This window comes from Parasteatoda tepidariorum, chromosome 7 (assembly GCF_982258835.1).
Source record: "Parasteatoda tepidariorum strain Cologne lab strain chromosome 7, Ptep-v5.0, whole genome shotgun sequence".
NCBI classification, from domain to species: Eukaryota; Metazoa; Arthropoda; class Arachnida; order Araneae; family Theridiidae; genus Parasteatoda; species Parasteatoda tepidariorum.
In genome coordinates, this window is record NC_141761.1 from 10,820,106 (window position 1) to 11,094,929 (window position 274,824).

Here is a 274,824-nt window from a genome sequence, read left to right on the forward strand (position 1 = left end):
TATCAAAAATTTTTCCGTTTATTACCTATTATTCGCTATTTAACAAAGGAAAAATAGCTATTTCTATATACAGAACACATGATTCACGTTAAATTGTCGAACAGTATTTTAAATTACATAATATAAAATAAATAAAAAAAATGTATATTCGACCACCGCAGGGTTTCGAACCCAAGACCTCCGGGACTAAATATCAATCCTGCCCACAACGCTACCAGCTGCACCACGCTTCACATACCCAGCCCGCGAATATTTAGCTTAAAGCACCTTCTCCCGGTAAGTCAACAAAACTTATTTTGGCCCATTGTGGGCCCAATAGATGGGCTATAAAAAATTCCTTTAGCCCAATTATTTGTTACATTAGACTCTAATTTCGGGTAGAGTTTGAAATTTATAGGCTAATATTATAGGGAGTAACGGGGTGCGATGTGTGCGTTCCTCCTGTTATCAATTTTATCCCTTTTTCTGCCATTATTCGCTCTTTAACAATGAAAAATAATTCTTTTCATATATAGAACACATTATTCACTTAAAAATATTTAAAAAGAAGTTAAAAATTAACATAAAATAAAATGAATAATTAAATAAAAATGATCAAAAATTTTTCTGTTTATTACCTATTATTCGCTATTTAACAAAGGAAAAATAGCTATTTCTATATACAGAACACATGATTCACGTTAAATTGTCGAACAGTATTTTAAATTACATAATATAAAATAAAAAAAAAATTTATATTCGACCACCGCAGGGTTTCGAACCCAGGACCTCCGGGACTACACATCAATCCCGCCCACAACGCTACCAACTGCGCCACGCTTCACATACCAAGCCCGCGAATATTTAGCTTAAAGCACCTTCTCCCGGTTAGTCAACAAAACTTATTTTAGCCCATTGTGGGCCCAATAAATGGGCTATAAGAAATTCCTTTAGCACAATTATTTGTTACATTAGACTCTAATTTCGGGGAGAGTTTGAAATTTATAGGCTAATATTATAGGGAGTAACGGGGTGCGATGTGTGCGTTCCTCCTGATATCAATTTTGTCCTTTTTTCAGCCATTCTTCGCTCTTTAACAATGAAAAATAATTCTTTTCATATATAGAACATATTATTGACTTAAAAATATTTAAAAAGAAGTTAAAAAATAACATAAAATAAAATGAATAATTAAATAAAAATTATCAAAAATTTTTCCGTTTATTACCTATTATTCGCTATTTAACAAAGGAAAAATAGCTATTTCTATATACAGAACACATGATTCACGTTAAATTGTCGAACAGTATTTTAAATTACATAATATAAAATAAATAAAAAAAAATGTATATTCGACCACCGCAGGGTTTCGAACCCAAGACCTCCGGGACTAAATATCAATCCTGCCCACAACGCTACCAGCTGCACCACGCTTCACATACCCAGCCCGCGAATATTTAGCTTAAAGCACCTTCTCCCGGTAAGTCAACAAAACTTATTTTGGCCCATTGTGGGCCCAATAAATGGGCTATAAAAAATTCCTTTAGCCCAATTATTTGTTACATTAGACTCTAATTTCGGGTAGAGTTTGAAATTTATAGGCTAATATTATAGGGAGTAAAGGGGTGCGATGTGTACGTTCCTCCTGATATCAATTTTATCACTTTTTCTGCCATTATTCGCTCTTTAACAATGAAAAATAATTCTTTTCATATATAGAACACATTATTCACTTAAAAATATTTAAAAAGAAGTTAAAAAATAACATAAAATAAAATAAATAATTAAATAAAAATTATCAGAAATTTTTCCGTTTATTACCTATTATTCGCTATTTAACAAAGGAAAAATAGCTATTTCTATATTCAGAACACATGATTCACGTTAAATTGTCGAACAGTATTTTAAATTACATAATATAAAATAAATAAAAAAAAAATATATTCGACCACCGCAGGGTTTCGAACCCAGAACCTCCGGGACTACATATCAATCCTGCCCACAACGCTACCAACTGCGCCACGCTTCACATACCAAGCCCGCGAATATTTAGTTTAAAGCACCTTCTCCCGGTTAGTCAACAAAACTTATTTTGGCCCATTGTGGGCCCAATAAATGGGCTATAAAAAATTCCTTTAGCACAATTATTTGTTACATTAGACTCTAATTTCGGGAAGAGTTTGAAATTTATAGTTTAATATTATAGGGAGTAACGGGGTGCGATGTGTGCGTTCCTCCTCATACAACTTTTGTCCCTTTTTCAGCCATTATTCGCTCTTTAACAATGAAAAATAATTCTTTTCATATATAGAACACATTATTTACTTAAAAATATTTAAAAAGAAGTTAAAAATTAACATAAAATAAAATAAATAATTAAATAAAAATTATCAAAAATTTTTCCGTTTATTACCTATTATTCGCTATTTAACAAAGGAAAAAAAGCTATTTCTATATGCAGAACACATGATTCACGTTAAATTGTCGAACAGTATTTTAAATTACATAATATAAAATAAATAAAAAAAATGTATATTCGACCACCGCAGGGTTTCGAACCCAAGACCTCCGGGACTACATATCAATCCTGCCCACAACGCTACCAACTGCACCACGCTACACATACCAAGCCCGCGAATATTTAGCTTAAAGCACCTTCCCCCGGTAAGTCAACAAAACTTATTTTGGCCCATTGTGGGCCCAATAAAAGGGCTATAAAAAATTCCTTTAGCACAATTATTTGTTGCATTAGACTCTAATTTCGGGGAGAGTTTGAAATTTATAGGCTAATATTATAGGGAGTAACGGGGTGCGATGTGTGCGTTCCTCCTGATATCAATTTTGTCCCTTTTTCAGCCATTCTTCGCTCTTTAACAATGAAAAATAATTCTTTTCATATATAGAACATATTATTCACTTAAAAATATTTAAAAAGAAGTTAAAAAATAACATAAAATAAAATTAATGATTAAATAAAAATTATCAAAAATTTTCCGTTTATTACCTATTATTCGCTATTTAACAAAGGAAAAATAGCTATTTCTATATACAGAACACATGATTCACGTTAAATTGTCGAACAGTATTTTAAATTACATAATATAAAATAAAAAAAAAATTTATATTCGACCACCGCAGGGTTTCGAACCCAGGACCTCCGGGACTACACATCAATCCCGACCACAACGCTACCAACTGCGCCACGCTTCACATACCAAGCCCGCGAATATTTAGCTTAAAGCACCTTCTCCCGGTTAGTCAACAAAACTTATTTTAGCCCATTGTGGGCCCAATAAATGGGCTATAAGAAATTCCTTTAGCACAATTATTTGCTACATTAGACTCTAATTTCGGGGAGAGTTTGAAATTTATAGGCTAATATTATAGGGAGTAACGGGGTGCGATGTGTGCGTTCCTCCTGATAACAATTTTGTCCTTTTTTCAGCCATTCTTCGCTCTTTAACAATGAAAAATAATTCTTTTCATATATAGAACATATTATTGACTTAAAAATATTTAAAAAGAAGTTAAAAAATAACATAAAATAAAATGAATAATTAAATAAAAATTATCAAAAATTTTTCCGTTTATTACCTATTATTCGCTATTTAACAAAGGAAAAATAGCTATTTCTATATACAGAACACATGATTCACGTTAAATTGTCGAACAGTATTTTAAATTACATAATATAAAATAAATAAAAAAAATGTATATTCGACCACCGCAGGGTTTCGAACCCAAGACCTCCGGGACTAAATATCAATCCTGCCCACAACGCTACCAGCTGCACCACGCTTCACATACCCAGCCCGCGAATATTTAGCTTAAAGCACCTTCTCCCGGTAAGTCAACAAAACTTATTTTGGCCCATTGTGGGCCCAATAGATGGGCTATAAAAAATTCCTTTAGCCCAATTATTTGTTACATTAGACTCTAATTTCGGGTAGAGTTTGAAATTTATAGGCTAATATTATAGGGAGTAACGGGGTGCGATGTGTGCGTTCCTCCTGTTATCAATTTTATCCCTTTTTCTGCCATTATTCGCTCTTTAACAATGAAAAATAATTCTTTTCATATATAGAACACATTATTCACTTAAAAATATTTAAAAAGAAGTTAAAAATTAACATAAAATAAAATGAATAATTAAATAAAAATGATCAAAAATTTTTCTGTTTATTACCTATTATTCGCTATTTAACAAAGGAAAAATAGCTATTTCTATATACAGAACACATGATTCACGTTAAATTGTCGAACAGTATTTTAAATTACATAATATAAAATAAAAAAAAAATTTATATTCGACCACCGCAGGGTTTCGAACCCAGGACCTCCGGGACTACACATCAATCCCGCCCACAACGCTACCAACTGCGCCACGCTTCACATACCAAGCCCGCGAATATTTAGCTTAAAGCACCTTCTCCCGGTTAGTCAACAAAACTTATTTTAGCCCATTGTGGGCCCAATAAATGGGCTATAAGAAATTCCTTTAGCACAATTATTTGTTACATTAGACTCTAATTTCGGGGAGAGTTTGAAATTTATAGGCTAATATTATAGGGAGTAACGGGGTGCGATGTGTGCGTTCCTCCTGATATCAATTTTGTCCTTTTTTCAGCCATTCTTCGCTCTTTAACAATGAAAAATAATTCTTTTCATATATAGAACATATTATTGACTTAAAAATATTTAAAAAGAAGTTAAAAAATAACATAAAATAAAATGAATAATTAAATAAAAATTATCAAAAATTTTTCCGTTTATTACCTATTATTCGCTATTTAACAAAGGAAAAATAGCTATTTCTATATACAGAACACATGATTCACGTTAAATTGTCGAACAGTATTTTAAATTACATAATATAAAATAAATAAAAAAAAATGTATATTCGACCACCGCAGGGTTTCGAACCCAAGACCTCCGGGACTAAATATCAATCCTGCCCACAACGCTACCAGCTGCACCACGCTTCACATACCCAGCCCGCGAATATTTAGCTTAAAGCACCTTCTCCCGGTAAGTCAACAAAACTTATTTTGGCCCATTGTGGGCCCAATAAATGGGCTATAAAAAATTCCTTTAGCCCAATTATTTGTTACATTAGACTCTAATTTCGGGTAGAGTTTGAAATTTATAGGCTAATATTATAGGGAGTAAAGGGGTGCGATGTGTACGTTCCTCCTGATATCAATTTTATCACTTTTTCTGCCATTATTCGCTCTTTAACAATGAAAAATAATTCTTTTCATATATAGAACACATTATTCACTTAAAAATATTTAAAAAGAAGTTAAAAAATAACATAAAATAAAATAAATAATTAAATAAAAATTATCAGAAATTTTTCCGTTTATTACCTATTATTCGCTATTTAACAAAGGGAAAATAGCTATTTCTATATTCAGAACACATGATTCACGTTAAATTGTCGAACAGTATTTTAAATTACATAATATAAAAAAAATTTATATTCGACCACCGCAGGGTTTCGAACCCAGAACCTCCGGGACTACATATCAATCCTGCCCACAATGCTACCAACTGCGCCACGCTATGTGAAATACCAAGCCCGCGAATATTTAGTTTAAAGCACCTTCTTCCGGTTAGTCAACAAATTTTATTTTGGCCCATTGTGGGCCCAATAAATGGGCTATAAAAAATTCCTTTAGCTCAATTATTTGTTACATTAGACTCTAATTTCGGGAAGAGTTTGAAATTTATAGGTTGATATTATAGGGAGTAACGGGGTGCGATGTGTGCGTTCCTCCTGATACAACTTTTGTCCCTTTTTCAGCCATTATTCGCTCTTTAACAATGAAAAATAATTCTTTTCATATATAGAACACATTATTTACTTAAAAATATTTAAAAAGAAGTTAAAAAATAACATAAAATAAAATAAATAATTAAATAAAAACTATCAAAAATTTATTCGTTTATTACATATTATTCGCTATTTAACAAAGGAAAAATAGCTATTTCTATATACAGAACACATGATTCACGTTAAATTGTCGAACATTATATTAAATTACATAATATAAAATAAATACAAAAAATTTAAATTCGACCACCGCAGGGTTTCGAACCCAGGACCTCCGGGACTACATATCAATCCTGCCCACAACGCTACCAACTGCGCCACGCTTTACATACCAAGCCCGCGAATATATAGCTTAAAGCACCTTCTCCCGGAAAGTCAACAAAACTTATTTTGGCCCATTGTGGGCCCAATAAATGGGCTATAAAAAATTCCTTTAGCACAATTATTTGTTACATTAGACTCTAATTTCGGGTAGAGTTTGAAATTTATAGGCTAATATTATAGCGAGTAACGGGGTGCGATGTGTGCGTTCCTCCTGATATCAATTTTGTCCCTTTTTCAGCCATTTTTCGCTCTTTAACAATGAAAAATAATTCTTTTTATATATAGAACATATTATTCACATAAAAATATTTAAAAAGAAGTTAGAAAATAACATAAAATAAAATGAATAATTAAATAAAAATGATCAAAAAATTTTCCGTTTATTACCTATTATTAGCTATTTAACAAAGGAAAAAAAGCTATTTCTATATACAGAACACATGATTCAAGTTAAATTGTCGAACAGTATTTTAAATTACATAATATAAAATAAATAAAAAAAATGTATATTCGACCACCGCAGGGATTCGAAATCAAGACCTCCGGGATTACATATCAATCCTGCCCACAATGCTACCAACTGCACCACGCTTCACATACCAAGCCCGCGAATATTTAGCTTAAAGCACCTTCCCCCGGTAAGTCAACAAAACTTATTTTGGCCCATTGTGGGCCCAATAAAAGGGCTATAAAAAATTCCTTTAGCACAATTATTTGTTACATTAGACTCTAATTTCGGGTAGAGTTTGAAATTTATAGACTAATATTATAGGGAGTAACGGGGTGCGATGTGTGCTTTCCTCCTGATATCAATTTTGTCCCTTTTTCTGCCATTATTCGCTCTTTAACAATGAAAAATAATTCCTTTCATATATAGAACACATTATTCACTTAAAAATATTTAAAACGAAGTTAAAAAATAACATAAAATAAAATTAATGATTAAATAAAAATTATCAAAAATTTTCCGTTTATTACCTATTATTCGCTATTTAACAAAGGAAAAATAGCTATTTCTATATACAGAACACATGATTCACGTTAAAATGTCGAACAGTATTTTAAATTACATAATATAAAATAAATAAAAAAAATGTATATTCGACCACCGCAGGGTTTCGAACCCAAGACCTCCGGGACTAAATATCAATCCTGCCCACAACGCTACCAGCTGCACCACGCTTCACATACCCAGCCCGCGAATATTTAGCTTAAAGCACCTTCTCCCGGTTAGTCAACAAATTTTATTTTGGCCCATTGTGGGCCCAATAAATGGGCTATAAAAAATTCCTTCAGAACAATTATTTGTTACATTAGACTCTAATTTTGAGAACAGTTTGAAATTTATAGGTTAATATTATAGGGAGTAACGGGGTGCGATTTGTGCGTTCCTCCTGATACAACTTTTGTCCCTTTTTCAGCCATTATTCGCTCTTTAACAATGAAAAATAATTCTTTTCATATATAGAACACATTATTTACTTAAAAATATTTAAAAGGAAGTTAAAAAATAACATAAAATAAAATAAATAATTAAATAAAAACTATCAAAAATTTATCCGTTTATTACCTATTATTCGCTTTTTAACAAAGGAAAAATAGCTATTTCTATATACAGAACACATGATTCACGTTAAATTGTCGAACATTATATTAAATTACATAATATAAAATAAATACAAAATGTTTAAATTCGACCACCGCAGGGTTTCGAACCCAGGACCTCCGGGACTACATATCAATCCTGCCCACAACGCTACCAACTGCGCCACGCTTTACATACCAAGCCCGCGAATATTTAGCTTAAAGCACCTTCTCCCGGATATTCAACAAAACTTATTTTGGCCCATTGTGGGCCCAATAAATGGGCTATAAAAAATTCCTTTAGCACAATTATTTGTTACATTAGACTCTAATTTCGGGTAGAGTTTGAAATTTATAGGCTAATATTATAGGGAGTAACGGGGTGCGATGTGTGCGTTCCTCCTTATATCAATTTTGTCCCTTTTTCAGCCATTTTTCGCTCTTTAACAATGAAAAATAATTCTTTTCATATATAGAACACATTATTCACTTAAAAATATTTAAAAAGAAGTTAAAAAATAACATAAAATAAAATGAATAATTAAATAAAAATTATCAATATTTTTTCCGTTTATTACCTATTATTCGCTATTTAACAAAGGAAAAATAGCTATTTCTATATACAGAACACATGATTCACGTTAAATTGTCGAACAGTATTTTAAATTACATAATATAAAATAAATAAAAAAATGTATATTCGACCACCGCAGGGTTTCGAACCCAAGACCTCCGGGACTACATATCAATCCTGCCCACAACGCTACCAACTGCACCACGCTTCACATACCAAGCCCGCGAATATTTAGCTTAAAGCACCTTCTCCCGGTTAGTCAACAAAATTTTTTGGCCCATTGTGGGCCCAATAAAAGGGCTATAAAAAATTCCTTTAGCACAATTATTTGTTACAGTAGACTATAATTTCGGGTAGAGTTTGAAATTTATAGACTAATATTATAGGGAGTAACGGGGTGCGATGTGTGCGTTCCTCCTGATATCAATTTTGTCCCTTTTTCTGCCATTATTCGCTCTTTAACAATGAAAAATAATTCTTTTCATATATAGAACACATTATTCACTTAAAAATATTTAAAAAGAAGTTAAAAAATAACATAATATAAAATTAATGATTAAATAAAAATTATCAAAAAATTTTCCGTTTATTACCTATTATTCGCTATTTAACAAAGGAAAAATAGCTATTTCTATATACAGAACACATGATTCACGTTAAATTGTCGAACAGTATTTTAAATTACATAATATAAAGTAAATAAAAAAATGTATATTCGACCACCGCAGGGTTTCGAACCCAAGACCTCCGGGACTACATATCAATCCTGCCCAAAACGCTACCAACTGCACCACGCTTCACATACCAAGCCCGCGAATATTTAGCTTAAAGCACCTTCTCCCGGTTAGTCAACAAAACTTTTTTTGGCCCATTGTGGGCCCAATAAAAGGGCTATAAAAATTCCTTTAGCACAATTATTTGTTAAATTAGACTCTAATTTCGGGTAGAGTTTGAAATTTATAGACTATTATTATAGGCAGTAACGGGGTGCGATGTGTGCGTTCCTCCTGATATCAATTTTGTCCCTTTTTCTGCCATTATTCGCTCTTTAACAATGAAAAATAATTCTTTTCATATATAGAACACATTATTCACTTAAAAATATTTAAAAAGAAGTTAAAAAATAACATAAAATAAAATTAATGATTAAATAAAAATTATCAAAAATTTTTCCGTTTATTACCTATTATTCGCTATTTAACAAAGGAAAAATAGCTATTTCTATATACTGAACACATGATTCACGTTAAATTGTCGAACAGTATTTTAAATTACATAATATAGAAAAAATAAAAAAAATGTATATTCGACCACCGCAAGGATTCGATCCCAGGACCTCCGGGACTGCATATCAATCCTACTCACAACGCTACCAACTGCGCCACGCTTCACATAGCAAGCCCGCGAATATTTAGCTTAAAGCACCTTCACCCGGTTAGTCAACAAAACTTATTTTGGCCCATTGTGGGCCCAATAAATGGGCTATAAAAAATTCCTTTAGCACAATTATTTGTTACATTAGACTCTAATTTCGGGAAGAGTTTGAAATTTATAGGTTAATATTATAGGGAGTAACGGGGTGCGATGTGTGCGTTCCTCCTGATACAACTTTTGTCCCTTTTTCAGCCATTATTCGCTCTTTAACAGTGAAAAATAATTCTTTTCATATATAGAACACATTATTTACTTAAAAATATTTAAAAAGAAGTTAAAAAATAACATAAAGTAAAATAAATAATTAAATAAAAATTATCAAAAATTTATCCGTTTATTACCTATTATTCGCTATTTAACAAAGGAAAAATAGCAATTTCTATATACAGAACACATGAATCACGTTAAATTGTCGAACATTATATTAAATTACATAATATAAAATAAATAAAAAAAAGTTAAATTCGACCACCGCAGGGTTTCGAACCCTGGACCTCCGGGACTACATATCAATCCTGCCCACAACGCTACCAACTGCGCCACGCTTTACATACCAAGCCCGCGAATATTTAGCTTAAAGCACCTTCTCCCGGATAGTCAACAAAACTTATTTTGGCCCATTGTGGGCCCAATAAAAGGGCTATAAAAAATTCCTTTAGCACAATTATTTGTTACATTAGACTCTAATTTCGGGTAGAGTTTGAAATTTATAGACTAATATTATAGGGAGTAACGGGGTGCGATGTGTGCGTTCCTCCTGATATCAATTTTGTCCCTTTTTCAGCCATTTTTCGCTGTTTAACAATGAAAAATAATTCTTTTCATATATAGAACACATTATTCACTTAAAAATATTTAAAAAGAAGTTAAAAAATAACATAAAATAAAATGAATAATTAATTAAAAATTTATCAAAAATTTTTCCGTTTATTACCTATTATTCGCTATTTAACAAAGGAAAAATAGCTATTTCTATATACAGAACACATGATTCACGTTAAATTGTCGAACAGTATTTTAAATTACATAATATAAAATAAATAAAAGAAATGTTTATTCGACCACCGCAGGGTTTCGAACCCAAGCCCACCGGGACCACATATCAACTCTGCCCACAATGCTACCAACTGCACCACGCTTCACATACCAAGCCCGCGAATATTTAGCTTAAAGCACCTTCTCCCGGTTAGTCAACAAAACTACATTTTGGCCCATTGTGGGCCCAATAAAAGGGCTATAAAAAATTCCTTTAGCACAATTATTTGCTACATTAGACTCTAATTTCGGGTAGAGTTTGAAATTTATAGACTAATATTATAGGGAGTAACGGGGTGCGATGTATGCGTTCCTCCTGATATCAATTTTGTCCCTTTTTCTGCCATTATTAGCTGTTTAACAATGAAAAATAATTCTTTTCATATATAGAACACATTATTCACTTAAAAATATTTAAAAAGAAGTTAAAAAATAACATAAAATAAAATTAATGATTAAATAAAAATTATCAAAAATTTTTCCGTTTATTACCTATTATTCGCTATTTAACAAAGGAAAAATAGCTATTTCTATATACAGAACACATGATTCACGTTAAATTGTCGAACAGTATTTTAAATTACATAATATAAAATAAATAAAAAAAATGTATATTCGACCTCCGCAGGGTTTCGATCCCAGGACCTCCGGGACTACATATCAATCCTGCTCACAACGCTACCAACTGCGCCACGCTTCACATATCAAGCCCGCTAATATTTAGCTTAATGCACCTTCACCCGGTTAGTCAACAAAACTTATTTTGGCCCATTGTGGGCCCAATAAATGGGCTATAAAAAATTCCTTTAGCACAATTATTTGTTACATTAGACTCTAATTTCGGGTAGAGTTTGAAATTTATAGGCTAATATTATAGGGAGTAACGGGGTGCGATGTGTGCGTTCCTCCTGATATCAATTTTGTCCCTTTTTCTGCCAGTATTCGCTCTTTAACAATGAAAAACAATTCTTTTCATATATAGAACACATTATTCACTTAAAAATATTTTAAAAGAAGTTAAAAAATAACATAAAATAAAATTAATAATTAAATAAAAATTATCAAAAATTTTTCCGTTTATTGCCTATTATTCGCTATTTAACAAAGGAAAAATAGCTATTTCTATATTCAGAACACATGATACACGTTAAATTGTCGAACAGTATTTTAAATTACATAATATAAAATAAATAAAAAAAATTTATATTCGACCACCGCAGGGTTTCGAACCCAGAACCTCTGGGACTACATATCAATCCTGCCCACAACGCTACCAACTGCGCCACGCTTCACATACCAAGCCCGCGAATATTTAGTTTAAAGCACCTTCTCCCTGTTAGTCAACAAAACTTATTTTAGCCCATTGTGGGCCCAATAAATGGGCTATAAAAAATTCCTTTAGCACAATTATTTGTTACATTACACTCTAATTTCGGGTAGAGTTTGAAATTTATAGGTTAATATTATAGGGAGTCACGGGATGCGATGTGTGCGGTCCTCCTGATACAACTTTTGTCCCTTTTTCAGCCATTATTCGCTCTTTAACAATGAAAAATAATTCTTTTCATATATAGAACACTTTATTCACTTTAAATTATTTAAAAAGAAGTTTAAAAAATAACATAAAATAAAATAAATAACTAAATAAAAATTATCCAAAATTTTACCGTTTATTAGCTATTTTTTGCTATTTCAGAAAGGAAAAATAATTATTTCTATGTGCAGAACTCTTGATTCACTTTAAATTGCTGAAGAGCATGTTAAGAAACATAATATAAAATAAGTAAAAAAAATTTAAAGTCGACCACCGCAGACATTTGAACCCACGACCTCCGGGACTACTTATCATTCCTGCCCACTACGCTACCAACTGCGCAACGCTTCGCATACCAACCACGCGAATATTTAGCTTAAAGCACCTTCTCCCGGTTAGTCAACAAAACTTATTTCGGCCCATTATGTGCCCAATAAATGGGCTATAAAAAATTACTTTAGTTCAATTATTTGTTTCATTAGATTCTAAATTTGGGCCGAGTTTGAAATTTATAGGTTAATATTATAGAGAGTAACGAGGTGTGATGTGTGTCTGCCTCCTGATACAACTTTTGTCCCTTTTTCGGCCATTATTCGCTCTTTAAGAACGAAAAATAATTCTTTTCATATATAGAACACTTTATTCACTTAAAAATATTGAAAAAGAAGTTAAGAAAGTAACATAAAATGAAATAAATAAATAAATAAGAATTATCCAAAATTTATCACTTTCTTAACTATTATTCGCTATTTCATAAAGGAAAAATAGTTATTTCTATATAAAGAACACTTGATTAACGTTAAATTGCTGAAAAGCATATTAAAAAACGTAATATAAAATAAATAATAAAAATTTAAAGTCGACCCCTGCTGGGTTTTGAACCCAGGACTTCCGGGACTACATATCAACCTTGTCCACAGCGCTACCAACTGCGCTTGTTGACATGTTAACTTGATTCTATGATGAGGTACCTTTTCATATATGAAAATTGACATTGTCGATAATTACTATCTCCTCAAAAAACTGTTCTGATTGTAGAGAAATTCATTAATTTGACAAAAAAGACCCTCAAGCTCTTCTTACTTTAAAAAAAAAAATAGTTAATAAATTAAAAAAAACACGCAAATGCTGCAAAAAAATATGTATTATTGTAAAAAAAAATGTGTTTTTGAATATGAGGACGAATTTAACAAACAAAATTATCAGCGAAATGTTTAAAATTTTATTAAAAGAGCCGCGATGGCTCAGGGGATAGAGCTTTCGCCTTCCAATGAGGTGAACCGGGCACTTGCACTGACCAGGGTGTTGACCTGAAATATCCTCAGTGGTAGACGGATAATGGGTTAGAGTCCCTTTTCTGTCAGGCTAACCGTGAGAGGTTCATGTGGTCTATTTCTCCATGTAACGCAAATGCGTGTTAGTTCCATCAAGAGGTCCCCCACAAAAGCAAAATTTCTCCAGATACTTGATCCAGGAGTTCCTTGCCTTCTGGATTGGGTTCGAAATTACAAGGCTATGGAGTTGAATATTAGTAGTCGTAAACCCTAAAATTAGGTCAGCTGTTCAACATCGGTTATAAAATAAAATATAAATTTTACTAAAAGCTTTCTTAAAGAAAGGTTCGGAAATTAAGCATTTTGCCCCTCTGAGCATTTCATTGAAAAAATTTTTGTCATGGTTCTTTGGTCTCACGTATTTTTAAACAACTACACAGAAACAAAAAATGATGCTTTACTAAAGAAGAAATGCAGGTTTATTAGCGGAAGTAAAGAATAAAACGAGAGAAAGGGAAACATTAAATAAGAATAAATGATATTAAGCATTAATAATTAATCCACAGACATAATACAGACTCCATTTTCAATTAGCACCTTTTTACGTGTCAATTGTTAGTTAAAACATTATTATATATTATTTTTTGAGTTTTTAGTGTAGTGTGTCGACCACTACAAAAATACCATTCCAATTCACCAGTATATAAGACGTGTTAACTCGATTTTATGATGGAGTACCTTTTCATAGATGAATGTTGACGTTGTAGATATTACTCTCCCCACAGTTAGGATTAAGTTTTCATTTTTATCATTCTCTCGAAAATTATTTCATATCATTAAATACTTTTTTATTAGTACTTTTTACTTTGATTTAACAAATAAAAAATAAATTAAACAAGCGCTTCTACAAAACGTTGAATGCACTACAAACGCTTTTAAAACGCTTCTGCAAAATTAAAATAAATAAATAATAAGGCACAGTAAGTTATTTATTAATCTGCAATAATTATTTCGTTATATGTGATCACTGTTTCTTCACCATTTCAAATTTATTATAAATGCCGATCAGTAGTAGTGTGATGATAAAATCCATAATATTCTTCAACAATTGAATTAAAATTTCAATCACTCTTATTTTAGAACTTGGAACTTTTTCTAATTGCGCTTCAATAATTGTATTATTGAAATTAATATATATTTTTCCAAAAATGTCATTAAAATTTTTATCACTTACCATATAATTATTTTTATAATGATCTACAATTTATTTCAATGTTTATTTTTAAGTAGGTAAAAAATGGAACATAAAATTTTTTCATTTGTTGTGATAGAAATAATGCATGGTCGGAAATAAATACGAAAAGTTTGTTTTGTTACTTGTGTAATAAACTATGCTTTTTTTTGTGATTTATTATGTTTCATTTTTTATTCAGAATTCGATACATTAATTTTATTTTCTGTTTGGTTCAAAATTATAAAATAAAATTTAAAATGGAATCTACGCTCCAAAAATAACCTTTAGTTTAAGACCGTGATTAATATATTTGCACGTATAACAGATTTTTTGATTATCACAGATTTTTTAATTTTCAAAATCTCTTATTGTTTTATTAATAAAGTTAAAGACAAAAAAGATTCAGTAAAAAATGGCTAAGTCATTAAATGAAAAAAATGTCTTCAATTTTTAAATTTGTATCCTTGCACTCAATTATTTTTTGTGTAATTTTAAAGCGTGTCTAATATAATACGAAGAGTCGTGGGGGCCCAGGGGATAGAGCGTTCGGCCTCCAATGAGGTGTACCGGGTTCGAATCCGGCAATGGCTGGTCGAAACGAATTCCGCACCCGGCTCGCAACAACTGCAGTGCTGACGTATAACATCCTTAGGGATAGACGGAATGATAGGTTAGAGTCCCCTTGCCGTTGGGTTAACCGGGGGAGGTTTTCATGGTTTTCTTCTCCATGTAAAGCAAATGCGCTTAAGTTCCATCAAAAAGTCCTCCATGAAGACGAAATTTCTTCCAATACTTAATCTAGGAGTTCTCTGGTCTTCTGTATTGTGTTTAAAATTACAAGGCTACGTAGTTGAACTCCATGAAGACGAAATTTCTTCCAATACTTAATCTAGGAGTTCTCTTGTCAACAGTATTGTGTTTAAAACTACAAGGCTACGTAGTTGAACATTAGTAGTCGTAAACCCAAAAATTGGGTCCACTGTTCAACGACTGTTATAAAATATAATATAATGTGAAGAGACAAAAAGAAATAGTTATATTAGGAAATCTTTCTCCATGTTAAAAGCTTGCAACAAGCAGAGAGGAATGATCGTGACGTCACGGATGAGCTGTACTGCCTGAATTTGTTATTCTTGCTGTATTATGAAGCTTCCTTTTGGTGTTGCCAAAAAATGAAAGTATTTTTCACTTCCGTTTCTCCAGCTCCTATTTTCTAGATTATTCCTATTTCTTGATTAGGTTCTCATCGATTTTTACTTTCGTTATTAAATAGTTCAGATAAATGTGTGGGATTTAGGTGATATGCTCTGAATTCTTTTCCGGTTTATCGTTTGAAATAAGTAGAAGAATATTAAATGGCAACTGCTTCTGATACAACTTTGGAATTTTTCACCAAAGCCTCCCCCGCACAATGGACTTATATATTCACAAAATATAAAGATGTATTAAAAGCGAAAGCCGCTAAGCGTACAAAAAAAGGGGGTCCTGAAGAATTAATACGAATGGATGCATGGTAAAGTGATCGCTTTAGTTTATTGCCTTTCAAATATAATTATTAAATATTTTTTTCAATCTTCATTTTTTGAACTATACAGTTATTGAACATGTGTGAGAATTTTTTGCTATCTTATTTAATTGAATGAGAATATAATTGAAAATTTTATTGTTGACTGTTATGATTCATAATTGATGTATTGAATTAAATATAGCTTATACATGCTCCAATGCAGTGTTCTGTATTCAGTTTTTTAAAACTTTTTTTTGAAGTAATTATTCAGTTTTTGCCTCAATTGTGGTATCAAATTGATATGTAGCAGAATAATCGCTAAGTCTTTGCAACATCCTGAGTGACCTGCGAAAAACTAAAAAAAAAACTTCATAAAATAATAAAAAAAAGCATCACTGACCAACTCAAAAGGTTTAACTCATAGCCACCCCCCTGGGCAAGCATCTACATGTTTTTTTATTTAAGAAATTGCAAGTTTAAAATCTATTTGGCACCTTGGGGATTGTAGTTGGCACGACAGATCATGATACGGAAATATCCACGTGCCAACTACAATCGCAAATGCGGAATATAGATTTTTAACTTGAAGGTATTTTAACAAAAGTTATTTAGAGGTTTGCCCCTATTGGCTACTACCCTTCCTTTGAATTGGGACCTTTCTATGTTTTCTTTAGTTTCTTACGGACTAATAGATCACTCTTGTGTAGATCATGATACGGAAATATCCCCACAAACTGATGGATATGACTCGTAGACACCCCCAGGCGAACCTTTGTTTTTTAAAAAGAAATTTAGCATTCACTTGATGATTGTAGTAGGCTATGACTACTGACCAAGATATTGAAATATCCCCTACAAATCAGGGATCTGTTTAGAAGAAATATGGGTCCGTTAGCGGACCCTTCACAAAATAATTTATCTTTTAATCAGACCCTTCACAAATTTGTTTATCTTTATTATTGCTTTGTTAAACGAATAAACCTTCCCTGGAGGGGAAAAAAGACGGTTCGAAACGTCCTAAGTTTTCCATGTTTCCCTAAGTTTGAATTCCAAATGTAGTATTCTAAGAAAATATTTCTACTTTTACAAACATCGTGTGCACCTTCTTATTGATATTAAATGATAAATTTGTTTTTTTTTGTAAATAAATAATTGATCAATTTATATGTATTCATAAAATTAATTAATAGAATATTATGTAAATAAAAATTAGTTTCTGGCAATTTTTTAAATAAAATATTATAAATTTAAGAATTGTTTAAGTTTACTTAATGCGGTATACATTAAAAGTGGTACATAACTAAGTTGTGTTATCTGAAATATGTCAATGAGGAACCTGCATGCTTTTTTGTTATGTTTTAAAATGAAACATCATGCTATTTTATAAAGATAGACACCAATTTCAGACCTGTGCGATAAGTAGTTATTTTGTTATTAATAGTTAAAATCGCTCGATTAGCCCCGCCACCTGAATCGCTGCTAGATTTCCCATCCACTCTGATGACGTCATAGTATAGTACAACCACGACTCCCATCATGTTGTGAAACGGTGAAAGCATATGCCACCCGAGTATAAATTCGGAAAAATGGCTCCAAGCAAAACCTACAAGTGTTGCGTTGTACCATGTGCAATAGTTCTATGTTAAACATGCCAAATAAATTATTTTTTTGTGTACCAAAAGGAGAAAGAAGACAAATTTGGTGCAAAGCCATCAAACACGGTGAAAAAAAATTCTCGCAAATTGTCTGCAACTAACCTATATTATACTGTTGCTAAGACCATTTTATCAGTATACTGAATTAAAATAGTTATGAAATGTTGTTCAGATTACTTTCTTTCTTACTTTTTTTTTTTATTCTTTAAAATGAAAGTATTTTATTCTTAGAGAACAGTGATGTACAGGTTCTTTTCTTCAAAGTTAAAAAATAATTTTATCTAGAAGAAAAAATGATCAAAGTTGAAATAAAAAATGATAGGGGCTTAACATTCTTTACATTTCTTCAACAAAAAAAAAATCAAGAAAATATTTTAGAAGTTAATAATAAAAAAGAATTTTTTTTAAAAATTTATTTACCTAAAAACTTACAATTCTAGGTCATATACCATTCATTCCATTCCCTCTAATTGTGATCAACTCATTAAATAAGAAACTTTCAAAACAGTTCAGACTTTTGTATATAGACAAATAAAAATGAATCAGTATAAATAAGGGAAAATGAATTTATTTCAAAAGTTATGAGGAAAAAAGTAGTTTCGACATTTGTTTTTTTATTCCTCAATTTTATTTCATTATGCTGAAAGGTGCTCACAAAAATTTTCTCAAGGGGGAGGATGCAACTGATATACACTACATATATATTTGAACTATATATATGGTATAAACATGAAAGAAAAACAATTTTTCAAAAATGCAGTTCAAATTAAAACGCATTTTGTAACACATATCTAGATAAGAAGCTTTGCTTTAACTCCTCCCGTTCGCTGAGTTACTATACTTTGACGTCATAAGCAAACCCCGCCTCATTTTGTGTCACGTGAAGTTAGTTTCATTTTGGGCTAATTTTAAGTTAAGTTTTCTTTAATATTCGGGTTAGATTTTAAAATTCTGAATTGATTTTAGAGAGTTTTGAGGCATAGACTATTTAAAATAATCAACATTCTGCGATTACCCAACGCATGCTGGTTCCTCATTGAAATTATTAAAAATGTGAATGATTTTGTTTCCATTATTCGTCCGAAATGAATATTTTGCATTGAGCAGTATAGGCTAAATACCAAATATTTGTATATTGCATATCTAATTTAGTAGCAGCAATTGTTGAGCATAATCTTGTATCTATTTACAATTTAAAAACTTCTTGAAAAGGTTTTTAGCAATTTTTGCAATAACAGGACCCTATTTGCACAAATTCACAAAAGCATCACCCTGGTTGAAAGAAGCTTGACGTTTATTTTATATTCACAAATTATGAGTAGTTTTGTCACAATTTTACAAAAACAGGTCCTTTTACAAAATGTCGGGACAGACCCCTGCAAATACATATTGTGAATAATACTTTTACCCAGTCTATGAATTAATAATATATATTGATGTTAATATTATTAATTCATATAATATTGATGTTAGTTTAATTGCAGACATAAAAATGAACTCATACAAAGAATTAATACAGCTTTATTCATGAAATACATTTTTTTAGCTCTTTTTTATGATTTTATATATGACAAAGCATTTTCTGTTGATGCATTTTTAGGTATCATTATAATATTGTTGATGCATTTTTAGGTATCATTATAATATCATTGATGCATTTTTAGGTATCAAGAGCAATTACCTAAGCTGATACATTCCCGTAAAGAGTTATACATTACTCACGAAGAACTTGTTCAGTTAACTAAATGGAAGCTGATGGTAAAAGTTTCTTTTTTATTTTATTTATACTCAGTGAATGTTTATCAACATATTTTTTTAGAAATTTAATTTAAAATTCAAAAATAAATTATTTTTCATCCATGACTTACAATTCAGATTATATTATGTGTGTAACTTTGTAGTTTTAGGATTAACTAACAAAATAAAGGTAAACTTTTAAGTTGAACATTGAGAGAAACAAAATAGTAAATGGTATTTGGTTTTCTTTTCTGCAGAAATTTTAAAAAGATTTTATCTTTTCTTCAGAATTATGTTCAACGCATCATAGTGGGAAAAAAAATACTTGAGACTTTTATATTCTCTTTTTTATTTTATACTTTTTTTTAGACTTTTTTTTTTTTTTAGATTTTTATTCCTTTTTTTTTTTTTTAGACTTTTATATTTTAGATTATTAATGAAAAATAAAGAATAATGAAGTAAAAAATTTGGTTTTTGGTGGAAATTTTCATTCTATTTTTCTATGTAGTTATTACTATTGATTTCCGCGTAGCTTTTAAAATCCAATATTTTTAGTTCGATATTTATTACAATAACTGAATTTCGAAATGAAAACACGCATTTAGTGACCCTGTTTTGAAGAGTTCGATTTGCGTGATTTCGCCAGCGATCTTTTTTATTTTGGCAGTTACTGCTACGGATTTAACGATTTTTTATAATTAATTTTCTTAATGTGATGATGATTTACAAATGATGGTTTGTTTCCCCCTACAAAATAAAAGAATATTTCCCATAATATTAGAATACAAAAAGTATTACATATTCAATTAAAAAAAATATATTAGGTACTTGATTCCCAAAGTTTTTGACATTTTTTTTTTGCTTAAATTAGTAACATATATATTTGTTATTTTTAAGTATCTTGCTGAAAGATATTAATATTAGCTTGAAAAATTTCTGAAAAGGGGCTGGTACTTACACATTTGCATGGTTTTTAATAATTATTTTCTTTTTAGTTAGATTAACACATGTAAAGCAATGTATGTAATGGCAGCTGAATGACAAGGTCATACTTCGGTTTGAGACTGCTCAGGGTATAGTTGAAATTCTTTACATGAGTTGTTTATTTTTTAAATAATTTTTAAAAATTTACATGAACTAAATAAATTAATATACTTTTAGTTTTTTGCAAAAGTACTTCTGTAATGAAACTAGAGGAAGTTTATCTCTTCCACTTCAATTTTGGGTAAACCATTCCTATAAAGCAGCTTTTTTATGAACCTAGTAAAGTCACCAGGAAGAGCATTTTTTTATCAAAAGTTGAAACCTTGCACTTTGGACAGATTCAGCAGTTTACAAAATGATTGTAAAAATGAAAATGATAAAAGTATTTTTTCAAAAGTTACGTACACTTCATACTGATTCATTAATTTGACTTTTTCCTCGATCAAAGCTAAGACAATACCTGCCAAGTCTCCTGTTTTTTAACGAAGACTCCTGTATTTTACGACTATCTCCTGATTTTCTGTATATTCTCAAATTTCTCTTTAGTTGTTGAAGAAAATTAAAAAAAAAAAAAAAAATTCTTGGTGATGAAATATCCGCTGATGGCAAAAATGCTTCTCTTATTCTGCAATAGATAGTGCTATAGGTAGTACTGCAGTATGTTGAGTGTTCATAGTTTAAGTACTTGTAAATAATGGTTTAAAAAAATTCTTCTATATACATATTTTTCTACTTCGCTAAATGTAAGTGCTTATATTATTTTCATTTTTGAATTTCTCTTTTGGATTTGCATGATTATGTATCAAAACTTGACTCGTAGCCTAAAATATGTCGCTAGTAAAATCTCCTTTATTTTCAATGTTGGCAGGTATGGTCTTATAATCTTTATAACTATTTTGATAGTTTGATATTTATTAGCTTTATTTGTAATTAATTTCCAAGCTAATATGAATCCAACAAATATAATTTTATAATAAAGAAAGACAATAATTTATTAGCATTAGTATATTGGTAAATGTTGCTTAGTTGTTTTATTATATTTTTAGAGGGAGAAATTTCGTCCCAATTTGATTGACTTGGTTCGAATAAATACTGAGAAAGCTGTTGTAACTCATAGTAAGAAGGCATTCAAGAGACTTCCCAATTTATCTGGAGCTATTGCTATGCTGACATGCTTAAAGGGTGTGGGTCCTGCTTCTGCATCAGGTAATCATTATCTTTGTATTCCTTTATTTCCTAGTGTGACTATTATTTTTTTTAATTACCTTTGTTTTCGTAAAAAATTTTACGGTGGATTGGTTGTAAAAGACATGATTCCCAGTAGAACACGAAAGTCAAGCATCAGTAAGCGGGTGGATAACCACTTCGATCAGCCTGCGTAAGGACTGAGGGTGTGCGGTATCGACAGGGCCCGACTTAGCCTAATTGGGGCTTGGGGCAAAATCTGCTTTGGGGGGCCTCTCTGCTTCACTACTTCAGAACCGAACTTTATGGAGGTATATAAATTTTTCACCTCACTATAGATAACAAGAAAATTGACTAGAACCGAAAATAGCTATAAAGTCCCTTCCCCTCTGGTCAAATGAAATATCGTTCTGTCCATTTCATTGATTTTCTGACAATTCTATGTCGATCATGCCAAATGCAGTTTTTTGATTGTTAACTTTGTCATCTAGCTGTGAAAAATTCATATCCTTCCTAACATTAGGGCAATATTCAGCTAAATTTACGCAATTATGACTCGATTAAGCCAATCAGAAGTCTATATTTTTGTAAACATATCGCATTTAAGATATGTATAAATACGGGCTTTTGATTGGCCAAATTTGTCCATCGTAATTGCAAAAATTTAGCTAAATTCCATCCTAGAAATCCTTGCATTTACGAAATATAAATTGTGTTCATACGATAAATTAATGAAGATGCTAACATAAAACTGAAGGATTTTAACCAGTATTGATATTTTGTTTTAAAAAAGTTTATTAAGTAAGGAAACGTAAAATATACTTTCTATTTGATGTGGGGGGCCCGGGGCAACTGCCCCGCACGCCCCTGCCTTAGTCAGGTTCTGGGAATCGATCATCATGAAACTGTTTGTTCTACCTTAAAGTGCTCAACTTCGCATGCTGGTCGTTGGACTACCAAAGCGGAGGAGTCATCCTCGGGTGTGTTTCCCAGACCATCGCCAATAGCCCATTATGCAGTGTGGCGTAAATAAAGTACCTACCTACCTGAACTTATGATGTTTGGATTGAGCGATTCAAAGTTCGTAAATTAAGAACTTTAAACAATAGAAAAAATTTATTTTTATTACTGCGCAGATCCTAATTATGATTTTTTTTTTGGAAAGTGATGAAAGATATTTTTTAAGTGTTTAAAAAGTACTTAAAAGGAGCTTATTTTTTGTTGAAAAATCTGGCTACGCACCCTGTATCAGTATTCAATACTATTCATAGTACAAACAATGTCACAAATGAGTGAGTTTAAATGCCATTCCATAAAATTTATTATAAATATGTTATAAAGGAAAAAAATGTCAAATATTATTGTAATTGATATAATGCTGCACAATATTTTTGATTTAACAATCTATTAATTTGCAAGAAACCTAAATGATTTATGAGGATTGGCGAGTGAAAAGAGGACATAGATAACCATGTATTACTATAATTACCATAACTGTGGAGAGAGACCATTAGGCAATGCCAACCTTCATCTATCATAAGGTACCTCAAGATTGAATCAAATTAGCATGTCTTATATACTAGTGGATTGATGTTTAATAATCATAGTAGTAGTTACCCAACAATACTCATCCACCAGAATTTTATCAGAGATAGACTATAGTCTCTCTCCAATTCAAAATTCCAATTCACTAGTATATAAGACATGTTAACTCGATTCTATGAAGGGGTACTGGTATTGAACAAAATTTGTCATGAAATGTCTTGATTTTTACTATTTTTTTAAAAAAAATCATGGAAAGTCATGGATTTAGGTCACTAAAATATCTTATTTTTAAAATGGAATTTGCCCCCCCCCCCCTCCCAATTTCACAGTGCTCCGAATATCTGAATTTGTAACAAAATCCCCACTCAGTCATATTTTATTAAAATATAAAATGTTTTTATCCTGTTCTTTAAAAATTATCCTGTTCTTTAAAAAAAATTAAAGAAAGAACATCATTTCTAAAGGGAATTATCTTTTAAATTTATGTTTTATACTTCCTTGATTTCTGAATTATTTTATTTATTATTTTTTTATTTTATTTTATCAATTTAAAATTCTAGTTTAGACTTTTTGTATTACACTCACTTTTAAGAAGAAATAAAACAACTTTAAGTAGCTACATATATCTGACTGTATTTAGTCATTTTCATTTGTATTTTTTTCACCTAGTTTATTGCTTCAACTCTTTCTTTACTCTTTTTTTTTAAGTTTAAAATCAATAAATATGAAGATGCAGAGTAAAACAGTTTCGGTTATATATATAATTTCTATTAATGTTATTAAAATGCTTTTTTAAGTTGATAGTTGTGTTTTTGTCGGATAAAATAGTAACTTAGGTTAGTCATGAAAAATTCTTGGAATTATTCATGAAAGGTCATGAATTTGGAAATCTAAATTGTAGCAGATCCCTGTAAAGGGAGCATTGAAAATATGTACGCAGAGTAAATTTTCTTATGTGTGTATTTTGTTTCAGCTATTTTGGCTGCTGGCTATCCTGATCAGGCACCATTCATGGCTGATGAGAGCATGCTATCCACTCCTGGCGTTGAGACCATGGATTATACCGTTGCAGAGTACATGAATTATGCCATGCAGCTCAAGAAGAAATCAGATTACCTCAATAGTAAAGGTATTCTTCTGAATTATTGCATTGTCATCACTTAGCGGAAATATTTTTTTTTCTCTAACGCCAGGTATTGAACTTTCGTTCTTCACCTCGGAAATGTTGCTTATTTAACGTTACCCAGTGGGCACCTGTCAACCTAAGTCACGGAGGCGAGTAACATTACCCACGCCACACTGCCACAAATACCCGTTCATAGGGTGGGCGACATTCACACATCACACACAACACATAGAGATAAACATCCATGCCCAGAGCGGGATTCAAACCCGGAGCCATAGGCTTCACAGTCAGGCACGCTAACCTCTCGACCACCTAGCCGGCACTTAGCAGACATATGCAATGTTTTATATTCGTCGTCAAACAGCCGACCCAATTTTCAGTTTACGACTACAAATGTTCAACTTCATGGCCTTGTAATTTTGAACCTAGTCCAAAAGACAAGGTAATTCCTGGATTAAGTATTGGGAGAAATTCGCCTTTGTTGAATACTTTTTTGATTGAACTAACCCGCATTTGTGTTACGTGGCGAGGAAAACTACGAGAACCTCCCACGGTTAGCCTAATGGCAAGGGGTCTCTAACCCAATATACGTCTACCGCTGAAGATATTTTACATCAGTACTGTGGTCGATGCAAGCCAGATGCATAATTTGTATTGACCAGTCATTGCTGGGATTCGAACCTAATACTCCTCACGGGAACGCTCTATTTCCTGAACCATCATAGTTTATATTGTCGTTGAACAGCCAACCCGATTGTGGGTTTACAACTACTCATGTTCAACTCCGTAGCCTTGTAATTTTGAAATCAATCTGGAAGACAAGGGAACTTCTAGATCAAGTATTGGGACAAATTTGCCTTCGTGGGTGACTTATTGATGTAACTAACCCGCATTTGCATTAAATGAAGAAGAAAACCACAAAAACTTCCCACAGTTACCCTGACGGTAAGGGGACTCTAACCAGTTATCTGTCTACCACTGTGCATGTTTTATGTCAGCAATGTGGTTGGTGCAAGCCAGATGCGTAATTTGTATCAACCAGCCATAGTTGAAATACCATTTAAAATATATATACAGTAGGGAACCGATTATCCAGAACGATCGGGACCATCGCTATTCTGGATAACTGATTTTTCCGGTTTTCTGAATCACTACAAAAAGCCGTTTTTTTTATTGTTAAACTCAACTAAAAAAAGAAAATTGGAAATAATCTTAAACAGAAGAAAAAAACGATGATGTAATACACTAATGATTGTTTCCAAAATGATGGTAAGGTAAACGTCTTTCAAAAAGGAATGAAAAAACCTAAAATCTTATGAGGAAGAAGAAAAAAATTTTTTTTTTTAAATGGCGGGAAGTTTATCTAAGTTTGTTCCGGTTTTTTTGGTTTTCTGATTTCCGGATAACGGGTTCTGTACTGTATTTATATATATATATATGTGTGGTGTGTAAATGATGACTACCATATTTTTAGCACTAACAAACTTTGCTACTAATTATGAAATCATGCGCTGACTGTGAATAGATTTTGAAATAATTTTTTCTTCCTTCCACATTTTTATTAACATTAAAGATAGTTCAAGGCTTAAGTTTGTATGTCACTATTACCTCATGGGCTATAAGTTGTGTATCCCTGTAATTGACAAAGTGTAATTGTAAGACTATAAAATTAATGAAGTTTTGAAATTCATCAAACTCGGTTAGCACGGAATTAAATGATTAACGAGCACAGAATTATATGATTCATCAATCATTTAATTCTGTTGGCATGGTGACTTTCATGGTGCGTAGCATTTTTAAAAAGTGCTTAAAGGTACTTATTTTTGTTTTCTAAAAGCACTTTAAGGTGCTTTTTTTATTGGGTGTTTTTAAAAAGTGCTTAATTTTCCCTTTTCAAATTGTTCAATTGTTTTTTTCGCATTGTTCTATTCAACATTTTAACAATTCATTCAACCACAATCCATTTTGGTTTACATTTGGTCGATAGCATTTAAAAGCGCCAATCATTTTCCACAAGTGCGTCTACTGATCTGGGTTTGGTGAGATTATCGCACTCGCATGTGAAACCCTGCTGCTCTTTGCAAGATGTTCTCAATTTCAGGCTTCATTTCGCCCCCCCCCCCTGATATGAAACCAAAAAATCTTTCGATGTTTTTATTATAGCTAATATAATCAAGAAAAGAGTTCTTTGTCAGAGACTAGTTACTTTATCATGATCATGTTAAGTCTTTGAAAATTATTTTGCATTTTGTTAATGTATATAGTGCTTAAAAAATATTTTTTTGAGTGTTTAAAAAGTACTTTAAAGGTGGTTATTTTTTGTTAAAAGGTTTAGCTATTACACACCCTGTCTAAGCATAATCTATGTGATATTTGAGGATGATATTTCCGCTATCTTAAACTAGTTCATTTACAGGGTGGCCACCCACCTGGAAAACCTTGAAAACCTGGAATTATCAGGGAATTTTTTTATACTGGAAAAAACCTGGAAATATCAGGGAAATTTGGATAAAAACCTGGAAAAATCAGGGAATTTTAAAGAAAAGCTGGAAATTTTTCTTTGATAATTTTTTTAATTTAACTAATTTAAATTATTTGCTAATTTTCTTAATTTAAATTATTTCATCCATTATACCCACTTTTTTTTAACGGAAATGTATCGCCAAACAGTTTAAATATCATCAACTTAGCAATACTTTGCTTGCATCAAAATTTGCTCCATTATAGTTCTGTTAAACTAGAATGCCATATAAAATTCTCCCACGGTTGCTAAACAAATGTGGAAACCTTTGACCGCTATGGGAATTTAGGAAAGATTCTGGTGGAAAAAGGGATTAGTTTGTTCCGATGCTTTGATGGTTATTTTTTTTCTCGATTTTGACAAAATGTTTTTGTATTTTTAACTTTATAAAATTCTCCAAAAATTAGTTGGTTAAATTTTATGATAATAGATTTTATATCGCACTCTTATTCTTTTCTACTCCCATTCAAAGAAATCTGTGAATTATTTTTTCTGAGCAAACCAACGAATCACACATTTTTTTACAATCGCTAACAGCAATGTTTGTCGACAAATTGTTACAACTGTTGCATTAATGGCAATTTTTTCTATTTCATTTTAACCTCTTATAACATATTTTAATTTTAAAAAAAGACTCCTTTGTTGGTCAATATATAATTTTTGATTCAAAATTTTGTACCAAAACATTAAAAAATAAATAAAAAATCTTGAAAATCGTCTAAATAAATTATTTTTTTCAAGTATGATATGTTAAAAAAGTAACATTTTGAATAAAATATTTTATAATATAGACACTTTTCTTGTACACATCCTATACTTTATAAGAAAAAGAAACAAAAACCTGGAAATTTTAAGATTTTTACCTGGGAAACCTGGAAAAATCAGGGAAATTTGAAATCTGATTCGAGTGGCCACCCTGATTTACTATAGCATTATTTGTTTTAAGTATGTTCAGCTTCTTTCTTCAAATTTTTTAGGAATTATGCCTAGCATAGTTACATACAAGAGCACAGTGATTGTGTGTATCCTCTTAATGTATTGTGTATAATATGTACAGGGAAAACACGAAATTTTTATTCCTTAACTTAAAAGGTGCTTAATTTTCGTTGAAAGATTTGGCTACGCACTCTGTATTAGCTCATGCGCTATAGGTTGTGTATCCCTGTAATTGACAAAGCTTTAATATAAAACTAACACTAGAAAATTTATGAGATTTAAAACTCTTCTGTTGGTGTCATAACTTTTACAAACAATGATTTCTTCTAGATCCAAGCCAGGAGTGGAACCCTCACAAAATAGAATTAACATTATGGGCCCATTTTGTCGCTGGTGAACTTCTGCCATCTGTGCTGAACGATCTACCACCGGCAGAGGACCTTCCACCCTCACCTGGTGTGGAAAAAGAAGACGCCAACAAAAACCTACCTGATGAGGATTCTGTGGATAGCTTTGCCAGCAGAGAAGAGGAATATCCATTCCCATCTGATTCTAAGGAACAGAAAGACAATGGCCTTGAGCCATCTGCTAAAAAACTCTGTGTATAATAACTTTCTACATTTTAATCTCATTCATTTCTCTTGGAACAAATCTGAGTGTATACTGTTATGTTATCAAATGCTCTTTTACTGGGTTCATAATCTTAATTATTTAATTTTAAAATGAAGTCAAGGAACTCAAAGCTGTACATTTAAAATTAAAAACACAATAAAAGCTCGACTATAGGGAAATCGACTGACTAAAAATCCTCGAGTGACCGGAATTTTCCAGAACTTTGTAAATTTTTTTTCTAAAGGTGAGTTGGAACATTAAAGAATACACTGTAAAATACCACATCTGCTCTCTATAAATACTCCTCTCCTTTAAGACAGTAGAAAATTTTTGTGGCAAATTCTCCTTCATTACTGATTTAAAAAGAAGGAAAAAGTAAGTTCACCCAATCCTGTCATGAAGTTTCAATTGCTGAAAAAAGACACTTCAAAATACAAACTAATTATTAGAAGAGAACTTCTCCGACCCTCACTTATCTCATAATTTATTTTCATTTGTATATTTTTCAAACTTCATAGTTTGCTCTAGGTTTGTCTGAACTCAGTTTTTCTGCTTTTTAATGAAGGAAAAAGAGAATTAGCAACGAAAATTTTCTTCCACGTCCTCTTAATTTTACTCAATTGCAAACTAGCATTTAGTAGTTCAAAAAAGGCACTACGTCTTAGTTATTACCATTCTTTTTCTTTAGTAATTTTTATGGACAACTTTTTAGTTTTTCTCTTTTATCATTATTTTTTAATTAAAAAATGAGTCTTGTACTCAAGCATTCAGAATTTCTATCTAATCCTATATCCGTGCATATAATATACATAGGTGGCCGAGTGATTAGCGTGCCTGGATGTGGGTTCAAATCCTGCTCTGAACATGGATGTTTCTATTTCTCTCTGTTGTCATCTGATATATATCTGACGGGTATTTTTGGCATGGGTAATGTTGCTCGTCTCCGTGACTTTGGTTTACAGGTGCCCACTGGATAACGATAAATGAGCAACACTTCTGGCATCTTCTAAGGCGAAGAATGAAAGTTCAGTGCCTGCCGTTATTAAAAAATAAATGAAAAATATATATATACATATTCTCTTTTCAATGTATTCCATATAGTCAAGCTTTTACTGTGCTAAAACAATTGGTTTATCTTGATAATGAAGGCAATTGTTGTGTATTGGTATTCATAGAAAATGTTAAACCACTTCCCCCCCCCCCCCAAGAAAAAATTGTGAAATTCATAGAAATAGAAAATTTTTGAAAAACTTTTTTTTGCCACTAAACTTATAACAAGAGCTATCGATCGAAATATGAAAAGTTATGAAACATGATTCGACAAATTTTCTTTTACCTTTTCTATTAATGATAATTTTCAATGATTACAGAGCACAGCAATGTTTTCTGCTGCTTTTTAATTTGCTGGTAACATCTCTACACCATCTAAGTAAAATAAGTCAACCTGTTTTGCTCTCAGTATCAATGAGTGCACAAATGAAGAAAAGTGCACAAATTTATACACTTCCTTTTTATAAACTTGTGAAGCATTTATTCTCATTGAAAGCATTACTAAATGCTACTCATTATTTGTATGTAATCAAGTTGAGAAGATCTCATTTTTGCTCCCAATTTATATGAATTTTTTTTTCTTGATTGTTTAGAGTTAAGATAAATACAATGATGTTTCAAACATGCAAAATCTCACTTGATCTTTTTTTTAAAGTGGTTAATGTGTCCACTAATTTAAAAGCCACTAATCTGGTATGTTTTTATATTATTTACTGACTATTCATAATTTTTATTTTAACTCTTTCTAAGACTGTGGTATGTATACTTACCACCAATTTTAAATGTGCATCGTAAACTATTTGACCATTTTTAATTTGGCATTTCATTTGTTAATAACTTCAGTTCTGATGAAACACTTTTGAATGAAATTAGTGACCATATGCTAATTTTAAAAAAGATTTAAAGTGCTATAATATGAATAATTCCTTTTTGCAGCTTGTAGTATTAAGAAAATTTGTTTTATGAACAAAAAAAATGAAAGTCAGTAACTTGCTTTCTTTCTTTAGAAAGACCTAATGAACCGTGATAAATATACTTATCGCCAAGAATGGCTTTAAATTTAAATTAATTTTATATGATAGGTTGAATTTTTTTTTCTTGTATCAATTTCAATTCCGAAAATATTTTAATTTGCATTTAACTACTTTGATTAAATGGTCCATTAAAGGGTTAAAGTAATTATCTTTTAGAATTCTTTTACCCTTTTAATTTTGAATAAGAATTGTGTAGTTTTATTTTATATATATTTTTTTTTTAGGTTTGTTAAACCCAAACTATTTATAAATTTTTCATTTCCTTATTTCATCAAAAATGAAAATGGTACAGATTTCATAATCAAGTCTAAAATTTATAAAATATCGGAACAAAACCTAATTCACTTTTATTCATTGTAAAAATAAAATAAATAAAAATTCAGTTTTGCGTTCACACATGAATATGAAGTTTCCACCTTTTCTGCTTTCTATATTTCCTGAATTTTTGCGTGGTTTTAATCTAAAGTAACGTAAATGTGATGCTCAGTTATTCAGTTCCAATTGTTTATTAAAATAAATAATCCAGACCCAGTTTGTATGATGCTTTTGATCAGAGGATCTTTTTTCTTTAGAAAAGAAAAGAAAAAAAGCAGGTTTTCTTAGAAATATCATTGTGAGTGTGTCATTTATTTAAAAAAAAAACTGTATTATGTGTAATTTATTGAATGAATGATAACCTAATTTATTTATTTGAGTGGCATCTGGTGTTCTTAATTTACAATGAACTAGATTGCAGACCCGAAAGAACTGATTAACCTTGAAACAATTTTATGTATTATTAAATTAGTGTATGACACTTTGCATATAATTGCTTTTTTAACCTTTGACTTCAGTGAAAATTAAAGTGTATTACTGTAATGATTTTATTTTAAGTGATTGTATAGATTTCTTAAGTCTGGAGAATGAATTTCAAAATTGATATCAATTTAAAAGTAAGACTGTTTTTTTTTAAATAATTTATATTTTATAATCATTGTGCGTTATTATTCATCTAGTCATTATTAGGGTCCTGTAAACTATGAGACTATTATTTTCATTTTTACTGACTGGTTGTTATTGATCTAGATCTGTTGTTAAAACTGAAAGAAAAAAAATAGTAAAGGAAAAATTTTTTTAATTTTAATTCTATAAGACCCAATTTTTTCACAGAATTAAGCAGCACAAAGAGCCTTACTACTTTGGAAATCTCCCTTAGACTTCCTCTGAATCAGAATCGAATCATGTCAAAGTTAGATGTGGTGCGTAGCGTTCTTAAAAAGTGCTTATTTCCGATTATAATTTTTTTTTAAACCCTTAAAGATACTTTTTTTTTATTTGGTGTTTTTAAGAGATGCTTACTTTTTCCCTATCATGAATTAAGAAAAGAGTTCTTTGTCAGAAACTAGTTATTTTATCATGATCATGTAAAGTTTTTGAAAGTTATTTTGCATTTTGTTAATGTATATAGTGCTTAAAAGGTGCTTATTTTTTGTTGAAATATTTGGCTATGCACCCTGTTTGAATTAATTTTAGAATATTCTTTGCAGCTTGAGCTTTTTGCATTGATTCTTAGAATACTTAACAAAGTTCTTATTCTTATCAATATTTAAGTAGGTCATTTTTTCTGGTTCAAAAACGCAGTTTTCAGGAGGTTTAATGCTGGTTGCCAACACATGAAAGGGGGGAACGATAGTCAGCGTTATGTTACGAAAAAGGTTTAGCTGCAAAACAATGTAAAGACATTTGTGCAGCAAGTTTAGACGTTTTACTGAAAAAATAAAAATTATACAAATATATGGCATCTTCGCACAATTTATAGGGCCCTAACTATTATGTTTTTATTATTTTGTTTAAATGATTTATCTCACATTGTTAAGAATTTATGTTGTATATTAAACTTTTATGAGACCCACCTTTCTTATACGGATGTTGTGTTCTTTTGTGTGTGCTTTTACATTTTATAATATGAAGGAAATTGAAAACTCACGTTTTTAACTTCACATTTTTTGAAAAGTTTTGTTTATTAATTTTTCTAGTCAAAGTTGTTTTTATTTGCTTCTTATTTTAGATATAAGTATATATTATTGGAATAAGTTAATAGAATCACCAACATATATATTCAAATAGATTTTTTTTTTTTAAAAATTGAGTGCTTTCATGTCTATGTTGGTGAACTAACTACTAAATCACTGAATCAAAACTACTTAACTACTACTATCGTTACTAAATCAAAAACAAAAAGTTCCTCACCAGAACCTAGAAAAAAGAACAATCCATTCTATCGCATCCACGCACCCTCCTTATTTTTAGTTAAAATAGGTTGATACAAAAATAACAAGATTTATTTGCAGCACATTTCAGAGGTATATTCTTTTATATGTACTACTTACATTTCATTTTTTCCAAATTTCGTATTGTAAAAACTATTTGTTAATTTATTGATGAATAAGTCATTATTAAAAATTTTAAAACATTAACCCTGTTACCTTAGAAACAGAATATGAAAATGTTATTGTGACGAAAGTTTTTAAAATGCTGCTATTTGAAATTTTATGACTCAGAAACTAATTGACCAATATTATTCAAGTTTTGTCATTTGACAATACATTGTCTAAAATGGTGGGAAATATTTATACCTTACCATTCAAATTTTTTTTTACCGTTGTTAATGATTTAATACCTATAAAATAATATTTTTGAAATGTTATTTTTAGATAAATAAATTTTATAATTGTATGCAAAATTTTTTTGGCCTGTTTAAAATTTCTATCCTGAAATATGCATAGAATAAAATTTGCATTAGCTGACTCAAACTTTTGGCCAGTCTTCTGCCTAAATTATTGAAATTAAATTATTTTGTTTGAGCTTCCCTTTGAGCTATTTTCATGTTTAAGAATCAATGTTTATTCAGAGAAATTGTGTCTAATTTAACTTAAAATATCACCTTCATTCTACATGCAAAGTAGGTCTATTACCTTATTTAAAGGATCACGTCTTCGAAATATTAACACTTGACTCGTGGAAAACCCAATCTTTAGAACAGAAGCTGTTCTTCATGGCGATTTTATTTTGTGGGTTATTTTCATCTTTTTTGATAATGTTCAATTTCTTTAACAGAGCCGTGGTAGCTCAGAGGATAGAGCGTTCGCCTCCCAATGAGGTGAACCAGTTTTGAATCCTGGCGATGGCTGGTCGATTCGAATTCTGCACCCGGCTTGCACCGACCACAGTGCTGACTTAAAATATCCTCAGTGGTTGACGGATCATGGATTAGAGTCCCCTTGCCATCAGGCTAACCGCCTGAGGTTCTCGTGGTTTTCCACTCCATGTAATGCAAAGCGGGTTAGTTCCAAAAGAAAAAGTCCTCCACCAAGGCAAATTTCTCCCAATACTTTTTCCACCAGTTCCCTTGTCTTTTGGATTGGGTTCTAAATTATGAGGATTGGTAGTCTTAAACTGGAAACTCGGTCAACCATTCAACGACGGTTATAAAATAAAATTTCTTTAACAAAAAAATAAATTGATAAAATACAGGGTTCCTACAGTTCAGGGAAAACCTGGACTCCAAAAATCGGGGAAAGTTGAAATTTTTTTACAAAAACCAGAAATAGTCTCATATCATACCTAAAAACTAACCAGTCTTAAAATTGTCAATAACAGTTATCAGTTATTGAGATTAGAGTTAAATAATTCTAACACCTATTACAGTTATTTGTTATGAAAATTTCACATTTTAATCAAACTGCAACGTCCTCTTCCTCATTTAATAACATTTTATTTGCGCAGAAAATCTAATATTCCCCATCACAAATAAAAGAATCAAAATTTTCTGATGAGAATATGGTCTCAATTTTCATTGAAATTTGCCTGGAAAAGTCGGGACATTTTTCTTTCTGAAATTGAGTGGAAACCATGAAAATAATAAATTATTTTTTAAATTTTTATGTTGTTGTTGTTTTGATTCTATTTCTAAATGAGATTTTCTTTTTCCTTCATAAAAATGTTCACTGCATCATACCTTTCAGTGTTGTGGATGTGATTGTAAAGTTTTCTATTGATTCGTGTTAGTGTAAGCTTGAATAAATTTTTTTTATTAGAATGCAAATGAGACATGTATTTTTTAGTGTAATTTTTTATTTTTAATTATATTTTACTACAAATTTTTACGTAACTCTTTTTATAAAAATTTGATGTTATCAATTTAATAACAAGAATTAATTTTTTACTTTATATGATGTTTTCAATATAAATGTAAACAATCTCGAGCTCAATGCATGCTTTAGTTCCGGTTAGAAAGTTTACAACTGTTTACTACAGCTTATTCTGCGAGGCGATATTTTCAAACGGATAATTTTGTTTTCAATAAAAGAAGTAAAATAGATAATTTCTGAACTCAAATCTGCCGTATTTCATAAGATATTAATGTTATTAAGTAATTGTGGTGAGTTTGAAGTGAAAATTTGTTTTTACTTATTTATCGATATATTGTTAAAAAAGGTGACATGGTTTATAGATTCTGAATAACTCGCTTTTTTGGCAGTCCTGATTTGGCCACTTTCCATTTGTTTATTACTGTTTGTTCTTGTTGCAAGCTGTGCACCGTCTTACGTTAGTACTAGTAACACCTTTAGCATTGTTAGTACAAGTATTGTTAGCATTGTAAACACAAGTAATCAAATACCAAGTTTGCAAGAATCTCAAAACACAATTATCGCGCTGGGAGCCAAATGGCTTTAAAATACGCTAGAAACAGTAACCCGAAAATATAGGCGGTTTGGAGCTTGCAGCATTCCCTTGTGTAGAAAACACTATCCTTAAAGTTCCCAGGAACAATTTTATCTAGACTGGCTCAATATGGGTCCTATATTGGGATGTCTAGATTTTTTATATTGGTCCTACAGGGTTGCCACAGACTACTAAAATGCGACTATTGGCTACTATTTTCAGCCTTCGGCGACTTTTTTGCCTGAAAAGGCTAAAAAAGCAACTATTTTCAGGAATAGGCGACTACTAGGAAACTTTTTTACTCTTAGCGAAGTTTTTTCGCAAAAATGAACGTTACTTTTCAATTTGTTAATAAAAGAAAGCAAACTTTTATACAATCATTTATGTGCAAAAAGCCAAGAATTTAAATTTCCATTAGATTTAATAAAGTACTTGTTATATTTTCTCTCTGAGGGGCAGTTGTGCTATTTTTAATTGTTTTTTCCTTCTATTAACATTCCTATTTTATTGTAATTCGACTATTTAGGTACCTATTTTCTAATGTGTATGCCTTTTATATTTGTACAGTCCGCAAAAAAAAAAAAAAAAAAAAAAAAAAAAACGAATCACCCTGAATAACTTTCGTTCTAATGATCGGATTTTCACGAACTAAGTGTCAATCTTAATGGTTCCTGGGGGTGACCTCAAAGATGTTAATTAATTAGTGCTAACTATTAATTAAGTTACGAAATCAGACACAAAAACGTACTTTCTCTGAATAAACATATAATTTTTTTTACATATTTAGAATCTAGACACTTGGGCCGCAATAAAGGTTTATATATTTGGCGATAGTCCAAAAAAAGTCGCCTGCGCAAATAAATATTTTAAGATAACCCACTGACTAATTCAAAAGAGGAGTGCTTTATTTTACTAGGTTGTTACGCAACCAAGCTCTGATAGTAAAAAAATTGAAATAATGTTCAGTGATTGCTCGGAGAGGTTTAATTTATTGTTAATAGAAAATATCTCGAAGTTTCTAGGCAATAAACAATTTTTTTAGGGGATTTCTGTCCAAAAAGCAAAAAAAAAATTAGTTTAATCTCCTTTGAAAAGCAAATTTGAATCGATTTATAAATTATTTATGATAATTTTTAGAATTTAAATATATGAACTTTTTATCTGATATTATTTAGATTACACTGTTTTTACTATATTTATTCGAGGATTTTATACTAAAATCAAATGAACATAACTTATTATAGCTATATACAAAATTTTAGGGACAATCATTTTTACAGCTTTAATCGAGTCTTCTAGGCAAGAAAGTTTGAAGAAAAAAAAAGTGCTTGAAAAATAAAATGTAGATTGTATAATAATTCTAACGCACATTCACAAGGTTTTCTATAATTTACAATATTTCTCTTTTCTATAACTCAAGGAATTGCTGAATGTTTAGTGGCATTTTAAAAAGATTGAAATATGTTATGTTTAAGAATAAGATATTGAAATAATATGTTGCATATTGTAGGATTCATTGTTTAAAAAATCGCTTCATTCTACTTGATATTTAGGTTACATCGTTTTCTTTGAATAAAGATGATTAGCAAATAGCATCCTCATGTTTCGATACATTCTGAAACTTATACGTTCGCAAATTCACCATAAAATGTCGCACAGCATATTCTTCAATTACGATAAGCGACATTTACCACCAAATACTGCTACTATGGTTATTTTTGCTTTCTTATATATATCTGATGCTCTCTTTTTAAACAGAGCTCGTAAGACCCTTAAGATACTGAAATGGGGGCACAAAAACTTAAAAGATAAAATATTTAATTTCATTAACTCAAAATATCTTATTCTTAAACATAAACAATTATTCAAAATTCTTTACTAAATTGCAAATAAATTATTAAATGACTAAAAGAGAAACATCGTATTTTATAGTGTGAAAGAAATGAAAATAAAAAGATTAGCAAACGATTATTAACGAAAAAAATATGAATGAAATTTTACTCTACGCTCGCGAAGTCAAGTTCCGCCCAAGTTTATCACATTTTAATATTAATCGCCCCAATTAGTTATTTCTTTATTGTCGCCAAATTATTTTTTTAAAAATAATTAATTTTAATTTTTCTCAGCTTCTAATAAATCAAAACAGTTGAAACTTTATATTTTTCAATTGAAAAATATGTAGATTAATATGGTATAAAAAAATTCATACCTTATAATTCAATATTTTCTCATCCTCACTTTAATTAAATAATAATAAATAATTATCAAAAATTATTTTTTGCATGAAATTATCTTTGGATAAATGAGTTTTATGAGTGGGTGCAATTTTTTTTTGAATTGCTTCATTAGTTTTGAAAATATAACTGAAAACGCAAAAAGCGAAATTAACATTAAGGGGTACGAACTTTGGATCGCTCTCCTGACCAAACTATGGCGACCACATTTCCCAGATTGCGGCTACCCCCTATATTTTGAAGGTTAGGAATCCAAATATGTAAAAAAAAATACATGTTTATTCAGAGAAAGTACGTCTGATTTCGTAACTTAATTAATAGTTAGCACTAATTAATTAGCATATTTGAAGTCACCCCCAGGAACCATTAAGATTGACACTTAGTTCGTGAAAATCCGATCATTAGAACGAAAGTTATTCAGGGTGATTCGTTTTTTTTATTTTGCGGACTGTACAAAACTTTTTTTTAATTGGAGCATAGTTAGGACTGGGCGATAAATCGATGTATAACGATTTAACGCATACATCGGTAGGTCGATGTAATGACTTTCGTTTTATGCGATGCATCAGAAATCTGATGTAAGCTGCCGGAATAAGACTACAATCGCGGTTTAACGATTTAATGTGCAAGGATCCTTGACTAGGCTAACGCTGTTACCATACTGACGATTTTGTTTTTGTCTAGCTGCAGAGGTGTAGATAGCGTTTTGCTATATATATACATATACGTATATATAAAGATGATGTTAGTTTCGTGATGTTGAATGATGAAGAGCGAATTGAATCAGAACTCCCGGTTTCGTGCGAGGATCAGTGTTGTAATATAAAACGCAATGCATAGTTTCTTTAAGTCCATTTTTGTCTTTGGGATTTTGCATTTTTTGAAGATTATTTTAATTGGGATTTAAGTCATTTTGTGATCATTGTGCATTTTATTTTGTCGGGTTCCTAGTAAATTATTTTCAGTGAGACTTTTGCTACTTAGCGATCGTTTCATTCTGCATTATTTCGTATCATTTTTTTGTTTGTCTGGGTTTAACGATTCTTGTCAATTATTTTTAGTAGACCTACTGTTACTTTGCAATTTCTGCACAATCGCTGTTATCTTAAATTCAACTTCTGTTTTTCATTTTAAGCGATACAATTTAATAGGGGTATTTTGTATTTAACTTCGTTATAAAAAGTTAGTTTTTTTAAATTTATTAAATGTAGGTAAGTATAATAATTTGATCAATCGTTTTTAATTATAAAAAAATTCAAACAAAGCTTACCTTTAATTAATTTGCTTTTATTTTTGAGAAAATGAAAATAAAGTTTTATAAAATTTGGCTATTAGTTAGAACAAATATTTTTTTAAAAATTAAATAAAGAGTTTAGTAATGTTTTGACGCTTTTTAATAATTTAACATTAGTACTTAAAGTATTTTTTTTTTAAATTTTTATTTAAATTCTTTCAATACTTGTTTGTTAGATAGTCAGTATAATTTATATAATTTTGTTGTTATAATTTGTTAGATAGTCAGTATCATTTTTAAACAAATAAATCTTAGGTCGATTTTGTTTTCTAAAAAGAAAATAATAATAAATAAGTAAAAATATTTTTACATTTATTAAGTACAGAATTTGACCATTAGTTAATACTACTTTTTATTATTTTAAATAAGAAAGGGTCTAATGATGTTTTAAAAGCATGGGTTTTTTTCCAACAAATAATTCAAAAAAAAAAAAAAAAAAATTCATTTCTAAGGTGAACATTCCTTTGGTTAGTTTTCCACTTTCTTTCATTTTTAATGCATGTATGTAAAATATTTTGTTACAGTATTATTTTTATTCAATAAATCTTAAATCATTTTTAATTTAAGAAAAATGAAATAAAGGTTGGGTTTGCTTTTACTTTGACTTCTTTATTATTTTAATTGAAAAAATTAAGCAATGATATTGATGTCATAGCAGAATATATTTAGAATTAATATTTTCTTTTGTAATAGATTTATTCTTTTTTATTTATTTTTGATTGATGTAAAGATTTCCCATAAGTAATTTTTGAACATATGCTAAATCGCTATATTGCGATGTCTAACTGACGATGTATCACGATTTAAAATTTCTGACATCACCCAGTCCTAATCATAGTATTTGACAATTAAGCTGTAATTTTAATTAATTGGCTACTATTTTTGATAAATTTTTGTTCCTGTTCAGGCAACTATTTTCATGCTTGAGGCTACTAAAAGCAACTATTTTTGTTCATTTTTTACTGTGGCAACCCTGGGTATAGTGCCAATATCGGCCTTTATAGAGCCTATATTGACTGAAAAATGAATATAAAATATAGGGTAAATCTGACAATTCTATATTGGGCCTATATTGGTTGTAAAATGTCTGGAGAATTGAACAATTCTACGCAGGTCGGAAAAATAATGGCTCTTTGAACTCTTATTGGGACAACGAGGTTATTTTGCTGATAGGGTTGTAATATTAATAGACTCTAAACAGAATGCTGTAACACACATGGGAGAAAAAACTTTTCTTTAATAATAATCATCCTGAAATTGCAATTTTTTTTTTTAATATTTTAAGAATTATTATTTTTTAATACTTTTTTTCATGTTAATACCATATAAATGAAAATGCATTTTAAAATGTTCATGAATTTTTTTCTTGATTTCTAAATCAGGATATTAATAAATCTTAAAAATAAAGTTCTTTACCCCTTAATAATTTTTTTTTTCAATTTTGTATGAATAATGTTAATTTTGAATCTTGATCAATTATTTATTTTAATAACACATTTAATTAAAAGTTGCTTTCTGGTTTTCAGACTTTGGATTTTGAAAATTTATATCGTTTTTATTTTATTCATGGTATTTCTGAAGTGAGAGGGAAAAAAGCTGCCTTGTTACACTTTTGAAGTAGCAGTTGAATTAGTAGTACTAATCTAGCTAGGTTATTGTGTTGTATCACAAGAGGTTTTTTTTTTTTAAATTTTTTGGTTTGTTTATTATAATAGTTTAAAACATGCTTAGAATTGCGGGTAGAGTAGTTATCGACAATGTCCAACTTCATCAATGAAAAATTGTTATTAAGTATTTGGGATCATTTAACTCTTCACTGCTCCCCTTTGCGTATTTGCAAAACTATTTTTGAATCGGATTTTCTCTGCTGACTTCTTAACACTTAACGATTGTCTTAGTGATTTACTTTTAGTCTGCTAGTTTCAACATTGAAGGCATTGTTTCTCCAAGTGTTGCTTCGTTAGCTTGACCCCTGACATTTTGGTAAGATAGAGAAAATTACTATTCTAAATTCAGCTGCTATTGCAATTTGACGCTTTAGTCATTTAATTTCGTATAGTACTTAAATTCCTACTACATTTTTTGACGATTGTGTTTGAGTTGTGACGATTGTGATTGTGTTGTTGACGATTGTGTTTGATTTGTGATTGTGTTGTTGACGATTGTGTTTGATTTGTGATTGTGTTGTTGACGATTGTGTTGTGAGTATTGCAAAGGTTCTATTGTTTTTATTTACGTTTGGTGTCTGGATTTATAACATCGTATATGCAGATATGCAAAGTGTCAATTTTTTGAGGAAGGAGACAATTTTTACATGTTTTTTTTTCTTCTTTCTTTCTTTCTTTTTTTTTTTTTTTTTTTGTATTCCTGACTTTTAAAATTGTGGAGTGGCAATTTAAATTGTTCAAACCGTAATGCCCTCAGAGCTATGCCAATGTAGGCCAACACCAACATAATGTCAAAATATGTACTTTTATAGATTTGTCTAACTTTAGGTAGGTATTTTATTTTTGTCGCAATAGGGCTGCACCATGAGCTATATGGCGACGGTCTGGAAAACATCCCCGAGGATAATCCGAAGACATGATATCACAACTTTAATCCTCTGCAGAGGGGATGGCCCCTTCGCTTTTGTAACCCGACGGCCTGTGCTCGAAGTCGAGCACTTTACGGGTAGAACAGTATAACGAGGGCCGATATCACTTACCCTCGGTCCCAACGTAGGCTGATCAAAGTGGTAAATGAGCTACACATTTGTAACTAAGCTTAGATGTAGTTGTAGTAAACTACAAGAATAATGTAGTTTTTCCGACCATTGAATTTTACCGTTACAAATTTTAAGCTAAGAGAAATCAGTAAAATAATACATTTTATGTAAAAAAAAAATTAAAAATAATAAATTTATTATTTAGCTTATTGATATTTTTCTTCTCCTTTTTCAGGCCCATTTCCGACTTTTTTTAAAATCTATTTTTCCATTGTCTATAACTGATGTTTGATTTGTCGCATATTCTTTCCCTTTAATTTAAGTAGGCGATCGCAACGCTCGAATACGGCATCTGATTCCATGCATTTGGACCTCCCCCTTCCCTCCCATCCTCTTTTCAGCTGTATAGGAATGTACTAGGATATTTTTCGTATTTAATTGTTAAAAATATTTTTTTAAATTTCCACAACGCTTTCTTTTAGAACTATGTTTAATGTAGTTTTGTGTTTCATACAGTTTCCTACCTTAAAAGATTTTAATCTGTTTAAAAAATCAGGATATAAACTAACGTTCTTTCCCCTTCTATGACTCTCCACTCGCTAATGGTGAAAGCATGCGAAGTGTTTCCATAGGTAGAGAGTTCTGCTCTACGCCACCTGTAGCCCATTTTGATCGCCAATAGTAAAGCAAGAAACAGCACATTTTAGAATTTTAAAAAAAAATATTTATTAACAACAGTTATACAGTTGCTTCATCGAAAGTGGAGAAGTCGTAATAAAACTGATACGCATCTACATATCCCAAGTCCTTCATTTTTCCAGCCTTGGGCACTATTCCGACTTCTTTAAAACCTAATTTTCTGCAAAGTCTAACCGATCCTTGATTTGTGGCATAGACTAAATTGAAGAAGCTCGCCTCGTACCCCAGATCCTTGGCGATTTTGAGATATTTGGTGAACAGAATTTCGCCGATTCCTTTCCTCCGTTGTTGCTTGTGCACCAAAAATCCGGCATTGCAAATGTGAGAGGACCGACCAGGGTAGTTAGGCTTAACGTAGAAACCTCCTACTACTTTCCCGTTCGTGGATCTGGCAACAAAGACGGCGTCAGATAAATAGTACCTTTCAAACTGTTCGTGATCCATAAAATCTTGCGGATAAGTCTGACCTTCGTCTATTGCTTCCTTAAATATTTCGTACAAACCATCGTAGTCGGATGGCTTAAAATAGTCCAAAACAATAGTTTCATTCGCTTTATCGAGTGGTATTTCCATCGGTAAATATTCTACAAATTTGGTGGCTTTCTTTTGGACCACGTATGCCATGTTTGCTTCTGAAAAATTCATATAAAAATAAATTTTTAATTAAAGATAATTTAAAATAAGCTTATTCTGATAATAATGCACATACAAGACCAGCAGGCAACAAGTCAAAATTTTTGATGGTTTTCCATTGATGGATGAACGTAATCTTGAAGGTAACCATCCATAATTCCATCAGGAACCATTATATTTCTTGATGGTAACTAACATAAGTAACCATCACCTCAATGTAGGAATTCGGACTAATTTATGAGGGTCCAATTTAAGAATAGCAACTTGTTTTAATGGTTTGTTCATGTTGAACCATCACGAATTTCCTTCAAACTTTCTTAGAAATCAAATGTTGGAACAACTTTAATCCCAATGTAGAAATTTGGAATGATTTATATAATGGTACGACGTAAAAATAAAAAAAACATTGTTTTGATGATTCCTGAGATTGAGAAACATTGATTCCTGAGAACTAACAAGAATTCCCATTTAACCATCATGGATAATCATGGATTGTTGGTCCATGAGAGTCAAACTTCTCTTGATGGTTAACCATCATAGTATTAATGTAGCATTTTCCATCATGGAATGATGGAAGTTTGTTGGCATACGTTAGTAATAGTCATGTTCTGAAAACCTTATCAAAGACTTTCAGAGTCAAGTCGCCTTATCAAAGTTTTTTTATCAAAAATTTTTACCTGTTTTTACAATTTTGTTTGCTGCCACTGTCCCAAACTAGAACGTTAAAAGATTATGCACCAAATATATTAATATAGGTATAATGTATTATATTGATATATTTGGTGATTATTATAATATTGATGATCTTACAACCCCTTGAAAGGGAAAAAATTAGTGGTACACGAGTTGGCTGTTAAGCACGACAAGTGATGAACGACAAAAAACGAATTTTGCTCAATTTAATAACGTACTGTAAAGCCATCGGCAACAAATAATAATCTATAACAAAGAGCCGCGATGGCTCAGGGGATAGAACGTTCACCTTCCAATGAGGTGAACCGGGGTTCGATCCCGGCGATGGCTGGTCGATACGAATTCCGCATCCGGCTAGCACCGACCACAGTGGTGAATATCCTCAGTGGTAGACGGATTGGGTCGGCTGTTCAACGGCGGTTATAAAATAAAATAAAATCTATAACAAAAATTGAAAACATTTTAGCTTTGTTATTTGAAGAATTTACTGAAAGAACTAGGTAAGTGACATTTTTAGAGAAGGATACGAAAAAAGGGGTATCTAAACTATTTTAACAACAATTTATTGGAAGACTGGACTAATAATTCTTTGCCTTATTCTATTTACCATTGCCTAACTTGAAATAAAAATCATGCAAGCATACGGAAAACATATGTGGATTAATTATGCTAATATTAAAGTTAAGGGGAATTAATTCTATTAGTTTAATCATACCGATATGCATGCAACCATTTTATATTATTTTCACTGATTCATGAATACTTCTAAAAATGTCGCTTACCTGGTTCTTCTACTAATCTCTTTAATTGTGTCGATATATGCCTTTCAGTTTTGTGTACGATTTCGAAATGTTTTTTAGTACTGATTAGTTTTTTTATTATTCTCCCAGTACGAAGAACGGGTATTTAGCTAGTGTTAAAATAAAAATTTAGTTTATTGTTGTAAAAATGATACGTTGGCTTTAGTTTAAAAGTTGAAATTTTGAAATTGTAAAACTGTTTGTCTATTTTTAGATAACGTTTAGAGAATGTATTTAACACTATAAGACAAAGCTTTACTACAAATGTTTTGACATATTTTAGTTAAAAAAGCAAAATTAAAACTGATAGCACTGCACCCGTATAATGTACTAAGTAAAATTTGATAAGAATCGAATAAGATCTTGCAATTGCTGAATTTTAGTTTCATTTTTGCTTATATTTTGTGGTTTTATAACGAAAATTAATGCTTTAATTAAGACCAATAGTAACCGACCTAACCCCGAAGGAGTTTGCGGATAAGGGTTTCACCCGTTTGCACGTGAACACTACACAACTACAGAAAAGTAAAAGTACAAAATTAAAAAGATTGAAACACATAGGAAAAATCTCAAAATCGAAAAAATAAAATAAAAATAAAACAGTATAAAAATTAAAAGCGCTTAAAACATCAAAGTTGATAAAATAAACCGACAATAAAAGTGTCAAAAATGCAGGTAAAACATATAAAAGTAAGGTCAGGTAAAACATCAAATGGTAAAATATGAAAAACCGCATTAAGACTAAAATAAGATTAATAGAATAATTTAGTAATATAATAGTCGACTAAAAGTTCAAGTGTCTTCCTTTCAAGGCTAAGTGCCTCTAAGATTAAAAATGTTCTAAGGTAAACCAAAGTTTCACTAAAAGGCTAAACACACAAAGATGACACCAGGTAGGACAGAAGGTGCTGAAGTTGACCAAGAGCAAGATTTCATTTCGAATGTCCTATGTATAACGAAGATGCCAGTTCAAGGGGAGAACAAAGTCATGGAAACTGTAAGTGCCGAGGTAAAATATTAAAAGCATATATTTAAAACCAGAAAACCTAAATGCTTTAATTAATTTAAAACGTACTAAAAATATTAATTCCGCTTTCTCACCTGAATGTAGCAAATTCTGCGTGACTTTTTAAATCTGATCACAACTCGAAAAGCGCGTTTACGAAAATAGGCAAAGTTCGAAATGCACTCATAGGCAAAACTCAAATATATTAATTCTCCCTAAATTTCTGCTAATACCATTATAATTAAAAATAGTTCTACCAAGAATTCTTTTACATTTATAGTTTTAATTATGTCAAAATATTTTTGTGGAAATAATTTTTTTAAATTAAAAAAATAATAATAATTAATTAAAAAATTATAAAAAATTAAATTTTCAAAATAAAAATTTATGTCCTGAAAAAAAAAATAACGACCAAAAAATGTAATTTATCATCTACCCCTAATAATAAATCAAAATAATCAAGAGCACAAGGAATTCATATTCTATACTGTGAGTGACAAAAATGGGTGATTGTTGACAATCACACTGTCGCTTTGGTAAATGACCCAAAATATATACTAGGTCTAGTTAACTGCTACTGTCAGGTATACAATAAATACACTGATGTTTTTGTTAAGATTCTGTGTCACTGCCCGGTATACCTTACACCGATGTTTTTTTAAGGTTCTCCGAACACTGATATTTCTCCTAATCTATTCTCAGCAGATATTAAAGTATCGAATGAACATAATATCAACGAACAAATTAATATCAAATCGGATATAACAAATATTTCGGACATTCACCAACGCGACTATGTGATTGTCGACATTCTCTTGATTTCGATCGTTCACTGTATATATCAGTGATTCTCAACCACTGTGCCGCGGCACTTTTGTGTGCCGCCAAATTCTTAAAATGTGCCGCCAAATATTAAAAATGATACTATAAAAATTATAAGGCTTTTTTTTTTTTATTATGAATGAAGTTTAAATTAAAGAAAGTGTATACGTATATATACTTTTTATAATTTTTCCACGCTTTAACCGCGTGAACATCTTTGTCGGCGATTGTATTGTCTCTGACAATCTTAAAATAAGATGGAAATGTTTAAATTGTATATGACACAAAATTTTAAAAAATGTTGTAAGAGCTATTCATTAAAGTAAGCTATGCAATTAATAAACAAATTAACAAAGGATAACTGAAAAAACAAATATATAAAAAGCAAATTAACAAAGGATAGCAAACAAAAATTAAGCTAACAATTAATAATTAGCAAAAAAACTAGTTAACAAGAAATCACAAAAAATAACAGTTAATAATTATAGAAAACAAGCTAACAATTAATAACTAGCAAAAAAATAAATAACTGTTACTAACTAATAAAAAATTGGTCGAAAGAAATAATGAATCCCTTAATAAATGTGCTTTTGTAGTTCATATTATTTTATTTCACATTCAAAATTATTATCACAAACTATTTGATTCAGTGTAAAAAAGGTAATTAAACAACTTTTAATCTAATTTTTTTCATTGTGTGCCGTCAAATTTCGAAATCATTAAAAGTGTTGCCGCAACAAAAAAAAGGTTGAGAATCACTGGTATATATAATGATTGAGCATGATAATCAATACCGGTAACTTCTAAAGAACAATGAATGAGATAAGGGAATAATACCTGAATAAAACAATTATATACTTACGAGAATTGGATTATTGAAAATATTTTAATGCCGTTAAAATAAATTTATAGTTAACTTACGGGAAGAAGAAGAAAAAAAAATCTTCAGAAGCTTTACAGTCAAGAGATCGTTTCTTGACCTTTTATTAACTTATGATAAGGAACGTTTTGTTATCTCAGATATTACATTTCGGCAAGGGGAGCATGCGCTGTTTCTGGATTTTCTTGCAACAGGAAATTTGAAAGGGTCAGTTCTTACAACGCTAAAAAGATTAGAAAAAATAATTCAAGGACAATTAAATTTTTGTTATTGCAGCATTTAAATATTTCACCCTTTCTTAAGTAAAAAAAAGAATGAATGAAAAAAAAGTTTTCATAGTGAATTTGTTGTACTGCGCATAAGGTGTAAGTAAATGGAACTCAAAATATAACATAAAAATGCAGAAAAAACAAAGAAAGGAACAAAGAAAAAATTTAAAAGAGGAGAAAGAAATAGAAATTCATATATATATATATGTGTGTTACCGTTAAAGTATATAATGCAGTTATTTCATAGAATACCTAGTTATTCCATGAAATAACTGATCGTGTCCGTTAAAGTGTGTAATATGTTATTGATTTGACACTTTAACTAGTTATTCTATGAAATAACTAGGTATTCTATAAATTAACTAATGAGAGACATTTAAAGTGTAAAATAAACAATTTACCTAAAATGAAATAACCAGGTATTCTATAAATAAACTAATAATAGACAATTAAAATGAAAAAGAAGCAATTTATCTAATTTATGCAGCGTATAAATAGTATTTATGGAAACGTACCATAAAATCATTTGTTACAACAGGGATTACTAAAATGACACTTGGAATTACAAAGAACATTATTTCTAAAACAAAAACATTTTTTGTTGACACACTGTGCTTCACACGAACATTTTTTAAATCCCTGTATAGATTTTAAATCCCTTAATAGATTATTTTACAATTTAACGGGTTGCAGATCGTTATTCTATGAAATAACTAGTTAAACCATGAAATACAAGAGAGTTTTACACTTTAACGGACATGATCAGTTATTTCATGGAATAACTAGGTATTCTATAAAATAACGGATTTCATACTTTAACGGTAACATATATGTAGCATAATAAGGATAAAAAGAAAAGAGAGAAAAACGAAATATGGAAAATAATGAATAGAAGACTTATTTAGTCAAATTTAAGAACTTTTTTATGATTCGCAAGGGTTTAAAATGATGATCTTTATGCAATTCACTTAAAATTATGATCTTTACGCAATCAGCAGCTAATTTTATTATGCACACGCAAAAAAAAAAAAAATATTGCGCATAGTCTAACATTTAAGGTAATGTAGTTTTTTTTTAAAGAATAAATAATTTTTTTAGGTTATATATACATTAACAGCTTCTTATTTTCTCTTTTCCTTTTCTTACCTTTAAAGATTTCTTTTTATTTATTTATTTTTTGGAGGGGTAGATCACGCTCAATTTTATTTGTAGTTTTTTTTTTTATCCTAAATAATATGTAAAATAAATAAATAAAACAAATAAATAGGTTTTAAGCCATGAAGTGTTCGATTTAATTATTTATTTTATATTATTATTTTTTTTATAGCAGAAAGCTGCCACTATGATGAATTTTAAAAACTATGAACAATAATTTTTTAATCAGCACATATCAAACCGACTGAAGATATCAAAAATTTTTTTTTTTCTCATTTACATTGTCTTATTTATATTCGAGTGTAGCCTTTATAATTTTTCTCACCATTTATTGAAAAATAATTCTATTTTTATTTGCAAATTTATTTTTACTTTCTCTGTCTTTCTTAAGCAATTTACAATTTATAAAAACCTGTCAGATGAGTTATTTATTAATAAAATGTGTGTAAAATCGCGTCAACTCAGCTTTAGATCGATGAGTCTGAGAAGTAAAGGTGGTCTGTGCGTAATGCTGAATACATTATAACCGTCTTTGAGCAGATTATGACATTAGGATGTGAACATTAGTTGTGTTAACTACAACTAATGTTCACATCCTTATTCTTGTAAGTTTGAACCCAATCTAGAATACAAGGGAACTCCAGGATCAAGTATTGAGAGAAATTCGCCTTCGTGGTGCACTTTTTGATGGAACTAAACAGCATTTGAGTAACATAGAGAGGAAAACCTCCCACGGTTAGCCTGACGACTCTAATCCCTGTTCCGACTAATACTGAGGATATTTTACATCAGTTGGTGTAAGAAGGATACGGAATTCGTAACGGCCCACAGTGGGTCAGCATCCAAGGTTTTGTGGCCAGAATTAGTATTTCGATAAAATTTGTTTCAAAATTTGGGGTTTTTTATTTAGGAGTTTTTATGTGCAGGTAAATTGAATTCATAGTTGAAATTTTGAAATACACTAAAAATACCCCAAAAAATAAAATGGTTACTGAAATATGGCTAACAAAAATAAAAAAAATAATACAGTAGGTTTAATAATTACGTTTAAATTAAATAATTAAATATAGCGATGAAACTATAATAATTTTCGTAATTTTATATTGAAAATGGTAATATTACAAAATAACGCGAATTAATCACAAAATAACGCGAAAACATGAAAAACAAACAAACATAATTTTTGTTTTTCGGTATATTTAGTCCACCTTTGCAATACGGGCAAAATGGGGCAGATTTTTTCTAAAGAAGAAACATCAAAGAAGACAACAACAACAAAAAAATGTTTAGCTAATTACCTCGGGGAACTTTTTGGAACTAAGTTTCAAAAGTCATTCAAACATTGTAAAACGTCAAATGATAAGATATAAACTATAAGTTTGTCAAGAGTATTAACTAATCCAACAAACTGAAAAATTGTTCTATAATTTCAGACTAATTGCACATATTTTAGCTGAAAATGTAATTTTTGACTTTGGGCCAAAGATCATGGTTTTCTGGCCCAGTAATCGCTGGGATTCGAACCCGGTTCCCTCATTGGAAGGCGAACGCTCTATCCCTTGAGCCATCACGGCTCAGTGACTGAACACATTGCTGCAATGATCAGGCTGGTCACAAAATTCTAGAGCATCAGCCCCTAGTAGGAATATTTACTGTTGTAGTTTAAAGACCCAAGTATAATTGGAGAGATAAGGAATAATTTTTTTTTTTTAAAAAATGTACATGTAAATGTACATTTATTAAATATATTTTCTCCCAATACTTGATCCAGGAGTTAATGATATCTTATTTGTTTATACATTTTATTGTAACCCTGATATATTTTTGTTCTGTGTACCAGAAAACTTCGATGCACAGTCAGTTTATGTTCCACATGGCTACGTGTCTGTCTTTGTGTTAAGTCTCTATAAAAATATAGTGAAAGAATTGAAGTCTTCGAGAAAGATTCTTTGCGAAGGAATTTAGAATGTGTCACTTAAGAGAATTGATACTTAACAGGCTTGGTTAACTCAAAATAGAATGGCAAGAACAGTTGCTAATGTAAGCAAATGCCATATTTCAATAACCAATGAGGATAGAGATACTCACTTGCTGGTCTCCCACAGTAAGAATGCCATGTAGTTTTGACCCCATTCAGATGACATTTTATTAATATATGCAGGGTACCTGCTACATTTTAGATTTTCAAATCCATGACTTAAGATCCAAGAATTTTTGACAAAAATACAACAATAAATTTAAAAAAGTAAGTATTATAACAACATTAATTGAAATGACAGGTATAACCAAAACTGTTATACTCTGTATCTTCATACTTATAGATTTTAAATTTAAAAAACAGTTAAAGAAAGAATTAAAGCAATAAAATAGCTGAAAAAAATTCAATTTTTTTCTCTTATTTTCTGCAGAATTATATTCTAAAAATACTTTTCTTGTTCATCAGAATGGAAAGAAATGTTACTGATTTTTCTGTTCTCATTTCGGAATAAAAAAAATTCGCCCAATGACTGGCTTGCTTCAGCTAGAATTTTAATTTGATAAAATAAAAAAAATTCTGAATTTCAGAAGTTTAAAAGATAATTAGCTCTGTAAATGATGTAGTTTCCTTCATTTTTTGAAAGAACACCATAATTTTTACAGAACAGGATAAAAACATTTTATATTTTAATAAAATATGACTGTGAGTCCGGATTTTGTTACAAATTCTGATATTCAGAACACCATGAAATTGGGGGAGGGGATATTCCATTTTAAAAGGTGACCTAAATCCCGGATTTTCTTTTTTCAAATAGTTAAAATCATGACAAATTTTGTTCAATACCGAAATTCATGACTTTCCATGATTTTTCAAGACTCTCCAGGTGCATGAATACCCTGTATATGTTTAAGACAATACCAGAGGCCACCGAATCATAGCTTATGCATCCCTACATTACAGTAACTAATGATAATAGTCAGAAGTCTTTTAAATCCTGTTCAGGGCAACATAGAAATTTCATTTTTCGAAAATGGATCAATTATTGAAGGAGAAAAAATCTTAATTCAGCTTAAATCTTCAAAGCATTAAGTTAACTCTTTCAAATCCAACATACAGTGAGATACAATGGGATATCCAATATACCTGTGATATAATAAAGACTTGGATGAGCATTGGATATCTGAAAATTTGGTAGTTCGTTTATAGTAGACTTAAGTTTTTTATTTTTATGTCTCCAACTTTAATATTGGTTTTGTTACTAATTGCTGATACATAAATTAGTAAATTTTAATAAATTTGAATAGTAGTCAAACAAAAACCACTCATTTTTTCCCACCGAAAATTAAAACCAATTAATTATTTTAATATTGGATTTATTATCTATTGAATCAGTTAATAATTTAGAAACAAACCGTTCATTATTTCCAACAATGCTAAAAACTGCCATATTATGTACTATCATAAAATTTTTTTTCAACAATGCTGTCATATGCTAAAAATTCATTTTTCAAAGAATTTGGGTATAGTGAACTAACATATATTAATGCGTAATATTTCGACTGTATATTAATCCTAGAAAGAGGACAAAATTTACTTTAAATTGTCCATTCTTTAGATGCAAAGTTTATTTCAATTTTAATGGAAAATAGATTTTTACAATTATTTTCACAATTTATTTCTCCAAGAAAACGAAACAAAACATGTCATCATTTTATTCTGTTCACAAGAAAAATTAATCAATTCAGCAGGTAAGTAAACAACAATTTTGGTTAAATGGCAGGATAGTTAGTTACAATTTATAAATATTTCTACCAAAATATAACAGATTTTTATTCACTTATTTTTAAAGTTAAAATTTTCACATCATTGATAACAACACACATTTAATGATATTGTACAAATCGGTGCAGAAATATCAGGACAAATCAAATACAGTGAAACCTCTCGGAAGCGACCGTTCCACAGACAGTAAAATGGTCGTTGATGGGTCGTTCTTAGAGGTTACTTCCATTGACTTCAAAATTGTTATCGAAAATACATGATTTTTCGCAACTGATTTTAATTTCAGTCATTTTCTTAGTGTGGATATGCTACTTCAGCTGACGTCATGAAAAGAGGAATCGATGCATAAAATTTAGCGTTGATAAAAATGATCTCAATTTACCTCTTATGAATGATAAAGCTTAATTTTTAAGTAAGTAAGCAATTATGTTTTTTTTTGTTTAAGTTTACATGTAATTTTACAGCATAAAAATTAATAAGCTTTAAAAGGTGGGAAGAAGTTTGTTTATTTGAGATGCTTGTTTTTTTTCTAAAATGAATTTTTTCTTTCTATTTTAATTTTTAATTCTAAAAGTAAATCATCGTCTTTAGTGCAACATGCATGCAACATATCATCAAAAAGAGCGCTCTAAATAAGAGCCTCACACAAACATTTTGAATACATTTTAATCTACTGAATTGTTTCGTTAAATTTTTTGTTTCGATATTTTTTTCGTGTTTTCTTTTTTGATCTTAACAGCATTTTGTGCAGTTGTTTTCCTAGTTAAAGTAAACTCTGTAAAGTTTACAGGAAGTCAAACTATTATTTTAAACATTATTCTAATTTTATTCCAGCAAACCTTTTCTTTTATGAAACATTTTTTCTTCCTGTGAAACTTTTTCTGTACGACCCAGTCAAAAATGTTCTCATAATGGAGATAACTTTTAGTGCTAGTACTGTTAAATGAATGTTTTTATTAAATTCAACTATGGACAATGATTTTTAAATTTGGATAAAATTTTAAGCCCAAAATTTTACAATAGCAAAATTGTTTTTTAACATATCGGGCAAATATATATACAAAATTACTAAAATTAGTCATAAATGATTGTTATTTGTAGTGACAATTTTTGAAAATATTTTCTCATTTTACCACAATTTTGTGTTGATTTTTTAATATAATTTTCACAAATTGTGTTTAAATTTTCACAAAATAGGTACCTTATAAAAAACATAGACAGAAGCCTGACAAAAGTCTACAGAAAAAATTCTGTGCCTTCCAAAAGTGGTCGTAAATAGAGGTGGTCTTTCCTGGAGGATTCACTGTATATATAATGAAATTTAGCGAAAAACATATCAGTACAAAAAAAAGGTAGAACAACAATTTGATCGTTACATAACATAAAATTAAACACCATTTTTTGAAGGAAAAAAAAACAACAACATGCAGCTTTATTTTTTTTTCCTTTAAAGCTTTCATACTAAGCATTTTCCAAGATTTTGCTATGCAACTAAATTTGATAACTAAACTATGAAGTTACCCTAAAGATAGAGCAACAATATTATTACAAAAGTAAAATTATGCATAATTTTTAGAAAAGACAAACAAACAATCAGTGTTAATTTCTTCCAAAAATTAGTTTCAATGCCAAAGTAATTTACAAACACAATGAAACTTAAAACGAAACATATTAAGCTATGCAAAAGATAAAGCAACGATTGTAATAACAAAGTTATGGACATTTTTCAAGGAAAAAAAAATCAGTTTTAGTGCAAAACAAAAGGAAATCTTATAATTTTTTGACTTACATTAAGTCTAAACTTTCAAATAACAATTCACAAAGTAATTTTTTTTCAATTATCCAAGAAAAATATACTAATATATTGAAGAACACTATAAAACTGTAATAAAATCTAAAATATTTTTACAAATATAGTTTGAAAAGTATGCAATAATTTTATCATCTTAAAATTATATTAAAAATAAAATACACACATAAGGGAAAATAACAAAAAGTATGAGTTCTTGAGATTTATTTTATGCTGTTTAAAATCGTTACTTTTTCATTAAGGTTTCTATAAGAATAAATCTTTAAAGCATAACAAAACTGATGAATGATAAACCTGATAAAAACAATGTTTATATGAAACAACAATTTTCCCTTACATTATCAACAAAAAAATTTGGTTAAAAAAAATCAAAATCAAATGAAAATTTTTGCATAACATAATTAGTTATAAACATGAATTCAATTTAATAAACTTTATAAACTCAACAAGTATAGACGTTCTTAGATTACACTAACATAACATCTATTTGAAAATGCAATAAAATAATCTGTATAGATAACTATATTTAGTAAATAAAAGGAACTATAGGGGAATGTAGATTTTTGGATATAAACAATTAATGTTAACAAAATGACAAGAAAGTTATGCATATTGCCAAACATAAAATTTGAATAGACATCAGATAACACTACTGAAAGTTCAGTAATCAATTAAGTATTTAGGTTTAAATATAAAGTAAAATAAAAAAAGGAAAGTTTTCTTAAAGATCAATACTTGGTATTTCTGCACCAAATACTGGTTCTTGACTTCAATATGAATTACTGACATTAGTGGATTATTATTGCTTTATTCACAATTTAAAGCCACAGAGAACAATCCCGTTAAAGCTCCCATTAATTTATTCAACAGAAACAAAGGCACGAGTAATTAATTCATATGAAATGCTCTAAGATGATTTATCCATAATTTTGAATAATGAATGATGTGAGGTTAATTTTGATGAAATGCACTAAGATGATTCATCTATAACTTTCAGAATTGATGAGGAATCACGATTAACAGATCCATTTTGGTAATTAGAATGGGGATAGGAAGAGTAGGGGGTATCATAGAATATAGAATTTTTACACCCATTGGTCAAACGATGAACACTGGTTATAGGGAGTTTCTCAACACAGTCCCTCATGGTTTTATCTATTTCGGTATAAAATGATGATTTTCCAGAGACAACGATAGGGCCATTGTTGAATTCACGCTTCTGGCCATGAAATTCTATCTCCTCGTACTTTTGCTTCACATAGCAATCGGAACACAAGTAGCTGGTAGAGGGTGTACTCGGCCTGGAGCAACCGGAATTGATGCAGGCGGGTGCCGAAAGTTTACCGAAAGATCCTTTGAGCTGCTGACCGCTATGATATCTGTCAATAGCTGAGGTGAGGTAATTCTGAATGAGTTTCTTTTGATGCTCGTGTTTCTTCTCCATGTTCAGGCAGGCTACTACGACCTGTCGTGGACTCAAGCTGCCTCCTGTGTTTGAGTTCTGAGACATCATAGGCAAACCGCTCAATGTTCTTTTATTTTTCAGACCTGCAGACGTACGTTTGAAAGTGGTGGATTCACCCTTGAAAGATCCGCTCCTCTTTGCAATGTTCTTCAGTTTTTTACTCATGCTTCGACCCAGACTACCAAACTGCTTTGCAACGGTCTGGAACTGCTTAGCCGCTTTACTCTTTTTGTTTTTGCCACCGGTACAAGAGATTCCACCGTCGGTGGCACTGTCGTCCGATTCATAAGGGTCGACGCTCTTATTATTATCGGATGAATGGTTGTTCATTTCTTTATCCTCAATAACCTCTATATTCTGGATGTCCAAAAACTCACTCAAGCGCATCAATTTCTCTTTATCTGTTAGGGTCAATCTAGCAATCACCCACGAATCATTCTCATCCTGACCCCATCTCACCTCTGGACCAGGGTCTACAGCAAATTGTAAAGGCAGCAATTTATTGTCTGGATCAGTCACTGGAACAACAGCTGAAACAAAGCAAAAAAGAACTGTAAGCACAAAACAAAAATTGACACAGAGTACAGATTGGAAAGAAAAGAAGTTTGAAAATTTGAATTTCTAAGAGCCAGGAACTTCCAAAATATGAAAAATTCATTTTAACTCGCATATGAAAAATTCATTTCAGTCGCAGCAGCATTCGGGGGTGCTGCAAGAAATTGGTTTCGAGGAAGAACCAGAGGTGGGAAAGGTTATCTCTACAAGGGAGATAAAAGAGTTCATGTGAATGTGGGAGAGAATTTCACAGTTCGTGTAAAAGAAACACCCCGAAAAAGTTGCAACAGGTCGTACAACAGAGCTATTTAATGACACTTGCCTAACTCATTTCTGCAGCATTCTGAAAAGGAGGAAGAAACAAACCTTCTTGGACAGTTTTTTCTAAATCCGGCTAAAAAAACAAAGACCAGTGAAGAGAAAAGCAGTGACTAAAATTAAGCATACAGTAGCATTTAAGTTGTGTGTAAGTTGCATTTAAGTGACCAAAATACAAATATGTATGCACACTTTATAAAACCAGTTTTTTTCTTGCTTTACATTCTCTTTTATTATGTTTTTAAACAATATTTGTCATTTATTAATACATTTTACATATTCAACAAAAACAATTGAGGGTAACATTTTTGGGGCTGGGACGGATTAATGGCATTTAAATTAATTTCAATGGGGAAAACTGCTTTGGATACGAGCAAGGTTACGGAATGAATTAAACTCGTATCTCGAGGTATCACTGTATATGTATTACCATGAATGACAGAAATCAAGAGAAGGTTGACTCTCACCGGTCAACCAACACATAGACGCTTTGGAGAATGTCCGAATTATTTCTTATATCCGATTTGATATTAATTTATTCGCTGATGTTATTATATTTATTCGATATTTTAATATCTGATGAGGATAGATTAGGAGAAACATCAGTGTTCAGTGTACCGATTAAATGCATTAAGGCATTGGCACTTTACCTTAATAAAACATTGATGATGGACATACCAGGCAAATGCATACCAGAGAGTGGCACTTAACTAGACCCAATATATACTCTGGACATTTACAAAAGCGACTATGTGATTTTCAATATTCACCGGTGGAAGTCAACAACTATCAATTTCGATCATTCACAGAAATATATATATAAATACTAATTCCAGTAACCATAAATGAACTTTATTGCTTTATGTAGAAAGTTCTAAGAGTTTGAGGCAGGGTTTGAGTTTTGGACGTCCTAAACTGGTTTTGGATAGGACACATGGGTTTTAAACTGTCCTAAATGGTCTAAAACTGTCCAAAACCTTGAACATTGGTAAAAGGTAAAAATTCTATTTGTGTAACCATTGTATACATAATAATTTCATACATTAATAAATATTTGATAATTTTTATACAATTTGCTTTAACTTATTGAAGGAAAAAAATATAATAAGAAAAGATTCATAACTTTTGAAGCTCCATAATCTATTGAACAATAAAAGTGAATACCTTATCATTTAAATATAAATAAACATGCTTTTAATACTGATAAATTGTGTTTTTGCATAAGGATAAATAATGCAACATTATGAATAATAATAAATTTTTTTTAATAAAATAAAACTTTGTCTTTATTTTGTTTCTTGTTCAAAAATTAACCTTTTATTTGTCACATTATTTTTTTAAAATTGTGATATAATTTGAACAAAAGGGTTTTGGACAATATTACACAAATTAGTTTGGGACAGTTCAAGACAAAGGGGTTTTGGACAGGACGGTTTAAACAATGGATTAATTCATTCTGTCCTAAACTTTGCCAACTTTGGTTTGACTACGGTCAAAATGTGCATCACATCGATCTAAACTCTGAAGATGGAGCAACTTCCAAGGGGCAGGGGTATCATTAGATAAGTTTCTCAAAAGCTTAAGACTAATAGCAAATAAAAGTTTATGAGTATGTCATAAGTTAATTGAAAAATCTGGCACTTTGGAAACCGTTGCCAACATTTGGTGATACACCAGAATAAGTCTAAAATATTTTCTAACCAGTCTAAAACATTTAAACTTATCGGAATGTGTCAAGATACTTTTATTCTACAAAGAAAATATATCATTCATTTCTCAGTTAGTCTGATTTATTTTAAATTATATGGAATGAGCCCGAATATTTTTAGGTGAGATAGAAAATATACCTAATAACTAATTTAGTTGTTTCATCAGTCTAGTTACTTAAACCAGATTCATTACATGTTTGTATTCCAGGCATGGACATAATATAAGGTCCATGGAAATTAGTCTCAATTATCATAGAACATATTATAGAACATGAGCATAGTGAGCATATAATCATAGAACATCTTACCTAAAGCAAAATTTTTTTTCTGATAGCAGGATTCTAAAACATGCCATACCAAAATGAGTAAGGTTAAATTGTAATTGAAAAAAGTAAGGTGGTATCCAAATTGAAAGTAATATGCATACACAAAGTCAGGGTGAATAGCCAAATCTTTCAACAAAAAAATAAGCACCTTTTAAAGTACTTTTTAAGCAGTCAAAAAATATTTTTTAGTACTATATACTAACAAAATGCGAAATAATTTTCAAAGATTTTATATGATCATGATAAAATAAAGTTTCTGACAAAGAGCTCTTTTCTTGATTAAATAATCCATTATAAAAAGTTGAAGAGATTTTTCGGTTCTATATCAGAGGGTGGAAAATGAAGCCTGAAATAGAGAATATCTTGCAAAATGCAGCAGAGTTGCACATGAGAGGGCAAAAATCTCACCAAACCCAGTTCAGTAGAAGCACATGTGGATCTGCAAGTATTTCATCATATATGCAAAATGATTAGCTCTTTCATATGCTAAGGACAGAGGAGACGCCAAAATAGATTTTGGTTGAATAAATTGTGAAAATGTTGAATAGAACAATGTGAAAAGCAAGCTTTGCATAATACATGGTGAAAATCGACTTAATAAAGAAAAGAAATCTCATTTTCGAAAAGGGAAAATTAAGCCCTTTTTAAAAACACCCAATGAAAAAAGCACCTTAAGGGGGCTTTTAAAAAATGAAAATCGAAAATAAGCATCTTTAAGCACTTTTTAAAAATGCTACGCACTTTGAAAGCAACATGCAAAATTTGCAGTAAGTTACATTTTTCTCATAGCCATAAATAAATTTTGAAACAATCAAGAAAATGGTTACAATCAAGTTCAACCTTAAAATAAGACAATAGTTGAAAGTGAATAAAAAAAAACCCAGGATGACCAGTAAATTCTTTCTTTCACGTATTCAGGGTTGCCACAGTAAAAAATGAAAAAAAAGAGTTGCTTTTAGTAGCCTCAAGCATGAAAATAGTTGCCTGAACAGGAACAAAAATTTATCAAAAATAGTAGCCAAGTAATTAAAATTACAGCTTAATTGTCAAATACTATGATTAGGACTGGGTGATGTCAGAAATTTTAAATCGTGATACATCGTCAGTTAGACATCGCAATATAGCGATTTAGCATATGTTCAAAAATTACTCCATGGGAAATCTTTACATCAATCAAAAATAAATAAAAAAGAATAAATCTATTACAAAAGAAAATATTAATTCTAAATATATTCTGCTATGACATCAATATCATTGCTTAATTTTTTCAATTAAAATAATAAAGAAGTCAAACTAAAAGCAAACCCAACCTTTATTTCATTTTTCTTAAATTAAAAATTATTTAAGATTTATTGAATAAAAATAATACTGTAACAAAATATTTTACATACATGCATTAAAAATGAAAGAAAGTGGAAAACTAACCAAAGGAATGTTCACTTTAGAAATGTTTTTTTTTTTTTTTTTTTGAATTATTTGTTGGAAAAAAACCCATGCTTTTGAAACATCATTAGACCCTTTCTTATTTAAAATAATAAAAGGTAGTATTAACTAATGGTCAAATTCTGTACTTAATAAATGTAAAAATATTCTTACTTATTTATTATTATTTTCTTTTTAGAAAACAAAATCGACTAAAGATTTATTTGTTTAAAAATGATACTGACTATCTAACAAATTATAACAACAAAATTATATAAATTATACTGACTATCTAACAAACAAGTATTGAAAGAATTTAAATAAAAATTAAAAAAAAAAATACTTTAAGTACTAATGTTAAATTATTAAAAAGCGTCAAAACATTACTAAACTCTTTATTTAATTTTTAAAAAAATATTTGTTTTAACTAATAGCCAAATTTTTTAAAACTTTGTTTTCATTTTCTCAAAAATAAAAGCAAATTAATTAAAGGTAAGCTTTGTTTGAATTTTTTTATAATTAAAAACGATTGATCAAATTATTATACTTACCTACATTTAATAAATTTAAAAAAACTAACTTTTTATAACAAAGTTAAATACAAAATACCCCTATTAAATTGTATCGCTTAAAATGAAAAACAAAAGTTGAAAAAAAATCAATGAAGAATCTTTTTTTATTGATTTTTCTTTTCTTTTCATTGATCTATTGAGTTCAGAACGAAAATTTAAGATAACAGCGATTGTACAGCAATTGCAAAGTAACAGTAGGTCTACTAAAAATAATTGACAAGAATCGTTAAACCCAGACAAAAAAAAAAAAATTGATACGAAATAATGCAGAATGAAACGATCGCTAAGTAGCAAAAGTCTCACTGAAAATAATTTACTAGGAACTCGACAAAATAAAATGCACAATGATCACAAAATGACTTAAATCCCATTGAAAATAATCTTCAAAAAACGCAAAATCCCAAAGACAAAAATGGACATAAAGAAACTATGCATTGCGTTCTAATATTACAATGCTGATCCTTGCACGAAACCGGGAGTTCTGATTCAATTCGCTCTTCGTCATTCAACATCACGAAACTAACATCGTGCCTCTGCAGCTAGACAAAAACAAAATCGTCAGTACGGTAACAGCGTCAGCCTAGTCAAGGATCCTTGCACATTAAATCGTTAAACCGCGATTGTAGTCTTATTCCGGCGGCTTACATCAGATTTCTGATGCATCGCATAAAACGAAAGTCACTACATCGGCCTACCGATGTATGCGTTAAATCGCTATTTCGCGATACATCGATTTATCCCCCAGTCCTAACTATGCTCCAATTAAAAAAAAGTTTTGTGCAAATATAAAAGGCATACACATTAGAAAATAGGTACCTAAATAATAGTCGAATTACAATAAAATATGAATGTTAATCGAAGGAAAAAACAATTAAAAATAACACAACTGCCCCTCAGAGAGAAAATATAACAAGTACTTTATTAGATCTAATGGAAATTTAAATTCTTGGCTTTTTGGACATAAATGATTGTATAAAAGCTTGCTTTCTTTTATTAACAAATTGAAAAGTAACGTTCATTTTCGCGAAAAAACTTCGCTAAGAGTAAAAAAGTTTCCTAGTAGTCGCCTATTCCTGAAAATAGTTGCTTTTTTAGCCTTTTCAGGCAAAAAAAGTCGCCATAGTCGCCTAAGGTCGAAAATAGTAGCAAATAGTCGCATTTTAGTAGTCTGTGGCAACCCTGCGTATTCTTTATTCATGTTTAAAACTGTTTAGGGACCAAGCTATAAAGTTTGGAGGCAAATTTTGGCAAACGGACAATAGGCTGTACATCCTTGACCTGAAGGCATAGGTTTGATTGTAATAAGCCTGAAAAATATCATGCTGAATAGAAAATATTGGAGACTTTTCTAATAAGCTAGGCACATAGTAAAATGAGCTAAAATGTTTCAATATCACGACCCCCTGCAGAAGAATTTTTTCGGGCTTTCTGCGACATGCCTCTCTAACACTAATATTTTTCTGAAGGATATTTAAAATTAAAAAATATAAGCGTTACAAATTTAACGTAACAGAAGCGTTAACTTCAAAAAATAAATAAGTAAATAAACAAAAAAAAATCACATCACATAAAATATTTTTTTAAATTTATTACTGAATATATTTTTTTTATTCTAATATTATGGGCGATATTCTCACATTTTTAGGAAGATAACACATTAATTATTTCTTTTTTCGCATTTTGTAATTCATTATTACATTCATATTTGTTGTTGTAATAAATAATAGTGTTTAAAAATAAGGAATTTTAAAAGCCATGTGTAAATCAGTAGTTATAACTCCATGAAAAAATAGAGCGAAAATTTCTACAGAAAAGAAAACTAAATTTTTGACTTCATTATTCCTTATTTTTCGTTATTCTCAAAAGAAAATAGAAAGATCATAAGCATTTTCCCCCCACTCCGATGTGCGAGAAAGGCATCTTTTGAATATAATTCTGATTGAAAATTTCTGCAGAAAAGAAATGAGTTAGCTGATGAAGCAGCACGAGCTGGCTCTAGGGCAATTTTCTGGGGCCCTGAACCAGACTTGGGAATTTCTCCCACCTCTTTCAGGGGCACCTATATTCAAGCTCTATGGAAAAATTGCCCATGAGCAATAGCGCGAAGCAGATTGTCAGAGAAAAGCTAAGGAACTGAATTGTGACTGCCCCAGTGTACGTCAAAAAGAGCTTCTAAAGTTAAACAGGAACAGCTTGAGGAAGATCATTGGTCTTCTCAGTGGACACTGCATCCTCAGGGGACATCTATACGTAATGGGTATTGAAACTAATCCTCTTTGCAGAGGTTGTCACCTTGAAGAAGAGACATCACAACATATACTTTTTGATTGAGAGGTATATTCTGCTCAAAGATTTGAGCCTTTAGGGCAACATTGTATTAAGGCCTAGGAACTGCAAGATGTTCCTGTAAGGTGTTTGTTGAATTTTATTTCAGCTATGGGGCTTTCTGGCTAATCAAGATTTAGGGTTTGGGTACAATAGACCTCTGGTCAATGTGTCCAGCTCTTGGAGCTGCCCAACCTCAAAGTCTAAGGTTTTGTGACAATGTCGCCATGATTCTAACCATGGAGCTCCCGGCATACATAAAAATTATTTAGGAAGAAGGTAGTTACCATCCAGTATTTGAGAATCATCATCACATCTTTTTTTTTCTTCCATGGGCACCAGGGCAGAGAAATGAGCAGAGTCATAGGTGAGACAGAGAGGGGAGCGGAGGCATTCAGAGGGTGGACACTCCAGTGGGAGGTAGATTCCTCCGAATGGTATGGGAGCAAAAGGTTCACCAGTAATGTCCTTCAGCACCGTGTCCGCTATGATGATGATAGCTCTCTTGAGTACATGTGCAAGGGCCAGGACATGAATTTCTTCCAGGCTTTCATATACTTCCGATTGCCCATCACTGCTGTGAGTGCCACTGCTGTAAAAATTAAGATTCAATAAGCGTGAATTATTTCACTTAAATACAAATATTATCACTAAACATACCATAACCGGTCAAATGACCGTTCAAGAAATTTTGCATCAAAAATGCGCTTATCATCTTATCGTTTTTGCAAATGACTTTTTCTAACAATTATATACAGTTAATATTCTGTTATTATTATTATTTTTCGTATTTTGTTTGTTTTGAATGACACTTGTCGTATACCTATTTCTACCACAACTAGTCATTTGATAGGGAGAACAATTTATTGATTTATAAGGTTATTGGATCAGAAATTACGATGTAATGCAGGTTCAAAGTATTGCATTCGATTAATTGCACATTTCTACAAAGACTGTTGCGTAATTAGTTTAATCAGAATAACTGTAAATTCAAATTTCAAGAGAGTACCTAAAATTTTAGATTCACATTTTTGTGTAAGAAAAACTAAAATGTTTTGGTGAGTAGCTTATATTGTATTTTCATAGCTTTACTTTATTTCTAACTAATTGTTACTTTTTACCCAGAAAAATGTCGAAAAAATCAAGACAGCACAAGTTCTCAGAAGAGATAATATTAATTATAAGAGTTATAGAAATAATAATAATTAGAAGATAATATTCTTAAAATAATTATAAGAATTATAGAAATAATAATAATTAGAAGAAATATGTTGGCGGAAAATATACAATGGAAACACCCTATATATGTATAGAAAAAGAGTTGAGCAATGAATTAAATTTTTTTATTCTTTGTGTTTGTAATACATAAAAATTGGCAAAATACAATTTTGTTTAATTATAATAAAGTTTCTTTAGTTTATTTCCTTTCAAACATCCATATTTCATACAAGAAACATAAAGTCTGGTCATTTGACCGGCTATGGTAGAAATAGGTATATAATAAGTGTTGGTGTGTTTAGTGTTAAAAGTGAAATTCTCATTCAATGAATTATTGAAACATTCTAAATAGCAAGTACAGTCGAACTCGTTTATAACGAGCTCGGATTTAACGAGGGAAATGAGAATATTTGGTTGGATCAATGTTAAGTCTATGGAATAGAAGTCGCTTTTAACGAGCAAGACCCGGCTTTAGCGAGCAATATTTTTCTGTCTGGCAATCTTTTTTCTCATCTTTCTAGTCTTTCTGTCTTATCTTTTTTTCAAAATGATATGAAATGCGCGAGTCAAAAGTAAGCTAACAAACTATTTTAAATACGTAGATTAATGAAAAAAATAAATGTTTTGGTAAGAATCTTTTCCTTCATTTTTCTTTCCGTTTATATTTCCTTTCCTTTAAGACTGTAGCGCAACTAGAAATTTTTTGCTGGTTTGGGGGGAGGGGTTAGTTGTCACTAAATTAAGATAAATATTTAATTAAACTAATTAATGTAATTAAAGTAAGTAAGTATTAATTAAATTTTAAGTCAACTCAATCATTTGACCTCCCAAGCCCCCCCCCCCCTCTTCTGGATGCACGTCTGCCTTAAGGACCCGTTTATTACGAGCACTCGGATTTAACGAGTACATGTTACGGTCCTTTTGTGCTCGTTATAAACGAGTTCGACTGTACTATAAAAAAAAGTTAGATGTAAAAGAAGCTGAATAAAACAAAAAATAATGCGAATAAAGTACAAATAAAGGTGTTGCTTTAAATGTTTATGTAAGGGTCATTGAAGCGTAGAATGCAAAATCAATGTAAGAAACGTGAGAGTCAAACTCATAACGATCTGTTTTGATTTGGGAAAGAGAAGCCGATAGTAGGTCACTCGGAGAAGTGAAAACGAAAAAATTCCGAATCCATTATTTCTAGTGTTGCATATAAGGGGAATAGTTAAAAAAAAAGTATAGTAAAAAAAAAGTAAGGCGAATAGTAAAAAAAAAGTAAGCTGACAAGTTCCATAACTGCATGCAATCTAAAAATAACTGCGCGTAATCCAAATATGTGATTCTCAAAATATTTTAATGCTTTATGAATCAGCTAGTTGCTGCAGTTTTATAATGAAAGAATTAGCAGATTGTCTTACTTTATAGATTCCCCGAACTGAGCAGTTAGAAGTATATACATTTGGAAATAGCCTCACTCTGGGTGACACAAAATGTAAAAGGATTCCTTCTTGGGGAAATATTCCCTTTGAAATTACCATACCGGTTTTAATAACACAACTTTATTGAGACAAAACACACAGAGAACTAAACTACATAATACACAAAAATAAACATTTACTAATCACGTGATTTTGTGCACGTGATATTTTTCATTTCTTTTCATTCAAACTTATTTTATTTGCTTCAATAATAAAATGTTAAACGATACTATTTCGCTATTTTTTAGAGAAAGATGTGAACAATCCTGAACAACAATGCTATTTGGCAATCGTATGACAAAAAGATTTATTTCTCAATCTTAATGTGCATTTTTTAAAATATAATTCGAAATTTGTATAAATTATAAAACATTTCATAAATTTGATGACATTTATCTTTTTTGAGTGAATAGTTCCCTTTCAATCAACTTCCCTCAGTTTCCTTTCTAAGACATTTTTCCTTTCTGTCCTTTTTGAGACATTTTGCTGCAATCTACTACAGTAATGAAAGGTATAATAGCAGATGATAAAGCGAAATAAGTGACTGAAAAAGAATTCACTGTTTACGTTTGGCGCGCATTAAGGATTGTCTCAATTTCAAGCGTGGACACTCCCGCGTCAAAATGATCTCATCGTCTGAGGAGGGGTGGACAAGTGCCAACTCCTGGTGAACGAACTATAATACCCACTGAATAACTTGGGCAAACCATGTTCATTCGCGTATTGAAGTAAAAATTTTGGAAAAAGCTGTGATATTAGTTATAAATATTACCTAGAGCTGCAAAGTTGTTCTTCTGAATTTCTTTGAACACTGGATTGTCTGGGTTCTGAAGAGGAGAGTTTCAAAAGACTTTCCCACTCTTTTTTCCATTCTTCTTCGCTGTATATCAAACCAGCCTGAAGAGGGAAAACAATAGCAACTAGTATTATTTGAAGAGGGAGTTTTAAAACAGAAATTACTTAGTAAATTATTGCTATTTTATAACTCAGGTTATACATAACAGATAAATTATAAAATAAAAATGCTCTATAAATATTTTTTTGAATATTTAAGTGAAGAAAACATTATTTCTTACTAATTAAAATTTTTTCATGAGATTCCAACATTAACACCAGGGGAAATATTTCTAATAAACCTGTACAATTGTTGGCCTTTGCTGATGACATAGACATTATTAGAACACCTATAGCACTAAGACAGGCTTTTATTTCTTTAGAGAAAGCAGCTCTCAAGATGGGCCTGAGAATAAACGAGAGAGAAACTAAATATTTTGCCCTGTACTAAAACAAGTTTCAATAACACCCATTTAGAAATTGAAGAATATAAATTTGAGTTTATTGACCATTCCGTTTACTTGGGTTCTGTAATCAACAACAGAAACAATATTACAATGGAAATGCAAAGGGGAATTACTGTAGCCAATAAATGTTTCGATGGAATTCAAAAATGCGTAAGATCTAATGTAATTCATAGAAAAACTAAAGTTTTATTATATAAATCTCTTTTAATATCAATTTTAATATATGCTTGCGAAACCTGGACAATATCTTGCACGGATGACGATATGTTGGGTGCCTTTGAGAGAAAAGTCTTGAGAAGTATTTTTGGGGGAATTCGAAAAAATGGTGAGTGGCTTAGAAGAACAAATCTAGAGTTTTATCACTCATATAACAAACCTGGCATTATTAACTTTATTAAACGACAAAGAATAAAATGGGCAGGCCACATTATCAGAACGGACGAAGACCGTACCACAAAAAGAGTTTTCAGTGCCAGACCAATTGGCACGAGAAAAAGAGATATGCGGAATTTGAGATGGATAGATGGCCTAGAAAAAGACCTTATGGTCTTAACTAAAAACTGGAAAACACTAGTTGGAAAAAGGTTAGCATGGAAAAAACTTCTTGAGAAGACCAAGGCCCATCCTGGGCTGTCGAGCCATTGATGATGATGATTTCAAATTTTTCCAGATTTACGAGTTAATTAGACAAAGATTTCTAAAAAAAAAGCATTTAATAAAATGTATGAAATTAAAATTTTTTATGTAGGGAGACCTGTAATTCCTGATCAAAAAATGCAAACATCTATTTTGTGAAAAAATATTCAAGATAGAATTTTGATATTTACTGGAAGTTTGAGGGTTTATGAGATGAGTCCTATGCTACCTTCTTTTGTTTGAAAATCGAATTAGAATTTAAAAGATTTTAAATTTTTAGTGATCAGGAATTACCCCTTCTCTTGATCATTTCTGAGGGAATTCCTGATCACTTCTGGGGGAATTACTTATCAGATCACCAGTTTTTATAGTAAAGGGGCTGTTTAAAAATAATTATACAATGGTAATTAACAAATTAGATATCAAGATCAAACAAATAAATCAAAAAGATATGTTTAAGGAGCTAACAAAACGATTTATTTAAAAAGCAAGAATAAAGATTAACACTTTAAATTTTCCAAAAATCTTTGCATCATGTCATACATTTTAGGCAAGCAGCCAACTCATTCTCATGTTCTGCTGAAACATAAGAAAGAGTTCACACATGGGTTTCTTTTGCTGGATTTTGTTACTTCATTAAGTGAGAGTGTAAAGTAAAGTAAGGTATGTCAATAGCTCTCACACTGAAATTTTCATTTTCAATCATTAAAAGAAATTCACTGATTTTGCTTTCTAGAAGCTTAGTATCCTTTTTAGGCTTATAATTTCCCACCATATTTATATTAGGTTAATTTATAAACTTAAAAATTATTCTAACAATGTACACACATAAAATTAAGAAAGAAGGAAGGTAAGACAAACCAGAACACATTTGTCTTGTATAGAGTTAAAAACAAATTTTGTGATTACAGTTAAAATCTACATATATATTTCTCTCACACGGCGACAAAAAAAGCCTCATTACAACTTCTCGAATGGCAACGCTAGAAAATCGACCAATAATTGTCTCTAAAAATGTCACATGCCAAATCTAGCTGAGGTGGCTCAACATATAGCGCTTTTAAAAACGAAAACTGAAATAACCAGAGAGAATATTTTCACCAAATGTGATCTCTTCCGAAATTCACCCTATCAGCTGATGCAATCTCATACTATTAAGCTAGGCAGAAGTGAGTAGTCTTTGTCGATAGATCTCTATTTTAGTATTTTGTCAAAAGCGCTTTTTTTGACGAATTTATATATTACGAATTTATTTGACGATTTTTGATTTATATCACGAATTTATTTGTTTTATTATTGTTATTAATTATTCATTAAAAAATGAGTCTCAGTCGTGCTGTTACGCTTTAAGATTTTATACTATAGCACATATCTAAAAGGTTTAACGAATTACATGTTATTTATTTGAATTCAAATTTATTTTAATGACTTAGTATTTACTAAAAAGATGCAGTTTTTTTTAAAAAAAAGTTGTTATATGGATTTGAATGATTGTTTTGAATTCTTAGAATTTTGTGCATATGCAATGAACCTAAGTTAGCAGCGAGCGAAGCAAGCTTGGTTTGCGAAGCAAACCATATAAGATTGTGTAGCAATTTTCGGGGTTGGTGAGCGTCAGCGAGCAGGGGGCGCAGCCCACTAGTATATTTTATAGTTGTTCCACTTAATAAATATGAACTGTTATTTAAGAAAAGACAATTAGCTATTTCTTCATACTATATATAAGAAGAAATGACAATGATCAGGAATTACCCCAGTAATCAATAATTACCCCATCTGTAGGGGGCAACATTTGATATAGTTTCCTATAATCAATAATAATGTTTACAGTAGATGTAAAAAAATGAAACAAAAGCTTACACTTTTTTTATATCAAAGAAAAATAAAGTAACCCAAAATATTTATTATTAAGAGAACTTTATATTTATTAAAATATTTATTATTTGTAGAAATGTGCACATTTTGAAACCCATCTTTGAAATGCAAAATACAGAAAGCAGTTTAAAAGATACTTATTTTGTTAGATTAAACAAAAACTATTATTAAGTAAATGTAGTTATACTTTAGTAAAGGGTACAAATATTCTTGTTCATGTCTCAAATTTAAAAAAAATTAATTTTTTAAAAATAAAACTTAGGTGATCATTATTTACCCCAGAAACAGAGTGATCGCGAATTACCCCGGGGTCACCGTATCCCTTTTTTTGGTTTGAAATTCATGTCATAATAGACATCTTTATTGGTAACCTGAAAAAGGTATCTTTCACAAAATAAAATCCAAAAATATTATCTGATTGCTCAAAGCTAGATTTTAATCTGTTTTGAGTTGAAATATTTCATTTATCTACATTTCTATTTGGAGGAAAATTGTATCCTAATATTTGAGAGAAAGATTTTGTGGAAGTACACTTGGTATACTAAATGAAAACAATAACTGGAGTAAGAGATTTAACTTTGAACTTCACAAGATTTATAAATACCCGATATTAAATACATAAAAATAAATAGAATGAGATGGACACAGTGCATAGCCAGATTTTTCAACAAAAAAAGCACCTGTTAAGTACTTTTTAAGCACTTAAAAAATATTTTTAATCACTTTCCCAAAAAATCATAATTAGGATCTGTGCAGTAATAAAAATTATTATTCTCTATCGTTCAAAGTTCTTAATTTATTAACATAAAATCAATGAAATTCAAAAACAATTTCACAAACTTTACATTATCATAATAAAATAACTAGTTTCTGATAAATATTACAAAGAAAATTGTAAAAAAATCATGCATTTATTGTAATTTATAACGACAATCGACACGGCAAAGAAATAATCTCCTTTTAAAAGATAGAAAATTAAGTACTTTTCACAAAACCCCAAATAAAAAAAAGTACCTTTTGAGGCTTTTAAAAACAAAGATAAGCCCCTTTAAGCACTTTTTAAAAACGCTACACACCCTGAATGGATGGCCCACGTGATTTGAATGAGTTATGACAATACAATAAAAAAGATATTGCTTTTCAGACCCTCTGGAACAAGAAAGTGGAGAAAGTCACGGTTGAGATTCGGTGGAGTCTGATTTTCTTGCAATTAATGAAAAGAATTGGAAATCAAAGATAAATCGGAAGTGGTAATGGAGAAATCTTCAGAGGAAGGCATAGACCCACATTGGTCTGTCTGGCCAACTATGATGATGATGATGATCTCTTTCAAAACTTATTGGTAGTATTGGAGTAATAATAAAATCATAGCTGCCAACACGAAAAGAAAAAAATCCGGTAGATTTTCGAAATAATATAAAAACTGCCATATTTTCCAGTTATGATTTCACATTAAATGATTTTAAATGTTATGTATTATGTTTATTCATAATTTTGAATGGTAATAGGCATTTAATTCCTCAAATATAGTTAACTGAATTTTATAAATGAGGCTCGCTTTATTATGTACTAGCCGCTTAAGGCGGCCAGCTGTCCGCCACGCTAAACGTTTTCGCAAATAAAGATTTTTAAAACATAGCAGGAAATCTGAAGATTAGTGGACAATTAAAGTGTTCCTGTCCTGCAATTTTGTCTTCAATATTAAAATCTAAGTGCTTATCTGCTGAAACTTTCTGAAAATAACTAATTACATTTGATAAAAACTGTTAAAATAAAGAATAGAAAAACCAAAGAGATCCAAGGTAAGAGTGATCGTTAATTCAAAAACAATTAAATTCCTATTTTATATAGCTACAACGCTTAAGAAAAAAAAAACTAAAATGCTAAATACATGAAAAGAACACGAAAACGAATTAATTTTTTATGGTATCAACTTCTATTTCCATATAATTTTTTATGGTATCAATTTCTATTTCTATATGGCGAAAAAAATTATCGTCTTCGTTTAAGAAAAAAAAATAGAGCGTGAAAAGAAAAAAAACTTATCACAATTATGAACAACAACAAATATATCAAAGCGAAGCGTTCTATTTACGTATCGAATATGTTGCCACATTTTTAATACAAAAGTTAAACTTTTCTCCACTTTGATAAATGTAAACTAATGCGAACCTTACAATTAAATTATTAATTCATTCATACATTATTGGTTTAAGTTGTCGAAAATTAATATTTCAATTGTAAGGTTAGCATTAGCATACATTTATAAGAGTGGAGAAAAGTATATGCATTTTTCAATAGTTTTTTGAATATGGCTCTTTAAAGACGAAAAAGCATAGATTTTCTAGCAAAATTACTGATAACTAAAAAACTAATCGAAATTTTTGAAAAAGAAAAAAAATACTTCTTCATTATGTCAAAACACAATTATGTGCCGAGTTTTGTGCCTGGGCGAGGCTTCTGGGGAGATATATTGTGATTACAGACACACACACACACAGCCGCGTTTATTATTATGTATAGATTAGTGACACTAATTTAAACACTTAAGTAAGCAATAATCTGCACTAATAGGGATTTCAATAGGGATCTTTTAAGGAAACTTACTCAAATTTAGGGAGTTTTCTAAAAATGAACAAAAACCAGGAGAAACTGGCAAAATCCAGTAGAGTTGGCAGCTATATATATTTTTTTAAAAAAAAACTCACTTCTTTATTTTGAAGAGCAGTTTGCCACCTCCACCTTCTATAGAAAGCATCGGTATAAGAACTGTTTGTCAAAATACAATGAAGAGCTTTTCTCAAGGTTAGCAATCGGTCATGAAAACCCCACATACCTAAAATAAGTACAAAGAGTATTGGTTTTGATGCAAGAACAAAGACGGTATATTATGAAATTCAGTTTTAATGTTTTTTCAATAAAACCAATTTCTTATTTTTGTATCTCTAAAAATATACATTAATTTAAAAAATTGATTAACACACTGATAACCCTTAGATATAACCCAGAAAGCATGTAACCTTACAACAACCTTGTGCCTGAATTTTCTTTATATTGTCACAAAAATGTTTGTACTAAAAACCTTTTTTCAATAGAGCAAGATATTGCAGTTTCAAACATTTCATCCTAAAAGGATAAAAAGTTATTTTTCAAAGATTTTTTTAAAAAGTATTGTCACTTAGAATAAAATGTTCACTTAGGTCCATAACGACATTTAAGCTGATGTCATTAGGATCGAATTGCATTGTGCATTAAAATTTCATGACAAGGTGGGTTTTAGTTAAACATTCAAGACTTTGGGAAAAGAAACTTGTAATTACCTAGATTTAAGATTATTTTCACCTAGAAACTAGCTTTATCAAAGGATTAATGGATTTAACATCGATTTAAGGTTTTTATATAGAAGGTTGTTTTCCAAGGTTTTGGATTAGGGTAATGTGCGTAGAATAGAGCAGATTGTCACAGATCTCATTTTAAGGTTAGAAGGTTTACATATAAGCAGTTTCACAAACCTTTTAAGGTGTGGGGAGTGAGTAGCTATCGATAACATGTCTTATATACTAGTGAATTAGAATTATATTTTTGTAGTGTTAGACACACTGCACAGGTTTGCACTAAAAGATTTTTACTGTGTGAAAATAAGCCTTATTTTGTTATTGGGATTAATCTTGTCTTTTGGTAAAAACTTTACAAGATAGATTTAAGACAAAAATTCATAATTTTTAAGCATAATTTTTAAGGTGTTCATAGAAAAAAAAAACGTTTTTTGGAATAGGATTTCTAAATCTGGACTAGAAACTAAATGATGGATCCGGAAAAAAAAACAAACTTTCACTCAACAAAACTTTCAAAACTTCAAACAAAACATTCACGATATAAAATAGTAATCAGTGGTTTTTCCAGATCAGCATTTAATGAGGATGGATGTTGAGCTACTTTGATTTTTTAATTTTTGGTTTGCATTATTGTCACAAAATAGTTTCATTATAATTGTAACATTACGTAATTTCTGTATTTTACTTTTCCATTTATATATAACCACTTAATTAACTTTTTCTTTTAAATAAAAAAGTCATGTGTGGGGAGTGTTGTTATCTACAATGTCAACCTTCATCTATGAAAAGGTACCCCAACATAGAATCGAGTTAACATGTCTTAGATACTAGTGAATTGGAATTGTATTTTTGTAGTGGTAGATTCACTATACATGTAAACTAACCAGTAAAAATGTGTGTTTAATAGTAATATCTTTTAATTACTGGTACCACTGATTAAAATTTTCTTAATTTCCACCTCTGTGAGATCTCAGATTTGAAAAAGAATCCCAATGGACTGCTTCTTGTTTTATCCAAGCAATGTTCGTGATAATTTAAAAAAAATATTTCTTCAGTTTTAATGTGCCACAACTGGGTTTCTAAGCTAAACATTGCATCGTAAAATATTACATGATATGTGGCACTGCACCCTGCATAAATATGCAATCTCCGTGTGAATGTCAGAATTAGTCTATGCTTTAATATTGGGTAACAACTGTATTCATCAAAAAGGGCCACAAAGCTAAAATTATAAATGAAGATTTACATTAAGGAACATTTTTGAAACTCGGTAAGTGGCCTTTTTTGGACTTAGAGAAAAATCAGATTTAGATTCTATAGAAACTTAAAAAAATCTGTAAAAAAAAGAAAGAAAAAAAACCAAAAATATGCCTAATTATAAGACTTTACCGAACATAATTTATACTTAAAGCAAATTGTAACACAAGCTGTAAGTACAGTAAACGTCCATTGTAATGAGAATTCAGAATAGCAAATGGAATCTAAATGGAACTAAAAAATGATATGAAGTACAATAGCTTTTGACACTATTGTTGGCTCTGAATGCTGATTTCAATAGTAAATTAGTATAATTTAGTAATTATAATTAGTAATTAATTATAATTAACTATAATTAGTAAATTAGTTAATTATAATTAGTAAATTAGTATAATAAGGAGTATAATTTTGGAAACAAACAATTGGTATACAAAAAAATTGCAAAAATTTTCTTTTGGGAAGAGGAAAATAAGTTGATTAATGATTGACTACACATTTGTTTTGCTTCAGATGCGTAAAAAAGTTAGTGTTCTTTGGATAAAAAGAAAGGGTAAAAATGTCTGTTTTTAACTTTTCTGAATTCAGGCTAACTGTAGGAAGTTTTCCTTTCCATGTAACGCAAATGCGTGTTAGTTCCATCAAAAAGTCGACACCAGAAATAAATAAAACTGTTTAACCCCTTACATAGATGCCAATATGGACAGGAAAAAATCCAGTAATTTTAAGAAATAATATTAATTTCATGATAATTGTTGCATAATGTACTAAATATTTTACACACAGGGAATTCTAGGGATTTTTATAGCCATCAAAATAGAAAACCTGAAAGATTTTCCACTTATGATTGACATTAAACATACTTGAAATATTACGTATACTCATAATCGGCATTTTGAATATTAATAGGTATTTACTACATCAAAGAAAGGTAAAAGATTTTTTTTTATTAATTTAAAATGAGAATCCTGAATAAAAATAAACTGAACATTTTAAAACAAAAAAAGTTTTGAACCGATTTCTATAAATAAAGTTCGTTTCATTATGTATTAGTGATACATATTTAAATAGTCAAGCAACCAAGCAATAATCTGTACAAAAATTCTATTTCAATAGGTATTTTTTTTAGTAATCTAACGCAATTTTAGGGAATTTTCAAAAATGTATAGAAACCAGGACAATTTTAATTAAACCAATAGACCAGGTGAAACTGGCAAAATCCAGAAGTCTACTGGAGAATCCAGTAGAGTTGGCAGCTATATTTTACTGTAAAGCAATTTGTGTTTTTGATATGCTTTACTGTATTCAAAACATCAGTTAAACATATTCAAAGGTCTTACCTAGCGAAGCTGCATGTAAAAGGCAATTACCATCACCCGTAGTGGACAAGGGCCAAAGCTTCCGGCCAATATTCCTGCTATACCACCAATTAAGTCTTCCTAGAAATTAAGTATATTTAATTAATTTCACAATAACTGTTACACAAACAATAATTGCATTGGGTGAAACAAAAAAAACAAAACAAAATGTCAAGAAATGTCAATGTCTTGAAACAAAATGTCAAAGAGACAAAAAAATTGATCACTAGGTTACATGACTAAATGACAGGGTTCATGATTTGTTTGACTTAAATCGGATTTTTTAAAAATTTTATTCAAATACACTGTGAGAACTTTAATTTACGATTAAAAAAACTTTATAAATGTTTAATCAAAAGTAAATTAATATTAAAACTATATTATAAGAATATTTTAGAAGCTCTAACTACCTAAAACAATTTTTTATTATAATACATAGCTTTGAATGCTTAGCAAACATTGAAATAAATGCATGATTGAAATTTAAAGACTAGATGAAATAGATAATTTAAATCCTATTTTTGGCATATTAGGGTAATTTCTTCGTAATTTTAGGAATATACATTATTCACCAATAAAATAAAACGTACATTTTAATTCCATGCTTTTTCAATCAAAAGGTAGAATCTTAATTAACATCATGCATATTTTTTTGGGAAAAAAAATTCATGTTTAAGAATTCATGTTAATTTCAAATGAGAGATATTCCATAATTTTGATGTACCGTACCCCCTTCCCGACAGTTCAATCCTGGCGACATATAACGTCGTTGGCGAGTTGAAGGATTAAAACAGGTTTCAGGCCGGGAAGGAGGGTACAAAATTTATTTATTATTAGTCAGAGCAGTCATGAGAGTGCGTAAGAGTGTGAACACGAAAAGTTGTGCTCCTTAGGTGGGCTCCTTGGAGGTGGATAATGTCACAGTCAAGTTTTCAATGCGGACCATCCACCGAAGCAAGAGTATTCAAATCAAAGTGAGAGTTTCTGGCAAAGTAGGTGTGTTAACATCACGTTCGAAGGTCACCAATGTGGGGGTGTGGGGGTAAGTAGATATCGACAATGACAATCTTCAGCTATGAAAAGGTACCCCAACATAGAATCTAATTAACATGTCTTATATATTAGTGAATTGGAATTGTATTTTTATAGCGGTAGACACACTACAAGGTACACCTATGTTTTCTAATAAACAATCACAAATGTTATAATTTTAAAAGTAGTAATTGGCAAAGCTAAAATGTTGATGACAGTTGTCATTAGCCATTGTTATTAGCCATGTTATTAGCCATTAGTTGTTTTGTCACTTTTTTGTCATTTTAGATTCTTTCTTTCGTTATTTTTTATTAGAAAATTGTTTAAGAGCATTTTGCTAGTTAATTACATTTTTCTGATTTTCACTTTTTAAAGGATCATAATTTCGTGAAACTTAGCATTATAATTTCAATTCGTTCTTCTTCTTTTCATCGATCTTTTATCGCTTTATGGTATAACATGGGTCAAACTAATCGCTTTATTGTATTACATGGGTCTAACTTTACTTTGTACTATCAAACCAATGCAATGACTTTAAATTATATCATGAAGTCATTTGTTAGTTATAGCCTTCAAATAGAAATTTTATTTCATTTATAGTTTATTTTAATGATTATTAAATCTTTTAATTACCAAACATTACTCTGATGTACCCCTTTGGCAGAATGTTTTTGTGTTTTCTGAAACTAGCATTAATATCTTTCAACAAGATATTTTCAATCATAACGAAAATGCATGTTACTAATTTAAGGTAACAAAAACGCTGTGTTTACACAAATAAAAAAAACAATATAATTTTTTTAACTGAACATGCAATATTTTTTTTGATTCTAATATTATAGGCAATATTTTAGCATTTTGTTGTGGGGGGAACGTACTAATTATTTCCTTTATCACATTTTACAAACCATCATCACAGTAAACAAATAATTAAATATCATGAAATCTGCAGCAGTAATTACTGAGAAACAGATCGATGACAAAATCGCTCATCAGACTCTTCAGGGGTTACTCAAATGCATGTTTCATTTCAAGATTTGATTGTTGTAATAAATAATATCGGAAAAAATATATGGTTTTAAAAAAAAAACTATGTAGAAATCAAAAGCAATAACTGTGGAAAAAAATCGACAGAATCATTGTTTTAAATGATTATATGCGCAATTGGAACTTCACATATCATCTGAAATATATCAGGATATCTAAAACCACGTGAAAATCAATGTTGATAACTGCTGAAAATACAATCAAAATGTATTTACAATATCCGATTCAAATAAGTGCTTCAAAAAGTGATTATTTAAATGGCCGATTCAAATTTTAAGCGTTAATTTCTGCAGAAAAGCAAACCAAATTTTTTTACTTCCAAGAAGAAAAATCTTTCAGCCCGAACTCAATAAATTTCAGCAAAAATGTTGCCATGTCACCGCAATTCTGCCACGATGCATGCTAAATCACACGATCAATATGAAAAAGTTCCTTTTAATTTAATAAATAAACATACCAGCTTGTTCCAAAGACACTAGAGTTGCAGTCTCAATCAAATCTCTGTGTAGGTACTGCCTTAAATTTTCAGAATAAACTGAGAAATCAGGTAAAGAAAAGGAATATTCAGGAATTTCTAGTTGTGAGGAAGGAGGTTTTATATCCCCGTCCACAGAATCAAAGTCTTCAGCAAACGCTTTTCTCGCTTGATTGATAAGACCAAAATTCTCTGTTGCACGTGATATTCCTCTCGTGAGTTTCTTTTCTAGAAAGGGAAAAAACAGATTTTCATTTTAAGATATTAAAGCTCTAAAAAAAGTTTTTGAAAACGTTATATCAAATAAGTTAAAAGAGGGGCAATTGATTTTTTTTAACTTAATTTGAATTATTTTTATTTATATATCATTTATTAAAAATTTTTTTACAACAACCAATCTAAGTTTAGATAAAGTGCATAGTTGCCAACATGGATAGAAAAAAATAAAATCTGGTAGATTTTACGAAATAATATAAATTTCATGATAATTGTTGCATAATGTATATGCACTTAGGGAATTTTAGGGATTTTTATAGTCATTAAAATAGAAAAACTACAATATTTTCCAGTTATGATAGATATTAAACATACTTGAAATGTTATGTATTATGTTTACCCCTAATTTTGTTTACCATTAATTCAAAGATAGTTAAACATTTTATTTCAATAGGGATTCGCTTAGGAAACTTACTCAATTTTAGGGAATTTCTAAAATGTATAAAAACCAGGAGAATTTTAACTAAACCAGTAGACAAGGAGAAACTGGCAAAATCAAGTAGAGTAAGAAGCTATGAAAATGTAATAATGCTTAATATTATTAAAACACAATATAATTAAAAAACGTTTATTTAACATTTCTAACTAAAAGGTTTAAGTATAAGATTATCATTTAATTATTATAAACCAATAATTGAATAAATAAAGATGAGAGAATAATTATATATATAAAAACTAAACTCAGTGGCGAGATAGCCCGTAGAGGGCCAATGCCTACTGTGCCCATCTCAGTTTTCTTAACCTTAGGCTCTGGGGTGCAGAAGCAGATGCTCCAGTCAGGTGGTCAGTCGAACGCGGAACCCCCAGTGTTTAGTTCCCAAGCAAGCTTGGTACACATTTATCGAAGGGATGAAAGGCTGAAATTATATATATATATATAGATAGAGGTGGCTAAAAGTGTGGACACTTTTTGAAAGTTTCATGCTTTTCAACTTTGTGTGCTTGTAGAATATATTAATTTTCCCTTAAATACAAACGTTTATGTAGTCCGTGGATCGAGATTCAGACAGAAAAGTAAAAGTTTATTAACGAAAAGCAAACAAACACATACAAATTTAAAAAGAACGCCATCTGGCGGTATAAAAAGAAAAAGACTTCATAGCTATCCTTCCCTGGGAATGACAACAGTTTATATATCAAATTGAATGTAGAATTTAATAACCAAAACAGAATTAAAATATCTGTATCACAAAAAAAGTTATACTCATTTTAGTAGAACAAACGAACACAAATCGTTTTGAATAAGGATGTGTTTTGTAATAAAAGCGTACTAGCCAATCACAAACACTGTTCTTAGGACCAATCAAATGTCTGTAACTATAGTTTAGGCTATTTGGATGGTAAAAGAGTTATTGTTGTGGAAATATTTTGCGGAATGATGCATACTGGTACAATTAAAGAGTATTGCTGTTTTTGAATATTTAAAGACCCTTTTTTTAATTAAACTAATTTTAAACAATGTCATCAACAAGAACTAATTGAACATCTACAAAAAGAAGTCGAATTGTCATATTGAGAGAAAATGGCCTCTTTCATGCTGAAATTGCAAGACAAGTTGGTGGTTCAGTGACTTGTTCTGGTGTACGAAAGTTCTGTTTACGTTATGAAAAAAATGAAATCAGTGGAAAATAAAGCCAAATCAGGCCGAAAAAAATGTAAAAGGGCTATTGCTGATAGAAAAATTAAACGGCTATGCCTTCAAGATAGAAGAATTTCATCAGATGCCATTAGATGTGAAATGAATGCAGCGGGTATTGCAGCAAGTTCAAGAACAATAAGAAGAAGGTTATCAGGATTTGGACTACAAGCTAGAATTCCAAGGAAAAAAACATATTTAAATCAAAAGCAAAGCGAAAAACGAGTTAAGTGGGCAAAAGAACACAATAAATGGTCAGAAAATCAAAGGAAGCAAGTAATCTGGAGTGATGAGAGTAAAATATCGCTCTTTGGTAGTGATGGTAGAAAATACGTGAGACGTAGAGTAGGTGAAGCGCTTCATCCTGATTGCATTGAAGCAACTACAAAAAACCCAACAAATGTCATGATTTGGGCATGTATGTCTGCAGATGGTGTGGGCCAAGTTCAAGTGATTGATGGCATCCTGAATGCCAAAAAATACATCGAAACTGTCCTGAAACCAAAATTGATACCTTCCATCAGGGATCTCTTCCCCAACAACGCACCATTTATTTTTCAGCAGGATTCAGCCCAATGCCACACAGCAAAAGTATGCAAAGCATGGTTTCAAAATAAAGGCATAGACATATTACCATGGCCAGGAAACAGCCCTGATCTCAATCCAATTGAAAATTCGTGGCGACGTTTGAAAATTCTTGTACGAAAAAAACGTCCATCCAATAAAAGACAACTTATTGAAGCTATAATTGATTCTTGGCACCATGTGATAATGAAAGATGAACTCAAAACACTCATTCGCTCGATGAAAAGACGCTGTGAAGCTGTCTTAAAAAATAAGGGCTATCCTACAAAGTATTGATTGTGTAAGTATCACTTTAAAAAAATGCAAATCTAAGATAGATCTTACTATTAGTTGCATAACTTTTTTTTGCAATACAGATATTGTTATACTGTATTTATTATTAAATTCTACATTAAATTACCTTCAATTTGATATATAAACATTTGTATTTAAGTGAAAATTAATATATTTTACAAGCACACAAAGTTGAAAAACATGAAACTTTCAAAAAATGTCTACACTTTTGGCCATCACTGTAAATAAATATATATATATATATATATAATCAGGAGAAGATTTTTAATGTTCTCAGGCTACAAAGTTGTTTGGACCTGGTGTAGGCCTTCCTACAACAGGGGGATGAGTAACAACACACACACACACACACACACACATATATATATATATATATATATATATATATATATATATATATATATATATATATATATATATATATATATATATATATATATATATATATATATATATATATATATATATATATATATATATATATAAACAAAACAATGAAGGGCTTTGTTTGCATAAATGTAGATGACAGTAAAGGCCAGCATGGAGTCAGAAAGATTGGCTAACAACAAAGAGTGCGACATGCGTTTGTTCATTTGTAATAGCAAATTTGAAATAAATTTGTTCACTTGTAATAGCAAACACGAAATTAATAAATTCAGATAGTTATAAGTGTGAGAGTTTCAGTTCATGGCCATTTTTTTTAGAGTAGGTAAAATTTTAAAAGAAACTCCTGCCTTTCCACAAAAAAAATCTTTAATATCAAATAAGTTTCAGGTAATAAAACCTAAATGAATTACTTTCCATAAATCAGTCTGAATTGCAAAAATATTTTATCCCTTAATAAGGCCATGGTAAGCATACTTACCACTAATTTCATTCATTTTTAAAAATCGAAGCGAAGATATTTCTTTATCCATAATTTGAGCAGTCATCTGCTGATAACTTCAGAAAATATAAGAAAATAATACCAATAATTGAATGCTTTGCTTACATAAATGTAGGTAACAGTATAGGTTAGCGTCGCATCAAGAAGTCAAACCAAGATTGGGGAGCTATTTTCTTTTATGTGTTATGCTTTCCTTTATTTGATCATTTTTTTACGAGTTTATTTATAGTTATAAACGCAAAATTTATAAATTTGGTCATTATTCAGGGTGCATAGTCAAATCTTTCAACAAAAAATAAGTACCTTTTAACTAATTTTTAAGCATTCAAAAAATATTTTTAAGTATTATATACATTAACAAAATACAAATTAATTTTCAAAGACTTCAGATGATCATGATAAAATAACTAGTTTCTGACAAAGAACTCTTTTTCTTAATTATTTTAGCCATTATAGAATGAGCAAGAGATTTTTTGGTTCGATTTCAGAGGACGGAAAATGAAGCTTAAAATTGAGAATATTTTGCAAAATGCAGCAGAGTTACACATGAGAGTGCAATAATCTCACCGAACCCAGCTCAGTAGATGCACATGCAGACTCTTAAGTATTTCATCAAACATATCAAATGATTGGTGCTTTCAGATGCAAACGAGGATTGTGGTTGAATGAATTGCGAAAATGTTGAATAGAACAATCTGAAAAGCACGCTTTTATATAATACACGGAGAAAATTGACATTCCCATTTCGAAAATCTCATTTTCGAAAAGGGAAAATTAAGCACTTTTTAAAAACACCCCCATGAAAAAAGCACCTTTAAGGGCTTTTAAAAAATTAAAATCAAAAATAAGCACCTTTAAGTACTTTTTAAAAAAGCCTAGCATTAAATGCTAGCATAAAAATGCTAGTACTTTATAAAAATGCAAGTTTATAGGCTTACTTGAATAAAATTACTTATTTTTTTTACTTACTTTATAGTAGATAAAATTTTAAAATTTTTAACCATCTACTAGAAAAAATGATCCAATAAAGGGTTAATGTAACATGACTAGGGAAAAAAATTGCTCCGTAAATAGTTCAATAATGTTAAAAAAGAATAGAATAATGACAATTACCACCATCTTCTAAATCAACTGCTGCAACTTTCTTTAAAGGAGGCTTCTTCACTTTACTGTCATCAGAATGTGTTGAGTTATGCGATGAGATTTCATGATGATCAGATGATGGGACTTCACCTGGCAACAGACCTTTCATCACATAATATGCTGATAAAGCAGAATGAATGTTCCAATCATGAGCTATATATTTAAAAAAAAGGAAAAATTACTACATTTTAGTACATATCTACTACATTTTAGTACATATTTACTACATTTTAGATTTTCAAATCCATGACTTTTCATGACTAATTCCAAGAATTTTTCATAAATTAACATAGTTACTATTTAGGGGTCTGTTTAGAAGAAATTTGGGTCTGTTAACAGACCCTTCACAAAATATTTTAACTTAAAAATGGACCCTTCACAAAATAATTTATCTTTTAATGGGACCCTTCACAAAATAATTTATCTTTTAATGGGACCCTTCACAAATTTGTTGATCTTCATTATTGTTTTGTTAATCGAATAAACCATTCCCATGGGGGGGGGAAGAAAGACAGATGTAAACGAACTAAGTTTTGTCTTCCGCAGAAGCTTCTTCCTTTATTCGTTCGAAATTAATATTCTGCGTTCAGCAGTATAGGCTAAATACCAAACATTTGTATGTCGCATCTCTGATTTAGTAGCAACAATTGCTGTTTATTTTTGAAAATTTAATTTTTTTTCAATTATAATTTTACAGTGTTGAGCATAATCTTGTATCTATTTACAATTTAAACACTCCTTGAAAAAGTTTTTTTGCAATAACAGGACCCTATTTGCACAAATTCACAAAAGCAGGACCCTGGTTGAAATAATGTGACTTAACGTTTATTTTATATTCACAAATTACGAGTAATTTTTTCACAATTTTACAAAAACAGGATCTTCTACAAAATGTCAGGACAGACCCTTGCTATTTTCTCCAACAAAAACGCAACACTAAATTTAAAAAATCATTATAACATTAATTGAAATCATAGATATAACCAAAACTGTTATACTCTGCATCTTCATATTTATAGATTTTAAATTTAAAAAGAAAAAAAAAACAGAATAAAGAAAGAGTTGAAGCAATAAAATAGGTGAAACATATAAAAAAAGCAAATAATTTTTCCCCCTTTTTTTCTCCAGAATTATATTCTAAAGATACTTTTCTTGTTCATCGGAAAGGAAAGAAATACTTTTGATTTTAGTGTTCTCATTCCAGAATAAAAAAAATATTTACCGATGACTAGCTTAGTATCAGCTATAATTTTAATTTGATAAAATAAAAAAAATAAATAATAATAAGAATTCTGAAATCACAGAAGTTTAAAAGATAATTCACTCTAGAAAGGATGTTTTTTCTTTAATTTCTTGAAAGAACACCACAATTTTTAAGGAACACGATAAAAACATTTTATATTTTAATAAAATATGACTGTTAGTGGGTTATTTTGATAAAAATTCAGATATTCAGAACACCATGAAATTGGGGAGGGGGGATTCCATTTTAAAAATTAGACATTTTGGCGACCTAAATCAGTGACTTTTCATTATTAAAAAAAAAAATAGTAAAAATCATTACATTTCATGACAATAAAAATCTATAACATTAGAAACTGGCGACCGTAATTTCTTATAAAAATAATGCCTGGAGTGACCATACCTTCCAAAAGATCAGTAGCAAGACCAGGGTCAGCAGAAGTGTGGGCAACAAATTCAGATAAAATAACATCCATAGCACATGGAATTTCTAAAAAAAAAAAGAAGATAGTTTTCATATTTTAATATCAAAGTAATTAAATTTATACTAATATCTTTCAATATTAAAATAATAAAAACTTTATAAAATTAGCTATGAGACATTCAAATGTTCTATTTGTAACACTACTGGACACACAAAGAAAGAAAATCAAATCTAAAGTAAACTATATTTTATAATCTAGGTGGATTTTGGAAACGAACTGAATTTAAATAAGTTGAACATCAAGTTAAAAACAAAATAACAATCAATGATTAAATCTAATTTACCTTTTAAAGAAATAAATTATTTATTGAAAAATTTGAACAGTATTTTGTAAGGAAAATAACTAATAAAATGTTCACAAAAAGAATCATGATATATAGACAGCAGAAAAAATTATTCATTTTAAATTTTTTATGAACATAAAAAATACTCAGACATTATTTTAATCTTCTGAAAATGTTAAATTGTCTAAAGTTTTCCGATGAAGTTGTTGATACAATTTAATTATTTATGCAAAGAAGTTATCAAACAATTATTTTAAGCATATTTTTAAAAAAATTGACCAAACTGTGGATCTAAAAACAAAAACGAGATATTTTAATCTTCTATAATTTTTTGAAGAGTGAAATTTAAAATAAAAGAGCGAACTTTAAACAAAGTTCACTTTATAACTATTTTGAGTTGCAAAACCTCTTTCAGGGCACATAAAAGTCATCACCTTTTCTACATTTAACGATATATTTACAGAAATGTCTTTATATCAAATAGAGTAAGCTGCTGACTATAGTTTGTCTACTGTAAGAACTCCCTCACCGCAAAGTCTGAGGTCGTCTGCTGCCATGTTAACAAGAATAGCAAATTTCAAGAAGGGCAGCTTCTCTTCATTCCAGGGCTAACACAATAGACCGAAGAAAAAGATTACCTTTCTCTCACCAAAACCTGTCCTAAACAATAACCCCACATCCCTACTTGAAATAGTTATACCTCATTATCATAGTACCCCCCTCCCCTACAGTCCAGATGAATGGCTAGGGGAGTTCTTACTTCAGACAAAGTATATATGGTCTAATGTGGTTGAAGGGTAGACTAAATAACCAAATAGTCCTAATAAGAAAAGTTTTCATTTCATAACCTATCTCGAATGCAATTAAAAATACCTGTTATATTTTAGAATAAATGATTAAAAAAAAGTGATTAATGCAATACCAGCAGGATTGTGCTTTCACCAGGAGATGGTAAAAATTGGGTTTTTAACCTGGTAAATACTACTGACCTGTGTCTATTTACTTATACATACAATGATTTATTTTTTATATATGTTTGGAGTATTTTCCATATAATAGTAAATATTAATAATTATAATATAATATATAGACACTACCCTACAATAATTGAAGAGACACTTTGAGTTTTTGACATTTTTCTTAAATTTCTCCCGAAATACCTAAAGGATTAATTTATAACTTTAGAGATGTTTGTTCATGCAATTTTTCATACTTAGCAATGAGATTTAAAGCTTTTAAAGTTTGGGAAAGCGACAATAAATTATGAAATAAAACAAGTACTTTTGAGCATCCTACACCAGAAAATCAAGCGATAAGTTTGCAACTTGTAATGATTACTTTAGTCATTAATTGAAATAACTGCATAAAATTTTGTATACCTAGAGTAAATATTTATAGAAATATGGCCATTTAAAAAAAAAAAAAAACTTTTTTTTTTGCCTCACTATAAATTTTTCTTTTGTTATAACTTTATAAATATTCAATGGAATCAACAATATTTTTGGGGCAATTTAAAATTATACAAAAAATTATTTATCGAAATTTTTTTAAAAAGTTCTTTAAAAACTGCACTAGACGTGAGTATTTAAGGTAGTTCTTTTATACAGCGCACACACAGAAAAAAATACTTTTTTTTTCTTAGTTAGTATTTGGCAACTAATGAAAAAGTTCAATATTTCAATATTTTAAAAAATAAAAAAGTTTCAAGTAATTTTCTATGTAGTTTTTGTACTTTTTAAAAGAAAGCTCAAAACATTTTGTTTCAGAAAACAAAATTTAATAAAGAATGATAATACCTCCAGAAATGTGATGATATAAGAAAAGAAAACACACACGGGATGATCCTTCACAATGCGAGTCTCATTCTCTTGTTTTAGCACAACATGAAATTTCAGGTATGATTGTTTTGAGCTTTCTTTCCAAAAGTACTTTGCTTGAAACTTTTTAAATTCTTAAGATATCAAACTTTTTTCATTAGTTGCCTAATACAGCTCAAAAGAAATACCTTAAATACTTACATCTTGTACAGTTTTAAGAGACTTTTTTAAAATTTTAAATAAATAATTTTGTATTTAATTTTAAATTGCACCAAAAATATTGTTTGATTCTATTGAATATTTATAAAGTTATGGTAAAAAAATGCAAGGCAAAAAAAGTAGTTTTTGGTAAAAATGTTTATATCTCCATAAATATTTACTCTAGGTTTACAAAATTTTATGCAGCTATTAAAAATAACAACTAAAGTAATCAATACGAGTTATAAGCTTATTGCTTGATTTTCTGGCATAGGGTGTTCAAAAATACTTGTTTTCTTTTGTAATTTATTGTCTGTCTCCCAAACCTCTGTATAATTTAAAACTTACTGTTAAGCATTAAAAATCTCATAAACTATAAACATCTTTAAAGTTATAAAATAATCTTTTAAGTATTTCTCAAGAATTTTTAAAAAAATGTTAAAAACTCAAAATGTCTCTTCCATTATTGAAGGGTAGTATACATTTATATCAGCAAGTAACAAACCGTTGGACAATTGATATGATGTAAGCTATCACCTAAATTGGAATTATAAAACTAACATGACAAGGTGAGGCGAATCTTAATATTTAAAACTTAGAAAACTGATATATCTATTAGATTTTCAATATGAGTCAACAACAATTAATAGAAAATTAAAATCATATTTACAAATTACATTATTGTACTATATCATTGTATATCATGATCTTATTACAGCTATTTCTATATACAAAAAATAACTGACTAACCAGAAAGCTCAAAAAAAAAAAATAATTAAATAATTTTAATTATAATTTTTTTTACAAACAAATAATTGGAACATTAAAAAAATATACAGTAGAGAGATAAAGGAATGGTAAAATAAGGGTTTCTCTTACCAATCGTCTTTTGTCATTTATTTTTATGAAATTAGAATAGGAAAAAAAAAATTACTTTGCTTATTTCATTTTGTATGTACATTTTTAAGATCAAAATTTTCCAAAATAATCATTGGTTCAAATTAATTGAAAGTATAAAACAGGTCTTGTAGTGGTCCAAATAGAATATTAGGATAAAATAATACAAAAAAATAAGACTCGATAAAACCTCATAATAACCTTGTTAAGGTGTTTTTCTCGTATGTCGAAAAAATCATATAAAGAGAATCAATTATTAAAATGAAAAAAAAATATTTAAATTTAAGTGACAATGATTATTTTTCGTTCAAATAAAATTAAACACATTTTAATTGTAGTTTTCCTTTAATCAAAAATTTTAATTTACTAATATTTCATTAGTTTCCCCAGCATTCTATGGAAAAAGATGATCTTAAAACTCGCCTTGTTATAGGGGGGCTTCGCTGTAATAGTATAATACCTCGTTAAAATATTTTTTTTTTGTATTTTGAAGATGAAAAAAGCATATCCGGTGATTCAATTATTAAAATGAAAACTTATTACAATTTAAATGATAAATATTATTTCTTGTTCAAATTTTTCAAACAAATTACTTTTTTCTATTAAATAAAAATTTGAGTTTAACTAATATTTCAGTTGGTTGACTGAGCATTCTATAAAATAAAGAATATATTCTACAGGCATCTTATAAAATACAGGGTACCTGCTACAATTTAGATTTTATAAGCCATGATTTCTTAGGACTAATTCCAAGAATTATTCATGACTTAACGAAGTTACTATTTTCTCTGACAAAAACACAACAATAAATTTAAAAAAGCATCATAATAACATTAATTGAAATAATAGGTATAACTAAAACTGTTATGTTCTGCATCTTCATATTTATAATTTTAAAATTTAAAAAACAGAGTCAAGAAAGAGTTGAAGCAATAAAATAGCTGAAAAAAAATACAAAAGCAAATAATTTTTTTCCCCTTTCCATTCTGTAGAATTATATTAAGTTACCTTTCTTGTTCATCGGAAAGGAAAGAAATACTCCTAATTTTTCTGTTCTCAGTTCGGAATAAAAAAAAACTTGTTAATGACTGTCTTGCTTCAGTAGAATTTTAAATTGATAAAATAAGAAAAAAATAAAAAAAATTCTGAAATCACAGAAGTTTAAAAGATAATTTGGTCTAGAAATTTTGTTGAATGACATTTCATGACAAATTTTGTTCAATATTGAAATCCATGATTTACCAGGTGCGCAGATACCCTGTAAATAACTATGCAAAATATATAATAGCTCTCATAAGCCAGGTATTTAAAAGAATATTGGCAAATTTACCTGAGAAAAATCAGAATTGTGGATAAAATCAAAAGAAGAAAGATTCAAAAGCACTTTCGTGGGAAGACAAATATTACAAACAATAGGTGAAGCAAAAGATCATCTTTCATAAGAATCTGTAAAGAAAAAACATTAATAATAACAAAGAATAAGCAGAAATCTTACATAATATTAAGTATTATGCAAAATAAATTAGAAATAATAGGGAGAAATGGTGAACATCTTGAATGACTTTTTTATTTACTGGTCAAATTTCATCTATGACTGTAGTAGATTCGTAACATCCATGTACAGTGCACAATAAAAAGGACCACGCTAAATAACTTTTGATCTAATGATGGGATCTTCACTTTCTAGAACTCAATCTTAATGGCTCGAGGGGATGACCTCAAATTGCTAATTAATATGTTGCAAACAATATTTTAAGTTATGAAATCAGACACAAAAACTCACTTTTTCTGAATAAACATACCCTTTTTTTTCGACAGATTCAGATTTCTGACCCCCAAAATATAGGGGATATGTCAAATAAAGTTAAAAAATCAGGTTTTTGGGTACTTGCATTCCAAGAAGAAGAAGAAGACAACCAATACCCACACATGTGACCTATGATGTCAGCACCAGCCAATCTTAATCAGCTATATGGAGTATTAACTTTCAATGGAAGAAATATGAACTGGTTACAACTATAACACAATTGATGTTATATATTCTCTAAATCAGAATGATTTTGTAGGATTACATAGCTTAACAATTAGTGGTTTCATTATTAAGTTAAGTATTTATAATGAAACCATTATAAAGAAAATATAAGGCAGGTGTTTTATCAAAATTGTTAAAAGAATTTAATTATATATATGAACTAATTTTTGCCGTACATTTAACTAAAGCAGAATATTGGCAAATAACACTGTTGTTCTTAGCAAGTTGTTTTCATTGTCAAGTGAATGAAATACGGCTAAACCACACAGTCAGTATGCTTGTTCATTCATACTGTTTTATCATCGTGTTAAAACTATGGTTATTAAAATTTATTCAATGTAAAATTGATTCAATGCTATAAAATAGAATATTGATTTTCAAATCTGTCGATTTGAGTTTCAAATTTCTTTCTTAGTCTAGTGAAATGCATATTAGTATTTAAAATTTCTATGTATGAATATTTATTTTCCAATAAGGCTTAGATTAAAAATGATTTCAATTTGGTTTTAGACATGATTTTGTTGAAAATAAATTACTACTTAATAAGTTACCATGTTTGTCCACACTAATGCCATAGCCTGTTCACACTGGCTTCCTGTAATGTGCAAATCAGGACAAAAACAAGCTTTTTTTTTTAAAAAAAAAATTGTGAAAAAACTAAATAACTTTGTTGTTTCAGATTTTTAAAATAGAATGTAGTTTTCAAAGTATTGTTTAAAAAAAATCAAGAGTTAAAAATTATACTAAACTGTCCACACTAACTCTTATCTTCCCCATGGGAAACATTGAAAATTAAAAAAAAAAAAAAAAAAAACAAGAAAAATGGCATGAATACTATGAATGTTTGTTATTTCTATATTATATGATTAGTAAAAAGAAAGGGGCACATATAGCCTGGTTATGGTTCTCGGCCATGGATGGCGCCACTGGGAAAGAAGAACAATCAGAATTTTTGCCTTAATGGCTTACAACAACAACAGCAAAAAAAAAAAAAACACTTTAAGTAATAGTTAATTTATTATTTTTTGTGATTAGATTTTAGCAAGCCAAGTTTTAACTTTTCTGCTACAAAAGATGGGCACATTATTTATTTAGTCATCATAACTTCTCATTAACAATTTTTCAATAGACTGGAATTAATCTGATGAAAAAAAGGCTCTGTTGTCACGTGGAGTGATTTTTTTTTCAGAATAAAACACATAACAAACTTACTTTAATCTGACGAGAACAGAATTAAGGGGGGACCCACCCGGAATATTTAAAAAATTCTAAGCATTTATTATCGCATTTTTCGAATCTTTGTACCCTTCCTAATGTCTGTCTAAAACGATTTCTCGGTACCTAACTTCGTTTGGAAGTTATACCGGAAAATAGAGAGTCGCCGCTATGCAGGTAGAAAGGCCCGTTTGGCCGGATTAGGACAGGCGACATTCTTTTTGTGTCTGATCAATTCTGTTGACGGAGAAGATATATGGACCTGGAATTGCAGAATAAAGGTAAGTCATTACTAATTTAATAATTTACAAGATTGAACATAAGTCAAAACTTTGCACGCATTTTTCTCAAAACACTGTTTTTTGACCTGGCCTAACGTTTTTCTCATGATCTATACAACAAAATAAGCTGTTCTTTATTTTAAATTACGTAAAAATATATTCTTCAGAAAGTAGCATAGGATATTTTTATATTTCGATCTTATATAAGTATTTTAATGAATATTTTTTTAATGAAAAACTTAACTTTTTTTTTTTAAGTTGCCGCCATTTTAGTAATTTTGCGAATATCAAAAAACCGCTATGCTACTTTTTAGATAATGTATTTATGCTTCAGAAAATCTAAACAAAAAAGTTTTCTTAAGTTACAGGACTTCTAAATCCATGAGGCCAGTGAGGTGCTACTTTTTGATGCCCAGCCACCAACTTATTTTTTATTATTTTGTAAAAAAAAAAAAAAAAAAAAATTTAAAATAGACTTAAATTGTAGCTAAATAACATAAAAAAAAAACAAGGAGTCTCTGCATTGCCTCTATTACTAAAAAATTCAAGAAAAATAATATTTTACCATTTCAGGGTAGGGTCCCCCCTTAATAAATCATAACTTTTTTTATTTTATTTTCCCTAGCAAAACAAGTGTGAAAGTTATAGCAAAATAAAAAAGGATAACAGGAAAACGTATTTGGAACACTTTGTTAATAAAAAATAATTTATCACCCTTTATTGTTATCTTTGCAATTGAATTCTATTCCTTTCCTGCAGCAGTTTGTCAATGATCATAGCAATCCACTTTGGTTTCAATAGTTCTGTGGTTCTATAATTGCATCGTAGTTACCTCTAAAGAATAGACAAGTATTGCATAAGTTTATGTATTTTAATTTACCATAAATTTATAAAAAGTATAATTTTTTTTGGGATGAAGAAATGGTTCTGTTTAATCAGTTGGGACTGAATAAAATGTCGCCAAAAACTTTTGTCCTGGCACAAAATAAAATAAAAAATTCATCAACTATTGCTTATTACATATTGTTTTGTATAAATTAATGAACGTTTTTGGTTTTGATAAGGGCATCAACCATTTTGTTTATTTGTAAAAAAAGTCCTAAATTATTGCAAGGGAAAAAAATGAAGAAAATAGCTAGGGAGATTTGCACATGCCTAAACAAAGAGTATCAAAGAATTTTTCTGAAACTATAAAAATTTGCAAGTGATTTTATTTCTTTCTCTTCAAAAATGCAAGATATTCTCAGCTATAATACCAGAAGGCACAATATATTAATTAAGATTTGCAAAAATCTGCCAATTAATAATAAAAAAAAAAACCTTTCAGAAACAAAACTTTCTTTTCTAAAAGTAGCCAAGATTTGCAATTTTAATCTTTAATAAACTTTTTTAGATTAAAAATATTAAATATATATTTAAAATTATTATTCTTATATTCAAAACTCACTGATGTTTTTTTTTTTGAGGGAGGATACCTGGGCAATTTGATATCTCTGATATTAATTAATGTATTTATTGGCACAAATGCTTAAGATGAGCTTAAACATCAAGATATAAGAAATATATGCATATAATATGCCTGTTACATTCCATGCATAAAATTTACAAAAGTGGGCCATTTTTAAATAATATTTTTCAGGGTGCATAGCCAAATTATTCAACAAAAAATAAGCACCTTTTAAGCACTCAGAAAATATTTTTAAGCATTTAAAAAAATATCATTAATTAGGCAGGGTTCAAAGGTTTTTGACAATTAACGGTTTTATCTTGTTTTAACCGTCATGTAAAAAAAAAACCAACCTATTGGCATTGTTTCTGACGATTGTCAAAAATCATGAAATTTTGAATCAAGTAAAATGAATGGCGTTTTCATACGCTACGGATTGACAATACGCCGACATAAATTGGAGTTGAATTAATTGTGAAAACGTTGAACAATATGAACTGTGTCGTTTTGCATAATTCGAAGTGGGCTACAAGTTATTTCCTTCGAGTTGGTTCCTTTCTGTGATGTTTCTTGTAAGTTTCTCGTGGGCCACTGCCCGGAAGTTGCCAAGACTTGGCGATTAATCAGCTATACATCACGATACGGAAATTTATTCGGCCAGAGATCACAATACGGAAATCGCCCTCCCCCCAAAATAGAATAGTTAATTAAATCTACTCAAGGTCACGCAATATACATCTACTGCAAGCAATAATATATGAAAGTTAAATATAATATAGAAAAACTTTATTTTTAGAAAATTTATAAATAGCTTAATAATTTACAAATAAATTGCGTTAACATTACTTAATATCTAATACTTCTAGGATCTGAAGTTTATGAATACACAGTATCAGTCTCTTAAACTTTAAAATAAAACAGAGACTTTCATTCTAGATGTGATTTTACAGATGCGCGATTGAACAATGTTTTAATTTAGGCTATATATTTAGTGGTTATTTCTTTAAAAAAATGAAAATTAAAACAAATTTTAAATGTAAACAGACACACTAGTTACGATATAGAAAATAAACAAAAACATTGATATAGCTGGTTACAGTGAAACTGAATGACATTGGATTTGTCATATCTTCAAATCTCAATCAAAGCTCTAAGCTCAATCCTTTCTTTTGGTAATTACAAATTACGCAGCGTAATTTTCTAAAAGAAATTTCTGCTCATGTTTTGCGTTCTTTGTTTTTATGTAAAATATGGCAAAAAGATATTTCGCTTCATGTGTAAATGTTTCATTTTATATTAATATGACATTTATAAATATGGAGAAGCACTCAAAGAAACAAATTGAAACGAAATAGAACATGTTAAGTAAAAATTATGTATTATAAAAGACAGAGAAAAGGAAAAATTTCTTCTGTTGATTATTTACATGATAAATGTTTTACTTCATGTGTTCAATTTTCTTCTTTTTTTTGAGTGCTCCTCACACATTGTATAAATGTATTTTGCTTTGCTTATATTAATAATAGCGTTTTTAAAAAGTGCTTAAATGTGATTATTTTCGTTTTTTTTAAAAAGCCCTTAAAGGGGCCTTTATCATTGGGTTGGGAGTTTTTAAGAAGTGATTAATTTTCCCTTTTCAAAAATGTAATGTCGATTTCGCTATGCATTATGTAAAAGCGTACTTTTCACATTTTTTGATTCAATTCATTGTTCTATACAATTCATTTTTCACAATTCATTCATGTTTGATGAAATACTTCATTGTCCTCTGAGCTGGGTTCTGGGAGATTATTGCACTCTCATGTGCAACTCCGCTGCATTTTGCAAGATATTCTCAATATCAGGCTTCATTTTCCACCCTCTGATATTGAATCGAAAGATCTCTTGATCATTTTATAATGGCTAATATTATCAAGAGTAGAGTTCTTTGTCAGAAACTAGTTATTTTATCATGATCATGTTGTTTTTAGAAATTATTTATTTATAAAGTCTTTTAAAATTATTTTGTTGATGTATATAGTACTTAAAAATATTTTTTGAGTGCTTAAAAAGTACTTAAAAGGTGCTTATTTTTTGTTGAAAGGTTTGGCTGCCCACCCTGTTGATACAATATTGGAAAACACTCCTTTTTGTGGATATAGTTGTGAGAGCTTATGGAGAGATTATTTTTTTTGTTTTCTGTCTTTATTAATATTTAAATTTTTTTTTTAAATATTTTGTTCCAATAAATTTTCTTTTTCTCTTTTTATTAATCTTTTATATTTTTCATAATTTCTTTATTTTTCTCTACATTTTAAGTGCAGCTTATACACTGTAAATTAAACTTATTAATTTTCCTTCCTTTTTTGTCTTTTCATCCTTTTTGTCTTTATTGTGCTATATATATAAGTTCAAAATGTAATAAAACATGGAAAAAATTACAGAACAATGAAAAAAGAATAAAAATCCGACAAAAAGGAAGAAAAATTAATAGAAATCCGGAAAATGAAAGATGTAATCTGACATACATATATGTATGCATATATATATATTTATATAAATTGATTAGTTAGTATACAACTTCAAAGCTTTTTTGTGCTTGAATTATAAATGAGGTATAATGAAAAAAAAATTATGAGCATATTTAGTGTCCAAAACTTTGATGATTTATGAGCTATTTTTACTGTACTATTCCTGCTGCAATTGAAATGTATTCTTATGTTTTATTCTAGATTTCAAAAAATTAAAAATCTTTTCACTGTCCCACTGGGTAGGATAATTTGTGATGCTTTCTATGTATATAAAAAATAAAAATTAGCTAACAAGCTCATAGGACATAAGATAATAAGCTCATAGCTAAGCATAGTATAATTATTAGCATTTCAGATGAAGGTTTTACGTATTTCATATAGACACCGTATTCATATAGAGATTATTACGTATTTCATATAGAGATATTTTCATATAGACACCTGTTTGCACCAACTGGAATCATTAAGGTCCCAAATAAAATTGCTTTCTTGTTTTACTTGGAATAAATTAAAGAAAAATATAGTTTGTCAAGTGATAATTTTTAATTTTACCTTTCAAATTTTTCCCTTTCTATACCTTTTTTTATTTATTTCTATGGCAAAAAAAGTTGCCAAATTGTGCAACATTAACCAACCCTATGCAAACCACAGCATATTTTAATTCAAATTCTTACAGGTAAAAAAATTCCTGGTGGCTTGGTGGTGATATTTGGCCGTAATAGGTCTAGTTATGAGTTTGCTCCTTTCTGAGATGTTCCTTCATTTAATTCTTTGCATGAAACTGGATGAATAATTTGCTGCATGCATTGCTGTGAAATATATAAAACATCTACAGTCTCTGACCATATTAATAGACGCACTGTAAGATTCTATGTAAAATTATAATTATCAGGTGATATTATACAGCTGTATTGTTTTTACTCGGTTTGCATTTGTTTACGCTCCTGTATCAATTGGTTAATTAACATTGTAATGCAATACGTTAAGAATAAATGCAAATAGAAAGTATCTAAAAAATCTCCTGAATAAAAACCCATTGCATGTATGTTTAAATATAAAAGTATTGAATATAAACTCGTGCAAATCATATCATTATTAAAAAAAACTATAGTGCGTCTAATAATTTGGTCTAATTATTAGAATATACTAATATAATGCTTGATATAATAAATATTCTATATTTATATAATATTTTGTCTCATTTATCCTATCATCAAATTTATATTTTATATTGTCTAAATTAACCAATTGATTCGCGAAGGTAAACTAGTGCAAACCGGTTTCTGTCACGTAAAAACAATAAAGCTATATAGTATCGTCTGATAATTAAGATTTTAAATAAAATCTTATAGTACGTCTAATAATTTGTCCAGGGACTTCATATATATATGTATAATATATATATATATTTATAATATATATATAGAATGTATATATATATTTATAATATATATATATATATATATATATATATATATATATATACATATAGAGAGAGATTTGTATAACTTTTTATCTGTGAGGGGTTTAAAAAAATATTTATTCCTTCAAATTTTATAAGCTATTGTAATAAAACTGCCTTCAAGCTATGTATGAACAAAAATCTTTATTTTTCTTTTTAAAAAAAAAAATGTATGATGCTTTATTTAGCCTTATTTCAAATAATTACTTAAAAATGTAATTTATGCTTCGTAGAAAACAACTCCCCTAGAGCTCGGCATTGAAACTATTTTCTTGACTTTGATACATCAAAATCCACCTCGATACTCCAATGCCATTGATTGTATTGCGAATAAAATTAACAGAGTACCAAGTGAGAAAGTTCTGTCTTCAGTCATATTTCAAATACTAATGGTAAGCTTATATCTGTTTTGTTTTGAGTTATATCATTGCATTGAACATACCAACACTTAATCTGTAACTGTTTCTACCATATCCGGTCAAATAACCTGACTTCTTGATTGAATGTATGAAATATGGATGTTGGGAAGGAAATAAACTGAAAAACTCTATTGTAATTAAACAAATTGTATATTGCCAATTTTTATGTATTACAAACACAAAGAATAAGAATTTTTAATTCATTGCTCAACAATTCTTATAATTATAAGAATTATAATTTTTCTTATAATTAATATTATATCTTCTAAGAACTTGTGCACTTTTGATTGTTTCCACATTTTTCTGAGTAAAAACTATCAGTTAGTTAGAAATGAAGTAAAGCTATCAAAATAAAATATATGCTACTGACCAAAACATTTAGTTTTTGTCACCTTTTCTTACATAAAAATGCCAGTCTAAAATTTTAGGTACTGTCTTGAAATTTGAGTTCATAGTTATTCTGATTGCACTATCTATGCAACAGTCTTCGCAGTAATGTACACCTAATCAAATGCAATACTTAGAACACGCATTACATCGTACTTTCTGATCTGATGGCCTTATAAAGCAATTAATAGTTCTCCCAGTCAAACGACCGGTTGTGGCATAAATAGGTATACGACAAGTATTATTTGAAGCAAACAAAATACAAATAATAATAATAATAACAGAATATTTACTGTATATAATTGTTAGAAAAAAGTCAGGAAGTCAAATGTGCTAAAACAATAAGATGATAAGCCCATTTTCGATTTAGAAGTTCTTAAACAATCATTTGACCAGTTATGATATGTTTAGTGTTAAGGGCATTATATCGCATTAAGGGCTGTTTTCTGATTAAAAAAAGTTATATCATGAAAGCAAAATTTCAAATTTTTGCAGATTCTACATTTCACGACACAAAAAACTCTTAATTGAAATCAGGATTGAGTTTTTGATATCGAAAACTGGTAAGAACCTAAGACAAATTCCTTTTTAGTCATAAGGGACATTTTATTAGATATTAATAGATTTATTAGATAGAAGTCAAGTTAGAAAACTAAAATCTTGTTTGGAATCTATATAGTCTCAAAAAAAAAAAAAAAGAAATGAAATTCGCAGAAATTTCTTAATTATTTTTTATTATGTTCTCATTAATACTAAAGCAAAATAAAAAAAAATCATTGTTTTATTTTAAACAAAGTATTTATCAATATCTATAAAATATTTTGTCTTCTTAAAGAAGATAAGTTTGAAAGCATTAAAAATTGTTTAGTAATGCTAACACTTTTTATATTTGATGAGTTTATGCAAAGTTGAAAAAACTGCTAGATGTTTTATTCCATGAAATGAGTTGCATAATGTGAGTTATCACTTTGCTGACCTATCAGAGAGATCTCGTTATGTTAACTATTAGTACACTACACATCTTGGAAGTCTTCTTGTTTGACAATAGTTAATTGTAGCAATTGTTAATTGTCAAAAAATGTATAGTTGTTAGCTCAAATTTAGGAGCAATTTATTTGGTCAGCAAAATGAAGACCGCTCACTTATTTGTTTAATATAACTGTACTTGTTTTTAATTAATTTTTCTTTTCTTACTATTTTATTATTTTGCTATTTTATTGTAAGAGATATAGTTTATTTAAAGCCCTGTGGCAGAACTTCAGCGATGTAGCGACATTGTCACAGAAGACTTTTCTTCCAGAAAGACTTTTCTTAAAAAAAGTCTTCCAGAAAGAATTAAAAGAAAAGTCTTCCAGAAAGACTTTTCTTTTAAAAAGTTTTAAAAAAATTACTTTTCTTTTCTACAGAAATTCACTAGTCACTTTTTGACATGCTCGATTTACAACGATAGTATTGTTATTCGATGAAAGGTTTAAATGGTAGTTTCGGCTGTTATAGTTATTGGTTTTCCTGTAGATTTTAAATGTCATGATATATTTCAAACATTATGGGAAATTTGAATCCTGCATGCATGTGAGTATTTACATTTTCAGGTAATAATTAAATTGAGTTTTTGACAGTAATTGCCATTGATTTCTCCGTAACTTTTAAATCCAATATTTTTAATGCAATATTATTTATTACAACAACGTAATCTCGAAGCGAAACACGCATTTGAGGAGCCTGGTTCGCATGATTGCGTTGTCAATCTTTTTTTCGGCAATCACTACTACATATTTCACGTTTTCTAATTTTATTTTTTTACTGTGATAAATATTTACAATTTGCGAAGAAAAAAATAATTTTTATGTCCCCCCCCACAAAATGCTAGAGTATCACAATTAATATTAAAATTAAAAATTATTACATGTTTTATTAAGGAAAATTATATAGTTTTTTTTGTAAACACAGCGCTTTTGTTATTTTAAATTTGTGACATATATGTTTATTATTAGTAAAAGTATCTTGCAGAAAGATATTAGTGATAGAGAGTTTTGTCACCGATAGCTCGAGCAAATTCTGCCACAAGGGTCTAAAGTAAGAATTCCCCTAGCCATTCATGTGGACCCATGACTATGGTAATGTGGTATAACTATTTCAATTAGGGGTGTGGGGTCATTGTTTAGGACAGGATTTGGCTCTGGTCAGCGAGAGAAAGGGAACTTTTTTCTTCGGTCTATTGTCTCAGTCCTACAGTGACGAGAAGTTACCCTTCCTGAATTGCGCTATTCTTCTTTCCGTAGCAGCAGATGGCCTTGGAGGGGGGAGTTTTTACTGTAGACATACTATACCACGTGTAACAATGCCCGTAGTTGAAAAGCAGTTGAAAATTCAAAAAGAGCATTGCTGTTAGAATAACTCAAAAGCCTTGGAACGACAAATCACCTGTTGTCTTTAAGTGACCCAGATATAAGATTTAACATATACATCAAAATTTTAAATTAAATATCTGTAGTATATCTACCACTGCAAAAATACAATTCCAATTCACTCGTATATAAGATCTGATAACTCGACTCTATGTCGGAGTAGATGGCGGTTCATAGATGACGGTTGACATTGTCAATAACTATCTCCACATTGTTAACCCGGACGTGGTGTGTTAACACCTACCTTGATGGAAACTCCCATTTCAATATGAACCCGCCTATCTTGACAGAAAAACTCTCATTTCGATATGAACACGCCTATGTGGACAATAACACCCTCCTCGATCTAAACACGCCTACTTCGATGAATGGTCCACATTGAACAGTTGACTTGATACGCGTGACTGCAACATTATCTATCTCCGCTCGCTGTTGCTGCTAGTCTCAATCACACACAACATATACACTCGACTGCTAAAGGCAGTTGATGGCAGTTCTATGTTGGGATACCTTTTGTTAGTTGAAGGTTGGCAATGTCAATAACTACTATCCCCTCGTTCCAAAATCCAAACAAATGAATAAATAAAATCTGTGCAAAATTTTATCTATCTTTGTGTTGAATTCTGTATTTGAGATGGGAAAAAAAAACTCATTAATCATGAAAAATTTTAATTTCAGAGTGAAGACTGTGATAAAAAAAGTGCAATTGCTGCCAATCGCTACTTGTACGATACTCTGACGATCTATTCACCTTCAGATTACAGTCGAAGGTACTATTACAAAAGTGCGTTAACTGGTGGAAGAGGTTTTGGATTCACAAATTTATGGGCTGTGTTTGAACGCATTGTTAAGTAAGTAATAGATCAAAAATGTTAATTTAGAAAGTCAGAAATACAATTCTAGCAGAAAAACAAGAAAAATTTTATGATCTGAGGTTTAGCAGGAGAGCACTTCATCAGGGGACACACTGCCTGCTAACACACAGGAGCCTTTCTGTTGTCAGTGGCTCACATTCAAATAATTACGTTTAATAATTATAAAAGACGTTCAAATAATTTGGCCAATATTGAAGCTCGCATAAATAGGTCTATGCAGTGAAATTTAGGATTTTATGTTCCTGAAGCATATAGATGACAGCATTTTTTAACATTTTTACTCATTAAATGTTTTCTTGTTTTCAAAAAGGTGTCAGCACTTGATTTATATTTTATTTTGATGTGGCTATTCTAACTGTAACTTTATCTTTATTTATTTTTCATATATGTGGAGGACTCTTTATTAAGTCTTAGTCTGTGTGCTTTTAAATCATTAATAAGAATTTCTCAGTGTACTTTTAAATTGTGATTGTTTGTCATTAATTTTTCTTTGCATTTGCATTTAAATTTTTCTAATTTCTTTTTCTTATTTGTTTTTCCATTATGAGGCCTCGGGGCACTGTCAATTTTTTGTTTCAACACTGACAACAGAAAGGCTCCTGTGTGTGAGTCCCGTGTGTTGTCCCGCTAAGACACAAATCTTATAATTTTTGTTGTTTTCTGCTAGAATTGTATTTGTGACATTTATTAATTTACATAGAAAAAAATGGCATTCGCGAGCGAAAGTGAAAGTAACGCAGATAAATTTTCAGATTATGAAGATGTGAACATTTACAAAGATTAATATTTAACTCTTTTCATTTGCCCGAGATAATTTGGGATAGTATACTGATGGTAAATTATATATTTTTTACGCATAAAAAAACTAAAATTTCAACTTAGAAATTGTGTATTATGTTTTGTTTTAGTTCCTTGTATTTATTAATAAAATGGAGAAAATTTTTTTTTGATTTTTGTCATTTTTTTTCTTCAAAAAAATTGGTAAGGGAAGCGATTAAAATGTTTAAGTATTTAGTTTACTTAAATATTAATTTTTTGCCTTTAGCTAATTTTTAGCAATGTGTTAAAATGTGCAGTAAATGAACCAATCATCATTTTTATGTACAAAAATATGTTTATAATACTATATAGTTTTAATTTTATCTTTTATTCACAGCTCAAGTTTCATCCATCATAAAATACGGGAGGCAGAAGAAGAGCAAGGAAGAAATCCTATTCCATATCCTAACTGTGATATTTTAGTTGATTTTTATGTGCGTGTGCTTATTGACAATTATGATTTTTTGTCATCTGAAAGGTAAGTTAGCTATTTCCTTCATTATTAGGCCACTACAAACATCAATATGTTTTTTCACAAAATATTTTTGTTTTAGTGTCAATATTTTTGTTTTAGTGTTATTTTTCTCACTGTGAAAAAGAAAATTCAAAACATAGTTATTGAAGTTACGTTTTATTTTTTTTAAGCATCATAGTATAATAAAGTATTGAGATGAGGGGGTGTTTATTCACTGGACAACCAAGCGATGAAAAACCAGCGAAGGAACAAGTGTTCCTTTACTGTTTTTTTTTCTTCTAAGTTAATGAAAATAAAAGATAAACTTTAATTTTCTTGTACCTTTAGTGATGTTCCGCATCAAAAGTATGTTAAAAATACGAAAAACAACTTCTAACCAGTGAGGGAACAGGCATGTTCCCTTACTGGGCATAGATTTCCCAGTGAATGAACAGTATGTGTTAATATGTTGACACTTTAATTTTCAATTCATGATTACAAAAAAAGTTAAAATTTTCCAAGTATTTATATGTTATTATTTCAAGAATAGGTTTGTTTTTAAATATTTGTATGGCTTATAAATTCATAAAGAGCATTAAAAAATAACCAAAATTAAGTGTTCCTTTACTGGGTGTTCATTCACTGGTAAGAGCTGTTCCTTCACTTGGTCTTCTTACTACTTGTTATTTGAACCTCCAAAACTTTAAAACAATAAGTGCTCTACAATTTTTTTAGGTAATTTGCAATTAGTAACAAATATGTTGACACTATCATTTAAGTAAAATTACGAATTTTGAAATTAATATGATTTTTTAAGAGGCAAGCGAAGCTTAAGTGTTCCTTTACTGGTTAGTTTACCCTACTTAAAAAATAAACCTAGTATCTTGAAAAATAGTTCCGGTCGGGAATTCTGGATAAGTGTAAAGCGGACAAGTATCTCAATCTTATTATCTAAATTGAATCAATTATTGTTAATTAAAAACAGCTATTATTAATAAATTCTGGTTATTTTAAACTTAAATTAAAAAAAAAACAGCAAATGATAATCTCGAGTGAATTTTTACTTTAGGTTGGTGAAATCAGACCAATTTTTGACTTAAAAGTTATATGTGCAGTGTTTTCATCGCAGAAAAAAAATGGGTGAGAATTTCTCACTCTTTCTCAAAGACAGGGTGAGATTTCAAAAAGTTAAGTAAGATTTCTAAAAGTTAAAAAAAAAAATAACGCAAAGAAGCTTGGAAAAAAAAATCATTTCTTTAATAATAATACATTTTTAACATCTTCTAATTTTTAAAGCATTGAATATTTTTGCTGCACATCATATGGAAAATGTTCTACGTCTACTTTTTCATCAGCTTTTCTCATTAGGTTGCTCAAATGCGTATTTGTTTCGTTTTGATCGTTTCTACCCACATTTGTTTCATTTTCATTTGTCCGTTTCGGAGTAGAAGATATTGCCTTTACAAGGTATTTGTCCATCTTACATTAATGCTCTAAAATTTAAACGTCTTACATGAAGAAACCTTACCTACGTTTAAACACGTGGTTGCAGAGAAATGCGTTCTGAAAGAGGTTCCGTGGTTCCGAGAGATGGTGTTCCGTTGTTCTTAAAGGTTATGAACAATACTGGTAAATAGAGAAGCTAGATAATGGGGCAGATGTTGAAAATAATGAAAGATCCAGGAAGAAAAGTGAAACGAAATTTATTCTAAATGGCGCAATGACAAATTTTTTCAAAATGCGAGAAATTCGCGAATTTTGAAATTGGTTTATAGAATGCGCAAATTTCTCGCGGTAATCATCTTTTAATGCGAGAAAAGAAAAAAATATGCGAGATTCTCGTGTTCTCGCGCTGTAGTGAAAACACTGATGTGATATCATTTTAAAAACTTCTCAAATTTAGTAAACGTTTCCCTTTGCAAATGCGCATGCTCCTAGAAATTCGACACTAAAAAAGGCTGCAACGGACAACAATTAGAGAAACAATTTATGGAAAATTGGAGGAAATCCTTTTTGTTGACTTGCTGATTTTGATCTGCTCCAAGTAATGCAAAAAAAAGAAGAAAAAAATTATATATATATATTGTACAAAATTATGTATATTGAGTTTCGGAGGCCCTTGCAAATTTTTAAGTTTCATGCGAAGCTTTAAAAAAAATTTAATTTTGAGTGGCGCCTGTAGTTTTTGTGGTCCTAAACTACAGTCTATCTAGTTAATATGTAAATGCGGCCATGAAGAGTAAACAGTTATTGAGATTTAAGTTAAATAATTCTTATGTTTGATGTTTATGTTTAACAGGGTGCGTAGCGTTTTAAAAAAGTGGTTAAAGGTGCTTATTACGACTTTCGTTTTTTAAAAGCCCTTAAAGGTTTTTCACTGGGTGTTTTTAAAAAGTGCTTAATTTTCCCTTTTCTTAAATGAGATTTTTGTTCTTTACCATATCAATTTTTGCCCCAAATTACGCAAAAAGCGTGTTTTCCACATTGTTCTATTCAGCGTTTTCATAATTCATTCACCCACTATCTATTTCGACATGCCATTGATCTGTAACGTATGAAAGCGTAAATCATTTTATGAAATGCTAGTGGGTTCGAATTCTGAGCTGGATTCGGTGGGATGGATTCGTGCATTCTCATGCGCAACTCTGCTGCATTTTGCGAGGGAAATAAACTTTTTAAATTTAATTATTTATAATTTTGAATAATTTTTTTACATAATTGTGTAAAGTAATCATAAATTTAAAAAAATTGAATAATTCACTCAATATTGAATGTATTTAAAATTGTGAAATTGTTTTTATGGTGGCTAATATAATCACGAAAAGAATTCTTTGTCAGAAACTAGTTATTTTATCATGATCATGTTACTTAGAAAACTATTTTGCATTTTGTTAACATATATATATATATATATATAAAGAACTTTCAACAATATGAAGGAAAAAAATTATTAGTGCGCATATCCTAATTATAAAATTTTTTTAAAGTGCTTAAAAATGTTTTTTGAGTGCTAAAAAAATCCTTAAAAGGTGCTTATTTTTTGTTGAAAAATTTGACTATGCGTCACAGATTTAATAAGTTTTATAAGCAGTTGGAATTAAACAAAAATGGAACATCATGGATATAATTGATATTAGATGAAATTGATATTTATTAAACAGCAAATTACTTTTATACAACTAAAAAAATTATATAATCTGTAAGTTTCATGTTCATAATATATATTTAGTCTCATTTCCCCTTCTTTTGAAAATCAATAACACATGTATCCCCCTTTTCCTGGATAAAACGTATATTGTGTGCATATTTTGTTAAAAGATAATTATGTATTAAACCTAATCTATATATAGCGCCTGGTTAGTAGGATGCTGTACTTTATGTTTGGGAGAACGGAGTTTGAATCCAGCTGATTGAAGAATCCCCGAGTATTAAATGGTAACTGGTGCACACTAAATCTGACGGATCACAAAGTCCTCCATGTTCCCATAACAAATTATACTTTCGGAGGGTAACCGGATCAGAAATTGATGGTTCTCTGGTTCAGGCCAAAATTGCGATCTGTGGATGAATGAATGAACGTATGCATGGATACGCCCTATTACCGGGTCAGGCAGAAGTCGAATTGTTGGCCATAGATAGTGCCTCTGGAAAACAGCAACAATCGCACCCCAGGGCTTACGACATCAATCCATAAGTAGAGCTAATGTCTAAAGCTCAATCAATTAAAATTTTTCCCACAAAGAAAGTAAAAGTATTGATTTAGTCTTCATGAAAATTGAACACTTCCACATTATTAAGATCTATAAATATTTAAATGTATTGTACAGAAAGTTATGTAAATCCTCTTTTCAATGTCAAATCCTTCTTCTTTCTATGTACACCACTAACTTGGTAAAGCTATCAAAGCTTAACATTTATTTAACCAATGTACTATGTTGTATAAAATTTATTCTGAGTACATTATATGAATAAGAATGTTTGTATTTGAGCAGTTTAAAAATATTTTCAACTTGCATCAATAATTAAAAAAAAAAATTCTTTAAAATGAAAATAATTTTATCATGCCAATCCTGATTTTATTATCAACAACTTTTTCAGCTTCAGTGTTTAAAACAAGTAATTATAATTATATTATTAATTTTAAAGATTAATTTCTTGAATATATAATGAATTTCAAAATATTTCATGAAAATAAATTTCTTCACTTCAAAAAAAAAAATTAGAGTTTAAAGTATAAATTTGCATTTTCAGTTAAAAAGAAAACAAAATCTGCATGCAAGATGTACATTAATAATATTCAGAATCTAGCTCATTTTTCTAAGATTACTTTTTCATAATTAATTGAATGGTGGTATAACTTTGCGTTATGAATAAATATAATATAAAACTTTATATCTTTTTCAATCATAAAACCATTTAATATTTATAATGACAGACATTAAATTTTTTACAATAACGTAAAATATTTAACACTCACACTATATATATATATATATGTATACAAATTATGTTAAAAAATAATTAATTAGTTAACCCTTTCGCGACGCAAAGCGCGAAAGCGCGCTTACCGCTGAGGCCGGCAGTCTCTCTAGCGTGTGTCTCCCCAGGGCCGGAGGGTTTTTCGATGTTAAGCCTAATTCCATGAAATTACCGAAATATCAGCGCGTTGTTTAATATTGTTCTGTAGAGTATTTAAGTGACATATGCTTTATATATATTTCTATGGATAATTTATTTACTTAAGTTATTTCTTGTTTAAATGTAATATAAATATTAATAAGTTTAAATATTTCGCATAATTTCCTCTATTTCCAGCTCAGTTAAAAATTTTCGACGCTTCGACATTCTAACGGTAAAAAGAAAAAAAATTCAAGCCTACAAGATCTAATTATCCACTAAAAACTAATCCGAAAATCGAAAGTAGCGAGAGATAAAAAAAACTCCCTTACTTACTGTAAATAAATATCACGTGCTAATTTAAAGAGCCCTCATAAAACATTCCCCCCCTCCTCTCCTTCCCCTAAAAACCACGTGAATGTACTTTAATCTTGAGTAGAAGGTCAAATCTACATGTATCTGAAACCATAAGGACATACAATGCCATCTTTTGGAAGAAATTTCATTTTTTAAAACGTTCCGAAACACTGGCACAAATATGTGACGGTCGGGGGAGAACGCGAAAACTCTCTGACACGCGGTGTGTCGGCCGGGAAGTGAGCGCGTTTCTTGCTGTCACATATATGTGACAGTCGGCTCGAAAGGGTTAATTCAATCAGGCATGATAAAAAATATCTTAAGAATTCTAACAGTTTTAGTGTCCAATTTGTCATCAATATTTTGATAACATAGCATTTTAGCTGTTAAATCAATTGCTCTCTTTAACAAATGTTTGGATTTCACATGTCAATTCCATCTAACTCAAGCAACTGATGTGATAAATGAAGAATAATTATCACCATTTGTTTTACAGCAAATAGATAACTAAATTTTTGTGTCAGCTCGGAATTTCAACTTCATGTCTAAGGCCACCATTAATTGTTTTACACTTATCAAAAGGCACTGTTGCAAAAGATCTAGCAACTAAACATCGTTAAATTCATGAGTTGAGTTTGTAATTACTAGTTGGTGCATTTTTCAAATCGACAATAGTTTCAACTTGTATTAATAATTAAAAAACAAAAGACGATTTAAGTTGAAAATAATTTTAATTTGTAAAACTTTTAATCTAAATAGAAAAAAAAATTTCAAATAATGTAAAATACTTAACACAAAAACTTAAAAAAATATAAGTTCACAAATAATCTATTAGTTAATCAGTTCAGTCTAGCAAAATAGAAAAAATAATAACTTACGGATTTTAACAGTTTTGGCATCCAGTTTGTCAATAATGTTTTGGCAGCTTTGTATTTTAGTTGTCAAATTAGTAGTTCTCTTGATCAAATGCCTGGATTCTTCATTGATTCCACTAAAAATATTGTCTGCTACTCTAGCAAATTGTAATATATGGCAAATGGCATTAAACATTCGCTTATTAGCAGACAAAACATCTATATTTTCTTTTTGTGTGCGTAATTCAGATTTCTCATCTTCTTGTTTAGAGCCATTATTTATTATACATTTATAAAAAGGCATTGTTGAGAAAGAAAAACATCGCTAAAGCTTTAATTTCAGAATCTTAAAGTCTAAACAGTTCAGAAGACAATGCCAAAAATTGTTTTAAGAACAAAATCATTTCAAGTATTAAAATTAAAACAATGCCGAAACTTTTTTTCAGGTTTTCACTAGTTAAATTTAAATTATACTTATCATATTTAAAACAATCTTCATCATGAAATCTCAGAATGCATTCTTAATCTTTCCAGTCTAAATGAATTTGTTATTAGTCCAGCTTGCTCAGTCAACGAGATCTAAACTTTCAATAACACGTCTTTCTGAATTTGTTTTTCTATGATTTCTTCAAAATTATGAAATCGTTATCCCAGTGATTACGTTAAAATATCCTTGAGGTAAACTAAAGTAATGCACAATCCATATTTTTTTTTTTTTTTTGCAAATTAACACCTGTAAAGAGAAGTTTTCCAATCAATTCAAAGTTCCCACTTTTCGCGTGTTTACATTCTAAACATCTGCTACTTGCACCACCTGCCTTTCATCTACCAGACTCGCTGAAAAAATCCCAAAAAGTGATCTGAGCAAGTTCGCCTTCCTCTTCCTGCTACCTCTCAGATAATAACAATGAAAGTAGATTTCCGTGTTGGAAGGGCGAAGTTCACATTGAATCAGAGACTGGAATGTTCTTTCTCTTCTGAGCTGTTTTTTTCTCTTAGTAATGTGTTCGTGTTTGATTCAAATTTAAGAAACGCTTACTCATCAAGTTTATTGTTAGTGTTCTAAAGCTTTGTTTAATTCTATTTTAACAAGAATATTCTTTCGGTTTTACTTACTAGAAACTATAATGTTAGTCTATACTGCTAGACTATATTGTTCTACTTTATTACTCATGGTGCAAAGCATTTTTAAAAAGTGCTTCATTTTCTCGTTTCGAAAATGAGATTTTGCTCTTAACCATGTCGATTTTTGCCACGTATTATGCAAATGCATGCTTTTCACATTGTTCTATTCAACATTTTCACAATTCATTCAAACACAATGCATTTCGGCGTACCGTCTGTCCGTAGTGTGTCAAAGCGTCAATGATTTTACTTGTTTGATGAGATATTTGCGAGTCCGTATGCATATATACTGCACTGGGTATGGTGAGATTATTGCACTCTCATGTGCAACTTTGCTGCATTTTGCAAGATATTTTGAATTTTAGACTTCATTTTCCATTCTCTGATATCGAGCCGAAAAATCTCTTGATCATTTTGACAGCCGAGATTCTCTCAGAATATCATACCTGTATATCAATAACTCAAAAGAAAAAAAGAAACGAAGTTTCTGAAGAAATGAGTTTATTTAAAAACATTAGTAATAAAGAATGTCACAAACAGAGTGACGAAAAGAAAGAATACAAAATGATCTGCTTCAACAGAAGCTTAAATACAGATAACAGGTGACGTCATGATCCACGCAAGAACTACCAACAGCAAATGAAAATAAACTGGCCGATCCCCGCAGACCATGACGTCACCGACGCAAGTTGAATGCATGAGATCGACGACGGAAAATCGAACCTCATACCTTTTAACTTCTATTATTTGTCTAACATGCGGCCCCCTCTCATGCCTTCAACTTTTACAAAAAAATACACATATACAGTTTATCAAAATCTTCAATAAACTAAAGAAATATTTAATTTCCTTAAACTAATACTTAAGCTGTTTCAGTCCTGAAACCATCCGAAAGATTAAACTTTCACAAATACTTTTGAACAAAAATTTTCCACTTCTAACTTGGTTAAAGGTTTTGTAAAAATGTCCGCTAAGTTAAATTTACTCCTAACGTGCTTAACAGCAAAAAATTTATCGTAAATTAAATTTCTTAAAAAATTATACCTTACGTCGATGTGTTTCGTTCGACTATTTTCAATGGGTGAATGAGAAAAATCAATTGCAGATTGGTTGTCACTAAATATAATACAATCACTTAAATTTATGTCTTCTAAATTCAATTCTCTACACTCATCTATTATACGCTTGATCCATAGGCTAATGTAATCAAAAAAAAAAAGAGTTCTTTGTCAGAAACTAGTTATTTTATAATGATCAAGTTAAGTCTTTTAAAATTATTTTGCATTTTGTTAATTTATATAGTGCTTTAAAAGTACTTAAAAGGTGCTTATTTTTTCTTGAAAAATTTGGCTACGCGTCTTGTTTAATAATTCTTATGTTTATGTTCAATTAATTGCTGCAAAGGCCAGGATAGCCCGGTTGGTAGGGCATTGGGCCCATCTCCAAGAGTTTGTGGGTTCGATTCTCGCCGGCCGTAGGCTCCCCGTGTAGTAAATGGTGACTGATGCACATTAAATCTGTTGAGTCGCAAAGTCCTCCATGTTCCCATAACAAATCAATACCTCTGGGGGTTCTGATCCAGTAGTTTCCCTGTCTTCTGGATTGTTTCAAAATTACAAGGCTATGGAGTTGAATATTAGTAGTCGTAAGTCCAAAATTGGGTCGGCTGTTCAACGATGGATAAAATAAAAATATAAAATTAATCTTGCTTCCTTCCTTATTCATTGATATTTTTTGCTCACAAACTCTAATATTTGACATAACAAGTAAAAAAATGAAATTTCATTGGATTTTCATTGAAAGTTTCTTGAAACACCTGGAAAAGTCAGGGAATAGTTTTTTTTTCTTCCGAAATTAAGTAGGAACCGTGTGTCATTTTCAAATGCTAACTTTGCATGCTAAATCTAAAATTTTAGATATTTTTCATTAAAAAAAATGTTTTCCTGTATCAGTGTTTGAAAATGCATTTTATTTTTCAGAGTTTTTTATCAAGGATCTGAAAAAAGTTTGGTTATGGATTTATTTTGGCCAACAAACTATTCCAATTTAATTGCTGACAAAAATCCCAGACAGCTTTTAAAGTGGATAAATGAAATCTATCTACACAGTGGTCGCATATCTAAGGTTTGTGTTATATTTACTCTTAGGTTAAACATTAAATTTTTGAATATTTTAGCTAGGGAACAGCGATGGCTCAGGGGACGGCTCAATGCTGAACAATGCTCAACGCCATAATCTTGAGGTTGGTCACGAAATTCTAGAGCATCAACCCCTAAAAGAAATATTTTGCTGTTGTAGTTTAAAGACCCAAGTATAATTAGAGAAATGAGAAATAAAGAAAAATTATTTTTCTATTTCAGAAAAGAAACTTGCATTTAACATTTATTAAGAACTGTTTTACATTATTAATATCGATATCCCCTATTACATTTGTAATATCCCCTGAGTTGTGGTGGCTCAAGGGATAGAGCGCTCGCTTCCCAATGAGGTAGCACAGGTTTGAAAACCAGTGTTGGCTGGTCGATACGAACTCTGCACCCGGCTTGCACCGACCACAGTGCTGACAAGGTAGACGGATCATGGGTTATAGTCCCCTTCCTGTCAGGATAATCGTGGGAGGTTTTCTTCCATGTAAATGCAAATACGGGCTAGTTTCATTAAACAGGGTAGCCACCTACCTTGAAAACCTGGAATTATCAGGGAATTTTTTTATACTGGAAAAAATCAGGGAAATTTGGATAAAACCCTGAAAGAATAAGGGAATTTTAAAGAAAAGCTGGAAATTTTTTCTTTGGTAATTTTTTTAATTTCACTAATTTAAATTATTTACTAATTTTCTTAATTTAAATTATTTCATCCATTATACCCACTTTTTTTAGACGGAAATGTATCTCCAAACAATATCATCAACTTAGCAATACTTTGCTTGCAATATTAGGATATTAGCTTCTGTTTTTAAAATCTGTTTCTAGGCTGAATCTATTTATGGCTCAAGTTTGTTCCGATGCTTTCGTGGTAATTTTTTTCCATGTTGACGAAATGCTTTTGTATTTTTAACTTTTTAAAATTCTCCAAAAATTAGGTGATTATAATTTAATAATAATAGATTTTATATTGCACTCTTTTTCCGAAAGCTTTTGTATTCCCATTCAAAGAAATCTGTGAATTATTTTTCCTCAGCTAACCAACCAATCACAAATTTTTTTATATTCACTAACAGCAATGTTTTTCGACAAATTGTTACAATTGTTGCATTAATGCTAATTTTTTCTATTTCATTTTAACCTTTTATAACATATTTTAATTTTTTTTAAAAAAAAAGTTTTTTTTTAAGAACTAACTATATATTATTTAATTTTGCTCTTTTGTTGGTCAATATATGATTTTTGATTCAAAATTTTGTACTAACACATTAAAAAATAAATTTAAAAAATCTTGCTAAATTGTCAAAATATATTATTTTTTTCAAGATGATATGTTAAAAAAATACTAATAGTATCTTGCAGAAAAATATTAGTGCTAGAGAGGTTTGTCGCAGAAAGTCCAAAAAATTCTGCTACAGGGATATTAAGTATTACTAACACATTTAAGATCTTTGATTAAAAAATGTGAGGAAATAAAAAAATAACTGCTTCAAGTAAAACAAAATTAGATTTTTTTTTTACTAACAGAACAGGAATTTTACCTAACCTAATTTCAACTTAAGGTAAAACCCAACTTTAAAAACATGCACCAAAATCTGTTATCCCTCAAAAAAAAAGTTTCATTGCAAGCAATATTATTAAAAAGGATATTGCTTGTAAAGTATTATTATTTAAATGCAAACCAGTTGTAACAAACAATTTAAATATTGAGTTAATGCTCTTCCATCTTTATGTTGTAACTTTTTTGATAATGATAAATTTACTTTTAATTGAAGTTATTTTTATTGTTTCAAATGTTTGCATTTCTAAATGTTCACAATTTATTTTCTATGTTTTCATATTTTTCTAAAAAATATTTTTTTCTTTCTTAGTTATTATTATTTTTTTTTATTGCAACAGTGTATTTGCAACACTTGTTTTGGCATTAGCATTTTCATGAATCACTTCTTTTTTTCTTGAAAATATTCATTTTGTCGTACGACATAATTTGTTTCTTAGCATGATTTCGATGTTAAGTTTAAGCAATTTTAAAATGTGAAGCGTACTGAAATTAATTTACTTATAGCATTAAAAAATGAGAAAACTTTCATTTGTATTAACAAAAGTTTAATCAATCATTAAAAAGAAAATTTAAAAGTAGAAAAAATATTCATAGTAGATAAATAAGAGTACATAAAGAGACCCAACAAAGTTTCTGCAGTCCTTGAAAATTTTTAGTAGTGGTAATAAATTTAGGTTAATGCTAGAATATATTTCTTATTTTAATTTACAACTTTATCGTTAAGCGGTTTAGCAAGGTTGAATTTTCATGCACCTTCTTAGGAAAACAATTTTTAGTTGTGGTTACACAGAAATTAAAATATCGAAATTTTATTTATATATATATACACAATTGAACCTGTTTATCTCAAAATTTCTATAATTCCCTACATTTACTGTCTAAAATCAATGTATTTTCCTTGCTTATGTCGAATTTTTTTCCTTCAAAACCTCCGTTTCTCGAATTTCTAATAATCGAGCACAAATATCAAAACTTTCTTTATCTGTAGAACTCGTAGACAGAGATAAATTTCGTGAATCCACAGGAAGTAAGGATAAATAGGTAGGGAGTGTTTCTTGGAATTTCAGTCACTATCCTTGCACTTCCTTAACTAGAAAGGAATACGATGATTCTGGCAGTAAGTGAGGGGTTAATGAGTAGTGACCATCAGGGGTTAGCTTTTCAACATAGATAAGAGAGCTATAAAAAACAGTTGGTACACAAACTTGTAGATGCCATTGATGAAACAAGTTAGATGCTATCGGATTTACTGTTTTGCCTGGAGAAATGTGTCTCTAAAAACGACAAAAGGGTTTTAAAAAGCTGGTTTTAAGAATAGCTGTGAAGATGATAAATAAGAGGATGAAGGCATCAGTAAAGAAGAAGAAAATGTTAATGCTGAAAATGCAGTGCCAGATTTCCCAGAATGGAATGCAATAAATTAATTGACATTAATTTTGATGATGTTTACAAGTGGGCAACTGCCTGGCAACATGCAGAACATTGACAGATGCGGACATCATAGATAATACCAAAGGAATATCAGATGAAGAGGAAGAAGCTGAAGATCATATTGATGAATCAAAAGTGAATGCAAAAGAAGTAGAAAAATCTGTGGAATTCTTATAAACTACTATTGAATCCCAGGAAAATATTGGCTATGAGGAATTGGCAATCTTTCTAACCTGAAAAGAATAATCGAAACAAATAAGGTTATACTTCAAAAATCTTCGAAAAATTATTTTCAGTGTTTAATGTATGTTAAAAAACTTATGTAAATAGATGTATGTGGTATAATTAATTTAAAGAAATGTCTGTATTTTTCTACTAAAAACAATTAAAGCACTTTTAATAGAATTTCTTATTTAAAATTAGTTCCCGTGTAACTCGAAACCTCTTTATCTCTAATTTTTCGCCTTTCCTGTGACATTCGAGATAAACAGGTTCGACTGTATAAATAATATTCAAATAATAGTATTGACATTTTTTAATAAATGCTTATTTTTGTTGACTTGAATTTTGAATAATTGTAATAATTTTTATCTTTTATTTTCTGCATCAGCTTTCACTTTTATTAAATTCTTACTATTAGTTCTCTATCTGGTTCAAATTTTTAATCGTTAATAAAATACTTTTTTATTCATCCACTCAAGTTCAAATAAATTTTTTTTAAATTTGTAGTGCATGACGTTAATACAGTTTTTTTCCAATTCCAAATATTAATTCATTCGTTAAATAAGAATGAGCGAAGAACGAAATGAAATTTTTTGATTGGTTAAGCGTTACTCATGGTTTTAAATTTTACTGTAAGGGATTCAGATTTTAAAGATAAACATCAGTTATAATTTCTAACTTATAGCTCAATTTGAACAAAAAATATAGTTTATTGCACACATTTAAATATTAAATTATTTTATATTCGCTGCGTCAGATGAATTCAATAAAGAACATTACGTGGTAGCACGTGTGGTCCATGTCACCCAATTTATACTTTTATAGTTGTCAGATACCAAAAAGCCTTTTTTTTTTTTCAATTCCTACTATTAGTTCACACTCTCCCGATATATATTTATATATCTTGTTCAAATTTTCAATAATTAATGAAATAATTTTTATTCATTCACTCAAGTTCAATGTTAATACAGTTTTTTTCAAATATTAATTTATTAATTAAATTTAATTAATTTATTTTAGATTGGATTTAGAATTAAAATTAGAGAAAAAATATTTAATTATTTAATAAAAAGTAACTAAAATAAAAATTTTCTTCGTAGACCTAAGTAGGAATTGACTTTAAATTTTTTTTTTATTACTTGTTGTAGTAATGTTCTTGTAAAGTTAAATACAAATAGAAGATTTAACTTTGCACCTAACAAAATCTACAGTTTGTTATTCACTTCAAAAAATTTTAAGTAAAATATTTTTTAGAAATCTATCATTTTTTCCTACTGTGGTAAAAAATCTTGACCTCTTACACTCATAAAAAAAAATTTTTTTCTTCTAATTCTTTCTTTTCTTGATTTTAATTCCAAATTTTTTCAGTTGTAATTTTTTTAATGTTCTTAAATAAAATTTGATAGTAAGGGGATTTTAGTGCCTTACATAAGCATCGCTCATTTTCCTCATATTCCCTAGATTGCTTAATTATAAGTAAATCTCAATCCCCTTGTGTAATATTTGAATTTATGTAATATTTAGGTACTTATGTAATATTTGAACGCCCCTTATATGTGGTAATTAAAGTTTTTGTTCCTAATTTGAAATATTTTTTTCTTACAGATTAGTGCCTTTCATAGTCTGCATAAATTGCTAAATCTGATGATACAGTGTATTGTTCATTTAGAGTACAGCTCAGATAAAACGGAGACTTCAAACATTAAAGCAGATAGTTTGATTTGTCACAGTCCTTGTATATTCGAGATTGTGAAGGTCATTTTTAACATTTGTAAAGGTATTGCAAAAAGTCCTAGTTTCTATTTATTTTTTTTGAATTGTGATTCTCAACCTTTTCTTTGTTGCAGCACACTTTTAACGAAATTTCAAAATCGATTTATCAGCGGATTTTTTTGGAAACTGTGTAAAATAGTTTATGATAATAATTTTGAATCTGCTATAAAATAATTTGTACTGACAAGGATTTGTCCAGGCCACATTTACTACCGTTTAACGGCACTTTCACAAATTCAACTTTAGGAAATTTCACAAAAAACTTTTTCTTAAAATTTTATTTTTGTATCCCGTAATTAACGATTAATCCATATTTTTGTGTTGATTTTTTAATATAATTTTTAGTTTTCGCAACTTATGTCTAAATTTTCGCAAAATTGGTACCTCTCAGAAAACTTAAACCCCTGACTAAAAGCACAACAGTACGTTTATTAAAGGATTAATTACAAGTTAATTGCTATTTTTTTAATTTTATCATTACTATTATTTTTTTTTTGCTTTTTATTAACTGTTAGTTTGTTTCTATACTTATTAATTGTTAGTTTTTTTACATTAATTGTTATTTTTTGTGATTTCTTAACTTGTTTATATGATAATTATTAATTGTTAGCTTGTTTTTTTCTTTCTAAAATTTGGTGGCATACTTTAAGAATTTGAGGGCACGCAAAAGTGCTGCGGTGCAGTGGTCATTGTTCTAGAGTATGCTACTTAATTATATGTTATTACTAAGGGGCTGTACCCTCTGCTTGTTTTTGCTAATAAATGCATTGTTAAATAGATAAACAGTTCTGTTATTGACTGTTGGCTATAAATAGATTATGAAATTAATGCAGAAAATTATAGAATTATAAAATCCAAGTAGGTTTTAATAAATTAACATGGATTTGATTTTACAATCTACAGTGTTAGTTACTGATATTATTGGAATAAAATTTTAAACTCATTTTTCTGCTCAGTTAGTATTTTAACTTCATTCACAAACTTGATTTTGAAAATCTTATTTCATTTTGTTGCTATAAAAATCTTGTTAAATATTTTTTTTAGCTACGAGATTATTTAGTAATAATGCAAAATGTAATTCTTAATATTGCCACAGATTCATATTCATTTATATCATGTATTTAGTGAACAGTTTTGTATCAAATTAATTATAAAAGTAAATGTAACTAACTAAATGGTAAATATTGCTTATTTACTCATTGTAAAATGATAACTAGTTGTTTTTGTCATAGAATGATGCATAATAAGGTAATATGTAATTACTTTATACCCTAATAAAGATTGTTAGTTTTCAACCTTCAATTCTGAATAAGGCTCAAAATCAAAAATTTCTGACCATTACAAAATTTTTTCTCAAATATTTCTAATTATGGAAAAAGACATGTGCCCACTGTCTTTCAAAGTCCACTTCTCTCGTAAATTTGGCTCATTTCCCTGAAGTTACAACAAATATATTCTGTTCCAAAATTCATAACTTGATTGATCACAAAACTTTTTCAGGGTTTCCACTCCACAGGGAAAACCTGGAAAATACAGGGAATTAAGAAATCATCTTAAATAACAGGGAATTTTGAATTTTTTCTTATAAACAGAGAATATTTATTTCTTATTTTACAAAATGTTGGCCTCTCAAAGTGTGAATTATGAGTTATTTAAAGAGAACTCAGCTATACTATACTATTTCATTTGCTGTATTATTATTTTTTTATGTATGTTGAACTATTTTTGATTTCTCTAAGTTTTTCCAGCAATTAAAACTAGTGTTAGTTATCCTGATATAGCACATACACTTGCATAGTGATTTTGTGTTTCCTCTTAATATATTGTATATATTATATACAGGAAACTTTTTTTTCCAGACTTGAGTGGCAACCCTTTTTTAAAGAATTTCCATTAAAAAAATTATTATAATTTTTGAAAATAATAAGTGTTATCATCAGTTTACTAGTACAACAGTTCTATGATTGCCAATCTGACAAAAGTAAAAATCAAATGTTTCGAACCTATTTCATACTCTCGTTTCAATTAAGCACATATAAATACGCAAGCAAAACATGATTTGTTTTACAAATTTGAATAATGTAGCACCCTATGGCAGAATTGTCTCAGGCAACATGGCAACATTGTCTCAGAACGTTACACAGCTCTTGCAGAAAGATTTTTCTTTAAAAATGTAAAAAAAAGAACTTTAGTTTTCTACACGTAATATTTGAATCATGCATTTAGATAATCACTTTTTGATGTGCTCAATTTGCACCGATAGTATGGTAAGTCAATGTAATGTTTTGATTGTATATTATTGGTTTTATTATTAATGATTTTCATGTGTATTTTAAATATCCTGACATATTTCAAAGAATATGGAAAATTTGAATCGTGCATTTGAGTATTTACTTTTTGAAGCAATGATTCTATGGAATTTTCGACAGTTATCGCCGTTGATTTCTCCATAGTTTTTAAATCCAATATTTTAGATATGATATTATTTATTACAACAACTTAATCTCCAAACATATCAAGCTTCCCAGAAATCCGTTTCGGGCGATTTCGTCGTCAATCTATTTTTCAGCGATTACTGCTACGGATTTCATGATTTTTTAATTATTTTTTTGTTGTGATGATTATTTACAAAATGCGAAGAAGGAAATAATTTGTGCATCCCCCCCGCAACAAAATATGAGAATATCACCCATAATATTAGAATAAAAAATTATTACATGTTCTATTTAAAAAAAAATTAAAATTTTTTGTATTGTTAACACAGCACTTTTGATATTTTAAATTAGTAACATATATGTTTGTTATTATTTAAAGTATCTTGCAGAACAATAACAGTGCTAGATACAGGGTGAGTAGCGTTTTTAGAAAGTGCTTATGTTTAATTTACATTTTTTGAAAGCTTTTAAGGTGCTTTTTTATTCCGGGTTTATAAAAAGTGCTTTATTTTCTATCTTTAAAAAAAGTTTTTTTTTTGCCGTATTGATTGTTGCTCTAAATTACGAAAAATGCATGATTTTCATAATTTTCTCTGCAATATTTCTCAGAAACTAGTTATTTTAGTGTGATTATGTTAAGTTTTTGAAAATATTTTTGAATTTATTGATTTTTTTGTTTATAAACTAAGAACTTTAAATGATAGAAAAAGTAATTTTTATTACTGCACAGATCCTAATTATGATTTTTTTTTTGGAAAGTGATTAAAAATATGTTTTGAGTGCTTAAAATGTACTTAGAAGATGCTTATGTTTTGTTGAAAAATCTAGCTACGCACCCTGTAGAGAGTTTTGTTGCAGATAGCTTGAAAAAATTCAGCCACAGGGATGTAGGACATCAAATATAAAAAATTATTTCAGTTAAAACATTTTATAAAGAAGTTATTTCAATTATTCAGTTTTAGTTTTTGTCATGTTGGATATACTTGGCATTAATGGCAGTGATAGGGCGCAAACATATTGCAAAATTCACTTGACTTAGAACTCTTTGAATGTGAGTTTCTAGTTCAGCAGTAGTTTTGGAGTTATTTCAAGGGTAAGAGATAAAGTGATCCTAATTTATGATTTGAGATGCTTATTACTCTTTAAGAGGGTGCATATCAATTTAAAAAAGTACTTAAAGGTGCTTTTTTCATTGGGTGTTTTTAAAAAGCCCTTAATGTTCCCTTTTTCAAAATGAAATATTTTTTATCATGTCGGTTTTTGCCATGAATTATGCAAAAAGCTTTCGTTTCACACTATTTCATTCAATGTTTTCGCAATTCCTCCAACCACAATAATATTAGGATGTGTGCACTAATAAAAAAATTTTCTTCCTATTATTGAAAATTCATATATATATATATATATATATATATATATATATATATATATATATATATATATATATATATATATATATATATATATATATATGTATGTATATATATATAGTGCTCCGCACACTATTATATTGATATATTTTGCTTTGGCTATATTGATACAATATTAGAAAGCACTCCTTTTTGCGGATATAATTGTGTGAGCTGATGAAAATATTATATGTTTTATTTTCTATATTTTTATAAAAAAAAAATTTCCTCTTTTTTCGAATTTTGATTGTTTTTAAATATTATTTTTCTTTTTTCCTTTTTTCATTGTTCTGTAATTTTTTCCATGTTTTCTCTATATTTTGAGTTTTCTCTTGATGAGTTATCATATATATATGATCTTTTAATAATAGAAAAAAAATGTTTTATTAGAGCATATATCCTCCGTATCATGATCTGTGGAAGAATAAAATCCAAATCTTAGCAAGTCAGCTTCCCTTGAGAAACTTTAAAAAAAAAAATCACAGAGAGACCAATTTGAAAGGTATGACCCCTAGCTATCCCCAAGCAAACATCTACATGTTTTATTAAAAAAAAAATATTTGCAATCTTAAAATCTATTCGGCACCTTGGCGATTGTAGTTGGCGTGACAGATCACGATATGGAAATATCCCCTTATGTATTTTTATTTCAAAATAAAGAGTTTAAGAATTAGAATTCTAATTTTGATTTTCTTAATTTGTTTCAGAAGTTTTCAATAGTCTGAATAGTTTTAAGCACTTCTTACATCATTTATCATCAAAGCCTGTCCAGTTCAAAGTATGCGAGTACACGCTGTATGAACTTCTTAACTCTAATCAACCATCTGTTCGTAAACTTTCTCAGTGTACATTACAAACCATAGTATGTGTGCTTTTTTTAAATTAATATTTAAAATCGTTTAAAGTAAGGTAAAATTATATTTGTGATTTATGCTTACTTGAATATTATTCATTATCTGTTTATAGGTGACCGTCTATATGTTCCCAAATAAACTGTCGACTGGAAAAAAGGGCAGACCAAAAAAGCAAACAATAAATGATTTGTGAGTAATTTTTTTCTTCTTCTTCTTGGGCACTACAGTCTATGACAGGCCAAGGCCGTCCCAATAAGTTTTTGCCATCTTGATCTATTCTGCGCCATGGCCTTCCAGTTAGTTATTCCTATTATCTTCAGATCCCTCTCAACTGCGTCCAGCCGCCTAGTCGGTGGACAACCCCTCTTTCTTGTACCTTCTGGTTTTTAAAAAAAGTTACTTTTTTTTAATTAATTAGTAATTTTTTAGATGAAACTATTTCTTAGAAAGTGGTATTTTCTGTTTTTTGTTTATTTATGCTACTCTGCAGTACTGAAGAAATTAAGTTCAAATAATTATAAGTTTTTGCTGTTTACACTTCTAATACTTAAGTTGCTACTCCAAAAGCAATAATTGTATTAGGTTGATTTTAAAAAAAAAACTGAGTTTTTTTTTCTGCAAGAGACAGAGTTGAGAGTATAGTCGTGTTGTGCAAATTTATAATCGTCGTGCAATAGTATAGTCGTTGTGTTGTGCAAATTTTTGTCATTTTTGAGAAAATGCTGGTAAATGTTAGTACATTTGAATTTGCCAGTCGCTTTATATATTACAATTTTAGTTTTTTATTCTGTTTTTTCTTGATTTTTATTTTCTATTTTTTGCTTGTTAATTTTATTTTACATTTTTTGTTCTATTTCATATTGTATTGGCATATTTTGCTTTGGCTATATTAATGCAATATTAGAAATCGCTTTTTTCGGATATAATCGCGTGGGCTGATGATGAGATTACATCTTTTTATTATTTTTTTTCCTTTCTTTTTTTTTTAATTTTTAAATATTTTTTAAAGAAAATTTTTAATAATTTTTTTTTTACTTTAAAATTTTTTCTTCATATTTTTCCATGTTTTCTCTATATGAGAGAAGGTACAGATAATGTTTTATTTTTATATTTTATATCCATCTTTGAACAGCCAACCCAGTTTTTGGGTTTATGACTACTAATGTTCAACTCCGTAGCCTTGTAATTTTGAATCAATCCAGAAGACAAGAAAACTCCTGAATCAGCACCCCCAGATGTATAATTTGTTATAGGAACATGGAGGACTTAGTGACTTGACAGATTTAATGTGCATCAGTCACCATTTTACTGCACGGAGAGTTTTCGTTTGGCAGGGATTAAACCCATGACCTTTTGGACATGGGCCTAGTGCCCTACCAACCAGGCTATCCTCGCCCCAAGGTGTAGCTAATTGTAAAATAAGCTCTTTGCTCATAATTTTCTGTTTTTTCTTTTTTTTCTCATTAAAATGTATTGTTTGCCTCTACAGGAGTCTGACTAGAAGAAATTTGGGTCCGTTAACGGACCCTTCGCAAAATATTTTAACTTAAAAATGGACCTTTCACAAAATAAGTTATCCTTTAATCGGACCGTTCACAAATTTGTTTATCTTCATTATTGTTTTGTTAATTGAATAAACCCTTCCCAGGGGAAAAAAGAGAAACAGATGTAAACGAACTAAGTTTTGTCTTCGGCAGACGCTTCTTTCTTTATTCGTCTGAAATAAATATTCCGCGTTCAGCGGTATAGGCTAAATACCAAATATTTGTATGTTGCATCTCTAATTTAGTAGCAGCAATTGCTGTTTATTTTTGAAAATAAAATTTTTTTTAATTATAATTTTATAGTTTTGAGCATAATCTTGTATATACAGTAAAACCCCGCTTTAGTGAACTTTCAAGGGACTGAAGTGTCGGTTCACTATAACCGGGAGTTCACTATATCCATTATGCGGGCAATTTAACTAATGGTTCCTTAACTCCTCCCTTTTATTACACATTATTCAAATAAATGACTGAAAAATATTATGTACAGTAGGGAACCGATTATCCGGAACGATCGGGACCATTGCTATTCCGGATAACTGATTTTTCCGGTTTTCTGAACCGCTACAAAAAGCCGTTTTTTTATTGTCAAACTCAACTAAAAAAAAAAAATATTTGGAAATAATCTTAAAAAGAAGAAAAAACAATGAATTAATGCACTAATGATAATTTCCAAAATAATGGTAAGTTAACATCTTTCAAAAAAGAAAGAAAAATCCTGAAATCTTATGAGGAAAAAAAAATTTTCTTAAGAAAAATGGCGAGAAAATTTATCGAATTTCGTTCCGGTTTTTTGGTTTTCCGTTTTTCTGATTTCCGGATAACGGGTTCTGTACTGTAGTAGCAAAAAATGTGTTTTTTTTCCATAACTCTTCGTCTTGCATACTAAAAAATTAGTAATCTTTAGCTGATGAGCAATCCTCACCATCAGAAACACTTCCCGACTCTCAGATAATTTTTCCTGAATTTCTGTTATTCCGCTTTTTTAAACCTGTCTAACCTGCCATTCGAGCACATAAAAGTAGTCTCATAAAATCGCTTAGCAAATTCTTCGACATTTGCCAGATACTGGAAGATTGCGGCTTCTTCGTTTGGTGAACCACTTCAACAATGTTTCTTCATTATCTTTGTGATCTGCTTTTCTCAACTTTTTTCCACCATCTAAATCTTTTTCATGAGCAGAAATTATTAATGGCCTATTTTTCCATATATTACAAACTGCAGATTTGGATAGTTTATATTCCCTGCAAATATCAGCTTGATTGCATCCATTTTAAATTTTTCTGATTATGCTCATTTTGTCATCAATGGAGAACGTTTTACGTTTACTGCTAGCCATAGTTAAATTTGAGACACTTGTTTGCAGGATTTATTTTAACTGAACTGAGAGCAAAAAGGAGTTGAAATGAGGGCTTTATCAACACATATTAGTGTCCAACTCTTTGACTGATAATAAATAATTACTCATTCCCTCTGAGAAAAATGCATATTGATTACGCTGACACCTTACAGGTGCATCGTCTGCCTGGGTTGGAAACATCTGCTTGGTTTGTTTAGGGATGGGAAAGTGAGATAAAAGAAGCAAACAAGAAAAAATACTTATCGCTACATTCCCCTCTATAGATGGTTTTGAAAATCGGTTTATGTATTTAATTTGAAGTAGAAATTTCAAATTAATAAAAATTTTTTTTTTTAAAAAATCAGTCGAAGACAGAAAAAAGTTCACTATATCCACAAAAAATAACATCCGTCAGAGGACAGAACATTTCGTTCACTATATCCGGGAGTTTAGCGGTGTTTGACTGTATTTACAATTTAAAAACTCCTTGAAAAAGTTTTTTGCAGTAACAGGACCCTATTTGCACAAATTCACAAAAGCAGGACCCTGGTTGAAAGAATTAGACTTAAAGTTTATTTTATATTCACAAATTATGAGTAATTTTTTCGCAATTTTACAAAAACTGACCTTTCACAAAATGTGTGGACAGACCCCTGTTAAAATAAAAACTCCCCTAGTCATAAAAGAGTATATTTTTCTTCCATCTATTGTGTTATTTCTGGAGGGAAGGAATCTACCCTCCCTGAAATGCACTATTCTTGTTTCTATAGCAGCAGACGGCTTTGTAGTGGAAGAAGTTCTTACAGTAGACAAACTATATAAAATTAGTTAAGTGGAATTTTTAATTATCTAAGTGTTTTATAACTTCCTTATCCCTATAGGTCACCAGAAGATGAGAGCAGAGAAAATGAACAGGCTGCACCAACCCATAATGATGGTAAGTTTTTTATCAAATTTTGGAGTTGTAACTAACAAAAATGTTGTAAATATTTAATTTTATTTTCCATTTATGCTTCTGGATTCTAAAAAAATAGCCTTTCCTTGTAAGTAGATGATCATTTTATTCTTATTTAAACGTGAGATTATTTTTCAAATTCTCAACACCTTTATTGCAGTTTATAAAATAATGTTTCTTTTAAACTGTTTTAATGTCTCAAGAAATTAAATTGCATAGTTGTGTGTGTGTGGGGGGGGGATATATGTCTTTTAAAAAAAATTAGATTATATGGTTCAAGAAATTTCACTCCACTTAGTGTTTATTCTGGTTATTATTATTTTTTTCTTGCAAGTTACCAGTGTTTCAGTTTTTCACTAAAAAGTTGTTTTAGAAAGTTTTTTTTAAGGAGAAGTAAATCAAAACACCATAAAATAAAATTCCAATAAAACCTGTCAATGAAATTAAAAAAAAAAGGTAATATTACCATCTACCAAATTCATTTTCTTACGTATAAATACTTTAATGGGCACTGCATGTTTCCCATTTTTTAAAAAATGGTTTGTTTCGTAATTTTTATGAAAATTGCTTTAATTTTTTGATGTTATGCACTGTAATGAATTTTTTTATATATATAAAAAAATAGAATTTTAGCCAATTTTTTCATAAATAAAACATTTTACACAAAATTTTAGTTATCTTTCGTCAAACATGTGATATGCAAATCTGGTTAACCTCTTACAGTTTTTTTATAGTTTATTAGTTTCATAACTGAATTATTTAGGCTTTTTTATACTAGTACATTTTTCTATTTATATTTTATAAATGACGACTTTTTTACTCGAAAAAATTATGTTCCCAATCAGTGACTATGGAAATATCTCAAAAGTGGGGCTCTGCTCCCTGGATAAATATATATATACCATTCTTGGTAACTAACAAATCAAACACACTTCAGTACTGCATTAAGAACGTGCTATAAAACAAAAACCCTCTGTTTACGCTTTCACCTAAATTTGTATTTCTGTTTTCATATTTTGTAATCTGGCAATCTTGTTATGAAAATTTTCCCGTTCATTTAAGTTCATTTGAATTTGCTACTCGCTTTATGCATTTCGTTTTATGTTTTGTTCTGTTTTTTCTTTACATTTTCTTTTCTGTTTTTTGCGTCATATTTATTACTTTATGTGCTCTATTCTATTTTGTTTGTAAAAAAAATTTTTCAGTGCTCCTCACACTATTTTGTTGATATATTTTGCCTTGGCTATATTGATACAATATTATACAGCACTCCTTTTTGCGGATATAATCGTGTGAGCTGATGAAGAAATTATATCATCTTTTTTATCTATCTATCTATCCATCTATATAGATCGATTATTAACAGAGTTCGAATTATCTGAACCTCACCAAATGGATTAACTGTTAATTTAATTACACAAATTTCGAATGAAAGAAAAACAATGTTAGAAGGATCCCTCACTTATACAGCACGTAGATTAACAAAGTGCCGCATTCCTATTTAGTCATGTTAGCTGCAAATATGATAATGTTTATCTAAACATTAGTGTCTTAAGCACCAAATATTTTTTATCAAAGCACCAGATATTTTTATAAATAAACTTTATAACATATTTTCAGAAGATTAAATACTTTCAATTATTTGCTTTTATTTAAACTAAAAAAACTGATGCATTTGTTTAAAATTTTTCCATTTTTCACAATAATTAATTTATCAAATATATATACAGTGATACCTCGAGATACGAGTTTAATTCGTTCCGTAACCTTGCTCGTATGTCAATTTGCTCGTATCTCAAAGCAATTTTCCCCATTGAAATTAATTGAAATGCCATTAATCCGTTCCAGCCCCAAAAATGCTACCCCCAATTGTTTTTGTTACGTGTTTTTGAATAAGAAAAATGTATTTATAAATGACAAGTATTGTATAAAAACATAATAAAAGAAAATGTAAAGCAAAAAAAAAAAAAAAAAAAAAAAACTGGTTTTATAAAGTGTGCATACATATTTGTATTTTGATCACTTAAATGCAAGTTGCACACATCTTAAATGCTACTGTATGCTTAATTTTAGTCACTGCTTTTCTCTTCACCGGTCTTTGCTTTTTTAGCTGGATTTAAAAAAAACTGTTCAAGGAGGTTTGTTTCTTCCTCCTTCTCAGAATGCTGCAGAAATGAGTTAGGCGGGTGTCATGAAATAGTTCCGATGCACGACCAGATGCAACTTTTTCGGGATGTTTCCTTGCACGAACTGTGAAATTCTTGCCCACATTCCCAAGAACACTTTTATCTCACTTGTAGAGATAACCTCCTCCACCTCTGGCTCTTCCTCGAAACCAATTTCTTGCAGAACCCCCGAATGCTGCTGCGACGGTAACTCTTGTAATTCTTCTGTCGTCAGTTCCTGAGAGTACTCCTCGATGAGCTCGTTCACGTCTCTCTCACCCATCACCAGGTCCATGGATTTTCCCAGAGACCCAATATCCTCCTCCACTGGCACTTTGGGTTCAAATCCTTCGAAGCTATAGACTCAGGTCACAGCACAATTTTCGGCTACAGACTCACTCTGGCCACAGCTTCTTCCATGCAGAGGTCAAGGTCCTCGTTGCAACGCTCAACCAGGCCTGATCAATAATTCTGAGGCATATCACGATGTTAAATTTGTCCTCCCAGTACTCTCGAAGGGTGAGGTTTCTGTTTTCTGTCACCTCAAAGCAGCGCCGGAACAGGTGCTTAGTGTACAGCTTTTTAAAATTAGAAATCACCTGCTGATCCATGGGCTGCAGGATAGGAGTGGTGGTAGATAGAGAACCTTTATAAACTTGAACTCTTCGAGGATGTCATGTTCGAGGTTCGGTGGGTGAGCAGGAGCATTGTCGAGGATGAGAAGGACTTGCCTGGCCGTTCCTCGTATCTCAAATGTCACTCGTATCTCAAAACAAAACTTCGCTCGCTCGACAGCTCGCATCTCAAATAACTCGTATGTTAGGGCACTCGTATCTCGAGGTACCACTGTATATTTATATATATACATAAATATTAGAAGGGGGATATAAATTCTAATCGGAAAGAAGCTTACGGAATGAAAGTGCAAAAAAATATGCATTTTATGGAGCAATATGAATTTGAATTAAACATTTTAATAAAAGAAAATTTACAATGTTTAAATAAAAACCAAATGAAAAGAAATTTTTTATTGCGTTCAGAAGTTTCCACGGGTTTAAAGAATTGATAAAAAAAAGGTGCTTGGTATCAGTCAACTATAAAAGTAATAAGCATAAATTTGGTGACATGGACCAAATTCTTTTTTAACTCTTAAAATCAGGGAAGATTACATTTTTTAATAAAAAAAAGAAACCATGGAAAACTTCCTTATTTTACCTGGAAAATAGCCAGTCTTAGAATTGCTGGTAACAGTAATCAGTTATTGAGATTCGAGTAAAATAATTCTAACATTTTTGATATTTATTTTATGAAATTTCAAAAAAATCAAAGTTTTCTGTTGAAAAACTGCATGTTATCCATAAAATATGGTATGAATTTCCATTAAAATTTATCCGACATACTGGAAATAGTCAGGGAATTTTTTCTTCTTCTGAAATTGAGTGTGAACCCTATTTAAATTTTGAACATTTTGAATTGACGAGGTCAATACTAACTATTTTGACTGCAGTTTTTTTTACAAAACATATTTTAAATACATAGATGTGCATTTAGGAAGATGCATTTAGATTTTTCTCCAATGCTTGAATGATTTTATTAATTCTTTTTCACAACATGAGCAGAAAAAAAATCTAACTAAAATTGTAATCTTTAAATATTTTTATTTTAATTATTATTTTTAATTCATGCAATTCTACTTGGCTGTTTGGATTTTTGAACTTCTAATTTTGGGATCAACCTAGTGGTGATGGATATTAATGTTTCTGAGTAGTAATTCTGGGATCAACCTAGTGGTGATGGATTTTAATGTTTCTGAGTAGTAATTTTGGGATCAACCTAGTGGTGATGGATTTTAATGTTTCTGAGTAGTAATTTTGGGATCAATCTAGTGGTGGTGGATATTAATGTTTTGTTTTCAAAAAAGAACTTCTGAGTAATATACAGACCCCTTATATTTTAGGTAAATTTGAGCTTCATGAGCTCATCAGGACAAATAGACCTGCAGATCTGTACATAAAATTGTGTTCTTCTGCAACTCTAGATGTCAATGAAAAAAATAATTTGGGCCAAACACCTTTACATGTGGCTTGCCTTTCTAGCTTAGAAAAGAATGTATGTTACAAAATATTAATTAACGAGTGTTCTTCAGGTAATTGTTCATCTTGCATGACTTTATTTACCCTTTTAGTCCCAATTATGTTAAAAATACTTTCCAATTTTGTTAAGTGTTTTTACTCTTGGCATATAACTATAACAAATTTGCTTTTACCGACGAAAAAAAATTGGGAACGTTGGTAACTTTTAACCAGACTAAATGTTGGGTCGAACATATAATCAAAATTGCTTCAACAGTGCAGAAACCCTTCATGACGAATTCGCTTTTATCTGTGTTCGTAATTTAAAGTTTGGAAAAAAATGAGTTCAGGCAAATCAAGAATAAACTAAGAAGTATGTAATGCTGAAAACAAATTTTCAAAATATTGTGGCGTAACTGCCGCTATAAATATTAAATACCTATTTACTAGTATATAAGACATGTTAACTTGATTCTATCTGGAGGTACCATTTGATAGATGAAGGTTGACATGGTCAATAATTATGTCCCCTTATTAGTGACCCGAACTTGATATGAACTAGCTAACATCACCCATATTAAACAGCTGATTTGCTTACCAAATAACGCTAAAAAATCCTTAATTCCGGTGATGTAAATATAATTCTCTCAGACAATAAATAATGAGCTATAAAAAGTAAACAAACAGCATTAATCAACTAGTGGTATTCGTTCATCAAATTCTATCACAGATAAAATTCTCGAAGGAGTGTTATGTGGTATTTATAGGTATTTAACTATTAATGTTAAATACCTATTCACTGGTATATAAGACATGTTATTTTATCTAGAGGTACAGGGTGTCTGCACACCTGGAAAGTCATGAATTTCGGTATTGAACAAAATTTGTCATGATTTTAAAAAATATTTAAAAAAAATCATGGAAAGTCATGGATTTAGATCGCTGAAAAATCTAATTTTTAAAATGAAATTGACCTCTTCCCCAATTTCATGGTGTTCTGAATATCTGAATTAGTAGCAAAATCTACACTCACAGTCATATTTTATTAAAATATAAAATGTTTTCATCGTGTTCTTCAAAATTATGATGTTTTTCAAAAAATGAAAGAAAAAACATCGTTTCTAGAGGGAATTATCTTTTAAACTTCTGTGATTTCAGAATTTTTGTTATTATTTATTTTTAACAATTTAAGATTCTAGCTTTAAGATTTTCCTTCCTTTCTAATGAACGAGAAAAGTGTCTTTGGAATATAATTCGACAGAAAAAAAGCAAAGAATTCTTCAACTCTTTCTTTACTCCGCTTTTGAAATTTAAAATCCATAAGTATGAAGATGCAGAGTATAACAGTTTTGGTTATACCTATTATTTCAATTAATGCTTTTATAATGTTTTTTTAAATTTATTGTTGCTTTTTTGTTGGAGAAAATAATTTCGCTAAAATTCTTGGAATTAGTGATGGAAAGTCACGAATTTGAAAAATCTAAAGTGTACAGGTACCCTTATTTGATAGATGGAGGTTGACATGCTCGCTAATTACATCCCCACAATATCAAATTGACAAATTATGACTGCATTACACAATGGAGAAGTAATCATGCTATAATTTGTTTGCATTTTAATGTTTTGAAAGCATTTTATCTTTTGATTTGCCTAAACTTACTTTTCTCTAAACTTTAAATTTAAAAGTATGCTTTTAGACAAAAAAGCATTTGCCATGAAAAGTTTTTCAAATGCTATATTGCCTTCTTAAAACGCATAATTTAAAGCACTTATAAATCTCTCTGTGATGAGGGAAATATTTATACACATGTTTTGGAAAAAATAACCTCTTTTTTTGCTAGTTGTAACTAATATGTGTATTTACTTTTACTTGATTAAATGTTTCTGGTTATATTAAAGGCAATTTTATATATTTATATATTTTTTTTAAAAATTATTTTAGAAAATTCCAAACATAGATTGAACTTTAGTGCAGTTGATGGCGAGGGCCAGACGAGTCTCCACATAGCTATGAAGGAAAACAAATGTAGCATCGCAAAAAGTATTTTAAAGCATGGCGGTAAGTAATTTTCTGTTGTTGGCTTTTTATTAGCTTATTATTTAGCCCTAGTCAAAATTCTTGATGGTCCATCAAAACATTTTGATGGTTTATGCTGGTTTCACTGTGATTCATGATGGTCCAACATCATTTGATGGTCACCATCGTTCAACATATTCCATTATGCGTTCGTGTTTTTTGACATACCAACAAACTTTCTTCATTCCATGATGGAAAATGCTACTTTAATTCCATAATGGTTAGCTGTCAAGAGAAGTTTCTCATGGACCAACAATCCATGATGGTTCCAACTATACATTTCCATGATGGTTTTATGGGAATTATTGCTGGCTCTCAGGAATATACCATCAAAACAATTAGATTTTTTTTTTTATGTTGGCCCATCATAAATTATTCTGAATTCCTTCATTGGGATGATGGGTGTTCATGATCGTACCAACATTTGATTTCTAAGAAAATATGATGGAAATTTCTGATGATTCAACATGAACAAACCATCAAAGCAAGTTGCTATTCTTACGTTGGACCATCATAAATCAATCCAAATTCCTACATTGGGGTGATGGTTACTTATGTTGTTTAACATCAAGAAATATAGTGGTTCATGATAGAATTATTGATGGTTACCATCAAGATTATGTTGGTCCATCAATATAAAACCATCGAGAATTTTGATTTGGTTATGTTCTGTTTAATTAAAAAAATGTTACTTTAGTCTTTTATTTTTTAAATATAAATTTAATCTTTTAAAAGAAAGTAAATATCAGGGTTGCCACACCACAGGGAAAACCTGGAAAATACAACAGGTAATTTTAATCAATCACCTAAAATAACAGGGAAGTTTGAGTTTTTTCTTGACAAACTGGGAATATACAGGGAATTTTATTTCTTATTTTTGTCTTTTAAAAGTGGTGACCACTCAAAACGCTATCTATGGGATATTTTAGCTATACTAAACTATTTTATTTACTATAGCATTATTTGTTTTAAGTAGGTTAAGCTGCTCCTTATTTCTTTAAGCTTTTCCAGCAATTAAAACTAGTATAGCTAAACTAATCTAAGTTACTCAAGAGCAGAGTTTCCTCTTAATATACATACAGGGCAAACACAGATTTGAATGACAATCCTGACTAGGCTTGCCAATATCTAGTAGCTACGAATCTGCATTTTACCCATAAAACGAAAGGTATTTAAAATCGGAACATACATTATAGAACAACCTCTGCAGAAACAATTTATGTTTCCATCTGAACATGTCAACTGATTTATGTCAAAGTTGGGATGAAAATTTTACATGCTGCCAATGATTTTTGTTTCCTTATCTTGGCATTCATACATAATTTGATATTTATTTCATAAAGATATCTCCTATTTTATTTATTTATTTTTATTTTGAAATTTCAATTTGCAGAATACATTGCTGCCAACTTAACTGGATTTTGCCAATTTCTCCTGGTCTACTGGTTTGATTAAAATTCTCGTTTTTGTACATTTTTGAAAATTCCCTAAAATTAAGTAATTTTCCTAAAAAAAAATCCCTATTGACATACAATTTTTGTAGAGATTATTACTTGCTTGAATATTTAATTAAGTATCACTAATGCATAATGAAGCGAACCTCATTTATAGAAATCAGTTCAAAAACTTTTTTTGTTCTAAAATGTTTTGTTTATTTTTATTCAGAACTCTCTTTTTGAATTAATTTTAAAAAAATCTTCTTACTATATTTGATGAATTAAATGCCTATTAATATGTGAAATTATGAGTAAACATAATACATAACATTTCAAGTATGTCTAATGTCATAACTGGAAAATATTGCAGTTTTTTTATTTTAATGACGATAAAAATCCCTAAAATTCCCTACTTTTAACATATTTATTACATTATCATGAAATTTATATTTTGTAATATCTACTGGATTTTTTCCAATCTATGTTGGCAACTATTAAAATGAGATTTTGTCATTTTACAACAATAGTAGTAGTCTTTATTAACAATAGTAATTCTGTCATTTTAAAACAATACTGATCTGAATTGTTTATTTTTCTCAATTGTTGCAGAATATTTGTGCAGTAGAAGATCTTTAACGCAAAGCTTGAAATATAAAGCTTTACATTATGTAGATCACTTACCACTGCAAAACAAGACAACTTATATCTGGAATTGATCGTTATTAATGCTTTATTAAAGTAATTTTTAAGAAGCGAATACTTAATTCAAAAATGGGCACATTGCACATTATTTGAAAGAAAGAAAAATTAAAGCTATTACAATCATTAGAAATAAAATCCTTCAAATTTACTATTTTGGTTTTTGTTTGGGATTGTAAGGTGAATGTAGTTTACAGAATTGTGTTATTTAGATTAATCCAATTTAATATATTTTTATTTTTTAGAAAAGTAAATTATTGACACTGTTACTTGAGGGGGTACATGCTTATATTATGATAAACTACTATTTTTAGGTCCCCAATTTTTTTTTTCAAAAAAAATAATAAAAATAAAAATCCTTAATATTTGTTCTCTAGTTTTGTTATTTTTCTTATCATGCTACATTGATTTAATATTTAGTACTAAATTTTTAAACTATATTATTTATATGCAGTAGTTTTATTAAGATATCTAAGTTTGTTTTAGTTCATATGTATAGAGATGCTGATGAAAATAAACACTATGTTTACCTCACTTTTTCTTATAATTTTCCAAATGCTGAATGACTATTGAAATCAACAGAATTACTTTCTACGAATGAAAATTTACTTAAATGAGTGAAGTACAAGCTTTTTTTTAAAAATAATAATTTACAAATTATTACAAATAAAATAAAACTACATTGCTAGCTTATGGAAATAGGAATACACATTTTTAAAGTAAAAAATTAAAAGTGTTTATACTTCTGTGTAAAATTAAATTTTTCGAATTCAATTCAGTCTGTACTTGTTATTCTATACTATAAAACAATCTCTGAAAAATTTAAATTTGAGTTTTTTTATACCTATTGGCCAAATGGGCATTGTTTTGGGTTTGGTGGCGTGCACACCTTATTTGGATGTCATCACACTTTTCACCTGTGTTCAAGAGTAATAGTAAACAGTGCATATGCCTCGTCATTGCATGTGTTGCTGTGGCAACTGCTGTTGTTTTATAATTTTTTTAGAATTCTTTTTTTCATTTTTACATTCTTTTTATTATTAACTTATAATTAATGTCTTGACAGTGATTTTAATAGTTGTAAGCATCAAAAAATCAGTCTAACAAAAGCAGACTAATTTTGAAACTTTCTTAATTTATTTTTTTCCAGACAAGTTTTTTCTTTTTCTTTGCACCTGAAGTCATTTTTAATGTGTTTACATAATAATAATTTAAAGGATTTTTATATTCTTTTCATTATTAACTTATAATTACTGTCTTGACGGTGATTTTAATATAAATATGAATACTGAAGACGGAAAAATATTTAATCTCGTCTTGAAACACGTATATGGGCAGAATTTGAAAACTTATCCGACGACAAGAGGACAAACATCAATAGAGACAGTTTTTGCAACCTGTAATTTTAAATGTTGTGGCGTTTAAAGGAGTCCAGAAGTTTCAATCCAAAAAGGAAAAAGCATTTGACCAATGGGTAACCAGTGATTGTAATAAGGCGATCACAACTTTTTTGTTGATTTTGTTTTTTATTATTTTTTTTTATACAAACTTGTAATTTTTTGCTAATTTTGTGTTCTATTTTAGTATTTTATGGATTTTTGCGAAACAATTTACATTAAAAATTCATTTAATTTTTTTCAGGCCCCAAACTACTGGAAATAAAGGATAAATATGGTCGAAAACCGATGCATTATGCTTCCAAAGAAATGAAGCAAGTTCTAAGAGAATTATCTATGAATACTGATACAGATAAGTCTGCCATCTCACTAAAGACTATAGCTGACCTGGACATTCCTACTTTTCAGAACTTTAAAGAATATGCCTTTTATTGTCATGTCTTACATTTCTTGGTAACTTATTATGCTCACATTTATAACATCTACCATCTGAGGAAATTGATAAAGAGTGAAAATTCTTCTCTCATTGAAGTCCTTAAACATGAAAGTAAGAATTGTCCTCACTTCAAGATGTGTCAGGAAAATGCTGTGTGTTCTGAGGATGTAGACTGTATCAAAATTTTACCTGACTTGATCAATCATTTCGTTAAGCGAACAAATGAATGTACAAAAGGAAAACAATTAAATCTAGATTTGGAATTGTTTCCTCCGCAAGTGTTTGCTGCCGTTTTAGACTAAAGATATACTGTAGCAAGGACAGTGGCTGTCATTGTTATTAATTAATTTTTTAATTGTTAATTTATTATTTTTTTATGATTATATTCTAGTATAATAAAAAGAAGCCTGAAAGTTTTAAGGGCAGAACATACTATTGAAAATTTTTTTTAAATAAAAGAAACTTTAAATAATGTCGGAAAATGCTGTGTGTTCTGAGGATGTTCACTGTATCAAAACTTTGCCCGACATTATTAATCATTTCGTTAAGCGAACGAATGAATGTATAAAAAGAAAACAATTAAATCTAGAGTGGGAACAGTTTCCACCACAAGTGTTTGCTGCTGTTTTAGATTAGATATATTGGACAGTGGCTCTTATTGTTGTTACTTTATTTTTTAATTGTTATTAATTAATTTGTTAGTTTTTTTAAATTTTTTTTGAGATATTTATGATTACATTCAAGTATAATAAAAATAAGTCAAAGTTTAAGGGCTGAACATACTATTGGACTTTTCAAAATGAATTAAAGAGGCTGGAGAATTAAAGTTAAAGAGGGAAATGCCTCTTATCAGATATTTTATTATTTTTATATGTGTTATCAGGGTGCATAGTGCTTTTAAAAAGTGCTTATTTTTGATTTACATATTTTAAAAGCCCTTAAAAGTGCTCTTTTTATTCGGGGTTTGTAAAAAGTGCTTAATTCTCTATCTTTTGAAAAAAGATATTTTTCTTTGCAATGTCATTCAATTGTCATTCCAAATTACAAAAAAAAAAAAAAACGTGATTTTCACACTTTTCTCTGCAATATTTATCTGAAACTAGTCATTTTATCAGGATTTTGTGAAAAGAGTTTTGAATTTTATTGACTTGATGGTCATAAACTAAGAGCTTTAAATGATAGAAAAATTTTTTATTGCTGCACAGATCCTAATTATGATTATAATTTTTTTTCTTTGGAAAGTGATTAAAAGTATTTTCTGAGTGCTTAAAGGCTGATTATTTTTTGTGGAAAAATCAGTCTATGTGTTCTGGTTATATTTTTTTATTCGTCAAATTTTTCTGATTATATTCTAGTATTGTTCAGATAAATGAAGTGTGAAAGTTTGGAGGTCATAATATTGTACTATATTGTACATAATATTGTACATATCAAACTGTAGTTTTTATGTAAATAAAAGAAGCTGGAAAAATGTAGCTGTGCCTCCTATTGTTTACTTTATTGCAGGGTTTGCATGATTTAAGTCATTTTATTTTTATCAACATTTTTTTACAGCATAATTTAAAAATGCTTTTTTGTGGTTGGGATTTTTTTAAAAGTCTGATTTGATTAATATTGTTAGGTTTTTTCTGGAATAATAACAAGTATGTAATTATTATTTGATGTAAATAATGTAATAACAAATAATGATGCAATTAATGGTAATATTAATAATTAATGTTATAATAGATGTAAATTATTATTCGATGGTCAATAGAGACGAAATGTAAAGAAAAAAGCTGTGACGTAAAATTTTTAAATATATAATTTTTTAAAAAAAAATAATTTGCTTTTTTATAAACATATTTCAATTATACCCATTTTGTTCAATGTTAATTTAAATACAAGTACTTTTAAAACTTGTTAAATGATGTAGTTGGTTCACATATAATGTTACCCCCCAAAAAACTTGTCTTAAATGTATCATAAGGTTACTATAACTTAAAGGAGCATCGCTTTTAGTTTTAACTATTTTATTTGTAATAATAGTTACATTCAAGAGATTATAAAAGCTGAGAATATTAAGAAAGGATGATAAATAAATATTATAGATAAACACTGTTAAATATTTAATAATGAAATATTTCACATGAAAAAACTATCCTGATAATTTTTATTCCTTTAATTATGACAACTAAAGAAATCTGGATGTTCAATGATAATTAAGGATCTTATCTGTCATATGATTTTGTCTCTCAATGCATTGACAACAGTGAGAAACTAATTTTTTCATGTTATAAAGCAATACGATTATCAATAATTCGAGAGACAAGTCTTCAGTGAGCTTTTCTCTCTGGATATGGCACGAAATGCCAGCTCAAGAAATGTACCTTTTCAATGTTCAACCTGGTTTGCCGCTCTACAGGGAAAACCTGTAAAATACGGGGAATTTAAAAGTCTCGTAAAATGCAGGTGATTTTGTTTCTTATTTTCGTCTTTTAAAAAAGGGTTACCACTCAAAGCGTAATCTATGGGACATTTATATAAATTCGACGATTGGATAAATTTGACGATATATTATAAAAATATAGAATATTTATTATATCAGGTATTATAATAATTAGAACAAATTATTAGATGCACTGTAGTGTTTTAATAATGACATGTTTTGCTCGAGTTTGTATGCAATACTTTTATATTTAAACATACATGTAATGGTTTTTTGTTCGGGAGATTTTTTATATACTTCCTATTTGTTCTTATTTTTAATGTATTGCATTACAATGTTAGCCAATTGATACACGAAAGTAAACAAGGGCAAACCGGTTTCAGTCGCGTAAAACAATAAAGCTGTGTAGTATTACCTGATAATTAAGATTTTACACAGAGTCTTTTTCAGTGTCTAAGAATTTGACCAGGGTCAGTATGATATAGATAATTACGAAATCTTCACGTTCTATGACTCAATCTTTTTAGGGGGTGATCACAAATTTGCTAATTAATTTTTTTAAAATTTCCAAAGGCGGAGAACTTGACTTAAAGGGGAAAAAAGACATGAACAAAAAAAAGAAAGAAAAAAAGTCATTGTCTCCAATAACGCTCGACCAAGGAACTCTCAGGAAGTGCTCTGCAGTGTGAAATATGATGACCATCCATAATAACGTGATCCCCACAGAAATAACAAAGCTAATTAATTAATGCAGAAGATATTTTGAAATCCAATCATTGAATCAAAAAAATTTTCAGGGTATTTTTTTAGTACTGTTTGTACAATGTTTTGTTAAATGCATTGATCAGTCCTCAAATTTATAACTAAGTCCATTATCCATTTACCACCTTTATTCAAATGATTAAATCATTCCTTTTCAATCCTCAATGCACAATTTCTAAATTCCAGTTATATACAGTGCATAAACTTCAAGTAGAACTCTCTACCTATGGCAACACTGCGCATGCTTTCACCATTAGCGTGTGGAGAGTCATAGGAGAAGGAAGTATGCTAGTTTCTGCATCGATTTTCCTATAAATTTAAAAACTTTTAAGTTCGGGAACTGAAAACTACATTGAACAAAGTTACAAGAAAAAACGTCGTGGAAATTTTAAGAAAATATTTGTGACAATTAAATACGAAAAATATTAAGAAAGGGGAAAATATCGTAGTAAATTCCTATACAACCGAGGGGAGGTTCAAGACATGGAACCGGTCTTCTTCCCATATGGCTTATTCGAGCGTTGTGATAGCGAATAAAAGACGCAGACAAGCATTCATTTTCATATATAGATTCATGGAGTCCATGAATCTTAATAAGAAAATCTATATATGAAAAAGAAAATGGTTGTCAAAAAGCTTCTTTCGATATCAATTATAAAGCACTCACGTTTATTATTTTTATTATATATATATTTTAACGCATGATAGTATTTTACTAGCATATACTTTTGAGCCGTGTTGGCTCAGAGGATAGAGCACTCGCCTCCCAATGAGCTGAACCGGGTTCGAATCCCGGCGAAGGCTGGTTTATTCAAATTCTGCACCGACCACAGTACTGACGTAAAATATCCTCACTGGTAGACGGATTATGGGTTAGAGTCCCCATGACGTCGCGCTAACCGTGGAAGGTAATCGTGGTTTTCCGTTCTATGTAACGCAAATGCGGGTTAGTTAAATCAAAAAGTTCTCCACGAGGGCAAATTTCTCCCAGTACTCAATCCAGGTGTTCCCTTGTCTTCTGGATTGGGTTCAAAATTACAAGGCTACCGAGTTGAACATTGGTAGTCGTAAACCCTAAATTGTGTCGGCTGTTCAACGATGGTTATAAAATAAAATAAAAGCGCATACTTTGAATAATCTTTCGATTAACTGCTAAAAGCAAGTTGTACCTTATTAAAATGCTTTAAAATAGTTGTAAAATGCCTTAATATAGACTTACCTCTAAAAAAATCGACAGCTGTGTCTTGTTTGATAATCGGTTGATAATGTGTAGTTTTTTCTTAAAGAATCTAATTCGTGGTTTATGAAAGGTCCTTTTTCTGGTGTAATTGAAAGAGGAATACTGTAATTAGTTTCATTCCAATGTAACAGTTCTGTAACACAAGAAAAGTTTAGTGAATGTTTTTAAAATACTTAAGTGTCTGCCTTGGAAGCCGATTAAAATTTTTATTCGTTCGACAATTAAAATCCTAATTGAATATGCTTCATACTTCACAAAATAAAAACACAGAATTTTAAAACATATGGTGAATGAAAATCTGTAACATTGAATTTCGAATTTAAAAAATGAAGAAGAAAAGAAAAAGATTCTAGAAAAGCACTTTAGGGTAATCATAATCTTTTCTAATAATGATTTTATCTCTAATCTTAACTATCATTTAATCATAACTCAGGTCATTTTACTATCGTTTTAAGTACAATCCCAGAAAGCATGAAACCGCCAACGTTGTGTCGGAATTTTTTTTTTTTTTACTGACACGAAAATGTTTGTACTAAAAACCTTTTTTCAATTGAGCAAAAATATTGGAGTTTCAAACTTTTCATTCTAAAAGGATTAAAAATTATTTCTTAAAAAACATTGTCCCTTAGGTAAAATGGTCACTTAGGTCCATCATGACATTTCAGCTGACATCACACTAGCGATAGGATCAAATTGCATCATCCATTAAAATTTCATGACAAGGTGGATTTTAGCTGAGGATACAAGACTTTGCGAAAAGAAACTTTATAATTACCTAGTTTTAAGATTATTTTCACCTTGAGACTAGCTTTGTTAAAGGATTTTTCGCTCTTAAAAACCCTAAGCCAATCTCACTTTGCGGTTTTTATATAGAAGGTTGTTTTCCAAGGTTACGGTAATGTGCATAGAATAAATAGAGCAAATTGTCTCAGATCTCGTTTTAAGGTTAGAAGATTTACACGTAAACCGCATTACAAACCTTCTTAGGTTCACATTAAAAGGTTTTTGCTTTGTGGAAATAAACATTTTGCTACCTGGGTAAACTGTGACTATTATAATTGAGAAAATCAATTAAAACCTTCATTGCTTACCTCTGTCGCTTGTTTCAAGGGGAACATAGCCATTGAAATCCCAGCATGGCTTTGTTTGCTGCTTGCCGATTTGGCTATATTCAATGTTCTGATGCTTTCTGTCCGCTATTATCTTCTTAGAAGTGTTATTGATCAAGCTTGACTTCGAATGTTTTATTTCCCTCTCAAAGCACCTTTTTGAGTCGATCATAAAACAGGATGTTGCAGATTTGAAGCTGTTGAAACCATACTTTTCTTTGCCAGAAAATGTAATGAAAAATATGCGCATTAGGCGTTACGAAATTTTGTCACAGTATATTAATATTGTTTAAAAATATTATGCCCGATTTAAATACATAAACGTTATCGAAATCTAATCGGTCAGGCGGGTCTAAAAATATCAAAACCCCCTTCATTGCCTGACATAATTTGGTAGTGGCTTTTCTTGTAATAATAGTTTTTTAAGTCCTTTTTGTTTTCTCCGTCAATGAAGCAGGATTTGAGGTTTTCATATCTTCCGATATATATATATATATATATATATATATATATATATATATATATATATATATATATATATATATATATATATATATATATATATATATATATATATATATATATATATATATTGCTTTGGTTGGTAATGTTGTTTTTTAAGTAAGGGCCGTTTTGTTGTGTGCACTAATAGTCGCAACGAGTACTTGTGTCGTGTCCCGGAGCACAAAAACCGGTTGTTTGGAACAACTGCACTTAGTTGCAGCAGTGTAGGTAAACTGTACGGTTCAGTTCTGTGTCTTTAAAATGTTCAAATTTACAGTAATCAATTATTGGAATCACGGTTACAGCTGTAATAAAATTTTTTAAATGCTGTAATTATGATTACAAGTAATAGATTACTGTAATCGACTATCGTAATCACGATTACAGCTGTAATAAAAGTTGTAATCATGATTACAAGTAATTGATTACTGCAATCAAAAAATTTAATCTATTACTTTTTTGCCCAACTCTGATTGCGTCGAACCATAATTATTCCTTTAAGACAGTGGTCGCCAAAGTGGTCTATATAGACCCCCAGGGGTCTATTTAACAAAAGCGGGGGTCGATATGAGACAGGGGGGCGAATGGGGGTCGATCCGAATCGGAAGGGTCGATTGTGGATCGAGAAAAAAAAAACAGTTCTCAATACGCAAATCATACATACCTAATTAAGTATGCAAAATTTGTGAATTTTTTTTTATAATTGACTCAATATCAGTTTCTTTATGAAACATAAATTAATAAACGTATATTTATTGGGGTGAAACATGTATTTACGTACCACCGCGCAGTGGCACGAACTCAGGGCAGTTTATAAGTCATATGCACATGTGCACTTGTCCAAATGTAACGTGTGACGAGCATTGACGTTACAAATGCAAATATCATACGCAGTTTCAGCTATCTTAGCAAACTGTGTTGAATATTTGCAGTGTCATTATTAAAACTTTCATAGTTTTAGATAATTAGTTATTGTTTCGATAAAACCATTCGTTTGGTTTAGATATCAATTTTAATTATCAATGCACAAAAAAGAAGGTAAGCATTAATGATATGGATTAGTACAGCCCGCGACAAAACTATAGCACCCTTTGTATTTTTTTACGAAAATTGCAAAATTGACCAATTTTGACGAAAATTAAAATTGACCAATTTTGAATCCAATATAGCGAACCTTGCAAAAAAAAAAACACCAGGCACACCCATCTCATTGATCAAGAAGCACCTTAGTTACTTTACTTATTATATCTACTTATGCATGATTACTTATTATTTAATAATAAGGTATTTAAATTTCAATACTAATATATTTTTCATAAAACTATTGTTACACAATGTACTATTACTTTAATAAATGTTTAAAATCATAAAATAAATGTACACAGTATCTAATAGAGTTTTATTTTAATTAATAGAAAATTACTTTTGTGGGGGTCGATGGAGATTTCGAAAAATTATATAGGGGTCGATGATCAAAAAAGTTTGGCGACCCCTGCTTTAAGATGTTGTTCTGCTCATAAACGAAACTTTTGTTTTATTGATCATTATTTCTGTAATTTAATTATAAGAAAAGTTTATTGGAGAGATAGGATTAAAACAAAAGGATTTATATGAAAAATGATATGATAAAAAATACCTTTGGTTTTGATGTGCTTGTTAAGATTCGAGAAAATCAAATTCTGTTTCTCATTCATTCTTCTGGTTTCTACAGCCAACATCAAATATTCTTGAATAAATGTCACCCAAAAGTGCAAAGTTACTTGAAAGAAAATTTTTTGAACTTCAGTGACACAGTTGGAATGCAACAAATATAGAATGGAAACTCTAAACAGAATAAAAACGGCATTTATATTTCTTTATTTTTTACCAACAATTTCTTGTTACCAGTGTGTCTGCTGTCAATTTAAAATCCAGATTATTTTTTTAAAAAAAAGAAAAACAGGGTTCGATACTCGATATTTTTAAACTTAATCAATTTTTAAGAATATGCTCTTTGTGTAAGACACTGTAGAGTATCTACCACTACAGAAATACAATTACAATTCACTGGTATATAAGACATGTTAACTCGAATCTTCTCATAGATGAAGGCTGACATTGTCGATAACAACTATCCCCACATTGGTGACCCGGACGTGATGCGAACACGCCAATCCTGACAGAAACTCCCACTTCGGTTTGAACACGCCTAATAAGATGGGTGGTTCACATTGAACAGATGACTTGCTACTTGTGACTGCGACATTATCCACATCTTCGCGCTGTTGCTAGTCAATCTCTATCACACACAACGTCAGCCCGTATACACTCGACTGCTAATGGCAACACTGGAGCGACACAGCTCAGACGATCAGCAGTCAAAAGTACGGAGATCTTAGTACAGTTCTCCCGACTTCTCTCAAAAATAGCAATGAATCAACCAGTGGTATCCTTTCATCGAATTATTTTAAAAAACACACACACACACGCACGCACACACACAGATATATATATTTATATATATAACTAGACAAGTCAGTTAAAGTATATAATAGATGGAAAAGTGAGTCCTTTACCTAGTTATTCTATGAAATAACTAATGATAGACATTTAAAATGAAAACTGTTCCAAAGTTATTTTATAAATTAATTGATCATAAACAGTTAACATCTGACAAAAATACATTTTATCCCTATTGCGGATGATTAATTGATAAATAATTAGGAAAAATATTTCTTGATAATCTAACATGTTAAACGCTAACCATCTAATACACCGCCTAAACGCATCGAAATGAAAACGTTATTGCTAAACAGCTATTAGCGATTCAAAACTGACTAAAAGCAGCTTGGACCGGTTCAAAGAGCTTTCGAGTCCCGTATTTTATACTTTTAGGATCGTATTATTCTATAGAATACCTAGTTACTCCATGAAATAACGTAACGTAATATATGTGTGTGATAACATAACTGTGACAGAAAAATTAGACTTACTGAAGTGATCTGATTGATTTTCCGAAAGAAGGTGAGATAGTCTGTTTAGCGTGTACACCCACAAAAGTAGGAACTCCTCTTCTTTATCACTCTCTGCTCCGACATTTTCCTTTCAAAAAAGACATCGTGAATGACCGAAATCAGGAGAATGTCCACTTTTACCGGTCAACAATCACATAGTCGCTTCAGTGAATGTCCGAAATATTTGATACTAATTTATTCGTTGATATTATATTTATTCGATATTTTAATATCAGCTGAGAATGGATTAGAAGAAACATCAGTGTTCGAAGTACCGGGCAGTAACACTGAACCTTGAAAAAACATCGGTGTAGGTTATCCCGGGCAAATGTATACCCTGTATCTTAAAAAAACATCAGTGTAGGGTATACCGGGCAAATGTGTATACCCAGCATCTTAAAAAAACACCAGTGTAGGGTATACCGCGCAATTGTATACACTGAATCTTAAAAAACCATCAGTGTAGGGTATACCGGGAAGTGGAATTAAACCTTAAGAACCATCGGTATACCGGGCAGTGGAACTGAACCTTAAAAACCCATCAGTGAAGGGTATACCGGGTAGTTGCAGTTAACAAGACCTAGTATATTAACAAAAGTGATTGTCAACATTCATCAGCGGAAGTCAACCCATTTCAGACATTCACAGTAACATACATATCACAGGATAAAGTGTCAAAAAAAGCAATTACTAAAATCTGCGAAATAATTACACTATACAAAATATTTAGTTTTCTTAGAGAAAAAAAAAAACAATATTGTGTGCATTCTAAATGTCATTTTGTTACATTATGTTTTATTTTATTTTATAACCGTCGTTGAACAGTCGACCCAATTTTGGGTTCACGACTACTAACGTTCAACTCCTCGTAATTTTGAACCCAATACAGAAGACAAGGGAACTCCTGGATCAAGTATTGGGAGAAATTTGCCTTGGTGGTGGACTTTTTTGATGGAACTAACCCGCATTTGCGTTACATGGAGAGGAAGACCACAAGAGCCTTCCACAATTAGAGTTGACGGCAAAGGGACTCTAACCCATGACCCGTCTAACCCTGAAGATATTTCGCATCAGCACTGTGGTCGGTGCAAGCTGGATGCGAAATTCGTTTTGACCAGCCATCGCTGGGGATTCGAACCCGGTTAGGGTCATTGGATGGCGAACGCTCTATCCCCGGAGTCATTGCGGCTTTTACGTTATGTTTGCTGGAACTATGTTATTTTTTAAAAATTCATTATGCTTCATAAATATGTTTTTGCTTTCTTCCGATTCAACTTTTAAATTTTGAAGCCTAATGTGCAATTTATAACGACTTACATATATACAGAGCTTCTGAAAATATATATTTTAGATGACAATTATGGATAATTCTGAAACATAAGCTAAAACGTTTTTTGAGAACAATTAAAAGATCAAATAAAAAAATTAAATCCAATCAAAACCTAAAAAATAATCTTTATGTTTCTCTTTTTTAATCTTTCATACGTATTTGCGTTTATATGTATTGGGATCTAATTCCCCGAAAAATTTTAACGGTTATCTCGCCTGGTGACGCATGCGTACAACAATTTTCATAGATTTCAATCTCCCTTTTCTTTACCTGGTATATGTTGTTTAAGATAACGACATCCAAACATTCCATTAATTGTTCGATATCGATGACCTTTTCTAAGAGATTCATGACGTCACATTCAACTATAAACAATAAAATTAATTATTTTATTCGAGAGAAAAAATTTTGTTATTTATTAATTATTTAAAACTATTTAACAAAAAGAGAAATTATATGAATTATTCCAGCGGACATTGAAATCATCATTTGTAAAATGTTAAATATATTTATGTATATATAATATTTAAGAGAATGATAATTTTATTTCTGTTTGTAAATTATTAAATAATAATGTTAAATTTTTAGATGGAAATTAAAAAAAAAGTCACGAAACGGAAAATTAAAAAGCCCTAACAGCATATCATTTCCTTAAAGCGTGAAGAGGACCACTCATAATTACTTTTTAATTGTCGAAGATAAATTTAGTGTTCACGGACCACCTTTAATTTCACAGGAAAACAGTGAATATATATTTTCGGTTCGCAAACAAAACAAAATATGATTTAACTCAAACAATTAAGCTCATACAAAAAAATATCTCCGTAATGAGTTACGAAAGTTAACTACATGTAACTCAACCTAATGCATTAAAAGAAAGTAGTAAGTATATATACTTAAATTTGTATGACGATACTGGGCATTGCAAAACTGACCGATTGTTCGAAAATTAAATTAAAACCTGCAGTTTTATTATTATTTTTTTTAAAAACTAGAAAATTATTCTTGCTAAGTTTCAACATTCGTCCATTGTTCGACAAGGTATACCAATCGATACCTCTCTGCGGGCTGATAAAATCTGTAATACAATGGATGCTTGAAACAGAAACAAGCTTCCTAAAGCCGGAAGAAATTTAGAAAACTTCCGGTGTATCCCTCCGCTTATGGTGTGCTTACAAGGCGATTAGTGAACAGGCTTAATATTCTATAGGGAGTTTCACTATTGTGTTTAAATTTGAGCCTAATTTTACTATTCATAAAACTTTTTTGAAATTTATGAAATTCTAACAGGTAAAAAGAAGGAGCCTAAAAAAATTGAACAAAATTAATATCAAAAAATTAAAAAATTGAACAAAATTAATTTTTATTATTGTGATTCGTGTTTAACTTATCGCGTAGTTTCATCATTTGTAAAAATTCCCTGTACAGTTAAAAAAATTTAACTGGTGGTGAGTCTAAAGAGAATTTAAGAAAACTAATATAGAAACACAAGTGTAAGGTTTGCCTTATTTTGAGTGTTATCCCTTATTTGGCTATAGTTGTGCAAATATCACCAATTGTAATTTTTAAGATTGCATCATAGAATGCTTGCGAAGTTTTCCGAATACAGTCGTTGTTTCTTTCATTGAAATTTAAATTAAAAGAACACGTTATTTTGAAAACACTACAATTATAAAAATATTTGGCGTGCTTTTTCAAACTTACCCAGAAAGCATGTAACCTTACGGCAACCTTGTGTCGGAATTTTCTTTTTATCGTCCCGAAAACTTTGTACTAAAAACCTTTTTTCAATTGAGCAAAAATATTGCTGTTTCAAACCTTTCATTCTAAAAGGGTTAAAAAATTTTAACACCTTTTTTAAAAAGTATTGTCACTTACGTAAAATGGTCACTTAGGTTCATCATGACGTCACACTAGCGATAGGATCAAATTGCATTGTCCATTAAAATTTCATGACAAGGTGAATTTTAGCGGAGCATGCAAAACTTTGCGAAAAGAAACCTTATAATTATCTAGATTTAAGATTATTTTAACCTTAAGACTAGCTTTATTCAAGGTTTCTTATTACGCTTGGAAACCCTAATACAACCTCTATTTAAGGTTTTTATATAGAAGGTTGTTTTCCAGGTTTTTGGATCATGGGTAGGGCCCTATAAATTATGCGGAAATTTTTTAAAAATTATGCGGCTAGGATGCGGTGATTTTTAAAAATTATGCGGCAAGGATGCGGTGTCTTTTAAAAATTATGCATGCAGGTTGCGAATGACCCAGAAAGCAATTGAAACTAAAAAAAAACTCTCTTAAAAAGTTCAACTTTCTTTCCTGTTTTAATAAAAAAAAATTTCAATGAATACAGTAAAGATTTCAACTAAATTACCTTCTTATGTATTGTACATCCATTTTTTGCATCAGAACAATTATTAAAGTTTATTAAAATGGAGAGAAGTTAGTCTAGAAGCTGCGTTTTCTTTCTAACTCTGTCTTTGTTTTGTAAAAATTTGGCCGTAGCAGGATACAGCTCTTTCATAATCTACTGAATTAGGAAGCACTGAGAGCACTTGTTTTGCTTTTTCTGTAAGTTCTGGAAATCTCTCTGAGACTACCTCTGAATTCCAGAATCTAATTAAGTCCTGGTTTGAACATTCTTTTACATATTCTTTGTAAGTAGCATACTCGAGTTTTATATCTTGACCACTCATTCCTGGAATATTCTTGAATACATCGTCGTCTTCAATATTGAGGTTGACTATTTGTTCTGGATCGAAAACTCGAGCAGCTTTCAAGAAGTTTAATGCAGGTTGACTAAACTTGGGCCCGCGTTTTTTGAATAAGTCTAGTTCTGGAGAGTAGTAAGTATTCAACTTTGCAATTGTTTTGTGAAACACTTCTTGAAGAAATACGTTGCGTGAATCTTTTCGTGAGTATGATGCCTGAGAATTACATCGAAGTTTAGACCGCAGATCAAAAATCTTATTGTAAGCTTTGTGAATAGATACACCACATGTTTCGAAAAAGAGAAGAGTATCCATTAATATCTGAGCGTGTTCTGCAATGAAAACTGATTCTATGTAAACTGAAGATGATGGCGACCTATTGAAGATGATGGCGACTGATAAGAAGCTATGTGCAGGGGGGGGGAGATTCTTGGAAAGATCTGACCACCTGACGAAAAAGATTCTTGGAATTGAAAAAGAAGATATATTTCAATTGAAAAAAACCCTTAAGGAGAAATTTATCTGGTAAACGAATACATTTTGCTGAAAAATAAAAATTATACAGATATGCTGCGATTACGTGGAAAATTGTAAATTATGCGGATAATTGTGAATTATGCGGGTTTCCGCATCTTCCGCATCTTCGCATAATTTATAGGGTCCTAATCATGGGTAATGTGCGTAGAATAGAGCAGTTTGTCACAGATCTCGTTTTAAGGTTAGAAGGTTTACACGTAGACTACGTATAAAACCTTTTTAGGTTTACATTAAGAGATTTTTGCTGAGTGAAAATAAACCTTATTTTGCTATCTGGGAAGTAATTTTGCCCACAGACTGCATCATGTTTCTTTTTTCCGAAAACGCTATGATATTTAAAACTTTGTCAGCACCTTCATCTGTTGACTAACTTAGGGCTGTACCAATATCCAACCACAGTAAACCATCGTCGGTCATTTTTGGGCACCCGATACTTTACCTTTATTTGGCGAGTCATTACACTTTGGCGCTGTTTTTATGAAATGGTTTCTTTCGTATGCTTCCAGATTTAAAATCTCATTGTAAAGTGATTTCAGAGGTATCTGGCTTAAAATTGGTCTGGCAACCTAAAGATAAAAAAGAGTATTTTTACAAAATGGCAGTACTTGATCAAAGCCTTCTAAAAATATGCTTTTAAGTTAAAATTCCTTTATGCTTAAAATTAAATAATCACATTACCTTACTCTATGGTACGTAAATGGTTTAAAAATAAGGGAGGAAAAGTTATTAAAATTTGATCAATCATATGTTTAGGGTATCCAAAATTAAGCAAACTTTTTATTTTTTTTTATTTATTTCATTATTGTTTATTATTTTTATTATTATTTATTTATTTTTAAATATTTTTCATTACAAATGAGATTTTGCATAAATACGATGTTTAGTCTAAGTTTATGTAACAAAGTTATAAGTAAGTTTATGCATAACAGAGCATGCATTTTTGTTAAGAATTTCCCGTTTTGTTTAAAAAATTTTCTTTACAAAAGTGCCGTATGACGCAATTATACCACCAGCTACAATCTCACGTCATAATCGTAGAACGGAATTTTTTTTATGCGTCAACAATCAATGGAAAAAACAATCATTGGAAAAAGCAATAAAATGAACTTGCGGCGCCATCTGTCAGAAAATCTATGAACTAAAACGAAAAAATCTGATAGAAAAAACGTATGCAGTACGACAGAAATCTGAAGCAATTAATTATTATTTTTTTTCTTATTTTATTTCAATCTTCAGTGTTTTCTTTCAGAGAAAACTTAAACCCTGTATTTTCAATGAATTAGAAATCGTTTATGGATGGTTGATCGTGTAAAGCTTGGCGCAGATGACGTTGGAGGTCAAAATTCGCCATAAAACTTCCGGGTTACTATTTCCGACTGATTTTTGCGTCTAAACTGGAAGAAACACGCCATCCAATTTTATTATACTTGTAGTGCTTTCAACATAACGGGTTTTTTTTTAAATTTAACTTCCAACGAAACAAACAACAAAAGAATTCGGAAGAGTTCGCATAAGCTTCCCACAATGATACCTAAAAATAATAAAATACGGCATTATTTTACGCAAATACTGCCAAATAAGGGATAACACTAAAAATATGGCAAACCTTACACTTTATTTATGCTGTGATATTAATTTTGTTCAATTTTCGTTTAGGCTCGCGACAAGTTAGAATTTCATAAATTTCAGAAAAGTCTTATGAATAGTAAAATTAAGCGCTAATTTAAACACAAATCACAATATTAGAACTTCCTGGAATATTATAAGCTTGTTCACACATCGCCTCGCGAGGCGTAACATAAGCGGAGGGATACACCTGGAAGTCTTTTTAAATTTCTTCTGGTTTTATGAAGTATATCATTATTTACATTCAGTCAACCATTCATTCTAGTGGAATGCGTGATTGAAATTAGATATATACTCACTTGTGAGAAATGAAGAAGAGCTACATGCCGTTTCAAAGCGGCGCAGAATCTTTTGGCTGTTTCCATTTTGATAGATTTTAAAGAGATAGGCATGTTTTCAAGTGCGCATGTCAGCCATATCTGCCAATGAGAAGCCACATTTTGAATATCTCGCAGTAACCTAAAGATTTAGGATATATTCAAGTAAACTTGTGTTGTTAATGAATCAATAACACACATATTTGTATATATTTATTTTATTACCCCACCTGTGTTCACATTTCGTCAATTCTGGCATTTACAGAGCAGATTTGTTGGCCACTCTTTCAGGGGTATCCTATTAGGTGGTCCAACGTTTCTCTCACAGTAAGGACAGATAGAATGAATGATCATCTATGCCCTACCCGGGATTCGAAACAAGAACCTTTCTGATGCAAGGTCGGTTCTCCGATTTTTTCACCTTTCGGCTTATTTATTATTATTGAGTCGGTATCATTTATATTTGTTATTAGCCGACCAGTCTGTGTAGGGGGCAGGGAACTGTCCTTGCATCAGAAAGGTTCTGGGTTCGAATCCCGGGCAAGGCATGGATGTTTCTTTCCCTCTATCTGTGTTCTATGTCCTTTCTCCTTTGTGTGTGAATGTGACCCGCCCTATAAACGGGTTGTGGTAGTGTGACGTGGTCGACGCTGTTCCACCGCCGTGGCTTCGCCACAGGTGCCCACTGGGTAACGAAAAGAGAATTAGCAGTTCTGGCACTTTCTGTGGCCAATGGACAATAGCTTCAAGTGCCCGCCATTAAAAAAAAAAAATATTTGTTATTATTAAGCGTCCATGTAATTCAATTGTACTTGGGAAAAAAATTAAACTTAGGAATACAGAATGTGGAACACAATATTCAATAAGCAATTCGTAATGTTACTTATTAATAATGTATAATGATAACTGTGATGCCACAATAGGGATTACATATTTCCAAGCTGTTAAACTTTCTTTAATTTCTCAGACTTTTATTTTTTTAATCATTCTTAATTGAATTGTAATTAAATCAAATCAATTAATTAATTTTTATTACAATTTATTAAAAGCGAATAGAAAATATTTTATTCTTTTCTTATTGATTAATGTAGCGGATAACTTTTTACTTCTATACAAATGTAAGACTCATTAATTCACTGGGGCGACTAATCGAAAACAAAAATCTATTTATAACTCTTTATTTCTCACCACAAATATGTTTCAGTTATACTAATTCTCACAGTCTTGTTGGCAATTTACGATCGTCAAACTAATTTCAAATTTAATATTAATTATAGGGGTTGGCTTTATTTTTGGCGATGTTATCTTTCGATAAATCTCCAACCTTGGGTTTTTTCCCATGCTCCTAACTGTCCGTTGGGAACAATTAATTCACTTTTCAATTTCCAATTTTTGGCAACTGGGGGTGCCTTTTTGGGCATCCCTGTCCCAACCGTAAAAATGAAATGCTAACAAAAATTCTCGATGTAAACGAATGATTTTATCTTAATCCTTTTAAGGGATTTATTTTCTTTATAAATTTTATATTTTTGAATTATGGTCATTTTCAATAATTGATAAATAAATTTTTCTTAAGCGATTTTATTTATTTCTCTGAGACAATAATCATTTTGTTACATCCAAATTAAGATGCATCTGCAATTTTCAAAAAGTCAATAATGCTACCTGTACATATCCACTAATTAATTTAAAACGATCACCATCACAACAATAACATTATTTCATGTAACAGTACAAATTGGAAACAGATTTTATCTAACAGTTCTATTAAGCAGTTTATATAAAGTTTTATAAAACCGATACAGATTGTTAGATTTATATCTAGAGCATTCACTCTCATTTTTTATCATATTTATTTATTATTTTCTTTTTGTTACTTATTGAACTAAGTTAAGCGCGAACTTATAAATTAAAAATCTCAAGGGGATAAATGTTTCTACAATAAGGGATTAATAGTCATTATTTTTTTTTTTTTAAAGAAGTGAAAAAATTTGCGAAGAAAAGCGTTTAAATACCAATAACAATAACTTTCGAACAAACTAGAATTTTGAAGAAAAAAATATATCGTGTTAAGTTCATAAATGAAAATGAATTCAACTCGGTAGCTGAATTTTTGTAGCCTTCAGAGTGACCCGTTTGATTTTTTTTTTTATTACAAGTTCAATATTTAATAACTATATCGAAATAATTACTAGACGTTAATATTTTTTCCAAAGTACTATTCTGCATTATTTCTAATTTTAGCAAGGCAAAATGTTACACAACACCCAAAAAAGCGGTAAATAATTTTTAATATCGAGGGACATTTATCAATATCATTTAGTCTGTATTTTGATTGTTTTCAGTATTAAATTTATTTTATAAATGTTTTTATTTTAAAATTTTTTTTGCATTGTAAAATAACAACACGTATTGAAAACTAAGGCGAAAATATTGTGCGGTTTTGAAGATAACTTCTCCAGACCAAAAGTCTAGGGCTGTTGAGCGAGAGCACATTTCTAATGGAGGAATGAAGGTGTCGATTGGTTTACTCACGCCAAGATTAAGAAAAAACAATTCACCCCACATCCCTATTCAAAGTGACTATTCCTCGAAACCATGGTATCCACTTCGACGCGAGATTGACGTCGGAAGGAGTTCTCTTGATAGCTACACTATACTCACTTTTCAGGAATTTCAATGATTTCAGACGGAATAAGAATATCAATCAGCGTCTATAATAATAAATATAAAACAACAAGGGTTATGATATTTATTTTATTGTCAACATGAATCACTAAAAAAAAAAAAAAAACTTACCCGATGCAATATCGAATCACAAGCAATCAAAACATCAGTGGTCAATTCATATTCGAATATAGACAGTAGGTGATTCGGAAAACCTTGCCAAAAATGAAGTAGAAACAAACGGATCTATGGCGAAAATAATATTCGTTAAATATCCAAATAAATATATACAATAACAAGCTTCCTAAAATCGGAAGAAATTTAGAATATTTCCGATGTATCCCTCCGCTTATGTTATGTTTACGAGGGGATGAGAGAACAGGCTTAATATTCTAGGAAGTTTTAATAGTGTGATTTGTGCTTAAATTTACGCATAATTTTACCAGTCATAAGAGTTTTTTGTAATTTATGAATTCTAACAAATCGCGATCCTAAAACCAAAGTTAACCCTTTGTCATATTTTGGGGAGCATCGTAGCAAGTTTGCGTGGTCTTACAAATTGATTTGTTGTTTGTTTCGTCGAAAGTTAGATACAAAGAACGCGTTACATTGAGCGACCTATCCCAAGAGCTACCACCACTTTCAAATTATTGATTGACATTATTTTTTTTATCTGTTGATTATTGAAGAACAGATTCCATTGATCATATAGTTCGTTTGTCGAATGAACTCCCTCCGCCAATCATCTGGAGCACTGTCAGTGACTATGGTTACGATGATTGAACTGTTTCCCTAAAGGTAGTAGCTGAATCAGAAATCTGGAAGTGCATTTCAAAGTAATTTAAACAAAATTCATTCATTCGTATTGGAGTAGAATGCATTTTTTTCACGCTGCATACCTTGCTTAGTTAAAACACTATTATTAAATGAGCAATAAGAAAATAAAAAAAGAAATTAATACCTCCTCAAAGTGTTCTCCTATTGTCACGTCCACAATGCATTGACAATGTATTCTGTACATATTGAGAAAAACTTTGAGCTAAAAAAGGGAGAGAGACTGAAACGATATTAACCGTAGATTAAAATTGTCTTTTTTTAAAAGAAAGAAAGAAAATGCATAACAAAAAAAGACAATAATTTTTAAATATAACATCCTAAGCCAGATGAAGTGGACAAAAGAGTTTATGCTCTTAAGTAGCGAATGAAGTCCAGAGAGAATGTAACCTTGCCTCGTATATGAATTTTCTTTTTATTGTCACGAAAATGTTGTAAAAACCTTTTTTCAATAAAGAAAAAATATTGTAGTTTTAAACCTTTCACCCTAAAGAGGATTAAAAACTGTAATTTAGAACTTTTTTTAAAAAGTATTGGGATAAATGTTCACTTAGGTCCATCATGACGTTTTAGTTGACGTCACACTAGTGATAGGATCAAATTGCATCATCCATTAAAATTTCAAGACAAGGTGAATTTCAGCTGAGCATACAAGACTTTGTGAAAAGAAACCTTATATTGACCCAGATTTAAGATTATTTACAACCTGAGACTAGTTTTATTAGGATTCGCGCATAAGAACCCTAAGTCAACCTCTATTTCAGGTTTTTATATAGAAGGTTGTTTTCAAAGGTTTTGGATTAGGGTATTGTGTGTAGAACAGAGCATATTGTCACAGATCTCGTTTTAAGGTTAGAAGGTTTACACATAAACAGCATAACAAACCTTTTTAGGTTTACATCAAATTGTTTTTGCTGAGTTAAAATAAACTTCACTTTTCTGTCTGGGCTAGTTTGTCCCAATTCTCTAGTTTGGGTTACAAGGTTCGAAGAGGTTACATTGATTGTCCGATTATAAAATAGAAAAATACCTTTCTTTGGTTCATGTTTGACGGAACATACAAATCCTCAACATCAGGAAACATAGGCAGCAAAGTTCCGATTTTCGAATTTATGACTTTGGTTCCCTGCAATATACACAAAAGTCTTTTCATAAATTAACAATTTAATTTCTTCCCAATTTAATTTTTTACTTTATTATCATTGACAAGACGCTTCATGGCTCTAAAAGGCAAAATTCTGCTACTTTTTAAATAATTGACGCAAATTGTTAATACTAAAAATGTATGGCATTTTTTTAAAATTGTTTCTCTAGACATTTCAAGGTTCATATCTAAAATGAAGGAATCAACTAAAGTTCTGAATATTGCAAAATATTCATGCTATACTGGTTTTAATAAATTAAGGCAAAACCACATATACTCTGAAAGTTAAGCATAGAATTTAATGAGGCAGGCACACATAATAATGTAAAAGAACATTGAAATATTAATCAGACAGTTATTTTGTTACAGAAATGTGTACGAAACACTTTTTAAAAGTTAAAATCACTATTTCCTTTTTTTACTCTGTAGTCCCAAATTCAACTTGAAAGAAGAAAAAAAAGTTTCAAATATGTTTTTACAAATTTCAAAACTTTAAATTTGCAAAATAATTCCTGGAAAACGGAATAAAAACATTGAGAGGATAAAGAAAAAAAAAAGGTAATCTGACGTCACACACACGTCTTGTGTGTGTGACGTCAGAAAGGAAGTCGCGGGATTTGACAGCAAATAATTTTAGACCCTGAAATAAAATATTCCCAGATTAATTTTAAAATTAAAAGGCAAATGAATGAACTCTAGTCTAAACAAACACATGTCATGGGTTTATAGTTTGAACAAAAGCAACATAAAGAAGAATTATGAAAAAATTATAGTGTAGTTTATCTAACACTTCAAAAATACAATTCCAATTCACTAGTATATAAGACATATTAAGTCGATTCTATGATGGGTTCATAGATGAAGGTTGACATTGTCGATAACTACCTGCCCCACTTTGGGCGTCATTTGGACGTGATGTGAACACGCTTACCTTGAGAGAATCTCCCACTTCAATTTAAACACGCCTGCTAAGATGGGTAGTCCAAATTGAACAGTTGATTTGCCACTTGTGACTGTATCATTGTACCCCTCTCGCACTGCTGCTACTCAGTCTCGATCACACTCGACGTTGGCCTGTGTACACTCGACTGATAATGGCAACATAGGAGCGACCAAGACCGTGAACTTAATACAGCTCTCATGATTAGCACTACGGTAATACAGCTTCTCCCGGCTTCTCCCAAAATCTATTACATCGAATTCTATTACAGATAAAATCCTAGTGGGGGAGTACTGTAGTGTATCTAACACTTCAAAAATAACAATTCCAATACACTAGTATATGAAGCATATTATAACTCGATTTTATGTTGGGGTACCTTTTCATAGATGAAGTGTCGATAGCTTCTCTCCCAACAATATTATCTTAAGCATAATTGCAAAATGAATATGATTGTTAAATGTTGACAAAAAAATTTAATTATGCTTACAATGAAATAAAAATAGTTTTTGTATTTATAAAATTTTTTCACTCCAGTCCCATTTTTCCTTACTTGTTTATTCACATGTCATAAAAATGTAGAGAAAAGTTGAAAGACACAGAAAGCAAACAATTTCCATTTTATCATTAATTGACAAGTGTTTTTTTGTTTTTTTAAAAAAAAGGAAGAGAATATTAAGTGCTATCGTCTAGATTTTCATGCTTCCCGATAAGCTCCCGGAACAAGTTTGTTTATCGGACTTGATCAGACAGCTTGGCGACATACCTGTCAGCGATATATCTTGCCAAATAAACACCGATTACACAAGAATATATTTCCGTTCTGATGCTTACAGACAAAGTTTGATTCACGTGTTGATTGATGAAAAAATTATGAAAAAGAAAATGTCACTTTTATTTATGTCATGATTTAAAAGCCAAAATTCACGCTTGTTTTTTCCCAGTTTGATTTCAGATTATTCACATCTTAACCTTTTCTTAAAAAAATCGACAATTCTTTTTAAATGGTTATACTGCACACACAATTAAAAAAGAAGAAAAGAATTCGGACATAAGTATTTTGCTTTTCTTTTTGCGAAAATATGGCAATGCAGAGCGAAAAAAAGTATGCTACATTTGCAATCCATGTCATTAACTTTCAGGCATTTCTGCTATTACGAAAAAAATTATAATACAGTGCCTAAATAATTTTTCAATACGATACTATTCAAATTTGAAAATTCCGTGCTATTATAAAAAAAACGGTGATATAGTACGCTAAACGAAAGAAGACATTCCGTTCTGCTATAAAAAAAATGGTAGTACAATACAGAAAAAGTGAATTACATTTCCGGTCAGTATTATTCGGCTTCGGGCATTTCGTACTATTATATAAAAAAAATGAGGAATATTCAGTACTATTTTGTTTTGAGTTGTTCTGGTAATATAGCCGTTTTACACACCCCTAAATGAAATAGAATTCGCTAAAATAGTATTATTTTCAAATCAATGTATATAATAAAGAGTCAATATATGCAATGACTATTTTCACAAAAAGTTTACTCGCCTTTCTTTCGTTGCTTGTTCTGGAAAATCTGAAAAAGAAATATATATATATATATATATATATATATATATATATATATATATATATATATATATATATATATATATATATATATATATATATATATATATATATATATATATATATATATATATATATATATATATATATATATATATATATATTCTATTTTTGATTTTATTTGCAATTAGAAAAATGGGAATTACTTGCCTCGTCACCCCTTCAGTACTGCACATAGTTGTAAAAACGCCATCTGATTTTATTCCAATTCCACTATAGTGGTATCTGTAAATATATATATATATATTTTAGTTTCTTCCAATGATGTTTGAAAAATTAAGGTTGCCATTTCCAATAATTCATGGTAAAGATTAATTATTCATGGTAAAGATTAGATATATAAAGCAGTAAATTCATAGGGCTGTACTTTTTTCGTGTTATGGGTTGACGTTTCAAATAGTGGCAACAATTTTACTGAATTCTTTTTTGATGATTCAATTTGATAAAAATTAAATTAGGCTGTGATTGATTGGTATAGGAAACACAAATCAAACAGTAAGAAAAAACAAAGATGTAAATTACTTTGATGCGCAAAAGGCGGCTAAGTGCTTGTGGCATTACTACTTCACGGTTGCTTAACTACAGTGCTGTTTATTCTATCCGACCATTTCGGAAAATTGAGAAAGCAAATAGAAAGTTATTTTTTAGTTAATGTTGTTGATTATTAGAAATGGGCCTATTCCACCAGAAACTACTTTTGCGATTACATTTTTGATTTAAATTCTTTTAAACTTTAAAAAACGAATCGCATGATTAAGAATGCGAAAAGAGGATGTCTATATTTTTCTAAAGTTACTATAAATTCCTTTTTTTCTTCTTCCAAAAGTGAACTTATTCCATCATCCCACTTTCAAAAAAATCGGCCGGTATTAAAAAGAAAATTCAACTCAAAATTTTATAAAATGAAATAAAGCATAAATTTTGTATGATGTTTTTCTTTTGTCTAACTTTAAAGCTGCAAGTCCTGCTGGTAAAATATTAGCCGAAACCCTTAAAAATGTTTGCAAGGTAAGCTGCATAAGTTCAGGCTCTGTTTTGCTTTTAAAAAATCCAATTTTATAATTAATTAAATGTTAGCTCATGTGGTTGTGGTGCTCAATCTTAAAGGATTCTTATAATTTTGATTTATCCCGGTATCCCTCTAAAAAGAATTCTAATTTTTGAGTGATAACTCATCCTTTTAAATAGATTTACTGTTTAGATTATATTTAAGTAGATTTGTCCTAACAATTCAGGAAAATATATCTGGCAATTAGTCTCCTAATACACGAGGAGTTGAAATCAAATTCAAGGACGCCATTTGTAAAGGAAAAAAAAAAGAACTAACTTGGATTGTCCACGTGCACCGAGACGCTTGGATGTGACCTCTGGAAAAGTATGACGGACCAACTGAAATATAAATAAGAATAAGTGCTGGAGAAAGTGTTCAAAAATGAATTTTTTTATGAGCGTTCCTGAACATATTTTAATGATTGAATCCCGGAAATCGTTGCTGAAAAATAAATGACTATTTTTGAACAGTTTATTAAATTTCGTTGGCATTCCGATAGTAGTAAAACAACGGAACTAAAATATGAATAAGAATAAGTGCAGTTTAGTGTTCAAAAATGAATTTTTTATGAACGTTTCTAAACATATCCTGGGCCAAGCATTAGGAGAAATTTGCCTTAGTGGAGGATTTTTTGATGGAACTTACCCGCATTTGCGTTACATGGAGCGGTAAACCACGCAAACCTTCCACGGTTCTGAAGGCAAGGGGACTCTAACTCATGAATCTGTCAACCACTGAGGATATTTTACGTCAGCATTATGACCGGTGCAAGCCGGATGCGGAATTCGTATAGACCAGCTATTTCTGTGATTCGAATCCGTTCGAATCCGGTCTACCCCCTGAGCCTTCACGGTTCCGAACTAAGTGATTGAAAAAGAATTCACTGTTTGCATTTGGCACGCATTAAAGCTTGTCTCATTTTCAAGTGCGGAGATGTTTCTCCTATTACTTCGGCTCTGAAGTAAACTCTGCGTCCGAGGAGTTGGAGGCAAGTGTCAACTCCTGGTGAACGAACTACCCACACATTTCCGTATTATTTTCACTGGTGATTATTTAAGGGCGTTCTTAAATTCAAACGAAAAAAACTGAGAATCTTACTTTTCCAAATGTAGCTTTGCATGTGGGTCGCGTATTTTGATTCTTGCAGAAATCTGTATACTGCGCGTACAAAATCTCTCTTGGAAGACACACATCAGGGCATGGAGAACAATTTTCTTTCAACCTGGATAAAAAAATAAATTATTATGTACGAATTAATGCATATTTATTTATCCTAATACAACCTCGATTGGTTTTTATATAGAAGGTTGCTTTCCAAGGTTTTGGATTAGGGTAATGTGCCTAGAATAGAGCAGATTGCTACGGATCTCGTTTTGAAATTAAAAGGTTTGCATGTAAACCGCATAACAAACTTTTTTAGGTTTACATTAAGTTTACATTACTTTTGTTGAGTGAAAATAAACCTTATTTTGCTATCTGGAATGTTTTGCCGAACTTGGCTGCATAGTCTCTGTAACTAATAAGCACCCACATTATTTACTGATAAGTTAGTTATTTTATGAAAGATTTCATTTTCCGATGTACAAAGCTTCAATTGAATTTGAATATCAAAAAGAACATACCACTCAACTGTTATAGAAATGTGCAGTTTTCTTTCTTTCGCAGAAGTGGTCAGTTTCTTCCTCTTTCTTTCATTCATCTCAATTGATCAAAGCTGAAATACAACAGTTATTTATATACCTTCTTCGTAAACATATGTGTATAAAACATTAGGGTATACTCAAACACATTGAAAATTTTATCAGAGCTTAACCACGCATTTTTACTGACCCGTTCTCAATAATATTTTTTTTTAAAGGAAGAGAATTTCATAGCTGCCAACTCTACTAGATTTTTGAGTAGATTACTGGATTAGGCCAGTTTCTCTTGGTCTATTGGTTTAATTAAAATTCTCCTGGTTTTTGAATATTTTTTATTGAAATAGAATTTGTTTACAGATTATTGCTTCCTTGCTTGAATAATTAAATAAGTTTTAATAATACATAATGATGCAAACCTCATTTATTAAAAATAGTTCAAAACTTTTTTTTTGTTCGAAAATGTTCAGTTTATTTTTTATTCAGAACTCTCTTTTTAAATTAACTAAAAAACTCTTTTAGCAATCCTTGATGAATTAAATGCCTATTACTATTTGAAATTATAAGTAAACATAGTACATAGCATTTCAAGTAGGTTTAATGTCAATTTTTCTATTTTGATGACTATAAAAAGTCCCTACGTGTAAAATATTTAGTACATACATTATGCAGCAATAATCGTGAAATTTATATTTCGTAAAATCTACTGTATTTTTTCCTATCCGTGTTGGCAGCTTAAATGAAAATTACAATGTCTACAATTATGATAAAATATGCTGGTTTGAGATAAAAACATTAAGATAAAAAACCAAAAGAGTGTACCATTCTTTAGCTTCAAATGCTTGTCCGGGGAACTGAGAAGTCGTCCCAGACTAACGGACTACCGTGAATTTCGAGGCTATGCATAATTATTCAGTATTACGAACTTAAGCATCATAAGGTTTGAGAACTGCATTTGTTGCCATTGTGAACTGGGTAATTGTCCTTGGGTATCAATTTGAAAAGGTATTTTTATTGATTTATATTATCTTAATTTTATTTCATTTTCCAGTATTCATTTGTCAAAATTGAATTCAAATAGACCCGGATGTAGCAATTTTTACCTCAATTTCATGATTTGGGTGACACACTCGGTGAGTTAGGCGAATTAGTCACAAAATAATTAAATAACGTAAATAGTTATTTGTGGGTAATTTTTAATGCAATTTTTGATAATATTATCAGAAAATGTCAAATTAGCATAAAAGTAAGATAATTTAGATAAATAAAAGTACAGTTTCAAATGTGTATAAACAACCAGTTGATTATAATGGGCTCCCCTTGAGACGCACGATGACATTTTCGGAAATGACTAACTATGCAATTCTCAATCCACGTTTGTAATCGTTGTTCTGGATCATCCTGTATTCTATACTTCCACAGAAAAAAATAAATAGTCTTAATCTCGAAACCAGTGAAATAGTAAGTTGACTAACTGTCTAAGTTGATCTTAAGTTGAATCACCAAGAAAAGAATTTATCCTGTATGCTAAAAGAGAGCAAAACCGTTGTGACCACCTGTTGTCTTGTATGTTGGCCTAGGAGTGTTATTTAACTAACACTTTATAAGTTGACCCACAAGAAAAAGAAGTTTCATAGAAATTTTTTTTCGCTGTTATGTTGTGTATTAGAATTTAACGGAATTCGTACAGTTTGTCTAAGCCACGGATGGGCAAACTTTCTTGGTCGAGGGCAAAAAATCGAGAAAAAAATTGTTTGGTGGGCCAAGTAAGAACTTCAAAATTTATTTTTAATTTTTTTTTAAAAAAAAGTGATATACAAGTTTTAATTTAAATATTTAGTGAGATGAATGAAATTGCGATTTCATTTTTAAAAGTACCTTATATTGAGGTTCGAAGTGAGATGTGCTTATTTTAAGGAACGAGGCTAAATGCTTGTCTGTTAGTCTACTTCTGAAACGATTTTTCTAAGGTTCATAGTTGAAAACTCTTGTTCACATAAATAAGATGAAGCAAACATAGCACTGATTTCCTGGGCATGAAATATTAGATTTTGAAAACTAGGTTTTGGTAATGATTTAGAAAACTGAAACTTTGGCATATTTAGAAACAACTGCTTCAGATGATTATTAGATTGTCCCCTCGTTGGAGCTTAAAATACGTTGTCTGCCACATGTGAAGTACAATTCACCTATATTAGATTCCATAAGTTTGCTCCTCGAAAAAGACAAACGCTAGTTGGAGCCAATCTACGACTATTCTATAAAGAACTTCTTTCAACATTTTACCAATTGAAGCTGTCTGTGCTAACTATTTCCATCAATTTATGTTTTGTAGAACAAAAATAAAGAAAGTAAAAAGGTCATCAGTACTTTGTTAAAAAAGAAAGAGCAGAAATAGCTTTAAACAAAGTCGGCAAGAAAATGGATGTATATTGTTTATATTTATCACGGATCGGCAAGTTAAAATTCTATTCGCGGGCCGGATAAAACCTTCCGACGGGCCACAGTTGGCCCGCGGGCCGCAGTTTGCCCATCCCTGGTCTAAGCTAAGAACTCCTCCCACCGCAAAGTCTGGAACCGTCTATGGATGTGCTATGGAAACAAAATTGGCGCATTTTAGAAAGGGTACTAAAAAAAAACTAGTAGCTTCATTCTAGGACTAACACAATAGACCGAAGAAAGAGATTCCCTTTCTCTCGCCGAAACCATTCCAAAACAGTGACCCCGGACTCCTGCTGGAAATAGTCATACCTCGTTACCATAGTCACCGCCACAGGCTCAGACGAATGTCTGGGTGAGTTCTTATTTCACACAAATTATAAAATAGTAGAGCTAACTTAAGCCTCTTGGCGTGTAGACCGTATAGTGAAACAAATAACCCATACGTTATGATTATGTATGTTAGAGTAATATGATACAAAAAAAAAATGATTCCTATCTTGTAGTTCCTTATCACAAAAGCAATGCACTGCAAGTGGCACAACTTCACTGCATTAGTTTTAAAATGCACTTCATATGATTTATTTTTTTATTACCTGAAATGTTTTCTTTTGTAATGTTGTTCAGAAGGGGCCAAACAAACGGAGTTTTTGGAATTAAAGCCCCCTCACACAGTTAAATGAATCATTCAAAAATCAGAATTAAATTAGTTTTTGATCTAATAGTCGATTACACAAGAGAACATTTGTAAGTGTGGAGAATTAAGAGAGATTAAAGAATATATAAGACGCGCGCATGCGCAAAGAATTACGTAACGATTCCCTCCACGTCATCAGATGATATGTTCTAGCTCAGGGGTCCCCAACCTTTTTGTACCTAAGAGCAAATACCAGAATATCGGTCGAGTGGCGGGCACCATTTATTTTTTCAAGATAAATTTATAGTTGGTAGACATAGGAAATAATATACACTGCATGTAATGCACAAAAAATTTAATTTAACATATGAATATAATTAGTATTAATATCCTTGAGTAAAATAAATTATTACGAAATTGCTTGAAAAACATACAAAGTATAAGAGTTCATATATTCAATCCGCGAGTGGTCAGCTATATTTTGCTTTGTGCTTATATCTGTGGGAATGGAGATCCTTTTCCTGGCGATTTCTATTTTGGTTAGGTTTATCATCCATATTGAGAAAGCAAAACAAATTACGTAACATTTTATGGGAAAATTGAAAACGGAAATATTTTATTGTTGGGCACAAGTAGCGGGCGCATCTAAACCGATCGAAGGGCGCCATGGTGCCCGCGGGCATAGGGTTGGGGACCCCTGTCTAGCTAATGAATACAGTTGCTGTAATGCGGCGCTCTGTCTTTTACTATTGTTGTAGTTTATGTTAATAAAATGTTGTTAATTACGATCTGCCTAATTAATTAAGAACCTCGATGGACATCCTTTAGACAATAATAAGTAAGTAAAACGATATAGTGGCCTCACTGCCTGGACGTGCATCGAATTGATGCAAAGCAGATCGTAAAAAAATCAACTACGCAGTAAAGAAACCATAATTACGTAAGCATGGATGCTTCAAAACAATTACGAGCGGCTTCGCGGACAAATTTTACGAAAGCCTTAAAAAAGGGTCATAGAGCTAATACTTGCAAAGTAAAGTATGTTAGATGTTTAATTTGTAATAATAGAAATTTTTCTATTTTTTGTCCTGATAATCCGAAAAATAAGATCGATAATGTTTCGAATGAAGAAAACCATGAAAACAAAATAAGTACGTTAAATAATCAAATTCAACTCTCAGACGTATTGCTTCAAACTTTAATTGTAAGAGTTCATAATGGTAAAAAGGAAATGTTAATTCGTGGAATTATAGATACTGGTAGTATGAGAAGTTATATTTCTGAAGATGTTGCATAACGTATGAGTTATATGCCTATAAAACAAGTAGAAATTAAGCTATCACTTTTTGGTGGGGTCGAAACTGAAGAAAGTATGCAAAATGTATATAATGTAGAATTAAGTAGCATTGATAGGAGTTATAGATGCAGATTTGAAGCTTTAAGTCAAAACCAAATCTGTTCTGATATTAAACAGATTACATGGTTAAAGAGTTACGAAAACTTAATATTTAAATAAGTGATTTGGAGAAATAATTTTGTAATTTTGATAAAGGAATTAAGTTGTTGATAAGGGCAGATATTGCCGGAAAATTATTTACGGGTAGAATAAAAAACTTGAGTGCAGGACCTTGTGCGATTCACTACTAGGCTAGGGTATACTTTAATAATTGGGAAGTTAAATGTTGGCAGTATGCCAATGGGGGAGAGCGAGGGTTCTTGTTTCATTTCTTCACTTCTCGTGAAGGAATGATTTATGGAAATGAGACGCATTAGGAATTACGGATCCAGAGATAGACAAAACAAAAACTCAGTTGGAGAAAGAAGCATTAAATCATTTCGAGAATACGATTCAAGTCAATTTGGAGGGGAGGTTTGAATACGAAAAAGAAATTAATTAATTCGGGTAATTTTGAAGCTTATTCTAACGTATTTAATGATTGGTCATCTTTAGGGATTATTGAAGTGGCCAACGATGCAAAGGTAGATAATGTTCATTATTTGCCTCATAGAGCAGTGGTTAAGGAAAATTCTAGTACGAAAATAAGGCCGGTTTTTAATGCATCAGCCAAGTCAACCGGAAAAGCATCTTTAAATGAATGTTTGGCTACTGGACCAAACTTAATAGAAATGATCCCGTCTATTCTTAATCTATTTCGTAAGAATTTTGTAGGTATATCTGCGGACATTGAGAAAGCATTTTTACAGATATCAATACGGGAAAAAGAAAGAGATTTTTGTGGTACAGTGAAGACAATTCGGACGAGCTTAAAATGTATCGGCACAGAAGGGTAGTCTTCGGAATTACCTCAAGTCCTTTTTTACTTGCCGCTACATTGCGTTACCATTTAAATGGAGTTTATGAAAATTTAAATAGTACTGCAGATATTCTTAAACAATCATTGTATGTAGATAATTGTGTAACTAGTCTAAGTACAGAAACTGAAGCTCAAAATTTTATTTTAGAATCACAATGTATAATGTCTCAGGGTCATTTTAATTTAAGAGATTGGCAGACAAATTTACCTGATTTTTGTGTTAAGGATTCATCTATTACAAAAAATGTACCAATTTTGGGACTTATTTGGGACACGGAGAAAGACACTTTGATTGAACGAGATTGAACGAGCAGATAATTCTGACGAATTAATTACGAAAAGAAAAGTGTTAGCTGTGGCTCATCAGGTATTTGATACAATCGGTTTTACGGCACCGGTAATGTTATTACCTAAGTTAATTTTACAAGAAACTTGGAGTTCAAAAATCAAATGGAATGACAAACTACCTGATAATTTGATTAAGAAATTTAATTCTTGGTTTATGCAATTACCTTTGCTACAGAACATTAAGATTCCACGATGGATTTGTCTCGATTTGTCAAATACCTTGATGAGTCTACATGTGTTTTGTGACGCAAGTAAGCTAGCCTATGGAACTTGTGTGTTTGTGAGAGTTGAAAGTACCAATGAACCTTCTGTTAATTTAGTGCATGCTAAGAGTAGAGTTGCACCTCTAAAACCATTGACAATACCAAAGCTAGAGCTTCTTGCATGTTGTATTGGATCTAGATTGTTAGCAAATATAATTAAAGATTTGAATCTTAACAATATTGATATCTATTGTTGGACAGATTCAACGACAGTTTTGAGTTGGATAAAAACGGGAACTCAATTGAGGTATTTTTGTTCAAAATCGTGTAAAAGAAACTCGTTCTTTTTAAAATTTATTATTATTTTAAATTTCTGATATTATGGGAAAAAAAACCTTTTAGATAATTTTGTCATATAATTTTGTTAATCAAACATAATGGGGCCGGAATAGCATGGTTAGTAGGGAGTTGGGCTCATGTCCGTGAGCTCGAAGTCAGCCGGCTGAAGACTCCACATGTAGTAAATGGTGACGGGTGCATGTGAAATCTGTAGGGTCACAAAGTCCTCCCTTTTCGCGTAACAAATCATACATCTGGTTGTACTGAATCGGAGATAGATCGTTCTCTGGTTCAAGTCAAAATTACGATCTGTGGATGAATGAATGGGTCAGCCCTATAAACGGGCTGTGACGCATGTGTGGCAGAAGTCGAATTCTTAGCCATAGATGACGTAACCGGATAACAAGAAGAAGCATGTATCGTTTTCCCTAATGACATAAGACAACAACAATAATAAAGAATAATAAACCCATTTATAAATAAATATCCGAAAAATTATAAACATTTAAATTCTAAAGCTCTTAGCAATTTATGATAGCTATAAACTATCAGTATCTGATCTATTAATATACGATATTAAAAATCGGTATTTTAGGCGTTGTCTAACGAAATATGTCACAAAAAATAATAATTATTTTTCCTTTTTTTGGTCTTTATACAGGCACATTATTCTGACTGAACCGTGGTGGCACAGGTGACAGAGCGTTCGCCTTCCAATGACGTACGTGAAACGGGTTCGAATCTCAGCGATGGCTAGTTGATACGAATTCTGCAACCTGCTCGCACCGAACACAGTGCTGACGTAAAATATCCTCAGTGGCAATCGGATCATGGGTAAAAGTACCTTTCCCGTCAGGCTAACCGTTGGAGGTTCTCGTGGTTTTCCTCTCTATGTAACACAAATGTGGGTTAGTTCCATCAAAAATTAATCCACGAAGGCAAATTTCTCCCAATACTTGATCCAGGAGATCCCCTGTCTACTGGATTGGGTTCAAAATAACAAGGCTACAGAATTGAGCATTGGTAGTCGTAAGCCCTGCTCAACGACGGTTATAAAATAAAATAAATTTTTCTGACTGCAAATTGTGCTTCATTTAAAAAAAAGAAAATATTAGTTATAGAGTGTGGAAAGAAAGATTCAGTAGGCAAATCTGTAATACAAGAAATATCCTACTCTCCCCTTCCTTCTAAAGTAGGCCTACATCTTAACAGTAAAGAATTTTATTGCTGAAATATTATCATGCCAATGTATCTAAGTGCTTTGAGTAGGTGTAGTTCGGTATAAAAAAGATCATTTTCGATGTTACGATGATAGGGTGAAGAACTGTAATAAGTAAGTTAAAATTTTTTTATTCTTTTTAAATGAATTTTTATTAAAATATGCACTATTAATTTTATAATTTTTTTCCGGTTCATTTAGTCAACAAAAAATGTTTATTCCCGATACTACGTTTAATTAAACTATCGAATTTTATTTTATTTCATAACCGACATTCAACTCCTTACTCCTCAACGTTCAATTCCGTAGTCGCGTTATTTTGAACCCAGAAGACAAGGAAACTCCTGCATCGAGCATTTTATTTTACCGTCGATGAACAGCTGACCCAATTTTGGGTTTACGACTACTAAAATTCAACTCCGTAGCCTTGTAATTTTGAACAAATCTAGAAGACAAGGAATCAGTACCCCCATATGTATTATTTGTTATGGTTACATGGAGGACTTTGTGACTCGACATATTTAATGTGCATCAGTTGCCATTTACGTCTTCAGCCGGCGGGGATTGAACCCACGACCTCTTGGACATGGCCCCAGTACCCTACCAGCCAGGCTATCCCGGCCCTTGCATCGAGCATTGAGGAAACTGGCCTCCATAGAAAACTGTTTGCTGTAACTGACCCGCATTTGTGTTACATGGAGATGAAAACTTCCCGCTGTTAGCCCTGTGGCAATGGGTTTCGAACTTTTGATCCGTTTACCACTGAATGTAATATGTATAGATTAACCACAGTATTCAAATCTGGGTTATACCTCATTAGGAAGGCTATTTTTGGTTCTATTTTAGGTTTTATTTTCAGTTTAGAACTAAATAATAAAAAGCGTATTAATATATTTGCTATTAATTATTTAGCGTATACATTAACGTAGCATGTTATTATTAGTAAGTATAATTTTCTATGTTGATAGAATGTGTTTTCTACCGTGTTGTTTTTATCTTTGGATTAATTATTATTTAACAAATTCTTTCTTTCAAATTTAAAACATATTTTCATATTCAGTCGGATTGTCGAACTTTAATTTTGTGAATTTTTTTATTTTGCTAATTTTTCCGAGGAACCAAGAACGTTTTTGAAATTTCTTCGTAAAATAACTTCCAAATAGCGAAATGAATTTTTGTATATAACGAACTTTTCTTTGAGGTCCACTTTCACTATTTCACAAAATATTTTAGAACATAGTGGGAGAAATGACCTTGAATTATTTTTCGAAGTCACTGCTCTATGTAATGTTTTACTTCTTTCTCTAAAAAGTTAAATTAGAGAAGGAAGTAAAATCCCTTTTTGTTTGCATTTCAAACGAAATTAAAACAAAATTAAACGGATTTTATCAGTAGCAATAAAATTCATGTTGTAATGCATGTTTAAAATTACTTTTATTATAAATGCAACTATAATTTTAAATATAAATTTTGTTTTTTTCATTGTATGTATATGGTAGTATAACGCTGGATAATGTTTTGCTCGATTCTTGCTTTCCATGCAGATTTCTTTTATGGTTAGGATTTATAAAATAAATGGTAGAGTTCACAAGATGCATCCACTGCCATTTTAATTATGTCTAGGATTTATGAATTTAAAGCCTGTTTTGTGTTGTTCGAGTATTTTCAAAGGTTATTTTCTATTTAACAACTTTTAGATATAACGAACTTTGTATCGAGATTTAGAGACTTCGTTAAATAAAGGTCCGACTGCATTCTTAAAAATATCTTTTAAAGTAAAGTTTAATTTAAAAGTTGATTTAAAATAAAATTCAAAATTTACCTGATTTAAACCGTAATGATAATTTAAAAAAACAACATTTATCTATCTTCCAATCGTATGCCTTGTTCATTTTAAATAATTTAATTTATAATAAAAAATCCGGGTTTGGCTGGACTCACGTTCGTGAGAACGGGATTTCGAATAAAGCCTGCCGAAGACTCCTTGCGTAGCAAATGGTGCACGTTGAATTTGTCGGGTCGGTCACAAAGTCCTCCATGTTCACATCGCAAATTATACCACTGGATTGGAGATTAATCGCTCTCTGATTCAGGTAAAAATTACGATGATTGAATAGATGTATGAATGGGTCCGTCCCATAAAACGGGTGTGACGTATGGGTGTGGCAAAAGTTGAATTCTCGGCTATAGGTGTTGCCACTGGAAATAATCGCACCCCAGTGTTTCATTGGCCCACGACAACAACAACATAGGGGCTGTTCAAAAAGTACGTACACAAAAATTTTAACCCCCTTCGTACAAGGTCTTACTCCCCCCCCCTCTTAGAGTACGTATATTTTATTAGTCTACCCCCCTTTTTCATAAAAATTAAAATAATTGCGTTTTAAATGAAATTAAATGTTTATTTAATATAATTTATTAATTTAAATTATTTAAACAATAACACCGAACTTTATGTACGTACTTTGTATAATACCTCCCCCCCCCTTCGGGATGTACGTACTTTTTGAACTGCCCCATATGTACTAAATTTTTTTGTAAGTGAACATCAATAAAATATTTTCAAAAAAAGTGAAATTCATTAAAAAAAAATGATATTATATTTAAGAAATGACTAGTTTTCTCTATTAATTAGGAAAAATCTATTAATAACTTTTCGCAGCTGGCTCTAATGAGAATAACTAATTGAAATTCCTTCAATATTTTCATAACAAGATACAATAATAATATGTTGAGTTTGTTAATATGTTACAGATTATGATGTTATCATAACACATCTTATCTAAATAACAAACAATTAAGATTGCTTCTTATATAATTTTAGTTCAATTATTTGACCATTTTTAACTCAATCACAAGCAGATCCGATTGCTTAGTGAAAAGCTTTTTCGGTGCTATAAATGGGGACAACATAATTTTGAGGCTATTCATGGAAGCTCTGTCAACGAATACATCAAAATAAGTCGCTTAAAACTTGAATGAACCCTTTTTCTTTGACATTAAAGATCTTAAATTACACTAGAGTTAGAGGTAAACCAGGAGTTAGCCTAAAATCAGATTAGCTTGACTGTGAGGGGAAGAGAATTTTAAAATCCTAAGAACGTTAGTTGATGTTTTTGCTAATTTCATCTATATTTGTTCTTAAAATTGTTTTTTTTTTCTTGCTAGTCATTAATTGTTAGCCTTTTTTTATTAATTGTTAGTCGTTTTTCCGTTAATAGTTAGCTTATTTTTTTGTCAGTTATCCTTTGTTAATTTGCTTTTATAACTATTAATTGCATAACTTATTGTTAGCTATTATTTCCTTATGTAAGTTAATATTTGGCTTCCTCTGTTTATTAAAATTTCTTACTTGTTTTAACATTATGAAATTGTCATGATTAAGATGTCAGACACACTCACCAGTATGCCGAAAAATTATATATAAATTACGAAATTAAGAAAATCAATAAGTTAAATTTACTGCACTGAAAGTATATAGAACTCATAAAATAAGTTCAAAATGTAGAGAAAACATGGCAAAAATTTTAAAATAAAAATGAAAGAAGAAATCATTTAAGAAAATTCTAATATTGTATCAATATAGTCAAAGCAAAATATATCAATACAACAGTGTAAGGAGCATTCAAAAAAAATCTTTTGTAATAAAATAAAAATAACACATTAAGTAATAAAAATCACGTAAAAAAATGGAAAATAAAAAGTAAAGAAGAAATTATCTACTTTTGAATTTATATATGTATATATATACATTTAATTTAATTTACACTTTTCTCGTAATAAAAAAAAAGCATTATAATTTTTATTATATGTTTTCTGAAATTTGGTGGCACACCACAGTGCCGTTGCACTGTGATAAAGAATCACTGGTCAAAACTATACATATAGATGACCAAAACATACTTTTAAACATGGAAAATGTAAATTGTTTTAAAATTTACCTTTTTTCTTCTATTAAGCTCTTCAATTTCAAGTGAGGAATTAGTACTTACTGTTCATCTAGAACTTATAAAAATTTGTCAACCGTAAATAATTCTGTCACTATAATATCAGCTACTGAAATGCATTTTCAAAACGTATTAATACCTCGAATTAATTTTACTACACACCTGGCAATCGACAATGGTACTTATAAAAATAAAAGATTGGTTTCAATAAAAGTTCCAAACACACAAATAAAATGAAGGAAGGCTCTTATCAAAGCTTGTTTGACAAAATTATTCACACTATTGTATCTTATCTTAAGTTTGTAAAGAAAGATAAGTCTCACTGTTACACTTTTAGTGTAATGTCACTCATTTAAATCTTACCTTCTAATTATTTTTATCGCACCCTTTATTTCACATTAATATATTTGATGCATTTCTTTTTTATATTATGTTCATATTTACAATGGATTCTTCCTCATTTAAACATCAGTTTAAGCTTTATTTTATACGAGATTTAGTTTATTTGATGCATTATTCTTTCCATTATTGATATGTGCAACGGATTCTTCTTAATTTAAACATCAGTTTAATCTTTATTTCACATGAGTTTTAATATATTTTATGCATTTCTTTTTTCCATTATGCTTATATTTACAATAGATTTTTCATAATTTAAAAATCAGCTTACCCTTTATTTCACTCGAGTTTTAATTTATTTGAAGCACTTTTTCCCCATTATGTTCTTATTTACACCACTATTGTTCTTATTTTATTCATGGGTGCTTGGTGTGATGTATGCTAGGTAGCAGTTTCAAATTAAAACGAAATATCTCAAATCTTGAATTCGTGTTTCTTTTTTAAGTGTCTTCTTCAAAAATTTACAAAATTTTTCATTATTAATTTGTTAACTTTTGATGAACTTAGTTTTTTTGAAATGTAAAACCTAAAATAGCAAAACATCAGCATTTTGTATGAAATTCTAAAACACTTAATGACTTTCATCTCTTACGATGCCTCAAATTTTTCAAAATTCTAACTAAAGCAGTAAAAATTAAACTCAGTTTTATATACTTTAGTTTTTCAAATTTAGTAACTAATAACAACCAAATATTTACAAATTAACTTGAACCCATTCCTATGTTTCATGCAAATATACTCGTATTTCAGAATACTTTTTACAGTAAAAATCCTAATAATTCATAAAAAAAAATTAGAGCTATCTATTAGGAAGGATAATAAACTGGTCTTTCCCTAGTGCTTTATTTTCATTTAATAAATTAATAAACTTGAGAGAATATTTATCTGACTTCACTTTAATTGCCTGCTGCATAATTAAGAAACTGTCTTTATTTGGCCATTTTAAACTTTTTCAAAAGTACCTGAAGCTTATCATTGCATATTTTGCTTTCATTTTCGTGCCTCAGTTTTTGTCATTGTTTTCATCAAACTTAATTTTGGATTTATGTATTTCTATAACAATCAAATATTTTCTAAAGTTCCATAAGTATATATAAAAAGAAAATTACTTGTAGAAACGCTCTATTAATCCATCAATATCTTTGTCTTAATCTGGTTGGTTGGTGTCGTATCCTCTATTGAATCATATTCAGTGGTGTGCTTGAATAGTTTTTGTTATTTCTATGGCATTAAAAGAATACAAATCCTCTTCTGTGGGGTAGTTTAAGAGGTGAAGGCCTGCAGCGACTGCAGGGCAGTTAAAAACATGATATGGTGTCAGTTCCACATTAAGACAGTTTTTGTCTTAATCTGAATTATTAATAAAAGAACTAAAACTATTCGTATTCTAACAACGTTTAAATACCCTGCTAGACCTTGAATGCGACTAGGGAACCCAATACATTTTGGCCAGATTTCTATCTTAAGTGCTTTACTTTTTAAGGGGGCAAAAAGATCTATGCAAATATTCTGGTATCCTTTAAGGACTTTCTAAGGTCGATCTTACTTAAAATCGTCTTTTTGTCAGATTAAGATAATAAAAGCAACGTTTTATGTCGAGCTTTGGAGTAAGAGTATTAAAACACTTAACAAAACTGCACACATTTGAAAATTTCTTATTATTGCTTAATAAATATGCGTTGTCGAGAAAGTCTCGATAAGTTGAAGGTTAAATGAAAAAAGTAGTGAAAAACTGTTTGGTATAACAAACTGGTTCATGTAAGCATGAATAAACATTGCGTAATAATTCCTCTTTTTTATCAAGCCAATTTTTCTTAATTCAAAGTTATTTTGGACAAAAAGGTGTACATTTAGTTCTCCAACAAAGTCCATTAAACCCTGTAATCGCAGAGTGCGCAAAAGAGCTGTCTTAATTGTGTTAGAAATGTTGCTTTAAATTAAAACTTAAAAAAAATATATCGTGTTTATTCAGTTTAGAAAATGGTTTAATTCAGGAACACAAACAGATAAATTTATTTTTTCTTTAAAAAAATAAAGCAATTTTTCATGAGGAGTTTGATATTTAAAATGCAAGTATCTGGAAAATATGGTGACTAAAGTTAAACTTTATAAAAAATTTTTTTATAATATTGACTACACTCAATATTTTAAAGAAATCTATTCGCATAGAGTATCTCAGAAAATATGGACTCCCTAAAAGGTGACCCGGGATCGAATCCCAGCAATATTTGGTAGATACGAACTCTGCACGTTTTCAAGGTTTTCTTTTCCATGTAACGCAAATACCATCCTAAAATCGCCCAATTTCTCCCAATACTTAATGCAGTTTTGGGATTTCAAAACATGTAAATAATATTTTATTCTTTTAAGTAATATTTTATTTTAGATGGGCAAGCATGAGAAGGTGAGTAATTATCGCTTATGCAAAAAATTATTGAATAAACTATGTAAAAGTATTTTTCAATCTCAAAACTAAATTCAAAACTCTAATCTTAACTTTATGCTAAAAACCACCCTACGAAAGAATGAAAGTATAAATTTTTGAGAAATAAATATTTTGATTAACATTTTAGAAAAGATACTTTTTGTATTAGGGTTTACCTTCGAGATTTATTTTACTCATCGAAGCAGTGTCTTCAATCGTTCAAGGGTCTAATCTTAGGAAAAATGAACTAAAAACAAATCTAACCACTCTGATTAAGTTTTGATCTAATGATCGGATTTTCACGTTCTAGGACTCATTCTTAATGGCTGGAAGGGGTAAAGACAAATATGCTAATTAATTAGTGCTTACGATATTTTAGGTTACGAAATTAGATACAAAAATTTTCTTTCTATAATGAAGCATATTTTTTTTCGATGTTTGACCATGAAATTATAGGGGTGGTCGCAATCTCGGGGCCCCAGTATTTTGGTCAGGAGAGAGGTCCTGGTTTGTTTATTTTACTTTTGGGACATTGTTTTGAGGACTTTTTAAGAGAATTTGCTTATTAACTTTTTTTGTCTAAAGATAATTTTATGCAGAAAACAATTTTAATAAATACTTATTATTTTTTATTTAAAAATGGTTGAAAATTTTTGAATTATAAACTATGCAAATTTTGAAAAACATAATTTTACTTGGCAAAATACAAAATTTGATCGAAATGAGTCAAATAGCTCTTAAAAAATCGAATTTAAAATATGTGACTTTTTTTAACCTCCTTGGAACTATTCAACCGATTTTGCTCAAGTTTTGCAATTTGAAATGCAAAATTATACTTTTTAAAATGAGGGAAACACATTTACATAAAAAAATTACCTTACAATTTGAAATTTATTTCGATCATTATTATCTGAAATAAAAAAAAAAAAATACTTACTAAAATATTTTTTTGCATCGAATTATCTTTAGAGGAAAAATTTTAAATATGTGCAAAAATTTTTCCTAGCTTAAAAAAATTTCGAGCTATACTGAAATACGCAAAAAATAAAATTAACATTAAACGGTCCAAACTTTGTTCTGCTCTCTTGAGCAAATTATTAGGACCTTATTTCCTAGATTCCGACTGCCCCATTTATTTTGTGAGTTAAAACTACAAATACGTACATTTTGAGGTGTGTTTTTGTAACTTGAAATATTCTCTGCATAACTTGATCAGCATATTTGAGGTCCCCCCTTTTAGCCATTAAGATTGAGTTAAGACTAGTGTTTGTGGAGCACTGTACATCATTTATTTACAATAGACAATATTTTAACTTCAAAACTTACACACAAAGACAACGATACAATTTCAATTTATTATTTTTTTAATAGCTTCTTATGTACTAAAAATTTTAATTTTTAAAGTGGAACTAGTATTAACGTTTTCAATAATTTACTTAAATTCTTGAAATTTTAGGCATTTATAATGGGTTTGCAGGGAGTGAAGCGAGCAAGGTTTATTCAGAGCAAATCATAGAAGATTGCATAGTAATCTTCGAGGATCGGGGAGCATCAGCAAAGAGTGGATTTCAGCTCACTAGTTCATATTTTTTTGACGATGTAATTAAAAAACAAAATTCCAACTTTCAGAAAACTATTTGAAAAAGTTACCAAAAAAGTGCAATCTTACAAATAAGAATTTTGAATTTGATTTATTCAGAATTCTTTTAATTTCATGTCTTAAAAGTGCTAAAAAGTAAAGAAAAAAAATATTTCTTTCCAATTCAAATTTTAAAGAATACAATATTTCAATAGCAAAAATAATAAAAACTAGATACTTTTATCTTACAGATGTGAATTTTTAAGCAATTCGCTACTTAATTTAGATGTATTACTTAAAATAGTGTATCATTGTTGTAGTTTTGTTATTAATAATATATTGATTTTTTATAACCTGGATTTTCCCAGAACTGAGAGTAACAGAAAGAAACAGAATCCTGATTTATTTATGACACGCATATATAATGAACAGAGTAACTGCGTTTCTTGTGAAACGTGATGTAGGAGAACCTTCTCTAGAGGACATTCAAATAATTAATAAAATCTTAAACAGCATATGTGTAGATTTACATTTTCTTCCATCTGGGAACTCCGAAATTCTGATTCGCGAATGGGATGGCGCACAGCATCCTCCTGTGATGTTTCATTTTATTTGACATCTGGAACGGGACGTGGTGATAGGACCTGCTATCTTACTTTAGTTTCATTTGGTGTTGAAGGCAGATTTTCGTTTTCAAATGGTTTTATTTGTCATGATGGATCATAGTATAGTTTCATGAGCATCACGGTATCCGTAGTTTTTTTACGCTTAGTGGAACGTCTTCGATCTCATAGGTAACATTAGAAACTGCTCATTTTAAACTATAAGTTCCAAAATATTTTTACAATAACTTTTCAGACAACCCAAGCTTTCGAACAGGATTAAAAATCCAAACAAGCTATCCTGGTGTATAAAAGACCGGTCGGTGATATGAATTGCGTCTCATCTTCTGTATAGAATGTACGCAGACGAGCAAGTTGTTTCGCTTCTTCTGCTTTACAAACAAGGTAAGGGACATTATTAGTCTTAAACCTAAATTAATGAGGAAACATACGGTTTAAAGTTGTTTGAGCTTCATAGGTAAGATAATAGGAAATAGGTAATCATAAGTAATAGGAGAAGGTAAAATGGCGTGAGACCAAAAGTTTCCAGTTTGGTGGTGATATAGGGGAAAATGACGAAAGGTTAAATAATATCCCAGTCTTTTTGATCAATGTCAACATACATCAATACCATATCAGCCAAAGGCTTCTTAACTTAGGGGATAGAGCGTCCGCCTTCGAATGATGTGAACTTGGTTCGAATCCCAGCTATAGATGGTCAAAAAAAATTCCGCACCCGCCTCGCAATGATGTTTTATTAATATTGTTTGACTCTTCAATTTAAACAAAGGAAGATTAATCAGTAATCAAGTTCAATTGGTCCTCTCATTCGATAGTACATAACTGAAGTTTGGCCTTGCCATACAGGTTAAAATATTAGGGATTAAGTGCTTGGTTCGTCATACACAGATTTATTTATCTACAGTACTATTCAAGAATACTTTTATTTCTTTCATGTTCAATTCTTTTAGCATAGTGGTGATACATCACCAGTGTCAGTAACTGAAACTGATGTTATGCCCTTCAAAACTGTTAATACATTTTTCAGTTATTTTGTATTTTCAATTTAAACTAATATATTTATACTTAAAAGCAATTTTTTTTAAAATAGATGTTTTTTTTTATCATCCTGTGATGCAGATATTATAACATTTTTAAAAAAAAATATTGTGAAAAATAAAAGGTTAATTTTTTAACCAATTTAGTATTTTTTTTTAAGAAAAATTATTATTTTTTAATATTGCCATATTTATCCTTATGCAAAAATATTGTTTATCAGTATTAAAAGCATATTTATATTTAAAGGATTAGGTATTCACTTTTGTTGTTCAATGAATTGTGGAGCTTCAAAAATTATAAACCTTTTCCTATTATATTATATTATTTTCTTTTAATAAGTTATAGTAAATTGTATAAAAAATATCAAATATTTATTGATACATGTAATTATTATGTGTACAATGGTTACACCTATAGAATTTTTACCTTTTACCAAAGTTCAAGGTTTTGGACACTTTAAGACAGTTTAGGACAGTTTTACCCAGTTTAAGACAGTAAACCCCACGTGTCCTGTCTAAAACCAGTTTAGGACGTCCAAAACCCCAACACTGATTATACTATATAAATTTTATCTGTATTTGTTCAGTTTTCTAATTCAAATATATCTTAATTTTATATCTGCTTTATGCCCATCACTGGTCTAGTGGTTTACCAATTGTTTCTTCTCCCTCTCTTCTTAGTGTTCAATGCCAAAAAAGAAATGTTCTAGGTTTGCGTTTTTGACTATTTGTTGTCAAGTCACTTAGCTGGTTCTTCCATCCAATAAATATTCAAATAATGTCACTTAGTTGGTTCTTCCATCCAATAAATATTCAAATAATGTCACTTAGTTGGTTCTTCCTCCGAGTATCTTTGGAATGCATAGATATAACAATATAAATAAAAATATATATCTAAATGAAGTTGAATAAGAACTTTCACAGGAAAAATTCAATTTTTTTTAAAAGTGTCACTTAACCGGTTCTTCCACCACGGTCTTTATATGTAGCATTACACATTGGCGTAAAACTTTTAGTAAAACTAAACGCTTAAAATGAAGCTACCTTACTCCAAACTAAATTACAACAAACTTTCCGAACTACTTTATACCAAAAATTATGAAAATGAGCCCTTCCTGGATTCTCACTATATCTGACACCTGTGTTGTTTCACTTAACTAATTTTGGTGCAAAGTAGTACCATACATTTTCGGAGGTAATATACTCTAAAATCTTTAACGAAATCGCAAAATAAAATGACTATAGATCGGATAACCCGTGTTATTTCGAGTATTAACTAAAACAATGTAATTTGAATATTTTTTGGAACATCTATATCTTTCTAAGAAGAGAATGAAATGATAACAAACAGTCAATCACAGAAGACTTGCTGTTAGTAATGCACAAAACTGCCAATTAACATTGAGAACGCATGTGTGTGAAAAAGTTAAAGTTTTTAATAATGCTGCTTGCTAAAATGTTACGACTAAACTTACCAGCTAGAGCTGAGTGGCAACTTTTATTTTATTTTGAGTATGTCTAATGATGTTGTTACAGTTTTCCATTGTTGTCCGTGCATTTCTATTGGCCTATATATATATATATATATATATATATATATATATATATATATATATATATATATATATATATATATATATATATATATATATATATATATATATATGTATATATGTAGTACTCCTCCTCTATTTTCCTCGTAAACTCTTTAGCTGTGGCTTTTCATTGATCATTATATTGCATTTTCTAGGAATTTGCAGTCATAATTTTATATTTTTAATATTCTTTATATAAGGATGACAACATAATGCATTTTCTATGCTTTTATTGAAATTAAGAATAAGGAATCTATTTACAAATTATATATACACGGAGCAGAGCTCCTGGATAGATGCTTACAGTTTCATTTCTAAAAGATAAGTGTACGTTTTTTTACGTGTTACATATAATTTCCTTCATGTCATGTGACCCAAATAATCCAGACCATTTTTTATATCTTCTTTGTTAGGACCGGCGTTCTGTACCATCTTAAGACCAGATGGACGGGGGTGAGCTAATATCTCAATATGGTTTTTGACTTTAACGGGAATTCGGCTTCTTATTGTGCGGGGTGGATTCATTTTATAAATAAAGATTTCATCGCCATTCAACGGGACTAAATGTATACGCGAAGAGCCAAGTTAAGTATGTGAAAGAGAAATTTAATGTTCTCAGAGACCAGATAAGCTTATCTGCAGATAGATATAATTCTTTTTGAGTTTAGTCTCAAAAGATCCTTTTAATTTTATTAAGCTAGTATTTTAGATATTACAATATCCCCCCTCTCAAAGGTGTTGACCCGGAGGTGATCAGGCTACACATCACATCTCATTGAGGAAAGATCAAAATCCTTACTTACCATCTTCTATTTAACTATTTAAAATGAATATTAATCTGAATGATTCAGATCACATGATCTGAATTACAAAAACAATCTAAAAATAAAAACAATATTCAAATATAATGTTAACAAAACGTATGAACTACCTCAATAGCAATGGTTTCGTACTAACTCTCAAAAATTTTTAAAATAGATTATATAAAACATTTATAAAAACACTCAATATTCTACTTCTTAAGATGCTAAATTAACATCTACTTTAAAAATATAAATATAAAAATGTAGTTGCAACTAAACAATAGGCCTTAAAAATTGCTACGTACGTTTAAGTCCTTGTGACATTAGTCACTTGATTGAGGACCTATTAGCATGCTTATAAAACTTCATCATTATCCTAAATCTCTTACAAAAATGTCTTAAATATTCATCTCACAGAGCTTTAAAATACTCATAAATTTTCCCTCTTCTGATACACTTTGAAATAGTTATTCAAGATATTCTCTTTAACTAACTCCTTAAAATACTTCAAGTAAAAAAAACTAACTTTCCTTTTCATTTCTATAAATCTCAAATACACTACTTGATCTCAGTAATCACTATTCTTTCTAGTACATACCTTACAACAACTTTTCTTATTTTCGCAAAATAATCAATTTCAGTACTCATTCCACATCCAATATTCATTTTTTTGTACTCATTTCCACAAACAATATTCATTTTTTAGTACTCATTTTCTTAAACATTTTTGGCATCGTTGCCACTTCTCATTCTTTGTGACTACATGTCACTGTATAAAGTATAAACACCTTCATAAAATACAAACATCAAAATATAAAGTAAAGAAAAATACAATTAAAAACATAATTTCCAGTTATGGAAGATCCTGGCAACCTTAAGTGTGTCATCATCAATTATATGCATTTGTGGTTTAATATTTCCACAAAGACAAAAGAAAAGATAAAGCTTCGTCCACATAATCTGTTATCTCAGGTATGGGTAAACACTACGCTGGTTTTCACTAATTAAGGGTCGGATCTTCCAGAAAAGGGGTAATATTTCTTCTCATCATCATCAATATATATGACAGTTCAAACTTAGTCTTAATGTATAACAAAATTCATAATTTTTCCTTCAATAATTCTTCTTATTAATATTATTGATAACAGTTCAGTATCATTTTCAATAAATTACAAAATTCGAATTTTCCTTATAGCAAAATTACAAAAATATCATAACAGAAATTGACTAAAATTTACATAAAATGTACTCCTAATTTTCACCTTCTGGTGTTAAATGAAATTCTTCAACTGGATAAAAATATCTTAATTTGGAAGAGTGAACGATTTCAGTTTGATTATTATATTTATCTATCTCAAAGTTTACATTAGAAAGTTTCCTTAATATAGTGTAAGGGCCTGAATAAGGAGAAGTTAATTTTCTAGTGTTAGGGTATTTATATTCTTCCATTATTACCAAATCTCCTTCTTTAAAATCTGCATTTTTAAATTTTAAATCATATCTAAGTTTATTTTTCAAATGACGTTCCTTGGTTTTTTCGAAAGCTATTTCTCTGACTTTTTCGACTGGGGGGTATAAAGGTTGATCAATAGGGGAATCAAAAGGCAAGGAGCCAAACAATAAATAAGCAGGTGGAAAAGTTGTAACAGCATGAGGAGTATTATTATATTCAGACACAACTTGATCAAGAAATTTAGTCCAAGGAATCTTTTTAGAAAAGTTATTTACTTTACATTTTAATCTAGTAACTATTGATTGTCCTACCCTTTCTGATTTTCCATTACATTGTGGATGGTGACTAGTTGTCAACAACTGTTTTACATTATGATTTCTTAAAAATTTCTTAAATCGACTAGAAGTAAAGGCTGGGTTCCTATCAGTTAATAATGCCTTTGGGGCATAGGATGTAAATATAGGCTTCAACAAATTCGAGTACACTTCTGATGTAATATTTTTGCTACAAAAAGCCCAGATATATCTGGTACAATGTTCAATTACAATGTTCAAATATTTTTTAGAAGAGTTATAATAGTTAAAACCACCTACAGAATCCAGTGATATTAGCTCAAAAGGTTCTTTACAGGGTGGCATTGACTGTAACAAACCGTATTTTTTCAAGTGTGAGATCTTATTAAACTGACAAGTTTCACAGTACTTAACATAATTACTAATGTCCTTAATACTATCTGACCAATAATAGTATGGGGAAATAATGCTTAACATTTTCTTTACACCTGGGTGACCATATTCTTCATGTACTTTTGAAATTAATTCTTCTCTTAAGGAAAAGGGGACTACAATTTTAATTAAACCCTTTTTACTAACAGTTAAAACATCATTAATTTTCTTAAAATTAGGATTATTTACATTATCAAGCCTTTGATGTTCAATTAATTTTTCTTTTTGAATTAAATGTGTTGGATAGCAATTATGGTGAGAAATTTTATTTCTAGAGAGCATATCTGCCTCATAATTAGTACTTCCTTTTTTATATTTTATCTCATATTCATACATTGATAACTTTAAAGACCATCTAAATAATCTACCGGTCAGATGTTTCACATTTCTCAACCAAACTAGAGCTGCGTGGTCTGTATGTATGGTGAAAGGTGTTCCATGAAGATAATGTTGATATTTATCAAGAGCATCTACTATTGCTAAACATTCTAACTCAGTAATTGAACAATTTTTCTCATAAGTTCTTAATTGCCTCGAATGGAAAGATATTGGATGTTGTGTTCCATCCGGGTGCTCTTGTTTAAGGACTGTACCTATAGCCTCACCAGAAGCATCTACATACAAATGACATTTTCTTTGTGGGTTGAAAAGACATAAAACTGGTTTGGAAATTAACGCGTTTTTTAACTCTTCGAATGATTTTTGACAATCTTCAGACCAAACAAACTTAGCATCTTTTTTAAGTAATTTATTTAACGGCAATCTTAACTTTGCGTAATTTTGAATAAAACGATGATAAACATTAATCGAGCCTAAAAACCTTTGTAATGACTTGACGTTATGAGGAGGCAGAAGTTTTTTAATTGTTTCTATATTTGCATCATTAGGAGAACATTTACCTTCGGAAATTTCATAACCCAAAAACTTAATACTTGTTTTACAAAAATCACACTTAGAACCTTTTAATTTGATATTTTCTAACCTACAAATTTCGAAAATTTTTCCTAAATGAGCTAAATGCTCTTCAAGAGAGTTACTATAAATTATAATATCATCAAAGAAATTTTTAGCAAATTTAATATTATGTTTTTGTAGTATTTGGCGAATAGCTCGCTGAAATATACTTGGGCTGTTCTTCCAACCAAAAGGGAGTCTTACCCACTCATATAAGCCAAAATTAGTGGTCATCGCAAATTTTTCAGTGTCACAATCTCTAATTTTTAAATGCCAAAAACCTGAACATAAATCCACTTTAGAATAATATTTTGAATTCGTTAAGTCATCAAGAACATCATCAATTCGAGGAATCGGTTCAGCATCTGATTTTGTTACTAAATTTAATCGCCTAAAATCTATACAAAGTCTATTTCTTTTTCCCTCATCTTTTCTAGTAACCATCGTTACAGGGGCTGAATAGGGACTATGTGAAGGTTTAATAATATCATTTTCTAACTACTTTTTAATTTGTGTCTCAATTTCTATGTTATCTTGAGGAGAGCAACGATATGGACGTAGAGATATTGGCAATTCAGAAGTAAGAATAACCTTCTGAGGCTCTAACCTTATGAGTCCAACATCATATCTATCCTCACTAAAAATATCATTATATTTTTCTCTTAATAAGGATAGTCTCTTATCTACTATTTCCTGTGGTGAATTACAATTCACAGATTCAAGTGATTTAGAATATTTACTCGTTGGTGATGAGCAAAGACTATCCTTAACTACACTGAGACATAAACATTTTGACTGAGTTATAATATTTTTAGAGCATTTTATTTCATTTTCACCTTGAACAACAATTCTTTTATCAAAATCTAATTTAATATTAAATACGTACATGTCAGGTAGTGATAGCAAACAATAATTCAAATTCGTATTAATACTATACATTTTGATTTTATTTGTCAATTTACCGATACAAACATCTATTTCAATTAAATCAAAATCATGAATTGTGCCTTGTGTTTGTTGCAATGGCACTTTATATTTTTCTTCAATTTTTCTATATTTAATATTTTTTAATAATTTTGATGGAATAATTGATATTGTTCCTCCAGTATCACAAAGGGCCCGAATTTCAATTTTTGTGCCATCACTTCCCGACATAATCGTATCACAAAAATATAAAGATTTTAATTGTCATTGATCATTAATACCATTTTCAACACCATTTCCAACATTTTTGTTACATTTGTTTTGAGAGGGATTATCATTAACATTTTCACTCTTTTTGTCATATTTGTTTCGGGAAGATTTATCAGAAACAGTTCCATGGTGAGTTTTTTCAGTTGATCGTTTCATTTCATTACTATTATATTTAGACTGATTACTATACTGATTGAAACCAGCCCTATATGGGTAATTATAATTTCGTCCCATATAATGCTGTTGATCAGTCTGGTATCTGAACTGTCCGGTACCACTCTGATAATTATTTGTAAAATTTCTTTTTACTTGTGGTGCATTATTTGTGCATTATTTGTAGCGCGTCTCTGCAAAGTAGGAGAAAATTGTTTTGGTTTCGTACCTGTCTGTTTATTTATACCGATTCTTAAAGATTCAAATTCATCAAGTTTCTCTGCCAATTTTAAAGAACTATTCATAGAATTCCATGTATCAAGAAAATGCTGCTTTACTTCATTTGGTACTCTAGTTTTGATTTGGTTAGCAATAATTAATTCCTTTAATTCTTCAAATGATTCTATCTTAAGCTCAGCTAACCAATCATTAAAGTAAGCAGATATTTCATTGCAAAAATCGCGCCAAGAATCTTGAGATTTCTTATGAGTTGAAAAGAATTTAAATTTTAATTGCTCTGGATTAAGTTTATACCTTTTGAATAATAAGGTTTTTATATGTGAATAATCATGAGCCAATTCACCCGGTTCCCGTGTTAGTTGGTTAACAATATCATGGGGTAACATATTCAATAAATAAACAACATATTCGGTTTCGGGAATATTAGCCAATTTGGCCTTAGTTTCGAAATTTTTTAAATACAAAAATATCTCATCTTTATGGGGGTCAAACGGTTGTGACAATCTCATTAAGGAAATGTTTACATTAGATGAATTTACACTTGAACGTGTTTCCTTATCATTACTTTGAAAAGTTAATTTATAAAGTTCAAGTTCTTGATTTTTTAGCCTTTAAAATTTGTAATTCTTGCATTTCTTTCTTTTCTTCTAGCATACGACTTACAATTTCTTTGGTTAACCCCTCATTGTAATTCTCATCTGATATTATTTTTTTCCTGATTTCGGAAACTGGTTCATTATCACTTACTAATATTCCTAACTCATCTACCAAAACAATTAAATCAGCTTTTACTAGTTTACCTAAATAGGATATATCTTTGTCATTATTTTCTAGACTTAAAACCTTTTCTCTTAAAAGTTGCAATTCTGATTTTTCCCGTTTTTCTTCTAAAATTCTATTAACTATTTCTTTAGTTATAGATTCGTCATAATTTTCTTGCGTTACAATTTTATTTCTTATCTCTGGAACTGTGTTATTTTCATTTACATCTAAATCTAATTCGTTCGCTAAAATTACCAGTTCCGATTTAACTAGTTTCCATAGATATGCCATTTTTCACAACATTAATTATCAATAACTTAAAAATAAGATACTTATTTTTGCAATAAACGAAATGAAAATCAAAATAAATTGAAAATAAAACCAAAGTATTACATTTTCGAAATACCAACACACTCTATATACTTTTTAAAATTGCAACACACACCATAATATAATATAATTTCTATTTATAACTATCTTCAGTATTGTAATAAAATTATCATTTTTAGTTAAACAAAATTATTTTCAAAACTTACTGATCTTCATCTGCTCAACAACGCGAGCGCACCGTATTAAAAACACAATAAACAATCCATTTCTCCTCCTCCTTCACTCTTCAACATTTTTCTCCTGCGAGAGTCAGTCTTTTTCCTAGGGCGCATTTAGAACAGGGGCGACAAAAATCATCACCTCCGCGAAGACACAGGGCGGAAATAAAGTCATCTCTTCGGCGAACACATAGGGCGGTAATAAGGTCATCCCTCCTTCGACGAAGTTCACCCTCGGATCTCCATCGGGCTTCAGGGGGGCAAAAGGAAACTTCGACTTTCCGTCCCAAGCAGAGAAGGGGCCGATAACGGGAGTTCATCAAACTTTTCTCTTTTTTATTGCATCTCTTAATTCCAGTTCATTCATTCAAAGCATAAATTCTTTGCAATAATCTTTAAATTCGCTTGCCATTCCATTGGGTTCCGGGCAGAGAGAAATCCTGTCGACTTTGATGTAGTGCTCGTTCTCGTTCTTTCTCGTAAACTCTTGAGCCGTGGCTTTCATTCATGAATCATTATATTGCATTTCGTAAAATTTGCAGTCATATTTTAATATTTTTAATATCCTTTATATAAGGATGACAACATAATGCATTTTCTATGCTTTTATTGAGATTAAGAATAAGGAATCTATTTACACATTATATATACACGGAGCAGAGCTCCTGGATAGATGCTTACAGTTTCATTTCTAAAAGATAAGTGTACACTTTTTTACGTGTTACATATAATTTCCTTCATGTCATGTGACCCAAATAATCCAGACCATTTTTTATATCTTCTTTGTTAGGACCGGCGTTCTGTAACATCTGAAGACCAGATGGAGATGAATTAATATCTCAACATAGTCTTGATTTTCATGGGAATTTGGCTTCTTATTGTGCGGGGTGGATTCATTTTATAAATAAAGATTTCATTGCTATTCAACGGGACTAAATGTATACGCGAAGAGCCAAGTTAAGTATGTGAAAGCGAAATTTAATGTTCTCAGAGACCAGATAAGCTTATCTGCAGATAGATATAATTCTGTTTGAGTTTAGTCTCAAAAGATCCTTTTAATTTTATTAAGCTAGTATTTTAGATACTACATATATATCCGTTGTTGAACAGCAGATCCAGATTTGGGGTTTAAGACTACTAATGTTCAACTCCGTAGCCTTGTCATTTTGAACCAATCCAGAAGACAAGGACATTCTAGGATCAATACTGCCAGATTTATTGATTTGTTATGGGAACATGGAGGACTTTGGTACTCGACAGATTTAACGTGCATCAGTCATAATTTAATACACGGGGAATCTTCGGCCGGCGGGGATTGAACCCACGAACTCTTTGACTTGGGTCCAGTGTCTTACCAACCAGGCTATCCCGGCCTACAATGGGATATTGGCGACGGTCTTGGAAACATCCCTGAGGATGATCCGAAGACATGCCATCACAATTTTGATACACACAATTTCGATTTACTGCTGTCGTTGGCCATTGAGGCAGGGGGGGGGGTTGTTCACGTTTTCCAGGGCGGAACAAGAATTCGACTTCTGCCACTCCCATACGCCGCATCCGTTTATAAGGCATTCCTGTTCTCACATCCATTAATTCATCCACACATCGTAATTCTGACCTGAAACAGAGAACAATCTCCGATTCAGCACCCCCAGAGGTTTAATTTGTTATGGGAACATAGAGGACTTTGTGACCCTACAGATTTAACTTGTTCCAGTCACCATTTATTACACGGATAGTCTTCGGTCGGCTGGATTTCAACTTCTCTTTCTCACGAACCAACCAAGTCCAATGTCCTGCCAACCAAGGCTATCGCTGTCCAGTACAAATTATATACACCAATCTAACTTCGAAAAAACTGATAAGCAATTTACATTCCCAACAGTATAGCGCAGAAAACTAGATACAACATATTATAATGTTTTGTTATTCAATCTCTCAGTTAATGTTAATTTCACTTTTTGTTTTTGTTATTGTTGTTAATTTACGTCACACTAGAGCTGCACAATGGGCTATTGGCGACGGTCTTATGGCGACGGAAAATTAAGTAAAATATTATATAGTCAAAAATGTAATTATATCTGACCCAGTATAGTACACTATACTAAAAGCTGTGGTAGTTAAATATGCAAAAGAAAGATATATGTTGTTGTTGGAAGTCCTCTTTCTTGAGAAATCAGTTTGTGTAGTAAGTTATAGAAATGAGCGACATGAATTGATGCATCTAGGACAGACATTTATTGCGAAAATCGATGTAAATGCTGACAGAATTCGGGCTTTCAGTTAAAATTCTATCACACAACCGTTCATCAAATTGTGAGCAATATGAATTGAATTTGAACTACGATAATGCATAAAAAACTAATATCAAGAAGAGCAAAGCTTCTTGTTACTTAGCGATGGTTATAGATGTGTGTTTAGCTAATAAACACATTCCAGTAGCTAACAATCTTATCAGCATAGTTAAGCTTGTTTTTCAATGTTATTAGATAAGGAAATAATGTATTAAGAAGTTGTTGTTGTTCATTTACGTCGCACTAGAGCTGCACAATGGGCTATTGGCGACGGTCTGGGAAACATCACTGAGGATGGTCCGAAGACATGCCATCACAATTTTGATCCTCTGCGGGGGGATGGCACCCCCGCTTCGGTAGCCCGACGACCTGTGCGCGAAGTCGAGGACTTTACGGTAGCACAGTTTAACGAGGACCAATACCACACACCCTCGGTCCCTACGTAGACTGATCCAAGTGGTCACCCTCCCGCACACTGACCGCAGCCAGTGATGCTTGATTTCGGTGATCTGCTGGGAACCGTGTCTTAATGATCAGTCCACTGCGGGACTTCACTTTTTGAAAACTTCGTCATAAAACTTTTTAAGCGAATTAAAAACCTTTGCAAACAATTATAAAATTTGGTTACACAAAACTTTAACATTTCAAGTGAAAATAATTTTGAATGCGTTTTTATTATTATTTTACATGACAATAATCGAATAATTTTGAATTTTAAATTACAAGTTTTTTTGCATCATTTTTAGCGAATTACAGTCGAACTCGTTTATAACGAGCACAAAGGGACCGTAACATTGTACTCGTTAAATCCGAGTGCTCGTAATAAACGGATCCTTAAGGCAGGCGTGCAACCAGAAGAGGGAGGGGGGCTTGGGAGGTCAAATGATTGAGTTTACTTAAAATTTAATTGATATTTACATACTTTAACTACATTAATTAATTTAATTAAATACTTTTCTTAATTTAATGACAACTAACCTCCCCAACCTGCAAAAGATCAGAGCGATAAGGGCAATTAAATTTCAGTTCACGTTTTTCTTCTTCTTTTTTTTTTGATTTCATGCATTTCTTATCATTTTGAAAAAAAGATAAGACAGAAAGGCTAGAAAGATGAGAAAAAAGATTGTCAGACAGAAAAATATTGCTCGCTAAAACCGGGTCTTGCTCGTTAAAAGCGACTTCTGTTCCATAGACTTAACATTGATCCAACCAAATATTCTCATTTCCCTCAGTAAATCCGAGTTCTCGTTAAATCCGAGCTCGTTATAAACGAGTTCGACTGTAATTTTAAACGACAAAATCCAAAATTTGAAAGAAATGGGTCGATAATAATTCTTGAGATACTTAAAAATTTACGAAAACGGCAGCTTGGAAATTTATTTTTAACTTGTCATAATTATTCCAATATTGGCGATCGAAATGGGCTGCAGATGGCGTAGAGCAGAGCTCTTTACCTATGGCAACACTTCACATGCTTTCCCCATTAGCGTGCGGAAAGTCATAGAGGAAGGAAGTACGTTAGTTTCTTTCTTGATTTTCATATAGATTAATGTTGGAAAACTATATGGAACTTCAAACTACATTAAACATAGTTCTAAAGAAAAGTATTACGCGAATTTTAAAAAATAGTTTTATTTAATAAAAAGGAAAAATATTCAGAAAAGGGAAAATATCGTAGTACATTCCAATACAACTAAAAAGAGGAGGAGAGGGAAGGGCTAAAGGCATGAAAACGGTCTCTCCCCAGATGGCGTATTCGAGTGTTGCGATCGCGAATTCTGAAGTGCGATTTCTACAATGCAGTACTGAAAAAAGTCGCAAAGATATATTGGCGATCGAAATGGGCTGCAGGTGGCGTAGAGCAGAACTCTTTTCCTATGGCAACACTTCACATGCTTTCCCCATTAGCGTGTGGAAAGTCATAGAGGAAAGAAGTACGTTAGTTTTACTCTTGATTTTTATATAGATTGAAATCTTTTAACTTGAAAAACTATATGGAACTGAAAACTACATTAAACATAGTTCTAAAGAAAAGTATTATGGAAATTTTAAAAAATATTCTTATTAAATAAAAAGGAAAAGTATTAAGAAAAGGGAAAATACCGTAGTACATTCCTATACATCTGAAAAGAGGAGGAGAAGGAAGGGAGAAGGGCTAAAGGCATGAAACCGGTCTCTCCCCAGATGGCGTATTCGAGTGTTGCGATCGCGAATCTAAAAAAAAATCGTAAAGATGATTTTTTTAGCACTGTACTGTAGAAATTTTCCATATTAATTTGAGAATTTTTAGCATTCAGATAATTATAAAACATTTCAGAAAATTATGCAATTGCGTATAACAATATTTTTTTTAGTAATACATGCACAAATGCCTTATTTAAATTTGAGAATTTTTTTTGACATTCAAATATTCAAAAGGTAAAGAGTTTTTTTGTTTATCAACAAAGAAATTTCCAGTAAGAGAATGCCGTCATTTACACGAAAATTCTTCAAAGTAATGGTTTTTGAATAATAGAGTGCAGGTCATGAATGACCTGTCCTTTCTCCTGACCTCAATCTGCAAGAAAACATGAAATGCTACCCTCAGTAAGGCTATATGGATGGTTAACTGAATATAAACAATAACCATCTTCCTAAAACCAAAAAAAAAAAAACATTAGATAACTTCCTGTGTATCACTCAGTTTATGTTAAGCTTTCGAGGCGATGTGTTAACAGGCTTAATATTCTTCTAGGAAGTTTTATTTTATTAATGTGATTTGGGCTTAAAGTTACGGGTAATTTTACCATTCATAAGACCAGTAAAACACCGAAGTCAAGCATCACTGGCTGCAGTAAACGGGAGGGGGAGCACTTTGATCAGTCTGCGTAAGGACAGGGCCCGACTTAGAGTAATTGGGGCCCCCTCTGCTTCTCTTCCTTATTAATGAAGGTATTTAAAATGAAGGAATTTAAAGGTATTTAATTTTGATGTATTTAAATTTTTCACCCCTTAAAAGATAACAAGAAAATTGACTAGAACCTAAAATAGCTATGAAGTCCCTCCCCTCCAATGGTCCATTTTATTGATTTTCTGATAATTCTATGTGCATCATGCCGATTGCAGTTTTCTGATTGTTAACTTAGCCATCTAGCAGCGAAAAATTCATATCCTTGTTGACACTAGGGCTAAATTTACGCAATTACGACGACTCAATTAAGCCCGTCAGATGTCTGTATTTTTGTAAAAATATCGCATCTTGTTATATGTAGAAATACAGGCTTTTGATTGACATAATTTGTCAATGGTAATTGCGAAAATTTAGCTGTTCATTCAGTTGTGCATTCCTATACCATTAGTAGTACATTCATATACAATTGAAACGAAGCGAAGAGGGAAGGGAAAAGGGCCAAACACATGAAACTGGTCTCTCCCCAGATGGCGTATTCGAGCGTTGCGATCGCCACGCCAATATCGATATCTCCTCGATTTTGGCGGTAAATCCGAGTTGCAAGCTTCGTTTGTTGGTAAACGAAAACAAATCTCGATATCCAAACCTATTTGAGGTTTGCACCTGCTTGTGAACCTGCACCAAACTTGTGAGAGGCAATATTTTCAGAAATAATTTTGTTAGTATAAATAAATAATATAATTTCTAAACTCATGTCTGCTGCATTTCATAAGATTTTAGTGATAATAAGTTATTTTTATGAGTTTGAAGAGAAAATTTGTTTTAGTCATTTATTGATATGTTAAAAAAGGCTATATGGCTACTGTAATTAGAAAGAACTTTATATTCTTTAGCTTCTTAAAGCTATTTAAAACTATTTGTTTTATATAACTAAAGCTATATAAAACTAAAGCTATTTAAAACTTAAAGCTGTTTAAAACTATCTTCTTTAGCTATTTAAAACTATTTGTTTTTGTTGCAAGCATATGCTAGTGTTAGTATTTAAAGTAGTGAGATGTATATTTTGTAATAGATGTAATAAGTGGTTTATAATGATTTTTATTCTAATATTAATTTTAAGTTTTTCTTCCATTTTTAACCACATGTTTACTATCTTTCTACCAATTTATGTTCAATATTATATAACTGCAAATAATGTATGTGATTCATATTATTAAGTCATTTGAAAACTGTTAATGAGTTTTGTCCTTAACATCTAATAGGTATGACATTTTTGATGTAACTGATATCTCTTAATTTTTACTTGGGGAAATTGACTAAGACAGCCTTGGCTAGTAAAATGTTGTTGTGCTGAGAAAGAACAAGAATAGATGTCTCCAGCCAAGTCATTGTCTGTTTACGAGAGTTGTCCGTTTATGGGAAGGGCACCTTAATGACAAAGTTTAACACTGTAAATTGTTTTTAGAATATTTATTTAAAATAGATATAATTAAATAATCTCCAAGGATATTTAATTTAACTTTAAAGAATATTTTTTTTCTATGTAAGACGAATATATGAAAGTATGATGTAAATGCATAATTCTAGATGTAGCTACAGATAAATGAATATTATTTTCCTTTTAACACAGATATTCAAGTTAGTCATATGATACCAAATGGGAGCTTTTAGTCCTCAGTCTGTTTCAGTTATTAGGTTTACATCTCCCATCACTTGATAGGAAACATGGTTAATACCTTTTTGAAAGTAAACCTCTCGTGATACGCAGAAAACAAAAGGAATCAATGCTTACCTGTAAAGTAGGAGAACTAATTAATTTTCTAACAGGCAAGGGTCTGTCCACACATTTTGTTAAAGGTCCTGTTTTTGTAAAATTGTGAAAAAATTACTTGTAATTTGTGACTATCAAATAAACGTTGAGTCATATTCTTTCAACCAGGGTCCTGCTTTTGTGAATTTGTGCAAATAGAGTCCTGTTATTGCAAAAAAACTTTTTCAATGAGTTTTTTAATTGTAAATAGATACAAGATATGCACAGCATTGTAAAATTACAATTTAAAAAAATTAAATTTTTAAAATAAATAGCAATTACTGCTATTAAATTAGAGATGTAACATACAAATATTTGGTATTTAGCCTATACTGCAGAATGCAGATTATTCGTTTTGGACGAATAAAGAAAGAAGCATCTGCCGAAGACTAAACTTGGTTGGTTTACATTGTCTTTCTTCCCCCCTCTCCCGAGAAGGGTTTATTTGATTAACAAAACAATAGAGAAGTTGAGGAAATAGAAAATAACGTTTCATAGGGCAAAGATGACTGTCTGCGTCCGGTTTATGGATGTGTCCATTTCACGGAGAATGTACCTAATGATGTCCGTATTGAGAGGCTTCCGTTTCGCTGGTGTGTCCATAGCAGAAGTTTCGCTGTATTTCTATTTTTCTTAATAAAGTTATAGAGTAAAGGGTATTCATTTAAGAAATATATTCTTCTCGACATGCGTTTGATTACATTCTTTATATTTTATACTCATAAATAAAATATTTATATTTTGAATAGTGTGATAAGTACTGCTCTTTCAAATCTCATGAAAGATGGCTTTGATGTTAAAGCTCTTCAAGCATTCCGTGTTCTTCGTCCTCTGAGGCTTGTATCGGTGGTGCCAAGTAAGTTCATTCACAAATCCTAATTAGTTTTCCTTCTATGTGCTTTAAATTTAAAGCAAGATTTATTTGATAACAATAAATTAACCGCTTACCTTACCAATTTTTTTAAAGAAAAAAAAATGCAAAAAGTCAACATATATTTTTATTATATTAAGAAATACAAAGTATACATAATACACAAGTTCTAAGTTGAAATTTTAATTTTTTTATGTATAAAAATATTTAATTTACCATAAGTTTACTATCCTAAATTATCATGGGCAAATGAAAAAAGTTATATATTAGTCTTTGTATATGTTTACATCTTCATCATCTAAAAAATCACCTGAATTACTTTTACTTTCGCTCCTGAACGCCAATTTTTTACTTTTTTTTGTATGTATTTTCATCAACCATCGTACATTCAATTGTACGAAGAAACACATCTGCAGTCCCACAAATAGTCTTACAACTCCTAAATAAAAATTAACAAACTTCCTATCACAGCAGATTATTATTTTTTGTTTTGCTGTCGGCAGAATAAAAATGTGATAAAACAAAACGTACAGACGAGTTCTGCTATGCCCGAGTTTACTCCAGACAATAAATATTTGCATTGTGTACATACAGAGTTAACTCTGCGGATAAACGGAGAATTAATCTGCTGAGTTTAAATGGTGTTTATTTAGGCTAAAATGTATGCTTTCACATCTCTGTAACTCTCCTGTCACAATTTCATAAAATTCCTATCTCCCTTCAACTGGTTAGGTAGAACAGGGAAAACCTGAAATGGTCAGGGAATTTTATTATAACTTCAAAAATCAAGGAATAGTTAGGGAAAGTTGCAATTTTTTTACATTATCCTGAAATATATTCCTAAATCATGCCTGGAAAATAATCAGTCTTAAAATTGTCAGAAACAGTAATCAGTTATTGAGATTAGAAATAAATAATTTATACATCTATTACAATTATTTGTTATAACAATTTCACATTTTAGTCACACTGAAATGTTCCCTTCCTCATTAAATATTTTTTTTTTATATATAGTTTATATTATATATTTGCCATATGCTTACTTATATTATACACTTGTATTTCAATTTAACTTTGACAAGTTATATTCATCATGAGTCCAGTTATTGTTTGTATTATATACTTACTTATATTATACACTTGCGTTTAAATTTATCATGGCGAGTTATATTCATCGTCAGTCCAGCTATAGTTTATATTATATACTTTCTATTTAATTATGATATTTCTATTTAATTATGACAAGTTATATTCATCATTAGTTCAGCTATAGTTTATTATATTCTTGCATTTTTTATATACTTGCATTTCCATTTAATTATGACAAATTGTGCTATCAGCTATAGTTCGTTTTATGTACTTGCATATATAATACACTTGCATTTAAATTTAATTATGACAAGTTATATTCATCATTAATTATAGTTTATATTATATTTATATATTATATATATTCAGCTATAGTTTATATTATATACTTGTATATATTTGCTTATATGATACATTTGCATTTCTATTTGGTTATGGCAAGTTATATTAATCAGGAGTCCAACTATAGTTTATATTATATACTTGCATATATTTTCTTATATTATTAATTTGCATTTCAATTTGGTTATGACAAGTTTTATACATTATTAGTTCTGCTATAGTTTCATATTATATACTTGCTTATATTTGCTTTATTATACATTTGCATTTCAATTTAAGTATGACAAATTATATTCTTCATGAGTCTAGCTATAGCTTATATTATATACTTGCATATGCTTACTTATATTATACACTTGCTTTTCTATTTAATTTGGACAAGTTATATTCATCATGAGTCCAGTTATTGTTCGTATTATATACTTACTTATATTATACATTTGCATTTCAATTTGGTTATGACAAGTTATTCTCATTGTGTGTCCAGCTACAGTATATATTATATACTTGCTTATATTATACACTTGCGTGTCAATTTTCATGGCGAGTTATATTCATGGTGTGTCCAGATATAGTTTATATTATATACTTGCATATATTTTCTTATATTATTAATTTGCATTTCAATTTGGTTATGACAAGTTTGATACATTATTTTTTCTGCTATAGTTTATATTATATCCTTGCTTATTTTATACACTTGCATTTCAATTTAATTATGAGGAGTTATGTTCTTCAGGAGTCCAGCTACAATTTATATTATATACTTTCATATGCTTGATAATATTTAATACTTTCTTTTCATTTTAATTATGACTAGTTATATTCAACTCGAGTCCAGTTATAGTTCGTTTTATTTACTTGCATATATTATACACTTGCATTTAAATTTAATTATGACAAGTTATATTCATCATTAATTATAGTTTATATTATATACTTGCTTATATTTGCTTATATTATACATTTTCATTTCAATTTAATTATGACAAGTTATATTCATCATGACTCCAGTTATTGTTCGTATTATATACTTGCTTATATTATACATTTGCATTTCAATTTAGTTATGACAAGTTATAATCAATGTATGTCCAGCTATAGTTTATATTATATACTTGCTTATATTATACACTTGCGTTTCAATTTATCATGGCGAGTTATATTCATCGTGTGTTCAGTTATAGTTTATATTATATGCTTGCATATATTTTCTTCTATTATTAATTTGCATTTCAATTTGGTTATGACAAGTTTTATACATTATTAGTTCAGCTATAGTTAATATTTTATCCTTGCTTATTTTATACACTTGCAATTCAATTTAATTATGAGGAGTTATATTCATCATTAATTATAGTTTATATTATATTCTTGCTTATATTTGCTTATATTATACATTTTCATTTAAATTTATTATGGCGAGTTATATTCTATACTCATCGTCAGTCCAGCTATAGTTTTTATTATATACTTGCATGTACTTGCTTATATTATACATTTACATTTATTATGGCAAGTTATATTTATCGTGAGTTCAGCTATAGTTTATATTATATACTTGTATATATTTGCTTATATGATACATTTGCATTTTTTTTTGGTTATGGCAAGTTATATTAATCAGGAGTCCAACTAAAGTATATATTATGTACTTGCTTTTATTATACACATGCATTTCAGTTTAATCATTAGTCCAGCTATAGTTTATATTATATTCTTGCATATATTATACACTTGCACTTCAATTTAATAATGACGAGTAATATAAATCATGAGTCTAGCTATAGTTTATATTATATACTTGCCATACGCTTACTTATATTATACACTTGTATTGCAATTTAACTTTGACAAGTTATATTCGTCATGAGTCCAGTTATTGTTCGCATTATATACTTGCTTATATTATACATTTGCATTTCAATTTGGTTTTGGCGAGTTATATTCATCGTCAGTATAGCTATAGTTTATATTATATACTTGCTTATATTTGCTTATATTATACACTTGCATTTCAATTTAATTATGACAAGTTATATTCATCATGAGTCCAGTTATTGTTCGTATTATATACTTGCTTATATTATACATTTGCATTTCAATTTAGTTATGACAAGTTATAATCAATGTATGTCCAGCTATAGTTTATATTATATACTTGCTTATATTATACACTTGTGTTTCAATTTATCATGTCGAGTTATATTCATCGTGTGTCCAGATATAGTTTATATTATATACTTGCATCTATTTGCTTATATTATTAATTTGCATGTCATTTTGGTTATGACAAGTGTTATACATTATTAGTTCAGCTATAGTTAATATTTTATCCTTGCTTATTTTATACACTTGCAATTCAATTTAATTATGAGGAGTTATATTCATCATTAATTATAGTTTATATTATATTCTTGCTTATATTTGCTTATATTATACATTTTCATTTAAATTTATTATGGCGAGTTATATTCTATACTCATCGTCAGTCCAGCTATAGTTTTTATTATATACTTGCATGTACTTGCTTATATTATACATTTACATTTATTATGGCAAGTTATATTTATCGTGAGTTCAGCTATAGTTTATATTATATACTTGTATATATTTGCTTATATGATACATTTGCATTTTTTTTTGGTTATGGCAAGTTATATTAATCAGGAGTCCAACTAAAGTATATATTATGTACTTGCTTTTATTATACACATGCATTTCAGTTTAATCATTAGTCCAGCTATAGTTTATATTATATTCTTGCATATATTATACACTTGCACTTCAATTTAATAATGACGAGTAATATAAATCATGAGTCTAGCTATAGTTTATATTATATACTTGCCATACGCTTACTTATATTATACACTTGTATTGCAATTTAACTTTGACAAGTTATATTCGTCATGAGTCCAGTTATTGTTCGCATTATATACTTGCTTATATTATACATTTGCATTTCAATTTAGTTATGACAAGTTATAATCAATGTATGTCCAGCTATAGTTTATATTATATACTTGCTTATATTATACACTTGCGTTTCAATTTATCATGGCGAGTTATATTCATCGTGTGTTCAGTTATAGTTTATATTATATGCTTGCATATATTTTCTTCTATTATTAATTTGCATTTCAATTTGGTTATGACAAGTTTTATACATTATTAGTTCAGCTATAGTTAATATTTTATCCTTGCTTATTTTATACACTTGCAATTCAATTTAATTATGAGGAGTTATATTCATCATTAATTATAGTTTATATTATATACTTGCTTATATTTGCTTATATTATACATTTTCATTTTAATTTAATTATGACAAGTTATATTCATCATGACTCCAGTTATTGTTCGTATTATATACTTGCTTATATTATACATTTGCATTTCAATTTAGTTATGACAAGTTATAATCAATGTATGTCCAGCTATAGTTTATATTATATACTTGCTTATATTATACACTTGCGTTTCAATTTATCATGGCGAGTTATATTCATCGTGTGTTCAGTTATAGTTTATATTATATGCTTGCATATATTTTCTTCTATTATTAATTTGCATTTCAATTTGGTTATGACAAGTTTTATACATTATTAGTTCAGCTATAGTTAATATTTTATCCTTGCTTATTTTATACACTTGCAATTCAATTTAATTATGAGGAGTTATATTCATCATTAATTATAGTTTATATTATATACTTGCTTATATTTGCTTATATTATACATTTTCATTTTAATTTAATTATGACAAGTTATATTCATCATGACTCCAGTTATTGTTCGTATTATATACTTGCTTATATTATACATTTGCATTTCAATTTAGTTATGACAAGTTATAATCAATGTATGTTCAGCTATAGTTTATATTATATACTTGCTTATATTATACACTTGCGTTTCAATTTATCATGGCGAGTTATATTCATCGTGTGTTCAGTTATAGTTTATATTATATGCTTGCATATATTTTCTTCTATTATTAATTTGCATTTCAATTTGGTTATGACAAGTTTTATACACTATTAGTTCAGCTATAGTTAATATTTTATCCTTGCTTATTTTATACACTTGCAATTCAATTTAATTATGAGGAGTTATATTCATCATTAATTATAGTTTATATTATATACTTGCTTATATTTGCTTATATTATACATTTTCATTTCAATATAATTATGACAAGTTATATTCATCATGACTCCAGTTATTGTTCGTATTATATACTTGCTTATATTATACATTTGCATTTCAATTTAGTTATGACAAGTTATAATCAATGTATGTCCAGCTATAGTTTATATTATATACTTGCTTATATTATACACTTGCGTTTCAATTTATCATGGCGAGTTATATTCATCGTGTGTTCAGTTATAGTTTATATTATATGCTTGCATATATTTTCTTCTATTATTAATTTGCATTTCAATTTGGTTATGACAAGTTTTATACATTATTAGTTCAGCTATAGTTAATATTTTATCCTTGCTTATTTTATACACTTGCAATTTAATTTAATTATGAGGAGTTATATTCATCATTAATTATAGTTTATATTATATTCTTGCTTATATTTGCTTATATTATACATTTTCATTTAAATTTATTATGGCGAGTTATATTCATCGTCAGTCCAGCTATAGGTTTTATTATATACTTGCATGTACTTGCTTATATTATACATTTACATTTATTATGGCAAGTTATATTTATCGTGAGTTCAGCTATAGTTTATATTATATACTTGTATATATTTGCTTATATGATACATTTGCATTTTTTTTTTGGTTATGGCAAGTTATATTAATCAGGAGTCCAACTAAAGTATATATTATGTACTTGCTTTTATTATACACATGCATTTCAGTTTAATCATTAGTCCAGCTATAGTTTATATTATATTCTTGCATATATTATACACTTGCACTTCAATTTAATAATGACGAGTAATATAAATCATGAGTCTAGCTATAGTTTATATTATATACTTGCCATACGCTTACTTATATTATACACTTGTATTGCAATTTAACTTTGACAAGTTATATTCGTCATGAGTCCAGTTATTGTTCGCATTATATACTTGCTTATATTATACATTTGCATTTCAATTTGGTTTTGGCGAGTTATATTCATCGTCAGTATAGCTATAGTTTATATTATATACTTGCTTATATTTGCTTATATTATACATTTGCATTTCAATTTAATTATGACAAGTTATATTCTTCATGAGTCTATCTATAGTTTATATTATATACTTGCATATGCTTCCTTATATTATACACTTGCATTTCAATTTAATTATGACAAGTTATATTCATCATGAGTCCAGTTATTGTTCGTATTATATACTTGCTTATATTATACATTTGCATTTCAATTTGGTTATGACAAGTTATATTCATCCTATGTCCAGCTATAGTTTATATTATTTACTTGCTTATATTATACACTTGTGTTTCAATTTATCGTGTCGAGTTATATTCATCGTGTGTCCAGATATAGTTTATATTATATACTTGCATCAATTTGCTTATATTATTAATTTGCATGTCATTTTGGTTATGACAAGTTTTATACATTATTAGTTCAGCTTTAGTTTCTATTATATCCTTGCTTAATTTATTCAATTGCATTTCAATATAATTATGAGGAGTTATACTCTTTAAGAGTCCAGCTACAGTTTATATTATATACTTTCATATACTTGTTAATATTTTATACTTGCGTTTCAATTTAATGATGACGAGTTATACTCGTCAGGAGTCCAGCTACAGTTTATATTATATACTTTCATATGATAGATAATATTTTATACCTTCTTTTCAATTTGATTATGACGAGTTATATTCATCTCGAGTCCAGCAATAGTTCATTTTTTGTACTTGCATATTTTATACACTTGCATTTAAATTTAATTATGACAAGTTATATTCATCATTAGTCCCACTATAGTTTATATTATATACTTGCTTATATTATACATTTGCATTTTAATTTATTATGTCGAGTTATATTCATCGTCAGTCGAGCTATAGTTTTTATTATATACTTGCATGTACTTGCTTATATTATACACTTGCATTTCAGTTCATTATAGCAAGTTATATTCATTGTGAGTCCAGCTTTAAATTATATTATATACTTGCTTTTATTATACACCTGCATTTCAATTTAATCATTAGTCCAGCTATAGTTTATATTATATACTTGCATATATTATACACTTGCACTTCAATTTAATAATGACAAGTAATATTAATCATGAGTCCAGCTCTAGTTTATATTATATACTTGTATATACTTTCTTATATTATGCACTTGCATGTCAATTTAATTATGACAAGTTATATTCTTCATGAGTCCTGCTATAGTTTATATTATATACTTGCTTATATTATACACTCGCGTTTCAATTTATCATGGCGAGTTATCAGGGGTCTGTCCAGACATTTTGTGAAAGGTCCGTTTTTTTAAAATTGTGAAAAAATTACTCGTAATTTGTGAATATAAAATAAACGTTAAGTCACATTCTTTCAACCAGGCTCCGCTTTTGTGAATTTGTGCAAATAGGGTCCGTTATTGCAAAAAAAATACTTTTTCAAGGAGTTTTTAAATTGTAAAGACATACAAGATTATGCTCAACACTGTAAAACTATAATTAAAAAAATCAAATTTTAAAAAATAAACAGCAATTGCAGCTACTAAATTAGCGATGCAACATACAAATATTTGGTATTTAGCCAATACTGCTGAACGCGGAATATTCATTTCGGACGAATAAAGAAAGAAGCGTCTGCTGAAGACAAAATTTAGTTCGTTTACATCTGTCTATCTCCCCACCCCCTTCCTGGGAAAAGTTTATTCGATTAACAAAACAATAATGAAGATAAACAAATTTGTGAAGGGTCCAATTAAAAGGTAAATTATTTTGTGAAGGGTCTGTTTTTAAGTTCAAATATTTTGTGAAGGGTCCGTTTTTATGAAAAGATATTTTGTGAAGGATCTGTTTACGAACCCAAATTTCTTCTAAACAGTCCCCTGGTTATATTCATCGTGTGTCCTGATATAGTTTATATTATATACTTGCATATATTTGCTTATATTATTAATTTGCATGTCAATTTGGCTATGACATGCGCCATACAGTTTATGGTCTATACTTTCATATGCTTGATAATATTTTATACTTTCTCTTCAAAATAATTATGACAGTTATATTCATCTCGAGTCCAACTATACTTATTTTATGCGCTTGCATATATTATATACTTGCATTTAAATTTAATTATTACAAGTTATATTCATTTGTCCCACTATAGTTTATATTATATACTTGTATATATTTGCTTATATGATACATTTGCATTTCTATTTGGTTTTGGCAAGTTATATTAATCAGGAGTCCAACTATAGTTTATATTATATACTTGCTTTTATTATACACCTGCATTTCAGTTTAATCATTAGTCCAGCTATAGTTTATATTATATACTTGCTTTTATTATACACCTGCATTTCAGTTTAATCATTAGTCCAGCTATAGTTTATATTATATACTTGCATATATTTTCTTATATTATTAATTTGCATTTCAATTTGGTTATGAGAAGTTTTATACATTATTAGTTCTGCTATAGTTTCATATTATATACTTGCTTATATTTGCTTTTATTATACATTTGCATTTCAATTTAAGTATGACAAATTATATTCCTCATGAGTCTAGCTATAGCTTATATTATATACTTGCATATGCTTACTTATATTATACACTTGCTTTTCTATTTAATTATGACAAGTTATATTCATCATGAGCCCAGTTATTGTTCGTATTATATACTTACTTATATTATACATTTGCATTTCAATTTGGTTATGACAAGTTAAATTTAATGTGTGTCCAGCTATTGTTTATATTATATACTTGCTTATATTATACACTTGCGTGTCAATTTTCATGGCGAGTTATATTCATCGTGTGTCCAAATATAGTTTATATTATATACTTGCATATATTTGCTTATATTATTAATTTGCATGTCAATTTGCTTATGACAAGTTTTGTACATTATTAGTTCAACTATAGTTTATATTATATCCTTGCTTATTTTATACAATTGCATTTCAATTTAATTATGAGGAGTTATACTCTTCAGGAGTCCTGCTATAGTTTATATTATATACTTTCATTTGCTTGATAATATTTTTTAGTTTCTTTTCAATTTAATTATGACTAGTTATATTCATCTAGAGTCCAGCTATACTTCATTTTAAGAACTTGCATGTATTGTGCACTTGCATTTAAATTTAATTATGACAAATTATATTCATCCTTAGTCCCGCTATAGTTTATATTATATACTTGCTTATAATATACATTTGCATTTCAATTTATTATGGCGAGTTATATTCATCGTCAGTCCCGCTATAGTTTATTTTATATACTTGCATATATTTGCTTATATTATAAACTGCATTTCTATTTAATTATGACAAGTTATATTCATTGTTCAGCTATAGTTTATTATATTCTTGCATTTATTATATACTTGCATTTCCATTTTATTATGAAAAGTTACATTCATCATTAATTATAGTTTATATTATATACTTGCTTATATTTGCTCATATTATACATTTTCATTTCAATTTATTATGGCGAGTTATATTCATCGTGAGTCCAGCTATAGTTTATATTATATACTTGCATATATTATACACTTGCACTTCAATTTAATAATGACGAGTAATATAAATCATGAGTCTAGCTATAGTTTTTATTATGTATTGCCATATGCTTACTTATATTATACACTTGTATTGCAATTTAGCTTTGACAAGTTATATTCGTCATGAGTCCAGTTATTGTTCGTATTATATAGTTGCTTATATTATACATTTGCATTTCAATTTGGTTATGGCGAGTTATATTCATCGTCAGTCTAGTTATAGTTTATATTATATACTTGCATATATTTGCTTATAATATAAGTTTGCATTTAAATTTAATTATGACAAGTGATATTCATCATGAGTCCAGTTATTGTTCGTATTATGTACTTGCTTATTTTATACATTTGCATTTCAATTTCGTTCTGACAAGTTATAATCAACGTATGTCCAGCTTTAGTATATATTATATACTTGCTTATATTATACACTTGTGTTTCAATTTATCGTGTCGAGTTATATTCATCGTGTGTCCAGATATAGTTTATATTATATACTTGCATCAATTTGCTTATATTATTAATTTGCATGTCATTTTGGTTATGACAAGTTTTATACATTATTAGTTCAGCTTTAGTTTCTATTATATCCTTGCTTAATTTATTCAATTGCATTTCAATATAATTATGAGGAGTTATACTCTTTAAGAGTCCAGCTACAGTTTATATTATATACTTTCATATACTTGTTAATATTTTATACTTGCGTTTCAATTTAATGATGACGAGTTATACTCGTCAGGAGTCCAGCTACAGTTTATATTATATACTTTCATATGATAGATAATATTTTATACCTTCTTTTCAATTTGATTATGACGAGTTATATTCATCTCGAGTCCAGCAATAGTTCATTTTTTGTACTTGCATATTTTATACACTTGCATTTAAATTTAATTATGACAAGTTATATTCATCATTAGTCCCACTATAGTTTATATTATATACTTGCTTATATTATACATTTGCATTTTAATTTATTATGTCGAGTTATATTCATCGTCAGTCGAGCTATAGTTTTTATTATATACTTGCATGTACTTGCTTATATTATACACTTGCATTTCAGTTCATTATAGCAAGTTATATTCATTGTGAGTCCAGCTTTAAATTATATTATATACTTGCTTTTATTATACACCTGCATTTCAATTTAATCATTAGTCCAGCTATAGTTTATATTATATACTTGCATATATTATACACTTGCACTTCAATTTAATAATGACAAGTAATATTAATCATGAGTCCAGCTCTAGTTTATATTATATACTTGTATATACTTTCTTATATTATGCACTTGCATGTCAATTTAATTATGACAAGTTATATTCTTCATGAGTCCTGCTATAGTTTATATTATATACTTGCTTATATTATACACTCGCGTTTCAATTTATCATGGCGAGTTATCAGGGGTCTGTCCAGACATTTTGTGAAAGGTCCGTTTTTTTAAAATTGTGAAAAAATTACTCGTAATTTGTGAATATAAAATAAACGTTAAGTCACATTCTTTCAACCAGGCTCCGCTTTTGTGAATTTGTGCAAATAGGGTCCGTTATTGCAAAAAAAATACTTTTTCAAGGAGTTTTTAAATTGTAAAGACATACAAGATTATGCTCAACACTGTAAAACTATAATTAAAAAAATCAAATTTTAAAAAATAAACAGCAATTGCAGCTACTAAATTAGCGATGCAACATACAAATATTTGGTATTTAGCCAATACTGCTGAACGCGGAATATTCATTTCGGACGAATAAAGAAAGAAGCGTCTGCTGAAGACAAAATTTAGTTCGTTTACATCTGTCTATCTCCCCACCCCCTTCCTGGGAAAAGTTTATTCGATTAACAAAACAATAATGAAGATAAACAAATTTGTGAAGGGTCCAATTAAAAGGTAAATTATTTTGTGAAGGGTCTGTTTTTAAGTTCAAATATTTTGTGAAGGGTCCGTTTTTATGAAAAGATATTTTGTGAAGGATCTGTTTACGAACCCAAATTTCTTCTAAACAGTCCCCTGGTTATATTCATCGTGTGTCCTGATATAGTTTATATTATATACTTGCATATATTTGCTTATATTATTAATTTGCATGTCAATTTGGCTATGACATGCGCCATACAGTTTATGGTCTATACTTTCATATGCTTGATAATATTTTATACTTTCTCTTCAAAATAATTATGACAGTTATATTCATCTCGAGTCCAACTATACTTATTTTATGCGCTTGCATATATTATATACTTGCATTTAAATTTAATTATTACAAGTTATATTCATTTGTCCCACTATAGTTTATATTATATACTTGTATATATTTGCTTATATGATACATTTGCATTTCTATTTGGTTTTGGCAAGTTATATTAATCAGGAGTCCAACTATAGTTTATATTATATACTTGCTTTTATTATACACCTGCATTTCAGTTTAATCATTAGTCCAGCTATAGTTTATATTATATACTTGCTTTTATTATACACCTGCATTTCAGTTTAATCATTAGTCCAGCTATAGTTTATATTATATACTTGCATATATTTTCTTATATTATTAATTTGCATTTCAATTTGGTTATGAGAAGTTTTATACATTATTAGTTCTGCTATAGTTTCATATTATATACTTGCTTATATTTGCTTTTATTATACATTTGCATTTCAATTTAAGTATGACAAATTATATTCCTCATGAGTCTAGCTATAGCTTATATTATATACTTGCATATGCTTACTTATATTATACACTTGCTTTTCTATTTAATTATGACAAGTTATATTCATCATGAGCCCAGTTATTGTTCGTATTATATACTTACTTATATTATACATTTGCATTTCAATTTGGTTATGACAAGTTAAATTTAATGTGTGTCCAGCTATTGTTTATATTATATACTTGCTTATATTATACACTTGCGTGTCAATTTTCATGGCGAGTTATATTCATCGTGTGTCCAAATATAGTTTATATTATATACTTGCATATATTTGCTTATATTATTAATTTGCATGTCAATTTGCTTATGACAAGTTTTGTACATTATTAGTTCAACTATAGTTTATATTATATCCTTGCTTATTTTATACAATTGCATTTCAATTTAATTATGAGGAGTTATACTCTTCAGGAGTCCTGCTATAGTTTATATTATATACTTTCATTTGCTTGATAATATTTTTTAGTTTCTTTTCAATTTAATTATGACTAGTTATATTCATCTAGAGTCCAGCTATACTTCATTTTAAGAACTTGCATGTATTGTGCACTTGCATTTAAATTTAATTATGACAAATTATATTCATCCTTAGTCCCGCTATAGTTTATATTATATACTTGCTTATAATATACATTTGCATTTCAATTTATTATGGCGAGTTATATTCATCGTCAGTCCCGCTATAGTTTATTTTATATACTTGCATATATTTGCTTATATTATAAACTGCATTTCTATTTAATTATGACAAGTTATATTCATTGTTCAGCTATAGTTTATTATATTCTTGCATTTATTATATACTTGCATTTCCATTTTATTATGAAAAGTTACATTCATCATTAATTATAGTTTATATTATATACTTGCTTATATTTGCTCATATTATACATTTTCATTTCAATTTATTATGGCGAGTTATATTCATCGTGAGTCCAGCTATAGTTTATATTATATACTTGCATATATTATACACTTGCACTTCAATTTAATAATGACGAGTAATATAAATCATGAGTCTAGCTATAGTTTTTATTATGTATTGCCATATGCTTACTTATATTATACACTTGTATTGCAATTTAGCTTTGACAAGTTATATTCGTCATGAGTCCAGTTATTGTTCGTATTATATAGTTGCTTATATTATACATTTGCATTTCAATTTGGTTATGGCGAGTTATATTCATCGTCAGTCTAGTTATAGTTTATATTATATACTTGCATATATTTGCTTATAATATAAGTTTGCATTTAAATTTAATTATGACAAGTGATATTCATCATGAGTCCAGTTATTGTTCGTATTATGTACTTGCTTATTTTATACATTTGCATTTCAATTTCGTTCTGACAAGTTATAATCAACGTATGTCCAGCTTTAGTATATATTATATACTTGCTTATATTATACACTTGCGTTTCAAATTTTCTTTTCGAGTTATATTCATCGTGTGTCCAGTTATGGTCTATATTTTGTACTTGCATACATTTTCTTACATTATTAATTTACATTTCAATTTGGTTATGACAAGTTTGATACATTATTTGTTCTGCTATAGTTTATATTATGTCCTTGCTTATTTTATACACTTGCATTTCAATTTAATTATGAGGAGTTATGCTCTTCAGGAGTCCAGCTACAATTTATATTATAAAGTTTCATATACTTGAAAATATTTTCACTTGCATTTCAATTTAACGATGACGAGTTATTTTTTAAGGAGTCCAGCTACAGTTTATATTATATACTTTCATATGCTTGATAATATTTAATACTTTCTTTTCATTTTAATTATGACTAGTTATATTCAACTAGAGTCCAGCTATAGGTCATTTTATGATCTTGCATGTATTGTACACTTGCATTTCAATTTAATGATGACATGTTATATTCATGATGAGTCCAGTTATTGTTCGTATTATATTCTTGCTTATATTATACATTTGCATTTCAATTTGGTTATGACAAGTTATATTCATCGTGTGTCCAGCTATAGTTTATATTATATACTTGCATATATTTGCTTATTCTGACAAGAGAAGACTCACAAGCTGACCATCCCAAGAGCTTCCATTCTTAGAATTGCCTCCCTTATCTCTTGAGAAGTCAGAGATGTAACATTCTTATTTGATTTCATTTTCCTACATGCTAAAACCTGAGTCACAAATGACAACAAGCATCACATTAACACCTGAAAAACAATTTTTACTATAAAGGGTAGGTGGAGCACCATTCACAAACTAAAATCATTCTCGTACTTTGTACTCTGACAATAACCCAGTTTAACTGTGCAGGTTTTACTTATTTTGATAAAACTAGATTAAATTTTTAATAAATGATTATTTATTTGATATGAAAATATATGTAACTCAAAGTAAATTATTATTGTGTCACTTTTTTTGGACCAATATTTTGCCTTATATTCAAACCTAAGGTATTGAATTTACTATTTCTTTTCTAGTAAAGCATAAGTGCACTTTTTTAAGTGATATAAACACAAAAAATTAAAGTTTATCCTGTTTTAAACTTTGGTGTCGTTTAAAATATAATATGACAAATTAGAAATGTTTTTATTTCATAAATTACTCGACAGGGTTCCTACTGTCCTTAAAAACTGCTTAATTTTTATTTTGGAAAATAAGGGCCTTTAGAAGCACTTAATTTTGGTACAAGGCTCTTAAAAGTGCTTGATTTTTTAATATCACTATGGTAAACAGGAACAATTTTTCAGTCTTCCAAAAATATTTAAAACCAAAAGTTGCTCTTCTCTCACCTAGAATGTGACCATGCATCGAGCGTAGAGCATTTTAGGCAGACTAGAAGAAATGTGTGTGAAGGGGCTACAGGCAGAAAAGTAGGTCCTTTCATTTGTATATTCTTTCTTTTGCTTAGAATTATGAGGAGAGTAAAGCATTCTAAAATAGAAGAATAGGGTGTGGATAAGGGGGATACTGTCCTTTTTTTGTGGGGGGGGGGCAGTTAGTTCTAAGTAGAAGAACCACATTAACCTTTGAAATCAATAGAATTAAAAAAAATTCGGTTCTACTGGTAGCACGTTTTTATAGGAACAGAGTAAAGCCTTAAGATAAGAAGTATCAGAAAAAATGTTTGAACTAGAATCCTAAATAAACATTTAGATTGTCCTAATCCTAATAAAAAAATTCTATTCAATTTTTTGTTGCTTTAAAATGAGTCCGTGTTTATCTCTAGATTGTTTAGTTATATTATGTAAAGTTAATTCTTATTAACAGTTTTGGCTGGAAATAGTTTTATGTGTTATGTCGTAATAAAAGTAAATGTAAAACATATGCTGCTTAGTAATAATTTTAAAATGGTTAAGTTTCATACTGTTTTCCAAAATGTTTTTCAATATTTTTATTAAAAAACGTTAACTGATGAGGTGATATTACCGGATTACTTTATAATAAAAGAATATCATTTTCAGTTTTAAACTGTTAATTTGGATAAAAAATAAAATATCAGATCATAATAATAGTAGAGATTAATATTAAGAAGGATAGAGGAAGAAATATTACAAATAAATATTTGTAAATGATAAAAAAAATAAATAATTTATCAGTATTTGTTAATTAAGAAACCTCACCCATTTTTTGGCCTTAGGAATGTGTTGATAACTTTGAAAAATCAGTTTTAACCATTTTATTTATATATTCCACTGAGAACTATTATAAAAGACTTATTGGTTTAAAAATTATAAATCTTCTTGAGCATAATTGTATTTTTATTCTATAATAATTTTCATAAAAATATTTATTTCAATGAAATTAAAAGCCCAATGAAAAATAGTGGAATGATTGAAGGTTCTTAGATATTATTAGAGCCTGTATTTATATGAAATAAGACTTCATTTCTACTTTCATGCAGAACTCTTAATTGAATTTTTTAGTATTATATCTTTTACTATATACCCATGTAATATTCTATTAACAGAAAGAATTCTATTGGCATAACTGAATATTTAGCAAAATTGTTCACGACTGAATATGTGATGCAGTGAAATATAAAAAATTGTTCTAATAATTTTTTTTAACGTTTTTATCCAAATTTCTTCATTTCATTTACTGCAAAGTCGAAAGTACTTTTAAATGTCCTTTTATTTTAAGTAATAAATTAATTTCTTAGTTATTATTTTAATGACTTTTTTTCCTCCAGATAATGGTGCGCTATAGTTTCTTATTTATTTATTATGTGAGCATTTATTCATTTATGTGAAGATTATGTGCAATGTGGATCAGAATTAGTTTTCTTTTACATTTATTTTAAAGAATCTTGTTTCTGAGGTCGAGACAATTCAGGTTTGGAGATTCCTCTCCGTTTGTAGCCCATGCCTGATATCTCACTGTTTTTTTTTTTTTTTTTTTTAAATAATTTCTAATCAACTTGTTTGTGTCTTAATGTTTTATTTAAATATGCTAATATTTTGGCCTTGTTTTTAAATTGAAAAAGAAAAAAAAGAACGTTGTGGGGAAGAAACATGTTGCACAAAACAAAATTTTCAAAGCAGTGTATTGCACTATTCTTTTAGCCTTTAAATTTCTTCTAAAAAAAGTCTTTTATGTATTTCACTAACAATATTCGAATTTCGAACCGATATCATCATTATTTTTAAATAAGATTCGTAACAACCGTATATACTAATAAGTTGATTATATATTCTAATCCAGGGATCCCCAACCCTATGCCCGCGGGCACCATGGCGCCCGTCGATCGGTCTAGGCGCGCCCGCTGCTTGTGCCCAACGCTAAAATATAATATTTCAATTTTCCATTTTCTCATAAAATGATATGCAAAAATTAATGCGGTAAGTTACTACAATTGTTACACGTAATGAAAATTATTACCAAAATAGTTAACTTAATTCTAGCAGCTCCTTTGCAACTTCGACTTTTCAAGGCACTGTTACAAAATCTTGATGATGCTGACTTCATTTCACATACTGAAGTACGCTGGCTCAGTAAAGGCAAAGTGCTTGAAAGATTTATACATTTAATCGAAGAAATAAAAAATTATCTTGCAGCCAAAAATTAAATATTTTTAGAACTAACAGATCCTTTCTGGCTAGGAGATTTGTCTTTGGTAACTGATCTAATTGAAAAACTAAATAATTTAAACTTGAAGCTGCAGGGAAAAGACAATTTTATAGCAAGAATGAGAAGGCTATACACTCGTTCAGAACAAAGTTAGTTTTCTGGATATCACATTTGAAAATAAAGTCTCTTTTGCATTTTCCAAACATGTAAAAAATGATAGGTGACAGTGAAATTGTCTTGTTAACATTTGTCATCAACCTCCAATTGCTTCAAGAGCAATTTGAAAATCGCTTTTAACAATTTAATATCATCGAGCCTATGGTCACCTTTTCTGTAAATCCTTTTACCATCAAATATACGTAACCGAAATAGCAACATGCATTTCAAAATGTCTTCAAGTTAGGCGAGAAGAAATGGAGATATAAACTTCGGATTTTCAGAATGACATTATCCTCAAATCGATTATATCAGATGAGAAATTCTGGAATATAGTTGACAGAAATAATTTTCCATTCTTAAAAAGAGCAACATATAAAATAAAGTAGGTTTGTGGTTTCACATACTTTTGGGAATCATTGTTTTCGACAATGAATTCAAAATATAGATCCCGATTTACAGATGAACACCTTGACGATTGCTTGCAAGTAGGAATTTCATCATGTTCTCTCAATTATGAAGTGATGGCCAGTGAAATGCAATGACAAAGATCACATTGGACTGTATTTTATAAATAATTTTTATACTTCATATGTTTTGCAAGCAATTCAGTAGTCATTTATTTTACACAAGAATATTAATACTAAATATATTCATATGTAAAATTAATTTTTAAAATTAAATTTTGTGTGCGCTATATGTAGTGTTTGTATTATTACCTATGTCTACCAACTATAAATTTATCTTAAAAAAATAAGTGGTGCCCGCCATTCAACCGATATTCTGGTATTTACTCTTAGGTACAAAAAGGTTGGGGACCCCTGTTCTAATCTATAGGATTGATAGCAGTGAATCCTCCGAGGATATCCATAAAAAATCCTATTGCCAGATAGATTCCAGCCCGGTGCCTGTCAACACTCATCTCACACCTCCCTCCTCTCTCACCTGATGAAACTGCCTTAGAGTCAAAATCCAAGAAGTGAGTGGAAGTCTTCTATAATTGAGTCTTCAAAAAATTGAGATCAATTTAGAAAATCTTAATGCACTTCCTTTAAATTTGTAATTTTATTCAATTATGTGTGCTTTATATTTGAGGCTGCTTCTTTGAACCATAAAGGATACTGCAGCAATTGATCCCATAATCCTAATCCATATTGTTATGGTTGCTACAATATGGATTTAGACTATGTCATCTGTACTTGTTAATTCTTTGCTTTGCCCTGTCTGGTCCCTTTATTGTGACAGGCATAAGTTAAAATCTAATCCAGGGTGCGTAGGTTTTTTAAAAAGTACTTAAAGGTGCTTATTTTTTAGGAGCCCTTTATGGTGCTTTTTTTGTTGGATGTTTTTAAAAAGTGCAAAAATGAAATATTTTTTCATTACCATGTTGATTTTCGCCGTGACTTAGGCAAAAAGCATGGATTTTGCATTGTTTTATTCAACGTTTTCATAATTCATTTAATCACAATCGATTTCGGCGTAGCCCAATGGAAAATTCCAATCGATTTTGATAAAATGCTTGAGCATATTCTGAGCTGGATTCAGTGGCCAGAATTCTTGCATTCTCATTTACAACAAATCATTTAATCCTTACATTGAAGAAATACTGAACCAAGTAGAAAATTAAAATGTATTGGGGCCAATGCACTAATTTACATTTATAATATGATTTTATTAAAGTTTTCTTAATAAATTTTTTACACATCTATATAAATTCAGTATGATCAATAATATTAATCTTGAATATGCTTTAAATAATTTTTATATAAATCTAAAAAATACACTTGATAACCTTTTTTAATAATAGTTATAATTTTGAATAATTTTTTTTACATAATTAAGCAAAGTAATTATTAATTTAAAAAATAGAATGTACCATTCAATATTGAATATATTTTAAATTGTGTATAAATTGTTTTTTTTTTTTGGTGGCTAATATAATCAAGGAAAGTGTTAATTCTCAGAAACTAGCGTTTTTAAAAAGTACTTAAAGGTGCTTTTGGGTGGGATTTCGTTTTTAAAAGCCCTTGAAGGTGCATTTTTCAGCTGGCGTTTTTAAAAAGTGCTTTTTTTCTCGAATTATTATTATTTTTTCTTCAGTGATATCTGGTGGACCCCATGCATTTCACAAAAAAAGGGGTGTTTGCTATGGAATCAGTCACGCGGATAGAGAATTCGGATTGAGAATATTAGATCCTTATGAAAAGTTTTTCTTTTTAATTTATTTTAATTTTATTCTTGTTTATTTTATTTTACTTCTACCACTTTTTTGACGTAGGGGATAAGGGTACTTTTGTTCTGAGTTCAGGGTCAATTTGAATTCATTTGGATTGGACCAGTGATTTGGGAAAGTAATGATTGTTTCGATTTACGTCTGTTTCTTTTTGGTTTTTTTTTTAATGCTAAAACTCTTTATAAAAATTTTTTGTTTTTCAATAATATCAAAAAAGGGGAAATGTATTTTTACCCCTTATTCATTGATTGAGTGTGAATTTAAAAGGTGCTTATTTTTGATTGAAAGATTTGGCTACGCACCCTGCTTGCTTGATCATGTCTTTGAAAATTGTTTTGCATTTTGTTTATGCATATGTGAAGAACTTTTAATAATAGGAAGAAAAAATATTTATTAGTGTCTATATCCTGATTTTTTGAGTAAGTCCAAAAATTTTTTGAGTGCTTAAAAGATGCTTATTTTTTCTTGTAAAATTGAGCTACGCTCCCTGTTAATCAGTTTAGTTGAGGATTCTCCCCAGAATTAAAAGTTATATAGGATGTAAGTTTTTCTTTTCTTTTTTTTTATAAATTTTTTTTAAAATTTTCATACTGTACACTACACTCCTGCTCTTGTTACTTCTGTAAATTGCTTCCTGTAAATTAGCAGAGATCTGTCAAGACATTTTGTGAAAGGTCCATTTTTGTAAAATTGTAAAAAAATGATGCGTAATTTGTGAATATAAAATAAATGTTAAGTCACATTCTTTCAACCAGGGTCCGCTTTTGTGAATTTGTGCAAATAGGGTCCGTTATTGCGAAAAAACTTTTTCATGGAGTTTTCAAATTGTAAAGACATACAAAATTATGCTCAACACTGTAAAATTATAATTAAAAAAATTACATTTTAAAAAATAAGCAGCAATTGCAGCTACTAAATTAGCGATGCAACGTACAAATATTTGGTATTTAGCCTATACTGCTGAAAGCAGAATATTCATTTCGGACGAATAAAGGAAGAAGCGTCTGCCGAAGACAATATTTAGTTCGTTTACATCTGTCTTTCTTCCCTCCTTTCCTGGGAAGGGTTTATTGCTTAACAAAACAATAATGAAGATAAACAAATTTGTGAAGGGACCGATTAAAAGATAAATTATTTTGTGAAGGATCTGTTTTTAAGTTAAAATATTTTGTGAAGGGTTCGTTAACGAACCCAAATTTCTTATAAACAGACCCCTGATTAGATACTTATAATTTGTGCAAAATCCCACATAACTACTTTTCTGTTATTTACAGGACTTTAATGAATATCATGAAAGAATTGATTCAAACTGAGAGGGACTATGTAAATTCTTTGGAGTACATTATAGAGGTACTGTTTGTTGTGAATTATGTATTTTATGTTTTTCTGATTACATTATATTTACTGGTTGTTTGTACAGAAGGGTTAACTGTTTCTGATTACATTATATATATTTTCTATCGCATTATACCAGGATTGCCACTCCACAGGGAAAACCTGGAAAACACAGGGGGTTTAAAAATCATCTAAAATAAGAGGGAAAATGCAGGAAATTTTGCTTTTTTCTTTACAAACTGGAAAAATACAGGGCACATTGTGTCTTTCTTTTGTCTTTAAAAAAAGGTGGCGACTCAAAGCGTAATTTATAGGATATTTAACCATGATTTTTTAGCTATACTAAACTATTTAATTTGCTATAGCATTATTTAAGTATGTTCCGGCAATTAAAAACTAATATCTAATATAGTTATCCCACTATAGCTGACCCAAGAGCACAGTAATTGTTGTTTCCTCTTAATATACTGTGCATAATATGTGAAGGGTAAACACGGTGAATTTTTTTTTAACCAGATCATGTGAGTGGCAACCCTGTATACCCAGTATTCCTGAATTACCCTGTGGCAAAATTGATATTTGAATTATGCAGTTAGATAATCACTTTTTGACATACGCCAAAAGTATCGTAAATCGATGTAATATTTTGATTGTATTTTTGGAACCTTGTGTATTTTGATTGTATATTCAAAGTATTTAATTTTTAAGACATTAATATTTCGATTGTATGAGGCGATGTAATATTTCGATTGTATTTTCGGCAGCTATTGATATTGATTTTTGAATATCCCGATATATTTCAAACAATATGGAAAATTCGAATTGTGCATTTGAGTATTTAATTTTTAAGGCAATAATTCTATCGAATTTTTGGCAGTTATATTCTTTATATTTTTTGAATCTGATATTTCTTATACGATATTATTTATAACAACAGCCCAATCAAGAAAGGAAACACATACTCAAGGTCTCCGATGCGTGTGATTTCGCCGTCAATCTTTTTTTACGGCAAGTACTACTGCTGCGGATTTCCTGATTTTTAGTTATTTTTTTTATTGCGATAATTATTTACAAAATGCCGAGAATATTATCTGTGCATTCCCCCCTTTCGACAAAATGTGAAAATATTACCTATAATATTAGAATAAAAATTACATGTTCAATTAAGAAAAAAATATATATAGTATTTTTTTTTGTAAAACCAGCGTTTTTGTTATTTTAAATTAGTAGCATATATGTTTGTTATTAAAAATATATTGTAGAAAGATATTAGCACTAGAGGGGTATGTCGCAGATTGCTAAAATAAATTCTGCCCCAGGCCTGAATACATTATGTATATTTACTGATTGCTATGTACAGAGGGGCTTACTGTTATGATCTATCCGCTATAATTACTCACTGATTAAGATTTGCTGATTAAGTACTGTCTTGTGGTTGAGTAATAAAAATTAAATTTCCTTTTACTATTTTTGTTATAAACTATTTAAAATAAGTTTATTTTGTTTTATTTATTTTATTAATTAATTTATTTTTTTGGAAATCTGCTGTCAGAAAGACAAATGTTATTATTTAAAAGTCCAAAACAAAAACTAATGGAGAGCTGAACTTACTGTGAACTTCATACATCTGGTCAAATTTCAGTAATTACTAATTGACTGGACTGTATCATTTATTTATGTGGGTTATTCTACCAAAATATAAATATTTGTATTAATTGAAATATTTGCTTTGTTTTGAATCAATGAAAAAACTCTTGTTCACATTTTTACACCCTATATTCAATTATGCTGAAAAAAATTTTTAGGCTTTAAAAAAAATTATTAGTGAAACATCCACTCACATACATTTCTCTTATATCGCAGAGAATAAATACTTAAAACAAAAATTGATTTTCGTTTGAATTCCTCTGACTAAAATGGAAATAACACATTAATAATATAAAATTTGAAATGAAATAATATTTTTAAGTGAAATGTTATTATCCTGTCAGCACCAAGGTTATTGATAAAGATTAGCATGCCGAGAAAATAGTTGTTCATCTAAGACAGACTAAATTTTTTTCAGTTATTTAACCTCTTTGCGACGGGCGAATCATCTATGTGCAGGGATGAGATTCTTCCGCGGATTCGCGGATTTCCGCTTTTTTTCAGATTTTTCCATTTTTCCCGCTAATTTCCGCTGAAATTGTTTTTTGCACAAGTTAAAATATTTTATGAGGAATTTAATTTTTCGCGGAGCGAAATTATTGAAGTCCTTATTCCTCCCTCTGAAGTTTCTCTAAAAATCATTTCCTTGGGATAAAACTGGTTGACCTTTCTTTATTCAGAGATGAGATTTTTTTTGTCTCTCGAATTTCAGCTTTTTTATCAAAAACTCCGATTCTCTGAAAGTTTCGTTTTTTTTATAAATATCCCGCTTTTTTTTTTTTTTTAAATTCAGTCGTTGAAGTAAAATAATTATATTTATTTACGATTTTCAAAAATAAACAGAAAATTCAATCTACGCCCTAGCTGCTAATCCTTCCGCATTTTTACTTATATTAACTATTTTCTCCGATTTCACGCGCAGAAAATAAGATTTTCCGTATTTTTTATCCGTCGGCTGGATAGCTCTTATTTTCGTAATTCAGACGTCGCTGCTTCTTGTATTCTGGCATGAAAACAAAAACAAAAAAAAAGAAGAAACAAAGGGGAAAAAAGAGAACAAAAATATTTGCTGTGAAAATATTTATTTGCTCATTCAATTAATCTTGTAAATTTTTATTTATTATGTCTAAACAAAAACAATACAAACAAGCCTATTAGAAATCCCAAGTCCAGACTCTGCAAATATCTTGATTTTTATTCACGCGATTTTAATATCAATCATCGATTTTCGTATTTACCTGATTTAAAAGTTGCGCATTGCGATTCTTATTTACGAGATTTAAAAATCCAGTATCGTGTTTTGTATTTATGCATTTTTCAAATCGCGATTTCATTATCAAACCTCGATTTTCGTATTTACCTGATTTAAAAGTTGAACGTTGCGGTTCTTATTCAGGCGATTTAAATATTGTACATTACGATTTTTACTTACGAGATTTAAAAAATCAATATCGCGATTTGTATTTACGAGCTTTTAAAACCCTATGTAGCAATTCACGCGAGCTTAAAATCCAATGTCGTGATTCGTTTTTGCGGTTGTAATTTCGCACGATTTAAAAATTATGCATCGTGATCTAAAAATTAAAAAATCATGATTTGTATTTTCGCCTTTTTTAAATTCGATGTAGATTTTCATATTTACGTGATTTAAAAGCCTCATATCGGGATTTATAATCACATGGTTTACAATTACAAGTTTAAAAATCGCACTTTTTTTTTTTATCAAATTTTTGTTTTTATTTATATATATATATATATATATATATATATATATATATATATATATATATATATATATATATATATATATATATATATATATATATATATATATATATATATATATATATATCTTTTTTCTTGGATTTCCTCTTTTTTACTTTCTGACTACTCTCATCCCTGTATGTGAGAATGGGGCAGTGCCTTTTAAGCTGAAGCAATTTTTAATAACCCCTAGATGGCACCCTGTGCAGCATTTAAACTGAACAAAGTTTTGATCAAAAATAAATCAAAAGTCATTATGGAGAAATCTTCAGAGGAAGGCATTGGCCAGCTATGATGATGATAGTTGTTCATCAACAGAACATTCCAAGGTTAAGAAAACTGAGATGGGCATAGTAGGCCCTGACCCTCTATGGGTTTAGTTTTAGCTTTCATTGTTATTTGGGATAGCCTTGATGCCAGAGAAGGCATTATTTATCAGAGGATGAATATACTTGTATGATAAATGTACCAATGAGTGAAAGTTATGATTCCTTTGCTAAAGAGTTAAAAAGTGATACAGTCTTCATTTTAAATTTTGTTACTTCTTCTTGTAAATTGCTTTTGTTGTATATTTTTTCTTCATGTAAATTGAGGGAAAAACATTATTAAAGTCTGGTTTTAATGTATATGACAAATTATGTAAGAATCTAAAATGGTATCAAAAATTATGGCAGCAGTACTTTATTATTTGTGATTTTTTTCTAAACTCTGACCTAGTGGTGCAAAACCTCGGTTCTGTAGTATAATTCCTTTCACTTCTGCTTCGTCCTAAGTAAGCATTTGAAACAATGGTTAAATATTAATGATACAAACTTTTTAGTCTATGTGATAAGTTCAAAAGTATTTAATGATCACTTTTAATTAAGAATAAAGTATAAAGAAGCATTTTGCTGGGATGAATTCCAAAAATAGGTAATTTGAGAGAGCAAATGGTTGCACATTTTAAATTGTAACTTCCCTCGAAAATGGTGGAAATAAGAAAAAAGATAAACATCTAAAAAATTCATTATCAAGAGGCAGTCATTTTGCTATATTTAGAATATTATGTTACATTATTTAATGATCTAATTAAATATTTTGTTGTAGGGGAAATTTGCTGTATTCAAACTACAAATTTAGCTAATTAATAATTTAAAGAAAAAAAAACTTGTGTATTATTGCAAACATTTTTGTTCAACAATACCACTGAGCAAATATTTTAGATATAGTGGACCCGTTGATGGTCCAACTGTTTTATATAGAAGAATGACTAAGTTTAATAGTTTTATTGTTGTTTTTAGAATTATATACCTGAGCTAACAAGAGAAGACATCCTCCAGGCACTCAGAGGAAAAAGAAATGTTATTTTTGGAAATATTGAAAAAATCTATGAATTTCACAATCAGTATTTTTTGGTAGAGTTAGAACACTGCGAAAATTCACCTTTCACTGTGGGACAATGCTTTTTAGATTTTGTAAGTCTCTTTTTGTTTATTTTTCATTTTTCTAGAGATGAGGTTTTTTTTTAAAGATACTTTAAAGAACTAAAGTTTATAATTAACTATACTTTACAATTTTAACTAAAATATTGCAATACATTTCAAACAAATTTAATGCATTAAAAATTTTTTCACTGTATGTGTAAATGAATTGAGAGGTATCATTTATTTCAAGAATATAAAGGTAACAGAATTTATTTCACATTTGTTTTTTACTATTTGTAAATGACAAAAATAGTTTCTTTCATAAGTTACCTTTATTGTAGATTGACAGATATTTCTATGTGATGTAACCTTCTATTTTAAAAAAAAAGTTTTTTTTTCTCAATTTAAAACAATTTAAAAAAAAAAATTCTATTTGTAAGATATAGAAATGCACTTACAATATTAAATTGTAGTTTGAAGGATTGTGTTTATGTAATCATTTAATTACCAAGTACTAATGTAATTTTACTAATTGACACTTATTAACACAGCAATATATTAATAAGAAATTTTAAGACTATGAAAATTTTTAAAATATCTCACATTATAATGATTTGTAAGTTTCTTAATTTAAAATATTCTTGATCTTGATTCGCTAGAGATGCATTTGTTTGTAATTTATAATTTGCACTTAATATTTGTACTTAATATTGTACTCAATATTTGTATAACAGTGAGAAAATAAAAAATTCCTAAAAAATTTTTTGTTAAAAAATGTGTTGCTTTGCAAAACTTTTTCTTGTTCAAAACACATATAAGTCAATTTGTGTATTTCTTAGTTTGAATTCCTTAAGTTAATAAGTGGGATCTAAATATTATTTAATAAATTATTACTATTTCAATATATTTTTATTATTTTACAACACATGTGCTTGTTTATTCAAGAATTGTGTAAAATCAAATGAATTTTTTTTCTTGTATAAACTTATTATCGAAAAATATGAAAAAGTTATAGTACTGAAATTTTTTTAAAAATTTTTTGGGGATATTTTGATTTTAAAAAAGAAATATTGTTCATAGGGAATCTTACACTCTTGGAATTTTTTGCACTCTTGCTTCTGTGTACATGAATATTTCCAATATTAGTAAAGTAATGTTAATGTATAATTAGTTCACTGATTAGTTAACTAATTCTAATTTATGAGAAATATAAATGTTTGTTAAAATGAGTTAAATCAATCAATTCAAGGATTAATATTTAGTAGAGATATTAGAATAAATTTCCTAGTTACATGTTATTTTATTGTGTTATAATAAGGTCTATTTTCTATACTCTGCAGCTTAACATCAATCAAAATAATAGTTTCGGGTTATTCATAGAAAAATGAAATTAGGAGTACACAGGGTTTCAAAACTGTTTATTATTATTATTATTAAGAGAAAAGAGGAGTTAAAATGGGTGTAAATCTAAATGGATTTTATATAGAATGAATAAGGTTGTTGAATGTTTTTTATTTTATTAAGCTGATTGTTTTTGTATTTTTAATTTAAAGATGATTTTTTAATGATTCAATTAGTTTTTTTTGAATTTTAGTATGAACAGCATGTATAATTCATAAAAAAGTACAAAGTGGTGTCAAAATTAACTTTTTCTTAGTAATTTTAAATTTAAAAAAAGGCAACACTATGAAATCTGGTGCATTATTGTGAAAAGAATATCAAACTCTGCCCATCTTCTAGTTTTAATTCTTGATAAACATTAAAAAAGAAAAAAAAAACATAGAAAATAAGTAATAATCAATATAAAATTTAACAAATAATTCCTTCAAGATTATTGATACACGTCTCTATTTTAATCATTACAAGTACTTCAATGATCATTCCTGTGCAAATGTTTAAAAAAGTAAAAAGTGGTGTCAAAATTTAAGTTTAATTTCTAGTTTATAAAATGTGTATGTAAATATACATTGAAATAAAATAAAAATTTCTGTCCCTTGGTATTAAACTCTTTTAATTAAACATATTTATTTTAGATGTTAGCAATTAATTATTTCTCTATAATTTATTTTATCATTTATCTATTTGTTACAGATATAAATGAAACAAAAATTTAATAAAGCTTTTCTACAAAAAAATAAGGATAACTAAAAGATTCCTAAAATATAATATTCTTTAGCTTGAAAAAAAAAGTTAAAAGTGGTGTAATTTGTAAAAAAATTTTTTTTAGGGAAAAATGATTTCTACTCTTACTTGATTTCAATACAGATTGTAATAAATTTTGGTTTTTGACAGTAATTGTCAAAACAAAAAGACAATTTAATTTTCAAAATAATATTGATTGATCACTTATAATTTTATATATATGTTTATTTATGAATACTTATTTATGATAGCTAATAATTATCCTTTGCTCTAAAATTTTAGGTTTTTGACGCATATCAAAAAGGTATTTTTAGCACAAAGGATAAAGTCATGGTTAAAAATAGATAAAACCACCAGTTGTCAAACACTTGCCAACCCTGATACTGTGTACATTAAGACCATTGTTTTGTGCACTCCTGTCAATTAAAAAATTATAATTTGATGAAACTTTGAAACTTAAGTTTAATCCTGCTAACAAGTCATTTACATAAACATGATTCTTCAGCCAATTTTATTCTTTTGGTTTGACGGATTTTTGCCACTTTGAATATTTGGGACTGCGCCGGTATCAACTAATGTTGCGATTCATATTCACACGATTTTAATATCAAACATCGATTTTCATTCGATTTACTTGTTTGATTCCTATTCACTTGTTTAAAAGTCCAATAATTACACATTTTAAAAACCCAATATCGCGACTCATTTTCACATGAATTTAAAATCCAATTTCACAATTCCTACTCACACGTTTTTAAAATCTGACTGTGATTTGTATTCATGTGTTTGTTGTATCAAATATTCATTTTCATATTTATGCGTGATATAAAAAATATGCATTGCAATTTATATTCACATGATCCAAAAGTTATACATTGTGATTAATTTTAATGCGATTTAAAAATCAAATCTCACGAATTGTAATTAAGCTTGTTTTTAAAACCCAATATCGCTATTTATATTTACACGATTTGAAAACCCAATATCTCGATTCATATTCACGCGATTTAAAAAATATTATATATAGATTCTTGTTGGAAGTAAGTTTTTTAAGGAAGTAAAGTTTGTTTTTTGTTAGTAAGAAGTAAGAAAACATTTAATATTTTGGAAAAGGAACAGCACATTTCAACTTCTTAACTCGAAGGCGATCATTCAACTTCTGTTCACTTACATAACTGTGGTTGCGTCAGGGTTATGGTTAAATTTAGAGTCAAATAGTACCTCGGAGTTCCTCGACATGCTTATCATGCTTTATGTTCCTATTTTTGTTTTTAGCAAGTTGACAGCTATGGGTATTTATAAATAATTCAAAAATTACATTTATTATCTTTAATGTGGATAACTACGTCCGCCAATTATCAGTCTAAACTTCTCTGTAATTCTTAAAAACAATTTTTCAGATTTGCAAAATTATGTTACCAATTTCATATGCAGTTGTATGAGTTGACAAAAAATAAACAAAAATATCTTTTTGTTGTACTATTAAATGTCATATCTTTTTTAAAACTAATTAATTGATAATTTCAAATGTGTTGGAACAATAGTATCTTAAAGAAGGATCCTTAAAATTATTGAATTCCGAATAAAAGTCACAAAATGTTTTGTGACTTGATTCTTATGAAGATAAGTTTTAATTGTAATTCTTAATATTGTAATGCCATTTAAATCTAATCTTACTGAGTAATTTTCTGTTCTAAAAGAATATGCTTCCTTTGTTTTTCAGCAAAATGAATTTTATATGCCTTATACAACAAGAATAAACCTAAGTCAGATGCATTGATGTCAGAGTATGGAAATACATTTTTTAGAGTATGTTATTTCACTTTCTTTTCAAGTTAAAATATTTTAGGAAGCTTATTTGCAAATGTCATTTATGCAAACTTATTCAAAAAAAAGGGAATTTTTGTGAGGTGTCATTATTCTAATTTTTAAACTGGCTGTTTTGAATGTTTAAAAGTTTTTTAATCCTATGAAAGACTGATTTTAAAAGTCTGCATCCATAAATGGTGTTCCTAATTTTTTGTAGACAATTAGTTAAGGAAAATCATATTACTGTTAAAGGAGCTTAGTTATCTGTTTTAAATTGCTTAAAATACAATTCTTATTAGTGAAGGGTGAGCTAAGTCCAAGCATTGAACAATTGCTAAAATAGTGAGAAAAAACTTCTGCACAATCTGCAGTGTTTTTTTTTTTGTTCATTATTGAGAATGAATGAATGCATCATAAAACAGGGCTGCCTCTTCACAGGGAGAACAGAGAATTTAAAAATCATCTAAAATAACAGAGAAAACGCCGTGAATTGGGATATTTTCTTTACAAAGTCCTTTTTTTTAAAATTTTTCTAATTTATTTTTTTTTTAAAATGGGTTGTTCAGTGATTTCGCCTGACTTTAAGAGCTACTAATCCTTAGGACCCAGGACTTCCAAATTTCTGAGTTCTTTCTATTTAGAGCAGGTTTTTCAAATTTCTCATTTAAAAAAGAAATAGTACCAGGTCTGCCATCCTTTTTGGTAAAATTTCTTCAAGTGGTAACAAAAAAGATGTTCTTTGTTTAGTAATTTCTGCACACGCAAAAGATTCAAAAGTTTATTTTCAAATACCATTTCGTTCCAGGTCCCTTGTGGTGAGGCAAACTTACAAAGTATTTTGAAAGTTTTGTCTACCACTCTATAAAAGTACAGTAGAACCCGTTTAAGAAGTTTTTCAAGGGAGTGGAAAGAAACGATTTATTAAACGGGAAAACTTATTAAACGGTGAAACTTAAAAACACATTAATAAAAAACTAAAAAATTTTAAATTGTGTAACTTATATTAAATTCTCAGCCTAGTTAAATAAATATTGAATTTTAATATTCATTTAGAAAAAAAATTGCTAATAAATAAAAACAAAGTTACCTACTTTATTTTTTGTTTCATACAATGTAATATACGTTGTTACAATAATTGACTAGATTTCTGTGAGAAAAAATCGTGTAAAGTGGTTTGTTTTTGTCTTTTCTCACCTACCTTTAAGTGAAAATTGTCCAACTGCTGTAAAAATTTAAACATTTCCGGGGGTACATTTTCAACAGTGTAAATAAATTTCCTAAAAGTATCCAGCCCTTTCCTGGCATCAGAAAAGCTAGGTGGTTTAGCAATATCTTCTTCAGTTTCACTGAATTCTTCTGTATCATTTGTAACATCACAAATATCCTCTAATGTCAGCATATCACAAGGTAAAATTTCATCGTCAACGGATACATATTCTTCAAACGATGCTGTGAAATTAAGTTTATTTTTGAATGACTTCCAATCATTAACAAAATTTACGTTTGTTTCTTCGTCTTCATCTGATATTTCATATTCAGCTTCTAAGAGATATTCTTCAGTTGTATCTCCGTCAGAGAATCCAGCTTTCCGAAAACAGTTAGCAATGGCAGATGGTGTTATTAATTCCCATGCTGATACAATTAACTCAATCGCTTCTAACATATTGACTTTTTTTAGCTCTCCAGTATTTTCAAGTCCTTCCAGCATCCGTTTCACAAGTCGCATTTTATAATGCTGCTTAAATACCTTAATAACTCCCTGATCCATTGGTTGTAGAACAGAAGTAGAATTTGGTGGTAAGAACTGCAACTTGATGTTAGTGTACTTATTCTCCTTGGAATGAGCAGCGCAGTTGTCTACGAAGATTATGATGTTTCGTTTTTCTTTTCGCATCTTACTGTCTAATTTTTTCAAATACGTTTCAAAAATTTTAATTGTCATCCAGGATTTTTGATTACTGTCATAATCACAAGGCAGTGACTTAACATTTCGAAAGCATCTTGGTTTTTTTGATTTACCGATAACTAAAATCGGTAATTTTTCTATACCATTCATACTGGCCCCAACTAAAATTGTCAAACGTTCTTTACTGTTTTTTCCGCCATGACAGGGTTCACCTTTAAAGGCAAAAGTTTTATCTGGTAAAAGATTGAAAAGCAGTCCACATTCATCCATGTTAAAAATGTTCTTTGGTTGATACCCTGAAATAATTTCAGGTAATTTAGCTTTCCATTCTTCAGCTTCTTGTAAATCAACGCTGTTACAATCTCCTTTAATTGTTTTATAAACTAGACCAGCTGTTTTTTTCATCCGATCAATCCATCCATTGGAAGGCGTAAAATCAACATTAAATTTCTCCGCAATCTCTAATGCTTTTCCTCTAAGAAGAGTTCCGTTGACAGGTATGTTGGCGGATCTTGCTTGTTTAAACCATATCATCAGTTTCTCTTCAATATTTTCGTATTTTCCTTTCTTCACTTTTTTTACTTTCTGGGATGCACCGGAACAAGAAGAGTTTAAGATGATGTCTTTCTTAGCAATAATGCCATTTAACGTAGTAGCAGGAAGATCTAAATTTTTTGCTATTTGAACTCGTGTTAATTGAGGATAGCTGTCAACAGCTTTTAAAATTTTTACTTTGTCATCAATAGATAGAGCTTTACGCTTAATGCCTTTACAGGACATTTTCCACAAAAATCAAACTTTTTACGATGATTTTTAAGATAATATAAGCGCCTACACTAAGAAAATTTTCAACGAAATGCTGCTAAATGTTTAGATGTATCTTTCTCTTCAGTTATTGAATGGGTGTGGACAGCAGTGAAGTTCGTGAGTCACCAGGCTATTCATTTAAGGTGGACACAATGGCAAAGCTATTCCCTACATTCTTATCAGTTTCATAGTTCATCTAAAGGTTCACATTCCTTTGCTCACACCTGTTCCTGATAAGTCACCTTTTTTTGTAACAAAGGAGTGATGAAGGTCAGTGGTCAGTACCCATACATGTGTTTGTAAGGGCAAGTTAAAACTAAATAAGACATTTTAAATAAAATTTTAAAAAATTGAAATTAGGAGTGGAAACTTCTTAAACGGGAAAAATACTTCTTATAAAAGTAAATTTAACATTATGGTAATTGTTTTTTTTAAAAAATAACTTCTTACGCGGGAAAACTTCTTAAAAGGGAACTTTTTAAGCGGGTTCCACTGTATTTAGAAAAAGTGTATTAGTCCTTTAGTACAAAAAAATTGAAGAAATTTATTTAGTAAAATTTTTATCAAGGAATTAAAGTTTTACATTAAATGCAGGGTATCTGCGCACCTAGAGAGTCATGAGGTCGCTGGAAAATCTAATTATTAAAATGGAATTTACCCCCCAATTTTATGGTGTTCCAAATATCTGAATTTGTATCAAAATCCCCTCTAACAGTCCTATTTTATTCAAATATGAAATGTTTTTATCATGTTCTTTAAAAATTACGGTGTTTTTTAAAAAAAGGAAAGAAAAAACATCATTTCTAGAGCGAATTATCTTTTAAACTTTAGAAATTTCCGAATTTTTATTATGTATTTATTTTATTTTATCAATCTTACTGAAGCAAGACAGTCATTGGCGAATTTTTTAATTCTAAAATGAGAACAGAAAAATCAGGAGTGTTTCTTTCCTTTCTGATGAACAAGAAAAGTATCATTAATTCAGTATATAATTCTGCAGGAAAAAAAGAAAAAAAATTGCTTTTGTATTTTTTTAGCTCTTTTATTGTTTAAACTTTACTCTGTTTTTTAAATCTATAAATATGAAGATGCAGAGTATAACAGTTTTGGTAATACCTATCATTTCAATGAACATTATTATAATAATTTTTTTTAAATTTATTGATGTGTTATTGTTGGAGAAAATAGTAACTTCATTAAGTCAAGAAAAATTCTTGGAATTTGTCATGAAAAGTCGTGAATTTGAAAATCTAAAATGTAGCAGATACCTTGGTTTTGGCATGTTGTAGTGCATCATTGCATCAATGATTTATGCATACACTTGCTGATAACTTAAGGAAGCTAACTATAAGGAAAAAAAACTGCAATAAAAGTCTTGATATACATACAATGTGAGGTCAATGAATTCAAAAATCATGTTCATTCACATGATCTTTGAATTTATTTGTAGCTATGAACACAAAGTTATAGTCAATTGTAAACACAGAACTTTCCTACCAACAAAAAGAAAAGAAATCTATTCACTTTTGAATGCAACTGTTTTATGATGTTTAAATATATTTACATTTTATCTGGTTTTACTCACTTTTGAATGTCTGTTACATTGTATTCAGTTTTATAAATTCCATGTGCTTTTAGGAAGAGAAATTTGTAGTATGCATTTACCTAAGATTTATTTTAAAACCGTTTGTTTGGCACAGTATGTCCTTTTGTGGACTTTGTGCCATTAAACCCTTCAAATTCAATTCAAAGAAAATAAATCTTATGACTTAAATTAATTTTATCTATAAAGCTAAATCAATTTCCATCCCAAAAATATTTTAACGTAAGAAGAAAAAAAAGGCTCTTTAGAAAATTAATGAATTGTGCATAACATCTCTAAATTGTACATTTCATTTTTAAATTGTTCTTTAAAGTTGGTTTTATTTGACCTGATTGAATCTTATATTATTTTCCTGTCAATTATAATTTAGACAGTTGTTAAAATTCTCTTTGATGATAAACTCTGTTTGTGGGGACTGTCGGGAAACAACTGAAATTTGGACACAAAGATTCAGTTTAAGCACTGCAGTATGTTTTTAATTTTGATTCATAATGAATTTTATTTGACTATAAAATTATAGTGGTCAAGAAATGAAGGCTTTACAAATTTTGCTTTCATCTTGTGAAATTCTGTTTCTTACAAAATGTTATATTTATGGTGAAACATTGTTGCGTACAGTGCAAATTTGCTTTATTATATATATGTGCTACGATTAATCTGGCTATTATTATTTATTATAGACAGATAGGTTAAAGATTATAACATTACCCAGACTTTGTGATGGTACATTAACCGGTAAATAATAGATCATTCATTTACATTGACTCACATGGTTATTACCATCAGTTACTATTAATCGGTTAATTTATTGATCGTAACATATATTCGTTGAAAAGATTTTATTTTAAAAATTAAGGGAAAACCCTGATTATAGAACTTCCATTAAAAGGAATATAATGTATATATCTAATTAAATATGTAATCTTGTTCCTGATTGTTATTTTGATCCTGATTGTTATTACCTCAATATTTAGTTTCGGAAATTTGATTTAAAATATTTTCACTCCTAGGATATATATCTGTATGTACAGGGCTAAGAATTTAAAATTATTATCTGAATATCAAAACCTATTCGCCATATTTTACAATTAATTTTTTTCCCTATAGAAAACTATCTTACGGTAATTTGTTTATATTAATTGGACCCAATTCTAATTGGATATGGCACATCTATCGAAAATTACTTTTTTTGGGTTAAAGAAAAATGCAAAAAGTTTGCTTTAATTTACTACTGTTGGTAGGGACATGTAACGTGAAATATATATAGAAGGAATAATCTAAGTTTTATAATATCCATCTATGACAAATTTTGGTAGTTTCTTTCAAATAAATGTTGAAAAATTTTCTTTTTATCTTTTTTTCTACTTAAATATTTTAATGAATATTTTTTTTTTTTAAAAAAAAAGATCTAATTATTGAATTGTGGAAGAGTAATTTGTTTGTCAATTTGTTTAATTTTATTTATTTATTTATTGTTTTGAAGAAAAAAAGGTCTGTAGCTCATATGTTGGGATATCTACAATAATGTAACTGTTGATCGAAATAATTTTACATGGAATTAATATAATATACTCCTAATGTAGGCTTCTGAGGAAATGGTACGTTTCCAACTGAGGCATGGTAATGATTTGCTTGCAATGGATGCATTGAAAGACTGTGATGTAAGTTTGTCTCTCTGGACTCTACTTAATACCTTTACAATTCTGCCACTTATTTAATGCATTTAAAGGATTTTGTATTTGAAATAGAATTTTTTTTATAAAACACAATTAAGTTACGTAAAGTTTCGTTTAAAAATTAGTCATGTGGGCTTGAGGAAAAACTATTTCATTTATATCAATGGATTTTTCGAAATGCTTATATTTTATTTGCATAGTCTGTTGATATATTTTAAAGGTTCAGATTTTTATTCTTTCTGAAGGTTTTATCTAGAGATGGAAAGAAATGCCCTTAAATTGTTTTTGATTTTAAAGAGTAGTCTGAAAATTAATGAAATACATGTGGATTAAATTATAACTTTCCTTTCGGTGTATGAAAAATAATTTGTTATATTTTATGCATATTTCAATTCTGTTTTATGTTTAAATACAATTTCTTTTAAAACATTTGTATGAATTATGTTTTGCTTAGAGTAATTTAGAATTGTTTATTCTTTTTTTATGCTTCCAAATCTAAATTAATTTATTCTGCATTTGATGACTAAATCGGGTATTTGTCTTTACAAATTCATAAAAGTATTCAGCTATAAGAAAAGTATATTTTTTGTTGTAATAGTTGTATAATAACTGAAATCATTTGAATTGGAAATATAGTTTAAAATTAAAAGCTAAAGTTTATTTTTCGCGTGAAATTATCTTTGGTTAAGAAAATTTTATAATTGTTTGCAAATTTTTTTTGAATCACTTAAAAAGTTCGCAAGATATGGCGAAATGTGTAAAAAATAAAATTATGATTAAGGGATCCAAACTTTGGGTTGCTCTCATAACCGAACTATGGAGACCCTATTTCCCAAATCATGGTTACCCCCTATACTTTGAGAGTCAGAAATTCAAAGCTGTTGGGAAAAAAAGCATGTTTATTCAGAGAAGGTATGTTTTTATGTCTAATTTTGTAACATAAAATATCATCTGCTCTAATTAATTAAAATTTTTGAGGTCACCCCCTCGAATCATTATGATGGATTCCTAGAACGTTAAGATCAGATCGTTTGATCAAAATTTAATCAGGGTGGTCTGTTTGTACATCTTTTATGAATTCGAAAGATAAGATGTTAAATATCTGATAGAGGCCAGATTTCTCTGAGCAGATTGTGTTTCCAATAACTGAACTGTTGATTCTTTGCAGGAGTCTGTTTAAAAGAAATTTGGGTCCGTTAACGGACCTTTCACAAAATATCTTTTCATAAAAACAGACCTTTCACAAAATATTTTATTGCTCTTTTAAATTTTAATTTTTTTATTATTTATTTTTACAGTGTTGAGCATAATCTTGTATCTCTTTACAATTTAAAAACTCCTTGAAAAAGTGTTTTGCAATAACAGGACCCTATTTGCACACATTCGCGAAAGCAGGACCCTGGTTTATGGAATGTGACTTAACGTTTATTTTATATTCACAAATTACGAGTAATTTTTTTCACAATTTTACAAAAACGGACCTTTCACAACTTGTCTGGACAGACCCCTGCTTTGTGTAAGCAGGGGTCTGTCTAGGTTTTTATGAGAGGTACCTATTTTGTGAAAATTTGGACATAATTTGTGAAAATTAAAAATTCTATAAGAAACCAATTCAAAAATATGGTAAAGAAAGAAAATATTTTAAAAAATTGTCTACAAATAAAAATAATTCATGACTATCAAATTTTTATATATTTTTCCCCACATATTCGAAAATAATTTTGCTATTGTAAAATTTTGAGCTTAAAATTGTATCCAAATTTAAAAATCCATAAAAGTTATTGTCCATTGTTAAATTTCAACTTGAATTTAAAAAAACAACATGCATTTAGCAGTTCTTGCTCTAGAAGTTATTTTCATTATGTGAACATTTCCCATGCGCTCATACAGAAACAAGTTTCAAGGAGAGAAAATGTTTAAGAAAAAAGTAAATGCAGGGGCCGCATTCCCCCTAAAATTCATAAAATTCCTAAAAGTATGTGCAAACCCAAAAAATCTGATAAAATTTTGTTGGTGTTCCTAAAAAATTAGAGTTAGAGGCTAAATATAAATAAAAAAGCAATAATCTAAAATATAAGAATTTAACTACGTTAATTAAAACTGTTTTAATTTTGCCACATGGGAATTCTGATCCTGAGAGAGGTTTTTCGTTAAATAAAGCAATGCTTAATGTGAGTCACCATGAGTTTACTATTATGTCGCTTAGACTAATCAAAGATACCATTCGAAATTATGGAGGAGTGTTGAAGATCACCACAACACTATTGAGGGCAGTAAAAGAATCTCACAAATCATATCAAGAATATTTTAGAAAAATGATCATGATTAATTTGTTTTCCTCTAACTTCTAATATAAATTGCTGATTTGAAATCTAATAATTAATATCACACAATAGTTTTTCTTAATTAAGTAAGGTTATAATAAAATTTTGATTAAGAAGGTAAAAATTAAATAAAAATCCAAGTTGGTGTTAATTTATTTTTTCTCTTGATTTATTCTCACTTTTGCTTGTTCCTGAATTATGCACTTAACTTCTGATAGGTAATATGTAAAGTTGAAATTTCATTTTTACACTTTAGAGATTTCATTCTTGACTTAATAAATTTCAGAGCTTTATTTTATGACTTGCAATTATTTATGATATGTGTGGATGAATTGTAATAATCTTCTGTTATGTAATAAACTACCGTGTGATCTGTTTTTATCCTAGCAAAATCATATATAACCCCTAAAATTTACCTAAAATGTTTTGAAAAAAGTTCCTAAAATTACCCTAAAATTTTAAAAAACTTTGCTGCTACCCCTGATATCTATTAGAATAAATTTAGAACAATTTCAAATATTTAGAATAGTGTTTGAATTTCAACTTCTTGTAAAGTTCACAAAGGGAGCTCCTCATTCTTTAATTAAAAAAAAAAAAAAACTCTGCAAAAAAAAAAAGAAGCTTTCTATAATATGGCGTAAGCGACTGTTTAGGCTTACCACTCGGCACTATCTTGCGAAGCACGTACTACCTTTTCTTGCGGGGATACAAAAACAAAATTTTAAGAGGCGGGGAGGAAAATCTTAGAACTTGCTTTTTTTCAAAAGTATTTTGTGAAACTACCATTTTTCCTAGAGTTGATTTTTAAAGGTACCTCTAAACAGTAGTAAATTTGCCCTGGGCAGACCCCTGGTAAGGTACAGAAAAGTTTAATAAAACATTGTGTTTCAGGTAAATGTGAAGGAACAAGGCAGGCTATTGAGACAGGAGGAGTTCACTGTGTGGCACGGGAGGCTGAGGAAGAATATGAATGCGTCACATCTTCCTTTTTGAGGATCTCGTTCTCTTCAGTAAAGCACAGAGAGACCCCCAGAGGAAGGGATATGATGTCTACCACTACAAACACAGCATCAAAGTATGCATTTTTATGATAATTTAATTTTCTGACATCCTTTATAAGACAAATGTTGTTCAGATAGCCTTCGCATAAGTAAAAGTATGAATCATATCTATTAGATTAGAGTTGCACAACTTGCGGTCTGCGGGCCACATGTGGCCCACCAAACCCATGATGTGCAACCTGAACAAAAGCAGTTCAGGTTTCGGCAGCAACCTGAACAGAATTTTTAAAAAAGAATCGTTATTTTTTCTGGAAGAAAAATTCGGAATATTTAAATTGCGTATTTAAGTTTTTGACTTTTAAGTTGGACTTTTGTAATATGTAACATGATTTAAAAAAACATGAATTTTCCCATTGTTTTTAATTATTTCAATTTATTTGAAAACTTTTTTGATAAGTCAATTCTGATTCTGTTTATTTTTCTGAGTAATCAGTTTTGCAGTTTCTAATTTGAAACATTTAAAAGTATTTAATTTTATGCAAACATATTACAAGGTTAACTGATAAAAAGAAATTAGTGCCTAGAACAATGATGTTTATTGAACAATTACTACCAACAATTGCTGTCAACATGTCTGTCTAAATACTTCAGCATGTGACCCTTCATTGGCTCATCTGCTGCGCATGTGGCCCTTCACTTCAAAAGTTTGTGCATCTCTATATTAGATGTAACACTCCTATGTAATTTCACTTGTGTAATTACTTTATTATAAATGCATTTTCTAATTGTACGTATATAATATCAAAATTATTGTATTCCCAAAATATGTAAGCCCTTGGGATAGAAATATGTTGTTGCAATTAGATTTTAGATTCTTCCACTAATTTGTGTGCATATATCAAGACCATTAAATTGCAGTCAATAATTTATATTCGGACATCAGAAATTATCATTGAAATTTATTTAAAACATAAACTCTCTTCCTCTTTATCCATCTATTATTTTTATTTGTAGACAAAACAAAAGACTTAAATTTGATCAATTGAGTCTTTTAATTAGAACTCGCCTGCATTTATGGTAAGGCAACAATGTAATATGATACTCAAAAGTATTCAGATACTGAAATGAAATCTATTTTTTTGTTTTGGAGAATTACGTGTCCCTGTAAAACAAGGACTGGGCGATAAATTGATGCTTTGGAAAATATTGATTATGTGCAATCATCGCCGATCCGATGTTTTAATTGGCAATTTTCCGAAGCATCGGAAATTGGAATTTACTGAGACGTGTATGATATTTCCCGGTGTATCATTTACATCGTTGTCAACACGCTCAATGTTGAGCATTGTTCCTGATAGCACAGGGATGTCTGCAAGCTTTCTCGAATAGCTTTTTCCTGTGTGCAGTGATAACTGTGGCGATGATCTTTATCTTTCCCTGATTTTTTTACATAGTGACTCATGGTTTTGCTGACCTGAATCTGAATTGTTGTAGAAATCTTGTGTGTGTGTGCAAATCCTGTTGGGTGTTTTTTACAATCAATCCAGCCGTTTAATGTTTTTTAACCGCTATTTTTCTGACATCTTTAAGCATTGAGAAATAATTATTAAAAACAAGGCATCATTTATTTTAAAAAGAAAGCAACTTACTAATTGCGAATTTACACAGTACTAGATATTAAGCATTAATGTACCAAAACATTGTGGTGAATCAAAATATTGCTATGCTAGCGTGACGATGCATCACGATACCAAAATCTTAGTATCGCCCAGTCCTACTAAAAAACACAATAGCTTGTTTTCTTTGTCCTCTCCAATTCTTAGTGTATTTCAAATGCTTACAGTACTAAAGCAGTGATTTAAGGGATGTGCTGATAATGTATGTGGCTTGAACATGTAAATGCGATAGAGATGTCCAAGTCCTCTTCTGCAGTTGTGAATGCAACATAATAATATAACATACATAGCCAGACTAATTTGCCTGGTTATGTATGTTCTATTATCTTTACTTTTAATTTAAGTGGGCTTTAAAAATCATGAAAATCAAGAATAATATTTCTTTCTAATAGTTGCCTTTTAATGTTTCATTGATGAATTTCTTGGTTAATTAAAATGGCTGTAATCTTTAAATATTTTAAAAGGTAACACCATCATCAATGACTCGACAGCCTAGGGTGGGCCTTGGCCTTTTCAAGAAGTTTTTTCCAGGCTAACCTTTTTGCAAGCGTTTTCCAGTTTTTAGTTTTTAAGACCAAAAGGTCTTTTTCTAGGCAATCTCTGGTATACCTTGGTGCATACTGACTCCTTATACTCCTTGGAAATAAAAAAGTCTCCAATAAAAGAGTACTTGGAACTACTTAGGTTTCCAAATAAGTCCTTAGAAACTCCTTAGATTATTCTGTTGCATAGATGAACTTACTTAGTCTGCTGATGAATTTGCTGTCCAAGCAGGGAAACTAAATGATATGACTTAGCTGTCAAAATCTAATAGTTTAAGAAAAACTTTAAAAGAAGAAAAAAAATTGAATTGCAAGATTTAGAAGAAAAAAATAACAGCAAATAACTTTAATTTTGCATATTATGTACAAGCAAACTTAATTAATATATATATATATTTTTTTAAATGCCTTAGATTTTCTTATATATTCAAATTTAAAAACATAAGATTGATAGGTTTTCATGTTAATCTTTAGCATCTGTACTTTAACAAAATTTATTAAATTATTTGAAACTGGAAAATGTATTTATGTGTAAAAGTGATAACTTTATTTATTTTTCTTGATGAAGTTTAACGAAGTCAAAATTTATATCAAAAGAGCTAGAAAAAATTATGCAAAATAGTCATTTTTGCAAGTTTCTTATAATAACTGCTTTTTAATTAAAAAAAAAAAAACTGCTTAGTTATCTTTTACACATTGTTTTTAAATTTTTGATAAGTCCTTAAAACTTTGTATTCCTTGGATTTCTTCTTCTGATCACTGTATAAACAAATTAAATTAAGTTATAAAGAACTGTTAAAACATCATAATCACATTTTGTAAAATTTTATTTATTCATTTTTTTAAAGTTACTTTTTTGTTAGCGAATCACGTGTATGCATTTCTACGAATCGCATTATGAATACTCAATTACAAATAGCATACTAATTTTTGTAATCAAATACTTTAAAATATGAATACTCAGACTCTTTAATAATATATATATATTTTAAAAATTTTGTATAAACTGAAATAAATAGGAAATAAGTGTTTTTTTAAGAGTTAACTAGAAAACTTTATGTTATTTTAGAAATTTTAATTTTTTTAAACCTAATCTATCTTTATAATACTTAATGCTAAGCAATTGAATTAATTTTTAGTTTCTTATGTTCCAGAAGAAATAGGTTTCTTACAGACCAACCCTGATTTCAAATGTATTTATTAGTTTTCTTATATAGTTAATCATAGCCAGTGTTGATAAGTTTTTGACGCATGACCATTTTTACCATGATTTTTACAGTCATAGCTAAAACCTCTTAGTCAAAAAAATAAAAAACTTTGGTGACTTTGTGTTTTTATTTTATTTCACCATGTTAAATATTAAATTAAAAAAATACTTTTTAGGAAAAAAGCTATAAAAGGTAATTGATAAATGACGACTTAAGATAAATTATAAAATATATATTTAAAAGTATGCACTTGCTAATGCATGCTTCATCACAACTATCTTGATTACTAAAAATGCCATTTTTTAGTTCTGATTTACAATAATGTAGATTTTCCAAAATAAGTTAATTGAAAATCAGGTACAACAGCAGTAGGTTTTTAATTAGAATAGCTTTAGTTACAAACTTTAGATAAATATTTCTAGGTGTATTAAAAAAAAGGCTGAATGGATCTGAGTACCTAAATAAAATTTGCATACAATTTATTAAAACATATTTTTAATGTATTATCAGTATTTTTAATGTATGTTGCAAATCAACTACAACTTTTTCTGCAATTTCTTATAATTCATATTCGATACTATGCTAAAATAATTATATAATAAATATATATGTGCATAATGGCAAAATTAGTCGTTAAATGCTAAAATAATACTAAATTAATGTCTGCTTAACCACATTAACACTAAATGTACCATAACCGGTCAAATGACCACTTAAGAACTATTGCATCGAAAATGCGCTTATGATCTTATCGTTTTTGCGCATTTGACTGCGCGACTTTTTCTAACAATTATAAATAGTAAATATTCTATTATTATTATTTTTTTGTATTTTGTTTGTTTCGAACAATGCTTGTTCTGTACCTATTTCTTCCACAACCGGTCATTTGACCGTTAGAACAATATATTGCTTTATAAGGTTATTCGATCAGAAATGCTCGTTTAACGTATTGCATTCTATGAGTTGCACATTTTTGCAAAGACTGTTGCGTAGTTATTTCAATCAGAATGACTGTGAATGTTAATTTCTATTAAGTATCTAAAATTTTCGATTGGCATTTTTGTGTCAGAAAAAGAGACAAAAACTAAATATTTTGGTAAATAACTTATATTTTATTTAGATCAGCTTTACTTCATTTTTAACTAACTGTTAATTTTTACCCACAAAAATGTCTAAACAATCTGGACTGCGCAAGTTCTTAGAAGATATAATATTAATCATTAGAATAATAATAATAGGAATTATAGAAATAATAATAATTAGAAGAATTATGTTTGCGGAAAATGTACAATGGAAACACCCTTTATAATGTAAAAAATTGCGTTGAGTAATGAATTAAAAATTCTTATTCTTTGTGTTTTTAATATATAAAAATTGGCAATACCCAATTTTTTTTAAAATTATAGTAAAATTATTTTTAAGTTTATTTCCTTCTTAACAGCCATATTTCATTCATTTCAGTCAAGAAATATAAAGTCCGGTCATTTGACCGGCTATGGTAGAAATAGATATTTATTATGTGTTGTTATAATTAGTGTTAAACGCAAGGGGGAATGTTTTTGATGTTATGTTTTTGATGTGTCAAAAATGGCACTAATTTGTTATTTCTTTTTAGACGACAGATTTGGGACTGACTGAGCAGTTGGGAGACAGCCCAACAAAATTTGAGATCTGGTTCCGAAAGAGAAAAGAGAGCACCCACTCCTGAAATCAAAGCTGCCTGGGTGACTGATATTAGAAAAATACTTCTCAGGCAGGCCTGCATGAATAAAGGTTATTTATTGATTGGTGTTTCATTCTTATTTAACGTTTAAACAGAGATGATTGTGCTCAGGAAAAAATCCAGATTTCCGGATTTTTCGCTAACTGTGATCTGGAAATCCAAGATCCAGATGTTCCAAGAAATCATTCATCACATTTATAAATAATTTTTGTATATTTTGTATAAAAATATTAGAACTAGAACTTAAACTTGCATTGCATCTCTTTCATTTGTAAATATTTTTTCTGGTAGAATAATGAAAGTTATTAGAGATAAAAGTAAACTTATACATAATTATTCATTTAAATTATGCTGTATGTAATTTCATGTTTTGAAAATATCAATGATTTTAATTTATCAAGACATAAATTTTTTGAAATGCTTCATTAATGATTTTACTCAAGAAATTTTAAGCATTTTTGAATTGGGCTCGCAATCACCCCTGTTTAAATGATAAGAGAGTGTATTATTTAATATTCAAAGTAGAAAAAATAATAATAAAGACCAAATGTGGAGTAAAGAATGTGAAACTTATAACTTTTCATTAGCTGTATTTAAAATAATTTTCTATTTAATAAACATAATTCAATTATATCCATTTAGTTTTATGTCTGTAAAATTAGAAATACCTTATTAAATATGTAGTGTGTTTGTTCTGCCAAGAGTAAATATAGAATCTTTTTATTTTTATAGTGGCAAGTTTAGTAATTGGATGATAATTTTAACTGTGTGAGTTTGAAATGTTAATATATTTTATTTACTTTATTGTATAGTGTTGTTTTTAAATAATATTAAGCATTATTAATATATTTTATCACAGCTTTGAGTGGTATATGTTAAAATAAATAAAATTAAATGTAAATTAAAAAGGGATATTTTTTTGCCAATTCCGTAAAGTAATCAAACACAACACAAAATACAAAACTCACGTAGATTCTAATCAAGATTTCACAATGAAAAAGGTTCAGGTTATTAATGTTTTCAATTTGCAAAATTAAAGTTTTAACTCGTGTAACTGTCTGATATTTGAAAAGGAGATATATTCATGTTTGTTGTGAAAAAGATAAATAATTAATTTAAAAAAAAAATGCTACAGGAATCAATATGAAGTGTGACATTTATTTTTACCAACATTCACGCAGGTGTTTGTTGGAGGGGAACTATATTCTTAGTGGTTGCAGCACTACAGCCACCTGGATTTTATTTCTGGTACCGTCAGCATTTGCTGCAGGTCATTTCTGACAAAGCGCATTTTTCATTCGGTGGACTTTGAAATGTCGCCTTTATAGCAGCAGGCGAACATTAAATTGTTCGTTATTCTAGGTGAATCTTCTGATATGCTTGAAATTCTGAAGAAAGCATATTAAGGGTATCTGCGCACCTGGAAAGTCATGGAATTCGGTATTGAACAAAATTTGTCATGAATGATTTTAAAGTAAAATAGTTGTTATCAAGCAGTTTTGATATGATTTTTCAGCTTAAATATTAAAAGGTGTATCTTAATAGTTTTATGAATCTAGTCATTGATTTGATAATGAAAATTCAATAATTTACATTTAAACATAAGTTTATTTTATAAATTATAATTTACTTATTTTATGATTAGGCTTGTAAAAATACAATTTGCTTTAAAAGTGGAAAATCACAAATACCTTTAGCCTATTTAGTAAGAATTATATTCGTATTTTCAGTATTTGTACTTAAAAGCATTTTTTTTATTAATGTTTGTTCTTAAAAACACTGTGTGATTTGTAACATAATAACATATGATTTGATTACGATATTTTAAGTTTTTTTTAAATTTAGCCATTAAAGGCATTTCTTAAAAAAAAATTCTCCATTTTTTAAAATTTTAATGTATATAAAATTGACTTTAAAATATTACTACTATTTAAAATAGATCGCAGTTAAAAACTGATTTAAATTTTAGTACTTGATATAATTGATATTTAATATAATACTTGTCTGTATTAAAAATAATTTTTTCCACTTAAATTGGAAAAAACTGATTTATTCTGCGGTGTCTTTTTCCACTGTGGAAAAAGACATGCCACCTGGTATAATTGTTATATGCACTAACATGAAGATTGCCCTTTACAGCGAATCGCCAGGCAGAGAATCAGTCTATGGGAATAGGGAACAAGCCATGCCTTGATATAAGACCTAGTGAAGATCAAATAAGCGATTGTTCTATTAGTATACAACAACTCACAAGAGGTAATATATTTCTAGAGGCCTTTCTAATGTTTTGTTACACTCTTAACTTGGCAAACAACTGATCAACTCCTTTGTATATTTGACATTTTGTTAATAAGGTTTGGCCATGCTATAAAAATATGGCCAGTAGGGAACTTGAAATTAACACTGCTGAAGGAAAAATGTGTGACTCAAATGTTGACATTATTTTTGGTTGACTAATCTGATATAAATCTCATAAATATTGAGTAAAAATGTGAGAAATTTTTTAATGTAAAATTTTATTTCAGTTGTTAAGAAGACTTTTATAAAATTTATTATAGGTGACACATATATGTGTATGTGCGTGATAAAGATAAAGAAAGGAAATTTTTTTTTTTTTAAAGGAGTAGTATAAATATACATAAATAGAAAACTACATATAATAAAAATAATTATAAGAAATTTTTTAAAAATTTTAAAGGCCAGAAAACAAAATTATGAAAAGATGATTCGCTTGCACACAGGATACTAATTAGAGTGCTTTCAAATGTAATAATATACAGATATCGGATTTTTCATTATCTTCGATCTAGAAATTTTCAGAAATCCAAGGTCCGGAAGTGACGAGAAATCATTGATCACATTTGTGCATAAAAATTCCTGTTTATTTCATTTAAAAATATTAGAACTAGAATTTATACTTCGTATCTCTTTCATTTGTAAATATTTTTCCTGGTAACAATGTGATTAGAGTAACTATGGTAAACAATGTGATTAGACATAATAGTAAACTTATACATAATTATTCATTTAAATTATGCTGCATATAATTTGTTAAGAATTTCATATTGTGAAATTATCAATGATTTAAATTTATAAAGATATTAATTTTTTGAAATGCTTCATTAATGACTTTATTCAAGAAATTTTCAGGAATTTTTGAGTTGGGCTCACAATCACCTCTGAATGTAACTAAAGCAAAAGACATCAGTGTGATGAGCACGAAAAAAATAAAACGTATCAAGTAATATACAAAAATTTCTGAAATAAAAAATTCAAGAAAAGTAACATAAAGCAAGTAATACATTCGTAATACAAGATCATACATCTGTTAACTTATCGACATTTATATACAGCAAGATTATATCTTTTTGTTATTTCGCTCTCTAGCCTTTAAATTTTTTTTTCTTATTTTAAAAAAAATTTCTTTTAATACTTTTTGTTATTTTTCTTGTCTTTTTTTTGTTGGTATTTTTATCTTATATGGATTCTATGTACTGTATAGTTTATGCACAGTTAATAAAACTTATTACAGGTATGCGATTCTTCTGCTCTCAAAACTGGATTTGCTGACTGCTGCAAATCAATCATTTATGTTCCAACAAAATTTTCTTGGCAATATCTTTTCAAAATTTCTGCTTTAATCTTAAGTTGATATTTCGTTACCTACAGAAAATCTCGTAAATAAGACATTAATTTCCCCCTGCCAACATTCTCTTTTTTTTTTTACCTCATTCACGCACGATAATTTAAAAAAATTTTTTTTACCTGGATTTGTTAGCGAAAAACACAACAAGCATTTAATCATTCACTGGAAATTTTTTTTTTCTCATTCATAATTATATTTTAATGAGTAGTAATTTATTACAAAATTTAATTTATAACAAAAGAATTATTTAATCAATGTGATATATTCAGCCTGTTTATTACTTGTTTTAAATTATATTGAATTAATTTTTAATATGAAATTACGTAACAGTAATTTCGAATCACTCATTTCATTAATCATTTTTCACATGCTCAATGCCATCCAAAATCCGTGTTTGACCCTTTCTTTTTTTTTTCCTTTTGCATTTAATGCAATTGTTTTTCTCATGATTTTAAAATTCCCATATTGTTACGCCACGGTTCTTTAAAGAAATCACTTTTTGATACACTCGATTTGTGTCAGTACCATTGTAAATCTATGCAGTGATTATTGCTACAAATTTTTGCAATGTTTTTTTTAAAATCCTTATATTTTTTTATACAATATTATTACGACATGCAAAATTGAATCCATGCATTTATTAGTTACTTTTTGATGCAACAATAGCATTTTTTCACAGTTATTGCTACTGTTATCTGCTTTGTTTTCTTTTTTTTTTAATCAAGATATTTTCATGCGAAAGCAGAATCCCAAATTTCAGAAATTAAATTTTGACACACTCGATCGTGCTTAATATATGCAGTGTGTAAAATTTATTTTTGTTCCATTTATTGGTGTATGATTTATGATACGGGAAGTTCAGATCGCTTGCATCCTGAGTATTCTCAATCATTTTTCGTCATTTATCACTGCTGATTTTTGCATTTTTTTAAAAATCTTGCTATTTTTAATGTGATGTAAAAAAAATTAGTGCATTTATCCCCTACAAAGAATATCACCTACAGTATTAGAATAAAAAAAATTGCATTTTCTGTTAAAGAAAATTGTATACAATATATTTTATCCAAATAGGTTTTTTGTTTATAAACACAACACTTTTGTTACTTTCAATTAGTAGCATTGTTATTGTTAGAAGTATTTTGCAGAAAGATAATAGTGCTAGAGAGACTTGTCGCAGAGAGCCGGAAAAAATTCTGTCACTTTACCAATCGCCACCGATAGTTACTTTATTGTTATAATTATGTTTAAAAATTTTATTCTTTAAAGAAATGAACTTTCTAAGCCATATTTTGAGAAATGCTTCCAAAAATATGTATACTGGATTAGGCCAGATTTTCCTGGTCTACAGGTTTAATTAAAATTCTCCTAGTTTTTGTACATTTTAGAAAATTCCCTAAAATTGAGTAAATTTCCTAAAAACATCCTCATTGAAATAGAATTTTTGCACAGATTACTCCTTACTTGAATATTTAAATAAGTATTGATAATACATAATGATGCGAACCTCATTTATAAAAAATAGTTCAAAACTTTTTTTTTTTGTTCAAGTTATTTTTATTCAGAACTCTCTTTTTAAGTTAATTAAAAGGAAATCTTATAACTATCTTTGATGAATTTAACGCCTATTAATGTTCGAAATTATGAGTTAAGCATAATATACAACATTTAAAGTATGTGTAATGTCAATCAGAACTGGAAAATAATGCAGTTTTTCTTTTTTGATAACTATAACAATCCCCTATGTGTAAAATATTTAGTACATACAATTATTTAGTACAACAATTAGCGTGAAATTTATATTGCTTAAAATCTACTGGGTTTTTTTCCTATCCATGTTGGCAGTTATGTATGTTCAATTTTTAAAAAGTGGTCACTGTATAAAATGCCCTATAGTTGATGTCTAGTGTGTAATTTCAATAAACCTCTAGATGTTATGTACAACTAGTTCCTTCTTTTGACAGCCCCTCGATATCGGGGATCAGGCACTTTTGAGTCTAGGAAAGACAGGAATTCGATGATCTCAGTCTGCTCTTGCTCCTCGTCCAGCAGCAGCAGCCAGTCGTCTCCCTTCCCTTTCTTCGGAACACTCAACCTCGGATTCGAACCCGGTGACAGCCCTCGACCCCTGCAAAGATCTCTCACCCAACAGTCTCAATGTTCAACAGGTGATTTCTCTTCCGTACTTTACACATTCATAATTTATTACACTTCTAATCTGGATTTTAATGAACGCTTTTAGTGTTTCCGTCCAAACTCATGATATAATTAGAATATTGCTATACTAGAGATGCTAACTATTACAGATTGACTCTAATTATTACAGTTTTTAGTACGATTACGGATCGAGAGTATACTGTATTCGATACAAAGCGTTCCTTTTATATGTTATTAATGATAGTATTGTGTATAAAAATTTTATTTAATATTTTTTCATTTAATTTAAAAGAAATGTGTCTGAAAAACTTATAGTTTAAAATAATTGCTCATAGAAGAAGAAAAAAATTTGTTCTGAAAGTAAAACTATCTAGCCAATAAATTTGTTAAAATTTTCATATAATTTTGAAATCCAGACATTATATGTCTGCCAATGTTCCCACGGGTCAGGGAGAACAGGGAAAACCTGGAATTGTCAAGGAATTTGATTTTAATTCCAAAAATCAGGGAAAGTTACAATTATTTTACAAAAACCTGGAATATTCTCCTATATCATACCTGGAAAATAATCAGTAACAGTATTTAGTTATATATTCTTAAAATAGTCAGTAACAGTATTCAGTTATTGAGATTCAAGTTAAATATTTCTAACATCTATTACAATTATTTATTGCGAAAATTTCGCATTTTAATCAAACCATCCATTCTCATGTTATAATATTTTCTTGCACAGAAAATCTAACATTTCACATTACAAATAAAAGAATCAAAATTTTCTGGTGAAAATAGGGTTTCAATTATCATTACAATTTAACTGGTATACCTGGAAAAGTTCATTTTTTTTTTCTGAAATTGAGTGGGAACCCTGTTTTATTTATCATTAAATCATTAGTTCTAAAATATTATTTTATGTGAACACATGTATGCCGCCAATTTAGTCTTTTTTAGTCCATTCTATTTTCAATGATACTTTCTTAATTGCTAAAATATATTACCTCAGTTTGTCTTCATTTAATTGCAAACAAATTAGTGTTATTCTTATAAAGTATATTTATAATGTTAAAGCATTAAATAACGTTAAAGTATGATATGATTTACTCTTTTGCATGCATTACTAATACAATAATTAGATGTTGAATTTTTATTTGCATGTTTCGTAGTGTTGCAAGTAATATGAATAAAATTAAAGTCAGTTTTTTCAGAATATATCCAATCGTGTGAACAAAGTTTTAGGAATATCCAGACACTCCTGGGGGAAATTTTGGTCTAATTTAGAGAATTAAAAAAAAAAAAAAAAAATAACAATGTAAAAAATTTTATTGTAAAAAAGAGTTTCGTTGCAAAATTTTTCCCACAAAAAACTTGACTGAACTACAGTATTTCTAATGCCCAGTGTGCAAAATTTATAACTTCTAACCAATTTGAGTAACTTCTTGGTGCACTCAATTTGTGCCAATTTCATTGCAAGCCTACACAGAGTTACAATAATTTTTTTGGCAGATATTTCTACAAAATTTCTCATGTTTTTTGTTGTTGAATTAATTAATTAATTTTTTTTTACAATCTATTTTTCAAACAATATTATTACAACACTTGAAATTTGAGTTGCACATTTGAATAATTACATCTAGAGATCTCCATAAATCTGGCCTTGCCATTGACCTCTTTCTTGGCAATTGGTTATTCTTGTGTCTGTCACAGATTTCAGCCTTTATTACAATCCTGCTAATTTGTTTTTCAAACAGCAAAAATATCACCCATAATATTGATACATACATATATGTGCAGTAGTAAGTCATACATCAGGAATTGCTGTGATTTCGGCAAATCCTGAAAACAAACTTTTCTGCATAATAGGTTTTTTTAGGTAAAAAAAAACATCCTTCTTCAATTAAAGATTGACAATAATTAAAGTGAATTTCGATCAACAACGTATAAAATCCATGTGGAGTCTTGCTTTTCTCGGTTAGCCATGATTCCCCACTGAATCCATGTGGTTTTCTCAATGCTTTTATCCATGGTTATTAAAACAGATGGTTTTTAAAACAATGTTATTTTATTGGGCAAACTTCATTTCACACTCAATTATTAACTGAAGGCCAAAATAGTCGCAGAATTATTAACTTTTATTAAAAACAGAAACAAAGTTTCCATGGTAAACTATTTAAGAAATATGTCTGAAAAAAATTTAGTTTTAAAATAACTGCATTATCATCATAGTTGGCCAGACAGCCCAATGTGGGCCAATGCCTTCTTCTGAAAGTTTTTTCCATAACGACTTCCGATTTATCCTTGATCTCCAATTCTTTTCATTTATTGCAAGAAAATCAGACTCCAAAAAAGTAACTGTACATAGAAGAAGAAAAAATTTCATTTGAAAGTAAAACTATCTAGCCAGTAAATTTCTTTAAATTTTCTTATAATTTTGAAATCCAGAAATTAAATGTCTGCGGAATGATAACAGATTGTTTTATGAAATGCCAATTTGTAAAACCCTTTTAAGAGAGTTCTGAGACATGGTCAAAAATATCATTTTCATCAGATCATTAATAGCATGCATAAGGAGAAATAGCTTTTGGGTGTTTTTATCTTATAGAAAATTAGACTACTTCATTTCCTGACTATTGATAAATCTTAAATTAAAAATTCAGTATTAAGTCAAATAAACCATTGGAAAGGTGACATCATTTAAATATTAAAGTATACATTTTCATTGTTTGACTTAACATAATTTTTTTTAGTAACTTTTATGCCATATTTTTTTCTTTCATATTAAACAGAATACAAATAACTTTTAATGTTAATTTGCTCATTTATGGTTTGTATAAGCCAATATTTTGATTGATATTACTTTTAACACACATGCCAATTTATTCAAGAATTGTGTAAAATCATGTAAAAAAATTTTAATTGTATTTAATTTTTTTTAACAAAACTTTAATTTCTGAACTTTATAAAAAATGCACAATAATTTCAAGGGAAATTATTGAACTGCATTCTAAGTAATTATTTCTTTAAAACTTTAATTTATAAAGTTTAGAAAATAAGGTACAATAATTTTAAGGGAAATTTCAAAAATGAAATCTATGTTCTGAGGAATTATTAGGCTCTGAGAATTTTCTCCACTCCTGAGTTATTCTTTTTCAATTGTTGTTGAATAATATTTATTAGTATTAGTAGTTAGAAAGTCTTTATGAAATACTCCTAATGTTTTAATTAATTTGTTTTATAAAATAATATTTTAACTTTTGTTTTAAATATACCTTTTTTTTATTTTTAAACTTAATTTTAATCCTGATATGTTTTTCATAAAATATTGTGTGCATAATGTAATATTACAGAATTACGTTTAAATAATTACACTTTTAGTTTTAAGTTAGAATAATAATAATCATATAATAGCAGTAGAGAATAATATTGAGAAGGGATGATAAATATTACCTTTAAATAATGAATAAATAAATAATTCTAGTTAATAAATACCTATACATATTTATTTTTTAATTTTATGCTCATGACAATTCACGAAATCTAGATGTTTTTAATTAGAAAAACGTTCCATGTAATTTTCTGGTTAATAAGAATATGCTAACAACATTGAAAATTTCTTTTAAACCATTTTATTTATAGAAACAAAAAAATTTCTGATAGCACCTATAAGTTGCCTATATATGAAAGATCTTCGTTAAAAATTTTCAATTTTCTTTTTCATAATTGTATTTTTTGTACTATAAAATGTTTTATAAAAATATTCGACGTAACAATTTTGAGTAGTATATTTAGCCTAATGAAAGGTGATAAAAATTAAGTGCAATAAATTAAGTTTAAATAAAGCAGTTAAATCGGCCAAATTGACCTCTTTAACCAAATTTATCCTAAATCTTTTTAATCTGTTTATCTTGAATGAAAATAAGTCAAATTTGTTCTGAACTGTTATTCTACTCTCAGAACTCTTCATAACAAAAGGAAAAAAATAAAATACTCTGGAATTTTTTAAAAATAGTGTTAAGAGATTGGTTGGTGAGTAAACTTTATTGAAAAACAATTATCGTACATAATAACCTGTATTAAGTACATACGTTTAAAGACATGATATAAAAAACCTGTCTATAAGTCCTATCTAAGTTGCAGCAATTAAATTTCAATGGGTATTTGTAGTTACATAGCTGCCAACTCTACTGGATTTTCCAGTAGACAACTGGATTTTGCTAGTTTCTCCTGGTCTACTGGTTTAATAGAAAATTCTCCGAGTTTTTGTAAATTTTGAAAAATTCCCTAAAATTGAGTCAGTTTTTCAAAAAAAGAAAGATAAAAAATCCTTTTTGAAATAGAGTTTTTGCTTGTTTGAATATTTAAATAAATATTTCTAACATATAATGAAGTGAGACTAGGGTATAGAAATCAGTTTCAAACTTTTTTTTTTTGAGAACTCCCTTTTTAAATGAATTAAAAAATCAAATCTTAACTATTTTTTATGAATGAAGTGCCTATTACTATTCAAAATTATGATTAAACATAATACACAACATTTCAAGCCTATTAATGCCAATCATGACTGGAAAATATTGCAGTTTTTTGATGACTATAAAAATTCCCTATGTGTAAAATATTTAGTATATTAAGCAATAATTAGCGTGAAATTCATATTTCGTAAAATCTACCAGAATTTTTTTCGTATGTATGTCTGCAGCTATGTAGTTATTTAAAAGCTGTTTCAGATCTGAAGATAGGCATTATGATTTATATAATTCATGTGTCAAAATTTTTGTTCTTCTGCTGTAATATGAATGCAATCTTTCTTCTTCACTGACAGAGAGTGGTTTTTATACGGACATGAGTACGGCAGGAGACTCTCCTGAAATGGATCTGCCCCGTCACAAGCGAGCCGAAAGAAGCGACAGCCAGCTCTCTAGCGACTCCCTCGCAACAAATATGTTACCCACTGAAAGTCTAAATAACCACTCTTTAGAAGAGGTAAGATTTGATACTGAATATTATTCTGAAATTATTACGTAGTTATATGGTTGAGTAATAAAATTAACTGCTTTTATAATCTTTTAAAATAATCTTCCTTAGCTCTCAAGAGTTTTTGTTTGCAATATTCGATATCACTTAAGTGTATTTTTTTATTTTTTTAACAGTTAATTTATGCATAATAGTATTAATATTAATTATATACCAATGTAGAATTAAGTATTAAAATTGCACTTGTTTCAACTTTGTTAATGCAGTGTTCGTATGGTCCTTAAAAATTGCTTAATTTTTATTTTGGAAAATAAGGGCCCTTAAAAGTACTTAATTTCGGATCAAGGTTTTTAAAAGTCCTTAATTTTTTAGCATCACTATGGTTGATAGAAACAATTTTTCAGTTCAATTTTTCTTTTATCACTTAGAATTAGACCATGCATGGAGGGTAAAGCATTTTAGAGAGACAAAAATTTATGTGTGTAAAGGAAGGGGGGAGCTACAGGCAATGATAAGAAAACATATCCTTTCATTTATATATGTTCTTTCATTAACATATTCTGCCCTTTGCCTAGAATAACACTCTATGAGGAGAGTGAAGCATTCTAAAAGAAAAGAATAGTGTGGACAAGGGGAATACTGCACATGGAAGAGATAGTGCTCTTTTTTGGGGGGGGGGGTTTAAGGTACCTAAGTAGAAGACCCACATTAACCTTCAAAATTGACAGAATTCAAGAACTTAAGTTCTACTAGTAATGCATCTGCATATAGGGATTAAGTAAAACGCTAAGAACAGAAGTATCAGAAGAAAAAAAATTGAACTAGAATCCATAACGAAAACTATTTCCTAAAATCTCTAATTAGATAATTTTTATAATAATTCAATGTGTAATAAGTAACTGTACATTTATAGAAAGCAGTAGCATTTTTTAAAATTCATGATTGTACTAAAAACTAAACAGATTTGTAAGAAACAGAGTTTGAAAAATCACAGCCCACCTAGGTTTTTCATCCCATTAGGTATTTTCCTGAGTACTAAATAAAAAGGCATGATTTACTTCTAACAAGAAAGTTAAATATTTGGTCACCATTTATAATTTGTTTTGTTGCTATGTTAATATTTTTTTAAAGTTTTAGATTGTTACACTATTAATATTTTTTTAAAGTTTTAGATTGTTACATTATTAATATTTTTTTTAAAGTTTTAGATTGTTACACTATTACATTTATTTCTTAAGGATAAGCAGATTTCCCTGGTAATGCTTTGCCGAGCCTGTTAATTAATGCAATTATATTGGTGCTTACATTATGATAAAATTGTTTTTGTTTTTTTCATTTATTGATTTTTTTAGGAAGATAAATAATTTGCACTGTCACTGATGGCATATGTATATTCAATGTTAAAAAATCACTCTATTTTTAAAAATCCTTAATTTTTCGAAAAAGTCCTTAATTTTTTCAAAAAAAGTACCTAGAATTGCTTAATTTTTGCTCTGTTGAAAGAGTAGGAACCCTGCAACATTATGTGTATTATTGTAGATTTGATTACTTATACAGTAAAACCTCGCTACAACAATATTTTGGGGACCCAATAAATATAGTGTCATAAAGGGATATATTGTTATATCGAGAGCCTAAATACTTTGGGGACATAATAAGATATTTTTGGAATTTTAATGATATATATGTATTAATTATAAATCTATTTATGTATATTATATAAAAATTTAATTTGCAAAGTGATAACTATGGTTTAATATGAAATCAGATTGGAATGTTATATCTGTGACTTCTTAAGACAGTGATGTGGAAAATACGGCCCGCGGAAAGGTTTAATCCCGCCCGTTTAAGAGTGCCGTCGTGAGAATGTTTGAACGCGTTCTTACTTCGTAATGTGACGACCCGCATAAAAACTACCTGCGGCGATATTCAAACCACAATAGTATTCTGGACAAATCCATCCGACCTAAACAGATGACTCATCTTCGCTCGAAACTTCCAGACACTCTCGCATTTTTGATTCATTGTTCTGTTTTCTCGAAAGAACTGGAAAAATCCAATTCCCGAGCAATCCTTGCAGGTAGGTATAAATACAAGCGAGGTCGCCCGAAGATCAGTTAGTTAGCGACTTAGTCAGTCATCTGCAACGACACGCTGTGACTCGAGTAATTGTTTGGGTAATCCTCGAAACTCCCACTGCCTCAATAGTCCGTGGGCCGAAGACTCAAAAGCAGTTCTAAACTGATTTTCGTTCCTACTCTCGAGTGGCAATTTTAATCTTCCAAAATAGAACTCAATCTTGCCTGGGAAATATAAATTCACGAAGTTCTCCAAAATATAATTGGCCATTAATTGACAGTTATCAAAATATTGAAGAACTATTTTAATTTCATGAATACAGAATTTTGCCCATGAATATCCAAAGAGGAGGGTACTGTGACGTCACATGAAAATGAATTGACCAATCACAGCCAAAAAGCTTCGCGATTTGCGTCTGCTCTAGTTCTTATTTCCTTTGCTTCAAACTGCTTTACAATTTTTGTATAAACGTTATAAAAGTTTAATAAAATTATAATTTCATTTTAAGAGGACCCGCGCGAACACCCGCGCAAGAGCATTAGTTAGCAGTAAGTTTTCGTCAATTGCGTTTCTGGGTGTTGTTCTCCGTAGTAGGTAACGTCTGAAATGGATGTTAAAAAAAGAAAAGTGGATTCAGAATGTCTAGTTTTTAAAGAAAAATGGACGTGGAAATATTTCTTTACTTTATTTAAAGAAAAACCTGTGTGCTTACTTTGCAAAACAACTGTTGCAGTTTTAAAAGAATATAACATTCAACGCCATTTCAAGAGCAAACATGAAAACCACTCCTACTCATCGTTAAGTGAAGAGGTGAAAAAAATTAAATCGAAAGATTTAATAAAAAATTTATCAAGTCAACAACAATTATTTCAGTGAGCTAATCATTCTCAAAGATGCGCTACGAAAGCCAGTTATGTGTTGGCTTATAATATTGCTAAATCTTATAAAGCATTTTCAGATGGTGAATTTATAAAGCAGTGCATGATAGATGTGTGCGATATTATGTGCCCTGAAAAGAAAAATGATTTTCAGTCACTGTCTCTCTCAAGAAGAACAATCACCGGGAGAATTGAAAATATTGATAAAAATCTAATTTCACAACTGACTACAAAAACTCAAAAATTTATTTTTTATTCAATTACCATGGATGAAAGTACAGATATCAGCGATACTGCACAGTTACTCATATTTGTAAGAGGAATCAACGCCCACTTTGAAATTACAGAAGAACTTGCAGGGCTGCAGTCAATGAAAGGAACAATGACTGGTGCCGATATATTTTGTGAATTTGAAAATTGCATCGATAAACTTCGTTTACCTATTGATAAGTTATGTAATGTAACTACAGATGGTGCTCCTAATATGGTTGGAATCAATCAAGGATTTGATGGGAAATTTAATTCTAAGTATCCGGAAAATGATGTTGTTTTTTTGCATTGCCTTATACATCAGGATGCTCTCTGTAAATCGGCTTTAGATATTGACCATATGCTTAATATTGTTGTAAAACTAGTAAATGTGATTCGTTCCAGAGGATTATTATATCGCCAGTTTCAACAGTTTTTGGAGTCCGTACATGCTGAGCATTCCGATATCCTGTATTATTCAAAAGTTCGTTGGTTAAGTGCTGGAAAAGTATTTGAAAGAATTTGGGATTTAAAAGACGATATTGTGAATTTTCTTCTTGATAAAGACATTTATAATCAATTTGATGTCTTAGAAAACGAAACATGGCTTTCTGATTTCGCTTTTTTCACAGACCTTCTCGTACACATGAATATACTTAATCTCAAATTGCAAGGGAAAAATCAGTTTCTTCACGATATTTGGCAATACCTGAAAAGTTTTAAATTACAGTTATTATTATTTGCTAATCAGATCTCTAAATCTGATTTTTCTCATTTTCCAAGAATACAATCTTTAAAATTCACTATATCAAACAATAAGATTAAAAAATACGAAATTAATTTGAGAAAACTATCTTCAGAATTTGAAAGGAGATTTCAGGACTTTAGAAAAATGAAACCAGAGTTTAGTATTTTTGCGACCCCATTCAATGTTAATTATGAAGAAGTTGATGCAAAATTTCAACTTGAGTTAATAGAACTGAACTGTAATGCTCTCCTGAAACAAACTTTTCATACAGTACCATTACTAGAATTTTATAAAAATTTAAGTCCAGATAATTTCCCAAATCTAATTACTCATGCAATGAAGATAATGACAATGTTCGGCTCATCTTATATATGCGAGCAAATCTTTTCAACAATGAAGCTTAGGAAAACTTCTTTAAGAAACAGAATTACAGATGAGCAGCTTTCATCAGTTTTAAGAATTTCTGCTTCGCAAATGGAACCGGACTATGATGAAATTTAGAAGAAACAGTCTCAATTTCATTTTTCTCATGCACCATCAACCAGTAATGACACCAGAAAATAAAGTGATAATACTTCACATCAAGAACTACACTAAATTCATTTTATATTTTGTGCTTATAATTTTCTTACCTTTTGCTTTTTTACTATTAAAATAATAAGTGTATGTAATAATATATGTATATGTTTATGGAACACATAAATTTTTTAACGATTAAGCATTATTCTTTGGCCCTCTGCAATTATCTAGTTATTACAAATGGCCCGTCTTAAAGTTTCCCCACCACTGTCTTAAGAGAGGCAATTCTTAGACTGGATGGTCTTGGGGTGGTCTATGTAGATCAACTCGTAACTGTTCTTTCACTTTGAAATATCCTTTACTGACAAAAACTTCATTTTTAATTTTTTAGAGTCTCACAACTTCCATGTGAAAGAGTGTCATTTTTATTTATTTATTTTTGATGAAGATGAAGGACGCGTTGTGTGCCATATACTGAAAAATAACCATGAGCTTCATAGTAACTCAACATATTATTTGTATGAAGAAAATGAAATACTAGCACATGTTCTTTTATTTATTTGAAATAATATATTCATCTTCTTTTGTCTTTTTGGGCATTACTTGTAAAATACGCATACTACCTCCCACTACTAATCACAATTGTTTATTATTTTTTTTTAACTTAATCAAAATTCTTTTACTGAAAAGTTATGTAATTAATTATATTGTAAATATGGTATTTATTTGAAACTTTAAATGCTCCCTTCCAATTGTGTATATTGTAAGTCTACGAAACTGATTAATTTATTACAGAAATGGATTTGTTTGGAATATATGTTACCGTAAAAGACTGTCAAATATTCACTAATGGTGTTTAATATTTGAAATTTTGCAACTGGCCATTTGTATAATATTTACAGGGTATCTGCGCAGTCATGATAAATCGCGGAAAGTCATGAATTTAGGCATTAAACAAAATTTGTCATGATTTAAACTATTAAAAAAATCATGGAATGTCATGGATTTAGGTGGCCGAAGAATCTAATTTTTAAAATGGAATTTATCCCCCCCCCCAATTTCATGGTGTTCCAAGTATGTGAATTTCTAACAAAACCTCCACTCACAGTCATATTTTATTAAAATATAAAATGTTTTTATCATGTTCTTTAAAAATGATGGTGTTCTTTCAAAAAATAAAATAAAAAACATCATTTCTAGAGCGAATTATCTTTTAAACTTTCATGATTTCTAAATATTTATTATTATTTTTATTTTATCAATTTCAAATTCTAGCTGAAGCAAGACAGTCATTGGCGAATTTTTTTTTTAAAATTCCGAAATAAGGACAGAAAAATCAGGAGTATTTCTTTCCTTTCCCGGAAAAGCATCTTTAGAATACAATTCTGCAGCAAAAAAGAAAAAAAAAATTTGCTTTTGTATTTTTTTTCCAGCTATTTTATTGCTTCAACTCTTTCTTTACTCTGTTTTTTAAATTTAAAATCTACAAATATGAAGATACAGAGGATAACAGTTTTGGTTTTACCTATCATTTCAATGAATGTTATTATGATACTTTTTTTTAAATTTATTGTTGCTTCTTTGTCGAAGAAAATAATAAGTTTGTTAAGTCATGAATTTGAAAATCTAAAATGTAGCAGATACCCTGTCTTAACCTCTAAGAAAATAATAAACAAATAATCTAAGAAGTTCATTATTGAAATTTCTGAATTGCAAATGGAGATTAAGAATTATGGTTTGTAGAATTGCCTCGAGTAATAAAATACTGACGCTCATCAGAAGCAGAGATGCCAGTTTTTGGGTCTGCTGTATCGACCCTAGTGACATAGCCACATCACTAACATATTTGCATATTATATAGTTAGCAAGCCTCAAAAAAAAATTTTTTTTTTACAAAATTATAGATCCGCTCAACTAAGAAAAAAGGTTGGCAACTGCTGTATTAAAAAATTTCATGAACTGTACTAAAGTTTATAAATAAGAATTATTGAGTCCTTGAAATAAGTGTCTTTTTAAATTTTTGAAATAAAAGTTGAAATTGCACTGTTTTTATATATTCATATATTCCTAATCATGTTGCGTATCAGTCTTAAGTTTTTGCCTAATTCCTTTCTGTCATCGAAGTAAATATTTAACTATTTGTTTTCCATGTTGAGTTTTCATCTTAATCTCGAAATGTGTATTTTTTTTTTCTTTTCTTTCTGTGGAACTTAAAAGTACTTTTTTACCATTATTGACTGATCGTTATGAATCTCCAAGCTTTTAAACTCGAAAAAAGAATAAGTCCCCTTAAAGCTTAGTCTTAGCCTAGATCAAAAATATGCATTGAATTTAATGTTTTTTGCAGTCTCAAACGAGTAATATTTGTTTGATCTGACCATTGAAATTTTTTTCACTAATTTGGTAAGTTTGATGAATTAAAGTCTGCAGAATGTGTTATTAGCGCTTAGTATAGGGAAAAATAAGGAAGTTTTGTTACAGACCAATCAAAGCAATGTAGCCACTTATCAATAAACTGTTTTTTAAAGAAATTATATTAATCTAAGGCATTTCTCAAAATAAGGTAGAGTATTTAAAATGAAGAGTTATATAATATTTAAGTATTAAATGTAACTCGAGGGAATCAATAATGAAACATTACCGAATAAATCTACTCTAATTTTTTTTTTTTTTTGAAGGATAATTGCTCATTTTATCCCTTAGCTGTTCCTGACGAAAACAGCTTTGTTTAAATACTTAGCAACGTCCTATCATTTTGTAATTCTGAGGAGAAAGATTCTTAATTTATGAAGAGATCTGTCTGTGAGAAAATTATTCTGTTCAAGAATTGTGAATCTCCATTTCACCACATAAGAATAAAGTCATCATATGTCATACTGAAAAAAAAAATATTTATAACTATTTTTTGTCATTATTATTAAAATACAATCTCGCTTGATTGTATTTCTCCACTTTAAGTAATCTGCATGTGTATCAAGTTTTTATACTTGAACACTTATCAATCTCACTGTTGTCCATCAAATTTAAAGTGAATTAACCAGTTAGAAATCGATTCATCAAATGTAGCTTCTTTTAAAATCATTTAAAGAGATTCCTAAACATTCTTCTAAGGCTTTACACTTTCATATTTAAAGTGTACCATCTCTGTGACGAATGTGTTTTCATGTTTTAAAGTGTTTTAGTTTTGTCAAAATTATTTATCTTCACATATTCATTATTTATTTGGTTCTTTAATAAATCTTCTTGAAAAAAAATCTGGATTTTTTTTTTTTTTAATGAACTATTAATTTGAATGAAACATATCCTGATGTAATATTCGTTTTCCTAATCTAAATGTTTCATTGGATATCTCATTTCTAAAATAGTTGCCTTCACAAATTTAGGAGCATGTTGATGATTAGTTTGTAGTCATTATATAATAATTTTAACCAGAAATTTTATGTTCTTTCATTATAGTATTGTTTTTAAATAATAACCATTATGTCATATAGTTTTGATCAAAAATTATTCAGAGTGCTGTTTTTTTTAAAACTATTTTTATTACAATCAAACCCTGCTACAGTGAACATGGTTTATAGTGAACCAAATGTTCGCTCCCGTGTCTTGCTACCCGAGTATAATGTTATTTTTTGTGGATATAGTGAACTAAAGAAAAAGAGGAAGTCGGATATTATGAACTTTTCTCTGTCTTTGACTGATTTACTTTCTTCATTTATAACACATATTCATAATAATTTTGAAACTTCTTCTTCAAAATAAAAGAATATACCGATTTTTTAAACAGTCAATGGCATGAAATGTTGCAATAAGCATTTTTTCTTGTTTCCTTCATTATTGAAATGGTTCAGCAATCAAAGAAGCATCAATCTTCCAGTATCTGGACAAATGCTCCAAGTCAAAGTGGATGGGACTACTTTTATGTGCTCGAATGACTGGGTTTAAAAAGCGGAATAACGTGAATTCATGAAAAATGATCAGTTGAAAGTGTTTCCATATCTGATGTTGCTTATTAGCTAAAAATCACTCATTTTTTTGTTACGCAAGTAATAAAAAATTGAAGTCAACTCATTTTTGTTTCTATGTATTATTTTTCAGTCATTTATTTCATTTTATGGATCATTTATTTAAATAATGTGTAATAAAAGGGGGGAGTTTGAAAAGATTAGTCAAAATTGTTTGCGGAATTTCGGTCCCTTGAAGGTTCACTGTAGTAGGGTTTGACTGCATTTATTTATTATTATTATGACTTGCCAACCCTAATTTTCAATTAAAAAAACATTTTTTTTTGAAAGTGCAATATTGTATATGAATATTGTTATTGTGCAATATTGCTTAAAAATTGCAGACAATCTGGTATCAATTACACTCTTTTTTTTTCCTTCTTATCGGTGCCACTTACGTTTCTGTATATACTTGTATAGAGAATTTATAAATATATACACTTTTAAAACATAAGCTCCCTATTGAAAATGTCACTTTTTGTGAAGTGCCATTATCTGGTATTTTGTAATGTCTCTATATAAATTTTCATAGGAGCACTTATTAAGCTGTTTTTTTGTCAGCTTTCTGCAAATTTTAATGTATGGAATTATTTAATAAAATTATTTGTTTAATTATAATTGTCTTCTGTTGTATTTTTACTATTCAGTAGTTGTTTTTCTAGTTCGTACACTTTTCGATTAAATAAACTACAACTTTATAATTCCAAACAAAGAGTTGTAAAGCTAACGAGAGCATTAAAAAGGATACTTTTACCAGATACTTTTTTTATTTTATTTATTTTCACTGATGTGCATTTTTAATGTTTTTACATTATATTAATTTAACTTATTTTTATGTTCTTTTTCTGATTAAATTATTTATCAGGACTGTCTTCGATAACAAATATAAATATTGATGGATAAACAATTTTAATATAAATATTGAAGGAATTTTTGGCTGTAACAGGGCTGATTGTGCTCCAGAAAAAATCCGGATTTCCGGACTTTTTGCTAACAGTGATCCAGAATTTTCTGGAAATCAAATTTTCAAAGGTGGAACCTAAAAACAGTTAATTTATTTGTAAGGTAGAGCCAGAGATATACTTTATAACCTTATATTCATGATTAATATTCATTTTTTATCAGTAAATAGTTGTTATAATCATAAACTCAAGAAAGAAAGACATGTTTGTAAATTTTAACTACTTCTCCAGGTCATCATAGGTATGTGTAAAATTTTAAAAATACTTTATGTAAACTAAGAAATATTGAGAAATAGAAAAAAAAAACCTTGTTTAATTTTTTTTAAGTTTAAACTTTTTTCTTAACTCAAGAAATTTTCCGGAATTTTGACTTGGGCTCACAATCACCCCTGCTGTAATCAAAACCCAATCACTAACAGATGCTGTTTTTTTTCTCTTTTCTCTTTTTTTCTTTTTTTTGTAGCATATGGCTTTAAAAATTGCAGTTTTTCCCAATTCACTAGTATATAAGACATGTTAACTCGATTCAATGGTGGGGTACCCTTGCATAGACAAAGGTTGACATTGTTGATAACTCTCCCCACATTGGTGACCCGGACGTGATGTGAACATGCCTACCTTGGCAGAAACTCCCACCTCTATATGAACACGCCTATCTTCACAGTTGCGCCCATTTTGATCTGAAAACACCTACTTCGATGGATGGTCCACATTGAACAGTTGGCTTGCTACTTATGACTGTGACATTATTCACCTCGTGCTGTTGCTACTCAGTCTCGATCATACACATCGTATTCACTCAACTGCTAAACGCAACACAGGAGTGATTACGAGTGTGAACTTATTACAGCTCTCACGATCAACACTCATAAATACAGTGATCTTAATACAGCTCTCCTGGCTTCTTACAAAACAGCAGTGAATCAACTCGAAGTCTATCACCGCTATAATTCTGGTGGGGGAGTACTGTAGTGTGTCTACCACTTCAAAAATATAATTTCAATTGAATAGTATACTCGATTCAATAGTGGGGTACCTTTACATAGACGTTGTTGATAACTTGCCACAAATAATTTTAAAAAAAATTTTTTTTTTCCAATTTTTAATTGCGATCACAATTTTTTCTCTTTTGTAATTAATCATTGTATTTTCTTATTTCATATTATGGATTACATTGAAATCATGGTTCGTTGATTTAAATCAAATGGATATTTTTATATATATATATATATAAAATAAAGAAACCACTGATTTTAAAATCTGCAAAGCGGATTTAAAATTATTAATTGATTTCTATATTTCAACTTATTGCAGTGTAACATAAGAGCAAAATTTCAGGGCTGCCAACTATTAAGATTTTTGCAAAATATTTCATAGACACAATTTTTGGTTATTCTATTAATAATGGCCTTTCATATGAATCGCGTGGAATCAAATCAAATTTACGTATCTACTTGGAAGAAATTTTGTCAAGAAGTTGGCTCTTTAATTACACTATTTAAATATCAGTGAATATGAATTTTGTGGTAAAAAACACTAAAGATGCTATTGCCTAGTTTTAAAAAAAATTCTTCAAAACTGCATTTTACTTTAATATTGTACTTACAATGAGTTTTATAAAGAATGTGGCATATTTAGCTTCTTTTGTTGTTGTGTGATTTCTTTTTAAATAAGTTATTCTAGATTGAAATATTAGCCAAATAAATGAAATATTTCATAGATAATATAATATTTCATATTCAATAAAATATTTCGTATTTCAAAATATTGATAAAGCAAACTAAATCTGCACAATTTAGTTTGCTTTATCAATATTTTGAATAACTGCAACACTCATTTTGTAATTTTTCTTCTTCTTCGTATTAGGTCTCTCTTTATAAAATAATAAATTTCTATTTCATTTTTAATAAATTTAAATCAGGAATTTGCACACATTACGATCTATACCAGTGGTTTCCAACTGGCCGGCGCAGCCTTTTTTTTTTTTTTTGTGGTCCGCGAACTAAAATATATTAGTTGTCATTTCTAGTTGTTTGTGGACAATTTTCGTAAAAAATCTATATGGGTTTAAAATACTTTTCTCTTTAATAAAAACCTAATTTCTTCGTTTCTGTGAAATTTATCATACCAACGGTGCAAAAAAAAAAAAAAAACATTTCTCAGGTTTCACATCCAAGAAAATATTTATTCAAATACAAAAATAATCGTGTATCGCTATTATTTCTTTTTTTTTATTTTGTGGATATAATTTAGCATATGTGTATCAGAAATTTTCTCGAAGAAATTCTCCGATTTAACTTTTTGAAACCATTCATTTTGGATGAAAATATTAACACACACATTTGTAAATTTTAAATTTAAAATGTAAATATCTATTCTCAGTTGGTTGCAGCTGACAAACCTAAATTTTTTCATTGAACATTTTGTGTGCTACTATGTTAGTTTTAATATCAACCTTTTTAGAGTTTTATATCTTAACAATTAGATATCTGTTGCACATTAATTGTTTAATACTCGTACATGGGTGCACATTAAAGTTATTGTAGCCCGAATTTTTTAATATGTAATTAAATATTTTTAAAAATCTATTATTTTAATTTGTAATTCAATACTTTTGTTTAGTACAACTTTATAAAAATCTGACAAAAATATTTAATGTTCCCTCAAACATAAAGGAGTCATACATTAAATTTTGATAAAGTTGCGGCCTGCCATTTGATTTGTGTTTTTAATTGTGGCCCCCTGCCTCATGTAAGTTGGATACCCCTGATCTATACTATAAAACATATTTGTGGATGTTATTATTGTTTCATAGAGTATTTTATGCTTTCCATTATATTTATGAAATTTAAGTAACTGTAAACCGAAGCTTTTAAAAATAATCCCTGATTGAAAGTAAAAGATCAGCTTAATTAATTTTATTGATTACTGTATACATTGCAGGTGATTAAAAAGGACAGTTTTTTCAGTCTTGGCCGCTTCCTCACATGCGGAGGCTATTTTGTAACCAGACGGTATTGAATTCAAATCAGTTTCACATTCTTCCTTTCCTGAAAAATATTTATACTTAAAAATGAGGGAATTTCCTGGTTCTTTTGGTCATGAATTTCGGTATTGAACAAAATTTGTCATAATTTTAACTATTTTATTTTTAAAAATCACGGATTTGGGTCGCAGAATCTAATTTTTGAAATAGAATCTCCCCCCCCCCCATTTCATGGTGTTCGGAATATCTGAATTTCTAACAAAATCCTCACTGACAGTCATATTTATCATGTTCTTTAAAAATTATGGTGTTCTTACAAAAAAATAAAAGAAAAACATTTCTAGAGTGGATTACCTTTTAAAGTACCATGATTTTAGAATTTTTATTATTATTTCTTATTATTTTATCAATTTAGAATTCTAGCTGAAGCAAGCCAGTCATTGGCGAATATTTTTTAAATTCCGAAATGAGAACAGAAAAATCAGGATTATCTCTTTCCTTTCTGATGAACAAGAAAAGTATCTTTAGAATATAATTCTGCAGAAAAAAAGAAATTATTGGAAGTCCTGGAATTGAAAATCTAGAATGTAACAGATACCCTAAACAAGATGCGTAGCGTTTTTAAAAACGAGCTTATTTTATAGAGTATTTTTTATGAAGTGCTTTATTTTTCATTTTCTAAAATGAGATTTTTTCCCCCTTCGTTTTTCCATGCCGACTTACACGGAAATCGTGGTTTTCTGAATGTTTCATGCAATCACAATCAATACCGTTGGTCATTGAAATAATTGCGTGTGACATAGAGATTTCATTTAGAATTCTTGCACTCTTCTCGTGTGCTGCAGTCGATTGCATAGTCTTTTCTGCCCTCTAAATTCGAACCGAAAAATATCATCCCCCATTATTTTTTACCCAATAGCAAAAGAAAATTTTATTTCATCGCTGATAAAGCTGTGTTCTATTTATAGATGAGTATCATTATTTACTAATTATGTATTTTCATTGTGGGTCCAGACCAGGGTTGCAAAAAAACCCTTTTTACTGAGTTTTTCTAAAATTCATTTCATTTTTATCCTTTGTTATATTAAAGAGCCATTTTATTGAAATATATATGTTGTATAGCCTGAAAAATTGAACCGATGGTGAAAAAAACTGTGTTTGGAGAGTCACCTTGCTGACTAGATTTGACTCTATGGCCTTTGATTCGCTTTCTATGCAAAAATAATAATTCCCAAAATATTTATTAAGATTAAATAAGAAGTTATCCTGTGTTAAAATAAGTTTCAAATGTGTGATGTATGGGAGTACACACAACATTTTGTATCAGAAGAAACTTTTTTCGGGCTTTTGCACCAATTTATTTGTATTAATTACACTTTAATTACCTTTATGTTTAGTCAACTCATAAAAATAAACCTACTTATTAATATTAAAATAAGCTTTTTTTTTTCATAAGGTACCCTGACCTCTCTTTTGAAAAAAACCCAATAAAACATGACAAACTCGGGTTTTTTACAACCCTTGGCCAGACCAGTGAACGATCGCTGACACAGGGTTCCCACGGTCCTTGAGAGTCCTTGAAAGTCCTTGAATTTTTGTTGCTAAATTTAGGTCCTTGAAAGTGCTTGAAAAACGTTTTAGGACCTTGAAAAACTTGATAGGTCCTTGAATTTGTCCAATACTGCCGGCGGCCCTTTTTATAAAACACCCGCGGATCTTTCTCGCTCTTTCTGTTTTGTTCCCGAGCTCTCTCACGTGGTTTTTAACGCCACCGTTTCTAACCGGGCCTAGCGTCTTGGTGTCTGCCAGGCGCGCGGGGCACAGCAGACAATCAATGCGTTTGGGGCGAGACTCCACTTCATCTTCTGTCGCATATGTATAGATCTTTTTTCTTATCGAAACTGGAATACTCTCGAATTTCGTAACAATATGTACCTTGTAGTTTTCAATAAATTTGCCGTTTTACCATCCGCACTTGTCCTTACGTTTGCGTCATTTCAAAACTTTATTGTAAAGCGTATTTGCAAAGGCACGACTTCGTATTTGTGTTATGTAGTTTAGACTAGTTATGCCTGGGAAGTGCTATTTTAATCCCCAATGGATGGATAATCAAGCTTATAAAGAATGGATTTTATCGATGCCCGAAAAGAAGTTCAGAGCCAAGTGCCGATTATGCATGAAGGAGATCGATATTGCAAAAATGGAAGAATCTGCTCTGATATCACACATGAAAGAAAGGTAAAACAAAAAAGCAGTCTCATGCCCTGAGTTCTCTTTTTCCAAAGACATCAACATCTAATTCATCTGGTGTAAATACTCCTTCAACATCGTGTGCCCCAAGTGAAACAGAAACTTTAGTGGCCGAGGTAACATTGTCTTCTTATCTGGTCAAAAGGAATGTGCTTGATGCTGAAATTCTCTGGAGTCTGAAGTGCATCACTAGTAATTATTCATGTAACTGCTGTGAAGGGATTAGTAAATTGTTCTCCAAAATGTTTGCTGATAGCTGTATAGCGAGACAATTTTTTGTAGTGCCACAAAGTGAGCCTATTTGGGCTCCTTTGGATTGGCACTATACTTCAAAGCGATTCTTATAAATGAGCTGAAGAATGTTGACTGCTACACTGTACTCTTTGATGAGACGTTAAATCAGTCTCTACAATCTAAGCAGATGGACATTATGGTAAGGAATTGATAATAAAGTTTGCACTAAGTATCTTACCTCCCAATTTATGGGTCATGGAACTGCAGAAAATATTTTGTCCTCTTTTTAAAATGCATGGATGATGGTTAAAAGCTCTCTAAAATACTTCAATTATCCATAGATGGACCCTATGTCAATTGGAAATTCTATTAGAAGCTTCAGTGTGAATTAAAAGAGAAATATTCCCACCAGGTCATATTCATTGGCAGTTGTGGATTACATATAACGAATAATGCTTTTAAACATGGTGAAAATGGGATATGTTCCTTCTAATTTTTATTTTCAGAAAGAATTGTTGCTGCATAACATTTAGAGAAGGTTGTGTAAATTATGGATGAATAATTTCAGAAACGATGTTTAATAGAGGAGAGGAGGAGGTTATGGAATAGTCATGGAATATGGAATACCTAAGATTTAGCTCTGTCTTTAATGCAGCCTTCACATGGAAATACACAGGATTAAAGGATTTCACCATTAACACCTCATTACCATTAGTTATAGATTGTGCTGAAAATGATTTTGTGAATTAATATGTAAAACCAGTAGGGTTGTTTTTTAAAAAAAATATTTTAGTCCATAATACATATACTCTCTTCTCTCTATGTAGGCAAAGCATTTAGGTATTATATTTGAAATTAATTATTGCCACAACAAGCATTGTTGCTTCTAGTAAAATAGAAGAGAATAATTTTTAAAATTGGTCTTAGATTAAGATCCTTGAAAATTTTGTTAAGGTCCTTGAAAAGTCCTTGAATTTCAATCTCATTATAGAGTGGGAACCCTGTGACATGTTCTCCCTTTTATTCATTTAATTTCATAAAGATTTAAATGAGTTGCAATTTTGAATCGTATTTTATATAATTAATATTGGATTTTGAATATCAGTTATTTATTTTAATTTAACTTATAGTTGCTCTCTGGTTTCCAGAATCAAAATAAATTTATTTAACTTTTCTTTTTATTTTATTCGTGATCATTTTGAAAGTAGGAAAAAAATATTGTTTTATTTTTGAAGCAGTAGTTGAATTAATAAATTGCAAATGAACTTACTAAATGTTTTTAAAGGTTTGGGTTAGGTCTAAGAAATGAAGTTATGGTATCAAAATATGTCTTTTATTGGTTTAATACTATAATGATTCGAAACATACCTTCTAAAATATTGAGTAAATGTTCCATTTCCAGGGCATAGGAGTCTCTATAACGTGTTTCGAAGTCATAGCAGATGGGTGTGGCTGCGGCTCCATTCTCATCATGGTGACTCACACCTGTTGGCCTGTACCATTCATTCGTCAGCATGCCCTTCGCTCCAAATATCTATGGGAAATATATAGTTTTTATTAGCTACGCACACAATTTTGCACAATCCATTTCGCTGCAGCACATGAACATAATACATCGCAATTCATGATGGGCACTATTTGTCTTAGCAGGGGCGGATACAGACATTTTTCCTGGGGTCATAGACTCAGCTCAAATAATTTTTTTTATCAAAAATTTTTTTTTTAAATATTTTTTTTGAAAAAAAAAAAAACAAAAAAAACTGGGGTTTTTGATGCTAGTCTTCTCATTTATTTTTTTTCATAATGAACAATAGAACAATACATAAATAATTCAACATCTTTAAATAATAAATGTAATGCGATTTTTAGAAACTTTAGCAAATCTGTCAATAAATGACGCGCTTCAACGTTATTAATGTTTACAATGAAACTATGACGAATTTCGTTTTAATCTTTAGGATTATGATTCTTGAAACAGTGAAGAACATAATTAGATTGCGGAAAAAAATTGATTTTTCCGATCTACCTAGGTGTGCCCCCTTAAATAATTTTTAAAATATTTCATCTCTTTTGTAAACTATTAAAAAAATTATTGTTATATTTTTCACTTTGGGGAGGGGGGGGGGGTCATGAACCCTATGACCCTATATTTAAAGTGCTACTCACCTTACCAAAAATGTTTAGAAGAACAGGCATAACGTTGCAAGCGTGTTAGTGTTTGCTCTTCCCAAAATGTGCTTTTTATATGAATAGTGAATTTAATAATAGTATTAATTATTAAATTCTAATCTAATACTATCAAATTATACTATTTTTGAATTATACTATTATTATAATTAAATAATAATAGTATAATTTAATAGGAATAATAATAGTATAATTTAATAAGAATAATAATAGTAGTAAGTAAATGATGAATTAATTCATTTTTTATTTGCAGGATTTAAATTAGACGCATTTTATTTGAAAGAAAATTAACAAAAAGTCAAACCTGGAATTTAAACGTAATAATAAATAACTCGTACTCTAAGGAAAAAAAAAATCTTGCAATTAAAATTTGACAAATTTTTTACGAGTATAATTGCTGAAATTTTTAACTGATTTTCTGTACAGGATGAAAACACAATTTTCAAACTCTTACTGACTATTAGCACGACTTATCGCCAATCAAAGTTTTGATTATTTTCGGCCAGAACAAGCCAGGAGGCTCAAAACTAGATAAAATGCAGAAAAAATGAAAATAAAAAATTCATATATATTTAAAATATCAAGTTTGTTCAGTAGACTACAAATGAGAAAAAAATTTATAAAAATTTTCACGCATAGCAAAAACCGCAAGGGCAAAATTTCACAAAATATTCTATCAACATTCAAAATTCCACTTTTTTCGTTTTGGTAACAAAAATTTACATTTCTTTTTCAGAACACATATCAAACATGATATTTAAAAACATTTCCATTTCCGATTACACTTTTTAAGGGACTTTTCTTATTGCTCGCCCTTAAAATATATACTCTCACTGCAAATTTTATTAATTTAAATAAATTTTTATTCTCTGGCGAATCGAAAAGAAAAACATTTTAATATTTGAGTAAAAAAACAAGTTTGCTAAACTTATTTTAATAAAACATTAATGAGAATAAAATCAGATGCATATGGATAACTCTCCTCAATTATAAACTCAAAAGTCAATTTGTTTGTTATATCGTAATAACTCACTTTTTTGGCCGTCCTGATTTGGCCTCTTTCCATTTGTTCATTACTGTTTGTTCTTGTTGCAAGCTGTGTGCCATCTTACGTTATCATTGTAAACACAAGTAATCAAATACCACGTTTGCAAGAATCTCAAAACACAATGAGCACGTTGTGAGCAGTGGGCAAACTAAAAAATGGGGCCCCACTGCTATGTAAACTGATTAGGTTTTATCAAATAAAAATATGAAATATACAAATACTTTAAAAATGCTAAGCTACTTAAGCTCTTTTTTGTGCACTGCAGGGCAGGTAATAAAAATATTAAACAGTAACAACATAAATTACAATTAATACTTGGTGTAGATTTGGCTAATAAAACGAAATAGAGAAGATTCAAGGGTTTATTATATAAAGGTCGGGCCTACCAACTGACTAAATAACAATTATATTTACAATTTTTTCCTAGCTTTAGTTTTCGCAAAAGTATCAATGACTTCGTTTAAATCCAGGCTTGATGCGGTTTTGTTTTCAATTTTGCTATCAGCGATAAATGTCGGAGTCGAGCTTGGCCCATATTATTTCTTAAATAATTTTTTATTACTTTTAATTTGCTAAGTGACCTTTCAGCTGCTGCAGAAGTGACAGGAATTGTAAAGAATAACAACATTGCTGTAAATACTTCCGTTAGGTCGCATTCTAGCACTCCATATTTGCTCATTATTTCCTTACATAATTGGTGAACAGTCCATGCTTGAGTTAGTTGAGGTAAAACTAGGTGGTAAATATTAATAAATTGAAGTGAAAAACTGGGGCCTATTATATCTGAATATTTTTTTTGGAATTCGTCACACTTTTGTAATAAAGTTGCTTCATCAACATGTAATAAAAATGTTGGTGTTAGAAAATCGAATATATGACAGACTGCACTCATACCAATAAAACGTGTACCTAATTGAGATATTACTGTGTCTAGTACATTATTGAAAATCTCAATTTTAAATATTTTTTCTCTGTTTGGAAATCGGTGATCAGCAGCTAATTCATCAAAATGTTTTTTAACTTTTCTTTGCCTTTTTTCTTGAAAATGTGTATCAATACCATATTTTCTTGCAGTTTCACTGGCTTTGCACTTGAATAATTCGATATCATTTCTATAAACTTGCAACTTTGCTTTGGTCTCTGCTAAAACTTTACTCGCCTCGCCTACGCAGGCTGATCCAAGTGGTCCGCAAACTGACCGCAGCCAGTGATGCATGAAATCAGGGGTACTTCGATACCCGGAAATTCCGGGGATCGTCGTTCAAAAGGAAGTAGGGATAATAATGAATTATTTATTTTGATCTGGGTAATTTTGTTTGCTTTGAAAGCTTACAGGGCTTCAAGTGCTGCGCACATTGCGCATTTTGCGCCAAACCGGTATATTTGCGCATTATTGCGCAGAAACGGCATTTTATGCTAAATTTGCGCCGAACCTGCGCCAAAAAATTTTCGGCGACCAACTAAACATTGCCAAATTTCAATAGCATAAGAATTTTTTTTTCTTCTCTTGTTGATTTCATCGTTATTGAAGTGCCATCGTCTTCGTCAATGGCAAGCTAATGGCCTTCTTGCGCTATTCTATTTATAGATTAGTACCATGATCTTTGAATTAGCTAGGGGACCAGCCACTAAGTACATATTTTCATGTTGATCCTCAGAACAGTCAAGAATCACAAAGCTTCATAACTTCAAACTTTCCATCTCCCTTTTATTCATTTCATTTGATAAAGATAAGAATTAATTGAGTTTCATAGCGTAAATTTTTTATTTGAGGGACCATCCACTAATTACTTATTGTTTTTAAACAATTATTTTACTTTATTACTTTGTTTTACTAATATTTTTTTTTACTTATTGCATTTTATTGTTGTATTATTACCTTCAAAATTTTCAGTGCTCTTATTTTGTTTTAGGAAATAACTTAATAATATTTAGAGGCAAGATTTTAAATAAGTATGAAGAGAGGGGGTTTCAATATTTTAAATGCAGCAAAAAATCTTATGTTTTTAAGATTTTTCATTCAAAAATACTTCAATTCATCTTTTAATGATTTGATTTAAAACAATTGATGTAAAAAATTTTAATTGTCACAGATTTGTTAAATATTATGAGTGTAGAGACAATATAATAATTTACTTCTGACAAATTTTTTTTAGCTTCAATACTCATTGTATTTGCATTTAAAAATTATTTAGTTTTTTTTAATCATTTTATTAATGAAATACTTTATATATAAATTTGGATGAAAGTACTAGCAATGCTCAAGAAAGTATACTGGCAATACTGGTGCAGTTTTATGACAACAATCAAAATGAAGTTGTAGTTCATTATTTTGCATCTCTAAAGATGGAATCTTGCAATTCAGAAGCTGTTTTTGAAGCAGTTGTTAATACTATTGAAGATAATAATATTCCATGGGCAAACTTAATTAGTGTATTAATGGACTCATGTAACACCATGCGTGGAAAAAAAAGGGTGTTGAAACCAGACTACGATCAAAGCACCCCACTTATTAGATATTGATGGTGACACATGTCACACAGCTAATAACTGTGCAAAAAAATTTGCCTCATGTTTTGATAGATACTTTGAAGATTTGTTTGATACCATTATTACTATTTTGATACATACATACTATTTTGATATGAAAAACTGCAGTAAAAGAGAAAATTTTTTCAAAATCTGTGAATCCCTTTGCCATTAAAAAACTTAAGCCCTTGAAGAGACCAGACCATAGGTGGGTGTACATTTTCTGTGTTTTAGAAAGAATCAAAGATCTGTGGGATGCTCTTATTGCATTTTATTTTCACTACTTGGATAAAACTGATAAAGGGGATTATTTTTCTTATGTTGAAACTGTATACAATAAAAGAAATATTTCTGCAGCTCAGAAAAAAATTGTTGAAGGGGTGTATTCTTGCTTGCATTCCCAACAACTCACAAAGGATGCTTTAGCTCGAAAAAAAAGAAGACTAAATGGGTTATTTGTTACTCAAAACAAAACTTTATTGCATATGGCATTATATTCAGCAGTATTACCAGAGTTCAACACATATATTAAATTATTTGAAACAAAAAAACCAATGCTTCATTTAATACATTCCAGTATTTATAAATTAATGGCAAAATTTTTCTCTTTTTTTATGAAGCCAGAAAATATAGAGTGCACATCTTATAATGATTTATTAAAGGTTGATGTCACAAATCCAGAATTCCACCTACCTAGCAAAGTAATATTTACTGGTGCAGAAGCTTCCACTCTCTTGAAGAATTTATCAAAAAATCATCCAATAGCAAAAGAATTCCAAATTTCTCTGATGAAAGCTTATACTAATACAGCACAGCATATGAAACAGAAATTTCCCCTTAAAAATTCATATCTAATTAGTTTTACAGCATTAGATCCAGAGCTAAGAGGTAAAACCAGTACAATATTAGCTTTTGAAAAATTATCATCTTTTATGTCCCATATTTTTAGTGATAATGAAAAGTCAAAAGTGGAAGCTGAAATAAGGTTATACCAGAGTGATATTGATATCACCAAAGAAATGCTCTACACGTCTGATGAAAGTGGAAATCAAGTCAAGTGTACAATTGATAAATATTGGTCTAAAGTTTTTAATTTAAAAAATGATTTCACAAATGATTATAGGTATCCTACATTGGCTAAATTGGTCAAAGCCTTAGCTGCTTCCATGGCCCATTAGTGCATTCAACTTAATGGATACACTTGTCACTGACTATAGAACCTCTCTTAAGATTGATTCCCTAGATGCAGTGCAGACTATTAAATATGATTTAATGGCTTCTAAGGAAACCTCATGTGAAAAATATGGCTCAAAAAATCCAATCAATTCACAAAGATCTGAATATGAACAGAAGTTGGAAAACATATCGAGAGGACTTCAGATGAGTCACCTATAAAAGTCTCTGAAAAACCTTCTACATTAGCAGAAAAGCAAACCTCTGCATGTGCAGTTCTCGAGGAAATTTCTTCAACTGTAAATGAGGAAAATAAAAGTCAACCTTCCTGCAATTATGAAGTTCACCACAAAAGAAAGACAGACCCACAAACATCAGAAAATGAAAAAAAAGCAGCAGAAATTAGACAAATTTTTTTTTTTAAGAATTAATTCAGGTAATTTAAAATATTTACGTAAAATGTAGTAGTTTATATGTTTGAAAATTTATGGTTATTAATTTTGCAAAAAAAGTAATTCATTGAACTTTTATAATTAGGTCATTCGATACTTCATAATTGTAATTTTTCATTTCTCCCCCCCCCCCTTCTCGAAACTCAAAAATGTCGGTAGTAAGTCCGTAAAAATTTCAGGGGATTTTTTGGGGTCCCACAAACACCCCTGATTGAAATAAATCAGAGGTATAGTTCTTTTCTTTAAACGATTTTCAACGATCCATTTACAATGCTTTTCGAAGTTTTTGCTTAAAAAAAAGAAAGTATCATTTTAAGTACTTATGGCTAAACTTCTATATAAACCTTCTTACTGTAAAAAATTACTCATGCTGTATAATTTGATACAGTATTTTTTATATGTAATAAATATTCTCAATTTTCGTAAATTTTTTGTAGCGTTGGGGTAGTACTTTCCCAAAATTCTGATGTTTTGTGCCATTTTTATTGTTATAGCTAAATTTGACCTAACAGCCAGAGAAAATATTTGAAACTCAAAGCAATTTCTGAAATAGCGAAACAAAAATTCACTCCATACTTACGTGCATGACCTTGTTTTAAACTTTTATTCTAGAAATCTAATTTTAGTATTAAATTCAATTAGGTAACATAACTTTGCATAAAACAAAATTTATGTTTATATTAACTTTAAAATGTTTTGAGTAGATTATTGTTCAGAAATCTTTTATGTATTCTTTCTGAAATCAAAACACTTAATTTCTGAAACTCTTCAAAAAACCTAATTTTAACTATTTTAAAATTTAATTTTAATAAAAATAAAAATAAGGAGATTTTTTTGTAATGTGTTATGTCTTCCAAATTTGTCATCGAGCAAATTACAAACTCCCTTTTACGATTTTAAATTCTATAGATTTGAATAAAAATCTTGACAAATTCGACAATATTTTTTTTCGAATAGTTTACTCAGTTCAGTGCTTATTGAATAATTACTACGAGTTTTTCCGAAAGTTCAGTTCTTAAAGAAGACGTGATTTTAATATTTTTGAAGTAAAAAACATAAATTTTATAAAAAAGGGATCCAAAAAATCATTACGAAAATAAAATTTTGTCTTTGGAAATATACAGCAATAATAACAAAAATTTTTTACATTTTGGAAAAAATGCTCTTTAACTCCAACATAAAATGAATCTATGTAATTTTGACAACCATATTTAGTATGTGTAATTTATTCAGTGTTACTAAACCAAACATATTTTTCTCAAAAATTAAATTATTTTTTTGTAATTTTACCATATACACATTTAGTTTACCTTATAAATAAATTTTGAAATAAAACTTTAGTGCTCAATCTTTGATTAGTGAAAAATTAACAACACATAAAATTTCGCCATTCATTAAAATACAGAAATGATTTTTATTAGCTTTTATAAAAACTGAATATAATTTTTAATTTAATGGATTATGACTTACATGCATAAATAAAATTTTTATTTTTTTGCTTATTTCTTTAAACAAAAATTCGAACTACGAATTCTGAAAGTAAAAACAAAATTTCTATAAATTTAGTAGCTTTAAAATTAACATTATTTAAAACTCCGTTTTATATGCAAACATTGAATTTTGATTTCTTTTTTAGTTTCCGGATATTTTCAACTTTCACTATTTCCATGAATTTTGTCACATTTTCCCAAAGTTTAAATTTTACACGTATAAATTAAAATCTAACTCATTTAAATATTATTATTAAATTTATAATATACTCATTAAATTTTTTAAATTTTTTTAAAATAAAATCTTAGATGACTTTGAATTTCCACCAAATGCATTTTAAAAATCATTAAATTTGCTTAAAATAATACTTTTTGAATAAAGGATAAACTGACCTGATGTCTTCAAGTAGAATATGGGAGATCTTGGGGAATCTCTGCAGCACATTTTGATCACGTGTACTTTTCCGATCTCACCCTCTCTTTCAGACTCCGCAGTCCCGGGTCGAAACGTCTGAAAATAACAACTTTCAGTTCTGCTTATGTGTTCCCAAGTTTGTTTAAAACAAAGTTGAGGTACATTTAGGTTCCTTTGCTACATCTCAAAATAAAAAGACGACTCCAGTGTCATTACACTTAAAAATTTCGAAAATTCAATAAAAATGAAATATAAGTTATTTACTACATTCCAAACATCGATTTGGAATTTTTTCTGCAGTTTTATTTTATTGTACGTGGTACATAAAAAGAAGTCACAAATTTTTTTTATGAAACAGTTTTAAAAAAATGAGCAAAAAAAAGCGGTGATTATTTATTTTAAAGGAAAAATGTCCATACTTTATTTTATCTTCAGCTTTAGTTGTCATCAGCTTTGAAAATATTATCTAACATGTAATCCTAATTTTAGCTAGAAATTGTTTTTAAAATTAATTGTTTAATTACTATAGATTTTGGGCTCCATTTTGGAGGTTCAGGCCCTAGATATGCAGGCCAAAAGTGGTAGATCGCTATAAATTTTTAATACCTGATAAATTTCGTAATTTTTATACACTGATGAAAACAACTTAAGGGAAGAATGGTTTATTTTCTCAAAAAAAGAATTAAATAAATAAAGCCAATCCCAAATAAGGCAACAGATGATAGCAAACTCTTCGCGAACGCTTCTGAGACACAGTGGCGCTGTGATCGCGTGTGTACAGAAATACCTCATTTGCTTGCCGAAAGCGTCAGGACGTTTAACATCGCAGAATCTTTGTTTACCTTTTCTCCTCGTATGACCGG

At 29.6% G+C, this 274,824-nt stretch overlaps 6 protein-coding genes, 1 long non-coding RNA gene and 1 pseudogene across 27 annotated transcripts; 4 read left to right on the top strand and 4 right to left on the bottom strand.

The window, feature by feature from the left end:
* The first annotated feature begins 16,017 nt into the window (after positions 1–16,017).
* On the top strand, positions 16,018–29,557 carry LOC107452361 (uncharacterized). Its single transcript, XM_016068822.4, has 5 exons — positions 16,018–16,321; positions 19,635–19,728; positions 21,738–21,897; positions 24,395–24,550; positions 28,335–29,557. Exons 1-5 carry the CDS (start codon positions 16,164–16,166, stop codon positions 28,610–28,612), a joined length of 846 nt encoding a protein of 281 aa, XP_015924308.1. The 5' UTR covers positions 16,018–16,163; the 3' UTR covers positions 28,613–29,557.
* A 12,783-nt stretch (positions 29,558–42,340) lies between these two features.
* On the bottom strand, positions 42,341–47,294 carry LOC107452353 (uncharacterized). Of its 2 annotated transcripts, none has more exons than XM_087167300.1 (2): positions 47,214–47,294; positions 42,341–42,970 (listed from the first exon to the last, which is right to left on the bottom strand). In XM_087167300.1, exon 2 carries the CDS (start codon positions 42,960–42,962, stop codon positions 42,378–42,380), a length of 585 nt encoding a protein of 194 aa, XP_087023426.1. In that variant the 5' UTR covers positions 42,963–42,970; positions 47,214–47,294; the 3' UTR covers positions 42,341–42,377. The 2 variants fall into 2 exon arrangements, with proteins under 2 accessions (XP_087023426.1, XP_087023425.1); XM_087167299.1 differs by having other exon boundaries at positions 47,155–47,294.
* Positions 47,295–52,271: 4,977 nt separating this feature from the next.
* On the bottom strand, positions 52,272–93,662 carry LOC107452359 (OTU domain-containing protein 7B). 2 transcript variants are annotated; one of them, XM_043049402.3, is made up of 11 exons: positions 93,419–93,662; positions 91,840–91,959; positions 88,928–89,043; positions 84,321–84,407; positions 82,646–82,828; positions 77,838–78,083; positions 75,284–75,382; positions 72,063–72,190; positions 66,315–66,439; positions 63,146–63,450; positions 52,272–56,161 (listed from the first exon to the last, which is right to left on the bottom strand). In XM_043049402.3, exons 4-11 carry the CDS (start codon positions 84,391–84,393, stop codon positions 55,137–55,139), a joined length of 2,184 nt encoding a protein of 727 aa, XP_042905336.2. In that variant the 5' UTR covers positions 84,394–84,407; positions 88,928–89,043; positions 91,840–91,959; positions 93,419–93,662; the 3' UTR covers positions 52,272–55,136. The 2 variants fall into 2 exon arrangements, with proteins under 2 accessions (XP_042905336.2, XP_042905338.2); XM_043049404.3 differs by having other exon boundaries at positions 63,146–63,447; positions 93,419–93,645.
* LOC107452356 (uncharacterized) lies at positions 93,069–136,283 on the top strand. Of its 3 annotated transcripts, none has more exons than XM_043049405.3 (12): positions 93,069–93,144; positions 96,778–96,936; positions 100,437–100,609; positions 101,790–101,930; positions 110,839–110,983; positions 115,823–115,994; positions 120,542–120,696; positions 120,801–120,877; positions 124,453–124,508; positions 128,649–128,837; positions 130,706–130,822; positions 134,617–136,283. In XM_043049405.3, the coding sequence occupies exons 1-12, from the start codon at positions 93,136–93,138 to the stop codon at positions 135,108–135,110; spliced, it is 1,887 nt and encodes a 628-aa protein (XP_042905339.2). In that variant the 5' UTR covers positions 93,069–93,135; the 3' UTR covers positions 135,111–136,283. The 3 variants fall into 3 exon arrangements, with proteins under 3 accessions (XP_042905339.2, XP_015924298.3, XP_015924296.3); XM_016068810.4 differs by lacking the exon at positions 93,069–93,144 and adding an exon at positions 93,736–93,849; XM_016068812.4 differs by lacking the exons at positions 93,069–93,144; positions 128,649–128,837 and adding an exon at positions 93,730–93,849.
* LOC107452357 (DNA-binding protein RFX6) lies at positions 117,376–171,967 on the bottom strand. 11 transcript variants are annotated; one of them, XM_043049406.3, is made up of 18 exons: positions 171,710–171,924; positions 160,254–160,345; positions 159,730–159,853; positions 158,908–158,969; positions 157,731–157,805; positions 157,500–157,527; positions 154,900–154,995; positions 153,997–154,074; positions 153,168–153,281; positions 153,033–153,082; positions 150,351–150,510; positions 148,865–148,991; positions 145,445–145,539; positions 143,824–143,932; positions 142,488–142,610; positions 140,330–140,563; positions 139,218–139,371; positions 117,376–117,513 (listed from the first exon to the last, which is right to left on the bottom strand). In XM_043049406.3, exons 2-17 carry the CDS (start codon positions 160,328–160,330, stop codon positions 139,220–139,222), a joined length of 1,704 nt encoding a protein of 567 aa, XP_042905340.2. In that variant the 5' UTR covers positions 160,331–160,345; positions 171,710–171,924; the 3' UTR covers positions 117,376–117,513; positions 139,218–139,219. The 11 variants fall into 11 exon arrangements, with proteins under 11 accessions (XP_042905340.2, XP_015924302.2, XP_015924299.2 ...); XM_016068816.5 differs by lacking the exon at positions 117,376–117,513 and adding an exon at positions 136,804–137,219 and having other exon boundaries at positions 139,218–139,317; positions 171,710–171,960; XM_016068813.5 differs by lacking the exon at positions 117,376–117,513 and adding an exon at positions 136,804–137,219.
* Positions 171,968–191,921: 19,954 nt separating this feature from the next.
* On the top strand, positions 191,922–258,853 carry LOC122272235 (uncharacterized). 6 transcript variants are annotated; one of them, XM_087167307.1, is made up of 13 exons: positions 191,922–192,110; positions 193,952–194,058; positions 212,998–213,176; positions 215,705–215,780; positions 220,457–220,630; positions 224,445–224,530; positions 230,430–230,507; positions 233,738–233,921; positions 240,359–240,436; positions 241,136–241,252; positions 244,604–244,807; positions 249,610–249,770; positions 255,510–258,853. In XM_087167307.1, exons 9-13 carry the CDS (start codon positions 240,427–240,429, stop codon positions 255,912–255,914), a joined length of 897 nt encoding a protein of 298 aa, XP_087023433.1. In that variant the 5' UTR covers positions 191,922–192,110; positions 193,952–194,058; positions 212,998–213,176; positions 215,705–215,780; positions 220,457–220,630; positions 224,445–224,530; positions 230,430–230,507; positions 233,738–233,921; positions 240,359–240,426; the 3' UTR covers positions 255,915–258,853. The 6 variants fall into 6 exon arrangements, with proteins under 6 accessions (XP_087023433.1, XP_087023434.1, XP_087023436.1 ...); XM_087167306.1 differs by lacking the exon at positions 240,359–240,436 and adding an exon at positions 238,889–239,046 and having other exon boundaries at positions 191,924–192,110; XM_087167311.1 differs by lacking the exon at positions 240,359–240,436 and adding an exon at positions 238,889–239,046 and having other exon boundaries at positions 191,927–192,110; positions 254,626–258,853.
* A 2,899-nt stretch (positions 258,854–261,752) lies between these two features.
* Positions 261,753–266,195, bottom strand: LOC122273331 (uncharacterized). The gene is made up of 2 exons (XR_011637364.2): positions 266,036–266,195; positions 261,753–262,247 (listed from the first exon to the last, which is right to left on the bottom strand). It is a non-coding gene; the product is annotated as an uncharacterized LOC122273331 (long non-coding RNA).
* A 2,922-nt stretch (positions 266,196–269,117) lies between these two features.
* On the top strand, positions 269,118–272,706 carry LOC147806836 (uncharacterized; annotated as a pseudogene). The gene is made up of 2 exons (XR_015435293.1): positions 269,118–272,040; positions 272,142–272,706. The product of XR_015435293.1 is annotated as an uncharacterized LOC147806836 (transcript).
* The last annotated feature ends 2,118 nt before the right edge of the window (positions 272,707–274,824 follow it).

What these genes read in the sequence shown, in the direction of transcription:
- LOC107452353 (XM_087167300.1), bottom strand. Translation starts at nt 42,962, where the DNA reads ATGGCATACGTGGTCCAAAAGAAAGCCACCAAATTTGTAGAATATTTA.
- LOC107452361 (XM_016068822.4), top strand. Translation starts at nt 16,164, where the DNA reads ATGGCAACTGCTTCTGATACAACTTTGGAATTTTTCACCAAAGCCTCC. An exon ending in GGGTCCTGCTTCTGCATCAG is followed by an intron (nt 21,898 to 24,394) that starts GTAATCATTATC and finishes ATTTTGTTTCAG; the next exon opens with CTATTTTGGCTGCTGGCTAT. An exon ending in AGATTACCTCAATAGTAAAG is followed by an intron (nt 24,551 to 28,334) that starts GTATTCTTCTGA and finishes GATTTCTTCTAG; the next exon opens with ATCCAAGCCAGGAGTGGAAC.
- LOC122272235 (XM_087167307.1), top strand. An exon ending in TATACAACAACTCACAAGAG is followed by an intron (nt 241,253 to 244,603) that starts GTAATATATTTC and finishes TTCTTTTGACAG; the next exon opens with CCCCTCGATATCGGGGATCA. An exon ending in ACAGTCTCAATGTTCAACAG is followed by an intron (nt 244,808 to 249,609) that starts GTGATTTCTCTT and finishes CTTCACTGACAG; the next exon opens with AGAGTGGTTTTTATACGGAC.
- LOC107452359 (XM_043049402.3), bottom strand. Translation starts at nt 84,393, where the DNA reads ATGGATGTTATTTTATCTGAATTTGTTGCCCACACTTCTGCTGACCCT. An exon ending in AGTGTCTTTGGAACAAGCTG is followed by an intron (nt 75,383 to 77,837) that starts GTATGTTTATTT and finishes CTTAATTTCTAG; the next exon opens with GAAGACTTAATTGGTGGTAT. An exon ending in TGATTCTCAAATACTGGATG is followed by an intron (nt 56,162 to 63,145) that starts GTAACTACCTTC and finishes GCTTTGTTTCAG; the next exon opens with CTGTTGTTCCAGTGACTGAT.
- LOC107452356 (XM_016068810.4), top strand. Translation starts at nt 93,823, where the DNA reads ATGGCAAAAAGATATTTCGCTTCATGT. An exon ending in CATTTTTAACATTTGTAAAG is followed by an intron (nt 115,995 to 120,541) that starts GTATTGCAAAAA and finishes AATTTGTTTCAG; the next exon opens with AAGTTTTCAATAGTCTGAAT. An exon ending in AATTAACGAGTGTTCTTCAG is followed by an intron (nt 128,838 to 130,705) that starts GTAATTGTTCAT and finishes AAATTATTTTAG; the next exon opens with AAAATTCCAAACATAGATTG.
- LOC107452357 (XM_043049406.3), bottom strand. Translation starts at nt 160,330, where the DNA reads ATGAATGAAAGAAAGAGGAAGAAACTGACCACTTCTGCGAAAGAAAGA. An exon ending in GCAAAGCTACATTTGGAAAA is followed by an intron (nt 158,970 to 159,729) that starts GTAAGATTCTCA and finishes TTTATATTTCAG; the next exon opens with TTGGTCCGTCATACTTTTCC. An exon ending in TAGGAGAACACTTTGAGGAG is followed by an intron (nt 153,282 to 153,996) that starts GTATTAATTTCT and finishes TTTTCGCCATAG; the next exon opens with ATCCGTTTGTTTCTACTTCA.